At 45.0% G+C, this 288,358-nt stretch overlaps 4 protein-coding genes and 2 pseudogenes across 8 annotated transcripts; 3 read left to right on the forward strand and 3 right to left on the reverse strand.

Moving 5' to 3' along the window:
• The first annotated feature begins 5,787 nt into the window (after window positions 1–5,787).
• On the forward strand, window positions 5,788–90,695 carry WDR17 (WD repeat domain 17). Of its 3 annotated transcripts, none has more exons than XM_070408119.1 (31): window positions 5,804–5,845; window positions 20,482–20,602; window positions 28,912–29,040; window positions 30,729–30,912; window positions 35,277–35,507; window positions 40,266–40,517; window positions 43,096–43,218; window positions 46,232–46,416; window positions 49,570–49,738; window positions 50,365–50,456; window positions 52,660–52,742; window positions 54,911–54,997; window positions 56,840–57,004; window positions 59,295–59,497; window positions 60,819–60,968; window positions 61,340–61,470; window positions 61,773–61,898; window positions 62,982–63,137; window positions 68,537–68,601; window positions 71,105–71,237; window positions 72,034–72,125; window positions 73,142–73,241; window positions 74,410–74,549; window positions 79,034–79,145; window positions 82,246–82,387; window positions 82,678–82,780; window positions 83,905–84,006; window positions 84,802–84,900; window positions 85,201–85,384; window positions 86,280–86,446; window positions 89,317–90,695. In XM_070408119.1, the coding sequence occupies exons 2-30, from the start codon at window positions 20,537–20,539 to the stop codon at window positions 86,397–86,399; spliced, it is 3,924 nt and encodes a 1,307-aa protein (XP_070264220.1). In that variant the 5' UTR covers window positions 5,804–5,845; window positions 20,482–20,536; the 3' UTR covers window positions 86,400–86,446; window positions 89,317–90,695. The 3 variants fall into 3 exon arrangements, with proteins under 3 accessions (XP_070264222.1, XP_070264220.1, XP_070264221.1); XM_070408120.1 differs by lacking the exon at window positions 89,317–90,695 and adding an exon at window positions 89,233–89,284; XM_070408121.1 differs by lacking the exon at window positions 20,482–20,602 and having other exon boundaries at window positions 5,788–5,845.
• Window positions 90,696–91,126: 431 nt separating this feature from the next.
• On the reverse strand, window positions 91,127–95,269 carry SPATA4 (spermatogenesis associated 4). The gene is made up of 6 exons (XM_070407358.1): window positions 95,052–95,269; window positions 94,582–94,711; window positions 94,143–94,261; window positions 93,808–94,028; window positions 92,239–92,355; window positions 91,127–91,192 (listed from the first exon to the last, which is right to left on the reverse strand). Exons 1-6 carry the CDS (start codon window positions 95,267–95,269, stop codon window positions 91,167–91,169), a joined length of 831 nt encoding a protein of 276 aa, XP_070263459.1. The 3' UTR covers window positions 91,127–91,166.
• Window positions 95,270–101,259: 5,990 nt separating this feature from the next.
• ASB5 (ankyrin repeat and SOCS box containing 5) lies at window positions 101,260–157,714 on the reverse strand. 3 transcript variants are annotated; one of them, XM_070408122.1, is made up of 8 exons: window positions 157,572–157,714; window positions 150,922–151,628; window positions 112,510–112,589; window positions 109,927–110,034; window positions 108,842–108,992; window positions 108,555–108,689; window positions 104,655–104,846; window positions 101,260–103,284 (listed from the first exon to the last, which is right to left on the reverse strand). In XM_070408122.1, exons 2-8 carry the CDS (start codon window positions 151,115–151,117, stop codon window positions 103,157–103,159), a joined length of 990 nt encoding a protein of 329 aa, XP_070264223.1. In that variant the 5' UTR covers window positions 151,118–151,628; window positions 157,572–157,714; the 3' UTR covers window positions 101,260–103,156. The 3 variants fall into 3 exon arrangements, with proteins under 3 accessions (XP_070264223.1, XP_070264224.1, XP_070264226.1); XM_070408123.1 differs by having other exon boundaries at window positions 157,567–157,714; XM_070408125.1 differs by lacking the exons at window positions 150,922–151,628; window positions 157,572–157,714 and adding an exon at window positions 117,590–117,747.
• Window positions 157,715–170,557: 12,843 nt separating this feature from the next.
• On the forward strand, window positions 170,558–179,080 carry SPCS3 (signal peptidase complex subunit 3). The gene is made up of 5 exons (XM_070408126.1): window positions 170,558–170,797; window positions 172,517–172,590; window positions 174,976–175,052; window positions 177,875–177,990; window positions 178,926–179,080. Exons 1-5 carry the CDS (start codon window positions 170,655–170,657, stop codon window positions 179,056–179,058), a joined length of 543 nt encoding a protein of 180 aa, XP_070264227.1. The 5' UTR covers window positions 170,558–170,654; the 3' UTR covers window positions 179,059–179,080.
• Window positions 179,081–204,052: 24,972 nt separating this feature from the next.
• Window positions 204,053–204,517, forward strand: LOC139004821 (protein BEX3-like; annotated as a pseudogene).
• A 19,155-nt stretch (window positions 204,518–223,672) lies between these two features.
• LOC139004822 (H/ACA ribonucleoprotein complex subunit 3 pseudogene) lies at window positions 223,673–223,910 on the reverse strand (annotated as a pseudogene).
• Window positions 223,911–288,358: the final 64,448 nt, after the last annotated feature.

The following is a 288,358-nucleotide window of genomic DNA, read 5'->3' on the forward strand; positions in this document are numbered from 1 at the left end:
ATGAAAATTGAAGCTTTTGTTTTTTTGCAGCCCACATAAACGCAAATCTTGTTTATCTGGCCTGTGTTAGCCTTTGAGTTTGACGTGCTTGCTTTACAGGAACAGCCCTGACTCCTGAAATAAGCCAGCACTCCCAACAGAACCTTCTGCGAGATTGAGAATGTTCTCCCTGGCTCTGCTTCATGTGGTAGCCACTGACCCACATGGGCCTACGGGCATGCAGTACTGTGACCGAGGAGCTGGAATGTAACTCTATTCAACTTCAGTGAATTAAAAGGTAAATTGCCACATTTTGCTAGTAGCTACTGTATTAGACAATGTAGGTCTACACAGTTAACAAAACCATGAATCATGCCCCGATTTGTAGCATCTGCTGATTTCTAGGGTGTAAGTATACCCACTGTGGACAATTTCAAGCCACCAATATGATACCACTTAAAGACAAGTTAGGAAGAAATACACGCTAGTATGTAGTATTTCCACCATACAGACACAGATGTAAGTAGACATCAGAAACATAAATAACCCAAACAGCACAGACAAAGTTAAAATCCTAAGAAATAATTAGTAAGTGTTGAGTTTTGAGCATTTATTACTCCGTTTTTAATTAAATTTATTTCATTATAAGCTCATATCATTTCATAATAGCTGTGTTTTCAGGCTGCAAAAATCCTGAAAAATATGTCATCTCTTTCAAGCCAGCACAAGCTGGCCTCGGTAGTCTACTGAGCGATCACACCATGTTATTACTACGTGGAAAATAAATTGAACTGAAAAGGGACCTTAAGGGACTAGGTGAGCGAAAGAGAACATGAAAGGGTGCATCAGTCTGAAGCTCAATCGCGGGGTCAGAGAGAACTGTCACAGACACACAGAAGGGAGGTGGGGCTTGTCACCACAGGGCCGGCGGGTCCTTGATGCAGTTTGAGGAGGAGAGCCCTCGAATTCATATGTCAATTCCATGTGAACACGCCAAAAACACTTTCCCCAAAATACCAGTAAGTCCACCTCAGGGGGTGGGTGAGCATGGCTTTGGGAATTTGAATAGGGAAGTGGTCAGCCTCCCTCGATGTTTGGATAAGCACGTTTGAGGGTTCCATACGATGCGTTGGGACTGACCGCACAGCCTGCTGCGTTTCAGGGCTGACAGAGGTCCGAGCAGAGGAGAGGTGGCTCCAGCGTCAGCCCTCCCTGCGCCCTGGGAGTCTGGGCAGGAGCCAGGCCCACCTCCTGGAAGCTACTGGAAGGAAAGAATTCATAGACTGAAACCCAGCGCTGAGTGTCTCATCGGAGTTCAGACAGAGGGACAAGGAGGTTGGAACCTGGAGAGGAAAGCGATGAAGACACGGGAGGCGGATTTCCCGCTCTAACCCAGGGCCCCTTGGCCCTTTGGAAGACAAAAACAGAACAAACATTCAAACAATGATTGAGAATTTTTCAAAACTGGGGCTTCGAAGAGGTGCTTGCAATGGGTGTAGCTAACAAAGATGAACATGCTGAGTGTTTGAGGAGCTATAAATCTATAAGGAAAAGCGAAACAAATGAAGGAAAATAAGCAACGGAAATGAACTGTCCATTTACAAATAGAAAAGGTTCCATTTCAACAAAAGCAGGAAATACATCTTTAAATGATAAGGAGATGCCATGTCACTCATCGGTTGGAAAAAGTGTAAAAATATGATGTTGGTGAGGATAAGGGGCAGGGAGACACTTCTATGCTGATGGCTAGAGAGCAAACAGAGAGGAACTGGGTAATCTCTGTTATACCTGAACACGCATGTACACGATCATGACCCAGCAACCCCACCTTGCGGTCTGAGAAACCCACAGACAAGTGCATTTCACACGAGGCAAAAGTTGGCACAACTTAAGCACTCACCACAGGTAAATGAACAAATTGTGCTCATACGTTTGTTTCTACAGCGAGACTCATATCAGTCAAAGCAAATATGCCTGCGCACACCAATATGTACGAAATGTTTAAAATAATGACAGAGAATGAGCAAATTTAGAATATAGGTTTATCTATTAGGTCAGTTACATCTGAGTGAAATGAGAGGTTATGACAAGAGGGGGGAAAAAAGGACTATTCTACTTTATCTACAACGTGTTATTTTTTTTCAAAGACAAATATGGCAGAAGGTAAAAATGTATTAAACATAAATGTTTATTGTGCTATTCTTTGTATTTTCCTGTTTAAATATTTTATAACTTAAAATGTTTTAGAAAATTCAATCAATATCATTCTAGTGATAAAATCTCAAATTTTATGCAATTATTGGTTAATTAATTTTAAGCCCCTTTGGTACATCATGAAGTCCAAAGAGTAATGTTAGCTAAGTAATACATTTCATAACAACTGAAATGTTGACATTAATTTTTCAATGTATGTGATATATATATATATCTTAATAGACAATATTGTGGAAGTAGATTATTTTTTTAAAAACTATTTCAAGTTTTAAAAGTACTTTCACATACAGAAAGTTTTACAATATTTAGTTCTCTATGTATTTACTGTGCATCAGTTCAATCAGGTTTTGGGGGAGTTCTTTTTGACATGCTTGTTTTGTTCTCTTTCCACTTTTACGTTAAAAATAGTGAGAGAGGGCCCTAGTTACTCTGGCTCAGAGGATAGAGCGTCCACCTAACCAGTGGTTGGCAAACTGCGGCTCGTGAGCCACATGCGGCTCTTTGGCCCCTTGAGTGTGGCTCTTCCTAAGCCTTAGCAGTACCCTAATTAAGTTAATAACAATGTACATACCTATATAGCTTAAGTTTAAAAAATTTGGCTCTCAAAAGAAATTTCAATCGTTATACTGCTGATATTTGGCTCTGTTGACTAATGAGTTTGCCGACCATTGGCCTAAACCAGGGGCCCTCAAACTACGGCCCGTGGGTCGCATGCAAATACAAATATTGTATTTGTTCCCGTTTTGCTTTTTTACTTCAAAATAAGATATGTGCAGTGTGCATAGGAATTTGTTCATAGTTTTTTTTTAAACTATCGTCCGGCCCTCCAACGGTCTGAGGGACAGTGAACTGGCCCCCTGTTTAAAAAGTTTGAGGACCCCTGGCCTAAACAATGGAAAAATATCCTCAGGTGAGGAGTTACAAGAACAAAAAAACAGTGTGAGAGGGCTTTTCATTTAGGTGAATCTAAAACCCTTTTGGCTAAATTTTTCTAAAATGTAAGAAGTTCTTCTTTTTTTTAGAATCTTCCCTGAAAAGGCTCTCACCACATGAATAGCACTGAACACCTTTTCCAAGCCACTGCTCTTAAAGAACACGCCTGGCCTGGAAGACGACTCGGCTAGTCATTCCATCCCCCTAACCGCTCTGCTTCTCAAGCTCATCATGAAGAACTCGCTGTGCTCTGTGTGAAGAACGAATGATTGCCCTGAAACTCTTAGCCTGAGTGACTGGCCATTTCTTCTCATTGTAAGATGAAAGTACACACTCAATGTTCCTTGAATAAAAGAATGAAAATTAGAGACCTTTTCCTCAGAAATTAGGTTATAGTGTTTCTCTCTGGGTTCTAAACCTAACTACGTCTGCTATTGTTTAACTCACCCTTTCAAAACCAATGAACGCAATCATAGTAAAGGAAGAAGGGCACTGAATTGGGCGTCTGGGATGATTATATCAACTCTGCATGACTTGACAGATTTATAAGGCTCCAGGCCTCCATACCTTCATCTTTAAACTGTGAAGGTATAAACAGATAATTTCTAATGTTCTGCTTGATTTATGATTCTTAACTGAAGAGCTGGAGCAACTATGAACCAATTAGAGATAAAAGACTTTTCTATCCAACCGATGGACCACGCTAGTCTTTGACCACTGTTTTCTCTTCATGTATATTACCAACTATTTAGCACTGTACCTAACAAGTATCAGTCATAAAAGGAAGTGATAGTCTATTTCCCCAGAAATGTTTCTTGGGATCTTCCCTCTTCATCATTCCTCCTTTCATTGTCTGAGTTCAGGCCATCAGTATCTTTTCCACAATCTACTTCATTTTTCTCCTGATCAATTGTGCCCTGGTTTTAGAGGTCAGAGCGTAACCTGAATAGGGAGTCCAATGCCCTTCTCCATCTGTTTTTCTCTTTTTAAATTTTTCTCTCCCCCTCACATCTTCAGGTCCCCACCCTCACTTCCTCCAGAGAAAGCAAACCAGTTAAAATCAGGTAGATCTACCATGCACTTCCCCACTTTGTGCTTTTGGCCATGCTGTTCCTGCTGCCTAGTAAATCCTGTTTCCTTTCCCAGCAGGTGAAATCTGTTTCTTTGAGTTCAAATAGCACTTTCGATGCAGGGAACGGTTGTAAGAGCTGACTGTAGCTTTTAGCAAGTTTATCGTCTATGTAGAAAGGCAACTTTTAAGTAAATTTTAATTTGCAGAATAAACTAAGTGCCGTGGGAGGGAACAGTCTGCAGGGAATACTTTTTTAAAAAATATATTTTATTGATTTTTACAGAGAGGAAGGGAGAGGGATAGAGAGTTAGAAACATCAATCAGCTGCCTCCTGCACACTTCCTACTGGGGAAGTGCCCGAAACCAAGGTACATGCCCTTGACCAGAATCGAACCTGGGACCCCTGGGTCTGCAGGCTGACGCTCTATCCGCTGAGCCAAACCGGTTAGTGCTGCAGGGAATACTTTAGAAGAAAACTCTATGGCTTAGGAGGGTAGGAATTTTGTCCAGGGAATTTCCCTAGTCCGGATAGACCATTCGTTAACTAGTCAAGAGTCTGATACATAATTAAAGCTGAATAAATGAAATTAAATACACTTTATGTCAAGTATAAGAAGACTTAGTTTCTCCCGTGTGTTTGATAAAGGCCATAGGTAGTGAAGGTATTTCAAAGACATGAAGACGAAAATATAAATGACAGTACCAATATTTCCATTCAACAAACCCCACAAGGAAAAGGCCAGTGTTGCACACTTTGAAGGCCGTATATTAACTCCATGGAGCTCCAATAATAGAGACAAAACAGTTGCACCCCAAGGCATCTCCCTGGGTGCCACTTGAGTCCAATGAGACCATCATGAAGTGCAGGTCACCCGCTCACGTTACCAAGAAAGTGCGGACTCCGCACGTGGGCAGGGCTAGGGGGCGGCTCACTGTGTTCCCGCAAGGCCAGCCTCACTGTAAACCCTGCGGAAGCCTCGCAGAGCCTGGACCCACGTCTTCCCGGTGGACTACCCGTTGCTAGGTAACCACCTCTGGCGCGTTTGGTATTCCAGGGTCACGAGCCACTTCCGCCTCTCCACCTGGCGCTCCAATCAGCGGCCAGGATAGCCGTCACGTGGACCTCGGGGCGGGACCAGGGGCGCCGGAGGGCCGCGGTTGGCTGGTGGACCCCGCCCTCCTGCCCTGGAAACCTTAGTGCGCCGGAGGAGAGGGCGGGGCTCGGGAGATGAGGGCGGGGCTCGGGGGGGAGAGGGCGGGGCGCGTGGGGAGAGGGCGGGGCCGGGCCCGGGAGGAGAGGGCGGGGAGCGTGGGGAGAGGGTGGGCCGCGGGGGGAGAGGGCGGGGCCTGGGGAGAGGGCGGGGCCGGGCGAGGGAGGAGAGGGCGGGGCGCGTGGGGAGAAGGCGGGGCCTGGGGAGAGGGCGGGGCCGGGCGCGGGAGGAGAGGGCGGGGCCGGAGGAGAGGGTGGGGCCGGCGCGGGAGATGAGGGCGGGGCTCGGGAGGAGAGGGTGGGGCGCGTGGGGAGAGGGCGGGGCCGGAGGAGAGGGCGGGGCCGGGCGAGGCGGGGCCGGGCCGCGCTTTGGGTTCGCCGGCTGCGCCCACTTTAGCCTGGGCTGCTGTGCGCGGCGGCGGCGCCTCCTCCTGCAGGTAAGGAGCCGGCGGCTGCGGGCGGGGGACGGCGATCCCGACCCTGTGGCGTCGTGCAAGCGATGGGTCCTGCGGTTCCTCCAGGAGCGCAGACCGGGCTCCGCGCACCCCTGGGCTGTGCCCCCGACGGGGTCCCGCGGTCCATCCCCAGCTTCGGACGCACCTGGTTAGGACCTGCGCACCAGCCCCCGCACTCACAGGTCTCAGTGCTGGGAGACGGGGTGTTCCTGTGCTCTCTGGGCGTGTGTGGATTCGGGCGGGGGGGCTCCCCTCGGTGCCTGCCGGCAGTGCTGTGCTGATGACCTCCCCTCCGAGGAGGGTCTTCATCTTCAGGTTGTACCGGGAAAGCTGTCAGGAACGGAGGAAACATTCGGGAAAAAGACAGTGTGAAATGTGAGGGGCCTCGGTAGACGTTCTATTTCACGAAAATGCCACACTTCCTGCCCCCTAAACAATCCAGACTTTTGCAGGCAGATAGTAACAGGAGCAAAATGTAAGCTGACTGTTTTTCTATATCAATTAAAAGCAATTGATTGGAATGACATTTAGTGATTACTTCGGTCTTGTATCAAACACCAGGCACACTTGTGTTTGTCACTCCCGTAGGTATATTTACTTATGGGCGTCTTCAGCAAGGATTTGAAGAGAAACACTGCATTCCTGAATCTTTCGTTGTCTGAGACTTTCAGACATACTATTCACAGGATCTCGTTTCTCTGCCAATCTCCGTAACCGAGGTTACGGGTCCTGGTTGAAAATGTTAAGTCACCTCAGTTAAGAAGAAGGTTTCCTTGAGGTTCTGTTTCTCTACAGAGGACATTCCTAGGGGATTTCTGCAGCTCTCCGCAGGCATCCCTGGGTAACTATGCTTGTTTGTAAATCTCCAGGGAAGAGTCCGCCAACAGGGAGAGAGTGATGTCCCTGTGACTGTCCCAGACCGCAGCCTGGCCTTGGAGGTTGGCTGGAGGGGCGGGCGCTGATGCTGGGGCTGGTGCCGACAGCCCCTGGGAGAAGCTCCCACTCCCCTTGAGATTCTGCCGCTTGGCCTCAGGGCGAGACAGGGGCATAGTCCTATCTTCCCTGCCTGAGTCCAGTGGTCTGACCATCCTGCCTGCTCTGCGATCTAAAGTTAAATGTAGTCATTGGGAGACTGTGAATTCAACAGCATTTGGGGGAACATGCTCTGGTGGCTTGCGTGGAGACTGATGTTAGGACGCTACTTGACTGTCCTTGCATTACTAGTTCCTGGGAGATTTTCTGAATTGGAATAGACCAATACCTATTTCAAAGGGCACACACGGCAGGGAAAAAAATAATAATATAATTAAGTGTGCTCTACAGACTTACTCTATATAAAACAGGTAGTTGAATGGTATTATTTATATAGATCTCGTGTTCCCCTGTGTTGACATCAATAGAAGTACTTAAACAACTGTATCTGTGGGAAAAAAAATACGTATTTATGTAAAAGTTTTAAAATTCTTCATTCTTCTTGTTTTCAATAATTAAATTCTGGTGTACTAAAATCTTTTGTGACCCATTAGTCACATAATAACGCCATCTATTAGAAAGCCACAAACTTAATTTAGCTTAGAAAAGAATATTTTTGAGTTCCTCTGCTCCAAATGGAGGGGCTACCCGGGGAGAAGGTTTTGGTTGTTGTCTTCTGTAGACTCCATCTTGTAGCCCTTGGCCTGCGCATAGGTAAGTCAGAAGCAGTTCTTAAATTACTTAGAGTTGGAATGGTTTTATTCTTGTTTGTTTCACCTCCATAGATACCAGACATCAAACATGAATGACTAGGTTGTCACTACCAATAAAGTGCCTCCAAAGCACATAGTTGCATTTGCTTAAACTCTGTAAAGAAGGCTAACATGAAATTCAAACAGTTTTGAAGGATTTTTCTTCCTATATTCCAGCATTTACTTGAAATCCGATGTATGTGAGGAAGATAACAGTTGGTCAGATTACTGAATAACCAGTTTACCCAGCCATTCATGATAATGATGTATATACAGGCATTACTTCTACTTCCTGTAATTGCCAAACTACCTCATTCTATATTTTGTGTATCTATTCCATTGGGCAGACTGAAGTATTAAAGTGGAGTTATGTAGCTTCCAGTGTGTCTTTGAGACAGAGATTTGAGACTATTTTGATCCACAGAAATCGTATTAGGAGATTGGGAGGGATTTCTTATTCACCCGGCTCCTTCTTTTCTTTTGTATCAGAAACATGTATTAAACCAAGAGTTGGTTGGGTCTTTTCAACCTCCGAGGCCAGCCTGTGGTCCGTGATAACCACATGGGCATTGTTCTCTCCCTGTTGAGACTATTCACCTTGCTGTGAGCAAGAAATTAGACAGTGATGCCTGCAGAGAACAAGAAATCCCACACAGAATTACTCTGTAGAGGAACAAAGCCTAAAGGAAAACAGTTCTCTTTCTTGAGGTTATTTAAACTGTTCAAGGACTTGTAACTTTGGTTTTAAAACATGGGGGAAAATACTATAGAATGACTAGCTCTGACCTGCACCTTTCTATATTGAAGGTAAAAATCCCAACATGAATAATTGGAAAGATTTCAACAATTTTCATGGTAAAACATAGGCCATCCCGTTAGGAGAGTGTTGAGGTTGTTTTCGCTTGATTTCAAAGACTAGACAAATATAACTGGAGAGAAATTCGAACATTTGAAATAGGCTAGACTTTCTAAAAAAAGACAACCTAAAACGATAGGCCCAGGCCCAGTTGTCATAGGGATGTCACATTAGCATGTACTTGAGTGATACTTTTTTTAAACCATAAGGATAAAAATCTTAACTTGTTATTACTTTACATGCACTTACAAAGTATAATTTAGTAGCCTAATTATCTCCTAAAACTCTGGAATTCTATTATATTCTAATTTAAGAAATCCATGTATAATGGAAACAGATAGTAATATAAATCTTATACAACAAGATTATACAAGAGATAATTTATCAGTGTTTTTGCCAGTATTGGGATAATTGATCATTGTAATGTTTAAGAAAATTATCAAAAGATGTAAGAAATACTTTTCCATGCTTCAATGAAGAAGGTGCATCTATGAATACTTGATTCATAGATGTGAATGCTCAGTCATGGAGAACTCACCATAGAGGCCATTAAATAATTTTTCTTATGCTTAGGTTTGTTGTTTTCTGCCAGACTGTCAGCATTTTAAGTTGTGAGCTTGTACCAGCATCCATGTAGGCTCACTTGCAATTACGTATAATAAATTCCATTTCATACTAAACACACAAAAAACTTCCTTTCCAATTGGAAAGTAGAAAATAAGTCTCATTACAAGGAGCACTCATGTTTGATAAGCTGTAGGAAAGCCTTCATTCCCAATGAAAAACAGCTGCACATGGAGGGTTGAAAATTGAAGTCTTGGTTAATAAGAAATAGGTAATATTTAATTTAGTTTGGTCCTTTAAGACAAAACATTATGAATGAGTCGTAATGAAAAGTTATGCAACATTTTATTTATTTATTTAATCCGGGACATTTTTCCATTGATTTTTAGAGAGAGTGGAAAGGAGGGAGGGAGTGAGGGAGGGAGAGAGAGAGAGAGAGAGAGAGAGAAACATCCATGTGAGAGAGACACATTGATTGGTTGCCTCTTGCACGCACCCTGACCAGGGTAGGGATTGAACCTGTAACCCAGGTAGGTGCCCTTGACCAGGAATGAACCTGAGACCCTCTGGTCTGCAGGCCAATGCTCTAACCACTGGGCAAAAACAGCCAGGGCCCACATTTTATTTTTAAGGTAAACATGGTAACAGGTTTGAAGGAGTCGCTTCAGAATTTAAGCTGGAGGGATCCTTGGAGACAGAATAATCTAACGCCATTATTTTGTGGATGAGGTCACTACACACATAAAGATTGTGTTGCTTAAAATTAGTGAGTGTGAAAGCTGGTCTAGACCTTCAGCCTTTGACACTCAGCATTGTGCTGCTCCCTAAAGATGTTAAAAATGTATCAACAACATCATTTTCCTTTTTCACTGTATTTCTTCAAGTGACTAATTCAAAAGTTCGAGTAATGAAGGTTTAGATCACTTTTGTAATGTTAGAATGATTGAGGTGCATAATGAACAATGTGCATGTGTTTGGTTTTTATCATGTAAGATTTTACTTAAACTATTAGTTAAAAAAGTGTTTTCCTACACGTTTTGTTATTTGTTGATTTGCTCATTAGTACAATTTAAGTTTTGCTGCAAAGTCTTTTGTGATTCTTTGGGATCCAGTTACCTTACAAATTTTTTTATCCTAATGCATCCCAGTGGCACAATAAGTGCACATAGCCCAAACATCCAGAATGGACTGTTAAGAATATAAGCAATAGGAAGCTTTCAGAAGTTACGTCTGAAGCATAGGTTATGTTTACCATTAGGTGACATTTTTGAAGTTGGATGCATTTATTTGCTGGACTTTCTGCCACTTTGGTATCAGATGCCATCTTAGTGGTATTATTCAGTGTGCCCCCTACACCATCAGCATGGGTATCTCCAGGGAGCATGTTAGAAATGCACATTTTCAGGCAACACCCCTACGGAATCAGCATCTCTGGGGGCGGGCCAGGGGTCTGGGTTTCACTGGGCCTCAGCTGGTTCTTCTGAAGGTGGGGTTTGAGGGGTACTGACAGAGCCTCATGCTGCCATTGGATCTGATCAGCTCTCGAGCTGGTGATGTCCATGTCTGATGCCCCTCTGGAAACTTGGGAGTACCATGAGCTACTAAACAAATGAATTCATTCCTGGAAACATAGTAGATCTATTTCACAAGTATCTATATTTCAATAATAGCTATCATTATTAATTATATCAGTTCATCTTTAGGGGGAATTTTATGTTGGCTAAGGTCATACCTTTCGACAGGTGGTCTATCAAAGTAGAGTAGCAACCGATCCGATCTATGCATTGGCCCTGCCTTCGCTGATACAGCCTTTTACTTACCAAAGTTGAGGATTTATTCCAGGCCATCCAACATTGTATGATGCATATATTAAAGAAATGTTTGGATGTAGTAACTTTATGTGGGCTGCTTTTTTTCATTTTAAAGCTTTCAAGCTTTATATTCCTTTGCTGTGTTTTTTTTTTTTTCAACTGACTTGCCAATGTAATTTTTAACATCCTTTGCCCAGAATATGAAAATGCCAGTTTTAGTGACTGCCAAATGGAAATCCGGATTGTCACAGATAGGTAAGCGTAAAGGTCCAGCCTACTTAAAAATCTCACAGATAAATCCAACTTACGAAACAGAGAATTAGAAGGGGCGGGGATGCTCAGCTTGACAGGTTCATGGCGTAACTCAGGTCTTCCATCATGAGGAGCGGTCCTATGGACAGAGACAAGGCTACATCTTTTTGCCGTGCTCTATTACAGAAATAATCCTACATCTCTTTATGGGAAATATTTACATATTTGCATTATAATATTTACTTTTAACTTCTTAGTTGATGAGTGAACATACGTGATTTTGCCCCTTACTGTTTTTTTGGCTGACTTTCAGAATGTTCACACTGAAGGTATGTGAGTGACCCTGTTGCTCAAGAAAAGTGGGTTAGTTCTTCTATCAAATTAAAAAGCATTTCCACATTACAACGAAAGAGATCCTGTAATCCTTCAAGCACCTAGAGCAGTGGTTCTCAACCTTCCTAATGCTGTGACCCTTTAATACAGTTCCTCATGTTGTGGTGACCCCCAACCATAAAATTATTTTTGTTGCTACTTCATAACTGTAATTTTGCTACTGTTATGAATTGTAATGTAAATATCTGATATGCAGGATGTATTTTCATTGTTACAAATTGAACGTAATTAAAGCATAGTGATTAATCACAAAAACAATATGTAATTATATATGTGTTTACATATATAATTATATATGTAATTATATTTGTGTTATAGATGGTCTTAGGTGACCCCTGTGAAAGGGTCATTCGACCCCCAAAGGGGTCGCGACCCACAGGTTGAGAACCACTGACCTAGAGAAATCCAGTTCTATAATTCAATTCCATATAATTTTCAGTCTGCTGGTTAAAATGTAGGGAGGTGTAACAGTGAATGTGTAGCTGACTGATGGAATGCATTAGCTTTGCCACACCTTTAAGTCAGTTTCGTGGTCCTACATATAATGCCTGCATTTTGCGGATCAAATTGGAATTCACTCTGGTATAAGCGGTTATTTTATGGCCCAAACTCGAACTACTGCAATGACCTTCTCCGATTCTATTTGCTCCCTAATCCAGGGTTTTAACGTAGCTTAATGCTGTGCTTACTGTGACCTATTTTATAATCTAAGCTCTAAAAACATTGTGACTTGACATATGTTGGGAATGCTTCAATAAAGCGCCCTGCCGAATGCATGAGAGGAACGCGTAAGGATGACAGAAACGGAAGAGATGAATCTCCGTTAGTAGAGATAACAGAGGCGGGTTTTCTGCTAATTTCCTCTCCTGTTGCTGGATTAAGAAAGTGGCGCTCAGCTTCACTGTGCACACTAATCCCCTGGGAATGATGCTGAAAAGCAGGTTGCCAGACCCTGAGATGCTGACCCACTGGCTTTGGGGTATCATCCGGGAATCTGATCCCTGGCCGGTTTCTGAGTGAATTCTGATACAAGAGACCTGAGAACCCCACTTGGAGAGGCACTGATTTAAAATCTCAGTCACCCTTGATTACTGTAGTTTTACGTATCTCAGTGAGAAAGTGGTCATTTAGAATCGTGGACACCAGACAGGGGAAGACCTCAAGTTAGTAAACTAGGAACTAATGCAAATAAACTCTTCTCGTTTTCTGCAGCTTCTGAAGTTTTTTAACAAGCACGTACTGATTATATAATTCCAAAAACATGTTGGCATAGCCTTGAGCATATAGTGCAGTTGAGAACCTTCTGGCCCTTTAAATACAGTTCCTCATGTTGTGACCCAACCGTAAAATTATTTTTGTTGCTACTTCATAACTGTCATGTTGCTACTGTTATGAATCGTAAGGTAAATATCTGATACGCAGGATGGTCTTAGGCGACCCCTGTGAAAGGGTCGTTTGACCGCCAAAGGGGTCGCGACCCACAGGTTGAGAACCGCTGTTTTAGAGACAGTGGCAGAAAGAGGGAAAGACAGAAACATCGATGTGAGAGAGACACGTCGATTGGTTGCTTCTTGCGTGCACCCTGACCAGGGCCCGGGCTGGGGAGGAGCCTGCAACCAAGGTACCAGTGGAACCTGTAGTTGAACCCGGGACCCTTTGATCCTCAGGCCGACGCTCTATTCACTGAGCCAAACTGGCTAGGGCAATGCATATCCTTAATGTAGCCCCTCTCGGCCCCTTCAGCTCGTTCTGGTAGACTTCAGTTTCTGCTCTTCTCCTGTTATCAGATTATTTATTTTTTGTGTCCATCTGCTTGTCCTTGACACTGTTTCTAAAAACGATTGTGGATGGATAAAATATTAGTGCTATATCTCAAAGAAAGATGTAAGTTAATGTGTTCCGGAATATGATGGCTGGGGGTGGTAACTGGGCAGGGAACTCTAAGGGGAAAATAAAAAGATAAATGAGAGTGTCCCAGTGAACTTAGAAAATAAAATTCAATTATACAATATCTATATGTGGACAAGATTATTGGGGGTGTTTCTCCTTTACTTTGTTGTTAGTATTAGAAAACACTGCTATGGATTCCTAGTGTCTGATTTCTTTTTATTTAGATTATATGACTGACAGCAGAAATGTGCAACTTAGTGTTTTATAGCAGCAAAATTTTCCCATTAGCATATTTAGCATAAAAAGAAACATTTTAAGCTTCCTGGAAATCCCCTTATGGCTCCTTCCCATGACTCCTTCCTTCTCCCCAAAGAAAACTTGCTCAGAACTTCTAACAGCACAGATTAATCTTGCTCCTTTTTAAAGTTCGATAAACGGAATCATGTGCTATGTATCATTTTATGTTTGACTTTCAATCATCATGGCATTGTAGGCTTCATCCATTTTGTGTGGGTAGCTCATTGTAATTAGTGCACAGCACCCCGAATCTATGGTGATACTACGATTTCTATCTCCCAGATCGGGGAACCTGCCCTTGGGGGCGATCGGCGTGTCTCCCCCTCCCCACCGCTCTTTGTGGCAGCCACACTGCGCTCTGGATCCGTGATGGTGTTGGGCAGGAGAGACTGCGCCTCCTCAAACCCTGGCAGATCTGTGTTTCTGTGCAGATGTTGTCCTGCCCACCCTCCACCCACCTGATCAGCTTTGGCTTCTTCCCTCTGCCCCGGGGAGTGGGTCTTTGCCTAGTTCCCGGGGCAGGAAGGAGCGCTTTCTGTCCCTCCCAGGGGCAGGGGAGGTGCTCTTCTGGTCCTCCGTGGTCCCTGGGCGTGTGGCTGTGTGTTTCCTCTCCCCTCATGGGGATATCGATATCATAAAAGGCCTGTGGTGGTCAGGCAGTAATGCAGAACAACCAAGACCAGACTCACCAGGGGGCACACTCGGGTGGGCGGGGCTGCAGGCAGGTGGGCGAGGCCTGTATGGGCGGGTGCAGCCTCGAGATTTCGCACTAGGCTTCTAATCTATAATAATAAAAGCGTAATATGCTAATTAGACCGGACAGCCGAATGACCTTCCGGACATCCTTCCAGATGACCTTCCGCACAAAGCCAGGGCTGCGAGGGCCAACCCCCTTGCATGAATTTCGTGCATCGGGCCTCTAGTTGCTTCATATGAGAGGAGGGTTCAGGGAAGTCTGCAGTGTTGCTGCCACTACCGGCACCGTCTCTGATGCCCTCTTCCTCCTGAGTACCCCGCTGAGGCCTGTGGAGAAGATCCCCACCGTGAGTGTGGGCTCAGCTTGCCTGGGGCCTCCAGCGCACATTGGCCTTTGGGAATGAGGTGCAATTTTGTCTGATTTTTTTCTCACCCTCCTTCCTGGCAGACCCCTGTTCTCCCTGCCGTCAGCGGTGAAACCACAGCACGTCCGTCTCTCCACAGAGGGGCTCCCCACTCTGTGGAATTCCCTCCATTGCTCTGCAGCCTGGCAGTGTGACACTATCTTCCTCCAGAGAGAATTCACTTTTGCTTTGAAAAGCATTAGTGTGGGGAAGACCACTCGCTCCAGATGTGGGTGAATTTTGAAGCTGATCCTTTGTGAGGGATGGTCTGTTTCTATTTCCTCTTTAGTCTTCAAGTTAACTGCCACGATATTCTGAATTTAATTTAAAAAGGTCCGCCGCTTGCGTCTATAGACGCTTATGGCGTGCGAATGGTTAAGCCATAGCCCCAGATTATTCTTGCTGAAAGGACACCATTATTAGCTCATTTCCCGGTCCAGCCCTATGACATCACCAGAGCTCTCCAGAGCTTCTCAGTATTATATTTAGGCAAATGCTGTTGGGGAAAATGTGGCACCCACCCCCCCCTCCACCCCCAACCACCATCATCAACGAAAAAGTGCTTGGCTAGCTCTTTGGACTTCTCTTGTGACTCCTCTTCTTAGCCTGAGAGTTTTCATATTTTTATCCCCCTTTCCTAGTTGCTCTCAGTGGGAGAACTAGAATATATATGCTTGTGTGCCATTGCTGGAAGCCAGGGTCTTATTTATAAATAACAATATGTATATATTTTTTAATTTGTCTTTATTGTTGAAAATATTACAGATGTCCACCTTTTCCCCCATTGACTTCCCTCTGCCCTCTCCCATTCCTTTCCCAGGCCTTCGCCCCACTGTTGTCTGTCCATGGTTTATGCAAATGTGCATATAAGGTCTCTTCCCTCCCCACCCCCACCTTCTCTCTGAGAATCCTCATTCTGTTGCATGCCTCCATGTCTCTGCATCTATTTTGTTCACACGATCTCACTTATATGTGGAATCTAATGAACAAAATAAACTGACAAACTAAAGAACAATCTTTCAAAAGTGAGGAATCATGCTGACTATTCCAAGCACACTTTTTAAACTGTGTACCTGCTTCTAGCTCTTCCTCCTGATGTTTTAATGCAGGGCTTTGATGTAGGTGGGGTAGAGGGATCACCCCAATTGCAGTGACATGGTGCTTCTGACAGCTGCCTTCCACTCATTTCGGTGCCTTCAAGGAGAGTTTATTCCTGGTGAGTAGGCAGGCAGGTGATCCCAGGTCTGCAGCACCCTGTGCACCGCCTGCAGGAGGCACGTGTACGCCTCCCGAGTCCCTCTCCCAGCCCCGTCCTCTCCTCTGACCGTCCCAGCAGGGCTCTAGGCAGGTCAGATGCGGGGATGGGGAAGGGGGTGATTTGAGCAATGCATTATGTTATACTTCGTGCCCCCCTGTTTGATTGAACCAGCGGTGGCCTGTGCTCACCTTGCACGTTAATTCCAGTTCCTTGGGAAGTTCCTGTAAGTACCGTTGCTGTGTCACATGATAACGGAGACAGGGCCGGCTGAGAGCATAACTGCAGCTGGTGCCATAGGTTAGAAGATGTCCCTGGTGGGGACAGACTTCGGATAGGAAAGGACAGGCTGCAGATGCCGACATTTCAGAGGGTTAAGCCGATGGATGCCCTGGTCTGAGACAGCAGGTGACACTGGATGGAAAAACCTAGCTGTGGAACCAAAGCGGAGACAACGGAGACCAAGACTGAGAGCACAGGCCGCCGTGTCATTTCACTGTATCGGGGATGTTAAACAGGCGTGAGCGATAGAAACAGCCCCAGGTTCAGGCAGAAGAGCGCAGAAGCGGACACTTCGGGATCTGGCACAAATAGGTCCCCATAAATTTACACCCAGAGAACTTTTAGTACGTTCAGCTCTCGGCCAGGGACTGCCCGCCAGGGTTTTGATTTCAGTCCTTGTAATTATGGCCCGAGGTGAGGACTGGACCCTACATCGGCTTCTCAGAACGAGAGCAGAGCCTTCGTCTTGTGCTTCGTCCTACCTGTCCTGACACGGAATTAGAAAGCGCTTCTGAAAAGGGTGTTTCTCAGGTGGAAACCCCGCCCCCGTCTGACTGGGCCTCGTGAGATGTGCCACTGCGTTTGCCTCCGGTGAAATGATTGACTATCAGAGACTGAAAAAAAACATGCGCTAACTCAGATTCTTTATCTACATAACTATCTCTTGCCCTATTTAGCTATTTAAAGAACGTCCTGTCCTCTGTAACTCTCCTCCCGCACACAGATTGTCAGGACACGCTAAACCTTGTAAACCCCGCTTCCTTCCTACAGTCATCAGCCCTGCTTTCCCCATGCAGGTGAGGGGAGCCTGCTGACTGGGCGAGCCGAGCTCCGTGGAGTGTGGTGTCTTCGTGGCTTGGCAGTGCTGGGTCTGATATCCCTGGGGCCATTGTATGCATCAGGGAGCTATTGCCACAAAAGTACTGGTACAGACCCCTCCCACACTCAGCACAGTAGAACAGCGAGCATTAATATGCTCACAGGTGTAATCCTAGGGTTTTCCTAACAGGTTTGGCTAAGCTGGGTGGTCCTGCGCCTTCCTGGAGGCCTGGGATTGGTCTGGGTAGTTCTGTCCTCCTTGGCCCAGCGAGATAGCCATGGACTGTCCTTCTCAGGTTGACGGCAGGGGCACGGGGGTGGGAATGGACCTGGGACACTGATGTCTGCCCACCCATCACGAGGCCAAACAAGTTGCTTGGCAAGTCCAAAGGCAGCAGGCAGGGACAGTCTGCCCCGAGGAGGTCATGGCAAACAGAGATGCGGAGAGTGTGTGCGAAGGTCAGGACCGACAGCCAGGCCGTATTTGGGTAGTAATACTTGCAGTAAGGTTTCTGACATTGCAAACATTCTCCTTTATTACCTTTGTTTATGTCTTTATCATGATGACACTGGAGTTTGATTATTGTCATTTCCTTCCATCACTGATCTTACCAGGTGAAGTGGTGGACTAAGCCACCATCGCCCCACCCTTCCTGCCTCAGTTCCCACGTCTCTTCCGAGGGCAGCTCAGGGTCTCCCTCTGCACCCCAGACGGTTCTGACAGGGAGGGAGGTTCGGGAATTGGAAACTGTCTGCCATTCTTACACTAAACGAACCAGGTTCTGTTCACTTTCAAGGTCATCAAAATACCCGGAGTTCAATGAAGAAATGTGTACTTCTAGGCAAGATAATGTTTCGCCTGAGATTACATGACATGAAGTATTTTGCTTTTCTTAATTATAGCAAATATGGAAGCTAGTGCTCATGGAATAACACCAGGAAATAATCATGAGACGATGTGTGCCCTGTCAACAAGGTGTTTGTGTTAACTGCGTTGGATTTGCAGTGTTGTAATAAATGACACTTGGTGTCTGGGATAATGATAAAATAATGGTACCAGTTCTAGTGAGCATTTGCACCTTTTAAAGACAATTTCTTAAGTGAGTGGTTAGTCATTTCCTCACAAGGCATGGAAGAGTGCTCCCACTTCGCTTGGTGGGTCCCTCACAGGTCACTGGGGTCTGTGTCGTTGGCTCCTCCCTGAGTGTCAGCTCTGGGCACCTTCCATTCCTGTGACCTGCCCCTGGTCGCCGGGCTCTTCTGTCAACTCTCTGCACAGACACATTGTGTCTCTGTACAGATATGGTTGTGGTGTGACCCTTTGCCTTGCAGAGCTCACAATTTATATCCACACAAATGTTCACTATCCAGTGCAGATACCAACTTAAAGGCACACAGGTGAGGGACTTGGTGCATTTGCGGAAGGCTTCAGAGAAGAGGGCTATTTAAGGTGGGTCTTGTAAGACCCTCAATCTGAAAGAGCTTGTTATTCACCGGAAAATGGGGAGGGGAAGGACAGTTCAGGCAAAAGCATTTGAAAACGTCTGGGCATAATGTCACGACAGTATAGGACGTGTTGAGGGACTGCAGTGGAAGGAGGGATTGGTTAGTAACCTCATGTATTAGTTTATGCAAGACACGGGGGTTTGCCCCAAACAGTGGCATTGGGATGGAGAGAAGGGCCTTTTGAAGAGACCTGGTAAAAGACTTGGAGATCGAATGTCCTGGGAGGGGAGTGGGAGGGGACGAAAGGTGGCCTGGTGTCTGTGTCTTGGGTTACTGAGTATAGTGATGGTCTCTGAAATGGGGACCGCAGGGGTCCCCAAGGCTGTTTGGGAGTGGTGGAAAGGGGAAACCTCGCTCAAGACAGATGAGCTGGGTTTTACACATGTTCACAGGAGATTACCAGGTAAAAGGCAGAGGGGTCTAGGTTCGGTAGGTAGTTTGGAATGGAGTTTGGGCGTTTGGCATGGGTGATGTTGGTGGAGTGTATTAGAAGAGAGACTGAACCACTGAAATAGTAGCAAGGTAGTTAGAGTTGTTAGGCAGCTGCTAGATAGAAGGTCAAGGCGGGGTAAGAACGCTTAATGCAGGACATAGAATTGTAGCTCAAAATCAGATAAGCAATAGACAAGAGAGACAACAGTGGGAGTGTGGGGAGCAAACCCAGAGGGTGGGACAATGCAGGAGATTCCAGTCCTGAGCAGCGAGGCAGGGACAAGGGATCCGTGGGAACTCAAAGGGCAGGACAGAAAACACGGTCCACATTCAGGGACCAGGGTGGGAACCTTAAGCGGGAGGTTGTACCAATCCTGGAGCTTTCTCTGTAAGGCTTCAAGCAGGTAGTATTGACAATATTTCTAGAAAACAAGAAGACTTCTGCAGAAGAGGGTCATGGTCCATTGATAAATTTGTAGCCATGTGCTGTTCTCACTTACCTACAGTGACATTGACATGTCATACAAGTCTCTCTCTCAATGTCAGAACAGCAGCTAGTTTGCTTTTGGGGTATGAAAAATGGAACTCACATTCTTCAAATTGTTTTCTTTTTTCTTTCCACCACCACCTCTCTCCCTTCGCCCTTCCTCTCTCCTTCCCTTCCTTTTTTTCTTCTCCGAGGTGTGAGGGTTTGATGAGCTCAGCCAGGACAGGATCACGCAAAACCTGTTACACAGTGGGTGATGCACCTCAGCTTTAGGGAGGCCATTTTCAAGTTCAGATATCCTCCCAGGATTCTAAGAAATCTCTTCTTTAGCATGGCTGGTAAATAACTTCTTCTGGAAGTGAGTAAGACTAAAATGAAGCCCAATGGGTGTGATTTTGATCCTCTGTTGAACACCTTAGCACTCCATCCAGTCCTGTGCTGTCTATAAATCATTTCAGGTGCTAAGGTTAGCAGTCAGCTGAGCTGGAAGCAAATAGATATATAGGATTGACCTTGTCCTCGTACAGTTGTTAACCTAGAAACTTTCTCCGAGCTGTCTGTCCAACTCCTAAGGTTGACAATGAAACTGATTTTCTGCTTCCTGTTATTTTGTGTGTTTTTGTGCTAATTTGGTAACTTCTAGAAACTCACCTGTTTCTTGCGAAAGTTGAAACTAAGATTTTTAGAATGAAAACTGTAAACCAAATAAACTCTTTGATACAGCATTTTCTCAGGTACTGTGCAATAACATTATTGTTTTATTTTTTTTCTTAGTTGAATATAGGCGTCCATGTTCTGGTTTAGCATTATTTCTAGAGACACTGTTCTTTGTACATCGTTAACACTGCTTCAGCTGAAATGTGTGTGCACACCTCGCTTCCTGTCCTGAACAGCCTTCTCCGGGCAGAGTTGGCGAGCTGCGTGGTTGAAACTCATTGTTGTTACTTTAGGTGCTGCCTTGCGATGCTGAGTCTCCATTTGCCTTGATTAAGGTAGAAACAGCCTATGGCTTGGATGACTTACATTTCAAGTTGGTTTGAGCAAGATGATTGGTATGAAGGACTGCAAAGAGTAAGCGATATTTATGTTGTAGTTATAATTTTATGTTTTTTGTATGTTTTATTTCTCATGCAATTGTATTGTATTACTGCGTCATTTTCATTGTGGACAATTTTGCATTGCAAAAGTTTGAGTCAAGTAAGATACTTATTTGATAGATTTAAAAGCAGAGGTAAGAAGATGATATATGCGAATAGTCCTAATTACCTATACATTGAAGAAAAGGCATTTTTCTATCCTGGTTTAAGATGAATTCATAGTGTTTTCAGATTGTCTTTAGGCTTAAATATAAAGTGGGGCAAAAATAGGTTTACAGTTGTCCATATGGAAAATAAAACAATAGTAAATAATAATACAAGAATTCTGTGTTTTGCATACTTATAACTGTAAACAGACTTTTGACCGACCCTGTATAAACTAGAATTCTTTCTAATGAGATTAATATATAAAAATAGCAATAATTTCAGTGAAATAATTTTTCATAAAGAAATGCATTCAATGAATAGATGCGTATAATAATACTATCTATATATCTCTATATATAAAAGCCTAAGTGACCATTCAACTGTTCAACCGGTAGCTATGACATGCACTGACCACCAGGGGGCAGATGCTCAACGCACAGGCATGGAAACATGGAACAGACTGATGAATCTCAGAGGGAAGGGGGGAGTGAGAAGTGGGGAGGGAAGGAAGAGATTAACCAAAGATCTTATATGCATACTAGAGGCCTAGTGCATGGATTCATGCATCTGTGGGGTCCCTTGGCATATCTGGTGGGGATCGGGCCCAAACCGGCAAGCCAACGCCTCCTGCCGCTCCTGCCTGCGGTTCCTGCTCATCCCAGCCCGGCTGCACCTGCTGCCGCCGCTGCTCGCTAGGCTCACTGCTGCTCTGCTGTGGTTTCCGGGCTGCAGTGGCCAGCTGTGAGCCCTGTGTCTGGTGCCCGTTGGTCAGCTGAGCGGCACTCCAGCTATGAGAGCACGCTGACCACGAGTGGGCAGCTCCTGCGTTGAGTGTCTGCCCCCTAGTGGTCAGTGCACATCATAGCGAGCGACTAGTTGACCAGTTGTTCAGTTGCTTAGGCTTTTATATATAGACTAGAGGCCCAGGGTCCCTTGGCCTGGCCTGTGGGGGTTTGGCCGAAACTGGCCAGGTTCACGGATTTGTGCACTGGTGGGGTCTCTCGGCCTGGCCGGCAGGGATCAGGCCAAAACTGGCAGTCTGACATCCCCCAAGAGGTCCTGGATTGCAAGAGGGTGCAGGCCAGGCTGAGGGGATTTGTGCACCGGGCTTCTAGTAATATTATAAAAGGAAATGTAAATAATTTTCTGAGGTAGTGGGCTATGTTACATTTGATAGATTATTAGGCAATTATGTTCCAAAAGGATTTGCATTATTACTATGGCAACTTTGGCATAGTATTTTGAAAATAACTATTTGGATGTATCATTGCAATAGTACAAAACTGCTCTTTAAAAATGCACCTTATCAAAATGGATTTGTTTAGAATAACATATGATTTCTCTTAGACTTTTTACCCTTTTAATGGATGAATTATAAATTATTCAAATGAAGGCAATTAGTGGATTTTTTTTCATTAATGAGTGGAACATCTCCCTGTAGTTTCCCAGCTTCCCCGTTGCTGCTGGAGGGTGTGTGGCTGTAGTTTCCCCATTGCTGCTGGAGGGTGTGTGGCTGTAGTTTCCCCGTTGCTGCTGGAGGGTGTGTGGCTGTAGTTTCCCAGCTTCCCCGTTGCTGCTGGAGGGTGTGTGGCTGTAGTTTCCCCGTTGCTGTTGGAGGGTGTGTGGCTGTAGTTTCCCCGTTGCTGTTGGAGGGTGTGTGGCTGTAGTTTCCCCGTTGCTGTTGGAGGGTGTGTGGCTGTAGTTTCCCCGTTGCTGCTGGAGGGTGTGTGGCTGTAGTTTCCCAGCTTCCCCGTTGCTGCTGGAGGGTGTGTGGCTGTAGTTTCCCCGTTGCTGCTGGAGGGTGTGTGGCTGTAGTTTCCCAGTTTCCCCATTGCTGCTGGAGGGTGTGTGGCTGTAGTTTCCCCATTGCTGCTGGAGGGTGTGTGGCTGTAGTTTCCCCGTTGCTGTTGGAGGGTGTGTGGCTGTAGTTTCCCAGCTTCCCCGTTGCTGCTGGAGGGTGTGTGGCTGTAGTTTCCCTGTTGCTGCTGGAGGGTGTGTGGCTGTAGTTTCCCCGTTGCTGCTGGAGGGTGTGTGGCTGTAGTTTCCCCGTTGCTGCTGGAGGGTGTGTGGCTGTAGTTTCCCCGTTGCTGTTGGAGGGTGTGTGGCTGTAGTTTCCCAGTTTCCCCGTTGCTGCTGGAGGGTGTGTGGCTGTAGTTTCCCCGTTGCTGTTGGAGGGTGTGTGGCTGTAGTTTCCCAGTTTCCCCGTTGCTGCTGGAGGGTGTGTGGCTGTAGTTTCCCCGTTGCTGCTGGAGGGTGTGTGGCTGTAGTTTCCCCGTTGCTGTTGGAGGGTGTGTGGCTGTAGTTTCCCTGTTGCTGTTGGAGGGTGTGTGGCTGTAGTTTCCCCATTGCTGCTGGAGGGTGTGTGGCTGTAGTTTCCCCGTTGCTGCTGGAGGGTGTGTGGCTGTAGTTTCCCCGTTGCTGTTGGAGGGTGTGTGGCTGTAGTTTCCCCATTGCTGCTGGAGGGTGTGTGGCTGTAGTTTCCCCGTTGCTGTTGGAGGGTGTGTGGCTGTAGTTTCCCAGCTTCCCCGTTGCTGCTGGAGGGTGTGTGGCTGTAGTTTCCCCGTTGCTGTTGGAGGGTGTGTGGCTGTAGTTTCCCAGCTTCCCCGTTGCTGCTGGAGGGTGTGTGGCTGTAGTTTCCCCGTTGCTGTTGGAGGGTGTGTGGCTGTAGTTTCCCCGTTGCTGTTGGTGGGTGTGTGGCTGTAGTTTCCCCGTTGCTGCTGGAGGGTGTGTGGCTGTAGTTTCCCCGTTGCTGTTGGTGGGTGTGTGGCTGTAGTTTCCCCGTTGCTGCTGGAGGGTGTGTGGCTGTAGTTTCCCCGTTGCTGTTGGTGGGTGTGTGGCTGTAGTTTCCCCGTTGCTGTTGGAGGGTGTGTGGCTGTAGTTTCCCCGTTGCTGTTGGAGGGTGTGTGGCTGTAGTTTCCCTGTTGCTGTTGGAGGGTGTGTGGCTGTAGTTTCCCCGTTGCTGTTGGAGGGTGTGTGGCTGTAGTTTCCCAGCTTCCCCGTTGCTGCTGGAGGACAGGTGCTACTGAGATGTGCACCACTGAATGTTCCTTCCTCCTCACTTCTTCAGTTTCCCATTCTTATCATCTTCATCAGAGATATTTTCTCACTATTTCAGTTCATTTTATAATATATTTTTTATTTTTGATAGTATTACAGATACCTTCCATTTCCTTCCTTTTACCCCCTCATCACAGACCCTACCTCACACCCCTAGGTCTTCACTGCCCTATTGCCCGTGTTGATGGCCTATGCATATAAGGATACAAGTTCTTTGGTTTATTTCTCCTTGTTTGGCTTAATTATCTCTCTCATTGTAAATCCTCAGCAGTTTAAAGCGTCTTGCCTACTTTTTAGAATTTTTTTCTTCAGCTGTGAACCAAATTGGTAAACGGTCCTGGAGCCAGTTAATACCTGACTCTGGAGAAAATCCCTCATACTGTGAATCCTGAGCATTCTGCAGGAGTGAGCTCGAGAATTCTAGTCCTACCCGTAAATGATAAAATGTTTCAGCTTATGAGTTTAAAATAACAGCACTCCAATCCCCCTGGACACACGCGCACGCACACACATACACACACACTCTGCAATGTCAGCATTCTTTATTATGTATTATGTCCATGTGTTTTAAATGTAGTAAGTGCATTTCTGATGTTGGAACAAAAGGCTTAGTTTCCAGTGCCGTCCATATTTCCTCATTGGGAAGGGACACGGATGGTCATCTACTTTGGGGAAAAGGGTGTCTGAGGCCAAGAAAAAAATGCTTTTTACTAAAATCATGCTTTCCCTTACAGTGCCTCTGGGGCAGCTCATGGAGAGTGTGAGGATTCCAGTCCCTCCTCCCACCCTCTGCTCCAGTCTGCCCTTTGCTGACACCCCTGGCCTTTATAGATGAGTTCCTGGTTCTGAGACATTCCATAATAGTAGCTGTTGTAGGCATAGTGTGACCCTAAAATTACCATATTGTCTTCATGAGCGTGAGCTTCTTCTGGCTCAGGTTTCGATCAGCTCTTACACAGGTTTAGATGAGGAAGAAAGATTCTACCCTGAATAATGAAAATGGGCACATGAGTATTGACTTTTATGTTCTCCAAAAATCCAGCCTGTTACTTTTCAGGTGATGTGTATGTGCATTTATACCCTATACTAGAGGCCCGATGCACGAAGATTCGTGCGAGAATGGGCCTTCCTTCTCCTGTCTGCTGGCACCGCCTTCGCTCGGGCCAGAGTGCCTTTCCTCTTCGCTCTGGCAAAGAGCCGCCTTTCTGCCTTCGCTCCAGCTTGGAGCTGCCTTTCCACCTTCCCACACTGCCCAGAGGCCTGGAGCGGCAGCTGGGGCGGTGCGGAACACCTGCGTCGTCACCATGGCAACGACGTAAGCATCCCACCCCACACTCGGCCGCGTATGCAAAATAACCCGCCATCTTTATTGGGTTAATTTGCATACTCCTGATTGGCTGTTGGGTGTCGCGAAGGTATGGTCAATTTGCATCTTTCTCTTTTATTAGTGTAGATAATCAGCATTCAGCATAGCAGACTTTGTCAGTATGTTATGTTTTAAATATTCACAAGATGGATTTTTGAGTTAAAAATTGTAATGGAGATATGTAATGTTTGAAAACTCGCATACAGGTGTGAGTTTGATCTTTAGAGCACCAAATTGGCCTTTTACACATTGATGGAATTCTTGTTTATGGCATATGTACATACTTCTACAGTCTCACAGACACATATATAAACTTGATTTTAACTTAGGTGTAAAATTTAATTTTTGTCAGGGTTACAACTATATAGCTGTATTTTAAATTTTATTGTGATCATTTCATTTCATAATACTCTTGCATTTTCAAAAGTAAGCTCTCATCCTATATAATATAAGCTCAGCAACCAAAATGGCAGTACGACCAGAGACCAGAATGACCACGGCCCCTCACCCCAGCTGGCAGCCCCCCAGTGAGTGGTTAGGGGCGATCAGGCAAGCAGGCGAGCAGTTAGGGGCAATCAGGGAGTCAGGCAGAGTGGTTAGGGGCGATCAGACAGGCAGAGGTGGTTAGGGGTGATCAGGCAGGCAGAGGAGGTTAGTGGCAATCAGGCAGGCGAGTGGTTAGGGGCGATCAGGGAGGCAGAGGGGTTAGGGGCGATCAGGCAGGCAGGTGAGCAGTTAGGGGCCAGTGGTCCCAGATTGTGAGAGGGGTCCCGGATTTTGAGAGGGTGCAGGCTGGGCTGAATTTCATGCACCAGGCCTCTAGTAGTATATAAATGTAATGACAATATACTCATCACTTTCGTCGTATTTCGTACACTTACTGTGCAAAGCATCTTCACTGCAGTTACAGTGTATGTGTGTGTGAGAGTGTGTGTGAGAGTATGTGACTGTGTGAAAGTGTGTGTGTGAGTGTTGTGTGTGTCAGTATGTGAGTGTGTGTGTGAATATGTGTCTGAGTGTGTGTGAGTGTTGTGTGTGTGTGTGTATGTGAGTGTGTGTGAAGGTGTGTGTGAGTGGATGTGTGAGTGTGTGTGTGTGAAGGTGTGAGTGTGTATGTGTGTGAGTGTGTGAGTATATGTGTGTGAATGTGTGTGAGTGTGTGTGTGAATGTATGTGAGTGCGTGTGAAGGTGTGTATGAATGGATGTGTGAGTGTGTGTGTGAGTGGATGTGTGAGTGTGTGAGTGTGTGTGTGTGTGAATGTATGTGAGTGTGTGTGCTGGTGTGTATGTATGGATGTGTGAGTGAGTGTGTGAGTGGATGTATGAGTGTGTGTGTGTGTGTGTGTGTGTGTGTGTGTGTGTGTTTGAAACTAAAATTGTACTCAGGGTGGAAAAATAAACACCTTCCCTCTGCAGGGCTGTGGTTGCCAGGCTACTGACACCGGCACGTGCACGCGGTGCAGGAAGCTCAGGCATTCTCCCTCCCAGAGCCTGTCTCCGTCTGCGTCAGCCGTGAGCTGCACTGCCTGGTGCCTCATCTGTAAAGCGCACGCATTGTTCCTGGGCCAGAAGGATGATATGTTCTGAAGCAACAAACCTTTAGAATAGACGTGGGATTCCTTAAGTTCAAATGAAAAATGAAGCATATTATAGAAGAAAGACAAACAAGGATACAATATTTATCTGAAGCACACAGTTACCTGCCACCTAATTCTAAGTCCACTCACTTGCCCAGATATGTGACATCCTACAGGATTCGCATTTACAATGCAGATGCATGTTACGAAATGGACCACAGCTGAGCAGGTCTGCTTCCAGGAATGCGGATCCATTCGCCCTGGACCAACCCATGCTGACCACAAAGATGACAGAAGCTTTATCTCCTCAGAAACTCTAGGCATCACTTCATAAAGGCTATATAGTATTATGTGCCAAATATACTAGTATCTTATAATAAAACTGTTGAAAAATAATCTGGAAGTTTCAAACATTACCAGATTAAATACATAGCTCAGATTTATAAATATCATAGTATTCATATTTAATAATAAATCATTTTTAAATATTTCACTCAAAATGTTAGATTTTTAAAATAAAATGCCATTTTGTTTTGTCCTGTGTAGTATTTTCATGGCTGGTGTGGACGAGTTATTCAACTCTGAGTTTAGGAAGGACATAAGTTGGTGGACCCCAGGATTTAAAGGGCATACAAATTATATGACAAAATTGAAATGTTTATATTATCTAAACATGAAAATTAAAAAGTAGCAAATCAGGATAAACTAATAGTTAAAGTAAAAATATATTGGCATTGCCCTAACCGGTTTGGCTCAGTGGATAGAGCGTCAGTCTGCAGACTCAAGGGTCCCAGGTTCAATTCCCGTCAAGGACATGTACCTGGGTTGCAGGCACATACCCAGTGGATGGTATGCAGGAGGCAGCTGATCAATGTTTCTCTCTCATCGATGTTTCTTTTTTTTTTTTTTTTTATCATCGATGTTTCTAACTCTCTATCCCTCTCCCTTCCTCTCTGTAAAAAATCAATAAAATATATTTTAAAAAATATATATTGGCATGGATTTCAGAGTAATTTACTTGTTTTTAACACAAAAATGGAGCTAAGGGACTTCTAGTTTCTAGTCAGGCAAGTAAGGAGCTTAGACGTCCTCAGTTGGATCTGAAACAATAAAACCTGAAGGAACAGAAAATGGACAACTCTTCTCAGATCCATGAGAGAAGTGAGGTCACAGGACACACTGCTGCCCCCGCACCTGGAGCCACAGACAGACAGACACAGGATCCCAGTGTTGCCACATACACAGTTTATAGTCAGCGGTCTCAGCTTCCGTCGGCCCCTCTTCGCAATGAACAACATTACAATTCAGCTTGTAGATCTCCCTGTGTAACTCAAGTCGTTTTTGTAAGAATATAGAACCCATGTAAAAATGTTGAAGTTCTATGACAAATGCCCGATTCCTCCGGATATTGCCTCATTGTTTTACATTTGAATTTGATGCCTTGAATGAATTGCCCCTTTTTACATTTGGCAATTTGTACATTTTACATAAAAATGTATTTTTATTTTACATAAAAATCTGTATATTTCTGCCAAGCCAGCATGGCTCAGTGGTTGAACGCTGATCTATGAACCAGGAGGTCACAGTTTAATTCCAGGTCAGGGCACATGTCCAGGCTGTGGGCTCCATCCCCAGTAGGGGGCGTGCAGGAGGCGGCCGATCCATGATTCTCTCTCATCATTGATGTTTCTCTCTCTCTCCCTCTCCCTTCCTCTCTGAAATCAATAAAAATGTACACAAAATATCTATATATTTCTGTCTGGGAAGCCCCATGCGTCTGGCACCAGGCAGGGCCTCCCCCAGGGGCCTCGGAGCCCTGCAGGCAGGCTGTGCGCCCTCTGCTCCACCCAAGACCCCATCACTCCCCTGCACTTCCCAGCCCTTGGCCCAGTGCCCCCTGTCACTCAGCACTTTACAGTCTCCTGCTTCCCTAATTTACATGGCCTGCCTTGATGTCCATAGACATTTGCGGATTTAAACTCCTGTTCTCTGAAACATTACATTGAGATTGACGGCAATCATAGAACATTTGTTCAGGGACAGAGATAAGGATTGAGGAAGACAGTTATAGACAATGAGGAGTAAGTTTGTTTCGGGATGACAGTAACCGACCTTCCTCCCCATTTGTTTCCAAGGCCAGCATGTCCCGGGTGAGGCAGGTGGGGCTGCTGGCCGCCGGGTGTCAGCCCTGGAACAAGGACGTGTGCGCTGCCAGCGGGGACAGGTTTGCCTACTGCGCCACCCTGGCCATCTACGTCTACCAGGTAAACAATCCCGCCTCTCCCCAACTTTTCCTTTCATCAGGTGCGATGACCATTTAAGCAATGACTGTCTCCCCCATCGTTCAGTTCTCACGTTATCGTGCACTCTGGCATTCAGCAGATACTCACTAAACGTTTTCTAAATGATTTTTTTAAATCTTGAAACACCAACTCATTTCAGTTAAACGTGAAAAAAAATGTTGCTTTATTCTGAAGTAAAATTCCTTTTAATTGCTAATAGTGTTGTCGTCTATTGAAAATGTTGGATAGTAGTGTTAATCTAGACAGGAATGAGTTTCCCACAGTAGCGAGTAAGGTTTTGTAGAGTAGAGTTCATTTCTGGAGTGTGTGGCAATATCAGCATGCCACTGGAGGCCCAGGCCGATCGGCTCAGCTGGTTGGAGCTTCGTCTGAAACACCAGGGTTCAGGGTTCAGTCCCCAGTCAGGGCACATACATGAATCAACCAGTGAATGCATGAATAAGGGGAACGAGTCAGTAAAAAATGCAGCTCCCATAGAACTCACAGTTCTCCACTTCCATCCCCCATACGGAAGACGGCAGCAAGCTCAATGTATACAGATGTCAGATCAGCATATTGTATACCTGAAGCGAATATAATGTTAAATGTGTATTACATATCAATTTTAAAGGTTAAAGAAAGTCATGGGACAGTTTCTGGGAAGGGGCATGAAGTTATTTTGATACCTTGGTCAGAAAACAGGTCTCTGAAGAGGTGTTTTGAACTGGGACTTGGACAGGGGAAGGAACACCTGTGGACAAATGAGGGGAAGGCATCATTGGCCCAGGGGACTGCAGGCACAGGCCCTCCAGCAGGAATGTTTTGGCCATAGTGGAGAAATGAGGTCAGAGTGGACTAGGAAGAAAATGAAGCCAGATGATACTGGCCAATAGCAGAGGCTCCTGAGGGAGGGTGTTCAGGGTCATGTTAGCAGTCAGGATTTACTGTGACTGCATGGTTAAACAGAGATTGGGATAATAAGTCACTAACATAACAATGACTAGTAAAACCCTGAATAACAATGTGAAAAGTTCATTGCATGTTAAAGGACGAAACAATAAAATGACATAATATAATCCCAAATATGTTAACAATGATAAAGAGGTCAATTGGCTCACTAATGAATGGCACATTTACGAAAGGAAATGGGAAAATGAGGCAATTCCTTTTTCCCACTTACATATAAGAACACAGTATAATGCCCCATCCAGAAAGCAAGGATATACAATAGGGTCATTGCTTGGCAGACCTTGGGCATCTTACTAATGTAATAATGAGAGTTGGTTTATTTAACCTAAATGTTTTTATTCAAATGTAAGTGAAACATTGCAGTAAAAATATTTTGAGATGAAGAGTGTTTTCCTCATAAATAGATTTAGCTATAAAAATATGATAAAAAATTAAATTATGTGTATTTAAAATGTACATCATTTATTTTTACTTGTTTTTAAAATCGATACGTTTCATTTCAATTCTCTCATATTTTTTCAAAATAGTTTCTGTCAACTGATCAGATATACCTGACAGTAGACCAAGGCTTGAAATGTGTTCATATTTTGTTATTAGAGGTATGCTAATGTTCATCGAGGTAGCTTGTGGGAATGTGATTAATGGGAAGTGTACAATCTAAAAAGAAGCACTGAAATGTTTTATTTATGTATTTTTTTTAGTTGGATCACCGTTATAATGAATTTAAACTCCACGCAATTATGTCTGAACATAAGAAAACTATCACAGCTATCTCTTGGTGTCCACATAACCCTGATCTCTTTGCAAGTGGCAGTTCCGATGACTTAGTGATCATTTGGAATGTGGCAGAACAAAAAGTCATTGCTAAACTCAACAATACAAAAGGTATCTTTGGAACGGGGATGTGTTTGATGGAATGAAACATTTGTATTTCGATGAACAGAATATTTTATTTCCTTTAGCTCAGGTTTTCAAGTAGCCCAGCTCTCTCCTGATAACCTGCACAAGAAATACAGTGCACGTCCTGGCTCATGATGTGTGTGTGCGTGTGTGCCAAACGGAAACAGGATTCCATGAAAAAGTACACTCAGTACACCGAACAATCAGAAACAGTAAATACCAAATCATTTTGTTAGTATTTAAATAAAACACAAACATTTTCAAAACTCAGGGTGTGGCAAAAGTAGTTTACAGTTGTTCGTACCTAAAATAATACAATACTCTATGGCGGAATGACCAGTCGCTATGATGTGCGCTGACCATCAGGGGGAAGACACTCAACACAGGAGCTGCCCTCTGGTGGTCAGTGCGCTCCTACAGGGGGACCGCCACTCAGCCAGAAGCCGGGCTGATGGCTGGCAGGCAGGCGCAGCAGCAGTGGTGGGAGCCTCTCCGGCCTCCATGGCAGCGCTAAGGAACAGCGAGCCAAGCAGGAAGGTGCGAGGGGTCCTGGACTGCAAGAGGATGCAGGCCGGGCTTAGGGAACACCACCCCCCCCCCCACCCCCCAGTGCACAAATTTCGTGCACCAGGCCTCTAGTTAATGAATAATAATAAACTCTGTTTCATATACTCACAATGTTAACCTACTTTTGCCCCACCCTGTAAATATAAAAATAACAGTTAGATAAGATTTTCTTAAGGGGACAATTGGCCTTGCCTATTCATTGCTCTATTCCAATCTGAAACCCAGGAGGACAATATGCACGCATCTTTAGTGCCCTATTGAATGGGTTTCTTTCCTCCAGATCAAGGTGGAAAGCCCTGGTTCACACCAGTGGGTCTTAGTGAAGCGAATACTATCACTACACTGCTCCTCCTCCTAGAATCAGACCCTGCAATCACGGTGAAGTTAGTCATCCTGTTTCTGCATTCAATATCACAATATGCAACCTCTTTCTGAGCACCGAGTGTAGCTCAGTTAGTGATTATGAACTTGGAAGCTACTGCTGGGTACATTTTCCACATTTAGCTTCTTCTCTAAAAAATTCTGATGATAACTGTGAGGGAGAACATGGAGAAGTGACAATGTCGCTGACTTTATTTTGCTTAAAGATTCTTTATCATATTCTTCTCAGTGTGTAGTGACAACGTTGAGAATCCATAGGCCATGATATTTCAGTCTTGCTTCCAAAACAATAATAATGCGTGTTGGAGGGAGTCTTTGGATATGTTCAACGTATTTTGTTTATTGCTTTTTCCTTGTCTTTCAAATTTAGATCATTAGGAATGTTGAAAATACTGGTAAAATATACCAATTTTGTTATATAAATCTCACCTTAAAAATACTTGTCAAACAAGGTTCATTTTTCAACTAGAAAAATGTAAGTCTTATTTCCAGTTTCATACATCCTACTTACTATTTTTACTTGCCGCAACCAGTGAACTTCAGTATTAGTAATTTGCTGTAATCTGTGAGCAGATATTTTTAAATATCCAGTGAGCTTCCATTAATGCAAGTAAAACTTTTCCTTAAGGCTTTCCATACATCAGTAAGAGAAGCCAGATTACTTTTGGTACAAGCTTTGTGATGTATAAAAGCCATGGAGCCAAAAAATAAAATAAAATAAAATAAAAATAAAATAAAAAAATAAAAGCCATGGAGGCTGCCGGTGACTCAGTGGGCGGAGTCTCCCATGCACCAAAAGGAAGTGGGGCACACGCTTCAGTTGGGGGTTCAATCCCTGTCGGGGCGCCCATGGAGCAACCAGCTGATGGTCCTCTCTCTCTGTCCTTTCCTCTCTGAAAATCAATAAAAACATACGCTCGGGTGAGGATTTTAAAAAATTATAAAAGCCATCGATAGCCTCCATCAAGATTTTTCATGTTTTTCTAGTCCTATGTGTTTCTCCAACAACCACAAACCCTATAAATTTTCCAGTATTGTTTATATTAACAAACCGTGCATTTCCTTAATACTTTAAACCTAGCTTTGTGCGAAATTTATTTTAAGTAGCACAATAAATACTCCTTAAAATTCTGTCTGTGTTTTATGTGACATAAACTAAAAATATCACACAGTGTCATTGTTCTCATGAAGCTGTCACACAAAGTCTACATGAGACCATGCCATCTAAATGTTAAGCTAAAGTACAGCTGAGACCGTGCGTTGTTGTAGTACATCAACATCAGTAAGAGAAGCCAGATACACCCAGTCTATCCCCTGCTCTGTCATCAGACAACGGCTGCATCACCCCCATTCCTGGAGGGAAAGGTTTTTCATTCACCAGCTGTGTGGACCACGGCTTCCTTTGCCACTGAATCCACACACAAAAAACTTTGCATTCATGTTGGCAGAATGGTTAAATAATTTTGGTAACAATTTAAATCAAGTGTGCATACCTTTTCCTCCGAAGTTTTCAAAGACTTATCAATAAGTTCCTCATGCTGTTTCCAAATACCTCCTTAATGTGAAGATGGAAAACTTTGATATTTTATTTTCAAAGAGTTATTGTGAATATTTTTGGTCACTTTCATTTTAAATAGTCCCCTTGAAATGACTTAGACTTTATTTTTCTTCCTTTCCAGAATCCAGGGTAAGCAAAGTAGAAGTTTGCATTGTCAGTTTTTCAGTCAATATTAGAACTTCCCCATCTAGCAGTTGAACTTGAACCTGCAACTGTAGTTTTTACTTCATCATTACTTTTCCCCAATAATCAAAAAATTAATTTAAAGGAAATGTATTTGTTTAATTTTAAAATGTTAAAATTGTCACCCACTTGAAAAATGTCACAATATGCTGTCAGAAAAGAAAGCCTTTAATGGTGGATAATTATGTGTCCTACTTATCTCAGAATCTCGTTGGGAGAATCAAGTGAGTGAGTATTGGTAGGGCTCTTAGAAGCACTTGCATACAGCAGGCCACTGTGGTAGGGGTCTCTGTTGTAAGGCTATGACATTGGTTCTTGCCCCCTTTCTTCCTTGCTGCCCTTCTGGAAATAGCCGTTCAGAGAGCCAGAATTCTCATGGTTTCTCAAGTGTTCTGTGGTGGTTTGGTCACACAGTGTGTCTCATCCCTTATTGGGGAAATTCTACGTCTGTTAATGTACCTTAAAACCACATCGTCTTTTTAATTGACCTCATTTATATATTCATGTATTCATTCATTTAATACAACTAGTGGAGTTCCCCTTGTATGTCAGGCCCTGCACTAGGCATAAGATTCTAGTGTCTGCCTCCTGGCTCATTATAGGCACGAATTGATTTTCCGGTCAGTAAACAACTTTGGACTCTGTGTCTTTGTTTACATCATTTTCTCTTCCTGGGAAATAGCGCTCATCTCATATATTTAAACTCTATGGCTCCTCCAGGGTATAATCTAAACCCCATTTCCTTTGGGAACAGTAGCCCAGTGGCTCACAAACCCTGTTAAAATCGATTCCCAGGCCCTCATTCCCCATCATCCGCTGCCCATCTTCAGTTGGGCGATTCTGATGCCATTGATCAGTGTACCTGCTGAAAGAGTCCCATCCCTGTCTTGAGTCATGAATTCACCGTAACCCTTATTTCATTTAGGATCTGTTTGATTGTGATGACAGTGGGGGGATTTACAATGAACTGTCCTATTTTGTCTTACAGTTTAAGGGGGCTTTTCCATTCATTGTTGTATTTTCTTTTCTCGATGTTCATGTGAAGTAAGTGGTCAGATGGTTGTGGTTGTGGCCAGTGTGCGGATGAGGAGACAGAGGTTCTGACGGGAAGTGACTTGTTTAGTTCACCTGAGGGAAGGCTAAGGTTTGATTCTAAACTCCTGATAAGACGGAGATTGTAGCATTAACTTCATTGTTATTAAATCCTTGACAGCAACATCTAACTTTTCATACATTTCATCCTTATCTTCCCAATTTTTACTTAAGATCCTTTAAAGCAGGAATTGTAACCCATACTAACTTGTATAGGGACTGCCTAGATCAGGTCTCACACACAAGAACTCGGTCAAAATTAATTGCTCTAATAAGCAAACAGTGTCCTAAAAGAAAGAACTCTATACCCTTCTTTAAATAGGAAGCGTGTAATCGTGTTAGTAGTTTAAGCCTAACTAGGTACTGTTCCTTTCACTGACGAACTACCCTGTGTACGTTCCCAGGGGTCTCGGGGATTAGTTTAAAATCCAGTTCCCAAGTCAGAAGGTCATGTGTTTGTAAGTAATGAACACACTCTTCTCCGTGTTGTAGAACTCACAAAGCGGACGCTGCTGGATGGCAGCTCTCGCCGGAACTCTCTGCTGTGACCACATCTCCTCTGTTCCAGGGACGCCCGCCTCCCTTAGCTGGTGCTGGCACGCGGGCGAGGCCGTGGCCTTTGCTCCCCGCAGGGGCCCGCTGCTCATCTGGACCATCTCGGGGCCGGACAGCGGCGTGACCGTGCACCGAGACGCTCACAGCTTCATGTCCGACATCTGCACCTTCAGGTGGCACCCCCAGAAGAAGGGCAAAGTCGTGTTTGGTCACATGGATGGGAGTCTATCGATTTTCCAATCAGGTGAGGATGTTCTTAGAGCTCCCCCATTTTCTTTTCCTTCGCTTGTGTGACATCTTATTTACACGGCAGAAAGCCAAAGGTAACAGAATTTTGATTTTTAAGTAATAGCTGTGCAAATATTACCCAGCATCTTACCGATTCCAAATAATCTTTGGAAGCTAGTTTACAGCTCAGGCCTTGTCGTACCTTCAACCCAGCCATGCAGATTTGACTGATGTGCCCCGGATCAGGCATGTGTCCCATAGTTTTACTTTTTAAGTCAATTCTCTGATTCTGCACACTTCCTAAGAAAGCGGTCTGAGGGGGTAAGGACATGGAGCTGGAATCCTTGATGACTTACCACTCAAAATTACTCGCCCACCTGCGTGTAAAATGCCATTCAGACGCCCCAGGTCCTCAGCCGGGTCTTTGGTCCTGGGGCGGAAGGAAAAACAACTCTGTAGACCCCATTAGTTCATCACTCCGGCTGAAGGAAAGGGTCTGAAAATTTTGTTTATTTTTAAAATTTAAACAATAAAATGTCTATTGAAAACTTCCCTGAATGGCTCCCCGCTCATCACAGAGTCCTGCTGGCATCTGAGCAGCGTGCTGTCAGCACCCGGCGTCTCTGTGGCTGGGGGCTCCTGTTTTCAAACCAAGTCACATGCTCAACAACGTCACAGATCCTCCACCTCCTCTGAAGGGACACAGTTCCACCACTGAGAACCCAATATGGCCTTCTTGCTCTCAGTGACGCCCCAAGGCTTTTAAGAAGTCACGCACGCACCATTAGGGAAGGTGTCATCTGGCCATGCCTTCCCCTTTTGTGTAGACAAGAGCAAATGGGTCTAGAAGAAAATGCTGCTTTTTGATTCAGACAAGACCCTCTGCTGTGAGTTTGAAACCTTGGAGCTGTGGCGTTATACTGTAGCACGCAGCTGCTTACTTTTCCCCCGAGGAGCGGCCACCCTCACCTTGTTACTGACTTCCCGCCCCATAGGGGTCTAGTCTCCACCTGACAAGATAGAATTTCCGTCCTCCAGGCTCCTGCAGGTGACTGCTGTCCAGTTTATCTATCTTGGAAGAAGAAGAAGAAAAGGGAAATATTCATGGAGGACTGCCCACAATGAGGCAGTTCACCCATTATTTTAGATCCGTGATTTCAAAATTGGGGTTATGAGTATGTTTGTATATCTGAGTGTGTGTTGGGTGGAGGGGAGAAGGGATCCAGGAGACTCAGTCAGACGAAAAGCACCACTCTGTTCTGTATTATCTGTATTTTCATGTAAAAATCCTTATATGCATAGAGGGTTCCAGGGCCAAAAATGTTGGGAAACCACTGCTTTACCTATTTCCAGTTATATTCTTAGACAAAGCCAGCTCACCAGAGAATGTTCTTATCTTCATCACAGAGCTGTTTTAATTGACTTGACTCTGCTGTTACCCCTAGGAGGGCATTAATCAAGTTTGCATTGTTTCACCTTAGACATGTTGTTGGTGACCTTGTCCTCGTGCGACACCGTGTCCCCGTTTGGAATTGCTCAGGGGAGCGGCATTTATTTCTGGTGTCAGTTCTAGGAAACGCTGTGCTTCTCGTCAGTACATTTTTTTTGTTTGTCATCTTGTTTTATTTTTATCCTATTGTGCCACCTTTCATGATTGCTTTCCTCTTGGCTTTAGCCACCACATCTCACAATCAAAATTTCAGCAGCTCTTTGGATTATGCATCATCCTCATTATTTTATTTTTCAACCATAATTTTCCCTTGCCCCAGGTTTTGTCTCTCATACAGAAATTGTCAACCTCATCTTCCCAATTTATCACATGCGTCTGTCCTCACCTGACAACACAAGGGGCCTGATATTTGTATAAAAAAATAGAACACAAGTAATAGCAAAATAAATAATGCAAACTAGAATATTATCAGCGGTTATTCTAATGACTGGCTTTACATTTATAGATTCATTTTTCTATCTTTTATAATAAAAATGTTGATACCTGATAGAACAGAAAATAGTGACTATAACTCATCATTTTGACTGTAAGATGGGGCTTTGTAGCAACAAGATTTAGATATTCTAACACTTTCATTGTAAATTTTATCATTTTTTTGTTGCTATTATTTTTTTATATCCTGGAATATTTTTAATGAGTCATAGATGTTAAGTGGCACATGCAAATACCTAAAAATTAGTAAAGTACAACCTAGGTCAGGGGTGGGCAACCCCTGGCACGTGTGCCAAACATGGCACACCAGTAACTTTTGCTGGCATGCGAAACCCTCTCTCATAATCTTCCATTTAATATTTTTTTCTTAATATCAACTTTTTAATTTTTCAGATAAATTCAGTGTAGGTGCATCTTAGATAAATAAATATTTTTACATAACAAGTTATCTTAAAGACCATAGACATGGATTGACGAGAGAGGGGAAGAGCAATTTCTATGCCTCTGCCTTAACTCTCCCTGCCTTCCTAGATCCGACCAGTGTTTTGGTTTCATCCACATACGCTTGTGAATCTTTGTTCTCAGTGATGAATTTTGTTAAGTCTCATAATAGGAGTAGCCCGACAGATGAAAGTAGTAGCTCGGGCATATCTCTGAAGGTCACGAAATATAAACCTGATGTAAAATCTCTGTCATCAGTGATGCAGCAGCAAATGTCCCACTGATAATATCAAATGCAGCCATAAAGTTTTCTGTCGGACTATCAGTGTACATGTATACATTAAAAAGTAAATGTATTTTTCATCATCATATATACTGTGTTTTTGTCGCTCGAATGAATTTCATTATTTCTTCAAGGTTCTTCACATACGTACACCTTAAGAAATATCAAGTAGGCGTAACATGTTCTCAAAAAATTAGGGTTGGCACGCAGAAGAATTTTGAGCCAGAGATTTTGCTGGTTTTGGCACGCACTCACAGAAAGGTTGCCCACCCCTGACCTAGGTTAATAAATCATTTTTCTGCCTCTTTTGGCCTTGTAATGACCCACCTTATTAATATTCATTATTGTTACATAAAATAGAAATTTAAGATGATGTTTGTTTGGGGAAAGAAGAAGCAAACAAATTTTCCTTGATGGTCATTGTGAAAATTTAACAAATCCAAAAAAAAAACAAAAAAAACTGTCGTGCACTTTCTGTGACTATATATGCACAAATTCTGACTAAAACAATACCTGTTTAAGATCCACATTGTGTTTATATAATATCATATTCTGATGAAGTTAATGTCAAGGCAGAAGCTGTGAGGTGTTTTTTAAAAAAATATATATTTTTATTGATTTTTTACAGAGAGGAAGGGTGAGGGATAGAAAGTTAGAAACATCGATGAGAGAGAAACATTGACCAGCTGCCTCCTGCACACCTCTTACTGGGGATGTGCCTGCAACCAAGGTACATGCCCTTGATCGGAATCGAACCTGGGACCTTTCAATCCACAGGCCGACACTCTATCCACTGAGCCAAACTGGTCAGGGCCAGCTGTAAGGTTTTCAGTTCATTTCATAATACCTGGCAGACCCACGGGAATCGCTTTTCTCTGCTTTGATAACCTGAAAGGTGGGAGAACCGTACGCGCTGATGACAGAGCTATGGTATCTTCCAGTTGTGTTATTTTTTAAATTAAAAAAATATTATCTTAACGTGTAGAGCACACAGGGACAACTGGGCTGTCGCCTCTCAGTGTAGTCATTTCACTGCTGTGCTTGGAGAGTGAGAGCGTCTGTGGAGTGGAGTCCCCTGGGGTGCGTTGCAGAAGCGTAGTCCCCCCGTTGCCAGTTGTGTATGTAATTTGGAAGGAAGAGAGGATTATTTGATGGGCCTTGGCTTCATTTATTTGTTTTTCTGTGGGGTTTTGTTGTTGTTGTGTTGTTAATCCTCACCCAAGGATATATTTCCATTGACTTTTAGAGAGTAGAAGGAAGGGCAGAGTCAGAGAGAGAAACATCGATGTGAGAGAGACACATCGATTGGTTGCCTCCCACACAAGCCACGACCTGGGCTAGGGATGGAGCCTGCAACCACGGCACGTGCCCTTTGACCAGAATCGAACCTGGGACCCTTCAGTCTGAGGGCCAGCACTCTGTCCACTGAGCCAGACCGGCGAGGGCGCGCTTTGGCTTCATTTACTTCCCCTTGTTTTGTCCCCTGTGTTTCTGGCTGCCTTGGTTGTACTGGAGTCAGGAGTGAACGATGGTTATGACAGATGGTCTGATGCATGACAAAGAGTAAATAGTGATGTGCTGCTCATGATATCGCCACTGTTCTAAGCACTTTCAGCAACTAATTCATTTAATCTTAAAAGAACAAACAAGAAAACTCTACAAGGTAGGAATCGTTATGTTCACTATACAGACAAACAGTAAGCACAGGGAGAGGAAGTGTCTTGTCCAAGAACTCGAAGCCCGTTCGTGGTGGAACTAGGTCAGGCTGGACCCGAAGTCTGTGCTTTTAATCACAACAAGATGTTCTTCCTCCTGGTAAGCCCTTTCCTCTCTGTGTGCTTTGTCACTCAGTGACATGGTAGTTGATGACAGTATCGTGTGTATGCATGTCTTTCTCTCACCGTTTTTCAGGAACAAATAGGGCAGACTTCCCAGGTACTAGAGGTCGCCAACGCAGAGCAGTCCAGTCTGACCTCCGTCTCTGGGACAAGCTCTGTTCCCCACCGTCACACGTCCTCGGTGACTTCGCGGAGAAAGCCAGCACCCTCCCGATTATTGACCTTTTTCTGAGAATGTCGTTTGAAATCATTTTCTTCGCATTTTAACAGGTAACAAAAGTCAGAGACATGTTCTGAGGCCCGACTCCCTGGAAGGGACCGACGAAGAGGACCCAGTCACGGCCCTGGAGTGGGACCCGCTGTCCACGGATTACCTCCTGGTGGCCAATCTGCATCACGGGATCCGGCTGGTGGACTCGGAGTCGCTCTACTGCATCACCAGCTTCAGCTTGCCCAGCGCAGCCGCCTGCGTGCAGTGCGTGGCCTGGGTCCCCAGCGCCCCGGGCATGTTCATCACTGGAGGTGAGGGCCCCCACCCCCCACGTTTAAAATGAGCGTGTGTTCTTTAGTTCGGTCAGGAAATGATACTCCTTCGTTGGTTTCTTCTGTGTAAGACCTATTAATGCTGCAAATGTTATCATTTATTATAATAAATGCCTAGTTTACTTTTATTTGTACTGTATGTCATTAACATAACAACAAATACAAATGAAATTAAGACCTTGTTATCCAGGTTTCTGGTAATAAATTGGGATATGTATGTGCACACGTGTGCATGTTCATGTTTGTGTGTGTAAAAATACAAACAGTTCAGTTTCAGGAATGGCAGGACGAGAGTTAAAGGACGGACTCAAACAGCAGGTTATCTGGACAGGAGGCCTACGAGCCTTCCTGGGGATTGTGATCGGAGTGAGCCCTATGCAGAGGCAGCCCCAGAATCTATCACATGGCTTCCTAATCAGGAGAGCGAGCAAAGTCAAGGAGTGATGGGGATGGGAAGAGGGGGAATTTAAAATACTCATTAGAAATTAACTAATATTACTATTTACTCTTTACTTAAGTTCAGAAAGTATGGTCCCTGAAGTGATAGTGCTATCAGCTGCTGTGTAAATCCTGTTATTGGCTTAGTGTAAAATAAAAGAGAGTCTTTATCCTCTCGACATTTTTAAAGAAATTATTTGCACATTATTTACAATAGCCAAGATCTGGAAACAGCCCAAGTGCCCATTGGTAGCTGAGTGGATGAGAATGGAACACTACTCAGCCATAAAGAGGAAGGACATCTTACCCTTTGCGACAGTGTGGATGTACCTGGAGAGGACTATGCTGGGTGAAATAAGCCAGTCAGAGGAAGACAAGCACCATATGATTTCACTTTTATGTGGAATCTAATGAACAAAACAAACACAATAGGAACAGACTCAGAGATAAAGAGAACAGACTGACAGCTGCCAGAGGGGAGCTGGGTGAAATAGGTGAGGGGACTGAGCAGGTCACATGGGTGGTTGCAGAATAGCCACAGAGATGCAGAGATGCGATCGCAACGTGGAGAACACAGTCGGTGATGTGGAGGTAGCGGGCATGGAGCCAGGTGGGCGGGTGGGCAGCGGGGACCACTCAGTAGAGTACCTGTCCTTCCAGCCACTGTGCTGTGTGTCTGAAACTGGGCGAAACGGTACTGGCTATAGACTGTGGTTTAAAAAAAGACATTCTTTACTACTTTAAGCACTTCGGTTACACATGGAAGTAGACAGTTCCTTATATATCTTAATTGCCTTTAATTTCATAGGGTACGTTAATGATAAACATGGGAATTTTTTATATAGCTAATATTATTATTATTATTGAGATAAAGCTCACATACCATAAAAGTCACCATTTTAAAGTATACAGTTTAGTGGTTTCTATGCTCAGAAAATTGTACAACCTTTACAGTTATCTAATTCCAGAACATTCCATCATCCCCTCAGTTAATTCCCTCTGTACCACTAGCAGTCACTCTCCGCTACCCCCTGTCCACCACCCCTCGTGTACACGTGTGCGAACATAAACTGCTAATCTGCTTCCTGTCTCTGGGGATTCTGACGTTTCATAGAAATGAAATAACTCAACATGTGGCTTCTTTGACATAGCATAGGCAGGGGTCCTCAAACTACGGCCCGCGGGCCACGTGCGGCCCACCGAAAACATTTATCCGGCCCGCCGGGTGTTTTTGCTGCCGCTGCCTGTCCTGCTTAGCAGCCGACTCATCCCAGGCCCGCAGTGCGCATGTGTGGAATGTCTGAGGGACAGTGAACTGCCCCCCTGTTTAAAAAGTTTGAGGACCTCTGGAGAGGGTTGAAGCTTCATCCGTGTTGTTGGGTGTGTGAGTAACTCATTCCTTTTTAAAGGTGAATGATATCCCAGGGCATGGGTATGCCAGCTTTTGTGTATCAGCTGACAGACACTTAGCTTTTTTCTACGTTTTTGGCTGTTATGGATAGCGCTGCTATGAGCATTGGGGTGCAGGCTTTTGTATGGGCGCGTTCCTAATTCTGTGGGTACGTTCATTGGATGCAATTGCTGGGTCACATGTTGGGTCCATGTTGAATCGTTTGAGGACCTGCCAGATTGTTTTCCAAAGTAGCTGATGAAGGTAGAATTCTGGGGGCTTTCTAGCCGGGTTTCGGGTCTATTGGGCAGCCTTGTCTGGCTGCAGTTTAGCAAGGGAGCCGCTTATGAATGTGTCGGACGAGGGAGGATTGTTTAATGGTGGGTGGGAAGTTGTCAGTGGCTGCCTTTCCTGGACCACATGGCTCAGTAGGGTGCTTTTTGCGATCAGATTGTCACAATGACCTCTGTGGGTAGAGGTGCCATAGAAGACAGTTTCTCACCCCAGAGAAGGGTCCAGAACAGAAAAAAATAGTAAACATGTCAAAAATGTAAAGGTTGAATAGCACGTTAGCTATCTCTTTCACTGTGTTATTGTACAGTCTTATTATTGAAGAAGGCCATTGGTAGTGCTAAAAATCTTGCAAGTTGAAGATTTTGTTATTACTCTTACATCTGGGCATTTCATATTTCAAGTAAACGTGTTAACATGATGCTTTTTCCTGACTAGATTCTCAAGTAGGCGTTTTACGCATTTGGAATGTTTCAAGAACAACGCCGATTGACAATTTCAAACTCAAGAAAACGGGGTTTCACTGCTTACATGTACTTAATTCTCCACCAAGAAAAAAATGTGAGTAAAAGTATCATCAGATTTTAATACCTTAAAATAGTGTATGTGCTGCTTCCAAATGAAATGACTGATGTAGTGATATAGGCGTATCAGATATGTGCCTCTGAAAAGCACATGTAAAAATCAGCCTTTGGCAAAGTCTGTGCTAAAGGAACCACGTAAGCCACACAAGCTAAGCTTTTCTGTCAGGCCTTACTGCTTCTAAATCCTGGAAACGGGAGTGCTGGAGGTGCTGAGACTGGAGAAGTAACATTCTGGAGGCTGATACAGGGTATATCCTGCAATTTTTTTGGGGGGGGGGGTGGGGGGGGGGCGGTACTTGTTTCTTTGTTTAATTCAGGGGTGGGGAACCTTTTTTCCGCCAAGGGCCATGTGGATATTTATAACATCATTCGCAGGCCATACAAAGTTATCAACTTAAAAGTTAGCCTGCCGTATTTGGTCAAACGTTTAGTTAACTCCCCCCTCATGTCTTGGCAGGGCCAGACCACATGACTTCTCTGGCCTTATGTGACCAGCGGGCCCCGTGTTCCCACCCCTGGTTTAGTTGCTATGACGTGCATAGCATAGGATGACTGACACATCACCGATTCTCTTCTTTCACATTGGTTTTCATATTACAAAAGCGGTCCATGTTCGTTAGAGGAAAGTCATAAAATATGAAGAAGCACATACCAGTCTTGTCGTTTGTGAGTAATTCCTTTTAGGGAATCTATTGCTAGATGTCTAGTCTTTTACCCCACTTTTAAAAATGTAACAAAGTGTGGAATAAGAAAAATTATGTGAATAATGAAGATTTTAAAATACAGACATACCAAATTCTTAAAAAAAGGATGATTTACAGATAGGTAAGTACATAGAGCAGCGGTTCTCAACCTGTGGGTCGCGACCCCTTTGGGGGTCGAATGACCCTTTCACGGGGGTCGCCTAAGATCATCAGAAAACACATATATAATTACATATTGGTTTTGTGATTAATTACTATGCTTTAATTATGTTCAATTTGTAACAATGAAAATACATCCTGCATATCAGATATTTACATGACGATTCATAACAGTAGCAACATTACAGTGATGAAGTAGCAACGGAAATAATTTTATGGTTGGGGGTCACCACAACATGAGGAACTGTATTAAAGGATCGCGGCATTGGGAACGTTGAGAACCACTGGCATAGAGGGTATCAAAACCCCCCATAATGTCAGTAAATTAAAATATTAGAACAATGAGTCATGGATCATATGAATTTTAACCAAATGGTGAATAAGGTTTCATGGAATCAGATGCCTCTTTTGTTATGAGAAGTTCATTCTAGCATGGACTTCCTGTCATTCCCAGATTCCGAGAAATAGCGTTATCCAAATGAATGCAGTAAGAAAGACGATTATATTTGAATAAAAAAGGGAGCATACTAAAAAAAGAGAATATCTGAATTTATTTATCTATATTCCAGTATGTAATTAGTATAGATTGGTCTGATAATTTACAGTGGCACCATTATTTTGGGTTATGTTTACAAAAGAATATTCATGTTCTAAAAAAAAAACTTCTTGAAAAGAAGACACGGTATGAGATAAAGACTAGGCAGAAAATAATTAAACATGGGGACACTTAAGCAATTGAAAGTTGGAGAAATGGAAGCATATGAACAATAAAAGTAAACATGAGGAGGAAGAGAGAGAAACTGAGATGAAAATGTACAGCCAGCATGGCTCAGTGGTTGAGCATTGACCTAGGAAGCAAGAGGTCACAATTCAATTCCAGGTCAGGGAACTTGCCTGAGTTGCAGGCTCAATCCCCAGTAGAGGGTGTGCAGGAGGCAGCCGATGTATGATATTTCTCTTTCACTGATGTTTCTGTCTCTCTGTCCCTCTCCCTTCCTCTCTAAAAGTTAATAAAAGCATATTAAAAAATAAGTTGTAAAAAAATGTATGTCAGGCAATTATGGTTCTTAATTTGGGTACTAAATTAAAGTGAATTATAAAATCACAAAGATAATTATTTTTATTAGAATAGCAATTACTAGAGAGTTATGAGCTTTAAAAGAAAAAATTCACGTGTGTGTGTGTGTATGTGTGTAAGGGGGAGTAAGCTGATATATCAAGGCTTTGAAAGAAAGTTCTAATTAAAAAATAAGCATTCTCTGCTTTAATATATGGGGAGATAATACACCAGATATTCACAGCATTAGTGATTCCTCACACACTAATTTTATTTTTTTTCTTTATTGATTAAGGTGTTACATATGTGTCCTTATTGCCCCATTGCCCCCTGCCCCCACTCATGCCATCACCCCCCTGTTGTCTGTGTCCGTTTGTTGAGCTTATATGCATGCATACAAGTCCTTTGGTTGATCTCTTCCCCTTACCCCCACCCTCCCTTACCTTCCCTCTGAGGTTTGAGCATCTGATCGATGCTTCTCTGTCTCTGGATCTGTTTTGATTCATCCGTTTACGTTGTTCATTATATTCCACCAATGAGTGAGATCAGGTGATATTTATCTTTCTCCGACTGGCTTATTTCACTTAGCATAATGCTCACCAGCTCCATCCATGCTGTTGTAAATGGTAGGCGTTCCTTCCTATTTACAGCTGCATAGTATTCCATTGTCACACACTAATTTTCATCCAGGTTGCTCCCCCTGCAGTTTTACACACCTCTTTTCAGAATAATATCCAGTTTTCTATATTACAGGGCGGGGCAATATCTGTGCTAAAGGAACCAGGAGGGTTACAGTTGTGAGTTCACGGAGCACAGAGTTTATTCGTATACTATGACTGATTAATTACTGTAGTAGTTGTAACCGTCTTTGCCCCCTTCCCCGCCCCCTGCTTTTGGCAAAACTGCAAGTACTCCTAGGGCAGAAATGTGGTTGTTGCCTACAGCTCACGGACCCCAGTTCTGCTGAGAGGACACACGGGAGCCTCTTTATAAACTCAGCCTCATGGCGTCATCTGCACACGGGAAGCTGCTACCATAAACGTTTACCTGCTGATCTTCTTCTTTTTCAGTTTCAATCCAGCCTCCAACCCCAAATCACCACACGTCCTCCACGAGCGAGGCGGTGCCGCCACCGGCGCTGCCCCTGGGCCAGGCGTTCTCCCTGCCCCCCGGGCACGCCCTCTGCTGCTTCCTGGACGGGGGCGTGGGCCTGTATGACCTGGGAGCCAAGAAGTGGGATTTTCTGAGGGACATGGTATGTCTGCGGTCGTCCCTTCTTTCACACACGGCACTTATTTTGTGAAGCTCATGATGTTTACTTTCACTCACATATTAATATTGTTAACATTTATTTTTGTAAAAAATCAGCCTGGCTGGTATGGCTCAGTGGTTGAGCAGTGTTGACCCATGTACCAAGAGGTCACAGGTTCGATTCCCTGTCAGGGCACATACCCAGGTTGCTGGCTCCATCCCCAGTAGGGGGCATGCAAGAGACAGCTGATCAGTGATTCTCTCTCATCCATAATGTTTCTGTCTCTATCCCTCTCCCTTCCTCTCTGTCTAGAAATGTGTATTTTTTGAAAACGAATCATATCATTAGGACTTTACCCGGGGTGGCTGAAACATTTCAGAATGATGTCTAGAATGGTGACAAAACTATTAAGATTCTTTAAGCTTTAAACATGAAACTCCAGTGAACATTATGGTCTCACTTATCCTGATTGCCCTGCATGGCTGGTAGTGTTCCAATACTGTGTGGACCATGCCAGCCCTTCGTACAGTGCTGGAAACTGCATTGCTGTGCCATGTTCTGGAAGTAAAGAGAGAAATAGCACAAGCCTTTCTTAGGAGGAAGGACAAGTCTGTCTCTGCCAGCTACTCCAAGCTTTGCTGTTCTCATCTGTAAATGAGCAAGGCGGTTGGGTTAAGTATTTTTAAGATTTATTTTCCATTATTGAATCATTATAATTCTATGATTCTATCATCTGTTTTTTTAGAAAAAAATGATTTTATTGATTTTACAGAGAGAGGAAGGGAGGAGAGAGAGAAGGATCAACGATTGGCTGCCTCCTGAGCACAGCCCAGGCATGTGCCCTGACTGGGAATTGAACTGGCGACCTTTCGCTGCATGGGACTATGGGCCCTTCTGTTCTCAGGACCACTAAGCCTCTGTATACAATAGAGTACAACCTCACTGAGGACTCGCGTTTTTATTGGGTTTTAATCTATGCTTTAGCTCCACTACTAGAACCAGGGCCTGGCACATAGCAAGACTTCATTAAGTTTTGCTGAATGAATGAATACATGCATAATGAGTGAGTGAATGAATATAATCATGTATATTGTGTTGTAATTACTATTTGTCAAGAATCATCCTCCCTAATTTTTCCTTGTTTATAAAATGCCCATTTTTTCCCCTACAGGTTTGAATTATACTAATCTAGACATTTAAGACTTTTAAATGTTAATTGCTTTTCTCTGGAAAAACTTAGAAAGGACTCTACAGCTATTTTGCCCTTCTTAAAAAAAAAAAAAAGAGGAAAGTAATCAATAATACTGTTATTTGAAGGCTAATTTGATTTTATCCTCAAATAAAAATATGGAACATTAGCAAAAATATTTTTTAACAATATGTAGCTTAGTTATATGAAAACATTCCTTTTGTAGATATTCTTCAGTTTATTGAATTTTCTTTCCATATACATGCTTCCCCAGTGTGGGAAATTTTTTCCCCATTTCAAATTACCGCCTACTTTTAAAAGAATTATGAAAGGGAAGGGAGGAAAATATAACAAGTGTTTTAAAATTCATATTAGTAAGGAAGTTACACAATCTAAGTTCAAACGACTTTCTATTGAGTGTATATCCTCATGTTAAAATATGTTTTATTTAAAAAAACTATGTTAAATTTATAATTCAGTCAAAACTAAAACATTCCTTGATTATAAATTATTTCAGTGGCTCTTCTCACTTTAAGTGTCTGCCAGTCAGAAGAGACTTGAGTTTTTTCCTCATAAAGTCCCATTGCTAACGCAGACCCCGATCTGGGATGGCTGGGCAGTTACCAGCACAAGCATCCGACGTGATGTTGCAAGTGCCCAGCATCTCCAAGCTTCCAAGGTACATGGCATCAGAAAACCCCTGTTCAGATCAGATACTTGCTAACAGGCGTCCTTCCACGCGAATGTCGACTTGATTAAAATGAAGAAAAATGCTTCCCTTTCTTCCTTTCACCCCTGCATTCCTCCTGATAAGACAAGAAACCTTCACCACGTAGCTCTTGCTATATGATTTCTCAAATGAGTTCTGAAAGCATAGCCGTGAATTAACATTGAAGAATGCACCTGCAGGCAGTCCCAGCCCCTGCCCCTGCCCAGCCCCTGGGGCTGCACCAGCAGCTGCACCCACCTCCCCTCCCTCTCGCTGGCTCTGGAGATTGTCCCCTCCCCTCCTCTCCCTTGCGGCCCTGGTGCGGTTTCCTGAGGGCCGTGCTCCCTGGTATCACGGGAGGCACCTGAGTGTGAAGGCTCCCTCTGGAGCCTTTAGGGCAGGCCTGGGGGAGAGCTCGCCCGCCCTGTCCCTGTGTTAATTCTCCCCAGCCCCGAATGCTGCAGTGTCTGCTGCTTGGAGTAGGAGGGGAGGGTCAGTTCCCATCCCCAGTGCTGGGAGACACACATGGCAACTGGCTGCTTACCTGAGATTCTTCCCAGGTTCGCCCACAGGCACCCAGTAATTAGCCTCCACTTAGCAGGTACATGTTTGCACACATCTGTCCATCCCACCGCACAGCCTATGGGGTGTCTGGGACCCATATCACCATGTCATGGGAACAGGATTGTGAGTTCCAAAGAGTAAACTTGCTAGAAAACATTGGAACAGTTTAAAAACTTGATGAAAAGCCAAGACCAAGCCAGATGCGTCTTCTTTCAGTTAAAACCGTGAAGTCCTTTTGGACTATGTCATTGGTACGAAGAAAGTGATATTTGCATTAAAGGCTGCTTTCCGTTTTCTCTTGTCTTTTATTATGTTCCCAGAATTACATAGTAACTGTTAAGAATTCACTGCTTTATGAATTTCTAGCATCGTCCTCTGTGTACGATAAGTATTAAGAAAAGCTATGCATTGGGCCGCAGTTGAAATCGGACTTTTGGAAATCTTTGACTTAGTTGCTGCTGTAGGGAACGGAGGCTGAATGAATCTAGGTCTGTGAGGCGTGCACGGTCACAGCACAGGGACCCCCACAGCAACAGCACGCGGGTCCTGTGTCTTTGCTCACCGTTGCATATTTGCACTCGTATTTGGAAACCCTGGTACCGGGTTGAACTTGACTGCACACTCATTTGCTTATTAATCACCTGGGTTGTCCCAGTGGCTGAATTTTCTCAGTGACTTGTGTGCCCCATCCTAGGGACACGTGGAAACCATCTTCGACTGCAAATTCAAGCCCAATGACCCCAACCTCTTAGCGACAGCGTCCTTCGATGGCACCGTCAAGGTCTGGGACGTGGACACGCTGACCGCAGTGTACACGTCCCCGGGGAACGAGGGGGTGATTTATTCCCTCTCCTGGGCGCCAGGTAAGAAGCATGCCATTAAAATCGGGAGGACAGCTCAATGGCCTCCTGACTTTTATTTTCATGTGAATTCCCTCCTTCCCCTCGATGTCGTCTCCTTCCAAAGGCTGGTGGAGGCGCAGTAGGAAGAACGGATTTGTTGGGTGAGTTTGGGGGAGGTTTTCAGAATAGACTTCCTGCTGGACACTTGGGTTTCTGGGCCCTTTGGTATCACGTGACCATAGAGAAAAGCCGAGGTAAATCAGGTTCATTGTGATCCATCTAATTTTAGCTGCATTTGTATAGACATGCATTTAACGATATAACGCATTTTACGCGACCATGTTCCTTAAAAGTTTTATACGAATCAAATATATGAAAGTGTTGAAAATGTGCTTTCTAAAATTACAAAATTTGCTTTCTAAATCACAGTACAGATTTTTCCCTGATGCAGCTGTTTTGTAAATGTGAATGGTTATGCATCAGCACAGTTCACTTGTGACCGTGTGATTAATTCTGTGGGTTTTCACATAAATACATTTTTTTTAAAGAACTACTTAGCAAATCTCAAGTCTTTTTCCAAAATTACATCTTCGGGAAGCACATTTCTGGCAAGCATTTCAGGTAATGTCTATCAAATTGTTCCCGAGGTGATTTGGATTGCATTGCCGGAGCAACTTCCCAAAATGGCGCCTTCATTTGGGATATTAAAAAGGGCAAAGTGATCCAGCGCTTTAACGAGGTAAGATGTTATTTCCTGGTGGCCGAGCAACCTGATGTCTTATGCTGCTTCAGACTTTCCCAATGCTGTTGTCTCTTAACTTAATAGATAATCCCCAGGTGGCATTGTGTTCTCTGAATTAGAAGGGCACCCAGGGGGATGTTTACATGTCAAAATGAATTCTGAAAAATAACTCCACCTCAAGTGGCATTAGGTCTTCTGAGGAATCTGAGTCATCCTCCCCAGATTATCTGGGCATATATTCAGGAGTCGGAAGAGACGAAACCCAGAACAATTCCCATGTCACCGTCCCAGGCCTCTCGCTGGTTAGCTGTTGACATAGGGAGAAGCCTTTGTTGCCTGAACTCGACTCTTCACCTCTGAGACAGGGAAGTCGGTTATATAGTGTCTTAGCTTCCCTTTCAGTCCTCAAATCCTTTTATTCCATGACAAGCCCTAAAACCAATCCTCTTCCTATTTGTAGTGTCACAGATGGTGCTTGTACTTCTGCTTGGAGTCAGTTGTCACCCAGAGTTGACCGAGTCCCACTAATATTTAGAAAATATACATGATCTCATGACAGCGTGTTAGATACGAATCAAGGGAAATACCACAGAACCTAGGATTGTCTCTTGCTATTTTGAAATTTCGTTCATTTCGAGTGATTACTGTTAATGCCTATTAAGTATATAATGTCTATAAAATCGTGTCTATATTTGAGGCTTTAAAACCATGTATACTAAAGACTTATTATCCCTTTGAGGATCAAGTAGCCTTCATCTCAGGAGGTTGGCAAGTGTTTGGGAACTTCCAACGCCAGGGGGCAGTGTTGCCCTCAGCAGAGGAAACTCCCTACCCCCCCCCCTCCCCCCCGAACCCCCCAACCCAGGACTGAGCTCACCTCCTGCCCTTTCTCCATGTAACAACCACACTCTCCTCTAGCACTGCCCACCCTATCCTCTGCCCCCCACTCCCGCCCCTCCAGCTAAAACAACATGCATCCCATAACAAAGGAGAAGAAAGGCACCAGAGGAGGAAACCTAAATACAAGACATTCATCCCAGGTGTCAGATCTGCTGGACTGTTCTTAGGGCATCTTGTGACCTATAGTAGCTGTCCATTAGCACTGGAGCCGCCCAGCCCCACCCCAGCAGCCCAGCATCATAGCACCGTGTTCTTATCCCCTGTTGCCACCATATCCTTCTAGTTCAGGCCAGTATCAAAGGCTCCAATGTAGGAGGATAAATGTGGGGGAAATGAGCAATGCCCGCGGGACTTAGCAGTTACCTGCGCCTCACACAGGAAAAGCAGGGTATTCGAGAGCCGGGGGGGTACCCTGCATGGGGGAGCGGAGATGGCGGGGGGGGGGGGGAGAGGGGGGGGCGTGCTCCAGGGGACGGGGATGGACATGATCCCATTTTGTATCCATTTTTGTAAGCCTCCCCCTTGACCTCCAAAGAGGTAAGAACAGCAGCTAGACACCACCTTAGTCAAACGGCCATAAAACAGGGGAAAAGGCATTTTCTCTCCCCTTAAAGCAGCACAGCTTAGTGGGATATAAGGTTGAAATGTCTCCAGTCAGCTTTGGAAATGGGGTGACGGCACCTTATTCACCCGTGACCCCGTTGAAGGATGACGTGCCGCGTGTACCATCCTTCTGGAGTTTTACACGTTCCCATCACAGCAGCTGGGACTGCGTCCCTTTCCCCGCCCGCAGTCTGAGAATGCAGACACACAGATGAATGAAGCTATTTGTTCTAGGAATGACCTTAAATCTGCTCTTCTTTGCTTTTACAAAAGTAAAACTTTGAAATTGAGAACAGTCGTGGCAACAGTGTCTGCCGTATGTCTCACACTGCAGTCCCGGTGGCCCTGGGTAGGAAGCAGGCGGTCACCCTGCACCCGCAGCCTGGTGTGTGCAGGAGGCGGGGAGCAGAGCTTCATCCGCAAGGAGCTCAGCAAGCACTTCTGGCTCCTGACCGGGGTCCACAGAAGAGAGGCGGAAGCCACCCGGTTCGTGTCCTGAAACAATGATCCTGAGGTTAAGTGTGAGAGCTGGACACATGCTTAGGGTATATATTCCCTCCCTGCTGTGGGCTGTAAGGCCTCTGTTAGCCTCACCCCAGCAGCTCCTCATAGCGAAATAATACCTAGACGGAGTAAGTGACTAAGAGAAAAAGAGGTGAACTATTTCTTATTGATAGGTGTTTTGCATTTTTTGAAGCACGGAAAGAATGGGATATTCTGCGTTGCCTGGAGTCATAAAGATTCCAAACGAATAGCGACCTGCAGCGGAGATGGTCTCTGGTGAGTGCTGTGTGCGGCTGTCACCTCCACAGAGACGCCTGGGGCCTGCCAGTGTGTCCGGCAGCTCCTCCCTGAACATCGGATGCGGTTCCATTTGTGCACACCTGTCACCAATATTATGTAGACGCCCACACAGGCATCTGCTGTATCGCTATGATGCATCAGTAATAAATAACGATGAGGTGATGTTCAAAAATAAATAAAAAGAGCCCGGCCGGTGTGGCTCCATGGTTGAGCATCGACCTATGAACCAGGAGGTCACAGTTCGATTCCCAGTCAGGGCCCATGCCCGGGTTGCGGGCTGTATGCCCACTGTGGGTGTGCAGGAGGCAGCCGGTCCATGATTCTCTCTCATCATTGATATTTCTCTCTCTCTCCTTTCCTCTCTGAAGTCAATTTTTTAAAAATTAACAATAAATAAATAATAAAAAGGAGCCAGTCATTGCTGTAAAGTGACAGCACTACCCGAGTAATAATTACAAGAGTGAATGTCCTCCAAGAGGCTTGAAGGACTTTTCACAAAGAGTCTAAACGTTTCTCCTCCGATTTTGGAGGGAGTGGCTGGTCAGGGTTACAGCAACTCGGGAGCCATCACGTGCTCTAGAAACGTCTTCACAGTTGGGGAGGTGCCATTATTTAGAAAAGGATAGGGATAAGGGAATTCATGTGGGAAATGCCTTCTTATAGAAGCTCAGTTCTCTGACCCCGTGTCTCAGAAACACGTGCTTTCTCAATTCTGTTAAGTCCTAGGGCAGGGGTGGGCAACCCGTGGCACGCGTGTCAAACACGGCACGCCAGTAACTTTTGCTGGCACGCAAAACCCTCTCTTAGAACCTTCCATTTACAATTTTTTTCTTAATATCGACTTTTTTATTTCATCATCATATACTGTGTTTTTGTCGCTCGAATGAATTTTATTCTTCAAGGTTCTTCACATACGTACACCTTAAGAGATATCAAGTAGGTGTAACATGTTATCAAAAAATTAGGGTTGGCACGCAGAAGAATTTTGAGTCGGAGATTTTGCTGGTTTTGGCACGCGCTCACAAAAAGGTTGCCCACCCCTGTCCTAGGGGAAGGCAGGTCTCCAAAATATACCATGCAAGGGAGAAATTGCCTTGGGGCTGCAATAACGTTTTAATCTGGTGATGTCCCCTCAGCTGCAGGGGTTGCTGTCTCTGACGGTGATACAGACACTCATGGTTGCTGGAGTAGAGTCATTTGTCCCGTCTTAGGTTTTGCTGTATAGGCACCACTGTTCTTATTCTCACTTTTTAATTTCAGTGGGAAAGACAGTACTTATGGAAACTAAAGTTCTTTACCGGGATATTAAAATTTTCGGAAATGACAATATTAGTGATATTTCCCTTGAAATAACTATTTGCAAATTGATACAGACCAAAATATGAAGAATGTGCCTACGTGTTTTTTGGTTGGGTGACACACGTCCGTTCAGGGCTGTATTTATTTGACGACTGAGCACAGTCAGTGAGTAAACACTTACACGCACGGTCACCACACTACCCAGTACCCTCAGAAGTTCTGGGGGACCTAACGGTGTCTTAGAGGGTCTGTTCCAAAAACTTTTTAAAACCTGTAATACATTAGTTTATACAGAACTTACTTTTTTCTTTCTAAAGGCATCAGTAGCCCTTGCATTGTGGTGTCATGTATATGGTATTGCAGTTAAAGTATACAGGATCCTTTTAGGGAAAAGGGGTCCTTCAAATTTCTACTTATATCACTTAGAACACGCAGAGAAATATGACAACATGTACATCTTGGACTTGGTATGATAGTACATGTGACCAGCATTAGAAATGAGTTATTTTAAATATAAATTTTGAAGCCGAATCCCTAAGACATATGTCAGTTACATCATTATGGTTTAAAATATATGTGTAATTTGTGCTTTTCCTCAATAACAAAATTCTATAAGAAGTCGTTTCTAAATAAAAATGTATCCCCTTTACGGGGTATAAGTAGGTTACCATAATCAATAATATGTGATGCAGGTAACGTTTACCCAGCCCCTTCGAATGTGCCCAGTGCGGTGCAGCCAAGGTCCCTGTCCTAACGCACTTGGGCTTGACTTACGCAATTCTTCGTCCCCTTGAACGAGTGTTTACAGTGTGTGTTTCCTGTTGACACGCTGCACTCGGTTTCAGTGTCATCCGGACCCTCGATGGGAGAGTGCTGCACAGGTACAAGCATCCCGCTGCCGTGTTCGGCTGTGATTGGAGCCAAAACAACAAGTGAGTATTTTCCCCCAAAATCAGTGAGAATTACACTTCTGAGATTTCAAATAACCACAGAGTTTAATGTCACCCCAGAGGGAGTACTCCTCACGCCTTAGGTAACGTTCCCCTTGCCTAGCCTTGGCATTGCTTATTGGGCCCGGGTGTCTATTTATCTCATGATTTGTCTTTATATGATTTAGAAACATCAATTCCCTGCTTTTGAAACAACTTCCTGATGCTTCAGGATAAAGCGTGTGGCTGACCAATGAAACATATAATTCTGTCCCATCTATAGGGTGGCCCCCCAAAATGTATACACACACTTTGAAAAATTTAAAGGCAGTGTTTATTAAAATGCATGTCATTTTCAAAATTGAGCAATCAACTCTCAAAGTGATACCTTCTTGCAGCTCTGTGTTCTTAGCCAAACACTGTGTTCAATACACAAATTCCCTGGTGTCTGACCAACATAACTGTCCCACACTCTCATTTCTCAGTTTCGTAGGTTTAATGGGCATTTGACAGTTGAAATTAAAACTAGTGATTAGTGCAATATGCTTTGTTGGCTAAGAAAGCTTTTCTTTTCAAAAAGTCCTTCATACTTAACTATTATGCTTACTACCAAGCCTGCCTAATAAATTTTATTTTTAAAGATCTTTTAAAAATATTCCAATTGCTATATGTTCTATTTAGCATGTTAGGAGATAAGTGAGAAACACCTTGAATTTATAAAAGTTTATTCATAAGGTATTGCTGAATATTAATTTTGATGCCTGTATGTACACTCTTTGAATGTTTATTGTTTCATTTCTAAGATTTTATACTTACGTGTCTGTGTGTGTGTATATATATTCATTTATACATATAAATATTTGTATTATGCAAATGATATTGAATCCAGCCCATGTATCAGTGGGCTTGGGCAGATGTAACCTGCACGTTTACAGATCAGCATGCCCGTTTGAAAACTGCTGTATTTCTTCACATAGGACTATATAAGGACAGTTGTTATAACCCCTGTGACAACGGTCAGCTCCCTGCAGTTGGAGGCCTGTGCCCTGTGATGTGGGCTCTTGGCCTCTAGGGTGTGGGGACTGCTTATGGTGGGCAGTGGCCCTTAGTGGGGGCTGTTCTGATGGGCCCAGGGTCCCACCGTCTGCCCAGGACTCAGACTCCCTTTGGAAACAGTATCCCAAGCATGACCACTGGGCATAAGCAGTTGCTTAGCTCACTCTCACGCTCTTGAGAATGTGGAACGAGATCATTTAAAGATCAAATCCACATATTCTAGTAGGTCCTTAGTTGCCTCCAGCATCAGAGCGTCTCAAGCTCAAAAGAGAATTGGCAGACGGGGCTGTGACTCATCCTAGATGGACAGCCCTGGTTTGGGGGCGATCCCAGCGGGCCTCCCCAGGGGACTACTGTTTGACCCAGGCCACCGCAGAATGGACCAGAGGGTCGGGAGGGTGTCATTAACAATCTGCTTACCCGCAAGCAAGCACATCTCCATCACTCACCATTGGGGACCCGTCCTAAGAACCAGTAGTTCTGAGAAATAGTCAAGAAGTTCTCAATCTGGACATTTTGAAAAAGAACACATCGAAATATAAATACCGTTATCTCAGATCTAAGATGAATAAAATAAAAATGTAACTGGTTAAAGGGAAACAGTAAGAGAGAGGGCAGTTTCTGCAAATTATGTTTTTACTTATGTAAGATTTTAGTCTCACTTCACTAAGGAAGCAAACATTTCTACTGTTAGAAGTTAGAACTGTGTACGTTTTAAAATTACCAGCAACAAGTAACATCACATCTTTCATACTTTTCTATTTCCATGGGCCACCGATGACCTTTCAGAGACATGATAGCCACTGGCTGTGAAGACAGAGGCGTCCGCGTCTACTACGCGGCCACCAGCTCGGACCAGCCGCTGAAGGTGTTCAGTGGGCACACGGCCAAGGTGTTCCATGTGCGCTGGTCGCCCCTGAGGGAGGGCATCCTCTGCAGCGGCTCTGATGACGGGTACGTGGCTTTGGATCCGAATGTCCTAGTCCATCTGTATGATCCAGCTGGTGGGGAAATATGTTAAATGTGCACTTAACATGTGGGCAGTTAACAAGCACCTAACTGCATTCAACCACAGGTAAATTAAATGTTGCTGTGCTTATATTACCATCAGTCATGATTTCTGTTTTCTTACTTATTTTACTTCACTGTGGATGATTGTTTCTATCTTACCAGTAACAACGTTAATAGGAACAGAAATTTTAAAAGGATCTGTTGGGAAAGGGTAAACGATCGGAAACAAATAAGTCTGTAAAACACAGAGAAGAGTTCATTTCAGCATTGTTCACATATCGTGGAAAACAAGGGACTGCTTTCATTGAGAAGGGATAAAAGAAGAGGGATGTGTATCTTGGCATGAAGAAAAGAGCTGTAACGGGAGCGATTTAACATTTTGGGGCATTGTGGACGTTTCTGAAATCTTGTCTGTATTTTATGTTCAAACAAGACTGTTTTGCATAATACAGTTTGGTCACTGTTGAATAGGAGATACATTTAAGTAAGGATGCTCTTCATGCAAGTAAAAGTCACAGTATACAGTAACCTCAGGTCTAATATTGAAAATTAAATATTTTATTCTTGAAATTTTGGAATCAATCCAAATTTAATAATAACAATAATTGTGGGGTTTCTATGAGTTATCACCAGTCTCTTAATAAGGACTCTAGTCTCAATTATATAACACATGAGAAAAAGTATAATCTTCAAATGTCTAAGCAATATTTGTCAGAAAGACAGCAGTAAGCATGTCACTGACTTATGGTTTTGAAAGTTGAAAGACTGTACTGAATTCTGGTTATCGGTCCTCCTAGTAGTCATGTAGGTGATGGTTGTACCTAACACGCTACCTAGCACCTTTACATAAAAGTCAGAGTTGTTGGGAAATCATTAATTGCCAGTGTCCTTATTCCAGAATCCACAGGTACCATGCTTCAACCTGGAAGCCCCTCTCCTTATGTACAGGGGGCCACAAACATGCTTTTCTTATGTTCAAAAAAAAATACACACATTAGGACTTCAATGCCTGATGTTTGCCTAATCTCACTGATGTCCTAAAAGCAAGGACACCTGTTCTAGTGCCCCCTATGGTAACTATAAAGTATTTTGAAACCAATCACTTTAATATAGTCTTACAGCTCTAGCCAGTTTAACTCAGTGGATAGAGCATTGGCCTGCGGACTGAAGGGTCCCGGGTTTGATTCCAGTCAAGGGCACATGCCCAGGTGTGGGCTCAGTCCTCAGTAGTGGGTATTCAGGAGGCAGCTGAGCAATGGTTCTCTCTTATCCTTGATGTTTTCTGTCTCTCCTTCTCTGAAATCAATAAATATATGTTTTAAAAAATTAATATAGTCTTATCTATGAAGGTGTGATATCAAACAAAATAATTTAAATATATGTAAGAAATCAGCACCCAAAAGTAGATTTTGATACACCTGGATACACTGTGCTATCCTAGGATAAGGGGGAAAGAAGAAGTCTTTTTATTGAAAGCAGAATAGATATGCCGTAAAGAAGTACATATATATATATATGTGTCTCCTTTGTAGTGTAATGTAATATTTGAAGTATCAATAGTTTGATATCAGCAGATTGATATAAATCTGTGACTAAAAAATTAGTATGAATTGTCTAAGCAAAGTGGACATTTGGGGGAATCTTAAGTTGATTTTTAAATTTTATTTTAGTAACAATTGTACTTTATTTAATCAGTAGATTCAAGTCATATCCTGAATCCAGTTATATTTAAATTTTGTAATGATCTGAGAGTGATTCCACACTGAATAAGCAACTTATTATGATGACTGATAGAATCATAAATTTGAATTGATTTTTCAGGTAATATCCATTGCCATATATACAGTATTTTCATGATTTACAAAAAATTTAAGTGTTCTTAAATTGTTGTATCCATGTTATTACTCATATTTTTCTTTGGTTTTATCGGTTCTGGGTATTTCATTTTAAGAAATAAATTCTTTAAACATATAAACTGTGAAATAGTACATTTAGTATCATTAACAAATGACCAGTAAAAGTCAGGAGAAAAAATACTCTGTATTGCAGTACGCTAACTCTAGCATATTATTCATTTCCAACTTTTATGAAGAGGAGATTCTTAGCATATCTTGAAACATAAAATGCTTTCTTAATATACTGAGAAGTAATCATTGTGCTCCAATAAGAATGTGTTAATATTTTAGGTAGCTGATACCTCGAATGGTATCATACCCATAATGTTCTGTTCCAGTTCCGTTCGCATCTGGGATTACACTCAAGATGCCTGCATCCGTGTTCTCAGCGGGCACTCCGGCCCCGTGCGGGGGCTGCTGTGGAACCCGGAGATCCCGTACCTCCTCGTCTCCGGCAGCTGGGACTACACGGTGAGGGTGTGGGACACTCGCGAGGGGACGTGCCTGGACACCGTGTGCGATCATGGCGCAGATGTGTACGGTAAAGTGCTCCTCATGCTTTTACACCGTGCCCTCCTCATGGTGACTCTCATTTCCAAGCAGTATGGTGTTCTTAAGAACTTTTACACTGTTTCATTTTAAAACAACATTCTCATTAGAAACCAGACAATAAAAGCATCATCAGAAATTTGCAGAATATAACTTTTGTTTACATTGTGGTGTCTTTACCTGCAGGTGTACTTGTGTTCACACACACACACACACACACACACACACACAGAGAGACATGCACATATTTGCATGTATGGCTTGGATTTTTCTTCCTCTCCTACCATCAGTCCAGGGATAAGTTATAAAACAGGAAATCAGTAATGAAGTAGATATAGTTTATTCAGCCATTCCTCTACCACCAGGATATGTAGAGTGGTGTTTTGTTTTTTAATATTATTGAGTTGGGTATGGAAAATCAGATACCTTATCTTTTGCACATCTTTACTCTCATTTGCAGCACCAACACCTTAATGGGCCTAAGTAGGTCAATTACGATGGCAAAAATGATTCCTGGAAGAAGTAACCCTAATCCAGCCATGTGTGTCCATGTGCTTCAGCCCAGTGGCCTTTTAATTGAGGCAGCGCAGGACTGAGCGTGAGAGAGAATTGCACTTACGGACATTGTAAATCGAAAGGGCCCCCGTCCTTGTAGCTAGAACTTCCGTGGAGTCACAGATGGCTGTGTGCTGCATTGGTATTAATAAACTGAGATATAATTTCAACATTTTCATCCAGGGCCGCTTGCTTTCCCATAACTATTCCATTTATAAAGGGTGTCCCAAAATTCACGCAAGATTTGAATTTTGCATGAATGTTAACAACAAAAAATAAAAGCCTAATTTTACTTGGTTTATTGAATCAGATTCTAATATCTGTTGCCCTTTGATTTCAATCCCTTCAATTTGATAAGCATTACCAAGTACCAATGATGGCCCAGGAGCAGGGACAATGAAGACCAATGAAGACCACGGCTTTGCATATGTACCAGCAAAGCCGTGGAGGCCATTTACCCAATGTTCTATTCCATACATAACCCTATACTGTATACTTTATGAATCAATAAGAAATTTATAATTTTTAATTATAAACCTGTGTTTTCTATCAAAATTCCTTCTTGCATGAATTTTGGGACACCCTTTAGCCATTATTTATGGAATGTGCTAAGTAAGTTATTCCATTCTTATAGTATTTTCAGTCAAGATAGAAACATTTCTTCAAAACTCCAATCCTGTATGCGTTCGCTGAGGTCCACGTAGATAAAAAATATTTCCAATGTTGACTCCAGTTAACACCGTTTCTTCTTCCTTCAGGTTTAACGTGCCACCCGAGCCGCCCCTTCACCATGGCCTCCTGCTCGCGGGACTCCACCGTGAGGCTGTGGTCATTGGCACCTTTAATCACCCCTTTACAGATTAGCATCCTGGCGGACAGACCATGGAAGGAAATTATCGGGAACACTGGTACTGACACTATGCATGGGTCAACCTTTTATTTATATTTATTAATTTGTTTGTTTATTTATTTATTTATTTATATATTTACTTTTAAATGTGTTTTTATTGATTTCAGAGAAGGGAGGGGGAGAGAGAGAGAGAGAGAGAGAGAGAGAGAAACATCAATGATGAGAATCATTGATAGGCTGCCTCCTGCATGCCCTCTACTGGGGATGGAGCCTACAACCCGGGCATGTGCCCAGTCTGGGAATGGAACTGCGACCTCCTGGTTCATAGGTCGACACTCAACCACTGAGTCACACCAGTCGGGCCAGATTTTTATTTTTAACTCAAATTTCCCGACAGCCTTTCCTCACTGAGTGATGTCTGTTCTCCAGATGACGCCATCCTGCGAGGCGCGCCCCCTGTGCTGTGCGGCAAAGTGTCGAGGGACATTAAACAGGAAATAGAGAAGCTGGGCGGACACCCGCGTGGGAAGAAGCTCAGGTGGTTTTCGGAGTGTTTGTCCGTGAGTATGACAGGGATGAGGTGTGAGCATTTCCTTTTGCCCCCAAATGGATCGTCACAGCCGTGGTCACGAAGTCATCACATGTTTGCACGTGTCGTGGGTTCCCTGCGTCCCTCTGAACATGCCTGCACAGTGTAAGGAAGCCGGTGAAGCCGGAAGCAGGCGATGGGAGGCGGCGTGGCCGTTCCCTTGTTAATGCTCAGTTTCGATGTGCCTGCCTTGCGTGTGTGAAGATGCAGCGTGCTGCGGGGTTTCCCTCTCCTGAGCACATCTCTGGCTGTTGACTCTGCATCCACTGTTAGCCTCCAGGTGGCAGTGACAACCTGTGGAACTTGGTGGCCGTGATCAAAGGGCAGGATGACAGCTTGCTTCCCCAGAACTACTGCAAAGGCATCATGCACCTGAAGCACCTGCTGAAGTTCCGCACGGTGAGTGCAGTGGCACACAGGCGGGCTCTGCAGAAAGGAGTTGTGCGTCCTCGCTGTCCTGTATAATAAAACCCTAGGGTGCAAATCGACCCAGCGGCGGAATGACTGGTCGCTATGACGCACACTCACCACCAGGGGGCAGACGCTCAATGCAGGAGCTGCCCCCTGATGGTCAGTGTGCTCCCACAGGGGGAGCACCGCTCAGCCAGAAGCCTGGCTCGTGGCTGGCGAGCACTAAGGAACCCTCGAGGGATAGCCAGCAGTCAGACATCCCCCGAGGGATCCCGGACTGTGAGAGGGCACAGGCCTGGCTGAGGGACTCCTCTCCCCCGGTGCACAAATGTTGTGCACCGGGCCTCTAGTTAAAACATAAAGATTATTTTAAAATTTTATATAATTAGAGTTAGTTGACTGAAATATGTGAATGTTGAGGAGATAAATCTTCAGTAAAACCAAGCATGAGAGTCTGACCCTGAGAGCAGGAATTTCCTGAGAACCGAGGAGGCAGCCGTAGTTCTCATAAGTCAAACTTCATGAAATCCCAAAGGTCACCTGGACCTGCTTGCAATGCTTCCCATTTACCCTGCAACCAGGTGACGGGGATGCGGGGGCCACGCTGGGTCTGGTCTCAGGGGCCTGAAAGGCTGTCTTCTGAGCTATGTCTTATTAAACTGGCCGTAGTGAATGGTAATGCAGAAGCATTAGTTATCTCACACCTGGGTGATCTGCAGTGCCCACCACACACCAGGCCAAGTAATGTAATGTCTGTCAGCGGCCATCTTATGCCTCTTCATCACGGCTGTCTCTCCCTCACTGCCTCCGGCCCTGGGGCCTCTGTGTCACCATAACCCCAGGAGCTTTAGGGACAGTGGGAGTTCGCCTCTGCCACCCACCCCAGGCCCCCAGGCTCCATCCCCACCCGCACTGTGAGCCAGGCTGCCTCCTTTAGAGGGGAGTGTGGTTCTCAGTGCCTGCTTCCCAGTGCGGATGCTGTTGAGCTGTGTGTCCACAGAGCGCTCTGGGGGCAGGTGCATCCCCAGCGCTTGTGTCACACAGTTCAGAAGGGTCTTTTCTTCGCCACAGTCTGAAGCCCAGGAGCTGACCACAGTCAAGATGTCCAAGTTCGGAGGGGGCATCGGCGCGCCGACCACGGAGGAGAGGCTGAAGGAGGCCGCGGACATACACCTGAGGCTCGGGCAGATCCAGCGCTACTGCGAGCTCATGGTGGAGCTCGGCGAGGTGAGGGGCCGTCGGAGCGACATGCGCGAGTTTAGCAGCGCAGTCGGTCTTGGTTAGTTAGGGGCTGGGAAGCTGACCTTTCTTCGGGTCTCGCTGGTCCTCGGTCCCTCAAGTGTGTGCCATCACAGGGGGTCCTGGGCTCAGGGACCTGCTAGACACGCATTTCCCACCCCAGGCCCCAGTCAGAAACCCTGGGTGGGAGCCAGGCACCTGAGCTTTTGTTTTGTTTAATATATTTTTACTGAGGGAGAGAGAGAGAGAAACATCAATGATGAGAGAGGTCATTAATCAGCTGCCTCCTGCACGCCCCACACCGGGGATCAAGCCCACCACCCAGGCATGTGCCCTCTGGGATGAGAATCTCGACCTCCTGGTTCATAGATGGACACTCAACCACTGAGCCACGCCCGCCAGGCTGATCGGAGCTTTTATAGGCCCTCCTGGTGCCTCTCGAGCAGGAGGAAGTCTGAGAACCACTGCCCGAGGCTGGACTCTGATTGGCTAACGTGCCCTGTGGGTTCCCTCGCGAGTACTGGTTGTCATAACTAAGTCCCGCACTGGCCAGAAGTGCCCACTGAGGGTCATCTGACGGCACAGCCTGATTTTAAAGAGGACTGAGCTCAACAGTTCCCATGAGAGGTTCTGATGAAGCTGCCCTGGTAAAATCCTGCACAAGGGCCTACACTGGAAGGTGGGCGGGGACTGGCAGAGCAAAAGGGGGCGGGCTCTGTTCCGACCCCTGACCCGGGAGCTGATTACATGAGTGTAGCCAGGGTGGAAACTTACTGAGCTTTTCATTTTCCTACGTGTGTATTTACTCCAACAAAATTCCCCCACCCCACCAAAAAACAAAAACAAAAAACTAAGATGACGTGGACTCATTTCATACTTGATCATTTTTCTAAATGTCTAAGTTAGTTAATTTCATAATTACCATGATGATGACATACAAGTAAGGATGCTTATCAATAATATGAAGCTAAGCAATAGTTTTAATAAAATATGTCAAGATGAAGTTTAATGCACCTTTTAATTGCTTCATACTGTAGAGACAATTGCTTCCTGACCTTAAATAATAAAATGTGTCATTTAAAAGCATTGTTGAAAGGCGCTGCAAATTAAAAAGTGTTGAATCTAGGAGCAGTGTAAAGGTTTTACTTATGAAGAAGTAAAGATATGACGTAAAAGTTACTTTTTTTAACAGGGCACTACTAGAAAGAATAGTACCTATCAAAAGCCAAAGAGAAATACATTTTGATAGAACAGTATAATTCTTGATCTTTATGAATTTTTTATTTTGGCATATCTAATTTTAAACTATTTAATTCAAATTTAATTAAAGATCCTTTACTCAGATGCAGTTTATCAATGGACTAATGATCTCCAGAAACTGTGCTTAAGATCCTTTAGAAATATGGGTGTCCTTACAATTGTCCATCATCACCTCCTTACAGATCGCTTATTCCTGCAAGGCTAGTACTATGAGGTTAGAGCAGCGGTTCTCAGCCTGTGGGTCGCGACCCCTTTGGGGGTCAAACGACCCTTTCACAGGGGTCGCCTAAGACCATTGGAAAACACATATATAATTACATATTGTTTTTGTGATTAATCACTATGCTTTAATTATGTCCAATTTGTAACAATGAAATTGGGGGTCACCACAACATAAGGAACTATATTAAAGGGTCACGGCATTAGGAAGGTTGAGAACCACTGGGATAGAGAAACATTTAATCTTTTCACTTACATGACCTGTTTTTATTGAAAGAGCTTGATGACATTAATTTAATCTACATTTCAACTTCTTTTTTCCATTTCTTCCTACTATAGTATAGTTAAATTTCCCTTTAAAACATATTTAGATTCCCTTTCTTAGGTAACATGATTATAAGTTATATAATATTTAAAATTACCTGATTAAATTTTAACATTAATTGTAGGCTAATTACCAATTTTATAGCCTTAATTGCAGCAGAGCTCTGTTTTGAAAAGCCTTCATTAAAACGAAGTTTTGCACCCTGTCTGGTGGCTCCGTTGGTTGGAGTACCATCCCGTACACGGGAAAGGTCATGAGTTAGATTCCCAGTCAAGGCACATACCTAGGTTGTTGTGCACGTGCCTCAGAGGCAACTGATCGATGTTTCTCTCTCACATTGATGTTTCTCTTCCTCTCCCTCCCTCTCTCTCTAAAAATCAATTTAAAAAACATATCCTTGGGTGAGGATTAAAAAATGTCTTAAATAAAATGAAGTTTTGATTTATGTAGTGATCTTTCAGAATATTTCCCCCTCACTCCCCTTCCAGACTTGAATGTAAACTCCATATTTTTTTTCTTTTTATTGATTTCAGAGAGGAAGGGAGAGGGAGAGAGAGAGAGGTAAAAACATCAATGATGAGAAAGCCTCATTGAAAGGCTGCCTCCTGCACACCCCTATTGGAGATCAAGCCTGCAACCCGGGCATGTGCCCTTGATCGGAATTGAACCTGGGACCCTTCAGTCCGCAGGCCGACACTCTATCCGCTGAGCCAAACCATCCAGGGCTGAACTCCATATTTTTAAATCACAGTCACAGTCAGCCTTGGTTGAGCAATGAGCTTCTTTATTAATAGCCTAATATTTCAAATATGAAGACTGGTGTTACCAGTTGTAAAGGAAGAATTTACAATAAATATAATTTATAAAAATGAGTAAGGAAAGAATAGAAATAAATATATTTGTTAAACATAACGGTGAAATTAAATTTCAGTACAAATTATTTTGAACGTAGAACATAGAATACCACAGAAAAATTACTCTGGTGTTGTGTTGGATGATGAGTTAATATATTTTTCAAACTAAAAACTTTAGTTACTATCCCTCCCCCACCATCACCTTCTTTCTCTCTTCCTCCCCCTCTTCCTAGCTCTTGTCTCTCTGTATAATACTAGTTTGGGATTTTCCCTGCTAAACAATACAATTTACATATCATTTCATTTTAAAACTAGAGGCCTGATGCACAAAATTCGTGCAAGGGGCTTGGCCCTCCCAACTGCAGCAGCTTGCCTTGTCCCTCACAGCCCTGGCTTCATCTGGAAGGTCATCCGGAAGGACATCTGGAAGGTCATTTGGCTGTTTGGTCTAATTAGCATATTAAGCTTTTATTATTATAGACATTAATTATTAACATTAATTGTAGGCTAATTACCAATTTTATAGCCTTAATTGCAGCAGAGCTCTGTTAAGCTTTTATTATTATTAAAAATTTGTGCACTCGGGGGGGAGGGGGGGCCCTCAGCCCGGCCTGTGCCCTCTTGCAGTCTGGGACCCCTCGGGAGATAACGACCTGCTGGCCTAGGCCTGCTCCCGGGTGGCAGAGGGCAGGCCCAATCCCTAGGTGCAGCCCCTGGTCGGGCTCAGAGCAGGGCCAATTGGGGAGTTGGGGCGCCGCCCCCTGTCATGCACAGAGCAGGGCGGATCGGGAGGTTGTGATGCCACCCTCAGTCACGCTCAGGGTAGGGCCGATTGGGGGGTTGGGGCACCGCCCCCTGTCACACACAGAGCAGGGCCAATCAGGGGGTTGGGGCGCTGCCCCCTGTCACTCACAGAGCAGGGCCCATCATGGGGGTTGGGGCTCTGTACCCTGTCACACACAGAGCAGGACCGATCAGGGGTTTGGGGAGCTCCCCCCTGTCACGCACAGAGCAGGGCTGATCAGGGGGTTGAGGAGCTCCCCCTTGTCACTCACAGAGTAGGGCTGATAGGAGAGTGGGGCACCGCACCCTGTCACACTCAGGGCAGGGCCGATGGGGAGGTTATGGCTCTACCCCGTCACACACAGAGCAGGGCCCGTGGGGGGGGGGTGGTGGTTGGGGCGCCACCACTGTCACACTCAGGGCAGGGCCGATCAGGGGGTTGGGGAGCTCCCCCCTATCAGACACAGAGCAGGCTGATCAGGGGGTTGGGGCACCTTCCCCTGTCACGAACAGAGCAGGGCGGATAGGGAGGTTGTGGCCCCGCCCCCTGTCACACACAGAGCCGCAGGGCGATCAGGGGGATTGGTCGCTGCCCCCCTCATGCTGATCCCGGTGCCGGGAGGCCTCGCTGCTCCGCTGATCCCGGTGCTGGGAGGCATATTACCCTTTTACTATATAGGATAGAGGCCTGGTGCACGGGTGGGGGCCGGCTGGTTTGCCCTGAAGGGTGTCCTGGATCAGAGTGGGGGTCCCGCTTAGGTGCCTGGCCAGCCTGGGTGAGGGGCTGATGGCTGTTTGCAGCTGGTCACACCCCCTTCAGGGTGGGGGTCTCCACTGGGGTGCCTGGCCAGTCTGGGTGAGGGCTGAGGGCTGTTTTCATGCTGGCGGGTGACTGAAGCTCCCAACCGCTTCTTTTTTTCTTTTCTTTTTTATTCTGGGCCAGCTTTAGCTCTGAGGCTTGGCTACAGCTCTGAGGCCTCAGCTGCTGAAAGCAGGTATCTGGTTTGTTTGGGTTCTATAATCGAAACACTGTTTCAACTCCAGCTCTGAGATCCCAGGTGGCTGAAAGCAGGTTTCTGGGGTTTTGTTTAGCTTCTGTATTTGTAACAATGTTTCAAACTGCAAGCTCAGAGGCCGGCAGCAGCAGGCGGGGAACGTTGGCTTCCTCCGTCACTGAAGCAAGCAAGCCTCATGTTTGCTTCAAGCTGCCTGGCTTCCGGCCGCCATCTTGGCTGGCAGTTAATTTGCATATCGCCCTGATTAGCCAATGGGAAGGGTAGTGGAGGTATGGCTAATCACCATGTTTCTCTTTTATTAGATAGGACTAGAGGCCTGATGCATGAAAATCATGCAAGAGTAGACCTTCCTTTCCCTGGCTGCCGGCACCAGCTTCCCTCTGGCACCCGGGACCCGGGCTTCCCTCGCAGCCTGCTTCATTGGGAACGTGGTCCGGAAGGACGTCTGGAGGGATGTCTGGTCTAATTAGCACATTAGGCTTTTATTATTTAGGATATAGTAATATTTATACTCTGTGGGATGAATGAGATAGAATAGAAAAGTAATCCTGGAAATGCTCACACTCTAAATACACTCTAAAGCCGAAACCGGTTTGGCTCAGTGGATAGAGTGTCGGCCTGTGGACCGAAGGGTCCCAGGTTCGATTCCGGTCAAGGGCATGTACCTGGGTTGCGGGCACATCCCCAGTAGGAGATGTGCAGGAGGCAGCTGATCGATGTTTCTCTCTCATCGATGTTTCTAACTCTCTATCTCTCTCCCTTCCTCTCTGTAAAAAATCAATAAAATATATAAAAAAATAAATAAACAAATAAAAATAAATACACCCTAAAATCTTGTTTCATAAATCTGAGTTCATTAAAGAACAAGTCTGCTGGGCGTGAGACTGTGCGTCAGAACGCTGTGTTTCTGCTCTCCTCCCTCTGCTGCAGTGGGACAAAGCCTTGTCCGTGGCACCAGGCGTCTCGGTGAAGTACTGGAGGAAGTTAACGCAGAGGTAAGGCCGTCTATATCCCAGGGCCCTTCCAAATATGTTAGCGTAGGAACAACAGGTGAAGAGGATGCCAGCTTTTGAGATTTATACTTTACGTTCTTTTAAATAATAACTGAATTTCATGTCTTCTGACACAATAAACTAATTGGTTACAAGTCATTTTGCTGCTCTTATGTTTGACCTGACATCTGATAAAGTAATTGGAAGGCCAATTTCCCATGTCAGTGGATGAAATGACAGGTCCATAAACATGCTCCCTGGTGACTGTGTTGCTATTGAAAGGTAAGTGGTGAGATTTTCTGACGGTTCCCAGATGTTTGTGGAATACTTCCTCTGTAATCTCAGAAACTCTCTCAGCAGACACTCATCCCTGCCTTTTCCTCTCCAGGGATCTTAGGGAGGAGCAGGTGGTCAAGGAGAGAGTCAACACCAAGCAAGCTTGACTAGGTGTCCTTGCTTACGAATGTCATAAACAAGATTTCTTTCTAAGATGTATTCGCTTTCTAGGGCTGCCATAACAACGCACCACAAGCGAGTTGGTTTGGAACAACAGAAATGTATTCTGTCCCAGTTCCGGAGCCAGAGGTCTGATATCAGGTCATTGGCAGGGGTGGTTCCTGCGGAGGGCTCTGAGAAAGAGTCAGATCCACGCCTCCTCCCAGCACCTGGTGGTGGCCAGCAGTCCTTGGCTTGCAGACACATCACTCCAACCTCTGCCTGTCTTCACATGGCATTGTTCTTGTGTGTCCCTGTGCCAAAATGCCCCTCTTTTTATAAGGACATGACTCATATCATACTTAGGGTCTGTCTTCACCCCTGACCCACTATAACCCTATCGTAATTAATTACATTGACACCCTATTTCCAAATAAGGTAACGTTCACAGATACCATGGGTCAGAATGTCAACATATCTTTTTGGGGGACACATTTTAACTTACAACATAAGACTATTCTTCATTCATTCATTCATTCATTCGTTCAACAAATATTTATTTAGTGCTTATTATGTGTTAATCACTGAGCTAGGCCTATAGAATACTGTTTAATGAGTATTTACTTTATATCTAGCATTAAAAATAAAAACTTTTCATTTTTATTTCATGGTACATGATTTGTAATAAAATTGAATTGCACCTCACATTTACCAATAAAAATCAATCAGTGAAGCCTGGAGCACCACGGGAGTAACGCATTGGCCATGGAGGCAGGGTCCCCAGCACCTGCTTTCCCAGCTGTGAGCTTAGCAGCAGGCAGCCCCGCCCTCCGCTGGAAGCTCCCTCCCCTAAGCTCCAAGATCCAAGGAATTCTCGGGTCCTCCCTACGGTCCTGAGTGCTACTCCTCCCACTCAAGCCTTAGGAGGTCAAGTTAGCTGAGGACGTTTATTCCTCAAAACAGTTTTGTCTTAACCTCAGCAAAAGCTCTTTTTCATTGATCTTTGAAAACTGACACCCGATTTTCCCTGCGCCATGGTTCACATGGTGGCCGGGAAATGATCCCTCTCCCCAAAGCTCCCAAGTCTACATTCTATAGACCCGGCCATTGAGCTTGATTGGCGGTCTCTTCCTAGTTCCGAATGCCAAGGGGGAGAATACTGTCTCTAATCAGCTGTAACAAGGGAGTCAGGGTCACGTGGTATCAAGAGAGCTGTTGGGAGGAACCCCAGTGACCCTGTACATTGGGGATGGTGGAAGGTGGGCTGGAAAAACAACATAAAATGCATCTACTGCCCCTGCTCAAAGATTGGCCATTGAAATGCAATGTAGTGCAAATGCCAACGCAAATTAGATAAACCAGATTCGTGCTCAACAAAGCAGGTTAAACACTAAGAGTGGAAGGAACTAGCTGGCCTTTGGGAAAGTACCTGGGACGACGGTAGGGAAAGAGAAGCAGAGACAGACAGACGTGGATACAATAGAGACAGAGAGACCCACAGGTACCCTTCGTAATCTTCGGCGTCAGGATCCCCCACCCCCTTCACCTGTCTGGAACATTCCTGGGTCACTTACAATACCCCACCTTTCATTATCAATATTTATGTTCTTGCATCAGTCTTTTTAATGATTTTTAAGCAAGTGGCATTTAGAAGCTCTCTATTCATCATTGTGTTCACAGTACCATTTAAAATTCTCTTTAACAAAGCAGACACCCACACATTTGTTAATCCAGTCGAGAGCAGATCTGCCATGGTGCTGTATCTAGTCTATCTAGTTGACCTTCAGAAAAATATATCGCTCGTGCAAATAGATAAGCTGCACTAATTTTAAGACCTGCCTGGTCAGTACATTTAAAATATGTAGTGGTCTAAGGGAAGAAATATCTATTATTTCTGAAAGTTTTTGTCTTCTATGATTTGATCATAACATCTGTCTTTTTAAAAAAGTGATATGCAAAAAAGCTTTTATGAAATCTGCCTCCAAGTTTAGATATTTCAGAAAAGCTCAGTCCACCCGAGAGCCTTGGAATGACTGTGTTGTAAAAAGAGAAATTATTCTCATTTCATTAGGCGAGCCGACCAGCTAATCCAGGAAGATAAGGACGACGCCATCCCATACTGCATTGCCACTGGGGATGTGAGAAAACTGGTCCACTTTTTTATGGCCCGGGGTCAGCTTACAGAAGCTCTGCTTGTGGCCCAGGTACAGGTGCAGAGTCACGCTGCGCACGTTGGAGAGCGGGTGTGGAAGGGGGAGGGTCCTGTTGACTGATGGCCGTCTTCACAGAGTCAGGGAAGGCCAGGGTTTGTGCCGTGGTCACACTGACCTCGTTTTAGGTCCTCACATACTCTGAACTCGGAGCCTTTGTTCGCTGCTGAACGTTACATGAGCTCGACCAGCTTTTCCTGGTAACCGAGCACTGAAGCTTCATGTTCATACAATGGAGTTCACCTGTTTTTTGTTTTTGTTTTTTTTTTTCAAATTCTAAGGTGGCTCCAAATTATGGTATAAATTTCAAACATGACTTAGATATCCTTTGTTCAAAATACTAGTCTGAAATGTGTCACTTACCAACAGTGAGCTAAAGATTAGTTCAAGTAACGGTGTGTGCCCTAGCTGGTCGTGAGAGCATCGGCCCTGGGACTGAGGGTCATGGGTTCCATTCTGGTCAAGGGCACAGGACGCGGTTGCAGGCTGGACCCCTGGCCCCAGCCGGGGTGGGTGAGGGAAGCAACCAATCTATGTGCCTCTCTCACATTAATGTTTCTCTCTCTCTCTCTCCCCCGTCTCCCTCCCCCCCTCTAAAAATCAATGGGCAAAAAATATCCTTGGATGAGAATTAACACACACAAAAAAAAGGAATAGTGCGGTGAAGGCCTGGGGAGGAGTAGGGAGTGAGAGGAGGGGGTCAGTGGGGGAAAGAAGGGAACATGGTAATACTTTTAACAATAAAGATTAATTTTTAAAGAGAGTGATGAAAGTTTTCGTTCCATCCCAGGCTGCGTGTGAGGGAAACATGCAAACCTGCCACATCTCTACCCCCGACGGAGCCTCCGATCCTGAGGACGCCCGTGGGGAGGACTTCACTGGGTGAGCGCAACGCTGTGTTTGGGGTTGATATTTTTCTATGGCTGGTTTCCCTCTCGCGTATTTCAGGGCCCCGTAGCCCGTCTTCCTTTGCACACAGGACGTGGCTGGCTCAGGTCCCCCTGCATTTCCCACCAGGATCCAGGTCTGTGGCAGCGACCCCAGGTGCACAGGGACAAGCCAGCCATGTGGGCGCGGCCTAGACGCCCTTTAGCTTCCAGGAAGGCAAACGGGTTTCAGTGTGGAGACTGCAAGGCCAGCACCTGAGTCCTAAGGCTGAGGCAGCCCGTGGGGAAGGGCTGTGTGGGGCCACGATGCTCCCTGTGCAGTCAGTGCGGACCGGCCCGGTGACATTGCTCATCACCCGTGGCCCCAGGGTTAGTGTCTGGAGTAGCATTTCAGCCTCTTGCAAAGAAGAAATCCCAGGAGTTACATTTGCAAAGGAAAGGGGACTAGAGTTCTCCAGCGTCTTTCCCTTTTCCAAATCTAGTCGCCCACCTTCCCGGCCTCTCGGCTCCTGTTTCGCCCTAGAACATAGGACACTGGAACGATTAGGACACTGACCGGGTAAAAAGCGTCATAAAATGTTGGGCAGTGATGTGTTGGGACCAGCGTTTCCTCCTGGTCTTGGCCGCCCTCTGCCAGCCCACTCCTGCCTCTTGCAGACCTAGCAGGCACACTTCCCATGGCCCGTCACCACCCAAACCTTGGAAAGGTAGGGCTCCGCCTGCAGCTCTCCACAGGTTAACTGCCCCCTGCCGCCGAGTCTCAGCTCATTCCACGAGGGGTGGCAAGCTTTGAAAATCAGGCCTTTTCCTGACATTAGGGGGACTCACCAGCTCATCTGCTAAGAAAGATTGCTGTCCTGACTTCCCCCAAGTCCGGCTTCTACCTAAGTCCCGGGGGTCCAGTTAGGTCCCTTCGATCCGCTCACCAGCCTGTGATAGGGCATCAGCTCCCTTCCTGGGGCGCCTGCTGATCTAGAATGTCCCCCTCTTCTCCCCTCCTCTTCTCCCGAGGCTCCTGCACGCGGCGAGCGCGCAGCTGGCGGAGTGGCACTTCCAGGGCGGCCGGGCAGTGCGGGCCGCCTGCTGCCACCTGGCCGTGGACGATGTGCAGGTACAGTGGGGGGAGGGGGCATGTGAGGGGAAGGGCGGGTGTCTGAGGGACAGCAGGCTGACTCCTGAGTCATACCCGGGTCTGCATGCTTTCCCAGCCGAGGGGCACACTGCGCAGGCCCTGGGACCTGTCCTTCCGTTTTAAATTGCTATCACAAGGGCCTCTTGTGACGAGCTGGCTCCAAGTATCTCGTGGGTGAAGCAGGAGGAGGTAAAGGGAAGTCGCTGCACTTGCACTCCACTCCTGACGTTCGAAAGATCTTATTTTACTTCAGTATGTTCTTCGCCAGTTATACTCTTAGGGTGTTTCCCACGGGACCCACTAATGCAATCAGGGAAATCCTAAGTAAGGATGCGGACTGGGGGCTCCTGGCTCCTAGAACACTGCCTTCCCGGGAGCCAGACTGGGGGCTCCTGGCTCCTAGAACACTGCCTTCCCGGGAGCCAGACTGGGGGCTCCTGGCTCCTAGAACACTGCCTTCCCGGGAGCCAGACTGGGGGCTCCTGGCTCCTAGAACACTGCCTTCCCGGGAGCCAGACTGGGGGCTCCTGGCTCCTAGAACACTGCCTTCCCGGGATAATTGATACTCATCGGACACTACTTAGGAAGCTTTTAAGAACGGACACTTTTGCCCTGCCAGGTGGCTCAGTGGTTGAGCATTGACCTGTGAACCAGGAGGTCACGGTTCGATCCCCAGTCAGGGCTCACGCCTGGGTTGAGGGCTTGATCCCCAGTGTGGGGTGTGCAGGAGGCAGCTGATCAGTGATTCTCTCTCATCATTGATGTTTCTCTCTCTCTCTCCCTCTCCCTTCCTTTCTGAAATCAATAAAAATACGTTTAAAAAATAATTTACCGTTTTTTCTGATAGAAACTGAAGGACATATGAGGGCATTGCAGAGAGACTGTTGTTAATTACAAAAATATGAGCAAGCGCTCCAAATCCTTAAAGTCTAACCTTAGAGAGTACTTCCTGTGTGTCCCTTTATCAGCTTTTCCGCTTGAAATTGCAGTCACCCCTCCGTCCTGTGTAGAAATAGTGCAGCAGGATTTTATCAGAATGCCTGAGTGTTGGCTAATGCACCCCGGTCTGCTTCCTGAGCTTGGCGGGAGCGGTGCCCGTGCCCCGCGAGCGTCTCTGACCCTGAGGACATTGTTTCTCCCTGGCAAGCTGGCCATGGCATCCCTGCTCCGCGGGAACGAGCTGGAGTTGGCGGTCTGCGTGGGCACGGTCTTGGGCGAGTCGGCAGCCCCAGCCACCCACTACGCCCTGGAATTGTTGGCCAGAAAATGCATGATGATCCCAATGTGGTAAGAGCTCCTAAATGCAAAGAATTGTATGGTGATGGAATGCATCTTTTCAGTCTTGCAAGACTCATTTGATCATGTGTTGGGAGTATACAGGGTGTCCTGTTTTTTTCTTATTATCAGAAGCTAACATATAGTTGATACCTAAACTAGACAAGGACAGTATAAAACGAAAAACTGCCAGAGAATCTCACTCATGAACATGGAAGCAAAAGTCTGGAACCAAATACTTAGCTAGCCAAAGTCAGGCCTATATAAAAAGGATCAAGGGTAACTTGCCTTTATACCAGAGAAATAAAGTTGGATAACTTTAGAAATACAATTAATATAATTTACCACTTTAATGGAATAAAATAGAAAAATCATATTATTGTCAGAAAGATACAGCAAGTCATTTGATAGCAGTCAGTATTGGTATATAATAGTATTATTAAAATCTCTTAAACTAGGAATAAAAAGAAATGTACTTAATCTGGTAATGAATACTTATAAAAACCTACCACAGACATTCTTTGTATTGGCCAAATATCAGAAAGCACCTTTTTCGAGAGCAGGGTCTCCTTTTTTAATAAAAGGTAAGATTGTGAGAGGAAAGGGGGGTGTGAGAATGACGTAACGGTTGTGTAATGAAATCTACCGTGGCCCATCCTGAAGTAGCCCAGCTGTAATTCCATAGAACTCCCAGCCCATAAAGCATCAGGAGACAGTAATGTGTGCATCTTAAGCTTATCAGGACCACACCTTCCCACATGTCAAATTCTGCATCCCTGCTCCTCCTTGTCAGATCCTGTGTCTTGGTCTAAGGTTTGGGAAATAAGGTCACGTTTCCAATGGAGAGTAATAACTAAGGTGGTTTACCGGGGACTTGGCACAGGCCATTGCCCCGAACTCGGCAACGCTTTCAGGGACAGACCCTGGGAAGTGGCGGGGGCGACCTGGGCCTCCCGGTCCGGTGGGTTCCCACTCACCTCTGCAGAGCCCTGTCCTCAGGGCCGACCGCCCTTCATTAGGGAGGGACTTTAGGAAAGATTCGGGGGATGCTGTCACTCAGAAGGTCTGTGTTGAGTAAAGATGGTTTTAGACTTTAATCTTCTCTCTCACCAAGTTACTTAGCACCTCGAGACTTTTTGGATAAGCTTGTTTACTAGGACTATGGCCTCTCCCCGCTGTACACCCCTTGCACACACGCCACTCTTAAGATGAGCTCTCATATTCACCTCAGGCCTCAGTGCGCAGTCAGAGCCAGGATTCAAGGCCACATGAACAGTCTCCAAAGCGTGCACTCTTACCTAGGGTCTCAGTCAGTTACAGCTGCTGTAACAAACACACCGGCAGCTCGTAGACAACAGAAATGCATGTCTCATGGTTCTGGAAGCTGAGACCTTCAAGATCCAGGCACTTGCGGATTAGGTGTCCATGGAGCCGGCCTCCTGGTTAACAGTTGGCATCTTCCACTGTGTCCCATGGGGAGGGGGGCTCTCTGTGGCCTTGTCTACGAGGGCACCAGCCCTGTTCATGCCAGCTCTGCCCTCCTGACCTGAGCACCTTCCAAGGCCTGACCTCCAAGTACCATCTCCTGGAGGGTTTGGTTTCCACGCGTGAGTTTGGGGGCACACACATGCAGACTGCAGCAGCCATCACACAATTCCGCCCCCTGTGGGGGCTGACTCAGGCAACACTGTCCACTCTCCTTTCCGCCCGCACGTGGGAGCTCTAGAGTGAGCCGGGCATCTCAGAGCTGTTCTTTGTGACCCATATGGCGCGGGGGTAGGAGAGCCTCTTCCCCGACCAGCACGCTGTGGTGTTCCCCCCCCACCATCTGAGTATGCAATGCTGCCCCTTTGAGAGACCCAGGTCTCCCTCGGTCGAGAACTGCAGTGGTCAGTCACCTCGTCGCCATGGCTTCCCTCAGACCCATCCCAAAGCATGAGGCCTGTTCTGAGAGGTGACTGCCTCCATGTACAGTCAGCACACAATCTAAGGAAATGTGGTTTGTGTGTGTGTGTGTGTTTATGTGAAAGAAAAAAAAAAAGGCAAACAGGAATAGATACTGAATTTAAAAGAGTTTTTAAAATCTTTCAGCTGACTATATATCTTAGGTGCTTTTAATATAAAGCAAACGTCTGTTTCCCTGTAACTCCCCCAGGAGTTCTTCCTTTATATACCCATCGATACGTAGATATGTGTGCCGAAAACCAGGGCACAGTTCAAATTCCGAAATAGATGATGCTGATCGGTTATTCGCGGGGGAAGGGAGATCTGTAAGTCCAATGGCTAGTAGAGCTCCACAAATTTTAAAGAAAAATTAAGGTAGCAGCATAGTTTCAGTAGAATGTGTGTAACTTCATGAACCAAGAATCCTTCACATGTCTGTGTTTGCTGGTTAAAGTTCGCTGCTGGTTGGTTCTCATTGCCTGTCTATGGTATTCATATCCAGAATTGTTTTCCTTTTAGCTTTCCATCTGATGAATACAGGTATCATCTACTTTTATAAAAACTGCTTAATTAAATATTTATATTCTATATTATTGGGACACCAACTCTGTAGTAAGAAATTATCATTAACTGTTTTCACTTTGTCTTCAGAATCCCAATTTATTTCCACAATTTATAGCATAGAAAACCTAAACACAGAGGAATGACGAAAGTTCCTGTAACCTAGGCACAAAGCACTTGTGATTTTATACTTAGAGGTGTGTAATAAGTGAACTGTGGCTCTCTACAATATAAAATAATAGCGAATTCAGCTAAGCAAATGGAAGAGCCTGTTCTGATAGTGAAATTTAAGAGGTTAGATCATTTGTTTGGTCCATATCATTACTTGTAATATGGTTTGCTAAATTTTCAGTAAGTAGTGATTTCACCTAACAAGTGAATAAAATTAGATAGCATTGCTGTAAATTTTAATGTATCAGAATATAATTCAATACAGGTTTTTGTCTGTAGTTGATAGAAGTTTGAGTAGAATTTTAGGGTGGCAATTTTATACATTATAAAAGCAAGTAATTTCTATATTCTCGTGGACATTATTGAAAACTGCTATTAACTGTTAGTGTCAGAAAACATAAAGTCATTCATAATTTTAGCAAGAACAGATGAGTTACTCTAATTTGGAAATTGTTAACACATTCAAAGATTTACCTTTGCAATGATAATAGAAAATGAGACACAACAAATTATCTCTATTGTTCTATGCTCACTATATTCTTGATTAAATATCTCTTAATGTTTTTAAAAATAGCTCATTCACATTAATGGCCGATCTAGATTTCCCTGAAGGCTTCGCCCAGAGGTGAAGGAGGGTCTGTCTCAGTCCACAGCACATCCTTCATAATTCACACTTGAAGTATCACCTCTTCTGAAGTCATGCTGAATGTTTATCAGTTTCTTGAAAGCTGAATAATAACATCTCAAACTATGAAAATTAGTGTTTTCTCAGTTACGATGCATGCAACCAAAAACTCTCCATCTAGTGATTTTAGAAAAGAATTTTATAAAAAATACTTTTTCATTTTTTAAAATATATTTTTATTGATTTCAGAGAGAGGGAGGGAGAAGGAGAGGGAGATAGAAATATCAATGATGAAAGAGAATCATTGATCGGCTGCCTCCTGCACACCCCCTACTGTGGATCAAGCCACAACCTGTGCATGTGCCCTGACCAGGAATCAAACCATGACCTCCTGGTTCATAGGTCAGTGCTCAACCACTGAGCCACACCAGCTGGGCAAAAAAAGTATTTTTAATGTAAAGCTGCTGTACATGCAACTTCTTACACACCTTAGTTTTAAGAGATTTATTCCATTGATCGCATCTCTAAAAATATAAATGAGAAAATTGCATTTGTGTGTGACATCCACCTAATGTTTAACAGATAGGCAGGATGCACAGCTTCCAAACATAACTTACGTGCTCTAATGAGTGACACCCTGTCCGTGGCTGGCGAGCATTCACTTCACAGTCTGTAATTCATTCCAAAGCACAGATCTAATTCAACTCAGTGTGATTAGGCAATTGTATGGTGACAGAATCAATTGTGAACATGTGAAGACTCCATTTAGAGCTTTAAAAACTATTTAGAGCCTGGCCGGTGCTGCTCAGTGGTTGAGCGTTGACCCTTGAACCAGGAGGTCAGGGTTTGATTCCCAGGTCAGGGCACATGCCTGGGTGGCAGGCTCGATCCACAGCAGGGGGCGTGCAGGAGGCAGCCGATCCATGACTCTCCCGCTTTCCCTTCCTCTCTGTGAAATCAATAAGAACATATTTTTAAAAAGAACTATTTAGGAATCTCATCACACATTTTTCCTCCACGCCCTTTGGTTCCTGGAATCTGTGCCGAGGAGCGGCATGGTTAAGCGGGAGGTTGGTGCTGTTGTGAAGCTAGGACAGCGTGGGAAGTATCCTGAGCCTCCTTCCTCGGACTTAGTTCTCGTGTTGTGTGTGGAGTTTTGTTTTCATGGGCGTTTCCCCTTTTGTTATGTGACCAGGAATTTGGCAGCCGATCTGCTCCTGATGATTCCAGATAATGAACTTCAGCTGGTGAAGCTCTGTGCCTTCTACCCAGGCTGCGAGGAGGAGATGAGCGATCTCCGTGAGAAGGTAGTTGGGGACGCAGCACCGTGACTTAACTCATTTCAGGTTCAGGGCTTGAGACACAAACAGAGAAGCAAAGATATGGTCTCCCTGCGGCCCTTGTGTATATACAACAAAGACGATCCTAAGAAGTAACTGTTACTGAGCTTCTGCCCTGTGCTTGGAACTCTTCTAAATGTTCACATGTATTTGTATTTTACTCTGTCCTCACGAAACCCTGAAAAGCAGGGGATGTTGTTCCTATTGCATAAAGAAAGCGAACACAGAGGAGGGAAGGAAGCTGTTGCCTAAGTGAGTGAATGGCGGGCAAGACCACCAGCCTCAATGCCTGCCCCCAGCCCCAGCCCTCCCACTGCTCCGCACTGCCCCCTACTGCTCCCCACTGCTCCCCACTGATCCCCTTTGCACTCAAGGAGCATGGATGCCAACTTTTAAAAGTAGACAGTTTAAGGCCTTTAAAAGAATTGATAACGTATAATGAAATCTGCACGCATTTTTCTTAAGCGCTTTAAAAGAATGCTCCTTTGCAGAATATAGGAATTTATGTACCGAGATTATATATAAAACAACCCAAGTGTTCCACAATAGGGAGGTTATATGTTTATATAGCTTGTAGGACATTTCTGTATGTTAGTGCTACTAATGCATTAAAAAGATCTTGAAGTTCTGTTTTTATTGACATCAGTCAGCTGTAAAAGTGAAAGCAGATTATGACACTACACACATGCCATGTGATTTTCATTCTGAAAATGATTGCACAGCCTATTTAAGGAGATAGTTCTTTTGAGAAAAAGATAAAAGTAAAAAATTTTCTCATCTTCAACTCTAAAAATAACGAAGATTTTTTACTTATATGAACCTTGATGTTCCCCCCAGTGTGAGTGGCCCTACTCATTCGATAATGGGTACTTTCTGAGTATTGTGTTAATATAGATAAACCAAGTGTGTGTTTGTGTGTGTGTGTGTCTGTGTGAGAGTGTGTGAATGTGTGTGTTTGTGAGAGTATGAGTGTGTTTGTGAGTGTGAGAGTGTATATGTGTATTTGTATGTGTGTGTATGTGTGTGAGTGTGAGTGTGATATCAGAGAAAATGCTTGTGAAAAGATAAATGTTGAGAGTTACCAATGGGTTGTGAGCTGAGTGACTTTGACTTCCTTATACGCTTTGTCTTCCCTGACTCGCTTTATAAATGAGCTGTGCTTTGCTCATAAACATAACAAATGAAAACTATTTTCTGTGGAAATCGATGCACATGGAAGGAAGACAGATGCTGTTTTCGGTTGTGTGTCTTACTGCACACGGGCATGTCCCTGGCCCAGGAGGCTTAGGGAGATTAGCACCTGACTGAGATCACAGCTGTTAAAGATGGGGCCAGAGGGGCGGGAAGGTCTCCACCAAGTCTTTCACCGCACGCACGTTCTAGAGAACATAATTACTGTCTCGTCAGACTCCATTAATAACACTTCAGAAAGGCTAGTTAGAATGTGTGAAGAAGCGACTAGCTGGACAACTTCACAAGTAGTACAGACAATTATATATTCAAATATTATGTTACACAACTTGCAGAACTTTAAGATTCAACAAGAATGACAGGGATGATCACCTTACTCCTCTTGTCCTATCCTATTTGAGTGAGAAATTTAAATGGGGACCACTGTTTTTACCAGTTAACTGCCACGCGTCCAAAACGGAAACCATCCCCTTTTCTTCCATATGCGCTGGAATATTTACAAATTTAAGTTACCATGATCTTCTTTACAAACCCAGAGACGTCACCAGCAAGTCTGATTTTAAAATTGGGCGACCAGAGTTGATATGCGAGGTTTGCGGCTATAGACGCGGGTGGCGTGTGGGGCAGGTCCGCCTCCTGCATCTGTAGACGCTGATGGCGTCCAAGGGGTTCATCCCCTCTGCTCTTCGAGCGTTTCTCAAAGTGAAGAAGCCTTTTTTTAATCTAGCCAGGCACAGTACCATGCACATAGGAGTTGCTCAATAAATAACTGTTGCTTAGTGAGTAGAGATAGGAAACAATAGGAGATGTCATACACATGAGAGCTCCTGTATTGTAGTTTGTGGTGATTTTTCTGAGAGGTTGAGTGATCTGTAATGTTAAATATACCTAATTTTTAAACAACAGAAACTATTGAGTAAATGCATTAGTAAGTAAGTGAATTGAATAAACTTACTTTTTGGTCACTTAAGGGGATATAAGAGAAAAGTGAGGGGAAGAGGGTGGCAGGTCCCCCAGGAGAAGAGACAGGTGACCTCACGGGGGTGAGGCACACTTTCCGGAGTCGTAACGCAAACCATTTCTTGCTGTGGCAGCTCATTGCAGTGGTGGCCAGAGTGGTGGGAGCCAGAGCATCAAACTGTCTATCAGTGTCACTCAGAAACTAACCAACACAATTCAGCAATTTAACTGAACCAACCATGGACATTATTGGAATTTGATCCAGGAGATAACATAATTCCTGCCTTGTTATGGAAGCAGAACTCACCTGCAGGAGGAATAGACTCGGTTTTAACCGGATTTTTAAAAATGGAGACCATGGGAGTACTGCTTCTCATGCCGCAGTGATGACATTCCATGGGCTCCAACCCCACACAGTGTAGGATTTCCGGACGGCAAAGCTAAAACTTGCAGAGTTTGTACAATTATTGAAATGAAGCTGCTTTGTCTCAGAGGCCACATGAAATTAATGTATTGTGTACAGGACATGGAAGAGTGTGCCATGTAGTTCTTTATAATGGTCAGCATATTTGTTCTAAAATAACTAATCTCAGCATTTTTTCCTAAGTCACGGCTGCAGGCACTAGTTCCAATATCACAACCAAGGCAATTCACTTCCCCCTCTTTTATTAGGTATTGGGTGATAAAAACCACTGACTCTTAGGTAACATCCTATTTATTATTATTAATGATTATCACTATTATTATTACAACTTCAAGATAGCTTCATAAATGTATCTCAGTACAAGTTATTTTATGCACATCTATTTTGAGCAACTTCCATAAGGAATAAATATGAAGCTTATTTAGTACTTATACTGTTACTTTTATCTCTGCACATTTTGGTGATGTTGTCCTCAACCCGATCATTTTCTAGTGCAAGCTGCCCACCGTAGAAGAATGTATGCAGTTGGCGGAGACAGCGCATGCAGGTGGCAATGTGTTTGAAGCTGTAAAGTATTACTTGTTAAGTCAAGAACCTGAAAAAGCCCTTCCTGTTGGTGTTGACTTCGTCAAAGGTGAGTGTTTAGTTGGTAGAGACATTTGAAATCTGCTCATTTATCTCATATTTTCATTTATACTGCTAAAAAGCTTTCACATCAAGCACTAGCCACCCTACCTTGAGAAAGGAAAGACACTGCTGACCATATGGGGTGGGGCCTGAGAGAGGTGGGTGGGTGAATGAATACCTGTGGTCTGATCCCAGGGACAGATAGGATTCACCAGAAGGGAGCTGACCACATGGGTTCAACAGTGGGGAAAATGACCGCTGCTACTTAGAGACTCTTCATTTCGTTCTGTTTGCCAGAACACATCAGTAGTTCCGATTGGACTTTGGACACCATTTACCCCGTTCTTGACCTGCTGAGTTACATTCAGACGGAAAAGTTACTCCTGCCCACGTGTACCGAGTGAGTACCTTTCCCCAGAACCCATCACCCCAGCCACGTGGTGTTTCACGGGGGCTCTGCAAGTTTTGGTGTTTAGATCAGGAACTAAGATTGTCTTGGGCAGGTAGGAGGACATGTCGAAAAAATTATGTTTTTATCTGTTGTCATCCTAAGAAAAAGTGCAGAGGTCAGTTTGAACCAGGAATCATAAATCTTAGTGGGCTCCTTGACTAATAGCGTTTGTATGTTTATATAGGTATGTACACACATATACACACATACACACCAGGTTCAAATGGGGCTGATTTAAAGCTTTTTGGTGGTTTTGGACCTCACAGTCCTGAGAAACTGGTGGTCTTACCTGTTAACCCCCCATGTGTGCAAAGCATGCTGGGTTGGGGACGAAGTGAAAGCGCTAGGACGTCAAAGGTAGATGCCGCCCCCAGAAACAAGTGTCATTCAAGGCAGGGGTGGGGAACCGTCTCTGCTGAGGGCCAGTTGGATATTCATAACATCATTCTTGGGCCACACAAAATTATCAGCTTAAAAACTAGCCTGCTCTATGTGGTCAAACATTTCATTAGCTCACCCCTCATGCCTTGGCAGGGCCAGACCGAACGATTTCACGGGCCTTACACGGCCCTCGGGCCAGAGGTCCCCCGCCCCTGGTTCAAGGTCACTGTTCCATGTGGCTGAGGTCCCGAGACTGTGGGTAATCTGTGATGGAGGCCTTGGGCCCCTTTTGCTTGATGCCCGTGTGGGAAGGTGAAGCCGTGTCTGCACACGTGGCAGATCCTAGGCAGGAAGGTGGTGGGTGAGAGTCCGTGTGACAGGGATTCCTACTCTGACCCAGCAGCTCCCGAGGGAGCGAGCGCATGAAGAAGCTGCGGAGCAACCGAGAAAAACAAGAAGGCGAGAGTGAGATAACGTAGAAGATCGGTGTTTTGAGCCCGAATTTGTCATAGCACAACGCCTGTCTGAGTTGCCTGATGAAGGCAGCATCCTTGAGTTCAGAGAATGTTCTAAACAGAGTTTGCTGTCAATGTCACCCATTAAAACAGAGAGACACAAGTACAGTAACTACAGATGAGAATGATGCTCTAGACTTCAATGGGATTCTTAAACCGAACCATCTTCCCCCGCAGAGCGCGGAACGAGCTGCTCATACTGAGTGGCTATGCGGGCGCGCTGCTGGCCGCCAGGAGACAGTACGCGAGCATCGTCCCCGCGCTCTATGAGTACACGAGGTAAGGGCACCCCTGCTGCCGGGAGAGGAGGGGGTTCTTCACTGAGCGGTGTCCCCAGTACTGCCCCACACGTCCTTATCCGCTCAGCCTGCGCTGTGTCATCCTCAAGGACGGGTGGGTCCTGTGTCGCCGGGCCCTGCCTCTTGGCCCAGCTCTGTCGTAGAGAACGCAGCCGCATCCCGTCCTCCCTGCCAGCTGACTGCTCTCCCGCTTGCTTTCTTACTCCCAACATTCATGTTAGTGCAGACACACACTGCCCTGCAGTAGCCGTGCGTGGCCATCCGTCAGCAGAGCTTGGCTTCTCGAACCGTCCTCCATACATTATGCAGCTCATGTATCCGTCCCTCCCTCCTCAGACTGTCACCCAGCCCACAGCTGTGGACCATCTATGACTCGCCAGCACTTACAGCAAGGGTCCTCAAACTACGGCCCGCGGGCCACATGCAAATACAAATATTGTATTTGTTCCTGTTTCGTTTTTTTACTTCAAAATAAGATATGTGCAGTGTGCATAGGAATTTGTTCGTAGTTTTTTTTAAACTATAGTCCGGCCCTCCAACGGTCTGAAGGACAGTGAACTGGCCCCCTGTTTAAAATGTTTGAGGACCCCTGACTTACAGGCTAACTACACAGTGAGCAGGCACACACACACACACATACACGCACACACACACACTCAGGTATACACAAGAATTTTTGAACAATAGCTGTGAAATCTACAATTGCAGCTGTTTATTTGCTTTTCTGGTGTCTTAGGCTTAGATGCCAGCTGTTCATTTCTTTCTCACGTTGCAGCCAGCTGTTGAAACGTCGGGAGGTGTCCGTGCCTTTGACCATCGAGCGCCTCTCTGAGGAGCTGGAGGCGTGGAGAGCCTGCACGCAGCCCGTCCACCCGTGAGTGACTCTGACAAAGAACAGGAATGCTTAGTGTCGTCCACAGGCGTTCAGAGTGCGGATTGTCGTCATTCGCGCGAGCACAAGAAGGACTCTTGGTTTGCTTAGCAGATATTCAGTAATAATTTACAATGCTGCCCTTTTTCTAAGTCCTTCATGTTTACTGTAAATTGCGTCTAAAGTTGATTTGGCATCCTCTATGAAGGGGGGCTGAAAAGCCATCGGGACTGTTTCTAGTCTAAGCCTTAATGATTCCGTGATTTTACAAAAATGCAAATGCAATGTGTGTTGACAACACAGATCATCAGAGGACTCTCCCTACACACCCGCTTCCGAGTCACAGAGAAGGGTGTACGCAGCCCTGCTCCGGAGACTGCAGGCCGAGCCGCTCAGAGGGATGGTGGGGCCGGACTATGTGACGGGGTCCCACCTTCCCAGCCATTCGGACGCTCGCATCTCTTGTCTCACGGGGTTAAAAATCCAGGTACTGTCTAACGGGGCTGCGAATTTCATGCATCGGGCCTCCAGTCTACAAATAATTTGTTGACAAGCTGTATTAATTGAAATCATGCTCAGAAACCTGGTAACTTTAGAACATAAATAAGCAAGGTTTTGTGTTTTGAAAATCGTGCTTTTCCTTCTAAGAGCTGAGCAGTACAGATTAAAAGGGGTTTTTTTGTTTGTTGTTATTTTTTTGCATTTAGTTCTTCAGAACTGCCCTTGACATATGGACTAACTGATATAACTAAATTATAGATCTGCTGGCAAATCACACGTTTGGCACGATTTTAATTACACACACACACACACACACACACAGCAGGTTCAGAGGTTCTGGCTTGAATAACTTCCTAGCTGTATAATTAAACAGTAAAGTACATTTAAGGCTATGATGAGGCATATATGCCTTTATAAAATGTTAACTTTGTAGTATTTAACAGATTAACATTACCTGTTATCTCTGTTAACACTGCTGTATTTAAAGATCTCAAATTATGAAACTAAGTCCTATTTTGAAAGACATCAGGATATATATATATATATATATATATATATAACATTAAGATGTTTTAAAATGTTTTTATAGTTGTAGCAGTTCAAAAAACTAATTTTTCTCATATTTTTTTAAGATTTGTATTGAATTTATTGGGGTGACCTTGGTTAATACAATGATATAGGTTCCAGGTATACAATGTTTAATACATCACTGTATATTGTATTGTGGGTTCGCCACCCAAAGTGAAGTCTATATCTTTTTAATTTCCTGTGGGCACCGTGCAAACATCACCCATGGATTTTCTACTGGAGGGATTGTCTCTGTTTAAAAACATGTTGTGAATTTTTACTCCTCTTCTTCCCTCAACTCTTGCCGTGTGCAGGGCCCCGTGTACCTCCTTGAAGATGGGAAATCCGCCATCTCCCTGAACGATGCTCTGATGTGGGCCAAGGTGAACCCCTTCTCACCTTTAGGGACTGGCATTCGCCTCAACCCGTTCTGATGGAAGGCTGTTCTCCGGCTTCATTGTGTCTTGAAGACCTTTTATTGGTTAGTATTAACCTCTGTTGCCCATGAGCTGAAGGTTGGGAGGAGGAGAGGGGGAAGTAGGGAATAACAGTCGATTTTATTCATTAAGTTCAAAAAATAAAATATTTATATACTTTTGAGAAAAAATAGGTGTCTCCTTTATAAAATTGAATAGCCATATTTGGGGGAAAGGAAATATTTGAGCTATAAAGGACTGAGTGAATCATCGAAAAGAGCACATAAGACTTTCACAAAGTGCAGAAGGAACCCAGGTATTTATTGTTGAGACAAGAAAGGGTACGACCCCTAGGACAGCGCTTGGTGTACAGTACAGTCCTACTGAACATTCGAAGGACCTGGGTTCCGGGCATCGATGCGGAAGGTATGTGGGCTGAGCGTCCGCTCACAGACACATACCTTGTCTTCTATTTCATGTATCATAAACCACTGATTTTAGCTCATCTTTAATAAAAGTTTACAGTTATAAGTTTAATATATATCAACAAATAGATACACAATCAAAATACTTCATTAATCCTCATCCAAGGATATTTTTTAAATTGATTTTTTTAAAGAGAGGGGAAGGGAGAGAGAAAGAAAAACATCGATGTAGGAGAAGCATACATCCGTTGCCACCCTTATACCCCCACCCCCACCCCCCAACTGGGGATCAAACCCACAACCTAGGTCTGTCCCCTGACCCGGAATCGGACCTGCAATCTTTTGGTGTTCAGAACGGACGATGCTCCAACTAGCTGAGCCACGTGGAGAGAACATTACCAACGTTTCTATCTGAAATTCAAATGTCCAATTATAAAGGAATCGGTTCTATCAGCATGAAAACAACTGGGGGGTGAAAACCAAAATGCAGTGGCATATGTATGAGAATTTGCATTTTATGGTAATTGAGTTTTAAAAGAGACCGGGTATGTATAGATATTAATTTTCATTAATGCACGTAATAGTGACATAATCTCTAATCGATTTATATTGACTGTAACTGAATTTATTTGATGAAATTTAGTTTGAAGTAAATTTCCTGTAAGTAGGATATTAAAAGTTTGGATATATTATGTAAATTCAGGTTTTTAAAATATTAATTAAAAGAGTAAAGCTACAAAGAAGAAAAGCCTGAGGCATGGCCATAAGTATCTCAGTTGTTCTTAAATTCTGACTTTGAAATTTATGAAATTAATGCATTTCAGCAAGAACAGTACTTTTATACTCGAGTCGTGCAGAATTTATAATATAGATGTTTTTGTCTAATAATCGTGGTTATTATCTTTAAACTTGTTGCATTTAAGATATTTTAACATTTTTCTTAAACAGCTTTTTAAAACAGAAAACAATATATAATATATACCTATCTATCACATTGATCACTTCTAACTCCTCATTAAATTTCATTTTATTAAAAAAATTAATATTATAAACGAGAATGTATGCAACTCAGAGAGGCAGTGGGTAATATAAAGTGTATTGAGTATTTTTTAACCCTTGGTGATAAATGTAACTCAGAATTGTTTATTAATTGGCATATGTGTACTAGAATTGCCTTACTTCAAAATGAGTCTAAGTCAGTGGTTCTCAACCTTCTGGCCCTTTAAATACAGTTCCTCATATTGTGACCCAACCATAAAATTATTTTCGTTGCTACTTCATAACTGTAATGTTGCTACTGTTATGAATCATAATGTAAATATCTGATATGCAGGATGGTCTTAGGTGACCCCTGTGAAAGGGTCGTTCAACCGCCAAAGGGGTCTCGACCCACAGGTTGAGAACCGATGGTCTAAGTCCTACCATATTCCTCTTTATTTTGTTTTAAATAAAGAAGCTTATCTTTTGTGCTTTAATTCCTTCAAAAGCCATCATTGAGTTTAAGTTATACATATATGAATAATCACATTTTGTATTTTAATGAATGCAGGAAAATCATATTTTTATGTATAAAGTATGAAAAAAATCATGTAGCACATGAAGACAGTGGAGAGTAACCCAGGTTCTGTCTGAAATCTAAACTGGGCTTATTCAAGTGCAATTCTGTTATGCTTTGACAACTACAATGTTCTATACCTTAATGTTAATTTTAACTATGAATTCTTTGCAGAATTAATAATGTCATTTGACTATGTCAATCTGTATATATTGTACCTTAATATGAAAAAAAGTAATTTTTAAAATTATAAAAGCATTTTCCATGGTTAGATTTCATATGCATGAAAATCCAATAAATAATATGAGCTTATTTTACTATTTGAAGATGTCCATAGTGTGGACAAATAATTTTGCAGGTTTAAACCTGCCTTTATGAAGGAAGTCTCATAAGACAGTGAATTTTAAAAGGACTGGGAAAAATTTTTCTCTCTAACATTACCAGGTGTTTCACAAAATTGCAATATCAAAATGATTACATGTTGTGAAAACCTCTGATTTTTATGTCAGTCAATTAATGAAACATACATATATTTCCACAAGACCATTCAGATGTGCTCAGGAACATGGTCGAATTAGCAATGACTGTATTTTGTTGTCCCTATGGTAGGAAAAATGACATTTTTTGGTCTTCAAAGGTATTCTGAATGTAGTATACGCGTCACACATTATTTGTAAAATCCTGTATTTCCTATTTAGTGCACTCGTAACACGGAAGTTATGTTTATAGTGCACTCCTAGTGAGTGCTTATTGTACCGTATCTTTGAAACATTTATACGTAAATAAATTGAAAAACACTTTCATGCTGCATTGAAGCAGCGTGTGACTGTGCATGTAGTTGTCTAGATTTGTGTGTATGTATGTATTCCAGGTCCCCCCAGGGAAAGCCAGATGTGACATGGTTAGCTGGTAGGATGAGCACCAGTCTTGTCCCTAACGCTCCACTACTTCCCAGGGCACTGCAGGTGTGAAGGGTTGAGCTGTCCATCAGAGATTACCCTCCCGGGAGGAAGCCTACAAAAGTCACTCCATGGACCTTCAGAGGGAAGACCCTCCACTCGCAGGGAACAATGACTATGGAAACCGCCACGTGAGCAGGAGAGAGCAGCTGGGTCTTCCATGGCCCTGAGGAGCATGCTGCCACTTGATGGACAGGACCTGTTCCTGAGGCGGCCTAGTTCCCGGGAAAGTCCTTCCTTCCTTCCTTCCTCCCTCCCTTCCTTCCTTCCTTCCTTCTGTCCATCCAAGAGCCTCTGAGCCAATGGCCTTCCTAAGACGTGCCCCAGCGTTGGCGTCTGGGCACACTCATCCTGGAGGTTCTTACAGTTCCCCGCTCTGCTCTGACTGTACCCGCTGCCCTCATTCACTCACTCACTCACTCACTCTCGGGGATGAAGCCTGAAGCCTGGGGACCATTTCCTATCTCTCCCAGCCCTCCTTCCTCCCGCAGGGTCCTAGGGACCAGCCACTGGCCACGGGGGATGGGCTTTTCCAGGAGGTTGAACGCAGTGTCAAGAGGAGAGAGCAGTGTGTTTGACTGTTTATCCCGACCCAGGCCTTTTCTCAGGATCTTCAGCTGACTTCTTCCTAACACCCTTCCTTGGGGATCGGCAATGGATGGGTTAGCGATGATCCCCACCAGCTTGGACTTAGATGTGTCCTGTTAGAACCCAAGGCAGCAAGTAGGGAACCGAGAGCTGGTTAGGACGTGCATTTGGACTGAATCCTTTACCACAGATAAAACCAGATTCTAAACACCCTCCTAAGAAGTCATCTCTTTCATTGGGGCTGGCTTTAACTTCTTTTACTAAATATGCTCTCCCCCAAAATGTAAAATCAAACAAGGAAGTCTCCGGAGGTAGAAATTCTAATAAAACTGTGTAAGCCTTCCACACTGCAGGAAAAGTGACCGAGGCTAGCTGGAAACTGACCCACACATGGTGGGACTTACCACTGTCATCTGGGGAGCCAAAGGGACTGTGAATGGGGTGGCGTCTCACAGGAGTGGTTCCAGTTGAAGGAAATGTCCCCAATACGAACATAAAATTTCCAAAAGATGGAAGAGAACCCGCCTTTCAGGATGTCAGCTGCTATGGTTTCCCTTCAGTAAGGGTGTGGGGGATGGCAGCAGCCCGTGGGCATATTTAGATGGAAGAAATGGGTCCCTAAACCCCAGGCCAGTTTCTAAGTGAAGCATTTCCCTTCTCCACAGCTCGGTCTCAAGGAAGGACGCCAGTTTGTAAGAAACGTTAACGGCTATTTATGGACCTGGGCAAGATGGTCTATGGGCCAGTGTACAAGGATCATCGTTCAGAATAAATGTTTTTATTTATAGATGTGATGTGTAAATAAACACTGTCAGGCTGCCTAGTAACTCTTTTCATTTCTAATGAGGAAAATATTACAGGGTACAGTCACCATTCCTACCGGCTCTCTGGGGAAGACCTGTTGCTGGTCGAGGTAAGTTGTGTTTAACTGCACCTTTACGGTGACCTGGGCTCATTCTGCGCTAATTAATTTGGCTTTGTGTTTTCCACGGGATGTGGCACAGGTGATGTTAATAAACGGTTGTTGAATGGAATTGAGAAGAAAAAACAGCCCAAGTATGGATACGACACCACTTTAGTTTACTTTTCACTGAAATACAAGCTAAGGCGGCGATTCTGTCCCTTTAACGTGGCACAGGTGGCGGCAGCCCTTCTTCAAGTCCATGAGGGGTTTCCAAGGTCACCTGTCCAGGTTCAGACAGGCTCTGTCTCAGGGCCGAGAGAAGGTGTTCCAGGCTGCGTCCCCTGGATTGGTTCCCTAATTGCCAGCGTTGCCTATATTTGCTGGAATATTTTCAAAACAAAGTTAAAATCAATGTGCGGTTATTAACTATGTACGCAACCACCCACGATTCTGATATATCAAACGTGCGCACAGCGAAGGTCCGCAGGCGGAGACGGGCTCATCGTGATAGTAGCTGTAAATAAGAACTCGGCATGCCACCCACCTCCGGGAGCCGCCAGCAGGGCCTAAAAATACCCGCGGCTTATTTTGATCCCGAATATGACTCAGCTGTTTTTAAATGTTGCTTCAGAAACAGCTGAGGCCACTGCACACGACTCCAGAAGCCTTGCTGTGGCACGCACAGTGCACACCCGCTTCTGGAACTCTGAGCATGCAGCCGGCCACCCGGGCCCTGCAGCTCACTCACTTCTCAAGGGACAGTCCCGTTGCAACTAAGGAATCTATATTCTTTGGCCCATCATGTTGCTTATGCTAGATTTAGGTAAACCGATAGAGGAAGTTAAGTGTTAGAAAAAAAACAAAAAACAGCTTGCCCGGTGTGGCCCAGTGGTTGAGCATCAACCTAGAAACCAGCACCCAGGTGGCTCCCACAGTAGAAGGAGGACCCCAGCTTGGGAAGCTCCCCTGATGGGGCCCCATCTCTCTATCAAGAGCACAACAACGCGCTGGCCAGTTCGGCAAAGTGGATAGAACGTCAGCCCATGGACTGAAGGGTCCCAGGTTCCATTCCGGTCAAGGGCATGTACTTCAGTTGCAGGCTCAGTCCCCAGCTCTGGTTGGGGCATGCGCAGGAGGCAATCAATTGATGTGTCTCTCTCACATCGGTGTTTCTCTCTCTCTCTGTCTCTCCCTCTCCCTTCCACTCTCTTTAAAAATCAATGAAAAAATATCCTTGGGTGAGGATTAACAAGAAAACAAGAGCAAACAACGAGTCAACCAACTGTGGCATCATTTTAGACCGAAGGCTGAGACCAGCATTTTAACTCTTTTTAAAAATGTCGATGAACACAGCAAAACAAACAAACAAAAAAATCCCTTTTCACAGATAAAAAGTTAAAAATGAAACCACAGCAAAAGCGCGTACGTAGAACAGGAACGTCCGGTGGCCTTGGATTCGCTGCTTTGGGCTTGTGGCGAGAGGCCTGGGCAGAGATGTGGTCCAGAGTGAGTTCTCCCACGGTCGGTTTGACTTCAAACCTGCCTGTAAAATAGACACAAACGTCGTTTCTTAGGAATTCACTGTGGCCATTGGCAAAATAAAGCCCCACGATTTAGAAATTCAGCAAATTGTGTAGATATCCGTTTCCCCATAATCCTAGGAGTGCGGTGACTACAGAGCTTAACACCCCTCTCCCCGCAGTGCTTACCTTCTTCATGCACAAAATAGTTGCTTTAAAAAGTTACTTTAAGCCCGGCTGGTGTGGCTCAGTGGTTCAGAGTGGACCTATGAACCAGGAGGTCTCAGTTCGATTGATTCCCGGTCAGGGCACATGCCTGGGTTGTGGGATCCATCCCCAGAGTGGGGCGTGCAGGAGGCAGCCAATCAATGATTCCCCCTCATCATTGATGTTTCTCTCTCTCCCTCTCCCTTCCTTTTTGAAATCAATAAAAATATATTTTTTAAAAATCAAGGAAATCATAAGGCAGGAGGACAATGGCTGCTCTCGGCGGGAAGGGTAGAGAATGCTATCACAGAGGACGCACAGGGGAATGTGAAGGCACCGGTGATGTTCTGTTTCTTACAAGGGGGTACACAAATGTATATGCATTATACGCTGCATGTATGATACATTTCACAGCAAAACGTTAGTGTCTGAAAACTTCCCAAAAATCTGAACGTAAAATTTACAGTTCTGTCTCTGCTCAAATTCATAAGTAGAATAAAGAAGAGACACAAAAAATGACAGAAGATGGAAGAACGGACCGATAAAGGACAAAACATCTGTCTCACAATTAATTAGGGAGGGAGGTCAGGTTGCGGCTCTCCGCTCCTTCCAGAGACTAGAGTAAGATGGCTCTTCGGAAAACTGGGTTCAAAAAAGGGAGAGAGAAACCCTGATGGCCTACACCCGCCTCGCTCGGGAATGGCGTGGATGTCTAGGTAATGACCAGTCTCCCAGTGTCTGCAGTCAGGGAGGTCGGGTTCCCAGGCATGAGTGGTGTCCCGAATAAGTATCAGAAAAGCCACAGCAACAAGAAGACGCTGTGGCTGACCCAGTCGGCCTGGCCATCTCCACACCAACAGCTACCACAGAAAGGACAGCACTGACCACACCTAGAGAGCAGCTAGGGGTCAAGTACTTACACCCTGACGGACGCTTAAACACTCCTATCCTCCTGGGTATCTTGAGTTGATATGTGAACTTCTGAATTCCCACAATATTTTACGTGAACAGATTCACTTAAAAGATTTTCTAAGAAGAAACGTGCTTAGACACTGGTAACCTATGCTTTCTTCAAAACGAATGAATTATAACACTAACCACCCCGACGAAAAGAATTCATCCCACTGCTTGCACAACGGGAGTATTTCCCCGTTAAACCGGTGACCGGAGACAGCAGGCATGAGAGTCTTTCCTTCATCCGTGCCCAAGAGGAGCGCCATTGGGCGAGGAGGAGTTCGTTCGGTTGAGGATTCCCAAGGAAAACTTACTTGGATGCATCTTTCTGCTTAACTTCCTTTGCAACATTTGCAGAAGGAAGAGGAAATCGATTTTCAGTTCATTGCTGAGCAGGCTGCGATTGCTCATGAGTTCGGACAACCTAATGTTATCTTTAATGAACTTGGAGGCGGTGGACCTGGGGAGCAGCGGCAGTTGCATCTGGTAACTATAGTCTGTGAAGTTCACAAGGTCGTCCTGGATACTTGGGGTTCTGGAAATAAAAAACAAACAACATGCTGTTCACCAGCGGCATTTTAGGAATGAGAAGTGTGTTACCCAAAGTTTCAGGTGACGCGGCGTTTGCTAGGAAGCCCGGCTCACTCACTCCTGGTGTGTTAGCAAGCTGTACACCTCCTGGACCAGGATCTCCGGCACGCCGGCTTTGCAGTGGATCGTCCCGTAGATTAGTTCTCTGGGTAATTTAATTTTCTTTTTGGCCAGGAACTTTAATAGTGGAAAGAAAACATTTGCATCGTGAGTAGTTTTATTCAAAGGTTCGATCGCTATGAATTCCCGTCAATCCCCCTTTTATCTCCACCAATTTTCTGTCTCACCTGTTCATCATTAAATGATGTCATTCGGCAAGAAAACCATTACACCCCACTCCCACGTGAAGTGAGCGTGTTAATAACCCTCTTTTCAATCCCAGGAAGCAAGCTGCCAACGCGGCAGTATCCCCTCGGAGCCCGCCACACGCGTCTAGAAACCCAGCCCTTTATAACCACCCACGGAGCAGTGAACGCCGTTAATGGTTGTGGATTTACCTTTTCCAACTGCGCCCAGTTATCCAACTTAACTCTTAAAGAAGTGCCGTTTTTAAAGGACGAGAGGCTAAGGTCCCAGGGGTAATAGATAGCGAATATTTCTGCTACCAGGAAGCCATTGGAAAAATCCCTGATCCGTGGCCGGAAGGAAATGAGAGAACATGGGGTTACTTATACCGTCTGTGCTCCAGTGAACACCAACCTAATATTCTGTCCTGACAGCAAGTAACTGGTCTAGTGAACCCGAAGAGCCTGGACTATTTCAATACTCTTGTAGTCACCAAAGCCTTCTACCTATATTAGCGTAGGCCTAACATTTAATGATCGATTGCTTGAATGAATGAATGAATGAATGAAATGCTCCACCATGTTGTTTCAGGCCGGCTCCCTAAGGGCGCAGGTGTGTGTGTGGGCGTGGTGGGCGGCCTGGAGGAAGCGGGCGGGGTCCACCTGGCCCGCTTGTCCCCCACCTGTTGATGTTCCTGGGGAAGAAGGTGAGGTCCAAGCTCTGGAGCCAGCGCAGGATCGACCGAGACAGGCGGGACCTTCTGGGCGGGTGCGGGTAGACCAGATACTTCTTAGGCCGCCCCAGGGCTGCCTCTGAGGCCTGTGACGAACGTGGAGGTAAGTTGGCTTGGGCTGCCCATGGCACTTGCAAAATCTCTTTCTTCTGGCGGCTGGCTGCCATGTAGCTTTCTGGGTTTCCATAGCAGCACCCGCGGGGGCGGGGCCTCGAGGGCGGGGCCTCGAGGGCGGGGCCTCGAGGGGCGGGGCCTCGAGGGGCGGGGCCGGGGGATGCGATCCCTGCGCGAATTGGACGTGGACTTGGTCCGGGAGCTTCAGCCTGGGGGCTGGGGGAGGGGTGGAGGGTTTCAGGCTGTGTTCCTTGTCTTCACTAATTTAGAGCTCCCTTGAAGTTTACCTTTTATTTTCTTTTTTACATATATTTTTATTGGTTTCCGAGAGAGGAAGGGAGAGGGAAAGAGGGTTAGAAACAACAATGATGAGAGGGAATCCTTGATGGGCTGCCTCCTGCACGCCCCGCAGGGGGGAGGGAAGGCGGGGGGCGGGGAGCCTGCAACCACTGCGCCAGGCCGCGGGGCAGTCTCAGATCCCATCCCGGGGTTTGTGAGCCCAGCTGGAGGCCTGTTTCCAGCCAAGCGTTTTAAGGAGCAGGTGAGGGGGCTCCACAGGATGAGGACGGTGTTGCTTGGAAACTGGAAACGATATGATGTTTCCCCCTGGACACCCATGGGGAAAAAAGGCCTTCAAAATTAAGTGCCCAGTGTCTATATGTTTAATAAGATGCTTAATGTCTAAATAAATGTTTACTGTCTAAACGTAGCCTGCCTGTTTCCTTGATTATTACATTAAGTGTTCGTAAAAATTACGTAGTATTTGGAGACAGTTTGTAAGTTGGATTTTCCCACTTCCTGATGATGCTCCAGTGTGTGCAATTCTTTCATTCAGTCTCCACTGAGTCCCTACTGTGCGCTGACACGGGTACTTGGGATTTATCAGTGAACAATGGGGGGAGGGGGGAGGAGATGATTGCAGAGCAGCATAGACAATTATAAATTAAATATTTACACAACAGTTTTAAAAAATCTATTATACCAAAGGGGAAAAAAAATCAATGTAGCATGAAGCTACATGTTATTGTGCAAGATAAAATTGTGAAAGGGGCCACATACTAATCTTGAGAGGATCAGGGGAGGCCTGCACGGCCCACCTTACAATGCAGAGACCAAAGTGACCACACACACACACACACACACACACACACACACACATACACACACACACACACACACACGCAGTCTCCACATGGAAATTCCTAACTAAAAGTGAGTCATGGTGGACAGTCACGTCCCAGGCCTGTAGCTGCCTGACAAAGGTTAATCATTTTGAAGTTGCCCATGGTCTTTGTGCATCTAAGATAACATACCTTTGAAATGGCAGAGTAACCTTCCTTCAGACCCCTCGGCGCTCACCTGCCCGACCCGGAGCACCAGCCCAGACGGCAGCCACACTGCAGGCCGCTGGGATCCCAGCCTTTAATTTTCAATCTGGGCAAGAGCGGAAGTACTCATTCTTGGCTTCCTCCAAGATTCCACTATTTCAAACGATGGAACAGAAGCTATTACACAAGGAAGGGATTTAGAGAACCTGGGATAAAGTAGGCACGTTTCTTTTAACATCTAAGCCTGCTGCTTATTATGAATTCTGATACTTTCTTTCAAGACTCATCCTACATATCGGAATGTGGGATTTTTTATAAATTGTAAATACTCACTAATTGAAGTTTTGATAGAAATATTTTATGTCTAGCCCAGCCGGTGTGGCTCAGTGGTTGAGTGTCACATCGACCTGTGAACCAGGAGGTCACAGTTTGATTCCTGGTCAGGGCACATGCCCAGCTTGCAGTGTGGGGCATGCAGGAGGCAGCTGATTGATAATTCTCTCTCATCACTGATAATTCTCTCTCCCTCCATGTTCCTCTCTGAAATCAATATACATATATATGAAATATTTTATGGCTATTTGTGATCTATAAATCAATAGGACATAAAGCAAATTTCTCAAAAACTTGAGGCTTCTATGTGATTGTTTATGAAAAGGTGATGTTGCTCTACACCAGCGGTTCTCAACCTGTGAGTCGCGACCCCTTTGGGGGTCGAACGACCCTTTCACAGGGGTCGCCTAAGATCATCAGAAAACACATATATAATTACATATTGTTTTTGTGATTAATCACTATGCTTTAATTATGTTCAATTTGTAACAATGAAAATACATCCTGCATATCAGATATTTACATGACGATTCGTAACAGTAGCAAAATTACACTTATGAAGTAGCAATGAAAATAATTTTATGGTTGGGGGTCACCACAACATGAGGAACTGTATTAAAGGGTCGTGGCATTAGGAAGGTTGAGAACCACTGCTCTACACCGTAACCTCCATTTAAAATTCGTTAAGATCTGGTTTCATCCCCGGGCTGCAGCGCCCAACTACCTACCTTTGCCTTCCGCTGTTTTAAGCTGAACTTGGAGGCTCACCCTAGAACTACAGGTTATTTCATAATTGCCACTGGACTGTGGGTGTTCCAAGGTGGTTCTACGGAAAGATTATGGTCCAGTTCGTACGGTGCTGGTGATGAAATACTCCCCTTATAAGGCTGCCTGCTAATGACCTTCCTAAGTTGGAAGGCATAGCCCTGAGAATGCAATAAACTAAGCAAGGATTGGGAATGCCCTTTCTACTTAAACAAGAACTATAAACTTAAGTCAGAACACGTCTACTACCTAAATGACTCTCTAAATATTTTACAGGTCAGCGTCAGAATCAACTTCTTAAAAGTGAGTGCAGGATTTTATCCTCTGCTTGGACATTTTAAGATCGCAGATGCTGAAATTAGTTTCTGCTAATTTTGAGGCGGAGTCTCAGCCTTCATCTCCCCTCTGGGGGCCTCACGCGATGGTGTTCAGGCCGGACTCACAGCAGAGCACTCTCCTCAGGGGAGCACTCCGATGCCTTTGACCGTTTCTCGTCTCCATCTGTACAGATGAGCCTGGATCCTGCTCACCGCTGTGACTGTAATTACAGCTCATGGTCAGCTCAGTGTCCATTGGTAATGACATAATGGGCCATAATCATCCCCTCGCAAGTGGACACCCCAGTAGGAACAGTATCTTTCTCCCTCCACAAATACACAAAGACTTAAAATTAAACCTTTCTTTCTACATACACTGTGCGTTTGTATGGGGATGAATGGAACTGCTACAAAGGAACCGGCAAACGTATGAGGCCCTTGGATCTTCGCCTCTGATTGCTGAAGGTTAAACAGATGGAAATTAATATATTGGACAACTTATTACTGCGAGAGCACAGTGGCTCAAAGATCCCGGTGGCTTCACCCAGGGAAGGATTGTTTGTGGCTGACATTTCACAGGCGCTGTGGGTCAGCGGGGCGGGTTTCCACGCGTGGCGATGCGAGCTGGGTCAGATTGCCTCGCTGGAAACACGTGGCCTCTGAAGGCGCTGGGGCAAAGGGAGACAGAGAGGAAGTCGCCGAGCCTGCAGGTGGCCCGGTCACTTCTGCTCATGTCGCCGTGCACACTCCTCTGCCTGCGTGGGAGTCCCGGGAGGCAGGGGAGTGTGTGGCCCCTTAGCCACGCTCACCGCTCACCGCTCACCGCTGTGATGGGAAACCTCCTCTTGAAAGGTCCGATCCCGCAGGTGGGCCGAGTGGACATCAGAGAAGGACGAGTTCCAGGGGCTTGGCCCTGAAAACTCAGTCCTCCTCCATCTGGAGGATTCTGGGTAGGAAATGGTCTCGGAGATGCTCTTTGTCAGTCACCACATTTCTGTCCCTCATTCTTTTCTTCTGGTGACCTCAGAGTTTGACCTTCTGCATCTGGAAGAAGGAAGTTTCCCAGGTGGGGAGACAGCTCTCCTCCCCCAGGTCAGCATCACCAGGAGGGACATCCATGCCCCTCCCCGGCCCCCCGCAAAACTGGGAAGTCCCCCAACGGAGCAGCGGGAAGCGAGCAGGAGAGATAGGAGGGTCAAAAGTAGTTATCATTACCTATTGCTTTGTAACAGAACCATCCCCAAACTCAGCAGCTTGATTTACTGACTATAATTTATGTTCTCACACTGAGGTGGGCAGCGTCGGCTCCTCCCGCCTGGTGTCAGCCTGGTGCTCAGGCTGTGGGGGCTACTGGTGGCCTTGCTCACACACCTGCCAGTTGGAGGTAGATCCAGGCTCCTCCACAGATGGCCCAGGCTCCTTCACAGGTGGCCCAGGCTCCTCCCCCACAGGTGGCCCAGGCTCCTCCACATGTCGCCAGGCTCCCCCACAGGTGGGCCAGGCTCCCCCACAGGTGGCCAGGCTCCTCCCCCACAGGTGGCCAGGCTCCTCCCCCACAGGTGGCCAGGCTCCCCCACAGGTGGGCCAGGCTTCTCCCCCACAGGTGGGCCAGCCTCCTCCCCCACAGATGGCTAGGCTCCCCCACAGGTGGCCCAGGCTCCCCCACAGGTGGGCCAGGCTCCTCCTCCACAGGTGGCCCAGGCTCCCCCACAGGTGGACCAGCCTCCTCCCCCACAGATGGCTAGGCTCCCCCACAGGTGGCCCAGGCTCCCCCACAGGTGGGCCAGGCTCCTCCCCCACAGGTGGGCCAAGTTCCTCCTCCACAGGTGGGCCAGCCTCCTCCCCCACAGGTGGGCCAGCCTCCTCCCCCACAGGTGGCCAGCTCCCCCACAGGTGGGCCAGGCTCCTCCCCCACAGGTGGGCCAGGCTCCTCCCCCACAGGTGGGCCAGCCTCCTCCCCCACAGGTGGGCCAGGCTCCTCCCCCACAGGTGGGCCAGCCTCCTCCTCCACAGGTGGGCCAGGCTCCTCCCCCACAGGTGGGCCAGGCTCCTCCCCCACAGGTGGGCCAGCATCCTCCTCCACAGGTGGGCCAGGCTCCTCCCCCACAGCTGGGCCAGGCTCCTCCCCCACAGGTGGGCCAGCCTCCTCCCCCACAGCTGGGCCAGGCTCCTCCCCCACAGGTGGGCAGGCTCCTCCCCCACAGGTGGGCCAGGCTCCTCCCCCACAGGTGGGCCAGGCTCCTCCACAGGTGGGCCAGGCTCCCCCACAGGTGGTCCAGGCTGCCGAGAGGATGGAAGCAGAAGGCACAAAGTCCCCAGAGGCCTACACTCAAGAGTCACCCAGCATCTCCCCCACCATGTTTTTTATGGGTGAACGATATTTACTGGGAGTTACAGTGTCACAGCAGAGCGGGAGCAGGTGCATAATTTGCAGGGCACCGTGCAACATAGAAATGCGGGCAGACCACCCAAAAGCAAGCTTTTCAGATGACACAGCAGACCATCAACCAAGCACGGGGTGCCTGCGAAGGGTCTGGGTGAGAGTCCAGCCCGTTGTTACTGAAATAAGCAGCCAGGGGTGGGTTGGTCACATAATTGTCCCTCCTCAGACACAACTTGATGAGGAAGGTGGTGAGATTCTCTGCAATACTTTCCACTGCTTGTCCGAAGGAGAGTGCAGCTCAAAGTATGAAATCACGGCCTTCCATTCCCCGACCGAGACCGTGTGGCTGAGGACTAAATTGAGTCCTTCCCAGGAGGAGTCATTTCCTGCTGAGGCAACAGGCCTGTGCAGAGTGGATGTGCGTCTGCATGATCATCGATGCCACGCGCAGCGCTGCCTTCCTCCTGAGAGAGCTGCCGCGGAAACGGCCAAGTGAGGACGACACTTCCTTCCACCATATGTGCTGGTGGTACTACTGCCCCTGGAACTAACTGGTGCTCGGGCGCGCAGGGTGTGTGTGGGTGCGGGAGAGGGGAGGAATAGAGGGCAGTTAAAAGGACATGTGCCCCTCACATTTCCAGGGAGAGGATGACCCTGACCAGGCTCTGAAAGCCAAGTCCACCAGCTTCGACGCCAGGGCTGCCGGGGCGTGGGGTGCACAGTGCACAGTTCTTCCTGGTTGCTGGGCGTCCCAACACCCCAAACTCCCCCAAGTGTGTCCCCAGGCGCCTGCATGTCAGGGGACTGTGCTGTGCGCTGAGTCATGGAGGGGCCGTTCCCCAGCGCCGTGCATCACTCTCAGTGCCCCGAACCGCATTCTCCAGGGCCTCCCGTGACAAAATCAAAGACGCGTTAGAACCGAAAAAACAGGTTTTATTCCGGGGACACTAATCACACTTGAACACATGGACAAACGTGATCTATTTAAATGAGGACAGCTCTCGGACAAGACAACCGCACTCAAGCTAAGTTACAGGGTGCCAGCATTCGTGACGGGCAGGGCAACGCTCATGTTAACATGTGGTGCTGACCCAGGAAGGGGAGCACGGTCCTCCCACGCTCGAGGGAACCTCTGACGCAGGAAAAGGACAGTCGGAATCTTTTTTACTAAAAGGCAGTTTTAGTACCAAATGATATTTAACAAGGTTACTCTACAATAAAAACACTTATGAGGACATTACAAATGTTTTCAGAGATTTCAGTAAAACAGATGCATTTAAAGGTCTCTAGCCACACAGGGAACATATTTTAACAAACTTGCTGCAGCCTTATTTCTATTTTTGAAACTCCAAACAAATGATTTTTAACGCCATCGCCGTGACTTTGGAATTTTATGCCATAATGGTTTATTTCCCAGGGGTCTCTGGAAGTCAGCAAGAGAACTAAGCAGACAGGAAATGGCATGCAAGCACAGTTAAAGCAGAAGAAGATGAACACGGTATTCACCCTGCAGAGGACACTGTTTCAGGAATATCCTCTTTGATCCAACGCTCCCTGGCAATCCAGTGTGTGCTGAACCCTTGCCTTGGGTAAGGAGAATTAGAAACACCCTACTAACCAGGGGTCTATCCCAGGGGTACATTTTTTAAGCTCTCTTAAGTTTGCTAAGTGGCGCCCCCCAGTTTAAGGAGCTTTTGATCTTCCACTTTCTAAGGCCTTGGGCTGCCCTGCTCCCTGAGGTGTGGCCAGGGCAGGACCTCTTTGTCAAGCAGACAGGAAGTCCGTTTCCCTCGGTCCAGGTAGCACCAGAACCAGGTGCTGGCAATTCCTGAACCGGGAGGAGGCTGGAGGGATGTGTCTGAAAGCGCTGGAGAGAGACCTTCAGAGGCTGCCCTTGAGGAGGGGGAGGCCTTAAAATAGCCCAGCAGGTGTGCGATGTCCTCACCCTCAGGGTGTGGGGGCGCAGTGATAGCTTCCAGGCCCACGGAAGGGGAGGCGGCTAGGGAGCTCTCTGCCAGGAGAGGGGATGTCATCTCTCTCTGTGAACTGATCATGGTAATGGCAGTGCATGTGCCACACAGCGGTTTCCCCAGTGAATCTTCTTTATTTCAAAACAGGTATTAGCTGCTCTTTGTTTGAAAATATATTTTTATTGATTTTTAGTGAGAGAGGAAGGGAGAGGGAGAGAGAGATAGAAACATCAATGATGAGAGAGGAAGTCATTGATGGGCTGCCTCCTGCACGCCCCCACTCGGGATCAAGCCTGAAACCCGGTCATGTGCCCTGACTGGGAATCGAACCAGCAACTTCTTGGTTCCTGGGTCGATGCTCAACCACGGAGTGACACCAGCCGGGCTCCCTGCTGTTTTCTAAACCATACTCATGGTTTGTCTGAATATAAAAAAATACAGAGAATCATTGCAGACCAAAATAGAAAGGTGAATGCATTACTTCAAGACTATAGACCTTTTAAAATACACCATATAAAGAATAAATTTGCTTAGAGTTCACAGATTTCCTTTTCACTCTAAAAAACATAAAATGGAGAACTCTTTTCTTTTCCTAAACCAACAAAAGGGTCTCTGGGAACAATAATATATAGATATTCAAAATATACTATGTCCAAAAACAATAGCAATGCCTATCTAAAACAACACTACCCACTCGTACACTTAAAGGTAGAATCCATACTTCCTGCTTCCCTGGGTGTTGCCCTACCCGCTTCTACCCCATCGTTAGCACATTTTAATATGAAATATGCACTGTGCGGATGACGTGGAGCTTTTGTCTGAGCACGGAGACGGGTTTTACTGTCTATCGGTACTGGAGGAAGTTCTGCAGCAGCGTGGGCAGCTGGAGCTGTGGGATGAGGTGCAAGCGTGGCCGTCCGATGCGGCGTCTGATGCAGAGGCGGCACAGCTGGCAGAGGGAGCTGGGCGTGGCTGCAAGAGACAAGCAGGGGTGTGTCCATGAAATCAAAACACGGATTTTCATAGGTTGCAAGATGCATGAAATCAAACCAGAAAAATCTGCAGAGCTTTGTAGCAAACTGGCAGTATGACCCCTGTACTAGGGAAATCATACGAGCATTTACACTGCCTTCATAAGACTGTATTAGAATCGAGGTATATCCCACCTACGTCCTTTAAGACATTGAAGTCTTTGGGCTAGAAACAGCTCAGCCGGCGTGGCTCGGTGACTGAGCATCAACCTATGAACCAGGAGGTCATTGTTTGATTCCAGGTCAGGGCACATACCAGGGTTGGGGGCTCGATCCCCAGTAGAGATTGTGCAGGAGGCAGCCGATCAATGATTCTTTTTCATCATTGATGTTTCTATCTCTCTCTCCCTCTCCCTTCCTCTCTGCAATCAATAAAAATACATTTTTAAAAAATAAAACCTCAGAAACAAATTCTGCTTTTTGAAGGATACAGATCAAAGGAGGGCATGCACTATAGGAGGAAATTTTTTTAAAAATTTTGTTTTATTGCTTAAAGTATTACAAAGAGTATTACATATGTCTCCTTTCACCCCCGCCTTGACATTCCCCCGGCCTCCCCTACCCCCCAGTGTCTTATGTCCATTGGTTATGCTTATATGCATGCATACAAGTCCTTCCGTTGATCTCTTACCTCCCCTCACAACCCTCCCCGGCCCGCTGTAGTTTGACAGTCTGTTCGATGCTGCTCTGCCTCTGTATCTATTTTTGTTCATCAGTTTATAATGGTCTTTATTATCCATGAATGAGTGAGATCATGTGGTATTTTTTCTTTCATTGACTGGCTTATTTCACTCAGCACAATGCTCTCCAGTTCCATCCATGCCGTTGCAAAATGGAGGAAATTCTTAATTGTTCTTCTCAAATTTGATTTACTGTTTAAGCCAAAGCCGAGTGAATTACTGTGTCAGAGAGATTCCGTTTTGGAACTAAAGTCTTAAGTGTGGAAATATGTCCTGATCATGTTTCTACCCACACTGCAGAAGGCGCCCGCCCCTATAACATGAGGCGAGCCTCTACGTGTTTATTCACAGATAGGATGCAGAACTGCATATTAGGTGCGGTCAAAACCGAATCTATGTAACTTAACCAAAGGAATATAAAGTTTAGGTCAGATAGAAAAAAAAGAAAATTAAGATCATTGTGATTGTCTTTTTCACAGATAGGACCTAAGTTAAAAAGTATTCACTTTCACAAAATGCTCCAAATCGCACGCCATGATTGCTTTGCCTGCCCTCGGAGGCCTCTAGTTTCATCTGTTCCCTGCTCCCGGCAGACGCGTTCCGTGGTTGGGATGCTCGCAGGCTCCCCTACCTTCGTGCTGGAGCAGCATTCTCTCCACCAGGCTGCTGGACGAGGCCACGTCCACCGGCCGCAGCAGCTCCGTGTTCTTGGCGCTGATGTCCGCCCCGAATTCCAGCAGCAGGTGGACAATCTCCGTGTTGGACTGCTGGGCAGCAGCGTGGAGCGGCGTGTCCCAGTATTTGCCTTTCTGCACGTCAGCACCTACGGGGAAATACGGAACCGTGATGGGTACAGACAGCGATTGTTCTAAGAGTCCCCTCAGCGCAGGGAGGAAGGTGTGGCAGAAAGGACCTCAGCTCCATTGGCACTGAGTGCCTCACGTATACGTATCATGTACATGTACACACACACACACACGTATATGAACATACACACACATACACATACATACACATACTGTAGACGAAAGGGGCCACATGCTCACCTGACCAGCTCAGGGAAGGCCTGCATGGCGGTCTTGCAAACTCAAAGCCCTAAAGTAACCACTAAGGATGATCTGAATTTACACTTTAACTAAAAGCAGTGATGGTGGGTAGTCATGTCCTAGGCTGGTATCTTCCCCGACAATCTTTACCTTAACTAAGCCTGTCTTTTTGCGTCTAAGACAGTGGTTCTCAACCTGTGGGTCTCGACCCCTTTGGCGGTCGAACGACCCTTTCACAGGGGTCGCCTAAGACCATCCTGCATATCAGATATTTACATTATGATTCATAACAGTAGCAACATTACAGTTATGAAGTAGCAACGAAAATAATTTTATGGTTGGGTCACAACATGAGGAACTGTATTTAAAGGGCCAGAAGGTTGAGAACCACTGATCTAAGATAACATGCCTATGAAATGTCTGGGTAGCATGTAACTTCCCTTTTTCCAGACCCCTTAGGGCACAACCTAATGTGCCTGGACACCAAGACAGAGACCACAAATTCCTTCATTGTTACTGTTATCCTGTTAATTGTTGACTGTTAACTATCCTGCACCCACCTAAGTATGTGTCCATCATTTTACTTTTTATCCAATCCCAGAGGTATCCCCACTTTGCTTTCTCCGACCTCCCTAATCCATCACCAATGGATTTCCTGTAACCCACCTACGCCCCCTCCTTTGATTGCAACATATAAAAATAGATGAAAAACCGCCATTCTTCGGAGCATTATCCCAATCTGTTGAGATTCTGCTTCCTGGCAATTGTCGACAGTTGGCTCAAATAAACTCACAAACTTCTTTACAGGTTTGAATGTTTTTATGTTAACATTACACATCAACAAACAAACATACATATACATATACACGTATATGTACATATACATACACATACACATAATCATAAAACTTGGTACATCTGGATGAAAAATGCACATATTTTTTATACTGTCTACTCTTTTATATGGTTAAAATATCACCTAACAAAAAGAACTTTTAATTTTCAACAGTTCCAACATTCATCATATTAGCTACCATATGTATTATAAACAGTGCACAGTTAGTTTGACACATCTATTTGCATCGTGATTGATAGCTCTCAGGAGTATCCAAGAGCTTATTGCTTTTCTTCTTTTCATTTATTTTAAGGCAACAGAGTTCTTGTTTCTTGGAAAACTCGTGATTCCAGAGACACGCGCTCTTTAGGTAAAATGTAAATAGATGTTCCTGTCACTTCTCACTCGTGTAGTTGAAGGCGATAGCGACACACAGGCACTGAGCCTATTCAATGAAAAGGCACATCTATTTCTGCATGCAGTTTTTTTTTCAAATGCTTACATTTAAAAATAACTTCCGTGTTAAATCACCTACTGCATAGCCTTTTATCTTAGTGGCAGCCACTGAATGCATGACTGATGGAGAAATGCTATTTAATGTGGAAATGAAGAAGAATCCCATTTTCCAGCACATACATGGTTACAACACTGAGAAATGTATCGATGAAAACGCATTAGTCCTTTCAACTCGACTTCCTGGTCCTGCCTGTCAAACTCCTGTTTGTAAGAAGCAGTGCACTCTAAGTAGGGGGTGGCCCTCCTGCTACGCTCAAGTTGCAATCAATGTAATTGTTTTCAACATTTTAACCTAATGGAAATGCTTAGTGGGAAAACTGCATTGCATAACAACATCTCCATCGAGGGAGCGTACACTCTGCTGGGTGTGTCCATTAGGACAGAAGAGAGCCTGAGAATGGCAGTCCGTCCCAATTACTACCCACACTTTTCAGTGTTCTTCTCCTCATAAAATATTCAATGGAAAGAAAATATTCCTAGCAAAGTAAAGAAAGGTAATGGAGAACACACTCTCCTAGTTATGCAAATATATGGGAGACACAGCCAGAAAATATCAATCTGCCAACAATTATTAGCAGAACTTGCATTTAAGAGTCTTATTAGTAAAGGGAGCAGAATAGATGGAGACTGCTTGACTGAAATGTGTAATTTAGCGAAGATACTGTGAGAAACAGTAAGGGGTCACCAAAGATCTGTCAGGATGTATGAGAGGCCAAACGATTGCCATCCTATATAATAAAAGGCTTATATGCAAATTGACCAAACTGCAGAATGACTGGTCGCTATGATGTGCACTGATCACGGGGGGGGGGGGGGGGGGGGGGGCGGGGGGGCACACACTCAATGCAGGAGCTGCCCCCGATGATCAGTGCACTCCCACAGGGGGAGCGCTGCTCAGCCAGAAGCCCTGAGCCGGGCTCACAGCTGGCGAGCTCAGCGGCAGTGGCAGAGCCTCTCCCGCCTCCATGGCAGCGCTAAGGATGTCCGACTGCTGGCTTTGGCCCACTCCCCCCTCCCAGACTTCGAGCGAGAGCAGGCCGGGCTGAGGGATCCCCCACCCCCCGCCCCAAGTGCACGAATCATGTGCACCAGGCCTCTAGGGAACAAAAAAAGACATAGAAACTTATTTACTCATTCTGAGTATATTTAAGCACCTGCCATGAGAAGCACTGTACTAGAGGGAACAGAGGATGGAAAAAGAGAGAAACCATAACTTAACCAAGATCCCACCCCTGGTTCCAAGGTCAGGAGAAGTTTCTGAGGGGCTGGAGCTGAACCTTGAGGACCTGGTTTGCTTCAAGTAAGTGGGCAGCACGTCTCTTCAGGTAAGTAGACAGAGGTAAGTGAGACGATGAGGTCTAGGACCGTGCAGGAGTTAGGGTTGGTGAGGGGTAAGGCGATGAAGCAGTTAACTATCCCTAGAATTTTTTTTGATCATTTCCTTCCCAGATATATTCATATTTAGCAACATTACATTCAAACTTGAAGATCTGAATGTTATGACCTTTGAGCTTTGTAAGTAGAGGGTTTGGAGCTTTGAGGTGAAGTGGAGTTATCAGGAATGAGGTCTTGCATGGAACAGAGTGAGGAATCTCGGAGGGAAGGCGGGTGGGTTGGTGGGAGGTGATCAACCAAAGACCTTGTATGCATATGTGCATAAACCATGGACACAGACAGTAGGGTGGTGAGGGCCTGGGGTGGGAGGGCGGGGTGAGGTTGGAGGGGGTCAATGAGGAAAAAAAGGGGACATATGTAATACTTTCAAAAATAAAGATTTAAAAAAGAATGAGGTTCTTGTTTATAGGCTATAGACTGATGTGTGAGAAGCTTAGAATAAGAACATTTTTTAAATGAGATATCATTTTTAAAGTAGTTCATGTAGAGAAACAAGTGGAGCCCTGGCCGAGTAGCTCATCAGTTGCTTAGAGCTTCACCCCAATATGTCAAGGTTGAGGGTTCCATTCCTGATAAGGGCACATATAAGATTCAACCAATGAATGCATAAATTGGTGGAACAACAAATCTCTCTTCTCTCTCAAATCAATCAATACTTTTTTTTTAAAGAAAAAGAAATAAGAGCTGTATAATTACTTGTGGGTATGGATGGAATGGAAGATGTTTTAAAGGTCATTACCAGCGTAAAGAAGCTTCCGGATGCAGTGGAATTGCTGTGACATACAAGCTACATACAGCGGAGTTCCCAAGTGAGGAATGTCTTGGTCAACATCTATGCCCCAGGATATCAGGATCTGTAGACATTCATGGTGACCTGCAGACACAAAGTAGAGACCTGTTTTCCTTGAGGCCCATCCTCCCACGCACCTGTGCCCACGGCTCCAGCCTGTTATTCACGGAAAGGTCATTGCAACCGCGCAGGTGGCTGCAGGGACCGCTGCCCTTGTCACTTCCCCAGGAGCTGACCTTTGCTGGCGGCCTCGTGTGTGGGGGAAGGCAGGCAGGACTCCAGCTGTGGCTTGGCTCCATACTCCAGCAGAAGTTCTGCACAGCACGGGCTGCCCTGGGAGCAGGCGTTGAATAACGGCGTCACGCCATCTATTGTGATTGCATTGACCTAAACCGAACCAAAATCTCAGAGTGAGATTCGGAGGATCACACGTGATTGACTCTCAGGCATGTTTAAAGGTGTGATGATCTGCCCACAAAAATAATTGGGAACGTGTGTGGTAAATATGACAAAGGATATTTAGCTCAGACACATGGATAAGGAAAGTTTTACAACTTCAAGAGATACATAAAAAGAGGATATGGTAGATAATTCATAGGAATGAACCTACAATAAAAATGATGAAAAAATACATACTCAAGGATCAAATGCACAAAAATGAATTTAATGGTTAGGTACTTTTCAACAGGTAAAAAAATCAAGCCTAACAGTGATTGATGAAAATGAAGACAAAGCCACTTTGCCGGGAGCAGTTTAAATTGAAAATAAAATTTCTGAGGATTTATCTAAAGAAAATCATCCAACTCAGCAGGCGTGGCTCAGTGGTTGAGAGTCAACCTATGAACCAGGTGGTCAGGGTTTGATTCCCAGTCAGGGCACATGCCCAGGTTTGCAGGCTCAATCCCCAGTTTGGGGTATGCAGGAGACAGCCAATCAATGATTCTCTGTCATCACTGACGTTTCTATCCCTTTCTCCCTCTCCCCTTGTCTCTGAAATGAATAAAAAATATATATTTTTTTAAAAAAGAAAATCATCCAAAAGATGGGCAAACATTATGGGCACAAAGAAGTCCATCTATTCCTACTGAGAACCACGAAAGCAGGCAACAGTCTACAGAGTACTCCATAGGATGCGGCTGCTCCCCGCTTTTGCAATGATTGGGTTTCCTTCTTCGAGTGCAAATGAGAGAAGGCTGGGCAGCTGGAGAGCTCTATTTGTATTCTGTTTTCTTTGAAAACCACCAACAAGGAAAGGGAGGCAGAGTGAGAACTTTTCTTGATTTGAGTACCCGGTAGATGTGAACACTGAACAGGGACTTACATTGGCTCCAGCTTCCAGAAGAGTCCGGGCACAGGCCACGTGATCGCCGAGGCAGGCTTCGTGCAATGGGGTGACATGGTCTATGGTGACCGCGTTTACGTTATAACCCTAAATGTGACGTGAATAATTTTGGAAGGTGAGAAAAAGTTCTGTAAAGTCATCTCTACAAGTTGTCACTAAAGAGGGATACAAAAAGTCAAGGAATGTCAGGCAAGTCAGGTGTGTGTGGCCAGAAAGGCCAGTTTGAATGCCATGGAGTCGCTCAGTGGTCAAGACACCTGCGCCCTGTAATTGTGACACCACCCCACCCAGACCCAGTGCTGCTTTAAGTCTTGTGCTCAATAGATTCTGAAAGTATTATTGACATTTGGCTACGTAACGTTTTTCTTTCTCGTTAGGACTTGCTTGGGTTGCTATTGGTTTTTTGTTTTGTTTTGTAGAACTGGAGACTGGGTAGAGGCTGGATCCCTTGCTTTGTGAAGTTTTGTCAGGAAGTAGGTCTGAGCAGGTTCTATGCTGGTGGTGAGTGGCCTTGACTACGGAGTCAGGCTTGGCTTGGACGCCTTGACACATAGGCAGTGATGGCTTTCATTCAGATGAGTCCATTAGCCTCTAAATTAATGGAGATTAAATAAGCTGGTGCAGGGAGAGCAATTACTGTTACAGTGCCCAGCACAGAGGAAAGGTTTGATTTGATTATTCAATCACAACGGAACACGCCTAAAACTGCCATTCTAATTAAACTAAAGATATCAGACCAACGTAATTAGGTTTGACCAGGATCTGCGATCCTTTGCCTTCTTGCTGTGGGTGGTGATTCGTTGTCACACTAAGCACCATCCTGAGGAGACTTTTCTGGGCCAGATCCCCGTAACGGACTGCAGATCCCCGTAACAGACTGCAGATCCCCACGGTCTGAAATGCCAGAGGGACGTGAGGAATCTTAAATCGGAGGCAAGAAAATAATCACCCTCAGTCTTCGTCACTGGCAAGTGGCAATTTTTAAGATCCCTTAGATCAGTGGTTCTCAACCTTCCTAATGCCACGACCCTTTAATACAGTTCCTCATGTTGTGGTGACCCCCAATTTCATTGTTAAAAATTGGACATAATTAAAGCATAGTGATTAATCACAAAACAATATGTAATTATATATGTGTTTCCCGATGGTCTTAGGCGACCCCTGTGAAAGGGTCGTTCGACCCCCAAAGGGGTGGCGACCCACAGGTTGAGAACCGCTGCCTTAGATGATCCTTTCCAAGATTTCGAGGTGGCTGGCCAGCCGTCAGACTTGGAGAAGGGATTGCCCACTGCCACACACCAGGGACCAGACGAGGGAAGCCTCGGGAAGGGGAGATTCCCTATCACGCAGGACTGTGGCGCAGCCTCGGGCTCTGCCTGGCTGGGCTGTCGGCTGGTATGACATACGTGTTATGAAATATCCTCAGACTGCCTGCCTCTCTGGGAACTGCGTGACCCTTCAGGGGGTCCCCGTTAGACATGAATGACCTTTTTGCAGGCTGTTTTCATGACGTGATGAGCAAACAAAAGAGTCACATGGTTATCAGAGAAGTGGCTGGGCCCAAGGGGGCTTCTCGCCCTAACTCTTCCCTTCACAGACGAGAGACAGTGGGGGCCAGAGATGCTGGGGTTCACCTTCAGTGCCAGCCTGGCATCCAGGTCCCCAGCCCCAGGTGCCCTCACCCTGGGCAACAGACTCTGCTCTCCTCCCTCATGGCCCTGGGAGAAAGCGCCTCTCCTTGATCCTGGGAGACACGGGACAGTGGCTGCCTGGCCTGGGTGTCCATTTGAGTCGTGCTGGCAAATAGTTTTTCTCTTTTCTTCTGCATGCCGCTGGCAACTTTTAAAAACCCACAGGCTGAGCCAGAGCGCCTCCTGTTTCAGCAAAGCCCCTGTGGTTTCCATCTTCCCTCTGGTGAGGGATGGGCAGGCAGGTGGAAATGACCGGTCCCTTGCTCTCACAGACAGTTCCCACAATGCATCACAAGCTACCATGAAGGGTCTCGGCCTGTGGTCGGCAAACTGTGGCTCCTGAGCCACATGTGGCTCTTTGGCCCCTTGAGTGTGGCTCTTTCACAAAATACCACAAAATATCACGTGCGGGCGCACAGGTACAGTGCGATTGAAACTTCGTGGCCTAGGCGCAGAAGTCAGTCAGGGGCTGCTGTTTGCCGACCACTGGTCTAGGCGGCTGGTCTGATGAGCCTCTTTTGGATATTTTAGGCTGAACTGAATAAGCTGCACACATTGTAGAGTGAAGGATACTTAACGCGCTTAATAAATAACACGAGATTCCAATGACTTCCTACATACGTGTGTCTATCAATAAACAAATACACTGCGCAGGAAGTCGGAAATGCTAAGACCTAAGAACAGACGCCAACATATTTATAAAGAGGTTTCCGATAGACGAGAAACCACAGACTTGACCGCTTGGTGAGTTCAACTAAAAAGGCTAATGAAATTTACGAAGCGGTGTTAGTGTTTTCGAGCTGATGACTTTGGGGAGTCATGTTTTCCGCTCATGGCCCGGGGCCGGTGGTAAGCATATGGGACAGTTCACCTGTGACAGGAGTGTCTGCAGAGCCAGGAGGCGGCCTTGACTCGCCGCTTCGTGTAGAGGTGAGCGGTCTGCCCAGGAACCTGCGGAAGAGAAGGAACACAGGGTCTGAGTCCAGGTGAGCCCTCTTAGGACCCACCCTGGAGAAACAGGGACCCCAGATCCAGGGCTCCCGCGGGGACTGGGACACATATCCCTCCATCAGGAAGTTGGATTCTCTACAGGATCCTGACTGGCTGACCTCAAATCCCTCACCTTTGGAATTCTCTCCTTCAAAGACTAGGAGGATTCAGGTCACGAGATTTGCCACCAAAACCAACAAATGAAAAACCACCTCTGTCTCATGGTTGTCCAGGCAGAACCCCCCAAATGCTGTTTTTGGCACTTTTAGCCGAGAATCAGCTGGACAAACCACCCCTCCATGCCCTCCCCTGTGGGGAGCCGGCATGGCCATGGCATACTCAGCCCCAGGGCGCCTTATGTGCCATGCCAGCTCAGCCTGGTTCAGTGACCCTGAGTGGGGGCAGTGAAAGGCTTAGAAAAGACAGACAAGAGAATGAAAGCTGGGTCTCGGTGGGACACTGCCCCTCTGATGGACAGTGCCAGTGCCCACAAGCCGTGTCTTTATTTTACAGCAGATGCCACGAGGCAAAGTAAAGGCGTGATCAAGTTGTTTACATCATTCTCGTGGGTTTCAATCCTACTCAACTACATGCACCTAAACTCTATCACTCAGGCACGTGGGGCCATGTGTTCAGACCACAGCTTCAAGCTCACAACTATAGCTGTTGGCTAATTGTGCTGGGAAGGCTCTGCCATCCAAGCTGGACTTGCACATGGCCATGAGAGGACTGTGCCCTCTTATTAGTCCGAGGCTTGAACCTGTCCAAAACATTGTAGCCTCGCCCCATACTCCCCCCACCCCCCGCTGTTTCCCTGCCCTGAGGTGTGAGGGGCTGCAACAAATCAAAATAATGTTATTTACGCAACAAATGATTTTAAAATCAATTCTAGTGCAATTTAAACAGTCACTTAGCTGCTAGTCAGACGCACATTTCAGGCAAAGCACGTCTAAAGCCTGTGCAAGCAGATGGGTCAGGAAAACTATTGGAAACTTGGTAGGGCCTTGTCCGTTAGACGCCTCCGCATCGTCCCTGCAGGTCGTGCCTTCGGAAAAGTCCACAGACGCCGGTGCTTCTGTGTTATGGTTCTGCAGTAGACCTTCCCACACCCTAAGTGAGGTCCAAACAGCCCCACTGACTAAGACGTGGGCACATACCACAAGGTGACGGAGTGACCCAGTGAACCTGCGCTAGACACACAAGTCAACTGCCAGTCACCAGCCTTTTCATAACCGGTGATACTTGGGGTTTTATTACAAACACTGCTAATGGGGAGGGGAAGAGCCTTTCTTCTATGCACTGGCATTGATTTATGACCAATGGTAATTACAGCTAATGTTGAATAGTGTTCCCCACGCGAATGTGCTCGTCTAAGCACTGCTTACGACCTCTCATTTAGTTCTCACCGCTCTGTCAGGTGGATGCAATGATTGTTTCTATCTGGAAGGTGCGGAGCTGGGAGCTAGAAGAAAGGAAATCACTTAGAGGGAGTCACATGGTCTTCCTCCGGAGCTGATCTAGTTAGACACTGCCCTTGCTGTCTTGGTTTGCCTTTCCGTCTAGCATTATTTCCTGCTCATCCAAGATTACTAAGCCAGACATCCGATTCCTTGAGTTTTCAACGGAAAGCAAGTTACTGTTATTAGCTTTTGTGTATTATTTCTTTCCACACGCAACGCTCCTGTTATACATTAGAAGCAGGGTTGAAATAAATATTGCACACCCATAACTATCCATTGATAGGACAAACATTGGTGGTGAGATAATAACTTATAAGAAATTGGAGCATTGTATTCTCACTACCTGCATTGCAAAAGTCTCCATTGGAAATACTATCATTTTCGGGAACATGTTTCGAGTTCTAGCTTTTAAATTGAAATCTGAATCTTTGCAAATCATACACATCCTTAAACAACTTGATTGAGGAGTGAAACGCTGAAGGACTTTGGAACATTTATCCATTCTCACTGATAATATTTAAGAAAATGATAGCCCGGCCAGTGTGGCTCAATGATTGAGCGTCAACCCATGAACCAAGAGGTCACGGTTCAATTCCCCATCAGGACACACGCCCATGTTGCAAGCTGGATCCCCAGTAAGGGTCATGCAGGAGGCAGCCAATCAATGATTCTCTCATTGATGTTTCTCTCTGTCTCTCTCCCTCTCCCTTCCTCTCTGAAATCAATAAAAACATATATTTTAAAAAAGAAAATTATAATATTCACTTTCCAGAGAGATTGCATATGTGTGAAACCACAATGTTCAGTTTATTCAGCAGAGCAGCAGTCAATTAATAAGAAGTTGAGTATTCAACATTTAAATGATAAGCTATAATATTTATAAGAATCATGTGTGCCCTTCTGCTTAGGGGCTTAATTGAGTTCATTACTCTTAACTCATCTCTAAAAACTGTGCTAAATTAAATGAGGCCCATTGGCTAGACTAAGCCTTCTTCCCTCATCATTAGCTACCACGGCAATTAACCAGATGCCAGGGTGGGAAAGCCAAGAAATGGCCTTTTGGGATTCATTCTGGACTCACGTTGTTCAGGTAGATTATGAGACCTTCAAGGGGCAGCAAAGTTAACAATATGTGCAGCTATGAGGAACCTGATATTCCTCTTGTGCACACTATTGTGTTTGTCCATCAAAATGATTTGGTCGCCCTCTGACCCATCTGAACATTGCTTGCTGGTGTTTACCAGAGAAAACAGAAAAAGAAAAAGAAGGAAATGGGTCATTTAGAAAATAGGCTACATAAGGACCAAATAGAGAATAAAGTATTTGAGTTTCCCACCTTTATCCCAACCCCCAGGCCTTCCTCCCAGGACTGTCACATACCTTGCTGTCCCACTCTATTATTTTTTTTTTAAGTCCATTATGGTGGAGAGAAAAAATGCTGATGCCAGATCTTACTTATGTGTATTTGCTATCATTTCTATTAATATGACCTCCGTTTGGCATGAAAAGGGAGTTAAATGCCACAGTAATCTGCTGGAAAGTGTAGGCAGGTGGTCAGGGACAAAACCACCAAAAACACAGCATGTCGGACGGGGGACCCGTTGGCCCACCAGGCAGGGACCACGCTTGGAAGAAATAACTGCCAGGTTAGTATTTTCCAGCTGAGCTCAGCTCTGCTCACTGCCTGGGACCCCTGCTGCCTGTTATTATTGCTTCCAGCAGGGGGCAAGCAAGAGCAGGAGGAGGACAGATGGAAATGGAGACCCTGAGGAAGTGAGAAACCAGGTAGGGTGTAGAGCCCAGAAGCTCCCAGAGGAAAAGGTGGCCTCCACGCAGCCATCTCATGTGAGGGCCAGTGTCCTCATCAAATGGGAAAGCACTGCCTGTGGGGCAGGATGCGGGGGTCAGGGGTGAGCCTCTAGTCTAGGGCCTGCTCTACAAATGCACAGTAAATAACACAGCATCCTGTTCCACAAGACCGACAAACAGGGGAGATTTCCATGTGAACTTCAGGGAGCGATCCTTCTTCTCCAAAACTAAGGAAACGCATGCCATAAATAACTGCATCTACTTTTTAAAATATATTTCTATTGATTTCAGAGAGGAAGGGAGAGAGAGAGAGAGATAGAAACATCAATGATGGGAGAGAATCACTGATTGGCTGTCTCCTGCATGGCCCCCATCTACTGGATCCCCTCTACTGGCGATCAAGAATGCAACCCAGGCATGTGCCCTTGACTGAATCGAACCTGGGCCCCTTCAGTCCACAGGCCAACGCTCAATCCACTGAGCCAAACCAGCTGGGGCAATAACAGCATCTATTGACTGAAATGATTTTCAGTGTTATCAACTTAATTAAATACACTATATGAAGCAACAGCATGACTTATGAAGGTATTCAAGCTAGCAATCAACAATGGCCGCGACATTTTCTTTCCTGTAAGCCAGCAGTTCTCAACCTGTGGGTCGCGACCCCTTTGGGGGTCGAACGACCCTTTCACAGGGATCGTCTGAGACCATCAGAAAACACATAATTACATATTGTTTTTGTGATTAATCACTATGCTTTAATTATGTTCAATTTGTAACAATGAAAATACATCCTGCATATCAGATATTTACATTACGATTCATAACAGTAGCAAAATTACAGTTATGAAGTAGGAACGAAAATAATTTTATGGTTGGGGGTCACCACAACATGAGGAACTGTATTAAAGGGTCGTGGCGTTAGGAAGGTTGAGAACCACTGCTGTAAGCTGTAAGAAATAAAGATGTACCAATCTATTAAAGGAGTAGTTTACAGTACACACATGCTGTTCAATGAAAAACAAAACACAACATTTTTTATTGTTTAAATTCTGCTAACTTAACTCCCCAGCAACCCTACCTCATTTGTTTCCTTGTAAGCCCTTAGAAGAATTTCTGCAATTAATCTGGACAGGTGAGAATCAAAGGGACTATATCATGTTCCAGTTTCTGTTTTAAACTCGGTCTTCCCCCCTCCCCATTTCTCCTCCCCAGAGCCTGAAATTTAGCACTTTGCTAGTCAAATGAGCTCAATACTATCTCACCTTTCAATATGAATATGCTTCCTACTAGAAAGGTTTGCAAGCTTTCTTAAGACCCAACAAAATATCTTCACACACAACCCTTCAATCACTTTACAGCCTTGTTGGACTTCAATTCAGTATCTGAGATTTTTTTTTTTAATGTCCAATTTAACTCTTTGGGATAATTCAGTGTGAAATTATTCAGTGTGAAAATCATTTTTACACAATAGCTGTAAGTTTCAGCACTCTAATCAAATGCCTGCTGGCACAGCCTCCCTGTCGCTACACAGGAGGTGACTCAGAATATATTTAGAAACAACACGAGTTCCCAGACATCTGGTATTTAATTTGCAGGGAGCGAGCCTGCCCTGATGGGTAAACATCGCACCACCGGAGCAGCAACATTCCCGTCCTGAGACACATACAGTCTGTGAGGGGCTGCACCCACCTAAGTCGCCGTCTCCCCAGGGCACCTCAAGCCAGCCACTCTCGAGGTAAATCCGACTCATAGCTCCTTTCTTATCAGCATAAAAAAGTAAGTGCCTTGTCAGGTGCTGGTTCTATTCGGCCATTTTAAGGAACTCTAAGCTCCTTGTAACATGACCTTCCTCCTCCGAAAAGCAAAACAGCTTTGGGAAGTGTGACTTACTTTCAAAATGGCCTCCCAATTACCACTCCTCTGAGAAACTGCTGGTCCTAACCTTACTGATTCTCCTGAGAGGGTGCACCCTGCAAGAAATAAAGGTCTTGCATTTAGATCTCTGCCCCTGGCTGTGATGAAACCAGTTCACTGTTTAGGGACTCTGACTTCTCCCCACCTGAGCCCCACCCTAGAGGTGGGGTGTAGACATGCTGAAGAGGTTAGGAGCAGTGATACCTGCATAAAGGAAGCAGGGTGCCAACTCTGAATACATTTTATAGCTCCTTATGCTACAGAATATTACATCAACCATCTTCTTTATAACGGATGTGGGGCCCCAATTGCACAGATTCTTGTTAAGACTCTGTGTAATTTCATGTTATCTTTCTTTTAAAAAAATATTTTTATTGACTTCAGAGAGGAAGGAAGAGGGAGAGAGAGAAATATCAATGATGAGAGAGAATCATTGATTGGCTGCCTCCTGCACACCCCACACTGGGGATCAAGCCAGCAACCTGGGCATGTGCCCTGACCAGGAATCCAACCCTGACCTCCTGGTTCATAGGTTGACGCCCAACCACTGAGCCAGGCTGGCAGGGCTCATGTTAGCATTCTTACAGGAGATCCCTGTATATGGATCAGCTGCAGGCTCAACCACTTTCGGCTCATCCGTATTCACAGGTTTACAGAATAATTAAAACCACCAGGCATTTGCAGACCTCTGTTGTTTACTCTTCTGTTGACCAGATTAAGCAGAAGAATGGAGCCACAGAAACCCTGGAGGACATGGCTGATAAGGAGGGAAGAAATGTGTTGCCAAAACCCGTCCCTCAAAGATTGAGACTGACCCTGTTTCTCCATTCTCATCACCTCTCTGAAAATTCCCGGAATAAAGCTAGTCAGTATCTGAAACCACCAGATTTTTCTGTGTACTAGTATATACTGAATTACATGAGCATGCAAGTTACCCTAACCAATTTCTTGTTCATGCTCTAAAGCCCTCTAATATATATACATATACATATACATATACATATACATATACATATACATATATATATGGAGAGAGAGAGAGAGAGAGAGAGAGGTAATATGCAAATTAGGCCAGGACGCTGTAACGGGTCATGAGCAGACAGGAGGAGATTGCGCACCCAGGTGAGGCCTGGAGTAGAGATGGAGACAGACACAGGGGGGCCTGCCTGAGCCGGCGGGGCGGCTCCGGCAGCCCCAGAGCAGACACAGGCAGGGGGGCAGGAGGGCCTGGGGCAGAAGTCAGGCGCGGTCCCAGCCACCCACAGTGCCCGACCAGCCTGACTCCCATGGCGGCCCTCGAAGTGCCTCCTCGCACAGCGGGAGGTGGGGCGCCTCCTCTTGCGATTTCAATCGCGCGCTGGGCCTCTAGTATTTCATAAAAAGATAGTGTATGGGCCTAATAGAAGAAAAAAACAACACAGGTAAGTGAAAGAACTACATGGCTTATTTCAAGAAACAAGACAACATTTTCAACAAATAGTGGTTTCCCAAAATTAAGAGGGCAAGTCTTTCAGACACTTTTCAGACAATAGTGCTGAATAGAGTCTTGGGCAGATGACTCATTACTGATCTTTGGTGCCGTGGACACGGCTCGCTGGCCATCATCAAATAGACCTGAGTTCCAGGTCCCCACAGAGATGAGTTATGTGGCCTTTGGTAGTTACTTAATCTTTTGAGCCTGTTTTCTCCGCAGTAAAAAGACGGAAGGTCTACGTACAGCAGAGGGTTGCAGGGAGTCTGAAGTAGTTTGCAGCCTACCAAAACACATAATGTGTGACAATGCAATCCACCTTCCATTTTAAACAGTGAGTTCCATAAATCTGCACACGTTTTTGTCTACATCTTCTCAACAGAAGATAGACGAGCTTGACTTATTTAAGATAATGAAGCCTTAGCTCATCATTCCTCTTGACTGTGTATCTGTTGGAGATAGAGGTAGGAAATGGGCAAAAGTCAGGGACAAGGATCACATCCACATGGATAACTCTCTAGTCCAGTGGTCGCCAACCTTTCGGACTTCACGGACCACCAGTGGTCCGTGGACCACCACTGGTTGGTGACTGCTGCTCTAATCCACAGCTCTTCCCTGGCCTCTCTCACCGATTTTAGTGCCGCATTTTAAAACTGACATTCACCTGGATATTTTGCTGGCATCTCAATCCATTTCTGAAAGCAAATGCATCACCTTTCTCTCTACACCAGCTACTCCTTTTGGCTTCTCTGGCTTTACACAGTATGACCACGCCCTCTGTCACCTGGCACGAAGAATATAGTCTTAAATTCAAGCACAGTCATGTTCAGGGAAACATAAAAATATTGACGATGTCATGTGCTTCCTTGCAAGGAGGCAGCGATTATTGGCCTACGAACTCCTGTTAGTCCTTTATTTTTCATGAGTCCACATCCTCCTGAGCCCAGTCCTTGCATCTTGCTACACCCACCCTCACGCGCATTCTTCCTAGTCCCATTGATATAAGTATCCACTTGTTGGTCACCCCAAGTTATAACTCCAGACCAGCTCTCTCCTCTGAATTCCAGACTTGTGTTTCCAGCTCTAAACTTGTGTTTCCACATAGAAACAGGAAAGCCAACTTCACATGTCCGATGCTGAACCCTTGTTGTGACTCTCCTAAATCTCCCTCCTTTCAGCACAGGGCACCCCCACCCCTCCAGGGGCTTTGAGGCCCAAACCTTGTGTAACCACTAATTTTCCCGTTTCTCATACCCCAGTGAATCCTTCTGCCTCTGCCATTCACACATGACCCTGACTTTGGTTATCATCTCACTAGAGGCCTGGTGCATGAAAATTCGTGCACTCCGGGGTGTCCCTCAACCCAGCTTGCACCCTCTCGCAGTCCAGGACCCCTCGGAGGATGTCCGACTGATTGCTTAGGCCTGCTCCTCGGGGGATTGGGCCTAAGCTGGCAGTAAGACATCCCTCTGGCAGCCTAGGAGCCCTTAGGGGATGTCCGACTAATGGCTTAGGCCCAATCCTCCTGGGGAGCGGGCCTAAGCCATTAGTCAGACATCCTTAGCACTGCCATGGAGGTGGGAGAGGCTCCCACCACCACTGCTGCACTGGCCAGCCATGAGCCAGCTTCTGGTTGAGTGGCGCTTGCCCTGTGGAGCACTGACCACTGGGCAGCAGCTCCTGCATTAAGCATCTGCCCCCTGGTGGTCAGTGTGCATCATAGCTACCGGTCATTCCGCCGTTAAGGTTAATTTGCATATTACCCTTTTATTATATAGGATGATGTCCACTGCTGCTACCCTCGCTCAAGCCACCATTACCGCCCCCCGCCACCCCCGCCCCACCGAGACCTATTGCAAAGGCCTCCTGGCTGGTCTGTTTATCTGCACTCATGCCCTTCCATCAGTGTGTCCTGAGCACAGGAATCAGAAAGAATCCAGTGGCCTGTCTACTCACCCAGAGTAAAGTCCACAGTCCCTGTCATGCCCAGCAGGGGTCTCCTCTGGATCCAGGTTCTACCTCTCCCTCCCTCCATCTCCCAGGCTCAGCTGCACTTGCCTCCCTGCTTTTCCTCAAACACACCATATACCCTTCTGTTCACTCTGACACACACACACACACACACACACACACACACGCTTCCTCCCTGACTTCCGGTCTCCACTGAAATACCACCTTCTGTGAAGTCCTCCCTGGCCCTACCTGTCATCTTCAGCAAGATGCAGCGACTGTCCAGATTGCTTTTCACCGATTTGTTTCCAGTGGTAGATATCATAGGGTCATTGTTTCATGTCACAAAATACAAGTCTACAACATTTTAAATGCTACTATATAATATACTAGAGGCCCAGTGTATGAATTCATGCACAGTGGGGTCCCTCGGCCTTGTCTGCACCCTCTCGCAATCTGGGACCCCTAGGGGGATGTCAGAGAGGTGGTTTCGGCCCAATCCCACAGGCCAGGCCGAGGGACCCCACCAGTGCCTGATCGGGGCCGGGGAGGGACGTGGGAGGTTGGCCAGCCAGGGAGGGACCGTGGGAGGGCTCCAGAGCATGTCCGTCCCGTCTCACTCAGTCTCGATTGTCTGGACCCCAGCAGTAAGCTAAACTACCGGTTGGCACGTCTGCCCCTTGGTGGTCAGTACACATCATAGCAACTGGTCGACCTGTCGACCAGTCAACTGTCTGTCTCCTGGTGGTCAGTGCACGTCATAGTGAGTGTTTGAGCAGCCTTAGCATATCATTAGCATATTACACTTTGATTGGTTGAACCGATAACCAGACGACTGGATACTTAGCATATTAGGCTTTTATTATATAGGATATTTCATTCTATATTACTGATTGAGTTTATCCCCTATTAAATGATGTGTAGGCACCTTTCAGTTTTAGGGAATCAACATTATTTTTTATATATAGAATGTGTCTAATTATCAGCTTAATGTAAATTCTAAGAATTTTGATATATGCCATCCAATTACCTCCAGCAAGACCGGGCCTGTTTACATTCTCACTAAAAGTGCTGGGAAAATTTGAAACGGAAGCTAAAGAAAGTTTGCTAAGTTTTCCTTTTTTTAAATTTTAAATCAAAGCATGGGACATTTTTACAATAATTTCACTATATTTAAACCACATCAAAGAAGATCGTGTAAACCTATGTTTTCTTTACACAAAATTAGATTTTTCACAGAACGTTATAGTTTATTTCCAACTTCCTCTGGAATCTATCTTCCTTGAAGATATGTGAGTCTTCTCTAGGTGAACTAATGTGCTGTTATTTTAATTTTTTTATCACCTCATCCAACTCTGTTACGTTGCTCAGACCTGTGGTCATGTGCATATTTAGGTGATTGATCTTCATTTCAGGAGGGACAGGAAGCTCTTTATTCTACACAAACTGATTGTCCAACTTCCTTCTTGGCTTAAGGACCTTGAGACTATTCATTACTGTTTCCCAGAACCCAGCACAGTGCCCAGGACACAGTAAGACCTCAATATACACCTGCTGATTTGTTAAATTGTCTTCTTGGTAGTTAACCACCTTTTATCTAAGCTAATTTGTTCTTTCTCGTAATCTTTACTGATAATTGCATGACTAAAAAGTAACTTAAAGGCCCTGGCTGGTGTGGCTCCGTAGGTTGAACATCTCCTGGTGCACCAAAAGGTCACTGGTTCGCTTCCCAGGCAAGGCACATGTGCAGGTTGTGGGTCTGGTCCCCAGTCAGGGTGCATATGGGAGGCAATTGATTGATGTTTCTCTCTCAGATGGGTTTCTCTTTCTCCCTCCCTTCCTCTCTCTCTAAAATCAATGAAAACATATATTTTTAAAAAGGAATTAAAAGGACATGTGATTTGGGGTGAGGAAAAAGAATCAAGTTGCTTCCTTGGTCTTTTAAAGAAATGATAGTATTTATTCTAGTTAAAAACATGCTCGTATATTTTTAAATCCTATATAATAAAACCCTAACATGCCAATCGACTGAACGATGGAACAACCAGCAGAACGACCGGTCGCTGTGACGCACACTGACCACCAGGGGACAGACGCTCAATGCAGGCGCTGCCTCCTTGTGGTCAATGCGCTCCCACGGGGAGCACTGCTCAGCCAGAGCCAGGCTCACGGCCGGCGAGTGCAGCGGCGGTGGTGGGAGCCTCTCCCGCCTCCGCTGCAGGTGGCTGGTAAGGAGTGAGGGGTCCCAGACTGCGAGAGCCCTGGACTGCGAGAGGGATGTCTGACTGCTGGCTATCCCCCGAGGGGTCCCAGACCGCAAGAGGGCGCAGGCCTGGTTGAGAGACACCCCCCACCCCCATGCACAAATTTCATGCACCGGGCCTCTAGTTTTATAATAATTTATAAATAGTTTTCAGACTCCAACCATTACACAGTAAATATAGCTCTTACAGTTTTGGAGGAAGTAGGGTGTCATTTTTACCTCTGAATCTTCATTTCCAACCTTTAAGTCTACCATCGACCATGCTGATGTTCTACTAGAATGAATACTTAGGTTGGCCTTTCCAACGTCAATTTCCTCACCTATCTCCTCTTTGTTACTGTGCCCATTCTCCTGGATACTGTTCATGTGTTTCTATTGTGAAAACTAGTAAGTTTATGTCAGAGCACTTTAAAAAGTTCTATTCGTGTTCTTGCCCACATCTCCCTAGTACAGTGGTCGGCAAACTGCGGCTCGCAAGCCACATGCGGCTCTTTGGCCCCTTGAGTGTGGCTCTTCCACAAAATACCAACTTCTGCGGTATTCACGAAGTTTCAATCGCACTGTACGTGTGTGCCTGCACGTGGTATTTTGTGGAAGTGCCACACTCTAGGGGCCAAAGAGCCGCATGTGGCTTGCGAGCTGCAGTTTGCCAAGCCGAGGTTTGCCGACCACTGCCTTAGTATGTTCTGGTCCAATTTATTATTTATTTATTTATTTATTTAAAAATAAATATTTTTATTGATTTCAGAGAGGAATGGAGAGAGAGGAACATCAATGATGAGAGAGAATCATGGATCGGCTGCCTCCTGCACGCTCCCCACTGGGGATGGAGCCTGCAACCTCGGCATGTGCCCTGACCTCCTGATTCATTGGTCGATGCTCAACCACTGAGCCAGGCCAGCCGGTCTCCGATCCAATTTAAATGATTCAAAATTTCCATATTGAATTGCTTGTAAGTGGTCCTTTCCTGCTTAACAGCACCTTTCCTTGTCTCCACGCCGCCTAGAAACACCTGCCGAAACAGAAAGGCGAGCAGCCCAGGGGCTGTAAGTCTGACACACAAACTGCAGGCGCAGGTGCGTTTCCCACACTAGCTGGGGCCGGGTGCGTCCGCAGCACTGAGCCTTGCGTCTCAGCATCTGCCCCTGGAAGGCAACCCCAGGGGAAGTTAGTTTTGCAAACATAGCTCCACAGAGTTCATTTCAGGAGCCAACAGACCGCCGTGGCTGCCACTAACCTTGACTGGTCAGGAGGCCCCAGCTAGCGTGTCGTTTGGAGGCACCTTCTTCTCCCCTCTCCAGCCTTCTTTTCGGGGGGCTCTGCTGAAGGCGGCCCCTTCCCCCAGCAGCATCCCCGGGCATCGCGTGCTGGCCGCGTGTCCGCCACAACCAGGCGGCATAGGAGCAGGTGCCCCAGCCGTGAGCAATGCCCGCGGCGGATGCTGGCTCCTGTTTCCCTCCCTGGGACTGTCACAGGCCCTGCGTGTCACTGGAGAAGGGCCTGACATTGAACTCTGTGCAGAACGGCTGGGAGGTGCGGGGTGGGGGCAGGGCCAGACCTGCAGGACCATTTTCTATTTTTAAAGCTGCGGCTGGAAGTACTTAACTATTTCTGTGATACAGCAAGTAAAAACGTGTCCATGTGCCTTTCCTGGTCGGAAACCGAATCGAAGCGAGAGCTGTCTTTCAAACATGAATTATGTACACATCGGTGCGGCGAAAAGTGGCCGGTGGATGCAGCTCCAGACAGCACTTCGCAGCCAGAAAGCTCAGAGGCCCTCAGCACACGGCTCCTTTCTCCTTCCTCCTCGGAATAAAGTTTCTGTGATCCGGGTCAGCTGGCCGCTGGCTCCTGCTTCACCTGGTGAGGATCTAAGTTTAGAATTGGCTGCCCTACAAGATCACAGTCGCTTTTTTTTAAATTTTTTTTTTTTTTATAGGCACAGCTCATGCTTGTGTTTTTTCTGGAGGTCACTTCTAGACCAAAAGACGTCAGCAGGCAGTTTAAGTGCAGCTGAGATTTTCCACCCTAAAAGGCAGAGGGAAGAGCAGCTGGGGAGAGGGGAGGAAAACCAAACATGTGGCTGGCGTGCTTGGCTGGCACGGGAACTTGACCCTGTCCATGGCCGAGTGGAGCATGACGGGGCTGCGAGGATTAACTGAGCTGGTGATCCCGGCACAGGGCACTCACAGCTGAGACCTGCCCTGGTGAAAATGGCCACGGATCCTGTGACCCACCTTTATTTTTTTAATCACTGTTTTTTAGACTGTACCTTCTGTGGGCATATACGGGGAAAAATATTACTGGGGTATTGTCTTCAGAGAACAAGCAGGAGCAAAAAACATTTTGTGAGTAAAATTATTTCCCATGCACTTCCTGCCATAGCGGATTGCCAATATTTACCTCCAAGTTATCCCTAATGAATACCAAGAATATCCTTTCCTTATCTTGAACTAAGTTCCAAATGATTTTGAATTACGTTCTAATCTTCCAAACTCTGTGACCCAGGAGGGTCCAGTATCTTAATCACAGCTCAGTTTCCTTTCCTATAAAATGAGGAGCCCAGAAATTGTGGTCCATCCGGATGATAATATGCTCATGGCTAGACCTCCTTAAGCAACAGGAATTTTTCAGCTCCATTATAATCTTACTAGAGGCCCAGTGCACGAAATTCATGCACTCAGGGGGGCGGTGGTCCCCCAGCCTGGCCTGTGCCCTCTCACAATGTGGGAGCCCCACGATCAGTGGCCCCAAAGAGGTAGGCCCCGCCCACCCATCCAGGGCTCCTCGATGGATTGCTCCAAAAAGGTAGGCCGGAGCCAGGGGTCCCGCCTCCACGGCACTCACAGCCATCTTGTGATGGTGTGAGGGCATCACACATGATGGTGTGAGGACCACTTGGGCTTTTATTAGTAAAACTAGAGGCCTGGTGCATGGAAATTCATGCACTGGAGTGGGGGGGTCCCTCAGCCCGGCCTACCCCCTCTCACAGTCCAGGAGCCCTCAGGGGTGGGAGGCGACCCGGTGATCAGAGGAAGGCAACGCCCCCATCACACCTCTGCTGCTGCCACTGCTGGCAGCGCAAGCCTTGGCCAGCCCTGGTTACCTGAGCCTCGGACTGGCCTGGGCAGCTGGGCAGCCATCATCTGAGGCTTGCCTGCTCCTCAGGCTGGCCCTGGGTGGCTGCGCAGCCACCATCCGAGGCTTGCCTGAGCCTCAGTCAGTGGGGTGTTCAGGAGGATCCGAGGCCCCTGGCGAGGCTGAGGGGACTCCAGAGGCAGGTGCTCCATTGTGGGCGCTGCCATCTTTGTGAGGGTGTGATGGTCAATTTGCATATTCCCTCTTTATTAGATAGGATGGGACAAGCATTGTATAAGCAGTCCATCACTGACAAAACTTTATGTGGTGCATGTCTGTAATCATTCCTTCTCTCAATAAAGAAATCACAGTTTAAAGTAAATAAATAACTAACAATAAATACATAAATAAAATGAGGAGCACGGGAGAAGATCCCTCTTTCGGCCTGTACCATTCTTTGGTCTTCAGATCCTAGGGCTCACACACAAAGGGCGAGGTGGCATACGAGCTTTAGGCATGTAATGTTACCACAAAGGAGGCCAAACTTCCCAATGGAACCAGCTCAGCCCAGGCTGTCTGCATGGGGCACAGGACCCCAGCGGAAGGTGGGGAAGGCTGAAGGGTGGTCAGCACAGGGCCTGCTCAGTCCAGCACGTGCCCATGTGCCCGCTGTCATGCCCACTACTCCTTGTCCCCCCATGGAGCCCATAAGCGAGTCTGAAGATCTCCACTAGCCACACAGTCACAATAAGCACTAATATTTTTATTTAAAATTCTTTGAGTTGTTATACAGTGTTATGTAACTTTCCAATGTACAATATAGTGATTCAACATTTCTATACCTTACACTGACAAACCTATCACAATATTATCGACTCTATTCCCCTCAGAGGGGAGGAGGTGGGGCAATGGGTGATAAAGGTGAAGTCAACACTAATTTTTGTGGGTAAAAAAAATTTCAATTTTAAACTTTTGGCTTTTTGGTTTTTCACTTTTATTTTGCTATAGTAAACTATAGGAGGATTGATTATAAAAATGGGGACAATTTTGTTCTTAAAACAATTTTGGATGCCTGTGTATAATGCCTGCCTCCTCCACAGGGCTGTGCACTGGGATTGCAGGGACTGAGGACATGCATCTGTGATTTCACACAAAAAATGTTAGTTTAAGGAGTGTGGTCCCTGGGAGCGCCCCTCCTTTGAATGGGGAATTCCCAAGAATACCTCCAGAGGGCTTCCTGTAGTCCGTGGGGTATACAAGTGCAGTGCAGTCTGGGAGAAGTCCCCGGATTTAGTTTACTGAGCCGTGTGCTGTGCTGGCCAGTGGAGCACACATAACAATTCACCTAAATAATCAGGTGGACTAGTGAGCTAATTCTCTCAGAACGTTTACATGCATCCAAAGCATAAGTCAGTTTTAAAAGTGACTCCATGGCACGGAAGGAAAATGCCATCACAGATAATTTACTAGAAAAAAACAAGGAACAAGAGATTGAGTCAACTGAGCATGCTCCCTCCTGTGTGATTTCCTAAAAGAATCCACAGGGGAGCGAATGCAGTGGATGGAATCATTTCGTGCTGTGATGGGGTAAGGGAGGATGCCCCAGGGGACCTCAGAGTGCGCAGAGAGCCTGGCTGCTTCCTCAGTGTAAGCACAAGAGTGGACTGGACAAACCACAGCAGATCGACGGGCCTTCTGAGCAGGAAGAAGTTTAAAAGCCAACCAGGATTAGAGGAAACACCAGGGGAACGAATGAACATTATGTTCCATAGGTGATAAAGGCCTGGGAACGATATGTCAGATAAGCAGCAGGACATATTCCACAGACGGGAGGCGGCATGCTATTTCTACCCTCGGAGGCTAAGGTAACAGTGCAAAGCCTGAGGAAGGCAATGGGAAATGGAACAGGGTGATTCCGTTCCCCGGAGCCGTCCTATTCCCATTTTAACCAACCCGGAAGTGTCTGAGGACTCAGGGACTTGTGCTTGTCTGGCTACCACTCCGTAGAGAGAAAGGAATGGTGAGACTGTCAGAGAAAAGCAGTGGAAATCCTCAGAGAGATGAAGGGGTCGTCTGCGGGAAAGAAATCCTGATGCCTTTAGATACTTCACAAGGGAAAGCTGGAACCAACACGGGATTGTGATGCAAATCTACAAAATCATGCAATTGCGCTGAGTGAATAGACTTTTCCAAGAAATTCTGAAAAACCAGAATGTTGGGCCAATCGCCATCCACAGTTTTAACAGGTATATTTGGGACACAGATATAAAATGAAAACTTTTTTTTTAGTTTACACAACCAATCATACACGTCAGGAGTTTACTGCTTCCAAAAGGAAAATTGCCCCATTTTTGTACCTTTGATTCTATGTTATTTATTTATTTTTTTAAAAAATATATATTTTATTGAATTTTTACAGAGAAGAAGGGAGAAGGATGGAGAGTTAGAAACATCGATGAGAGAGATCGATCAGCTGCCTTCTGCACGCCCCCCAGTAGGGATGTGCCCACAACCAAGGTACATGCCCTTGACCAGAATCGAACCTAAAACCCTTGAGTCCGCAGGCCAACGCTCTATCCACTGAGCCAAACCGGTTCGGCTGATTCTATGTTATTTAAACAAGTGGGTGGCGTTTAGCTAAACTCATGAGTGAGTAATCCACAGACACAGATTCTTGAAGGTCTATTTCTGAATTTGGGGACTTAGATCATGAAGTTCCTCCACTATCAGCAAAATATTAAGATGAACAGACCCCTGCTTGGATCTGAGGTGGCAATCTCCCCCACTTATAAACTCTGGAATATTCCAAAGATAGAACTACCCACCAACCAGCTTAACAGTTATCAACTCACAGGGAGTCTGGCTTCATCGGCAACCCACCCCCTTCCCTCCCATCCCCGCTCCTAGGATTATTTTGAAGCAAATCTCATTATATAGTTTCATCCATAAACAGTTCAGTATGCATTCTAAAAGACGAGGACTCTGTCATCATAACTACAATATGATCATCGCACAAAAGCCATAACTCCAATAGACAAGCTAATACAGGGTGGACATTTTTCTTTCCCAAAGGGCAGCTCCGTCCATACACTGCTTTCAGGAATTATACCTAAATGGCTATCACCCTCAAATCCTTTATCTTGGAGCAAAAGTCTGTGTCTATCCATTTTCTAAAATGTCTTTTAAAAAAATATAAGCTACCCAGCCCTGAAAAAAGGAATGTCCAGTGTTTCTCCATGACCAAGAGCTCACAAAGTACAAGAAAACCTTTGCCTGGAATCATCACAGAGGTGTTTTGTTACCTGTGGGCGCTAAACTCCCGCCGTCGCTGAGTCGCATCTGGAACTGGCCATTATTCAGCGCTTCGGTCAGCGCTGCTGCGAGTTTCCTTAGGAAGCCACGCGTCTGTGTAACTCTCAAGAATCACTTCTGAGCCCCATTTTGGTACCATTTTATCTTTGATTCTATGTTATTGAAACATGAGTGCCCAGATCTGTTGGCCTAATGATGGGGACTGAGGCAGATGAGGTCTGGGGGCAAGCCTGACCTCTGACCTCGGTGTCCAGGGGAAATGGAGCAATTGTTCTCTCACAGTTACCCCGTTTCAAGGGTCATCCACGGCTTATACAGCGGTTGCTGGGAAACCGACAGTGACATTGTGTGGTCCCTGGGAACTCCCCTCTGAGTGGGAGCTGCGTGGTTAGGAGAGGCCACGGGTCTGAAACATCGCTACAGAAAACAAACTTGGGATCATGAGAAAACCGCACATCTAATATCAGGGCCTAAACACCGTAGTGAAGGACACTTTATTAGCTTGTACTTTTACTGTAGATACAGAACCAAAAGGTGAGGGGCTCCTATTGAGGGAAATGTACCTGACCCCAATGTCCAGGAAACTTCGCAATGAAGAGTAATTCTCCTTAGCTGGAGCTCACAGGTGATTTCTACCTCACTCATATGTGTGTTAACATCGAGGGCTAACATCTTCTCAACATGTTTAAAATATCTTCTATGACAGCGGTTCTCAACCTGTGGGTTGCCTAAAGACCATCCTGCATATCAGATATTTACATTACGATTCATAACAGTAGCAACATTACAGTTATGAAGTAGCAACGAAAATAATTTTATGGTTGGGTCACAACATGAGGAACTGTATTTAAAAGGCCAGAAGGTTGAGAACCACTGTTCTATGATGTTATAAAAGAAACAATGTCCTTGAATTTGGAATATTTTAAACTATACGAAATGACTGAAATGGTTTTTTTAAGAGACACAAATACTAATCTCTATATGTAGAAAGAAAATAATAAAATACGATTTTAACTCAAAGTACCCAAATGCTTAAGTCACGAGACACTAGCATAAATTCTAACTCCTAAGGTATACTCATCTCTCATTGTGTAATGAAAGAATAAGGTGGTGGGATATCATTCATTCATTCATTCAGCCCTCATCAGGGGCCAAGTGACATGTTCTGGGGGCACAAAAATGAAAAGAGAATTGCTGCCCACTTGAACCTGAGACTCCAGGGAGGCATTTTAGAATTGCATGGACTTCAATCGCTGTCTAAGTAACCCTTGTACATCTGGGAATCAAAGGTTCTTCCGGTCATGACGAACTCAGAAATTCCCATCGTGGGGTTATAGTGATGGCCCCATAACTGCTATAAAGGTCCACTAAATATCTGATGTACATGCACTTTCACTGCGCACATGGGAAGCAGTGAGCCATGGTCCTCAGGAAAGAGGACACAACCTTGCTGGAGACAGTGCATTTCCATGACTAAGACTTCTGTGAAGCCCAAAACGTTCTGCGGAAAAGTAGGCAAAACTGTCCTGGCTGCTGCCATTCTTCTTACCATGGTATCTTTGAAATCGCTAAGCTAGCGTGTAAGGTGTGAAATTAACGAAAGGCACCAACATGAAAGGTGCCATTGTGAAAGAGAAACAAACAAGGAAGACCTACCCAAAGACATCGATTCTGTTTTTGAAAACAGGACTAGACATCTCTCCAGACTCCTGATAAACGTATATATAGAAGAACTTATATAGTGCATTTAAAAAATCCTAGTTTTATTTTCAGACACAATAGAAATAACATATTTTAAACTCTCACGGATGTGACTTTTAAAAATCAATTTTGTCCAAAAAAACAAAAACAAAAATAAATAGATAAATAAATAAATAAAAATCAATTTTACTTGACTTAGCAATTTATCTGCCTTTGACTTAACAAATTCCAGGAAAGCCACTCCGTGCAAAATAAGGGTGCAATTAGGAGTCTCAACTCGGCCACAAACCGCCAGAGCTGGGTCTGTATTCTACTTCAGCCAATTGTTAAACTTGTTATTTTGGGAAAGTCACTTAATTTCTTGGTGCCTCGATTTCCTTATCTGGAAAATGGGATAACAACCCTACCTCATAGGGTGTCTGTGAGAATGAAATGAATTACTAACAAATAAGAACAACGCCTGGTGCACAGTGCTCAATTAACGTTAGTGTTTACGGCATTATTCTTACTCGTGTATAATGTAAATAGAAATGTGCTATTCATGCTAACTTTAGCAAATCTTGTCTCTCTGTATAGTAGTTAAATTCAAAAGCAAACTAAAAACTTATACATTTCAAGTACTTCAGTTACCCGTAAACATCACACCTTTGCATGGTCCATCAGCGGCTCAGTGACGATGGTATAACAGCTCCCGGTAGCCTGTAACTTCACTGCTTTGTAACCAAAACACAACAGATGAGCCAACAAAAACAGCCCATGAAGATGAAGCAACAAAAAACAGACTAGAAGAGTTACAGACTCAGATGATACGTCAACACTAGCTCATGTGAGTCTACTGGTTGCAAAGAAAGAAATGCTAGTTGATATATAATATGTAATGGACCAGCCATTTTCAGGTAAAAGTCAGAGTTTAGAAAATACTTAAAACATTAGAAATGAAAAATAAAATAAAATAAAGGGAAGAAGCCACAAATTTCAAATTAATTGAAAGCACAAAGTCTCTGGAATATTCTTTATTCTTACCAACATCCCTGGTTCTGGAAGATTGTGTCAGTGGGGATGAAGGAAGAAGATTTGGACAGTTCCCAAGTGAGTTTTGCTGAGTTGAATCAAATTCAACCCAAGCTGAACGTTTGCTGTTCATTGCTAGGTAAATGCCAGTTTAACAGACACAGAACTGACGGCAAGTCATTAGATGCGCAATAATGCCCATGTCTTGCACTGCAAATGCTGATAAATTTAATGGTCATTGCCTCTGGGCTTTCCAATGTTGGTGTGAAAGTGGGCCTAATCCAAGCCGTGACTTCATCATGCCCATTTTCCCTCCCAAATTTCTCTTCTGTCCATGTTCATTAACGTCCAATACCAGCAACAACGTTGTCAGAGGTCTGGACCAAGCTCCTGTGTAACAGTTACTAACTGTTCTCCCGACATCCGATCTGGCCATCATCCAATCCCTTTTCTCTTTATTGATTAAGTGATATGTCTGGGAGTTGCTTCACAATAATCCCCATAGTAACTTTCACAAGTTCGATCGTGTGCTTCTGCCAAAGCCAGGTCGTGTCTCCCAACAGGACATTATCTTTCTGCTCAGTGTATGGGCCAGGGTGTTATTTAAGATAGGAGACTTTATGAGAACGGATTTCTTAGAAAGCTAATTCCTCTTGCTAGATTTGGCTTGCTGATATTTTATTTAAGATGTTTGTATCTATATTCATGAGTGAGATTTGATTAATTTTTAAATTCCATTTCCCCTCTTCTTCTCTGAAAGTTATACATCATATTTAGTTTTTAAACACTGTCTGTGCCTAAACTTTTATGCAGATTTGACATTAAGGAGAGCTAAAATAGGATTGGAGCTATAATCTTGTCTTTGTAAGTAGAATCTCTCCAGTATAAGTTGGGACTGACACGGGCCTTGTGCGCCAAGCACAAACTCATTGCTGTGTGGGATGTTGCATGTAAACCACATTTGCATCCACACCTACTTTTGTCCACAGCACAACATACAAAAGCTGCCACTTACTTTCTGCCAATGACTGCTCTAAGGTTCCATATAGGATTGAGGTCTGGAACCTTCTTTGGAGATAAGACCTCACCCCAGTGCAGAGTGTCTTCCTCTAACCGTGGCCATCTCCTTGATAAATCTCATTTTTATCCTACAACCAGGTGAACATCACCCACCTGTGACCCGTCACCTCAGCTAAGGTGGCCCAAGCCTCGCCCCAGCCACCGCCCTCCCGACACTTTGTCCTGCAACCCTGGGCTCTCAGGAGTGTCCAGGTGGCCTGGCCAGTCCCCCGCCCCCCACCACCACCACCACCAGGAAGCAGTGAGACACATTCTGTGAACCACGTACACTTATTCAAACACACACAAAGTCTCCCCAGATTGATCTCGGTATAAAATTAGTAAAGGTTAAGCCTTCTGCAGACCCTACGAAGACAAATGATGGACCAGGATATAATAGGGAGGGAGGAAGAACGACGCTGTTAAATCAGATTTTTCTGAGATAAGCTTTAAAAACGTTGGGGAAAAGCTCATCTTAAAAAAGAACGCCTCTGCAAACCATCTGTCGGAAATGTGCAGGCCACGTGGCCAAGAGCCGCGAACGGGCGGGATGCTGATAGGTCACAAAGCCTGAATCAGTGTCGCAGAACCACTGTGAGCAGAGAACGCGGGCTGGGCAGCCCAAGGGCAGCTGCTCAGGCAGTGCGTGAGGGCACCAGGGATCGTCTCCCAGACAGGAAAGCTCACCCTGACATACATCACTGACGCCACAAGGGATGCTGAGAAAGAAGCATCTGCAGAAGCAACTCTTCTTCGGTGACTGCAATGCCCAGGTAAAGGTGCCAGAGTCGTTATAACAGAACAGAACAAAATTCAGGTAAAGCGACAGAAATAATAAGGAACTTCCTTGAAAATGCTAAAGGTTATCTACAAAAACGAACAAAACCTTCAGAAAACATTATACTTAAAGGCAAAATGTTCAAAGCTTTCCCTCTGAAAGAAAAAAAAAATAGTCATTCAGCAGCAGCACTCTATTTAAAATTGTCCCCAAAATTTTAATCCATAAAATAAAGAAGAAATGAAAAATAGTATAGCAATTATAAAGGAATAAACACAACTGTCATACTCACAAGTAGTAGGGTTTACTACCTAAAAACACCCCACAGAACCTACAGATTCTTATTAGAATTAATGAGTTTAACAAGGTTGCTTGGTATACGACTAATATGCGAAAATTAATTGTATTTCTCTATGACTATAACATACAGGTGGAAACTGAAAAACATTTAACAAGGTACTATGTACAGTAGCATAAGACAATTCAGTACTTAGAAATAAATTTTAAAAAAACATGTAAGCTCCCCCTGGGGATAATCATAGACATTAAAGAAAACATGTACAAATGGGAAATAGAACATAAATGGGAAGGCCAAAGTATCACAAAGATGGAAAGTCTTCCTCAAATAAGTGATTACATAATAGGCTCAATGAATTCCAACAAAAACCCAACAGGCGCTTTATGGACCAAAGAAGTTGCTTCTAAAATTGATACGTGAAATTTTAAATTACCAAGATAGAAATGACGAAAACTATTGAGAAAGCAGAACAAATTGGGAGGGCTTGCTCTCCCAGGCACCAACACATATTCTAAAGCTGCAGAAACCAGGGAAGGCGAGGGCTGTGGAACTGTAAGGACACCATAAACAGACCCCACACCAAGCCCCTGCTGGTGCAGAGGGCGCTGCCGTGGCTACGGAATGTAGGGGTGACTTTCCGACAAGTGGTGAGAGAAGACTGGCTGTCCACTAGTAAAAACGGACTCACACCGCTCAAAACATCAGTTCTGAGTGGGTAATTTGAAAGGAAAGCTTTAAGAAGAGAATACAGAAAAATACTTTTATTATCTTGAAGTACAGCAGGATTTTTAAGGTAAATTGCACAGTATTAACCAAAATGGAAAAGTTTTCTAAATGTGACTATTTTTAAATTAAGAGCTTCTGTTCACCAAAAGAAAAAGCCATACAAAGTGAAATAGCCACAAAAGATCATTGTCGTTGGTTCTCTAAGTTTCATTCATTGTCTATCTAATTGTTAGCATATATAAGTAACTTCTAAAGACCAATGGAAGATCACTCAAAAGAACAGATGGCAAAATATCTGGCAGACACATCACGGAAGGGGAAATACAAATGCCCAATAAACATGGGAAAATGATATTATTAGTCAGGGAAGTGAAATTTAAACTATGAGATACACTTGCGTGCCCACCCGATTGGCTACACTGAAGAACACGGACAATATCGAATATTAGCAACAACGGGCAGTGCCAGGAATTCCCATACACTTCTGTCTCTCCATAGACACGACTGTGATAGAAAACCGTGTGGCGCTATCTCAAAAGCAAAGACACGTGTGCTGTGCGGCCTGGCCCCACCACACCGCCAGCCTTGCAAGATCATCTCTCCTCACTCTTTATAGCAACGTCATTCGAAACTGCCCCAGGTTGGGAGCGGAGTTCACAGCACTGCAAATGAAGGAATTCCAGATGCATACAGACAAATCTGTCCATCATGGTGCCCAGGGAACAGAGAAAGTCATGAAAGAATGTGTAGAAACTGATTCAATTCCCACAAAATGTTAAAATAGGCCAAGCCAAACCTTACCCACTGGGGATGTAGTCATAGGAGTGAAAACCATAAAGAAAGGCAAGACATGATGGCTATACCAGCGAGGCGCCCTGTCGTTGGGCATGGGGCATGGGCGCTAGGTCTGGGTAGGGTTACCTGGGAAGCTTCTGGGTTCCAAGAATGTTGGCTACTTCTCGACTAGGATGGTGGTTAAGCAGGTTTCTGTTTCACAACTTCTTCCTAAAGCCTGTGAGTTCTCTCCATTTCTCCCCAATGTAGTTTAGTTCGTGGTGAAGAAAATGCTAATTAACACAGAGAGGCCAGCCCTAAAGACTAAAATCGAGGAGGGTGTTAACAGCAAGCAAAGCTCATGGCTCCTCTTACCTGCTACCCTTTATCCTAAGCAGTGGTGTTTGGGAGCCCCCCATCCCCTGCCACGACCTCCCAAATCTGCCGAAGATCTGCTCCCTGCCCTCAGCTCTCCTTCTGTGCACCTCCTGAGTCACAGTGGAGAGGGGGAGATGTCGGGGGACAGGCCCCAGCGGCCAGGAGAGCGGAACGGCAGGCGATGTGCCCAGGGACCGCTGTGACCCTTGAAGGGAATGAGAAGCATCTGTCCGGGGACCACGGGGCTGTTCCGGAATAGCTGCCCTGATGTGTCCTGGTGACTCAGGCCAGCTGTTCTGAGCAGCTGGGCTGAGTAACTGCCATGCTCTGCACTCGGGGAGGCGAGGTGGGTGTGACACATTCACAAAAGGATCTTGGGTTCTCTGTGTAACAGCTTCTCTGGCACAGAAGTGATTCACCAATAGTCAAAGTAACATGAGAAATCCTCGTGTCCCAGAGCTAAAACGGGGACTTAGCGACCATTTACTTTAGGGACTTACAAATGGCTTCAGCCCGGCCAGTGTGGCTCAGTGGTTGAGCGTCAACCTATAAACCAGGTCACATTTGATTCCTAGTCAGGGCACATGCCGGGTTGCAGGCTTGGTCCCCAGTGGGGGGCGGGAGGGGAGTGCAGGAGGCAGCCGATCAATTATTTTCTCTCATCATCCATGTCTTTCTCTCTCCCTCTCCCTTCCTCTCTGAATCAATAAAAATATATTTAAAAAACCCAGAAACAAATGGCTTCAAAGACCCTGGAGCTGAGAGCTGCCTTGCCATGTGTCAGCCGGGCGTGGCCTCGGTCTTCACAGAGAACGGCCTCCAGCCATCAGCTGTGCATAGTAGGCCTCCAGGTCATAAGAAAAGGACAGAGAGACACAAAGCCCGCTGGCCCGGCCTCACGCCTTCGTTTTGCAGATACGGACCCTGATGTGGAGAGAGGGCAGGGGATGTCCTCACAGTCACCAGAGCCTGACCAGCAAAGCAGGCCCGGCCCCAGGTGGTCTGCTTCCTGCCCGCGCTCTTTCCATGCACGACACTGGCACTTAGCGCCCGGGCACTCAGCGCTAGGCCCGTGGCCTGAGGAAGGAAGGCAAGACCAGGGCTAGGGACCGGCCGCGCCTCCATCGCAAGGCGGTCCGTAAGGATCAGATGAGTTCATGGCTGTATGTGTTTACAACAGCGAATGGGTTGTTTTGGGCTGGTGCTCACTATTCTCATAAAAAGCACACTTTTCTTGTCCTTTTGTTATTTTTTACTTACTTTCTTTGCACAATTGTTCCATTTCTACCACCTGCCAGCTTGCAATGTTAAGAGGGCCACAGATCCATACAGGGAGTGACATGAGCCCCTGTGCCCTCGCCTCTGAGCATGATGGCTGCCAGAGAAAACACAACATGCACCTCGGACAGGGACCCAGTGTAGCAACTTACACATGGTCCTCCTCCTCCCGCGGCTCTGGCCACAGAGGCTTCTTCGCCACAAACGTGAGCTCGTGGGAGGTTCTAGCACTACTACCACTGAGCTCATGGAAGGTTTGTTCTGTTTTGTTTTGTTTATTGATTTCAGAGAGGCAGGGGAAGCAAGAGATAGAAACATCCATGATGAGAGAGAATCACTGATTGGCTGTCTTCTGCATGCCTCCTACTGGAGATCAAGCCCACAACCCGGGCATGTGCCCTGACCAGGAATTGAACCGTGATCTCCTATTTCATGGGTAGACACTAAACCATTGAGCCACACTGGTTGGGCCATAACTTCTATTGAAGACTAGGCTAGATGGAGCTACCTTCTGAAAATTCGGGGTCACTGTAGGCCACCATGTTGCTCAGAAATGCCACTCCCCAGTTTGTGAGGGCTCCTCATGGCATTTCCCCCCCTTTTTAAAAAAAATTTGTTTTTATTGATTTCAGAGAGGAGGGGAGAGGAAGAGAGAGAGAGAAACATCAATGATAAGAAACAATCATTGATTGGCTGCCTCCTGCCACCCCACACTGGAGATCGAGCCTGCAGCCTGGGCATGTGCCCTGACCGGGAATGGAACCGTGACCTCCAGGCTCATAGGTCCATGCTCAACTGCTGAGCCACCGGCCGGCCTGGTTTCCCCTTGGAGACAGTTCTTTGTCCCTCAGCCTGTTCCTGCCTGGCTTTCCGGGGTGACACTCCTCTCTGACTTGAGGTGGAGACTGACGCCTCGTCATGAGCAGTGGAGGAGGAGGGCTCCTCCCACACTTACAGGAACCAGCCCTAATGTCCCTACTGCCTGAATCATCACTTTGCTCCCGGCGTAATATATGCAGTTCAATGGCCTGTGCAGTTTAACAGTCTCGGACTGGAGAAGACAAAGACATTACCTGTGACTTATCGCTTTCTGAAAAGATGCTTGGCCACCTTCAGAGCGTCCTTGAGTGGCGGGGGGAGTGGCAGTGCTCCTGCCAGCTCCTGGGGAGACCCTGCGGGCCCAGCCAGGGTCCCAGAGGGTGTAAACCAGCGATAGTATCCCAGGTTGTCCGACGATGCTATGAAATAACTCTGCATCCTTATTTCCGGATATAAACCTGCTTATTCAAAAAGATTATGCTTCTCTCTCCACGTGAGGCAAGGAGCTTTCTGTGAGATATGTCCAGGGAAAAGCTGTGTTTTGCTTGCTTCCTGGAGCGACCAGCTGGCAGAAAGGAGCAGAGAAAATCAAGGGAAAAACGCCAAATCCCTAAACTTAGCTCTTCACTGTTAGTGTTGTCATCACAGGTTTTTAGTTTGTTTGTTTTTTTCCTGTCTTCCCTTTTCAGCTGCCACTGATGGAGAGGAGAGGAGAGGGGAGGGGAGGGGGAGGGGAGTGGAGGGGAGGGGAGGGGAGGGGAAGGGAGGGGAGGGGAGGGGAGGGGAGGGGAGGGGAGGGGAGGGGAGGGCAAGAAAGTGGTTTGGCAGGAGGTAACGTGGGGCATCGCCTGCTGCAGGTGAAGCCTCTATGCCCCACCTAAGCGAGACGGGAAGTTCACTATCAGCCCGCACAGGCCCCCATGACGCCCTCCCAGAAAACCCAGGTGTCCCACGGGAGAGCCGCCACCAGGTATCTGACCAGATCTGCCCAGAAATACGTTTCTGTCCGAAGAAGTTCTGGCAAGAAGAGTTTCTTAGAAAGAGTAGGACCGCGGGGGAGCCTCCTGCAAGGCCCTTTAGAGCAGCTCCCAGGGAGGCGGCCCGGCCGCTGCTCCATCCACACGGGGCCCAGAATCCCTGCTTGTCCTGTGTGTGAAGCCTGGCAGAGAAAATATTTGCCTGGCAAGAACAGCTTGTGCCTTAAAGGCCCAGAACCCACTGCTTATTTTTGCTTGAGTGTTTGGAAGGTGTTGTCTTTTAAACCCTTTTTAAATAGTTAGAATTCTGCGTGGAAAGGGCCAGTAGAGAGCGTGTGGCCGGCACGGGAACCTGCTGAGCACGAGGCCCCGTTGTGCCATCGCCTGGCTCCCCGGGTGTGACAGATGCAGGGGTGGGGAGCGCCCGGCCCACAGCTCCTATGAGGCCTGCGAAGCATTGGGTCTGGCCCTGCCAAGGCAACTGCAGGGGGGACTCGAACTCCAAGGAATCTAGGTGTTCTCATAGCAGCAACCATCTATATTCAGTGAGTTAGTGAAGCGAGTGGTGAAGTTCACTATCAGCCCGCACAGGGCCCTCATGACGCCCTTCTAGAACCATAATAGAAGTAGTGTTCTTAAGTCTAGAACCATAATAGTAGTAGTGTTCTCACAGCAGCATCCATCTATATTCAGTGAGTTAGTGAAGCGAGTGGTGACATCAACATCCAATGGCCCTTGGCAGGCAAAGGTCTCCACCCCGGTAGAGGGACAGGCCTGGGCTTGAGGAGAGAGACTCGGGAGCCGCGGCTGGTGGTTAAAGCTCTCCTTCTTCCGGTGACTGACTGAGCAAGCTGACAACCTCCTCGCCTTTCTGAGCTTCAGTTTATCCTTAAATCGACATAAACATAAAAGCAACCACTCAAGTCCCGCAAACATCTCCCTGAGGAGCTGACGTGAGCTGGGGCAGAACGCCTGCCTGCTGGGCAGCTGAGTCCCACTGTCAGCCTGTGCTTTGGCAACTGTTCAGGAACACGATTAGTTATACGTTCACTGTCCTTTCTTAGTGATGCTTCCCTGTTACTACATGGTGGCATTCTTGCCCTGGTTTTGAACATGTTTAAAGGACAATATAACATGTATGTAAAGCTTGGGCCCCATGGTGTAATGGTTAGCACTCTGGACTCTGAATCCAACATGTATGGAGTGTTAGTTACCTGCCAGACACAGGGGCAAATGGTTGAGGTCATAAATTATATCTCATAGAAACTTCACAATGACCCTCTGAAATAACATCCATCCACCATCCCCATTTTACAGATGAAGTCACTGAGGGCTACAGACCTTAAACAGCGTTCCTAAGACCACAGACACGGCTAGAAAGTCTAGAACCATAATAGAAAGACGTCGGGTGGCTAAACCACTAGGCTGTCTGCAAGGTGATTTTAAAAGCCCATTTCCTGCTGATTTGAGGTCTTTACTTATTGCTGAGGTTCTTCAATATCCAAGGCATTGTTTTTCCTCTTTGCCATTAGTGGCGATTTCAAGGACCAAGTGATTTGCTTAGTAAATTATTTCCTTCTCCGAGTAACAGCTGTTTTCCCCTGTAGTCGGGTTATAATTCAGGATCCAAGTATTTGGCAAGAATCACGTTTGCCTCGTGAGCCTCAGATTAATTACAAACATCATTTTTTCCCTTCTAATTAAATTCTTTATCTTCCCCAAAGCTTCTTTTTTCAATAATCAAAATATTCATTCTAAAGCTATAGAACCAGGTTTGTGGCCGTTTGTATGTACTTTTAAAAATCTAGCTCTAAATAATTTTAAACATCTCAGTCATTTATGCACATTTATGCAAATCAAATGAACTTGCATAAATAACAATTCTTCAAAACAAATATTAGCATTGCTTCCAGGAGACCCTAAGTATTGAGCTTATTCAAACAGATTTCGCTTTCGCATTCTTGTCATATCACCCCAATGAGATATGCAAGTATTGCTTTAACTTTCATTGCACAGGACGTAGTCTCTCTACCCCAAACCACTCTTGTTCTGTGGATTTGAGTAATGAATGACAAGGAGCCACAAAACCTAGCTCCTACCCTGGATTCCACTAGATGGGCTATTTCATCATGACGACAGGGAGAAAAGCTCACTCGCATTTTCATGAGCCCCCTGGTTTTCCAGGTCTTGGGGGTCACCATGGAGCGGTCCTTCTTTCTCAGACTCAGTGGGTCTGCGATTCTGGGCACGTGAACTCTAAGGAACTGGCCTCTTTCCTTTTCCTAATTCTCCGTTCTGGGCTGTGGCTCAGGCGGGAAGTAAGACACAAAGCTCCCGATCTCTGAAATTTGTTGGGTGGGTCATTTCATTCTAAAAATCACTTGCTACTCTACCGGATGGGCGGCAGGACTCATCGTCTCCCCCGTGAATGAGGCAGGGTCGGGAAACGGAACTCGCGGAACATCTCCCGGCTCATCAAGTGCGCTTGCTGCTGTGAGGAGTCAGTCTCTGCATCCCGACTGCTCGCCATCGCCCCGCTCTTCCGGGGCGAGGCCTTTCCGGAGGCAGCAGGGCTTCCATGAGCCTGTGGCAGCTGACTACCTGGCTCAGCCCGCTAGCAGGGAACCGGGCAGGTCCTGATGGCCAAGGGCAGGTTCTCCACCCGCCGGCCTCCACTGCATTGTCTGGGTCTCCGTCCTCATCTAAATCAAGCTGCACACTTGGCGACGCAGAGGAGCCAGTGCTTCTATTTAAGACCATGGGTGGCGTCTGGGTTTCACCTTTCAGCTTGTTTGCAGTCTGCCCGCGGTGAGACCACAGGCCTCTGGAAAGAGGGCCTGCGTCCCCGGCGTTTCTGTCCTGCTCAGGAGGCAGTGGAGACATGGACATAGCTGCCCCGGGGGAGAAAGAAGCGTCCGGGCCTCTCACTTCTACCCCTAACCCTCCGGAAAGAGTGTTGAAAGGATATTCAGCTGGGACTCATTTCACAGGGGGGTCAGGTTCTGGAGAGATGCATGTAACTTACATTTTCTTTGACATAAACTGGGACAGTTTTGTTTAAATCCTCATTTTATCCTTTTCTTTAGAGAAAAATTCCTCCTACAGCCCAACTTCGGAAGGTCCATCAAAGCCGAGGTGTTCTGTTAGGGAGGGGAAGGGGCACCTGGGAAACTTGTCCCCTCACAGCACCCCAGCCTCTTGGTCCCTGACGCTCTTCTAGAAAACTCCTAAATCTACTCAGAGGGCGGAGTTTTAAAACCCTGTCTCACAGTAACCAGTGGAGAATTATGAGGCTGAGAAAAAAAGATCACTCTAATATGTTCACCCTCAACCTCAACTTCGCAGCGTGCACCTCTTTAATCACAGGCCCCCTGGAAGTGCCGACGATGTGTGGGCCTCCCTCAGCCTCCTGTGCCGGGGCCTGGCATTCTTTGGGCATTTTCAGTCTAAAAGCCAATGGTCTGCTTTGTAGCGTTGCTGAGAGAAGGCTGGAAAGAATGGAGGATTTGTTCCTTGTGCAGCTGGTAAAGAAGAAAGGCCAAAAGTCCACATAGCCTTAGCAAATCCCCTCCCCCTCCCTCCCTCCCTCCCTCCCTCCCTTCCTTCCTTCCTTCCTTCCTTCCTTCCTTCCTTCCTTCCTTCCTTCCTTCCTTCCCTCCCTCCCTCCTTCCTTCCTGTAGGTCGCAGCTATAGGGTTAAGCCTTGGACTGACCTGTTGGCAAAGCCACAAATAAGTCCCAGCTTAGAGGGCACAGTCCTCTTCAGCATAATTAGGCTTGACCTTATGACGCTCTCTAGATCTTATCTGGGTAGCTAATAGGCTAAGGGAGGTGCAGCGAGTGCTGCCAAAACAAGCGAAACTCACAAGAACACTGTAACTATGGTGACCACTACCTTGTTTACCTCTGACTATAAAATAGAGGCTCAGCTTGCCTCTGGATCTCTCTCTGTGGCCTCAGCCAGGCACAGGAGATCCCCCAAGACCCAGCTTATTCTCTTTGTCATTTCTTCATCCATTCGCTGCCCTCACTCAGGCTTTCGAGGCTGAGCTGGCTTGGCACACTTCCTTCCAAAACTTTCTGAGGTAGTTTCAGAGGAAGAGGCATTCCAAATGCTCCGCCCGCTTTCAAGGACAGGGATTGTCTGTCACCGGAGCTAAGCTTTCCTCCCTCCTCCAGGCGAGGAAATGAGTGTAATGTATTAAGACTGTTGCAGGAGCCCACGGAACTGCCACGGAGCCCCTCTGAGCAGGTGCACTGTGGGGTCAATGTCACATAGGCATTCTATCTTCTCCAAGATGTGGTTCATGAAGTTACACCAAGGATTCTGTAAGATGCTTCTGGTGGTAAGCATTTCCATCATTAGCTAATGACTTTTTTGTAGGTGAAATCCAGGAAAGGCATTAGAAAGCTCTTACTAGAGCTATTACGTTTGGATGTGCATGCTGAGAAGATGTGTGCTTATTTTCACACTGACACCAACCACCCAACTATGCGTCCTTATCTAAGGGTTATCTTCATTCTTCATCGCAGATGAACCAGGCTTGTTTAGTTCCGCGTCCTAAACGTCCTGTTTTTCTTTATATTCAGCTTGGTTTCATCTTTACTTCGCAACCAGATATGATCTGTCTTAGAAGTTTAACTGTAAGTTCTACCTTCTGCATGAAGTTCCTGGTACTCTCAATGGACTTCGTTAGGGAACATTCATTGCAGAACTAAACTGCTTCCCCTAGCACCCTACAAATTTCTACTTGCTTGCTGTTTGGGTGTTTGACATGTACAAGGTTTGGCTCCACTCACCTAAGTCTTCTTTTTCTCAAAAAGCAAGTCTTATGTCGTAAAAAGTAAATATATATATGCACAGCCACATATGTACAGATTCATACGCATCCAACTACGAACATGTGTCACATAATATTGTGCCAGGAATAGAGTAGGTATCCAAGTATTTATTGAATTGAATTAAATATAAAACTCTCAGTTAGGTCAAATAATAAGAAAAAATTGCTTACTTTAATAATTTACCATTTCTAAGAGAGATAGTAAATTGGAAAGCAGAAAATAGAGACCTAGTTTTCATTCTTTAACTGTCCTTATTATATAAAAATTTCAGAGTTGAGTATAACAATGGCATCTATCAATATATACAAAATTCATTCTGAAAAATATCACCGAAATGCTTTTAATTTTCCAAAACCTTGGTGGATAAGCAATGAGCATACCTGTTCTTTTCCAAAAATAAATTCTTTTAACAACAAATCTCTGAGGCTTTAGGTAAAGATTTAGGCAGGAGATGTGAGTTAGAAATAATAGTATCAGTAGGTTGAGAGGTGGAAAATACATGGGAGTGAAAGTGGGGAACTGGGAAGCATTATGACTAAGGACCCGTGCATGCTATGGGAGAGCCCATGCTTGCTGTTGGTACAGCCTTTAGTTAAGAGCCATATCCCAGGCAGAAGCATTCTTATCTGTACTCTCTCCTCTGTGCTCCCACAGCCCCTTCCTTAACCATGCAAAATAGCACTTATGATGCTTTTAAATGACTTAGTTATCTGTCTGTCTCTCCCACTAGACTATACACTCCTGTAAGAAAGGGACAGTGGTATGTTTGTATATTTTATCCTTAATGCCCAGCACAGTGCCTTTGACATAAAAGATACACAAGAAAACTCTGTAATAAATGAGCAAATAATTGAACGACCAAAGGAAGAAAGAGAAGCACAAAAGGCATGAGAAGGTTATTCCCAGGAAAACGGATCCCTCCTAAGCTATCATCAACTATGCCAAGTTCCTTAATTCCACAAATTCATGCGATTCTCCAAATATGGAGGAAGAAGAAAGATATTAACACATTAAAGTGACAGCCTTTGTTCCCAGATTCCATTTTCCACTCATGCGATAAAAATAGTTTCCTCCCAAAAAGTGGCCTGGCATACCCGGACATTAGTAGAGCTTGGGTAAAATGAAAATCTCTTTAAAAACATTTCGTTAGCATTTTCGATTATAATGTTATGCTTTTATCATAGAAGAGCAGTTCTATTGATCCAGGTTATTTTAGGCAGTGCTCCGCCTAAGTGCAGAACATGTGCCCCACGCTCTCACATCTTCAATGCCTTTCTATAATGAACACCAGGAAATAAGCCATCCTACAGATTTGTCCCTTGAAATTGCTCACCGCTGAGGTTCTGAGGAACGTTCCTAACATAACTAACCTCATATCTAATCAACACAGCAGCACCGAAAACCACCTGACTGTGTTCCTCAGAAGCAGGCATGATAAATGCCACTGGGTGCCGTTGCCGGCATCTGCGCAGAGTTAAATTCCTGACGTAGCTTTCAGACCTGGGATGGACGTTACTGATGGAGAAAAAAAATGACATGACATTATATAAAATTCTAGTTGCTTTCCCACCCAGTTCACACTATTCTCCAAATGACATGTACTTTGACTTGTGGTGAAAGGCTTACTCGGTAGCCCAATTCCAAGTATCAACAATAGACAGCTCAAGAAAAACAGCAACAAACTGCATGCTTAATGGCAACCCTAGATCCAAATTTATCAAATTACAAACACGAATATTGCATGAGATGACGCTCCATCTCTCCTGTGTTCTACGGAAAGTCTCAGCGATGAAAAGAGGGCCGAAGAGGTTGGGAGTCACGAGACTGTCTTTCAAGCAGCCTCGCAGAGACAGTGCCTTGATGAGTTTTCCATAGTCTAGGATGTGCCCATGACTTCACAGGCTTGGAAACCTGATCTGGCAGCAAAGCTGGAGCAAATTCACATCTGAGGGGTGCGCTTACAACTCACAGAGCACAAACTCTATGGACCGACATCAAGACTCAAGTACCTGAATTTACAACAAGGACCATTAGTGTCGGATGGACTAATGCAGTGCTGGGTCAAACCAGCACATTCTCTTTCTGTGGACAAGTTTGGAGGGAGAGGCAAGTAATAATCAGAGGTGGCTTGGCGATGAAAAGGTGGGACAAAGGGGAATACAGTAAATAAATCAAATGCAAGAACAGATTTCAGATTCTAGTTGATTTACCCTGATGTTTCACACCAGAGAGGAGGCGGCTAAGCAGCTAAGGGCCCACCTCTCCGGGGTGGCTGGAAACCACAGATCTGCCTGTGTATCAACGAATCCTTGTGACTGACATATTTTTCTTTAGATATGTTAAATCGAATTCTGGGAGACAGTCAGTTCCCTAAGGTAACATTTGCTTTCTCTGCCAATGTTATTAAAGGAATCATCAGGTTCATCTATTCTTCTTTTCTTTTTTAAATTTATATTTCTTGTCATTCTTTCTTTTCTATCTGTGCCAGCACCAACAAACAAGCCTCGGTCTCACCTCTTTATGGCAGGGAGCTCCTCAGCTACCTATCCAAGCCTGTCCCACTGCCCAACTCCAAAGACCATGAATATACAAGTCTATCTTAAACTAGGATTTTATGCATGTGTTTTCCCATTCACCCTCCGAGCCCCCCTTCTCCCCCCCCCCCCCACACACACACTCTGCCAGGAACTCTCAATGACTCCTCTTGCTTTCAAAGTTCAAATTGCTTAGCCTGCCGTTCAGATTCTTTCATATCTGTGCCCAATTTATTAACATCCTTTTCTGCTTCATAAACCTTCTACTGCAGTCAAATCTATTGTCTCTTAATAGTCTAAGCTTAAACCCATGCTTCTACTCCTTCCTCGGGTCAACTCAAGATCTGCCTCACCACGCATACCTCTGAAAGTCCACATTTTAGACTCATCTTCCCATTCATCAGATTCCTTTGGTATAAGTCTATCTGGAAAGTCACTATTATATGCTGATACACTATCTCCTTACTTAGAATAAAAAGCTTACAGGTGGGAATGATACCTTTTGTCTTTGTTATATTCTGTTTCTTTAGTTCCTTGCTATCAGGGGTGCTCAAAAAACTAGTGCTTAGAACGGGCCCTGTCCACTTGTGGGTAAAGCTACTGAACTTCCTTCAGAGCCTAAGATAGAACTGGGAAATATTGCCCTTAACTGAAAAGAGGAGCCAGCTAACTCCCGCGGTGTCCCTGGAATATTACAGCTCATGGCTTCTTCTGGGACCGTGGAGTGACTTCAGAAAACCCATGTACTCCCCACAGCCTCATTTGCTCTCTGTACCATTTAACAGCACAGTTGAAAACACCTTTCAACTATGTTAGTCTCACAGTCAGTCTCCAAGTCCAGGGCTAGCTTTAAAAATGGACTAGACCTCTGGTACATAGAGATTGTCACCAGGACCTTAAACAGCAGGAACGATACAGGCGGTAGTTACATAACAAAGTGTGATAAGGGGGTCCCTTCTACTTGATGGTGGCGTTGATAAAAGTCATCGGTACAGAAAACGAAAAGGTGGATTTTTGTTTTATTGGAATAAAGATCAAGAAGGAAATAACCTTAAGCTACTTTAGCTACCATTTATCTGTGCTGCATTCTTGCTGTGTACTCATCCTGTGGTCTCAAGCCTGCTGGGAAAGTGCTTTAAGACTGCCCGGCATCTGTGGGTACAATGGGCTGACTTGCGGGCGTTTCTAAGACACGGTTCTTTCATTCCTAACAAGCACACTGCTCACGGGAGGACATCCAGACGGCTGTCAGCAGGGTCTTCTCTGATTATGAAGGACACGAAAACACACACACGAGCTCCTATTTCATGGAATTTGGCACCCCCACATCATAAATGTTGGGGAGCCATCTGGCTAAGTCTTGAAAGGAGGAAAGAGAAACCTAACTCAAAGTGGAGTAAAGGTGATAATCTCTCCGAGGAAGGAGGAAATTGCCAGATTAAACGAAGATAATTGAGCCTGATTAGTTCATTATAAAAATGTAATCAATATAAAAATAGTTATTTATAGTAAAGAAAAGAACAAGCTACATTAAAATGAAGAAAATAATAATTTCCTGGGCAAGAAAGAATGAATTCTTAGATGTAGGAGATCAATAAAGTGTTTGCAAGGTATCTGATAATCCAATACAAAAACAAATTTTTTTAAAGGAGACTAATTATGCTTACACTGAATAAAATTATCATAATATATTCCATTACTTAACATATAGATTAATGCAAGATATTGGAAGGCAGAATTTTGCTAAAGAGATCCACCACTCAAAACAACACAAAACAGAAATTGTAAACAACTTTATATTCCTAGGAAAAGGGTTTTCTATTAGTGAGTGTTAACTTCCTTCTTCCCTTTTTTGGGAAATAATCCTAGAGTTCTCAGATATCTTCACACAGACTCGTAAAAAGCAGGGAGCCATTTCGTATATGCCTGCCACACCAGCTTCATCACACCGAGCCCAGGCTGAAGAGAAGCCGATTGTTGCATTTTATTTGCACCAAAATACGTGCAAAAAATGAGCTTCCATAGCTGCCTCTAAAACCCTCGTCAGTTCACACACATACAAAATTATAGCGTTTTGGCCCATATTTTCGGTTTTTACATAGGGCAATTCTCCTAATCTGTAGACAAGATTTGACCATGAAGCATGGTAATGAGCTGTAGGCTGCCCGAGAGGGTAAACGCTGGGACCTACAATCATATAATCTATTTAGTCTGGTGTCTGGAAATGTGGTTTTGTTTTAAAATCTAGTCTTCGATGTTTGATGTTTTTAAACAAGATATTCGGTCTACCGGTGAAACGCTGCCACGTTCCCATAGCTACACCTGTTCCGAAGCGGGCTGGGGGGGCACAGGGTCAAACGCTGCCTCTTTCCTCCGGGGCCCACCTTCCTCGTGGGAGGTGCCTACAGGCAGTTAGATTCCCCCACTTTCCATGAGTTCATCAAGTCCTCGCTTTGCATAAGAAAACTCTTTATGGGGAAAAATATACTCATGATCTACCTCATACACCAAAAAAAGATTTCCGGCCTTTACTCAGCTTTCCATGTACACACAGGGTAACCTGCATTTAAAATGAATTATTTTCACAAATTGAAAAATGGAAGAAATCAGATTTTTAAGAGGTCAAGTTTTCCACTCTAAGTGCTTTGAAAAAAATTACATTCTATAGTTATGTGGTAGGATATTTAGATTCTGAACATTTAAGTTACGTTAGAGATATCTGGGGATCTAAAATGTGTGTGCTTGCCTGCCAATTTTCACACCTGAAATTAACCAAAAGACCATCAGAACTAAAAATGTCACCTTGAAACCCACCACAAGGACTGTGATTGTACAGAGTATCAGACCGATAGAACAGAAATGGTTTTACAACCTTTAAAGTCTATGATTCAAATCATTGTTTCTCATTTGGCATCATACCTCAATTTCCTCTGGGAAGCATGGGCGGGTGCTCTTGGCTGCACACATACACCCTTGTTAATTCATCTTCCTATCCTCTTACCATCCATTTCTTACAAATGGAGCAAAGCAACAAGCCACCAGGAAAGCACACGCCGTAAATCTTATTTGATATGCTGCGCTTTATTCTTTAATCAAGTGGTTAATCTTGGTAAAATAACAGCGGTGACAAACACATCAGATCTCCAAATCTTCTCTTTTAAAGCAATGCTTTCCCATAGGCCTAAAGACTTGAATTAAAAATGATAAAACTTTGGCTATATGTTAACGGACCATACAAGTGGGATCCGTGATCGAAGCCTGTAAAACTATGGCAAAGGAAGTGTTTAAAGTTTTATGATATTTATTCACAGAACAGTGTATAGGTAGTTGGTTTCTGGGATGCCACTCCAACCAACCAGCCACACGTGCCAGAACAAGGTATAGTTAAAAGTGTGCTCCCATTCATCTAGTTTGCAAAGATGCCTGCCTTTTACTAACTCAGACATTTCCACAGCAAAGTACTTTTTTTTTCTTTTGTATGAAACCATGGAGTTAGCAAACATTTTCCACAACGAGAAGTTTATAAGATCCAGAGACAGAGAAGCATCGATCAGACTGTCAAACCTTAGAGGGTGGGGGGAAGGGGGAGAGATCAACCAAAGGACTTGTGTGCATGCACATGAGCCCAACCAATGGACACGGACACCAGGGGGGTGAGGGCATGAGCAGGGGGAGTGCGGGGGCAATGGGGGGATAAGGACACATATGTAATCACTTAATCAACAAAGAAATTTTTAAAAAAGAAGTTTCTAAGAGACCCCCTCTGAAGCAACCCGTCAGAGAAATCACACCTGCTGGGTGGATGGTGGGAGGACCGAGTGTGAAACTCAGATGAAACCAGAGAGCGGGCGCCACGTACCTTGTCCCGGGGCCGCGCCGTAGAACTCGGCCGCGATGCGCGCCGCCTCCTTGCGGTTGCCTTTGACGATGTAGAAGTGGCTGAGGATGGCCAGGCTGATCTTCACAAAGAGCTTGAAGCAGAACAGGGAGAGGATGGTGAAGTAGACGTTGGACAGCTGCTGAGCGAATGGCCGGCCGTCTTCCAGCGCCGACATGGCTGCACAGGAATGTGGGCGGCCGTCCTGCGCGTCCTGAGCCCCGGGCCTGACAGCTGGGCTGCGGCCGGAATCCCAGCGAGGCGGCCTCCGGGCTATTTATACCGGCCACGGGCTATTTATACCGCCCGCGCCGCCCCCTTGGCCGGACTTCCAGCGAGGCCTGCGAGGCGTGCCCGGCCCGCGCCCCTGGCTTTCCACCCTGGGAAGAAACAGACGCCACGCAGGCCTCTGCTCTGAGCGTCAAAATCCGGGTAGTGAAATCGACATACACATTGCTGCCTCTTGTCTTATTATTGTTATTATTTTGGTATGGAATTAGCATGAACACGTTGAAGGCTCTGTGTGCGGGGTCCCTGCACATGATATCCGGAATAGCAGGTAGAACTAAGCCCATCACGTCAAGCCTTGAGCGGGTCCTATTTGTAGGTCCTGAGCTCAGTCCTCAAGCAGTCCACCACTGGATGATCTCATCCAGGGCTCATCCAATGAGCCAATGATGTAGGTTGGGCTGTTGTCAGAAAAAAAAATAAAATTTCATACATGGAAAGCCATAGAAAATAACTTTAATTTTCATTCAGTGAACACTTTTTAAGCACCTACTATGTGTCAAACATTTTGCTGAATGCTGGGGAGACATAGAAAAATATAATATCCTTGCGACAAGGATCTCATGGTCTAGAGAAGGAGACAGACATCAGACACGTCCAGGTGGGGACAGGGTGTGGTGGGCGCACCTAGAGGAGCAGCCTCGCCCTGGTGCAGAGGAGTCAGAGAGGCCCCCCCGGAGGAGGTGACAGTGGCCATTCACTGGACCCAGTGCCACTGACTTCAAAGCACTGAAATGCTCCCCTTGCCTCGGTGCTGAGGTCCTGCCAGGGAAGCAGCTGCATGGCCATCACCCCCAGGCTTCCCTGGGGTGTGGTAATGGGGACCACACACAGGGAGCCATGGGCTGGGACAGCTGGCCCGTCACAGGCTCTGAGTCACTGTGCTGACTTCCACTGAGGCGCCCCAGGATTACCAACAAATCCCGCCTCGGTCACGTCTAGGGTTTCACTCCTTCCTCTTTACCAGAAGTGCTATTAAAACTGTCCCCACATCAGCTCATCGGGGGCCGGGATTCTCTGGGGCTGAGGGACACTTTTATTTCAATACGCTGCTGGCATTTGGCATCACCTTTAAATCCCCATAGCTTTACTATTAGGAAAAAAAAACTATGATATTTAGGGTATGAGGTCAAGATGCCTGTATTTTCTGTTTTATATGCTCCTTCAACAACTTTTACCATCTCTAATTCTATCCCATCTAATAAAAGAGTAATATGTAAATTAACCGTCACTCCGCAACAAAGATGACAGCACCCATAGTGGCTGGGGCGGGACGCTGGCGGCATCGCCTCGGCAACACAAGCCCAGCATCTGCACCCTGGTCGCATGAGGAAGGGGAGGAGAGGGGCCTCCGGCCAGAGGCCGCGGTGAGAGATGCTGGGCTCGCAATGACGTGAGCCCAGCATCCGTGCCCTGGCTGTGCGGAGGGAGGGGAGGGGCCTTGGGCCATTGGCTGGGGCAAGGGACACTGGCATCATTGCAGGCCACGCTGTGGGACCCCGCCCCCGTGCACGAATTTCATGCACCAGGCCTCTAGTTAATTAATAAAAATGAAAACCAAATAAAATGACAGTAAGCAAATTTATCCTATCTAATTAAGAGGGAATATTCTAATTGACCCTTACACCGTTGCAAAGATGGCGGGGCCCCACAGCCAATAAGGAGGGAATATGCTAATTGACTGCCACGCCCTCAAAGATGGCGATGCCCACAGCCAATAAGGAGGGTATATGTTAATTGACTGCCACACCCTCAAAGATGGCGGCGCTCACAGCCACAAGATGGCGGCGCCCAGTTCCCTCAGCCCCACTGTAGTGGCAGGCGCGCAGCAAGGCTGGGCCCATGGGCCTGGCCACTCTGTGTGCCTGCCTTTGGAGACCCCCCAGTCCCCTCAGCTCCCCAGCCACCCAGGGCCAGCATGAGGCGTAGGCAAGCCTCCGATGGCGGCTTCCCAGCCCCCCAGGGCTGCCCGAGGCTCAGGTAACCAGGGCCAGTCGAGGCTTGCACTGCCAGCAGTGGCAGCAGCAGAGGTGTGATGGGGCATCACCTTCCCTTGATGCCCAGGTCGCCTCCCACTCCTGAGGGCTCCCAGACTGTGAGAGGGGGGTAGGCCAGGCTGAGGGACTCCCCCTCCAGTGCATGAATTTTCATGCACTGGGCCTCTAGTCAAATATAAACAAGATGCTGTATTTTTCACATTCTAGACCTTCCCAAATAACTTTATTAGTATGTCAGAGTCACCCTAAACATATGGTGCCCCTATCTTTTCGACATTAACATTTTCTTAAAAATAAAATCTTGGTTAGTAATTTAAGTGATTTATTGAGATAAAACTTTCATAATTTACATTATTGAGAGGACACGGTGGAGGGATTTGGTTGATTAGCCAGACTATCCCAACTGTTCTAATCTGCCTATTAGTCAATCAATCAATCAAACCAAAATTGAGCTCAAAAATTGTGTTACTGGAATGGGTGACGTGAGGGAGGTTACAAGCACAGGGAGGAATCATTGCTGAGTCTCCTGTATGCTGCTCATTTCACATAAATCTTACTTGCTAGCTCTGTCTAGAGGGGTGAGTATCATTGTCTAATTTTAAAGATGAAGAATTTGGCTTTAGACAGCTTTAGTGACCTACAGAGTTCCTATGAGCAATTGCACTATTGGAACACAGTTCTGGCTCTAAAATACACGCTTAAGTCACTGCTCATCCTTTCTACTTGTAAGCACTTGCAATCTGAAGGAGCACATGCATCGAGAATAAGAGAGCCACCCAGATCCCCCCTTTCTCTCTCTCTCTCTCTCTCTCTCTCTCACACACACACACACACACACGCACAGGGACCAGTCTGAGACTGTGTTTAATCGTGTACCTAAATGAGTGCCTAAAGTCGTAGGGCAGGCTATACATGAGGATTCTGTGAGATGGAATCCTGTTTGTGCTCCAGAAATAGACAAAAAGGAAAGGGGATGTGCCGTGACTGGGCTAATACTTTTGGATTCTTCAAAGCTAAGAGTTGGTGAGTGACTCCCATAGAAACAACAGACAGGAAGGAGACAGAGGGGACAAAATACAGAGTGGTTGAGAGTTAGTACATTAAAAGCAACAAGTGTTCAAACCAAGATCAAATGATTGAGTAAGAAGAAAAAGAATGAGGATAAAAAATAGAATATTAGATCTGGTCGAAGTAGTTCATGGGTAATTTCTGACTAAGTATTCTAATAAGATAATGGAGTGGATGAGGCAAGATAGTAAGAAGCTAGGAAAATTCCTTGACAAGTGGAATAAGGAAAACAGAAAAACGTAATTAACAAGGCCACACAGTTGGAACAATTTACAGCCAGCTAATGAATCACAAGGTTTGGTCTTCCCTAACCAGGACCCTAAGGGTAGAACGTCTGCAAATTGCAGACCATCCAGGGCAGAAAGGCCTCGGCACCAGTCCCTCCTCCCCGACTTTCTTGATGACATCCTTTAAAAATGAAACTAACGGGAAAATAACCCCTGGCCCCTCTATATGCACATTTTGATGAATCGGCATCCTGAAGAACACATCTAGGAAGCGAATGACTATTCTGGTACGACTCTGCCCTGAGACCTCCTCTACGCTCCCCACCAGTCAAAGGAAGACAAAAAGTCTCAAGGCAAAGGACCCACGTGTGCTCTCCCTAGAGCACGCCCACGCCTCGTATCTCTGCTCTCTTTCTCCGAAACTTGAAAGGTCCCCCCTAGACTTGCAACCAGGGGAGCAGCTGGCAGCAGCAGCGCATCCTGGTCTCACCCCCTGAACCTGTCTCCAAGGCCTCCTTTTTCTCTTTCTCTCTCCTGTTGCTTCTTCTACCTTAAGCCCTTCCTTTGGTTCACTGTCCCCAGCTTTAATAATCACACTCTCAAAAACGTGTGCTGTGAAATCTTTCCTGCACGACGCCAAGAACCCACACACTACTGGCCAGCCCCAGACAGACCGGCTCCGGGCCCAGACCCCATCTGGTAACACGGCAACCATAAGAGCAGTGAAGGGTGATCCTAAAAGTGACTCCCAAATGAAAAAGGTTCCTTGGCTTCCTCCTCCTGCCACCTTTCTAAGTATCAGCTCGGTTCCTCTCCACCACGTGGGTGTCAGAGGGGGTTCTGAGGCCCCCCCTGGGACTCACAACCATTCTCTGCCCACAGCTCTTGCCCACCTCCCTTTAGCATCCCAGGTGACTATCCTACGTAAATTGGCATTTTTGTGTGTGTGCTTCAGAGACATAATTTCATTCAGATGTGGAACAGGATAATGACTCTCAAAGGTGGCCATATTAGTCTTTAAATTCTCACAGAAGAGAGCATCTCATTTCCAGAGATTACAGGGCGCACCTGTTTTGCCTTAGCTACAGTATAGATACAAGTCATTAGATTGAAAACGTCAATGGGACATGATAAACATTGCCTGTTTCTAGTGTTTTCCAGTTGATAAATCTTAGCGTATTTTTTAAAATAATTTTACTGCCTTTTAGAGAGAGAGGAAGGGAGAGAGAGAAGAGAGAGAGAGAGAGAGAGAGACATCAAAGAGAGAGAGGAACATTGATAAGCTGCCTCCTACCCACTGGAGATCAAGCCCATAACCTGGGCATGTACCCTGACTGGGAATTGAACAAGCAACCTTTTGGTGCATGGGACCAGGGCTAGCATAAGTATTTTTATGTAGAGGAAATATAGTCACTCCATTGAAATGACCACTTCCTTTTTATTTTTTTTTTTACAATATGATCCCTTATTTTCTGGTAGAAATCTAAAGGCTCTAATTGACATTTTTATTCCTATTATTTAAAAAAACCAACAAAACAAAAAAAACAGCCCTCAGAACTACAGGCCTACACTGGGAACAGCGAGGTTGCTAATGTTCCGTGCATGGCAGCCATCCGCCCAGCCCCCGACAGGGGTGTGAGGGGGACTTAGATGCAGGCCGTGCACTCTAAGGGCTGCTGGCTGGTGCTGCTGAAGGTCAGTGACAGCTGATGAAATGAAAAGGGAAACATTATGCAGGTTGTTTTTGAAGGGTAAGAGCTCACTGCTGTGCTATTATAACCCTCCTCCTTTCTTATTTTGCAAAATCTCATGAGGAAAACAGAGAGGCAGATGAGGCTCTCGGCTGGTTAGAACACCCTGGAGCCTCCCATGCTTGGGCTGCGTAGGGATTTGAAATAAAAACAGAAACGTTTGCACTGTAACTTGAAACCCTTGCAGGGAATTAACAGCCGAATTTGCCTTATTCCATTCAGCAGAGGCTATAGATGCTGCTTAATTAGCTTAACCTCACTGACTCAGAAGCTGTGCTCAGGGACACACAGCAGAGGCTTGGCAAAGGCCAAGTGGGGTGCCTGGTCGTGGCTCCCGTATGGGCGTGAGCGCTGTGATGTCCCGCTCCCAGACAACGTGTTCCCAGCCGAGCACAGGTGCAATGCCCCGGTCCTGACAGGTGTCCTTCCTTATGGATGAAGAATACACGCCCATGGCGACTGTCATCATCGCAACAGTTATTCTCTGCAATGGCAGCCGGGGTGAGAGCGATTCCGTTCTGCTTGACCGGGCCACCTGGGGGTACATTCTTGCTTATGGCATCTAGCCACGCTTCCAATATAACGGAGCGAGAGAGTAATTGCCGCCAGCATTATGATAATCAGTAAGAAAACAAATAGCACCGAGGTGTCATTTACTCAGATGACATCCAGGCTTGTTGGGGGGAAAGTGACGGGCTTTCTCCCACACTCAGCACAGGTTCCATCCTATGACCTGAGGCACGTTACAGACCACAGACTAAGGCCCGCCCTCACTCGACCTGCCTTCGGTTCAGCTGGTCTCAGTCACCCACGTGCAGCCCCGGGAAAGGTGGCTGAAAGCCGGAGTTCGACATATTTGAAAGTTTCAAAACCAGAGTCCATTTGAAAATGAGCACCTTGCTAGTATTTCCCAGGTGCCAACACTGTTCTACATGCTGTATCAACGACAGGGACATCCTTTTCTTTCTTTTTTTATCCAGCGCTTTTTTTAGAGGATCATCTCTCATCCATCCTCAGTCTGTGTACCTGACCTCCTGGCTCCAGAAAAGGACAACGAGGCAATGCCAGCTGCTTCTGGACTTCTGCGGAGGCCTGGGAAAGATGCTCTTACTCAGCAGGGAAGTTAGGACAGACGCACCAGCCTACAGGTGCCGGACCAGCCTCGCCAGCGAGGACACAGCTCGCCTGGGAACTGAGCCGATGCGAAGTAACATGAAGTAATAAATTCCTCTGGTGGCCCATCAAGGTGTGAGGATGACAGTGATAACAACAGCAAGATGTACGACAGCACCTCACCTTACCTTGTCGTCATTGCCAGCATCACGCCTTACATGCATCATCACTGCTGGCCGTCCAGGTGGCTGAGCCGTCGTCCCTGGGAGGCTGCAGACACCCAGCCATCGTATTCACATTCCAGCAGCCGGAGGAAGGAGGGTCACGGAGCCAGGCCCCTCCCTGTAAGGATCGAGATCAGAAATGACACCGGTCACTTCCATGGACGTGCCATTGCTAAAGCCCAGCCACAGGGCCACACCAGGTGTGGGACAGCTGAGCAATGTCATCTTCACTCCAGGTGGCTGCCTGCTCTGCTAGAAACCCAGCGCGACGTGCTGGCGGACAGCTGGCAGGCTCTCTGCCGCCATGGCTCGGTTAGACGGAGGGAGGTGGGGCCTAGTCTCAGGGCTGGGTCTCTTTCCCTGCCACCAGAGTGCAGGTTATCCCAGATACAACCAGCTCGACGTGAGGGAGAAATAAGTTTCTGTTTCTTATGGGTGCACCGTGTAACCATAAAAGGACCCGGGCTTAAAAGGGAACGGAAACCATGGGCAGTGGGGCAGAGAGGAGACCCAGGCCCTGCACCGCCACTAGGAAGCCCGCCCCCGGCAGACCTACAGTGTGACAAGGGGGTTTCCAGCCACCGTGGTCACCTGCTCTCTTTCTTGTCACTGCAGCAGCTTCACGGCATTCCCTCCATGTGCCGAGCCGGCACGGCCATGGCATACTCAGCCCCATGCTGGGCGCCATATGTGCCGAGCCAGCTCAGCCAGGTTCGGTGAGCCTGAGAGGGGCGGTGAAGGATGGAGAAAAGACAGACAAGAGAAGAAAGCTGGGCCTGGGTGGGATGCTGTCCTCTCTGATGGAGAGCTAGCGACAGAGCCACAGACTACAAGCCGTCTTTATTTTATAGCCAGATTCCACGAGGCAAAGTAAGGGTGTGGTCAAGATGTTTACAACATTCCCGTGGGTTTCAATTCTACTCAATTACATGCACCTGAACTCTATGGAGCCCACATTACTCAGCCATATGGGACCACAGGTTCAGACCATAGGTTCAGCTTACAACCACAGCCTTTGGCTCTTTGGCTATAATTGTGCTGGGAGGGCTCTGCCCTCCAGGCTGGGACTTGCACGTGGCTTTGTCACGAGAGGACCGTGCCCTCTCATTAGTCCGAGGCTTGAACCTGTCCAAACGCTGAAGCCGCTCCCACACCTCCAGGCCTCCCTGACCCCGCAGTTGGCTATACGCGCTCTTCACAACCTCCTCTCCCTTCTCGGCACTGGCTACAGCTCAGGGTCATGTTTTCTGGTCTGAAGCCTGTCTCCTGCCCTGGGCTGAGCCATGGGCTCTGGGATGAGTGCTGTCCCCTGCCGTCTACCTGGTAGATGACATTCAACGGCTCATGCAGGGCTTGGCACACAGGAAGCTCCTTGATAAACGGTGGCTGTCAGGAAAGTGATGCTAAGAAGCCCCTCTTCTCCTGGAGAAAGCTGAAGGGCCTCGAGGCCCCGGGGAGGGGAGGGAAGGGAGCTGGGGTCACCTCCTTTCTGTGGCCTTAGGGTTTGTCATGTACTGCATCACTTCAGCTACATCCAGCAGCTGGTGTAGAGCTTTGGCGTGGCCTCCAGTTTGAATACTGGGTCACTTACTGCTTTAGCTTAGTCTGAAAAGGAGGGGTTGGGGCAGAGCTGCCACCACAGATCAGGCACAGCTACAGCTTCCCTGGCGGTGTGGGCCCCCCTCACCCGCCGCCCCAGCGTCACAGGAGGGCTGGCAGGAGAGGACCACAGGAGGCCCCAGTCCCTGCTGTCACATTATTTGTAGGAGCAATGTCCTCCCAAACCCGGAGACCTGGACCTCTCACCGCAGAGGGCAGCCTGTTCACCCCAGCTCCCCTCACAGGCCTCCCGAGGGCAAGCTTCTCATGCCGGTTTCCCATTCGTCCCCTCACCGCCCAGCCTTCCTGGCACTCTCTGACTTCAGGTGAAGGACATAATGGGAATCATTAACAGGTGTCTATCTACAGCTCATCTTTAAGACTCTCTCTCAACTTCCACGCTGCAATGTCCTCAAGTCTCTTGCTATCTCCTGGTCTCGCTGTGTTTTCCTATTACCTGAGCCATTCGTTTTTTATGAACTTTACCTCAGTGCTCGGTTCTACCTACATGTGATTATTACATAAAAGCTTGGGGGTGGGGGGAGGTCTAGCCGTGACATTGACAGCAGGTGCAGGTCTTTCAATACCTGTTTAGTAGCAGCGTTTGCCTTAGCAATGGCGCTACGGATGGCTTTCCCACGGTGCATGCCTGCTCTGCTCCAGGCGCCACCACGGTGGTTTGTATGAAGCCGGCAGCAGATGCATTTAATCAGTGGGTCAGCTATGCTGCAGGCTGCTCTGTGATCTGGGGCAGCGATTTGCAGGAACTTTTCAAACACGCAGTACCTGACTATGCAGTCAGAGCACTGACCTCCTTTCCCTTAGATACGAAAATGACAATGGCCAACACATCGAGCCGCCCAGTGTGAATGAACCAAAATTATGCCAATTTTTCTTGTCAGATTGGTGGAAATTCTATTTCATGGTGTGTAGCAGAATTTTAGGAATTAGTGTGTGTGCCATGAGGTGAAAAAGGTTGAAAATCGCTGTTCTAAAGAATGAGTCGTTGGAATGGCTCAGAAACAGAAAATTCTTTAAATTTGAAATTTTTAAAATTATCATTTGCATTTAGATAGCATTCCTTTATGAATATAACTTGAATATTATACACACAAGTAGACTGAAGAGAAATTTAAAATTTTGATAAAGTCCACAGAATTGGAGAGTTAAAGACAGCTCAGTTTTTATTTGTATGAGAGGATGTTTCAGTTTTGTAATTATCCTTCTATTAAAGAAAGGGTCCATTCACATCACAAAATCATGGCTATTTTGTTTTAAATAGAAAAGAAATAGGCATTTAATGGCAGTCCTCCCACTCTCCACACCTCTGTGGCTATGACACCTGACATCCCCTCCCCCCGCCACTTGCAGATCCAATTCTGCAGCTGGTCCCTCAGCCCTGACTGCTGTAAGGAAGATTGCTAACAGCATCCACACCCCTGAGCTCTGGCGACCAGCAGTTAATCAAAGATCCCTCACTGGGATCTGGGAGTATCCTTAGTGACTTCTGAGTAGCCATGTGTGCCCCCAAATTGCAATATTCCCACCCCATTCTCCTCCGCACCTTAGACAGGATTGCAAGTCCGCCGAGGTCTCCACCTCTATGTGCAGCCTCATTATCCAGCACAGGGCCCGGCAGCCTTGCCTGAGTACCACGGCGCCTGGTGCCTGCAGGGACACCTCGTCCTGCTCAGTGCCCAGTAGTGCCGCTCCTGTAGTTCCCCAACATGGTTCCTCCTTAGAACCAGGAAACCACCCAGTGAGTACGTGTAACACGTCAAGGTTATGTGGCTAGAAAGCCGACCATAGAGAAAAAATTTGCCAAGAATTATTTCTGTTATAATGACTGCAAACATCAAACACATTCTACATCTCCATCACCTACATATTTTATTCCAGTAATTCTCTCCCCACACATTTAAATAACTTTTAACAGATGCTACACACATAAGAAGTAATTCCTTTCTTAAAAACACAGACCCTGGGCTAGGTAGGAGAATGTCAAGTTCACTCTGTGAACCAAAGGCAATGCGGATCCGCCCCTCTGTATCCACGGCCACGCCCATGCTCAGTGGAGACAGAAAGAAGAGATGCGGCTGCAGGCTGGCTAAGGGCTTGCTCTTCCTCGGTCTTCATTTTCATTCCAGAGAAGGAACACGTGATCTGCTCTCTGCTTTCTTCGTGGGATCTTTCTGGCAAGAACCACTCGATGTCAGGAATCACCAGGGATCTTTCCCTGCAAAGTCACAAAAATGACCAGCTGCTAAAAACGGCAACTTACAGTCAGACGTGCCTCCTGTGAACGAGCACGGAAAGGCAGAGAGGCGCCTGCGGCCGTGAGTAAGTCAGGCCTCATGGGCTGCCTGTTGCCTGACTCACAGCTGCCCGGGGAACACGCCGGGGATGTGGCAGCCTGGACGGTGAACCGGCGCGCAGAGCCGGGCCGGCTTCTCGGCATCTGTCACGGAGCTCGTGCCAAGTCACGAGGCCCTCAGGTCTCCACCTGCTCCTACAGTGTCATGTACACAGTGATGACCGGCGCCCGCAGGATGACGCACGATGAGAACACGGAGGCAGGATCTGTGCTTCAAGGGTTTCAGTCGGATATTCCAGTCACCTGAGTGGGGCTTCCAACTTCCTTCCATGCGAAGCGTGATCGTGCGAAAACCTTGGGACACATTCCGGCATCCAGAAGCTAAAACCTGTGATTCTCCTGAAGCATGTTTCCCTTCAGAATAGACCTTTCAGAGTCAGGCTCTAAAGAATTCGGATGGTTCCTTCTTTTGGTGCATGTGGTTTTTAACTTCTTAGGTGTTCCCAGGAGTTTAAAAAGTTTCTCAGAAAAAAATAGTAATGCTAGGTATTAGAGTCTTCCAACCGCCTCTTCACATAGTGATTTCCTTCTCAGTTTTACAGATTAAACAAGGAGCATGGACGTGGTAACAGGTCCACACAGAGAATGTGCGTGAAATCATGGCCTTCCCTGGCTGCTCCCCTTACACGGGGGTCGGAAGAGCTGCCGATGCGCTGAGGGCTCGATGTTCCTGAATAAGCAGCGAAGGCCCCTGCCACCCACAGGGGATGTGTGTAGAAGCGGAGCCTGTGAAAATCAGTCCTGGGCAGACAACTCCAGGTCAAGGACCAGCCCCATGTGTCCACATGAGAAGGGGACAGGCAGGCCTGAGGCGCATGGGGAACAGAGAGGGGAAGGCAAGTCACCTGAAGGCCAGGCAGAATAAAGGAGGGCGCAGTGGGCAAAGCTCCTGAGCAGCCAGCACCCAGCAGAAGCCTGAGTTCATCCAGAGACTTGGGACAAAACACCCTCCGCCTCCCCTCGCAGAACCACGGGGCTGAGCCTCCCTGGGTTTGGGGAGAACTCCTTGCGTCAGGGGTCCCCAGAACCAGGGTTTGCTGGCTCATTAGGGCTCACCGGATTCATTGTAGTTACACGGTCCGTTTATGACAGGAACGGGAGACAGAACAGCCAGCAAAGGGAACTGCGAGGGGGAAGAAGCCAGCCAGCTCCGAGAGCCTCTCCCGGTGGAGTCACATGGGACCAGCTGCATCCCCCAGCACGGGGTCCTCTCCTGGTGGAGTCACATGGGACCAGCTGCATCCCCCAGCACGGGGTCCTCTCCCGGGACCTGCTCCATACCCCCAGCACGGGGTCCTCTCCTGGGACCTGCTCCATACCCCCAGCACGGGGTCTTCTCCTGGGACCTGCTCCATAACCCCAGCACGGGGTCCTCTCCTGGTGGAGTCACATGGGACCTGCTGCATCCCCCAGCACGGGGTCCTCTCCCGGGACCTGCTGCATCCCCCAGCACGGGGTCCTCTCCTGATGGAGTCACAGGGGACCTGCTGCATCCCCCCAGCACAGGGTCCTCTCCTGGTGGAGTCACAGGGGACCTGCTGCATCCCCCCAGCACGAGGTCCTCTCCCGGTGGAGTCACAGGGGACCTGCTGCATCCCCCCAGCACGGGGTTGAGACAGCAGGTCAAGTGCCCTGGACCAGGGAAGCAGGAGACTCACCGCCCAGGGTTTTCACACTTAAATTACTTCTCAATCAAAGAAGAAATACAAGATTTAAAAACAACATCTCAGGAATGTTAGGACATAAAGCAGTTATCAGAACAACAAAAATGAAAAGACATCAAATATCTAATTCCTAAAACTAGTAAACCAAGGAAAAGTGGAATAAAAATATTGATAACACTAAAAAATTAATAAGCATACAAAGAACAGTAGTATTAAGAAATGTAAAGGATAGTTCTTTGAAAAAAATCAACAAAAATACTAATCAATAAAGAAAAAAAGGAGAAAACACAAATATGTGTAATTAGAATTAATAATTAATAACCATCAAAATAGAAGAATAGTACCTCATGAAATTTCTACCCAATTTTTAAAGATCAGATAATCCAAATGCTACTTAAAATATTCCAGTCTATAGGAAAAAAGGAAAACGTACAAATTCATTTTCTAATCTGAGTATATTACAACCAAGAAAGAAAAAATCAATTCCACTTACTAATATTTATGACAAAAACATAAAAGAACAATTAGCAAGGAAAGCCCAAGAGCATATTAAAAATTAATCCATCAAGGCCAAGTGGCGTTTATTCCAGGAAGGCACAGTGGTTCAATATTAGAAAATTCACTCATCTAATCCAACACATTAACAGTGTCTTACTCCCTTCCGGCTGCTATAACAAACTACGATAGACGGGGCGACTTATAAACAACAGAAACTTCTTTCTCAGACTTCTGGAGGCGCCAAAGTCCAAGATCGAGGTGCTGGTCGTCTGGGGAGAGCTGGCTTCCCGGTTCACAGACAGGCAGTTCCTCACTGTCTCCGCCCATGAGGTTAAGGGTCAAGGGAGCTCTCCCAGGTCACTTTCCACGGGCTCTCATCCCCGCAGGAGGGCTCCACCCTGCTGGCCTGATCTCACCAAAGGACTCAGCTCGTGGTGCTACCACGTGGGGAGTTAGGATTCCAGCATATGAATTTGTGGGAGTGTCACAAACATCCAGTCCATAGCATGGAGCAGGAGAGAAAAATTACACATCACTTCCAAAGACACAGAAAATGCCTGTGAAAAGAACTTAACACGCATCTGGCCTGTGTGGCTCAGTGGTTAAGTGTTGACCCATGCACCAAGAGGTTGCCTGTTTGATTCCAGGTCAGGGTGCATGCCTGGGTTTCGGGCTCGATCCCCGGGGGGAAGGAGGGGGGTGTGCAGGAGGTAGCAGATCGATGTCTTACCTCTCAATAAATAGGCATTGATGGATATTTCCTTAATATCAATACAACATATATATGAGCGTGCGCGCACACACACACACACACACACACACACACACACATCTCAAAACCAGCATCTTATTCGATGGAGAAATAGAAGGAACTTTCCTATTAAATTCAGGAATAAGAAAAGGATGCCACTTATCTACATTATTATGGAGCATTATGTTAGAAATGTTGGCCACTGCAATGAACAAAATAAAACTATCAGAAATATAAGCACTGGAAAGAAAAAGATAAATGTCCTCCAATGTACATTATATGGTTAGTACTTAAAAAATCCAAATGAAAACGGAGAAATACAATAGAATAAGAGAATTCCCTTGTCCCTATTCTGCTCTTACCATCAACTTATATGTGTTTACCTCCTCCCAGTCACTCAGGTTAAAAGCCAATAGCATGGTGATTACCAGAGGGGAAGGAGTATGAGAAGGTGGAAGAAGGTAAAAGGGTATACATGGTGACGGAAGGAGACTTGCCTTGGGGTGCTGACTACATAATACAGTATACAGATGATGGAGTCTAGGACTGCACACCTGAAACCTATGTAATATTATTAACCAATGTCACCAAAAAATTATTTTTCGATAAAAAAGTAAAAAAACATACACACAATAAAAAACATACACACAATAAAAAAACATACATACAATAAAAAAAACCCTATCATATTGTGGAAAAGTAGTATACAAAATTGTATAATTCCAAATGTTAAAAAAAAATCAGTGTGATGGAGTAAAAAGAGACTTCTCCACCTGCCCCCTCCCCACCACCCCACACCCAGTCCTACTTGCCTTCCAAGCAATTCAAGCAATGTGCTTTTCGGTCAAGTTAAAAAAAAAAATCATGTCACAACAATACTGATTTTATTGGTGCTTTCACAATCCACTCTCCTCATTTTGCAGACCCTACCCTTATCTAAGCAGTCCTTAATCATAGTTTGTCTCTGAAATATCAGATCAGTCTTCCTTTTTTACTTACCCACTAGATATAATTTATAAAAATGGCCAGTTTGTTTACTATGTAATTTCCTGTGACATAAAGTCCAGGCTCCTTGGCTGACATTTCTACAGCAGTCCCTTAACTTTACCTTTCCAGTCTCATTTCTGCCTAATCCTTTATACTTAAACTAGAGGCCCAGGGCACAAATTTGTGCACAGGTGGGATCTGGGGGCTGATCAGGGCCGGGACAGGGAGGGGGAGGGGCCGTGGACAGTTGGCCAACCAGCCCCGCTCTCGATCGGGGTGTGGGGGGCAGATTGGAGGCCGGACTGAGAGGGGCCGCAGGAGGTGTGTGTGTGGGGGGGGTGATTGGGGCCCTGATCAGGCAGTTGGCAGTATGCATCACAGCGACCAGTCATTCTGGTCGTTCCAGTCACTTGGCATATGCCAGGGTCCAGCCCTAGTGGTCCAGGGGTTCCCAAAGGTGTGGATGGCGTCGGCGAAGAATGAAGGACATGGAGACAGTGTTCAGATGATCAGCATAGTCAGGTTCTATTTTATTGTCCTGTTACAACTGTATTTATACTATTTGATTCTATAAGCATGCCTCTATAGTTACATCATGGTATGTTTTGGGTCCTCCTTTGACCTTTTACAGTTTCTTGTTTTATGTTTACAGTTTCTTATCTGACCTTTGCTAAAAATCTTATTTCTATTTAGCTCTGCTGATTTTAATCTTATCTATGGTCTATGTTTCTACATTCTATTCTAAAGGTTAGTCTCTGTGTTCCATGATAAGGGCTAGTTTGTTATTTCTATTCTAAGGTTACTATTCTATTGCTCCACTGTTAAGCTATAAGGAAAAAACTGAAGGTTTTCCTATTCTACGGCCTAAGTAAAGGTTATGTTGCTTAAGCGTGATTGTTCTTAGCTATGGTGATGAACTACCTGCCTGGCAGTTTAAGTCTTTCTGCTTGCATAGCTCGCCTAAGATTTTTAGATAAGGAGCCTGCCTGCATTGTTTGCAGCAGTATTTCTTTAACTGTTTGATAGTTGTCCTTTTAGCCTTCCTGGTGGTCTTCCTTGGGACTGCCCTGCATAGGCGGTTTTTAGAGGTCTAGGCTTTGGTACTTTCTCTGGTGGGTAGACCCCTGGGGATGTGGGCCTAGCAAGTCCTAAATTTATTGCTAACAGTCTTAGTCTGAGTTCCTCATAAGTAGTACATGGTATTTCTGTAACACTAGGGGGTTTTACTGATTTATTCCCTTCCCTAGTCCCGATAATCCCTAACTCTAGGGAAACATTCCCAGCTGGGGAAACAACCTTTCTCGAGGAGGTGGCCCTGGTAAGAACACATAGTGCTAAGAAGGGGAGCAAACATATTAAAAACAGTATGCCATATATGCCAGGCCCCTTGAAACATATGCTGTGCAGATGTTGCTTCCCTGCAGCGACTGTGTCAAGCAACAAGGATGAAATGGCTATCTACACTAATAAAAGAGAAACATGGTAATTAGCCATACCTCCGCTACCCTTCTCATTGGCTAATCAGGGCGATATGCAAATTAACTGCCAGCCAAGATGGCAGCCGGCAGCCAGGCAGCTTGAAGCGAACATGAGGCTTGCTTGCTTCAGTGACGGAGGAAGCCAACGTTCCCCGCCTGCCTCTGCCGACCTCTGAGCTTGCAGTTTGAAACATTGTTACAAATATAGAAGCTAAACAAAAACCCAGAAACCTGCTTTCAGCCAGCCAGGATCTCAGAGCTGGAGTTGAAACAGTGTATTGATTATAGAACCCAAACAAACCAGATACCTGCTTTCAGCAGCCGAGGCCTAAGAGTTGGAGCCAAGCCACAGAGCTAAAGCTGGCCCAGAATAAAAAAAAGAAAAAAAACAAAACAAAAAAAGGAGCGGTTGGGAGCTTCAGTCACCCGCCAGCCTGAAAACAGCCCTCAGCCCCTCACCCAGACTGGCCAGGCACCCCAGTGGGGACCCCCACTCTGAAGGGTGTGTGACCAGCTGCAAACAGCCATCATCCCCTCATCCAGGCTGGCCAGGCACCCCAGTGGGGACCCCCACCCTGATCCAGGACACCCTTCAGGGCAAACCAGCCGGCCCCCACCTGTGCACCACGCCTCTATCCTATATAGTAAAAGGGTAATATGCCTCCCAGCACTGGGATCAGCAGAGCCGTGAGGCCTCCCGGCACTGGGATCAGGTGACAGGGGGCAGCGCTCAAACCCCCTGATCGCCCTGCGGCTCTGTGTGTGACAGGGTGCGGTGCCCCAACCCCCTGATCGGCCCTGCTCTGTGTGTGGCAGGATGTGCCCCCCCCCCCCCCATGGGCCTTGCTCTGTGACGGGTTAGAGCCATAACCTCCCCATCGGCCCTGCCCTGAGTGTGACAGGGTGCGGCGCCCCAACCCCCTGATCCGCCCTGCTCTGTGTGTGACAGTGGCAGTGCCCCAACCCCCTGATCGGCCCTGCTCTGTGGGTGATAGAGGGCGGCACCCCAACCGCCCCCCACAGGCCCTGCTCTGTGTGTGACGGGGTAGAGCCATAACCTCCCCATCAGCCCTGCCCTGAGTGTGACAGAGTGCAGCGCCCCAACCCCCTGATCCGCCCTGCTCTGTGTGTGACAGGGGGCGGTGCCCCAACTCCCCTATTGGCCCTACTCTGTGAGTGACAGGGGGGAAGCTCCTCAACCCCCTGATCGGCCCTGCTCTGTGCATGACAGGGGGGAGCTCCCCAACCCCCTGATCGACCCTGCTCTGTGTATGACAGGGTACGGAGCCCCAACCCCCCGATGGGCCCTGCTCTGTGAGTGAGAGGGGGCAGCGCCCCAACCCCCTGATTGGCCCTGCTCTGTGCGTGACAGGGGGTGGCGCTGCAACCTCCCCATCGACCCTGCCTTGAGTGTGACGGGGGCGGTGCCCCAACCCCCCAATCGGCCCTACCCTGAGGGTGACTAGGGGTGGCATCGCAACCTCCCGATCCGCCCTGCTCTGTGCATGACAGGGGGCGGCGCCCCAACTCCCCAATCAGCCCTGCTCTGAGCCTGACCAGGGGCTGCACCTAGGGATTGGGCCTGCCCTCTGCCACCCGGGAGCAGGCCTAAGCCAGCAGGTCGTTATCTCCCGAGGGGTCCCAGACTGCGAGAGGGCACAGGCTGGGCTGAGGGACCTCCCCCCCCCCCCCCCCCCCCGCCAGTGCACAAATTTTTGTGCACCGGGCCTCTAGTATATCTATCTATCTATCTATCTATGGATATAGATAGATAGATAGAGATAGAGATATATAGATATAGATACAGATATAGTTTAGCTGGACCATACTACTGGGATCTCTTCCATACCCATACTGCCTCTTTTGGAATACTCTCCCTGGACATCCACATCTGTAACAATAAGCATCCTTTAACTCACCCCGTAAGAGTACCTAGCCCACGTTGCTCAGGCTCTGTGATATTTCACAGACACTGCTTGGTCCCACATCGCCACCGATGTAAATTCTTCCTCTGAAGTCCACAGCACTCTGTAACCTCCTTGGTATTTATGCTTTCATTTTGTGTATTTTATCAACTCTACTAGATTATAAGCTCCATGAGGGTAGAAAGTGATTGTTATACATCTCTCTACCATTAGCAACACAGCAGGCATTCAATAAACAGTTGTTTTATTGAATAAGCTGTGGCTGGCGGAAGACAAATTTTTTTTTAAACTCAACTAAGGTCCTCGCCATTTTGCATTACTGGCTCTATTCCAATCTGACAGGGGGGTTCCCTTATTAGTGCTGTACTCTCAAAGCTAGAGCCGGCACACCGTAGGCGCTCAGTAATAATCCCCACTGCAAGGCTGTACGGAATTGAATAATGAATAATGCAAAGAAGCAGGGGCTCATTGATGGACGACAGAGGCCAGCACCAGGATCAGACCATCATTTCCCAGTGTGTACCTATCATGTTCTAGGCCAGCTGTTCTTAAAGAACCTCTTTTGGTTTATTAAAATTTAAAATAATCTGTGCAGATTTCCGTCGCCTCTCAATTCTTTATAATGACCAAAACCCATAGCTGTGAAAGAAGGAAGGAGTCTGCAGACCCTCTATTTAAGGCCAAAGGTTGGCACAGTCTGAGCCTGAACCCCCCGCCCCAGGGCCATTGAGCTCAGATGCCTTGGCCGGCAGGTGTGGCTCAGCAGCTGGGTTTCCACCAGGGAGCCAAGAGGCGCAGGTTCAACTCCAGGTCACAGCACAAGCCCGGGCTGCCGGCTCCATCCCCAGCCGGGCGTCTGCAGGTGGCAGCCAAATGATGATGTTCCTCTCTCGTGGACGTGTCTATCTATCCTTTTCCCTTTCTCTAAAAATCAATAAAAACATTTTTTTTAAAAAGTACTGATGCCTTGCTGATCTTAGATTCTCACACAATGTGCTGTACCGCAGTTTCAGGCCACTTGTCGCCTTTGATTTTCAGAACCCAGCGAAGCCGGTTACAGGAAATCCCAGGTGAAATGCAGACACTAGAATCTGCGGCGCCAACCGTTAACGCCTAAAACCGCTTTAGCTGCCACAGGAAGTGGCCGAGGTCGAAAGAGGAAGGTTCACCAGGGCGGCTGGGGGGTGAGGGGGGGGCGGGGGAGAGAGGGGCTGCGGCATTCTCCGCCCCCAGCCCCCACCCCGCTAAGGGGCATCAGCTCTTGGACCCAAGTGACAAAGGCAGGACCCCGCGTGGGGCCAAGTGCTGCTTCCAGTCGCCACGCGCCAGGGCACAGCCCGAACCACCTTGCGGGACTGCAGGTCCCAGCAGCGCCGCGCAGGCATCAGCCACCCAGCCCGCCCCGCCCCGACCCGACCACCTGGCGGCGGGTGGCGGGAGCAGCACCAGCCGGGGGGCCCGCGGGCCCGCCAGGGCGGAGGGGGCGGGTCGGCCTGGCGAAACCCCGCCCTCCCCTGCGCGCCGCTGATTGGTGGCGGCGGTAGACCGGAAGTAGGGCCGGGCCAGCGCGCGGCCCAGTCCCAGCCAGTGGGCGTGTCCCTGGGGGGCGGGGCGCGCGCGTTCCCGTCGGAGGACCGGAAGGGGCGGGGCCGCGGCGGCGCGCGGCCGGAACGCGCGCGGCGCAGGCGGCGCGGATCGCTGGCAGCCGGTCCGCCACCGGAACGGGGTCCCGGCTGTGCGTGCGGAACGGGGCTCGGGGCGCACGGCCGCGATGAACACGGTGCTGTCGCGGGCGAACTCGCTGTTCGCCTTCTCGCTGAGCGTGATGGCGGCGCTCACCTTCGGCTGCTTCATCACCACCGCCTTCAAGGACCGGAGCGTGCCGGTGCGGCTGCACGTCTCGCGGATCATGCTGTGAGTGCGGCCGGGCCGCGCGGGGCGGGCGGCGGGCGGATCCCCGGGCTGGCGCCCCCTGCCCCCGGCACCGGGCCGGGCACCTCGCGGCCCTCCCCCCGACGCCCACCCTCCGCGGGTCCCGGGCTTGCGCTTCAGTTTTAATTCTGAGCGTTGCCCGGTCAGTGCCTCGCTTCCTTCCTGTGCCTCACTTCCCGCCCGCCGGCCAATGAGGGAGCCACACACCAGCCCCTGCGCGGCCGGTTCCGGGCTGGGAACCCCGCGCCCCGCCCGCCCTCCCGGCCCGGTTCCTGGCTGGGACCCCCGCGCCCCGCCCGCCCGGCTGGGTCCCCTGGTCCCCGGTCCCGCCTGGGTCCCCCGCGCCCCGGGCCCCGCCTGGGTCCCCCGCGCAGCCGTGCGGGCCGTGGCCGCCCGTGCGCCCGGTGGGGCGTTCCCTCCGCGGTGTCCGCCTCGGCGCCGTCGGTGCTGCCAGCTCCCGGGCGGCCCTGAAGGGGGCGAGGACGGCGAGCGGCGCGGGGGGAACGGGGTTGGTTTGGGGAGAACCCGCCGCTGAACCAGCCGGGAAGCGCCGCACGTGGCCTCTCGGAGGCCCCGCCTTGACCCCCCAGCACTGTGATGAGCAGGTTTATCTATTTTCCTCTGCCTCTCCCGTCTGCCTGCTGTTCCATCTTCTAACAAGTTTGCCTTCGTTTCCTTTTACTTGTCAGAATCTCCAACGGGCGGGTCACCTAATAACTACCGCCCGCCCCGCATTTTTATTTTTGTTTTTGTTTTGTATTTCTTTGCTAAGGCGGTGTTTGCTAGAGACTGTGTTGTAGGTTCCAGACTCAGATCCCGGGTGGACGTGAGCCTGGCCGCTGTGGCGCTGGGAGAGCGTGGTGCGCAGTCAGCGCCACACAGCTGTCAGCCTGAGGTTCCGGGCCTTCACTCCCTTTTGTCTGAAGGGGGAGCACCGCCCAACTCCCACACTTTGAGATACAGTGGGGCCTTGACTTACGAGTGTCCCGACTAACGAGTTTTTCCGTCTCTCGGCCGGTTTTTTGCTTTGAGTTGACAGTAATTTGAGTTAACGAGCTCCGTCATGGAACGAATTAAACTCGTAACTCAAGGCCCCACTGTAATTGTGAAAATAGGCCATGGACGTGACACAGACCCTCAGCCAGCACACCTCCCCTGAGCCGGCACCTTTCTCCCACCTCCTGCCAAATGGCTTGGCCTCCTGGATCCACGCTTTTCTCTGAGCAGTTTTTTTTTAAAAAATATTTTATTGATTTTTTACAGAAAGGAAGGGAGAGGGCCAGAGAGCCTGAAACATCAATGAGAGAGAGAGAAACATCGATCAGCCGCCTCCCGCGCACCCCCCACCAGGGATGTGCCCGCAACCAAGGTACATGCCCTTGACCTCGAACCTGGGACCTTTCAGTCCGCAGGCCGACGCGCTGTCCACTGAGCCAAACTGGTCAGGGCGTCTCTGAGCAGCTTTCATCTCCCCCGGGTTGCGTTAGGGGTTCTGTGGAGGCGCGTGGAAGCAGGTGAGGAAGGGCTTTCGCATTGAATGAGGAAGTGCAGCCTGACTCCCACGCACAGGTGTCTCTGCCGGTCACTGTTTCCTGTGGAACTGCTGATCCCCCTGTGCACACGGCTGTATCCTCAGGAATGATGTGAGTTTGGAATGTTGATGGGTTCACGGGATGGTGAAGCTTTTCTCTCTACTCCTAGGAAAAATGTGGAAGACTTCACTGGACCTAGAGAAAGAAGCGACCTGGGCTTCATTAACTTCGACATAACGGCAGATATCCTTTGAGACAGGGTTTCGTTGCCTTTTCTATGGTGCTGTGATGATACACATGTTGTTCAGTGATTTGGGGGACAGGGTGACTATCAACCAAACCTTGGAAATACTTATAAAAACAACTAATGGCAGATGCTAATATGACTCACCAACATTCATTTTGACCCTGATCTTCCACCCATAACAGATGCAAGCCTCTTCTCCTCAGTAAAATCGTGTTAATTCCTCCTCGTTCACACCTGGAGAAATTTTATTTGTAGGTTCAGGGGTTACTGTGTGAAGATACATACTCTAAATTCTTCGCAGGAACATTAAGTAAATGGAGAGCTTTAAGAGACTGAGTCTGTATTTTGGAAGGAGAATGAGATCATTTGGATTAAAGAAGGGAGAATGTTGCCAGTGTTTCCTGTGCAATCCCAAAGTACATCTTCCTATTTTATGATAGAAACATAGGTTAAACGTCTGTTATGGGTTGGTGAGTCATATTAGCATTTTGCCATTATAGTTTTTTTATAAGTATTTTCAGAACAAAAGTCAGAAGTCATAACCGTTGAAAGAGTTACTTTAAAATGGGGTGATTTAAATATTTTCTCTTCGTCTTGAGTTCCCCCTTTTGACAACTCTTGGCCAGCTTATCTTCTGTTAGTGTCTTGCATGAATGTTTGGGCCTTGTTCTCTGCCATGGCCCATCTCGCTGCCTTTTTAAAACCCCAGGGTTAAAGCTGGGTGTGGAGTGTGATCGGTCAGAGCTGTAGAGCGGCTGTCTGGACAGTTGAAGCAGCTGCAGATCCTGGGCCTCGGAGGGTCACCTGATGTGTCTCTGCTCCCATGGTGTGTGTTTTTTCTTTTAAATGTTTTTTTTGTTTTGTTTTTTACACAGTTTAGAAAGAGGGGGAGGGAGAGGGAGAGAGAGAAATACCGATGTGAGAGAGCAACGGGATGAGACCCACAACCTGGGTATGTGCTCTGACTGGGAATTGAACTGGTGACCGTTTGGTGGATGGGATGATGCTCAACCAACTGAGCTACTCCAGCCAGGGCCCATGGCATTAGTTTTAACTTGGTTTTTAGAAATAAATTATTGGGTTTGGAAGTAGACTAGGAATTAGTTATATATACATAGGCCCTTTGAGGAACTAGAGTACACCGTGAGAAAAGTCCAGTGTATGCTAAACTGCCTGCTTTCAAGTGTTCTCATCATTTAAAAGCATCTCTGTTAAGAGGCAGTTTGGATCGAGTGTGAAAGTAGTAACTGTCTGGACCAGGGATTTTCAACCTTCTCATCTCATGGCACACAAACTAATTAAAATTCTGCAGCGCACCAAAAAGTATATTTTTTGCTGATCTGACAAAAAATAGGCATAATTTTCATTGCTTTACCAAAAAATAAATAATAGTAATCCCCTACCCCTTTTTGCTCCAAAATTACTTAAAAAAATTAGGTGCCAATACTTACATATAAGGATTTCTAGTACCAAGAATTAGCCAATCAGACGCATCCTTATTATGCAACATGACCAATAAGATGCAATTATTCTATTACCTATGTGTTTATGGTTCAGGACAGGGTATTCATCCCAGACAGTCGAAGGGAAAAGAGGTCAGTGCCCTGACTAAATTGCCAGGTGTGGCATGATCTCACTTCCATGAGGAATAGCAGCAGAGGCATGGGTACATGGAACAGACTGAGAGGTGTCAGAGGGGAGGGGAGCTGAACGAAAGAAGGTGAAGAGATTAAGTCAAAACAAAACAAAACAAAACACAAATACACACATATGTATCGAATCGACAAAGACTACAGTGTGGAGATAGCCAGAGGGAAAGGGTCGCTATCCTAGACTTCCCTGTTCTAACATCGTGACTCTAAACTAGTGAATACATGGATGTGCTGCTCTCAGTATGTAAACATATAATATGTGACATAACCATTTAATCAAATCCAAACATGAACACAGCCCATTGCTCAGTCTTGTAATTAACCCTGGTGATTTTTTTTCCACTCTAGTAAACTGATGAAACCAAATTGGTGACCACTGCATATTCTACCAAAGCATTTCATGGATTGAGATGTTTGATCCCTACTGACGTGTCCAAAAAGCCACATTTACAATTTATTACACTTGATTTAGTTGAGTGTAGTTGATGTTTGCATGTCATTACATTTAAATTGTGATGATTGGTTATACTTTAGAACTGTAGTAGAATCGTGTGCTTGAAAAATGAAATCTTTTCTCTTTTATATATTTTCATTGAATTAGTGGCTCAGTATGTTTCTGGGCCACTTTTTCTCTATTTTGGTGTTAGTATTGCTGTGAATACTTAAGCATAACTAAGATCTGTTTTAAAGCTGTATGCTGCTTTATGATTTATTCCTTAATTTGTTTACATCTAGAGAATATATTTGATTGGAATGTTAAGCAGTTGTTTCTTTATTTATCAGCAGAGTATTCAACAAAAAATAACGTAAGTATATAAGTATTTTAGTAGATATGTAACATCTTATTCTTTAGGGAAAATATAAATTTTGTATATTCAAAGTACCTGACCTGAGTAGTTTGGTAGAAATCACCAGCCCATGGCAGCCTGTAGCTCTGAGGCGCTGTGGGCTCTGGGGTGCATCGAGGGACTCCCTGGGGGTCTGAGGAGAGCGAGCTGCTCGTTCTCCTGTGGATCCGAGCAGAGTTGCAGTTTCAGTCGGTTCACCTTCTTATTGATATCAGGTTGGTGTGGCAACTTCTCAGCTTCCCTACATGCCATTCGGTAAACCACAAATCTGTATGTTTCCCAATTTAAACTGAAAAGGGAAAGAAGTTAAACTTTACTCGGACTCTACGTGGACTGACAGTAATACTCAGTCCCCAGATCGGGGGTTGGCTCCATGCTGCCTAAAACGTGTGTGCCCTCGTACTCTGGGGGTGGCGAGGAATTCATTCATTCATCGGCATTCGGCATTGTGCAAAGTGAAGTGGGTGGTATTGTCCAGTTTTAAAGAAATGAATCCTCACGTGATGGAGAAATGGCTTGAAAAGATCCCTGCAAAGCTATCAGAGGTGAAGAGAACGCTAGTGGTCCACGCACATGTCACAGGAGCTCGGCACAGCTGGCATGCCCGGTCCTCGTGAACTGCTCAGCCACTTTCATTAAAGGATGAAAAACAAAGAGCCTGGATCTAGTGAAAGCTGGCTGAGGAAACAGCCCAGTCCAGAAGCCTGTTGGAAATGCACACTTCCTACCGATGTCGCTGCTACTGAAGGGTAACAGCAAAGTGTACTAGGAGCGGAATTTGTAAAGAAAGGTGCATATTTAGGAGTTTCTATTCAAAATAATTTGTGATCCAAAACCTCTGGAGGCCACTTGCAGTGATACATTCAGGAAGGACGCTGCTGAACTTTGAGCATATTAGGAAATGGAGAGGTGGCATTGTGTGGGATTTTTTTTAAGATATGTTTTTATTGATTTTAGAGTGAGGAATGTGGGGAGAGAGAGAAACATTGATGTAAGTTAGAAACATTGATTGGCTGCCTCCGGCATGCCCTCCCTACTGGGAAGGGAATGGTGGGTGACCTTTTGGTGCACAGGATGATTCCCAGCCCACTGAGCCACACTGGCCAGGGCCAGCTGTAGGATTCTTTGAACTGAAATATTCTCTCTGGACAGCTATAATTAGAAAGATACACACCAAGACACTTGAATCAATGAGATTTGTGATCTGTGCTTGTAACTCTGGTTACCCAGACATGTAATAAAAAACTGTAAAGATTACTATATTTGAAGCATTTCTGAGGTTATTTTATAACCCATCTAGATGTTTATATGTATAAATACATGGTTTGAGCTGTTTTGATAGTTTATGAAGCCATACCTATGCAATTAATAAATACCTGTCTTGAGAATTTTTCTTTGTTTTGGAGTTGTATGGGATCCAATTTGAGTACTTAAGGTAGTCTTTCTAATCATATATTAGAGTTTATCAGATTTTTTTCATTAGAAGTTATTAAACTATTACATTAAAATATATTAAAACAGTTTGTGATAGAAATTTTTTAGTTCAGTCTGATTTGAAGCTTTTGTTGTAGCTAGAGTAAGGGTTGAGATATTAATACAGAGTGTTGCTAAAACAGATCTTAGGTTCTAAAGTATAAAGTAAATGATTCTGATAAGTGAATTAAAGCACAAATGTGAAATCTGTAGAATTAAAATGAACTCCTGTGTTGCTCTTACCTAAGTACCCTTATGTTTGCTATCAGCATAGACTGGAGGTAATTTGTAGTTAGAAAGGAGTCTGCTTCTGTATTTCATTTGGGGTGTATTCATTTTCAAGATGTCAAATTAACCAGCTTTTTCTGTTGATTAGTTTTTTAGTTCAATGTCATTTTTAGCACTTCAGTCAATTGATTGTACAGCACCTTATTTTGAGCATATCTTTTATACCAGATGTTTTGTTAGGCCTGGGAGCATTGGGTTGACTAAGGTGCTCCCTGTCCTTGAGAGTCAACCAAGTGTTAAAACAGGAGAGGTGTTGAGGATGAGAGCAGCCACTGGAAACACATGCTATTCAAGGCTCAGCAAATCATCCAGATCAATGACTTCTCTTGGTGACAGTCTCGTTTCCCCAGCACGACCAGTGAGTGAGTCCAGTGTGGAATGTGGCAGGTTATTGCTTCATGAATGAATGAATACGCAGGGAAAGGCTTCTCTCTGGCCTGTGCTTGGCTCTGTGTCCCTCCATCGTGATGTTCCTGTTGAGTCTCAGAAAGAGACTTGAGGGTGACGATTTGAACCCTCTCTCAGGAATAACTAGTCCACATCCTGGTCATCACGTGCTCAGCCATTGGCCTCACAAGCTGGTGAGTGGTGGTTTAGTGAGAACACAGTTCTTGGGCTTTGGTAGTGATCACAAATGTGTTTTCACTCCATTTCATGCCCAACAATTTGTTTATGATGTGTCAGAATAGTGGCTTGAAAGGTTGTCCGACTTCTAGAATTTTGCCGTAATAAGGCAATGATGTGCCAGTGTTTTACTTTAAAGAAAAAATACTCAAGTCTTTATTTCTTTAGTGACACTTGGCAATTGAAAGCCCTTGGCAACACATAGATGGGCAGGAGGTGGCCTGGCAGCAGTAACAGCCTGTGCTGGGTCCATGCTGGGCTGGAGGGTTGATTTTAGCAACCCCTCAGAGTTGGGTTCATTGATCATAAACCAATTGCTTACCACTGCTTTTAATTTGAATTGACAAAGATGCTGTTTCTGCTGAGTTAATGTAGTTGTTTTCATTTTCTTGTAGGCTCTGAACCAGGTTGTCCTTTGGGACAAGATTGTTCTGAGAGGAGATAATCCGAAGCTGCTGTTGAGAGATATGAAAACAAAATATTTTTTCTTTGACGATGGAAATGGTCTCAAGTGAGCAATTCTTGTCATTTTTTTAACATTTAATGAAATGTGAAGGGGAGAGAAAGATGTATTTGCATTTTTAAAGAAAAATATTAGAGGGTGAAAGAGGAAGATTGGGAGAGAAGGGAAGTATTTATATGGATCTGACCTGGACGATGGCATGGAAACACTGTACAAAACTGATCTACTGGTAAAATCTGGGCTCAGTGTGTGGACTGTCAGCCCAGGTCCGAGGCTTCTGCTCTGAGGCTTCTGCTCCAGGTGCACAGGCCCTGGCGCCCAGGTCCGAGGCTTCTGCTTAGGGCCCGGCACCCAGGTCCGAGGCTTCTGGTCCGGGTGCACAGGCCCCGGTGCCCCGCCCATGTCTGAGGCTTCTGCTCTCGTGCCCAGGGCCCCTGCCTGTGAGCGTGGGACTGCCCAGCACAGGCTCTGAGGACAGAAGAGGAAGTTGCCAGGGGAACTTGATGAGAAAGTAACACGTGGCCCAGCTGGTACTGAGGTTTCTGGTGTTGGTTCTCTTTGCTTCTCTGAACCTCAGCTTCCTTCTTACACACAGTGAGGAGCTGGATAGTGATCTGCGTCGTGTCCGACTCCTCCACCGCGGCGGGTGTGCTCACCTTTGCCGTCTAGATAGCCGTGGAGTTGGGGCTCGCGCATTGTCCTCTGATGCCCCCCAGTCTGGGTTCCTGTTCTCTGTTGTGCTCATTTCAGCCTTGGGCTGCTGGCTTAGGAACCCAGTGAGCTCGGGGCATTGTGGGTGCCTCTGGACAGCTGGTGCCCCAGTGCTCCTGGGGTCAAAGGCTTGAAGACTTCTGTGTGTGGGTTAGGGTTCCACTTAGGAGGGGCTGGTTATAAGCAAACCTTCGGACACCTCAGTGCTTTAATGACAGGTTCTCATTGGGCTAGAAGTGTCTCTGCTGACTCTGATTGCTGTGTCTTTGTAGGGGCAACAGGAATGTCACTCTGACCCTGTCCTGGAACGTCGTACCAAACGCTGGAATCCTACCTCTCGTGACAGGCTCAGGACACGTGTCTGTTCCATTTCCAGATACATATGAAATCATGAAGAATTATTAAATTATTCTGAATCTGAACAGCATATTTTTATACTTACTGGATCCTCTCTCATTTATGTCCTCCTCTGCATCTTCATCCGTTTTTGTTAACTTAATTTTTTTTTTTTTTTTTTTTTGTATAAGAACTAACATCAAAAGGTTTATTTGAAGGGAAAGGTTAAAGTGCTACTTAAACTTAACTTTACAATCAAAACAAAGAGCGGGGTTAGAAAAGCGCACTTTAGGATTTGTAAGTTTATCTTTGACGTGTTCCCGGTATCGCCATTCTTCTTAATGGACGATAGGTGAGCAGGGAGGGTCTGTGACATTTTCAGGGGCCTGTGGAACTCTGTTCTAGGCCTCTCGTCAGTGTACATTCACCCAGGCAGTGGTGCAGAGGTAGACATTCCTTTTATCTCTCTCAGGGGATGTCTGAGACTGGAAACATTCACACAGGCATTTGTGAGAAGCCTGGTTTACATACAAAATAGCCAAAGTGATGAGATTTTGTTCCCTGTGTCTTAGGAAGGGCCATGATGCGTTTTTCTTACAGCTGACTCGCACCTTTCTCCACTTAAAGATAAATACCTCCATCTATGCTGTAAATCATCCTAACTCATTCTGAAGAGTCTCTTGTCAACCCAATGTGTTGTGTCTTTCAGTGCTTTCTCTGGAACGTTCCATGTGTCCTGTGTGTGGTTTTAGCATTGCTGTTGAAGGTGGACATGTTTGCATGGTCCCTCTGGGTGAAGTTTCTCTAGTGAGCATGCCTAGTGGCACTGAGGGCTGATTATTTAAAACGTTCTGCGGTCCCCATTTTAATAGCCATTGGGGTGACACTTGGTGTGCTTCCCCATGTGCAGGCACTCGCATGTGTCACTGTGACTTATCCTCCATGAGCTGATGAGGTCAGCACTGCAGTGTCTGCTCTGCAGACGGAGAAACGAGCCCAGAGGTTGACTGAATGGAGCTGTTCCATAGCTCACAGGGACGGCAGTTAGGCCTGGAACTCAGATCTGGTTCTCTCAGCTTCTCTTTCCTCTTAAGACTAAGCAAAGGTCACATGTGTAACTTCATTACATGTTTCGTCGCCCTGGACACCCTGTGTACCACTCCTAGAAGGGCTTTCCATCCCATGTGGAAGTAATTTTACTTATGTTAAAAGTGTAAGAATCCAAATGTATAAAAATGACCTAGAGATTAAACTCATGATAATACATGATTGACTGGTCCTATTTAGCATGATTTCCCTGGATAGGCAGATTCCCGTCCTCACAGGGGGCAGCCACCCGCCAGTTACCCTTCCAGCCGGCCCCGCGCTGTCGCCGTCGCCACGCTCCCAGCAGTGGCCACAGGGCTGGCGTTTCCCAAGCAGGGTGCCGGTCCTGGCTAACATCCGTCGTCGCGTCTCATGGAAGCCCACGCCATTCACTGACACGCGTCTTAGCGGCTCGGTGAGAGTTGAGTTCCTGGCGAGGTCAGAGGTGTCGTGAGCACTAGACGGGGTTCTGCTCCCAGCTCTTCCATTGGCCTTCACAGGGTCTCCGTTCCTTCTCTGCTAAGTGACAGTTAGACGAGTTCCCTTCGCTAGTGGTTCTTCCGCAGCTCACACACGTCTATGAAATCCCTCGTCTGCTCAGCAGAGAAGGTTAAACACAAATCAGCCAGTCATGTGGAGCCAGGCAGACGATAGACAAATGTGTCAGTCACGTGGGTCTGACTTGGTTAGGTTTACACCCAGAAAACGTGCTGCGTGTGGTTGGGGCACGTAAACATGGAAACTAGGCATCCGCTAAGGTGGCCTGGAGTCCAGCCACCATGATGAATACTTGGTTTTTTGTTTGTGCTTGACTAAGGGGAACTGCTCAGGACAAGGGGAAATGCTCCAAGTTGTCATAAGAAACCTCGATCCCAGGAACTCCTTTTTGGGTGTGTACAGCTTTGCTAGTTTTCCATGATTCTACATTAAAAAAACGAGACTTTTGTTCACTTTAGTGAAGTCTTACCAAGTCTCCACAAAGACCCAAGTCTTCAAACTTACAGAAACCCCGGTCTGATTAGAAATGTGTGAGCCCAGAAGTGATGCTGGCAAAAAGAGGAATTGCGAAACGCTTACGCAGTTCTGGGTGGAAGCAGGTTAATTGTAACATTGAGTATTTGCATACCCCCTTTCCTTCAGCTGAGCTGCCTAAACAAGTGCTAGAGCGGTGCTTTTTATCCCCCGATTGCTTACATCTGCTTTCTACATGCTTAAGGAAAAGAACAAAACTTCAGAAATTCCTTAGGGTGTAACACAAAAGTGGGTCATTTTGAAGTTTGTTTCTTGGAATGATTTTACAGTTGCCTGGTGGGTCTGGCTAGGAGATGGGCTCTAAGAGTGTAATGAACTGTTTTTCACTGTTCTACAACTTAGCGGTCTGATGCTTTGGGTCTTTGGGGTGTGGGTTAATGGAGGTATTATTTTATAATACTTTGAATGGGCATGAAGGGTTTATGGGGGGACCATAGGCTGTGAACTTGGGTGGCACACAACCATCTATCCATCCGAAAAGCGTCCCCTGCCTGTAGCAGAGCCTGTGGCAGCCCGTTGAGAGGAGGTCTAGCGTGTTCTGGTGCCATTTGGGAAATTGTTTACTTCACAGGTACAGGTTGATTAAAACATTCTGAAAACAAGATCTGTTTGAGGATTTTCTTAATTGCAATAAATAGCATTTTTCTAATGAAAATGAATGTTATGACTGTGCACTTTAAGAGGTTTTCAGATGTGTGCTTTTTATGTGAAGCCGCTGACTAAAAGGGATGCAATCAAGTCCAGTGAACTGAAGTTCTTTCTTTTGTTTGTTGGTGGTGTGTGTGTGGTGGGCGGGGGCGGGTGGGGGGGGTGAGTGGGTGTGGGTGGCTGGGTGGGTGGCGGGAGGTTAGTTACATCTAAGCTCTCTGCAGAGCCTGCGCCTGTGCTAGACCACGCTCTCGGAGGGCTTACCTTTGCATCTTGCCCAGCGCCTGGCAGAGTGCCCTGCACACCTAATAGGCGCCCAGTGAATATGGGTGGAGAATGGCGCCCTTGTCTTTCCGATGGGACCAAACCATGGGACAGTCACTGGTGCTTTGTGAATGCTGCTTTTCATCCCGGGGCTCCGGCCATTCGCTTGGCCCCTCTCTCCCTCCCAGCCCTGCTTGGGACCAGTCCCGGCAGGTGCTGCTCTGGCTCCCACCGCCCTTGGCAGGAGAGCCTGGGGGAGTGGGTGGCTGGGAAAGAAGGTTGACCTGTAAGGAGCTTTCCTTTAAGGTAACAGGAAAGCCCCGCACAGACCCACCCACTCGAAAGCTCTCGGGATGGCTACCAGCTCCTGAAGAAGCGCTCAGTGCACGGCCTGGCTCCTGGAGGAAGGCCAGGAGCTGCGCTCCGCCAGCCTCGGGCACAGCGGTGTCCGGGCAGCTGACTGCGGGCGCACCTGGCTCCTTGGCCAGCACAGGACGTGCGGAAATTACTTTCCCTCCATCTCGGGGGAGGAGTTTCTCAGAAGAGGGAGAAGAACATCCACCAGTGAGCCCAGACAAAACAATGGAAATAGTCCCTCAAACAGAAAACCAGTCGAGTTGGAGGATGGGTGTTTCCTTCTTACCTTAGTGTGTTTTATCTGGAAGGGTATAAAAGGCCAGCTAGATCCAGTTTTTGTTTTTCCTCCAAACCTGGGCAGCCCTATGTCAGACCTGCCCTTGGACGTTGCCTCTTGTACTCCCTTTGTAGCAGGATAGGAAGAAGCTGGGAGAGACCCCGGGCAAGTGGAATGGAGAAACCGAGGCAAGAAAATGAAACAAGGCCAAACCATTTGGACAGCTTGCAGCCAGCTTGTCCATCTTAAGACCTTTCTTCCCAACCAAGGACACCTGAGAGCAAATGATTAATGCCTCTCCTCCCTGACCAGAGAATACATAGCTTAAATCACTGGGGAAACAGAGACCCAGTGAATGCCACTTGTGCCAGCTCCACCCAAGGACAGAGCTCTTGGGGGATGTTAGGGCAGGAGGTGGGGAGAGAAGGGACAATTTATCTCATCCACTAAACAAGGCAGCTGTCTTAGGACGTGCCAAACAAGATGACTAGATGTATCTGCAGACATCCCAAGGTAAGTCCGCAATGTAGAAGGGGACTTTGAAACCCAGTCTGCTACCCAAGCTATCTGACAAGAGAGCTTTGAAACCTATAGTGAGAAAGGTATGAAACCCCTTAACCCCCCACCGGGTGCGCACTCAGACTAGCTGAGTTGCCTGCTTGTGTTTGATGCCAAATGTATTCTTAGTCGCTTGCTTTGCTTCAACACTGCTGTCACTTGTCTAAAATCTTCCTGGTGAGGTTGAGAAGAGCCAAGGAGGGGACAGCCCTCCCTGTGACTCCTGGGGCTGCCCAGTAACACTGTCCCTTTCTTTCCAGGTGACACCTTAAAGCTGGAATTCTGGGGTCAGTGGGCCTCCTGATTAGTGAGTTACCTGCAGAAAGAAAGGGTATCACTTCTATCGGCCGTGTGCCTTTGTCTGTCAGAGTCAACTTCAAGCTTGGAGTGGCTTCTCAGCTGGGCCCTCCCCCTGGAGGATAACAAAGGGGCATTTCCTTCTTGGAATAAGTGTAACTCATCACATCCCTGGGCCTATCTGTGAGTACAATGGGAAGTAGGCGCCTGGGAGTTGAAAAGTAAGGCACTGGCCCTAACAGGTTTGGCTCAGTGGATAGAGCGTCAGCCTGCGGACTCAAGGGTCCCAGGTTCGATTCCGGTCAAGGGCATGCACCTTGGTTGTGGGCACACCCCCAGTAGGGAGTGTGCAGGAGGCAGCTGATTGATGTTTCTCTCTCATCCATGTTTCCAACTATCCCTCTCCCTTCCTCTCTGTAGAAAAATCAATAAAATATATTTTAAAAGAAGAAAAGAAAAGTAAGGCACTGATTGGCAGTAGATACCCCTGCTGGTCGGGCCTGGAAGGGCTGAACCCTGCCTGGTACAGGAGTGAGCACAGAGGGCATGGAGGAGGGTTCTCAGATGCCCTCCAGGATCCCACACAAAAGGCACCGGAACGCAGAGGGCACTGGACCCTGCTGGAGGCCTTGCCAAGTTGTGTGGGCATCTCACAGGCGCACAGGGAAGTCTGGGCAGCTGCTGCTTTAAGATGACTGAACTGGCCGAAACCGGTTTGGCTCAGTGGATGGAGCGTCGGCCTGCGGACTGAAGGGTCGCAGGTTCGATTCCGGTCAAGGGCATGTGCCTGGGTTGCGGGCACATCCCCAGTGGGTGATGTGCAGGAGGCAGCTGATCGATGTTTCTCTCTCATCGATGTTTCTAACTATCTCTCTCCCTTCCTCTCTGTGAGGAGTCAATAAAATATATTTAAAAAAAAAAAAAAAAGATGACTGAACTGTTCTCGCTCTGCATGTGGAGACAAGCAGGGGCCCTAACTGAGAGTCCGGTTCACTTGGGATGGAAAGTTTGCAAATGCCCTTTATTAGGAGACTGATCGCTGGCTGACTTGCTCTTGGCTCACCCTGTGGGAGCCAATGAAACACGCTAAGAGTTAAAATAACAGGAGCTGCCTTAGTAGGTCACATCGGCATTTCAGTAGCTCAGGAAAATGCAAGTCGATTCTTGTTCCTGCCAAGAGCCAGTGTGGGGTCAGGCCGCTGTCCCCATGTTCGTTAGGGCTGCCACCCCGGCTCACTGTCCTTCACGTCCAGCTGGCTGACCAGGGTCGGGAAGCAGAGAAGTCGCACTTGCCGAACCAGCTTGGCCCAGAGGTGTCACATACGATGGTTGCGATCCCGGGGGGTAAGGAGGTGCCGGGCCCTGCGGAGGTGCGGGGACCCCTGGGTAGGAGACCTTCAGCTGGGCAGTTACTGCCGGGAGCCACGGTGACTGGCGAGGAGCCGACTCCCGCAAGGATGGTCACCTGTCACTTCGTGCCGATGCTCACAGCTGCCTGGCCAGCCCCTGTGTATCCAGTAGGGCAGCCCGCTGACTCTCATGAACATTTTTTGTATTTTGTCTGTAGTGTGTAGGCAGGCAATACTTTCTCTAGGTGAGCCCGTTAGGTTTTAAGAGTGGGGTGGAAAGCACTTCTTGGGCATCCATTACCTAGTCTAGTGGTCCCTCCAGAACTTCGAGTGATGCTTCAGTTTTAGCGAAGGGAGCGCCTGGGGAAGGTGATCCAGTGAGATGAGAGCGCTGAGCAGGAGCGGGACGGGAGAGAAATCGTGGCACAGGAAGCAGAGCCAGACCCAGAGGTGGGCGGTTCCCAGGCATCCTAGGAACAGGGCTGTGTGTGATGTGGATGCAGGGAGAGGGAGGAAGTGGAGCGTTAAGGCCGGACCCAGGGGATCTGACCTGAAGTCACAGGTCTAGGGACCCCAAGGTCAGCGTGTCCTCCATGACAAGGACATATATGTCGTCCATCCATCCTCAGTCACCTTTATGCATCTGATGGTTGCCCAGTATATTACCTGGTGACCTAAAGGGTCAGGTATCACAGGCTAGAAATCACATAATAAAGGACTTGTCAATAGAAGACTCAGGCCCAACCAGCTTCACAAAGATTCATAGAGAAAGGCGAACCCATCCGAGCATTGGTGTCTCAGTGACTCACTTAGTGAGACGGCTCAGGAGAATAGCTTCCTATATAAGTGAAATATTCTATAGAAAATCACTAGAGAGGGAAGTAATTTCGTCAATACGTTTTTTCTAGTTTCTTGATTTTAAAAACTTATTATTTTGCAATAAAATGTTGTAGTGACAGCCCATTTCATGAAGAGCCGTCCGCAGGGCACTGGGCCTTTGCAGGCACTGCCACTTGACTCCTGGCATTTAAATTTTCCTTCGTGACGTGGATACTCTTCACCCTGGCCAGATGTTCTTGTGAAAAGACCTGGGAAAAAATGATCCAATCATTGTCTGAGTCTGAAATGCTTATGTTTTGTTGATTACTGGTGTTTTGGTGCCCTCTGGTGGTATGACTAGGGAAGACAATCGGATTTCATGCTATGTAGCAGTGATTTCAACCCTGTGTGGCAAGAATTTTTAAAACAAGCAATACCTGACTATTAGGGACACTGCCCTCTCCTCCCTTATATTGTCCAATAAAAAAATGACAACAGCCATAACAACAATAGCCATCTGGTGTGAATTAATCAAAATTATACCTATTTTGACAGATTGGCAAAAAATACAAATTATTTTTTGGTGCACTGTAGGATTTTAGTAATGAGTTTCTATGTGCCATGAGATGGAAAAGGTTGAAAATTGCTGCTATCTATAGTATTGCATCCAGTAATTGTATGAATCGCAACACTGCCAAGCATAGAGAAAATGACCCACAAGACCGCCTGGTTCATTCAGTTGTGTTTCATAAAAGCGGCTCACAGCTTCTGAAGTTGCAATATCTGATTTCATGCACTGAGACGAGTCTCCAAAATCGGTGTCATGGGAAAATTATAAGTCTTTTAAGAATGGGATTATTCTTATTCCATCCTTGTGCACATTGTCCATAAATCCCTTCTCACTGGTACAAGTAAATGTTAGAAAGTCACTGAAAATCAGATTGAAAACAAGCCCACTAACAGTATGAAAAAATGGCATTTTCTGGGCCATTTGAACTACACATTGATGAAGTAGATGGTATGTATAGAGCAGCGGTCGCCGGTCGCCAATCGCCAACCGGTGGGCCGCGGACCACTGGGGGTCCATGAGGTCCGAAAGGTTGGCGACCACTGGTCTAGAGTATACAGTTCTCCATCATTTAAATTTACCCTTTCTATGCCCGAGGTTTTAGGGACATCTCTTTTACATAGAATAGAACGGGATTAAAAAAATCCAATGATCTCTATCTTAATGTGTGGTTATCATGAGTATCAGTTTGTCTGGACTTGTTCTCTCCTCTTTGTATTTTATATACAATCTTTTACTTCTATGCTTGCTTTTCTCTTGTTTTATTTTGAATTGATGGAGCCTTTTAATTTATTTTTATTATTTTAAGGTATTGATTTTTTTTATATTATGTAAGCCTTGAAATATTACCATGCTTCCATAACAGAATTTTAAGTTAATGATTCTGAAATTAATTCTTAAGCATGCGGAGTGTTGAGAAGGTGAGCTCCGCGGGAACCGGGCCTTCTGTCTTCACCTGGCTCGGCTCCCAGCCCCTGGACATTCCAGGGGGTGCGTGGCCCTTAGGACACGTTAACCACAGTCACCTGCCTGTGGCCTCCGGGCTGTGGGGGTCCAGTGCTTCAGTTTTTTAAAAATTTAGTAGCAAATGCGGCCTCACCCTCATCGTCATGGTCACCACAGACATCTTTGTGAAGGTTCACTTGTATGTTCACCACTTTCTTGACTCAGCATTGCTTCTTGCTTCCCCATCTTTCGCGGTCCTTCTGCCAGGTGGTCCTTGGATGAAGGACCGGTGGTGGTGGTGGGCGCAGCTTTTGTCAGAAAATTAAGCGAAATAAGCCAGTCAGAGAAAGACAAGTATCACATGATCTCACTCAGATGTGGAACCTAATGAACAAAATAAACTGATGAGCAAATAGATCCAGAGACATAGAAGCATGGGCCAGAGGGAAAGTGGGGGTGGGTGGGTGGGAAGATGGGAAGAGATCAACCAAAAACGTGTATGCATATAAGCATAACCCATGGACTTGACAATAGGGTAGTGGAGGCCTGGGGGTGGTGGCAGGATATAAGAGAAGGAGGAGGAAGGGGGACATTTATAATACTTTCACCAATAAAGATTTAAAAAAAATACACAGTCCTGCAGAAAGTGTTGCTGGGTGGTTGATTTCAGCACGTGCTGCTGGCATCACCTCATCCTCTCACGCAGGGCTGTGGCCCACACCCAGGCCCATCGAGCGGGCTCTAAGCCATGGTTAGCAGTTTGATCAAGTGTCTCTGACTGCCCTCAGCTCCCAAATTGCTTGACGTAACCCAATCTTTCCTTCCCTACGGCCCCTCCGCAGTCTGCACCGCCATCTTCCTGGGTTACACCATCAGCCCCAGCAGGCTTTCCTGCACCTGCAATCCAGTCTCCCTCCCAACTCAGAGACGCCTTTCCAAAACTCGAATCCGACCATGTCACCTCCCGAGCCTGGAGCAGGTCCAGGTCTCCAGTGCCCTCTGGGTGAAGCCGGGATTCCTTAGCGTCCCTTGGTTCATTTACTCTTCCCAACCACAAGTGCTGACTGAGCACCAGTGGCTGGTCCTCCTGAGGTCTGATAAGGCATTAGCTTTTCAAAGGACTTGGACTTATTTCCATTTGGGTAGGAGTGGGTCCTGAGAGGACACCTCTTGTTTTTGTGAGCCCAGCGTTCACATCCCTACTCAGGCCACAGCACCTCAAATTTCTATGGGAGCTCCCCCGGCTCTTCACATGCAGTCCTGGGCTCTGGTCCCTGCCCCTGAGGCTCAGTTGTCTAGCTTTTCCTTGAAATTGTGGAGCTACCCTGAATCCCTCCAATACATTCCTCTTTTTTCTGGAGTCAGTTTATGACTCTTAAAACCAAAGAAACCCTAATGGATGGGACCACCTCTCACCTTTCAGCCTGAAAGGGCTATGGGCTGGCTGCCATCTGTCAGCCCCTCCAGGGCTACTTGCTCCCCTTCTGTTGCCTGCTTGGTGCCCTTGGAGGCTGACTTATCAGCAGAGTCCTTGCCTCAGGTTATGGTTGGACTCAGCCAATGGAAAGCAACAGCACAGCAATGGGGGTTAGAGGACAGTGAGGTTGGGTTTATTTCCTCCAAGACCCTTCCTCCCCCATGGGCCAGAGAAGCAGGGGCTATGTTCCTCTTTTAACAGCCATCCTTTCTACACTGTTCGCTCCCAGCGTCTGCCAGCTCTCCCTCCTCTTGCTCTTTGAGGCACCCCATGGTTCTGGGTTCTGCACTAACCCTTGTTGGTTTCCCTTGACCCTGGCCACATATTTACAAACGGACCTTTCCTTCATCTCTCCACCATTACACAGTGTGGGTGTGTGTCATTTGTCAGGATTCTGACTGAGACAGGGGAGGTGTCTCCCATGATCTGTGCCTGCTTAGGATCAAGATGAGATGGGAAGCAGGTTCTTGGAGATGGAAGTTGGATAGAAGATCCAGGGGAAGAGAGAAAAATCTCCCAAGCTATCCCCGAATAGGAGTGCTAAGATGAGACCCAGCTAGAAAGAGCTCTGGACTGTAGGTCCACCACTTCCTTGCTATGTGAGCTTGAGAAAAACCATTTCCTGTCTCTGAGCCTCATCTTCTCATCTGTAAAATGGGAATAATAGAACCTACCATATCAGGTTGTGCTGGGGAGTCAATGACATAATGCCATGTCATTCATTCACTCATTCGTTCACTCAAGAAATGTGTACTGAGCCCCTACTATGTGCCTATCAATGTGCTAGGTGCTGAGACACAGCCATAAAGAGAACAGATATTGCTCCTACCATCCAGGAATTTACAGTCTATGTGAGGAAAGGGTATCAAAGGAGTTACTGAAAAGTCCCCTCCGATGGCTAATGTTTGAGCTGAGTTTTGGAGGATGAGGAGGTGAGCCAGGTAGGAAAGGTGATCCAAGTGTAGATAACAGAAGATGTCAAGGATAGAGGTGGTCGTTGGAGGATCCATGGGTGATGGGGGAAATAGAAGACAAGGTGGGAGAGGTTGCCAGGACCAGGTGGGTCACAGCTTCATACACCGCTGTGAGGGGTATTTTATTCTGAGTGTGAGGTGTGACATGAATGGTCTGACCTAGAGTTTGAAAGACCACTATGGCTCCCCAGTGAAGAACAGACTAAAGAAGGGGCAAGAATGGAGTCAGCAAGACCAAAAGACTATAAATTAAGAATGATGGCTGATAAACTAGTTAAAGGGTGATTTATACATATGTATATGTTGACATATATACACACATACATACCATTTAACCCCTTACAGTAACATTTATCAGCATCTTGTATGATGATGAGAGATTGGTTGTTAAGAATAAGCTGATAGTTAGGTATTTATGTTTTTCCTAGAGGCCCAGTGCACGAATTTGTGCACCATTGGGGTCCCTTGGCCTGGCCTGCGGGATTGGGCTGAAACTGGCTCCCCAATATCTCTCAAGGGGTCCCAGATTGCGAGAGGGCGCAGGCCAGGCCGAGGGACCCCACCGGTGAACGATCAGGAAGTTAGTCAGCCGTGGAGGGATCCAGGAGGGCTCCAGGGCATGTTCGGCCTGTTTCCCTCAGTCCCGATTGGCGGGACCCCAGAAACAAGCTAACCTACCAGTCGAAGCATCTGTTCCCTGGTGGTCAGTGCACGTCATAGTGACTAGTCGACCGGTCCACTGTCTGCCCCCTGGTGGTCAGTGAATGTCATAGCGAGTGGCTGAGCGGCCTTAGCATATCATTAGCATATTACACGTTGATTGGTTGAACGGCTGACCAGATGACCGGACACTTAGCATATTAGGCTTTTATTATATAGGAAAATACTCAGTTAAGCTGCTCAGTATATTCCATAAGTGAGTTTAAGTTATTCTCCAGGAAATAAAATATTTATTGCAAACAAACACCTACTTAGGTGGGTTCCCACCAGTCCTTTGAACACTGGTTTGTCCCTGGAGGGAACAGCCAAAGAAAACTAGCATTTCTGGTTGATTTCCACTAGATGGCATTATTGAGTTCAAGATGCAACCAGCTGTAGATTTTAATGTAGGGGTCTACATTGACCAATTATAGAAACATTTATATTGAGTTACTTTCCCCTTCTACATTAATATTTAAAACAATATTCAGCCACTTTTGTTCTTTTTGGAAGTAAAATAATCAAAATCTGTAACCTGGAAATTTGAAAACACTTAAGTTTTTAAGGAGCTGGTTTGGTATTATCTGCTATTTTTATTGCAATTAATAGAAATTATCTTTTTATTATAAAACACAGTGTTTTGGTCATGTTTACATGCGTTGTAAGTTTTGATCACAGATCTTTTTTTTTCTGGGCAAAATAATTTCATTTTCCGGCCATTGAAAGAGTAGGAGCTTCCTGCCCCGGCCCCCAACTTCTTATCAGGCAAGAACATACCCTCTATGGCTGTGCTTTTGTGTAAAACTAACCTGCCTCTGAGTACATAGTTCCACTTCAGCTGCCACGCAGCATTGTAAACAAAAACAGAAACTCTAGAAAATAGATAGCACTTCAATTACGGAACTAGGGGTACAACATATACTCATTCTGTGTCCTTTGCAGAATTATAGCAAACCCTACAGCGCAGTCGGCTCTTGTTTCCTGTGAATTCACAGCCGGGAGTGATCCTGGGCGTGACCTCCTCGTCTCCATCCTGTAGAGCCAAGGAAACTGAGGCCCAGACCACCTTTTAGACTGCACCCGCAAGAGGAAGGAAAGGTGGGGTGTCCACTGCTGTGGAGCACAGCTGACCGGTCTGCGGGTCTTTACAAAGTGGCTGATTGAGAAGGGGGTCCCCAAACTGGCCAGGTGATGAGTAGAGGATGGGTCTTCATCAGCGCTGATGGGCAGCTCCTACGATCCTTAGTGGTACGGTTGGAAATGGCACGAAGAGGAACAGGCCCTGGGAGACACACAATTATCTTTTTATTATAAGACACCGTGTCCCTAGAGTCAGCTGGTTCAGTGAGAACTTGGACCTGGAGTCAGGTGGCAGTGAGTCGTGAGCTAGGGCCCCTCCATTTACACACCTGGCCGTGGACTGGCCACCGCCCCTCTGAGCTCTGAAATGGAGTGAGAAACGCCCGCTTCATGGACGCGTGGTCATGTCACGCAGCCTAAATGAAGTAACGAGGCAGGCCCTCGCCAGAGTTATCCTCTGACCTTGTGAAGGAATAGTTTCCAAATGGAAACGCAGGTGAAAGCCCAATTTAAGGCCTGGACGAGCCAACCGATGTCCTGGGTCTGTCCAGTTGGGGCGAAGTGGGGTGCTGACCCTTCCAGTGATGGGTTCTGATGAGTTTCTTGGTCCTGGATTTGCAAAGCTCATTGGTCTGGTTGCACAGACCTTGCCAGAGTCTAGCTGACCCAGACCACAGATTTCAGAGATCACCAGGGAGGGGGAGAGAGTCGCGGTGCTCGTGGCGGCTGTGTGGCTGCTCTGGGGCTGACGCTGCCTGGGGGGGAGGACTCTAAGGCAACAACACACAGTTCCACACCCCGTCCCCGTCCCAGCCACCCGCGGCCTTTCGTTCCTGAGGGTTCATGCCAACGCTCCTGTGGATCGCAGTGTGGATGGCACTTGAAGCCTTTTTGTCACTTCTCTTATCGCCCAGCAGGTGTCAGTCATTCTCTTCACTCGGAGTTTCTCCTCCGCCAGGACCCTCTGCGGGGGGGGGGGGGGGGGGGGGGGGAACCACCTTCAGTTGTCATGTCCCAGTGACATGCGTGTTGAACTGTAGCCACAATCATCCTCCCCAGCCGCCTCTCGGGGACTTGAGGCATCTTGTACTCAGGCAATGGCACATTCTTATTTTCTCATTTAAATTTTTAAAAAGTCTCCAGCTCAGTTTCCAACACGGGTAACTGGGAGATAAATGAGAAAGCAGGGAAGACACGCGGGACTTCCCGTCTGCATTTGAGGTGAAATGAGTTGTGCTTTAGCGAGAGGACACGCCGCTGCTGATGCCGATGGCTTGGGCTTTCCTCCCGCGTTCAGAATGGAAGTGTCCTGCGGCTCCTGGTGTGTATCTGTGCGACGGACGGTGTGCCCAGCAGTCATTCCTGCTGCGTGGCAGTCAGCCCACTGCCCGCTGCCTGCCCAGGGGTTGCCAGCAGAGGGCAGGTACTGTAGGAGCAGAACCAAAGCCGCTAGGTTGTTTTTTATTTTTATTATTATTGTTTTCTCATCGTCGCCCAAGGACATGCTTACAGATTTTAGAGAGACAGGAGGGGAGAAACATTGACTGGTTGTCCCCTGCACTCGCCCCAACCAGGGATCAAACCTGCAACCCAGGTATGTGCCTCGACCAGGAATCGAACCCACAACCTTTTGGTGGACGGGGTGATGCTCCAACCAACTGAGCCACCAGCCAGGACAAAAGCAGCTCGATTTATGTGAGGCAAGTGTTCTAGCATTTCTAAAAGTGCGGAAGGGCCTCTTTAACAGAAAATACACTACAGGCCAGAAAGTCCAGGCGCCCTTAGGTGCTGCTCATGCTGCCTGTGTTTTAGATCCACAGCCTCCTTTCAGCCGGGATGAGTAGCGTATCCCCGAGCGTGTCTTACAGGGAGCGAGACTGCGGGTCTTCCTTCCCAGCAGACCCCGTTCTGTCCCGGGAAGCCTGGTCCCCGCTGTAGGTGGGGTCTGCCCCTTGCACTCAGAGGGTTTGCTGAAACAGTGGGACTGAGGCTGGGCCTCGGTGCAGGTGAAGTGCAACACGGGGCTTGTGCTGCGACCTGGTGGCTCTTCCCAATGCAACACGGGCCCTCGGCGTCGACCCCAAAATGGGCCATTGCTCTTCATTTTCCTTTTGAGGCTCTTTGGCTTCTAATTTATGCAGCTTTTGGCTACAAACAAGCCAGGTTTGAGGTCTGTGTGTGACACAGGAGCTATTCCCCAGGAAGCAGAGGGGCCATAGAGAGCAGCCTGTGAAGTCACTTCCCCAGCATGATATTCGTGCTGCATTCGAGTGTCCCCCAGGTGGCAGGCGAGATGCTTGGTATTTCCATTTATGTCCTCGGATTTTAGTGTTTAAAAGGGTCTGCAGGTCACGTGATGTTTGTTATGATCATAGATGTGGTTAAACGGAATCGCAGAAATCACGTCATGTTTGGATGCGGGAGAGATGGCAGCTCATCCTTGCTGCCAGGCCCGTGCTCTCAGCTTCTCCTGTGCCGCCTCTCTCCTGGGAACCAGGAGGGACCATGAATGAGTGAGACCCAGCCCTGATTTATGTGTATAAATTCCCTGGCTCCCGAGGACGTGCATCCATTCAGCATCACTGATAAGGTTATGAGTTCTAAGGTTTCAGTTTAAAAACGGGCACCAGTGAGGACGGTGGGGCAGAGGCACGGGAGCTGCATTTGGAATCCAGGGTCTCCAGGTTTCATCCGAGCCATGCCCTGCTCTGCCCTTGGGGCGGTGCCCTTTGGGATAGTCTCTTTCGGGGCAGTCCCGGGAAGGAGTTGCTTGAGAAGATCAGGTTACTGACTTCTGCAGTTGCCCCTAGGGGCAGGATTCCCTGCTGTTCTTCAGGACTGCAGCCCAACTTTGTTTTAAAAGGGGTTCCCAACCCTCCCAGCCACCCAGGGCCAGCCTGAGGCACAGGCAAGCCTCAGATTGCGGCTGCTCAGCCGCCCAGAGCTCAGGTAACCAGGGCCGCCTAGGGCTTGTGCTGCCAGCAGTGGCAGCAGCAGAGGTGTGCTGGGGCATCGCCTTGCCCTGATCACCAGGTCGCCTCCTGCCCCTGAGGGCTCCCAGGCTGTGAGAGGGGGCAGGCCGGGCTGAGGGACCCCCTGCTCCAGTGCATGAATTTTCATGCACAGGGCCTCTAGTAAAAAAAAAAAGAAAGAAAATGTTATTGTTATAGCAGTTATGCAAGGATACACATTCAATAGAAGTGAAATTAAACAACAACACCATAACCCCTTTCCCTACAAGAGGGGAGAAGAAATAGAAATGTGCTGATCAGTCCATTTTGTGAATCATGGAATTCTGGGCTTGAATGTGAGCTGAGAATGGGTTTCCAAACATGTGCTGGTGGACAGTCAGAGCGAAGGCGGTGAGCTCCTCTCGGCGCACTTCCACGCCGTCCTCAGTGCCAGTGTTAAGCCTGGCTTTTCTCCCCATGGTTTGCTTCTTGAGGAAAGGGAAGCAGCACCGGAGGGACGGTGAGAAAAGTTAAGGAAAGTGACGGGAACAATAGTCATGAGTCACCGTGTGAGTGTGAGCCTGCGGCTGGCAGGTTCCCACGTGGAGCACGGTGCTTGCTGAGGGCTGGGGGGGGGGGGGGGGCAGAGGGGGCATCCCAACTGCTTGGAGAAGGAGCCCCGCAGCCCAGGAGCAAGTTCAAATGCTGCAAGCACGGCGCACCTGACGTCACCGTGGCCCGGCTTCCTTGCTGCTGGCTGTGGGAACCTGATTGCTGTGCAGATTGGATTCACGGGCGGCTTCCTCCCCACACAGTCCCACAGTCCCTTTCCTCTTGTTAAAGGGTAAAAGCGCCCTTTCTATTAATTATAAATCACCACGTCCGTCTGCAGAGCACGGCCGTGCTGATAGGGCCGGGGGTTGGGGAGAGAGGTGGCCCGGAGCCGCCCAGCCGCTGTGCTGATAAGAAGCCTGGGAACAATGGGCCCGTGGACCCTGGTGAGTGGCCCTTCCTGGCTGGTGTGGACACGCCACTGACCCATTTCCCAGGTCCCCAGCGGGGACCCCGGGACTGCGCCCGCGAAGGAGCAGGTCTAGGGAGTCCAGTGGAAACCTGGGGTCCTGCAGGTGAAGTCGGGCTTCCCCCCCGCCGGGCACCCGACCTTGGCAACGAGATCTCCTTTTCCTGTGGCTGCGCTTCTCTCTGCACACGCAGCTCATTAGGAACAAGCATCGCGAGGGAGGTTTATTTAGTAAGAACTTCAGTAGCCGTCAGGCTAAAGAGTACAGTTTGAAAACGTTATCTTTCTCGTGTTGTCGTTTCACAGTGACTTAGAAAGACTGCCCACCATGATGGGCTCAATCCTCCATATAGAAGGATCAGCCTGGCTGGTGTGGCTCAGTGGTTGAGCATCGACCTAGGAACCAGGAGGTCATGGTTCAATTCCTGGTCAGGGTACGTGCCCGGGTTGCAGGCTTGATCCCCACTAGGGGTGTGCAGGAGGCAGCTGATCCATGACTCTCTCTCATCATTGATGTTTTTCTCTCTCCCTCTCCCTTTCTCTCTGAAATCAATAAAAATGTATTTTAAAGAAAAGAAGGATCAGACCTACCCCGCTGTTTTCCTAGTGCTGTGTCACTACTTTCTCTCATTCTTACTCAGCTCCTAATTCTTCTAAGAAGCAGAGAGATATGACTCTTCCTCTTCAGCTGTGGGCAGGCATACGATTGCTCAAAGGCCTGCCTCTACCATGACCAGTATCTGGGGCAAAGGTACAGAGGTAAGCCCACATAATGTTTGCTCAATATCTAGAAATAATATATTAACCTAATGAACATTAATTCAAATATGTTCTATTTTCCTACCTGGACAAATTTACCTTTTACTATGACGTGGACATGCAGGCTTGAATCTAAGCTTCCTGGACCACTCCACGCTCTGCGATGGGAAGGATGGCAGGGGCTGGCGTTGGCCCCCAGCTCATGCCTTGGCCTTTTGTCTCCCCATCCTCAGCTCCGTCTCTCTCCACCAGAGGCCTCCCTTGCCAGGTGTGTGCATTTCAGCCCAGAAGCATTTCTAAGCGTCATCCATACCTTTTGTATCCATCAAACAGATGCCACTTGATCATCCACAGGGTCTAGGAGTGGAGGCATTAATGGCCCCTTGACCCTTCTGGGCTTGGGGCCACTGGGAAGGCATCTGGAACTCATGTGTCTGAAGCATTGTCCTGCAGAGTTGATGGGGCTCAGTTAGAGAAGAAGGTAATGACCCCTTGGTCTCCTGTACCCCTCAATCCCTATAAGGCCACAGCCAGGGGAACACAGGGTCCAGGACAAAGTACTGGTTACTAGAATCTTTGTTGAACAGATTGTATTTTATTGATCTACAATGACAAACCACATAGCAACTATAAAGCAAGGAAACTGCTTAAATTTCCTTTGAATTTGTGGATTTAAGGCAGTGGTTCTCAATCTTCCTAATGCCACGACCCTTGAATACAGTTCCTCATGTTGTGACCTAACCATAAAATCACTTTCGTTGCTGCTTCATAACTGTAATTTTGCTACTGTTATGAATCGTCATATAAATATCTGATATGCAGGATGTATTTAGGCGACCCCTGTGAAAGGGTCGTTCAACCCACAAAGGGTTCGCGACCCACAGGTTGAGAACCACTGATTTAAGGGAAATAGGTATGTATGTAGCTATATATATATGATGTCATATAGGAGCAAGCTATCCTGTCCCAAATGTCAATCCCATCTCCATGACATGTTCAGCTTTCTAATTGATGCTGTTTTTGAGACTCTGGTAGCCAAAGAAGAAAATCATTATAGGGATGACCTCTGCATCTTTAATAGCCACTGAGTCACTTGCTGAACCCAATGCTGAAACTTCTTAGTGAGCGGGCGTTGTGCTGGGGTGAGGAAAATCCAAGGACGGTACCAGCACAGAGGAGATGAAACATGGACCCTGTTCTCAGGGGGCTCAGTTTTTAAGCAGGTAATTATGATTGTAATAAGTGAGTGCTAGTAAAGAAATGTTTAAGATACAATGGCTACGTGGATAGCTTTGGGTTGAGAGAGCCCTTTGTTTAATTCCCATCTCTACCAGTTACTAGCTTGTTAAGTCACTTAATCATAAGCCTTAACTTATCGGTGACTGTGATGAGAAATCACACACCCACTCACACACCCAGCCCTTCCTATGTCACTAAGTACTTAGTGTGCATCACAGCAGCCTTAGGAGGTCGGGGCTACCCTCAGATTCACTTTACGGAGGAAGAAACTGAGGCACGGAGAGGTCACTAAGGCACCCGAGGGCACACAGCTAGTAAGTAACGGAGCCACGGTGACCATCCCAGCAGTTGGACTCCAGTCTCTAAGAGCAGGAGTAATCCCCCTCCTCTTCCTGCGAAGGAAAACGTTTTCTGACGCATGGTAAGGTTCAGTGCGCCATATTGTAACTATTGTTACTGACTGTACCGAGACAAAGGGGCGGCGGGAAAGGTCCTACATCAGGAGCAGATGGGTAAGTTGAACTTGAGGGAGGCTTGGGTAGCCCCAGCACTTTCAAACAGAGGAGACTAAATGGGAAGAGTTAGAAGAAGAAACAGGTCGAACTGGAGGCTATTGCGGCCACAGTGAGTGTGGGGGGTTAATGGGGCCAGGGCTGAACTGTGGAACTGTACACCCCAAACTGAGGAACTTGGTCTTTATTGTGTAGAAGATGGGGAGATGACATGATCAGGTGACTTCCTGACTACTATAGTTTGTCATGAATAATGACAGATCAATACTCATGTACTGGGGTCCATTTGAATCTAAAAGTTGAAGGTAGTGGGTGAGGCCAGCAGCCGACCTCTGTAGCAGGAGAGCAAAAGAGCAAGAAGACATTCACCACTGCAGGCTGCACCCCTTCCATGGCTGGCTGGGAGGAAGCTGCCACGTTTTTGCTGCCGAGTGTGACTTCCGGAATGCACTCTTCATCGGCGCCCCCGATTCCGATGGCGTCCCGAGGGCAACTTCCATGCTTGTGTCTGATTGGATTTTTGTCTTTTCCCCAAATTAAAATACATTAAAATAAATTCCATGCAATTCTTACAGTGGACTCGCTCTAAGTACACAAGAATTCGATTCTTGTGACAATGTCTTTCTCCAATGTTTTTAGGGGACTGTAAGTACAAGATAGTGTGCTATGTATTGTGGAAGTTAACTAATCATTTTATGTAATTACATGATTTTTATAATTCAAATGGGTCCTGCTTATCATACTGTCTCCTTAGCCCAGACTCTTTCTTGTCTTAATAATCCTGAAAAATAATTTCCCAGTGTTTCCGAGTATCTATTACTTCCCCATCTCCCATGTCGAATGTAAAGCTACATTGTTTATTTAACAATTAGGAGTGGATTCAGTGGATTAGTACCACGGGTACCACAGCGTGAGGCTGGTCCAACGAGTTCCCAGAGGGTCTATATCACAAAATGACCGTTTTTGGCAGAGTGAGGGCAGTGCTACTGTTTTTAAAGACCACGTTTTGATTTTTTAGAGTATCCTACTTCAGAAATCTTGGTATATCATAGAATAAATTTTAAAAATGCCTACATGTTAGAATTCTCACTGAAATGAATTTAATTACAGGTATACTTTATGTGCTTTAAACATACACGACTTCAACACATGTGTACACTACGCACTTACACGTGTGACTGTGGTAGTTCTGGGTTGGAAAAGTTGGTTTAACAATCTTGACTGAATTGTCCCGTTAGATAATTGGATTGGACGTCTTTGGAAAGCGCACTCTACTTGACTGAATTGATTTTATTGACCAATGCTGTAGTGTGGAGAATACTAGTGAACAGTTGCAGTATATTTTTGTACTTCGTGTTCAAGTGGAAACAAAGAAAGCTCTGTTACAACCATCCCAGCATCTATGCTCTGTTAACCTTTACAATCTCCTTCTGCCAGACAGACTGTCAGTATCTTTCTCCTTGTCAATGCCACAGCTGTGAGCCAGTCTCGTCATGGTACGGGGTCATTTCTTTTTTTTTTTTTTTTTAATATATTTTATTGTTTGTTTGTTTTTTTACAGAGAGGAAGGGATAGGCATAGAGAGTTAGAAACATCGATGAGAGAGAAACATCGATCAGCTGCCTCCTGCACACTCCCCACTGGGGATGTGCCCACAACCAAGGTATATGCCCTTGACTGGAATCGAACCTGGGACCCTTGAGTCCACAGGCTGACGCTCTATCCACTGAGCCAAACCGGTTAGGGCATAGGATAATTTCTTAGGAGTCCCTTACTTTCCAGCAACACCAATTTTGTAGGGTCTTGCTTTCAGGGACAGTTAAGTCTTATGGGTATGTCACTTAAATAAGACCTAAGGAAGCCATAACCACGTAGAGCTTGGAAATAGCCATCGGCTGTCAAATGAGAGGTAGTTGACCATGCTGATGACTTCTTTCTGATGCTTTGGTGGTAATGATGATGCTACTACTACTACTAATATTGAGAACTTAAGTTCCAAGTGCCATGGGGAAAATGAGGCGTAGAAAGATTAAATGTCATGTTCAAGGTCATGCAGCCAGTAAATGGCGGGATCAACATTTGAACCTAAGACCCTCTTACTGAAGAGCAATGGTTCCTGGCCATGAAGCTCCACTCCCAGATTTGAGATCTGTTAGATGACCCCTCGTGCCTCTGTCATTGGTTTTAGCAAATGGTTATAAAGCATCTCTAAACACACTTTCTACATGCCAGGTAGGCTCTTAACACATCACAACATATGAACTCAAATCCTACAATAAGTTATGATCTAGACACAATTTTATATATAAGGAAACCAAGACACAGGGAGGATGATTAACTTGGCTGGTGTCCAGTGAGTCCCATGGAAGATGCCCGCATGCTCGGTTGTTTCCAAGCCCCTGGGAAGGCCAATTGATTAGTCATGACTCCAGACATCGAGTTTCACAATCTCTCCACAAAGCGAAAATCAGCTATGTATTCACCTCGGATGCGGTAACATAAAACCCAAAGATCAGCCTCAGATTACATTAAGCATAGAGAAAAGGCAATCCATGATTTACAGGGAATGGTGTCTTCATTTGGATTATTTAATTGAAGAAGATGAAGTGATATTTTGATCAAAACCATGCTGAAAACTGTTATTGCTAAGGCTTTAAAAGTTAGGTTATATTTTGTTTTAAGCTGTTTATGAAAATGAGTCTTGAGGTTTTATAATCCTCAAATCGGCTTTAATTAATTTGTCAAATCCTTTTAGCAGAATTTGTTTTTGTGTGCCTACCAGAGACAGAGCTGTATTAGTTTTCTGTAATCTTTAAATTAGGTTCGCTCACATGACCTCATGGTCTGTATGAATAATCTAATTCACAGTATTCTGACCCAAAAGGGGAAACTTCAATCCTTTATTTTAATTTCCAGTATGCTCTGTCCCCTCTGGGATAGGTAATATTCATACACATTTTCTCCCACTGGCAAAAAGCCCAATGACGCCATTAATTTATATGAATAACATAAGATACAACTTGCAAAAGTGCCAAGATAAAGATTGGATACTTCAATAAGCATTGATAAAAGCTGACACTTTTGCTTTGAAATGGAGTCCACTCAGAGGAGTTTTAATTTTAATATCCCAATTAATTCACCAATCCAGGAAGAAAAGTTTCTTAACATACCTGAAAAAAATGTCTCTGATTTTGGTTCTGTGATTATTCTCATAAACTCTTTCTTCGTATAAAAGAATGAGGAATGTTAGACTATATTTACAGTCAAATATACTGTTATCCATAAAAGTTAGCTAGAAAGACAAGAAAAAGTCAACATACAATTTGTTTTAGCTTTCTCTTCTGACATCTCAGATTCACTTATGAAATTGTAGTTAGAACTAAGATTTTTAAAAGATGCTATCCTTATAGTAACATAATAATTTTCATAAACTGGATAAACTGGTGTTTGCCAAAAGAAGATATTTTATTTATGCAGATAATACAATAAAATTCTTTTTTGATCATATCAAAAGACTATGGCTCATTCAAGAATGATTGGTGTGTATACTTGAAATAATGCACTGTGGTTTCTAGGCTGATAAAGAAGGGAGGGAAGACTAGAACTGACCCTCTGCCAGAGCAGGAAAGCATTGAAGAGGTACACACCATGCGTGGGTGCTCAGGAACAACTTTAGTGGGAGCAAGGGGTGCAGGAGCTGAATTCATTGATTAGTCCTAACAGGTTTATTTTGGTAGAGTGTTTTTTTGTTTTTCATGAACAAGATCATATCACCTGCAAACGGAAACACTTTTACTTCTTTCTCTCCAATTTGGATGGCTTTTATTTCTTTTTCTTGCCTAATTGTTCTGGCTAGTATGGGGAAGCACGGGACTTGTTTGGAATGTCTGTGAGGAGGATTCTCCAAAAGGCAGGGGGCCTCCGGGGGGACCTTGCCAAAGGCGGCAGCCCCTGCCTTGACTTTTCCAAACAAGTCTGATCCCCTGGGCATTTACTTAGACACATCGTTGGTTAAAGGACAGAACAGACGCATGTGCTTTCTCAAGGATGCTTACCCTGCTGATAGTATCTAATAACTAACTTTAGTTCAAGCTGTTGTGACAATAAAAGCCTAAGCGGGCAGGTGAACGAAGCTACTTGGTGGCTATAGCCAGGTAGTCCCTTAGCCTCTCTTTCACAGAAACATGTGTCAGAGTCATCATTCATCCATTGTTCAGGGTCTGCCAGTTAGTCCCAGCAGCTAGGACTTCTAATACTATGTTGAATAGAAGTGATAAAAGTGATACCTTTGTCTGCTATTGACTTTAGAGGAAAAGTATGAGTATGTTAGCTGTGGAGTTGTCCTATATGGCCTTTATTATGTGGAGGTATATTCTTCTATACCTAATTTGTTAAAAGGTTTTTGCTCTTTTTTTTTTTATTATGAGAGAATGATGACTTTTTTCAAATAGATTTTCTACATCAATTGAGATGATCATATAATTTTTATACTTTAAATGTATATTTATTTATTTGCATATCTTGAACCATCCTTGCATCCCTGAAATAAATCCCACTTGATCATGGTGTATGATCTTTTTAATGTGCTGTTGAATTCAGTTTGCTAGTATTTTGTTGAAAACTTCTTTTGAATCTATGTTCACCATGGATATTGGCCTGTAGTTTTCTCTTCTTGTAGTGTCCTTGAATAGCTTTGCTATCAGGGTAAATTTGGTTTTGTAAAATGAGTTTGGCAGTATTTCCTTCTCTTCAAATTTTTTGGAAGATTATTTATTCTTTAAATGTTTTGTAGAATTCACCCATGAAGCCAACTGGTCCTGCGGGCTTTTCTTTGCTGGGATGATTTTGATTACTGATTCAATCTCTTTAGTCATTATTGGTTTGTTCAAATATTCTATTTCTTCATCATTCAGTCTTGGATGTTTCTAGAAATTTTCCATTTCTTCTAAGTTATCCAGTTTGTTGGCATATAATTGTTCATAGTAGTCTCTTAGGATTTTTTTTTTTTATATTTCTGTGGTTGATATCAGTTGTAATGTTTCCTCTTTAATTTATAATTTTGTTTATTTGGGTTTTCTTTCTTCTTTCCCCTGGTTAGTCTAGCATTTGTCAACTTTGTTTATCTTTACATAAAACCAATTTTTAGTTTCATTGTATTTTATTATTTTCTAGTCTTGATTTTATTTCGGCTCTAATTTTTATTATTTTCTTCTTCCTGCTAACTTTGGGTTTAGTTTCCTTTTCTTTTTCTAGTTTCTTGTGGTAGAATTGAACTAATATCTAAGTAAAGTTTATGTGTTACTTTCGTTTTTGTTTTTTCTAAAACATTTTCCTCTCACTTTTAAATTCCTTTATAACATTGATTTTGGGAAACTATCAGGATATTTTTTTTGGTAGACTATTCTACATTTGAAGTACATATAATTGGTTCTTCTAACCCTAGAATTTTCTGTTAGTTGGGAATTAGGTTTAAAATCTTATTTATATTCAGGTTAAACATTTTTAACATATAGTGAATCATAACAGACACATAATACCAGGATGTCCCCCAGTGTAAAGATTGGCCCTTTGTTAAGGTGTGATCACTGGATTTCTCCAATGTAAAGGTTATTTAGCCCTTAATAGTTAGTAAGCAACCTCCTGCTAACACTGAGCAAATATTCTGTTCCCCAACATCCTTCAACCTAATGGTTTTAACATGCAGTGTTTGGATAAATTATTTTTATTCTTTGAAGTCTGAATGTCTATCAAGTTGAGAGAACAGCTGAATAAAATAAAAATATAGGAGGTGCTTTTATTTCTTTCCATTATCCATTAACATTCAAACAACCATCTCAAGTAGGGTCTATCTTATCTTGTTTGTTTGTTTCTTAGCATGTAATAGTATAAACTCTCAGGTGAGCTGGCATCTCCTGAGTGAGCACTTTCAACAAAAATAGGAGGAGGAGGCCCTGCCGATGTGGCTCAGTGTTTGAGTGTTGACCTATGAACCAGAAGGTCGCAGTTCGATTCCCAGTCAGGGTTGTGGGACCCATCCCCAGTGTGGGGCGTGCAGGAGGCAGCTGATCAATGATTCTTTCTTATCATTGATGTTTCTATTTTTCTATCTCTTTCTCCCTTCATCTCTGAAATCAATAAAAAATATATTTTAAAAGAGCATAGGCAGGAGGAGCAGACAGCAAGCATAGGCCCCGAAAAAAAACTTGGAAAAAAATCTCATCATGACAGATATCCACCAGGAAAATGAAGAAATGGAGCAACCCATGCAGAATAGAGAGGAAGACTGTGCTTTGGGAGGAGTCTAAGGCCACCAGCCTGCAGGAAATGATTGAGGGGCCAGGTTCCCTGAATGATCCCTGACCTCTGATGGGCTGCCTCCCTTAGGCAGGTCAATGTTGGGATGGAGATGATATGGAAATATTCCCGGAGAGGAGAGAAATCAGGAGAAAATCCAGGAGCTGCAGTTGAGGAATTATTAGCGTGTCCTCGAGGGGGAACTCTAATCACCATGCCCATCATGATGAATTTTGCCTTATGCCTTGACTCCTGCCATTTTCCATGAGATTAAAACTGTGATTTCCACCGTGTTTTCCCCCTTTGTGTTTCCTGATTTGCCTTTACTGACCTGTTTGCTGTGAACCTTCTGTAATTTCCATGTGTCAAGCGGGTCCTGTGTTACCAGCTTCTAAGTGGAGATTGCTTTGGCAGACAGTCTTCTGTTCCTGTCAACAGTAATTTCACCCACTTGCATGGAAAAACATAATGTTAATAAAGCCATTAAAAAGCAAAAAAAAAAAAAGATATAATCCCTCAGCTGTCTTGAGGATTTCACCTTCTTGATTTGTCCATGCCAGAATCTTTCATTTGCCCTTGGCTATGTGCTTAATTTTCCTGCTGTCTTTCACATCTATTATGATCTTAATTTACTGAGAACAGCCTGTGGGACTCACTTATTTATTTTTTCATTTTCTTGTCACTTTTCTACTTCATTGGAATAATTAGTTATGCCTAGATAATTACATTTTTGGAGCTTTCAAACTCTCTTAATCCATCTTTCCCAAGAAAGATCCAGAACATAGAATCAGATTCTTTCCTTTGTGTTTGAAGTCTGCCTCAAAAAGTACACAAGCGAAGCTGTCTCCTTTCCTCTGAAATGAATTACCCATTTTTTTCTCAAGATAATTTTTCCATTGCAATGAATGTACTTCTTTCTGTTGGTTGGAATTAATTCTGGTGTGACAGTCTCCCTCTATGCTTCTTCTGACCTCAGATCAATGAAAATATCAGCAAGGTCAGACCTTGGCAGGTGTTCTACTTTGAACTAATGAGTCAATGTCAGCTCTCTGAATGGATGAAGTTTCCCAACACTGCTCTATAGTAATTCTGTGTCAGCTTTATCATGCCTTTCTCCTTTCTGTTTGCTTTACCAAAATATACTCTAGTATTTTCTTTCTCACATAAGTTTATCACTTTCTAATGAGTATATAATTAATGACATTTATTTTCTCACTTAATAAAACATGTCCTTATTTTTTTTTATTTTTTTATTAAATCTTTATTGTTCAGATTATTACATTTGTTCCTCTTTTTCCCCCCAATAACTCCCCTCCTTCCAGCTCCCACCCCACCCTCCACCCTCACTCCCCACCCACTGTGTTCATCCATAGGTGCATGATTTTTGTCCAGTCACTTCCCGCATCTCCTACACCCCTTTTCCCCCCAAGAATAGTCATTCTATTCCCTTTCTATGTCCCTAATTCTATTATAATCACCAGTTCATTCTGTACATCAGGTTATTTATTCACTTGATTCTTAGATTCATTTGTTGATAGATGCATGTTTGTTGTTCATAATTTGTATCTTTACCTTTTTCTTCTTCTTCCTCTTCTTAAAGGATACCTTTCAGCATTTCATATAATACTGGTTTGGCGGTGATGAACTCCTTTAGCTTTTCCTTATCTGTGAAGCTCTTTATCTGACCTTCAATTCTGAATGATAGCTTTGCTGGATAAAGTAATCTTGGTTGTAGGTTCTTGGTATTCAGCACTTTGAATATTTCTTGCCATTCCCTTCTGGCCTGCAAAGTTTCTGTTGAGAAATCAGCTGACAGTTGTATGGGTATTCCCTTGTAGGTAATTGAGCCTCTTTCTCTTGCTGCTTTTAAGATTTTCTCTTTGTCTTTTGCTCTTGGCATCTTAATGATGATGTGTCTTGGTGTGGTCCTTTTTGGATTCCTTTTGTTTGGGGTTCTCTGCGCTTCTTGGACCTGTAAGTCCATTTCTTTCTCCAGATGGGGGAAGTTTTCTGCCATTATTTCTTGAAATAGGTTTTCAATATCTTGCTGTCTCTCATCTTCTGGCACTCCAATAATTCTGATATTAGACCGCTTAAAGCTGTCCCAGAGGCTCCTTACACTATCTTCACACTTTCGGATTCTTTTTTCATTTTGCTTTTCCAATTGGGTGTTTTTTGTGGAATCTTTGGTTTGATTCTTGTGCTCCTCTGGTCTGCTATTTGGTATAATATTCTTTATTTCAGTCCGTGTATGCTTACTTTCTAATTTCTTTATCGTAGCATCGAGGGTCTCATTAGTTTTCGTGAGGCTCTGCACAAATTTATGGCAAGCCCTCAAAATTTCGATTCTTAGCTCCATATCCTCCATTTCTGTCATGTTTTTTTGTCTCCGCATCTTTTATGCTTTCTTGGTGCACCCCTTTGTGGTCTCGGTGCACAGTCTTGTTCTAGCCAAGCCTTAATTGTTGTAGTTAACACTAGAGGGATTTGACCTCCAGGCCGACTGGCTATAGGAATCAGCTGTATGGAAAACGTCTGCCTTCTGGGGAGGCGCTAATCCAGCCTTTGCCTGAGGCGATCGGCAAATGGCTGTGCGCAGGGCCTGGGCGGGGCGGGATCAACAGGGCGGGCGGAGGGAGCAGTTATGGCCGCGCTCAGTCCCGTTCCCAGAGGCTCTGCTTCTCAGAACCCCGGCAGCCGCTGCAAACCTCAGAGAGAAAGCTGCCCTCAGGTTCCAACTGATGCCGGATAATCCCGCTTCTCCCGTTTGAGTCTGGGTCCCTAGAGACTCGCCCGGATCCGGAGCCCAGAGTCTGAGACTCACTCCCGACAGAAAATGACAACCGCGCCCTCAGCCACCAGCCCGCTTTGCGCGCGCACCTCGGTACCTTTGTATTTTCCACACTGCGCCGCCTCTGAGCCTCGATTTGCTGTTCTCTTTCCTTCTAGTTGTAGAGTCTCTCTTCAGCCAGCCTTCCTGTGGTTCTGGGTGATATCCGTTCCGTCTTTTAGTTGTATTTTTGAAATGGTTGTTTGCGGCAGCGGTCTCCGGTGTTTACCTACGCCGCCATCTTGGTCTCCTCTCTCAACTCACCTGCAACATGTCCTTATTTTTTTAAAAAATTATGTACTCTTAAAATCAGGAGATACTTTTTGCATTCCTGTTCCTTAATGCATAGAGTACAGTTTTTGCTCATCAATCCATTTCCCATTTTTCACCCGCATTTCACCCTAGCTCTAATTGGAGTTTAGGAAATGAGGGCCTACAGAACTGAAGACATAGTCAAACCCTTTTTATTTTCTAAAGAGGATAAGAGAAGTAACCTATCAGGAAGTAGAGAGACTATTGACCCTCTTCTGACATTATGATGTGTCTTTAATGACCACAATGCATGCCAGGGGTCTTCCCTAGAAAGACCACTAAATGAATCAGAGTGGATCATCTTTGGACCATCTGAATTGTCATATGACAAGGATACTGTATATTTTTCTGATTTTGCTATAGATTTGCTCTGACTATCATAACTTCCAGTAGGTGCCCACAGGATTCCATGTGTCTGAATATTCCGCTGACATGGCAGCAGAGGTGATCCTCAGAGTGATGCTTGCTTCCCATAAAAAACTCTCTGCAGGTCCTCACACAATTAGTAGGACAGCTAAAGGATTCCAAAGATTTCTCTTGCTCTTGGTATTTTCTCCTCTCCGCTAGCCTCAGCACTGCTCTGAGTATAACTGAAGAGAAATAGACACTCATTACCTTTATCTCCAACAATCTCTTTCTCCATTTTTCCTCAGTCACTACTTTCATGTTAACTCTAGAATTCATTACCAGCAGCTCTGTCACCTTCCATAATCTTAGCTTCAAGTATCTCACTCTCTGAAAACTGCACTTTATCTTTCCCATATACATATTTTCCCTAACTTTCTAAGACACCAACAACTCATTGAGAACTCACAGAGAACTCGAATTCATTGACCCTGCCACCTCCATAGTGCTCTTCCAGAAAACTCTTAGTCTTCCTTTAAATCTTACTCTGAGTGGTCTACCCTTGGACCCAGGAAGCTGAGCAAGGCTGGAGAGAAGCACAGAGTCATGACAACTTAAAAAGTTAATGACCACTGATCTCAAATGGACTCTTAGTGCTGTCAGCAAATGTTATATTTCCCTAATTGCTTTGTTCTCCCTTTATGTTAGGCCATTAGTCCACAATTTTTCCCCAAACTTCCAAAGATTCTTCTCAATTATTCTCAACTGACGATCTTGCTGCATATTTCCCTGGGGAAACAGAGGCAGTTAGAAGTGATGTTCCACATGTTCTCACCACCATATCTACTAACACATCTCTATCTGCACAGTATTATCTTTCTTCTCACCATAATTGTACTGTGTGTTCTCTTGCCTAAACCCTTCTTATGCACTGTATCCCAACCCCTATTATCAGCTCCAGGTTCACTTTCTTGAAATCTCTTCCTCTTTCTCCTGCACTAACCACATTTCCTACTGATATATATAAAAGGCTAATATGCTAAGTGTCCATCTGGGTAATGATGTCATGTAGCAATGCCCGGCTTCCTCTCCCTAGTGACTAGCCTCCTTGGAGTTTCTTCAGCCCAGGAACACAACTTGCTTTATAGCCAGATGCAAACATGTTACACTGTAACCAAATGTCTGTGAAGGCTTTTCCCATGCCTCATCTCACTGATCCTCACAGAAGTCCTGGAGAAGGTAGATAGGAGCCTGGGTGAAATCCTATTGTCTTTTCATTAGCCGGAAAACGAAGATTTAGAAAACTTAGACACTTGACCCGACTGAAAAGAGGTATGAAATGGTAGACCTTGAAAATGACTTCAGGTTTTCTCACTGCATAGAATATAGTCAAAGACTGCTGCAGTTAAATATTTTACCCTTTGTTCTCCTTTGTTCTCCCTGCATGGTCTACTATAATAATCTGCTTCATATTGATATTTACTGCTGTGTTGCTGACAATTACCTGAAAGAGAAGTTGGGGTGCTTCACTGGGCTGGAAAAAGCTTAGCTACATCAGAAAGCAGGTCTAATTAGGCAAGTTTATTCTATATCTATAAAAGGCTAAGCTGACTCACGCAAGCTCTTACTGGCTCCAATCGCATGCGTGTTTTTCGATCTGTCATTGTCAATCGTGAATTTGGTTGACACTTCTACTATAGAGAAAGGGCAAATAGTGATATTAAAATATTTCTTCTAATTAATTTCCTTTCAATGTGCACTAATTCATGGACCAGGCCACAAGCACAACCATATTATTATGGCTCCCATCTTGAAAGAACTCTCCCTTGACACCACCATCCTTTCCACCTCTCACTCTAATTCTCTGCTCTCTTCACAGCAAATCTCCTCAAAAGTGTCAACTCTATGTGTGTTCTCCATTTACCTTATTCCTCTTCTCTCCTAAACCAACTCCAATTAGGTTCTTGCCTCTTTACTGCATCGAAACAGCTGGTATTACGGTTATTGGAGACCTTTGGATTGCCAACCCAATGGTTGATTTTTTTTAGTTCTTGTCTTACTCAACCTTGAAGCAGTAGTCAATGTAGCTCATGTTCTTCTTAAAATATTTCCTTCCCCTGGCTTCCAGAACACTGCCTTTTCTCCCCCCACCTCCTGCCTCCTTGACTGCTTCTTGTCAGTCACTGTTGCCTTTCTCTTCACCTCAATATTTGTGGACTCCATGGGAGTTAAAGTTTATCTTTACTCTAGCCACCCCTGCTTCCTAGGTGGACTCATTTTTCAGGGACCTCTGCTGAACTCAAAGCTCACATGTCTAACTGCCTAACTGACATCTCCATTTGGACATGTCACGGGCATCCCAAATTTAGCATGACTAATATCAAACTCTTGATTTGCATACTCCCCACCCCACCAATCTGATACACTCACACTGTCCCGTCTTTTTGAAAAGAATATTCATCCTCCACTTTCTCAGGCCAAACCATCAGTAAATTCTGACAGCTCTTCCTTTGACCGGAACCATCTCACGGCCACATATAACTTCCACTACTATAACCCTTTCTCAACTCACTATAGATTCTCACTTGGACTTGTGCAATTGTTTCTTGTTATCTCTGCCTCTGACCTTGCCCCTTTATAGTGTATACTTCACACCTGATCAGAAAGATCCTTGTTAAATATAAATCAGATCATGATACTGCTCTACAAAGGGGACTCCAAGATCTCCTTCTCAAGCAGAGTGAACCTGCCTGATCTCATTTCCTATCACTTGCCTCTGTACACCAGCCAGGTGGGCTCCTTAGCTTTGCCTTAAACCACTGTACATGTGATGCTCCAGGGCCTTTCTTTGTGCTGTTTTTTTCTGCCTGACCTCTCTGCCCAGTGCTCTGTCCACCTGTTCTTTCCTCCTTATCCTAATTGTTTTTCCCCATAGCCCTTATTAACATCTGGAAAATCCTATATTCATTTATTATTTGTTATCTGTCTCCCCCAACAAAATATAAGCTTCCCAAGGAAAGAAGTTGTGCTTTGTTTGTTGTTGAGTCCCCAAGGCCTAGAACAATGCTTGACGCACAATAGTCCTTCAAAATAATTCCTGAATTAATGTGCACAGTTCATACAAGTTAAGTTATTCACACTTCAGATCAGAAAATTAAGATATTATTGGCTTATTTTAATTCATCCTAAATCCTCATCCCAAATAATTATAGACACTTTTTAATAAATTTATTTTATTCTTCAGATCTGGTGGCTAAAACAAGGCCCACAGAATATGTCTAACTTTGGGAGGTCAAGGTTAGAGAAATACCTAAAATAAAGATTTTCTTCAGTCAACCCAGTACAAAAAATGCTTAGAGATTTGATATGTGTGGTTAGTGATGATACTATCTTTACATAAAGAATATAGCTCATTATGTTGGCAGGCAAATTGAAAATAGACATTGCATTTATGAGGGTATAAAAGTAAATGTAGTGCTTATTACCTTGAGATGTTAAATGTCAGCCCCCAGTGTCTCGGTTTTACAAGACACAGAGAAGAGACACAGATGTTCTATTGCCTACTCTAGTTAATTTTCCCTTTTTCCTTTCGACATCATTAGCTGCTTCTCAGGATTAGAGCCTGTATCTTAGGAAAGATAAGACAAGTGTACCCGTTTTGATTGAAAGCTTTTCCGTTAGCTTTCTAAGGTGATTAAAATGTTGAAAACATGAGTGCCACATCATTTAAAGAGTTGTTTTTAAGGGTAATTTTCTGAAAGTATTAGAAATGTGATGGGAACGGGATGTGATCCAATGATCTGGGTTCAAGATGAGAGTTTGTCATTGTCAGTGTGTGATCTTAGGAATATTTTTTTGAATAAATCTTTATTGTTCAGATTATTACAGTTGTTCCTCTTTTTCCCCCCATAGCTCCTCTTCACCCAGTTCCCACCCCACCCCATGCCCTTACCCCCACCCCCATTGTCCTCATCCATAGGTGTAAGACTTTTGTCCAGTCTCTTCCTGTACCCCCCACGCCCCCTTCTCCCCCGAGAATTGTCAGTCCACTCCCTTTCTGTGCCCCTGATTCTATTATATTCACCAGTTTATTCTGTTCTTCAGATTTTTTATTCACTTGATTTTTAGATTCACTTGTTGATAGATTGTATTTGTTGTCACTTTGTTTATAATTTTTATCTTTACCTTTTTCTTCTCCTTTTTGGAGAATACCTTTCAGCATTTCATATAATACTGGCTTGGTGGTGATGAACTCCTTTAGCTTTTTCTTGTCTGTGAAGCTCTTTATCTGACCTTCAATTCTGAATGATAGCTTTGTTGGGTAGAATAATCTTGGTTGTAGGTTCTTGCTATTCATCACTTTGTATATTTCTTGTCACTCCCTTCTGGCCTGCATAGTTTCTGTTGAGAAATCAGCTGACAGTCGTATGGGTACTCCCTTGTAGGTAACTAACTGTTTTTCTCTTGCTGCTTTTAAGATTCTCTCTTTGTCTTTTGCCCTTGGCATTTTAATTATGATGTGTCTTGGTGTGGTCCTCTTTAGATTCCTCTTGTTTAGGGTTCTCTGCACTTCCTGGACTTGTAAGTCTATTTCTTTCACCAGGTAGGGGAAGTTTTCTGTCATTATTTCTTCAAATATGTTTTCAATATCTTGCTCTCTCTCTTCTTCTGGCACCCCCATAGTTCCGATGTTGGTATGCTTGAAGTTGTCCCAGAGGCTCCTTACACAATCTTCATATTTTTGGATTCTTTTTTCTTTTTGCTTTTCCAGTTGGGTGTTTTTTGCTTCTTCGTATTTCAAATCTTTGACTTGTTTATTGGGATCCTCTCGTCTGCTGTGGATCTCTGTATATTAATTTTTATTTCAGTCAGTGTATGCTTAATTTCTAGTTGGTCCTTTTTCATAACCTTGAGGGTCTCACTAAATTTCTTGGAGGTTTCTAGAAGACTCTTGAGTAACCTTATAACCATGGTTTTGAACTCTATATCCAATATTTTGCTTTCATCCATTTCTTTCATTTGTGACTTGTTTCTTTGTCTCCACATTTTGGCTGCTTTCCTGTGTTTGTTTCTATGTACTGGGCAGCTGCTAAGTCTCCTTGAGTTGATAGAGTGGACTTGTGTGCTAGGTGTCCTATAGGGCCCGGTGGCTCAGCCTCCCCAGTCACCTGAGGTGGATGCTCTTGGTGCAACCCTTTGTGGGCTGTGTGCACAGTCTTGTTGTAGTTAATCCTTGATTGCTGTTGGTATCACTGGGAGGAATTGACCTGCAGGCCAATTGACTGTGGTGACCAGCTGTGTCTACACTGGAAAATCTGTTGCACAGGAGACACCTTTATGGGGCAGGACTTGCTTCAGTAGGGCTTTGGTGCTCACTGAGTCTGCCCCTTGAGTGTGTCTCTTATGGATGTGAAGAGTTGTAATCCGTTATCTCTGAGGAGTTACAAGGTCAGCCACTGTCTGGGGCCACCCAGCAGGAGCTACAGAGACATCTGCAGATTCCTCCTCTTTGTATGGGGTTTGGAGGTGCCCAGACAAGGCCCAGCTGTGAAGCAAGGCTGCTGCTGCTGCCAGATAGTGGGCCTTCTTTTGGAATCTCTGGGGTTCTCTGACCCAGCTGCAGTTTGTTTTAGACTAAAGGACAGGCCATTCATATGCAAAAGCCGATGTGCACAGCTTGGGTGGGGTTGTAAATTGGCTCGGGCAGGGTCTCTGGGAATCACCAGGGTGGATCAAACAGCAATGGCTTCCCTGAACCGGAGAAGTCCCTGGTTCTCCGCGTCCCGCATACCTGTGCAGGAACAATGATCGCTGTGAGTACCTCTAAGAGTAAGCTGCCCTCACATTCCTGTCCCAATGCCAGACAGTCCAGTTTCTCCCCGTATGTGTCTGGGTCCCCCAGATTCTTGCCCGTATCTGGAATTCAGACCAAGCGGGAGCTTGTATCTCCCTCCTGGTTAAAAGAGCAGCACATCCAGGTGCCACACTTTCCGCACCTCCGTACCTCTTACCAGTCTCAATGACCTTTCTTCACCTCTAGTTGTGGGACTTCCACTCAGCCAGCTTTTCCAAGGTTCTGGGGGGTCGTTGTTCTGCTGCTTAGTTGTAATTTTGATGTGGTTGTGAGAGGCAGCAGGTATAGGTGATTACCTATGCCCCATCTTGGTTTCTCAGGAATATTTCTTAAACTCTCAATTTTCTTATCTAAAAAGTGGGTAAAATTATACCATCTCACAGGAAATTTTGAGGATAAGACACAAATACACTTTACAATCTACAGAACACCATTATATATCTAATCAGTAAGAGTTATTAAATATCAAGTATAGGGTAGTGGTCTCACTAAAATCTTTAGTTGCTAAAACTGTAAGGGACTTCTCAACTTTCTTATTTACAGGTGAGGAAGCCGTGCCCAGGGAGAGAATCTCTCAGCAGCAGGAGAGGCGAGCTCACACTCACAGGGGTGATCTGGTTTGCTTAATATTCTTTGCCCTGCCCCAGGCCTGTAGCTTTTTTCTGTATAGTCTATTAGCTATGAATAGTTATTACATTTTTATTAATCCTCACCTGAGTTTATTTTTTCCGTTGATTTATCTTAGAGAGAGAGGAGAGGAGGGAGGAGGGAGGGTAGAGGGAGAGCGAGAGAGAAACATCAGTGTGAGAGAGACACATTGGTTGGTTGCCTCCTGCATGCTTCCCTCATTTCGAAGCTAGCTCTTTTGGTTTAGTAATTAAAAGAGTTTGGTAAACATTGGCTTGTGTACACAAAACAGTTTTACTTGGTTTTTATTTAACAAAATTAAGTCAAATATGCAGAAGGCTTATGTACTAGATGGCAGATAATTTACTTGATTGGACATTTGGATAGAAATCTATTTGGATAGAAATAACACCAGATCTTTTCTGGCACATGTAAATGTTTATAAGAATTTTCTAGCAGTTTAAAAGTCCTGTGATTATTGGCAACCTTAAAGAGGATGTAGTTAAAGGTATTTGAATATGAGGTCTGTAAACATGCAATAAAAGATTGGTTCTACAAGACCTTACATTTTTTTTCTTACAACTATTATTTTAACTTGCAAGTGATTTAAAGTGATAGTGAAATTTAAACTCAAGAAAAAAGATGTAAAAGTTAGCTGTTCAGCTGTTTTTTATTTTGAGAACCAGTTCTTCAAGATCTGAAGCCTCACTGGGTCTCTCCCTCCTGGGGAGGGTTACGTGGTCCAGTTATGCTATTAGAGTTTGCCTTGTGTTTCTCAGAAGGAATTTTCTCTGGGACTACATCAATTCCATTGGCTATTTTTCTATCAGCCTGGAAAACTAACAGACTTAGAATAATCCCTGTGGGTGAATAAAAGGCAAATTGACAACCAAATTTAACCACAACTTCTGCTGATAGCCATTTCCTGAGGGAATTTCAGTGTCTTTTAAAAACATTTTTATTGATTTCAGAAAGGAAGGGAGAGGAAGAGAGAGATGAAAACATCAATGATGAGGTAGAATCATCTATCTACTGCAGCCATGGGCAAACTACGGCCCGCGGGCCGAATCCGGCCCATTTGAAATGAATAAAACTAAAAAAAAAAAAGACCGCACCCTTTTATGTAATGATGTTTACTTTGAATTTATATTAGTTCACACAAACACTCCATCCATGCTTTTGTTCCGGCCCTTCGGTCCAGTTTAAGAACCCATTGTGGCCCTCGAGTCAAAAAGTTTGCCCACCCCTGATTGCCTCCTGCATGCCCCCTTATTGAGGATTAAACCCACAACCGGGGCATGTGCCCTGACCAGGAATTGAACAGTCACCTTCTGGTTCATAGGTCGATGCTCAACCACTGAGCCACACTGGCTGGGTCATATAAACTTTCAGGTCTTTATGAGAGATCCTGTGCTTTTTAGCTGCAGAGTAAGAGCTCAGGGAAGTCTGCTGTCAGCATGGGGTCTGTCAGTAACACCAGTGGCATGAACAGAACCAGGTGTCCAGTTACCACAGTTGATAAATACTTGTAGATGTAAGTATCTTAACAGTTTGTTGAAAATTCCTTGTCAGTAGATAAATAATACTCAAAAAAACTCTGGGTTTTAAGTTATCTTCTTGAAGCAATCCTTTGAGGCTTTGGGTATTGAATGACATATTTAAGTGCTGATAAAAATGGGCTGCTTCTCCTCCTGGAATATGTCAACGTTTTCAAGAATGGCACTTGAATAGATTGTCCGTAGTATAAAAATTGGCACAAGTTGGCTGAAGGTAGAACCAGAAGGGAGGGTTGTCTAAGTTATGAAAGTCTTTCAGAATTCAGATTTGGAAAAATTAATAATTAAAAACATAGTTTTTCTTTCTAAGGTTTTTCTCTTTTAAGTCAATGAAGTGGAATAGAATAACTGGGCAATTTCTTACAGGACACACAGAACATCCCAAAGGGCATTCAACTGAGGTTGGAGGAGCACATAGCAGAGCCTTAGATTGGGTCTTCTTTAGTCAAGATGGACACATTCAGTGTTTATGTTCCAAAGAAACAGCTAACATTAAAATAACAAAATAACAAAATAACAAATCATTACAAACAACTGTAAAAGTGAGGCAATACATCACAGTCAGACCAAACCAAACCCACACAAATATTGGAAGAAAGAAGCTTCGTATATCAGTCCTGGCCTCCCGACTCATGTTCAGATGACTCTTGTCATCAACACTAAAATGGGGATAATAGCCACAGCTTCATATGCTTCACACTGTTAAGCCTTGAACAAGATGACTGCCCTGCCCCCACATCCATTTCAGCCTGTGCGGTGTGACTGGGTTTCCACGGTGAAAGAGTGAAAGACTCTCTAGCTCAGGTCCAACCCGCACAATTTCTAGATGCCTCCCTCATGCCCCACCGTCCAGGAAATCTCTGGAGGGCATCCCCTGTGGGAAACCGTTTATTGTCTTCACTAACTGATAAGCATAGACAGAGACACCCCCCCCCCGCCCCCCCCCCCCCCCCCCCCCCCCCCCCCCCCCGCCCCAAGGCTGGGTGCCTTTGAAGCCTTAGCAAAGGTCGGAGCTAGGCGCCACCTCTGTTTGTCCAGACAGTGGTAGCTGAAGCAACTTCCCCATTTATTATTATGTAAATCCTTGCTGATGGGCTAGTCTGCCTGTTGCCAGGGGTCACCTGCCTAAGGGCTATGCTATGGGTGTATCCCAGATCAATAAAAACTTGGTGAGGCCTGAGCACCAGGGGAAGCCCTTCCTCCTGAGTTGGACTTACTCACCTGGTCTCCCAATATTTCCAAATTATCTCGTGTCTTTTCTCTTTCATTTGTGTGCGGCTCTGCTTCCAGGTCCTGAACCCTGATCCACGCGGGACATGGGAAGGAAACACTCAACAATCCCCCTTACCTCCCTGTATGTCCCCACTCTCCTGCTCCTTATGTGACTCACTGATGGCACCCATAGCCACTTGGGACTGGTATGGTGCCCAGGTGGGGACTGTGGAACCTTCATGAGCACAGCCTTGGAAAGCGCCTTCCACATGACAGCAAAGCATGACTGAGTGCTTTGTATCTCTCTTAACTCCCTTCCACCATCAGAGTGGCATGCTTTTGAGATGGTTCTTAATCATTGCGAACCCCCGATTTTAAATTCTACTATTTACCACTGCCAAGGCGCACCTAGGGAATAATTTTCATGTTAATTGAAAAATGTCATATGTATCCATGCCTAAGCTGCATGAAATAAGACAATACACTTAATTCTATAAAATGCATGCCATACAGAACTTGTTTGTAGAAGTTTGATGTCAAATGTATTGTTTAAAATGTAGTGGATTTGAAAAGAGCCTCATAAAGAAAGTTTTGGAAACTGTAGAGGAGAAAGCTCTTGCTTCACTGACAGAAGATCATGAGCAAAGTTGGGAAAGAATCTGCTACATAACAGAACACATGGGATGATGAGGGTGAGAAGAGAAATCAAAAGGCTGAGGGGGCAGGCTGGGTAAAACACACAGTAACGGAATATATTCATATGTGCATGCTTGCGTGCGTATGTGTGCGTGTAAAAGACCGATATCCTAAAGCCACAGAAGTGCTGAAGATGAACTACTGTGCTCAAGTAAAAACCATTCCTAGTCAGCTTTGTTGATGAATAATTTATTTACTATGAATTAACTGATTTTTAGAACTATGCAACCATCACCATACACAGTTACACTCCCATCATCACACCATGTGTCCTGGTGCCCGTTACACACACTCATTACAAACCTCACCTCTAAATCCTCACTCCCACACCCAGACCAGGCAAGTACTGGTCTGCTTTCTGTCTCTATAAATGTGCCTTTTCTAGGTTCTTCACAGAAATGGGATCATACACTGTATAGTCTTTTGTGTCTTGCTGCTTTTATTTAGTATAATGTTTTTTGAGGTTCCTTTTGATGACTGAATGGTGTTCCATTGTTGGATGTACCATGTTTTGTTTATCCACCCCCCCAGCTGATTGTACATTTGGAATGTTCCCAATTCCTTTAGATGTTATGAAGAATGCTCCAATCAACATTCACATGTTCCGTCGTTACGTGAACGTATGTTAGCATTTTTCCTGAATAGTAGGAGTGGAATTTCTGAGTCACGTGATGTAGGTGGAACATTTTGAGCAACTGCCAAACTCTTTTCCAAAGTGGCTGCACCTCTACACACTCCCATCAGCAACGTGTGAGGTTTCCAAATTCTCCATGTCCTGGCCAAGGCTTGGTATTGCCCAGCTATAGGGTGAGTGGTGGTGTCTCATTGTTGTTTAAACTTGCATTTCTCTAAAGATTAATGTTGCTGAGTATTTTTTCTTGTGCTAATTGGCCACTTGTATATGTTGTTTGGTGAAATGTTTATTCAAATCTTTTGTCCATTTTATATTGTTTTTGTCTTATTATTGATTTGCATTTTTATGTGTTTTGCATACCAAATCCTTTATTAGATATATAACTGCAAATGGTTTTCCTAGTCTGAGGCTTGCCTTTCTTAATTATGTCTTTTGACACTATTTTGAGTCTTTTAAAAAAAAATTGGTGAAGTCCAATATACCAAGTATTGTTTTGTTTTTTAATGGATTGTGCTTTTGTTATCCTAAGAATTCTTTGCTCAACCAAAGACCATGGAGACGATCTCCTGTGTTTTATTCTTTAAATGTTGTAGTTTTACCTCCATTTAGGTCTCAGATTCATTTAGAGGTAATTTTTATGTCTGATGTGAGGTAAGGGCCTAAGTTCTGTTTTTTTGTTGTTGTTATTTTGATGCCACAAAGTTCTGTTATTTTTAGCTGAAGTTCAGGAGTTTTGCAACAAAAATCTGTCTGATTGTTGTGCCTTTGGTCAATTTCCAGAGAAGTAAAATGTTTATTTTTGTCATTTTCATCTAGCTTTATAGTTGCATTTTTGAGGAAAGGATTTTCTTTTCTCTTTATTTGGCTATTGCTTTGTTCCTACTTTTAATATGTGAGAAAAGAAAAGTTAGTAGTCATTAAGATTGAAAAGGGAGGAGATATGTGATGGATGGGAGTTAGCCCATAGCATTCAGTAGCACCTTTTCACTTCAAGTCTTTCAAAAGCTGTGTTTGATGTGTGTGCACGTGCGTGTGTATTAGTACGTCTGTGTTATTAAAGTTGCTTGAAGCCACTTAATTTGTGTTAGTTAATTATGTAACAGTTGATAACGGAGATAATACATCACATTCATTTAACATTTTCTCTATAAATAGTTAGTGCCTGAACCTATCTTCTTAAAACAAACACTGGAGTCAATTTTAGTAAATTTCAAATTCCTTGGACATATCTGATAAGGAAAGTATAGGTTTTCTGATAGATCTTTTGTATAGATATATAGCTTTTGTATATTTTTGTACAGATCTTTTAAATTTGTGCATATTGAGTTGGACATTTAGGTCAAAGTTAGTGGAATCGGTATTGTTTTTATGGGGTTGCAGGTGACTTAAAGATCTTGGCTATAAATGTGTCAGATTCATGTGTCAAGTTAAAGTCCACCAGTGGCATTCTTTGCTCTTGTTGCCTGCATTTGAGATGAATGCATTTGAGATGAAGGCTACCTTTTGAAAGAAGGGGAAAATGCTTTTCATTATGGATTCTTTAATCAACAACAATCAACTATTTGCCTTTTATTATCACTTGCAAATAAAATGATTCTTAATTTTCCATTTCTAAAACACTCTAATATAACAGATTCCTAATGACTTAACTAAAAAAGTAAACACTTGCTACTGTTTGCTCAGGCATTGAGTACACAGGAGTGATTACCAGGTGGGTCTGGTTTTCTAGACACCAAATGCTAAATCTGTTAGTATTTCCTGCTACTCTTCTGAATTCTTAATACTGTTCTTGTAAATTGAGAAGGCCAAGATATAGAAACATTTGTGAGATTAATTCTTTTAAAAATATAGACTTATATAAGATAAATTGAACAGTAATACTTTTTCATAAAAATGTATTCACAGGAGTCAAACCTGGAATTTCTTTTTATACTGAATACAAGTTATTTTGGCTATAGTTTAAATAAAAGTATTTCCATATGGCTGTTAATAGAACATCAGCTTTTTATCTTGTTTGAGGAAAAATCCATGTTTTATTAAAAGAAAATTAAATTATTTGCCTTAGTGCTTTCTATAGAGCCGCTTAGATTCCAGGACCCAACATCTGCAGAAGAAGCTGGGAGAGAGTTTGACAATGGATTTTAATAACACAATTGAAGAGCGATGTAGCTTAATGGATATTTGTTTTGTTTTTAAAGTAGTGGGAATCTAAAAAGGCCGTCCAATGGAAAATGCGTGAAATAAACATTTCTGAGACTCATCCCCTCTTGGAAACGGCTACGCAGAAGGACTTGTTCAGTTATCACTACGTATCGTATCATCTCAGCAAGTTCCACGCCTGAGTCCGTTTTTGTCTTGACCGGTCACAGGATAGGAAAATTCCTTTCGGAGAGAATGCAAATATTAGACACTGAGGGAAGGGGGAACAGGAGTGATCAGGCTCGAACTTTCTTCATATTCTTCCCAAACAGACAATTTAGAAACTTAAGAAGATTGAGTCCAAGCCTGAGATGCGGTCTTGTTTTCTTTCTTGAATATTTGATGGCTACTTTTTGCTAGGCAGACAGTTCGACTAAAAAGGTTGGCTATTCCCTTTCTTTTAGTCCCAATGAGTGTGACTGTTTTGTGTGGTTTTTTTTTAATGTATTTTTATTGATTTCAGAGAGGAAGGGAGAGGGAGAGAAGGACAGAAACATCCATGAGGAGAGAGAACCACTGATGGGCTGCCTCCAGCACGCCCCACACTGGGGATCCAGCCCACAACCCAGGCATGTGCCCTGACCGGGAATCAAACCATGACCTTCTGGTTCATAGATCAATGCTCAACCACTGAGCCATGCAGGCTGGCTGTATTTTTTTTTTTCATTTTTTGGTTTTTAATAAACATTCATTCTGCTTTGGGCGATCCCTTTGAAGTCAACCTCATTGCTCTTTTCGAAGGTTTTCCTGAGAAGTGGCTTTGAGACCTGCTGCTCTGAGGTGAGGGAGCTGAGGAATCGATGGAAACCTGTGAAAGACGACAACAGAGAACTTCCTCTTCCTTTTGCCCAGAACCTGCCCCTTAAAAGTGGGTTCCACAGACCAGGGCATCTGCGTGATTTGGGAGGCGGCCTCAGCTCCGCCCCCACTCAGTTCTGCCTGGTGGCCAGGTCCCTGTGCGATTCCCAGACTCGGTCCGAGTCGGCACACACTGTCCTAGCAGAAAGCTCTGCCTCTCGGTCCTGGCCCTGCACCCTCAGGGGAAAAGAAAGGGAGGCCGGGAGTGCTAGCATTTGCTTTGTTTCCCCTAGCTGTGGCTTTGGAGGAAATAGTGTAATTTCCAGGTTTCTCCTTGCTGTTAGTTCTCATATTGTGTGACATATCTCTTGTGGGGTAGCATGTGGTCACTCACTTCTGTCTGTTGACATCGAGCCTATGTCATTATTTGGGAAGACAAAGTCTCCTTCCTCACCCGTGAGACATACATTCACTCTCCAGCACATCCTCATCCAGCCCAGCTCGCCAACTACATTAACCCAACGTGTTTCAGTGTGCGCCACCATCAGCCCGATGGATGTGAACACAGTTGTCACTGGTATATATTCTCAGGTAAAAATAACCAATCACCAATATATTAGTTGATCTACATATCATGTTTTTTTCAAAGGCAAAATCATAATGAGCTGTTATTCATTGTAGTTGGACTATAGCATGTCTTTAATGAATTAGCTTCTAAAACATCACTTGAGATTATAGTATACTGTAAACAGGTTTCCTGCTGTAGATTTATATATCTTTATACACAAATTTATCTTTAAAACTTAAAGAGGAATATTAAAAATAACTAAAACATTCTTCCATTTACAATTTATGAAGCTCTTCACTCACATGATTTCATTAAACTCTGAGGAGTCTATACAACCGAAACACCAATCAGAAAGAATATGTGCACCTTTATGTTCATAGCAGGGTTATTTACAACAGCTAAGATCTGGAAACAGCCCACGTGCCCATCAGTCGACAAGTGGATAAAAAGCTGCGGTACATGTACACCACCGTTACATCCTGTTTGATGGATGCTCAGTTATTCCATGTCAGAAACTTCTCACTGCAGGTGGATTTAGAATCCCTCAATGCACATAACCTGTGAAAACCAAGCAAAGTGTGTGGGGGGGTCGGGGAAGGGGGAGAGGTCAAGCCTATGGACTTCAAGGGGGCTGGTGTCCACCCCCACGCAGTCGGCTGGGCATCGAGGGACTGGGCACCTGACACAGGAACCCTTGTGTGGCTCCTGGGTGGTTCTCCTTATCCCTGCTCGCAGCAGTGACGATGTGTGAAGGTCTGTCTCACGTTGTTGCGCATTCCTTGATATTTAATAAGAACGCAGAGAGCAGTTTGCAAAAGGCAGGGCTCCCGCCTGCTGAGGGAAAAGGGAGAAACAAGCGAATCCTCTGCTAAGCCATGTCAAATGCTTCTGCTGGACCCTCAATAGCGTCATTCCAACTTCTTGGCACTCGGCGGGGTCAACACGGGTGTGCTTTGTGCTAGGGCATTCTGCTGGAAAATTGGATCCAGAGGCAAAGTGGAGTTTCCTCTTCTCAAAAGTTGTCTGGCCAAGATACACAAGCCGCAAACAAGAGCAATGTGCTGAGAACACTAGCGAAGTGTCTACCTGGGTCACAGCTTGTTTTCCCACGTTCTAAAACACCAACGCTCACTTCCTGTTCGGTTCCCACTTACATCCACTATGAGTTTTATGTCGCATTATTTTTCATGAAGTTTAAAATGCAGAACTAAGCTCATTCATTGTACTTAGAATATCTGGAAACCCGAGAAGCACTATTTAAAACTAGTATTTCTTATATGAATAAACTTTTTAAACTATTACATTTGGTTGGGAGGAAATGTGGGTGCATTTAAAACTTCTAACATCTGAAAAACATGATTAATTTCTAGTTTTAAGGAAGTGGTGACAACCTTTTTTTTTTTCCTCACACTTAGACTCTCCGAGAGTCCTGCCCGTCAGCGTCTGGGAGTCATGGCTTTGGCACTGTGGTGGCTGGGGGGGCCACGGAGGGAAAGAATGCTCAGGATGGATTACTAATGACACTTTCAGCAGCTTGGGCAGATGAATGGCTCATGTCACATGGGTATAATAGTAATCACTTCTATTTTTTATTTTTATTTTTTTTCTTTCAAATCATTTTAATAACGTGGCAGTCAAAACACGAAAAGCAGACTCAAACTTGTTTTCTTAAAGGGGGGGTGCTACCATGATTGCTTCCCACAAGCATGATCTAAGGTAAGGACGACACCGATTCCAAAGAGCGAGGGTAGTAAGAAGGCCTCAAGGCTCACAGACCGAAAAGCTCGTTTCGGAAAAGTCTCAGAGGGGTCGTAGGTGGCAGGAGAGACATGAAATTTAAGGGACCTTCACAGTACAGGGCGCGGCTGCTGGGTCATCAGCACCTTGAAACGTTTCTTGATGGTGACTCAGCGTCGAGAGGATTCGTCGTCTGGGGAGAACTGAGCAGGATAGGCCGAGCAGGTCTGTTGTCCAATAGGATCAAACTTCTTCAGGGTATAGACCCGGTCTCCCTGTTCATTGAGGTAATACTGGAGAAACATGATCTCGCTGAAGCAGGAGGTCCCAATTCCGTCTGCACTTCTCGGTCTACCGAGAGCCTCGAGTAATCACTTTTACATCATTCAGTAACAACTGCTTCCTAATCAAGACAAGGATATCTTCAAAGGAAAAACTGGTACAAAAAGAGGAGGAAAGATACAGGATTTATAGTAAATAGTTTTTTAACCAAAATCTAAATATTAGCAACAGACTATTTTGAATGGGATTTATTTGGGTAAACCCCCATATTTTAATTATTTTTTTTCTTCTGAATATTATCCAACACATTGCAATCCATGGGGTATGTAACCTGGGCTAGAAATATCCAGGGAATCAGCTTTTGTGGTCTTCCTGGTATTTCCTGTTTGAGTCAGAATGGAAATATCCCGAACAGACTCTGTTTCAGGGGATTTACCCTTTTGCTTCCACAACTAAGAGAACCAAGAGATGAAAGAAGCTGAAACAAGAGAAAAGCAGTCAAACCATGCCTTTGATTTTTCAGAACCTCCTGTTTCATTTGAGCTGAAAGATTTATGGATTATGGTCCCTCAATCAGCCATTATATGTAATACTGTATGCAGATACTCTGCCCACTAACTTAATGCACCACTGAACTGTAATTTCCTTGCTTAAGTCAAGGTTGGGAAGATTTAGAGGGATGCAAATCTGAAGCTTCGTTAGCAGAACAGAGGTGACACAGCGTCATATTTACATGAGCTATACACCTGGGAAGAGAAGATGAGGTTGGATGTGTGTGCTACGAAGAACAGAAGACCAGGGGTGGGACTAGGGATAGATAGTCACTTCTTGTCCACCTTGGCGAGGTGTTTCACCCCTCAGCGTGTTGAACTCCATTGGAGTACTTCAAACCTTTTCTTTTTCTCTTTCTTTCTCTCTTTCTTTCTTTCTTTCTCTTTTTCTTTCTTCCTCTCTTTCTTTCTTCTTCTTCTTCTTCTTCTTCTTCTTCTTCTTCTTCTTCTTCTTCTTCTTCTTCTTCTTCTTCTTCTCCTCCTCCTCCTCCTTCCCCTTCTCCTTCTCCTTCCCCTTCCCCTTCCCCTTCCCCTTCCCCTTCCCCTCCCCCTCCCCCCTCCCCCCTCCCCCTCCCCCTCCCCCCCTTCTCCTTCTCCTTCTCCTTCTCTTTCTTCTTAGCAGTGGTCCTTTACATTTGTAATCATAAGCAGAATGTCAACTTCAACAAATATTCATTTATTCTGTCACTCAAGAAATATGTATTGAGTACCAGCTATGTGCTGGGCACTGTTCAGAGGGCTGGTGCCTGATGCATGAAAGAGATCAACGTGGACAGAGCTGAGGAGCAGGGCCCTGTCTTCTCAGACTACCCCTGAGCCTGGCAGAGCCCAGACCATTCTCCCGGGAGTCCTCGCTTCACTAGAGCACCCTCTGAAACACACAGAGACCTCCTTATCTTCCCAATAGCCCATAGTTTTACAGACCCAGGGAACACAGGAATTCGCCAACATCCTTGCCAGCACATGGGCACCCAGACTGTCATGGCCGGACCTCCAGGTACAGGACCATCCTGTCACAACAGACACCTGCTTTCCACATAGCACCTACTCTAAGAAGAAAGGGGCAAATGAATCCTGGTTTTACTTTAATGGGATCTTTGCCTTCCTCTGTCTGGGTGGTGCTGAGGTTTATTTTTATTTCCCTGGAGAGGGTGTTGATGGCCCAAGATCCACCTGTATTTTGCACAACCATTGAAGGACCTCTCAACCATTTGTTGCAATTTTATTTAGTAAGTAAGGGTGCTGTGTCAAGGAGATCTTGTAGGGTCTATTTGACATCTGAGTAAGTTAAGCAGGAACTGAAATATGTTCTAATTTTTCATCTGTTTTCATCTGGGCATGAGGGAAAGAGTGGGGGGTCGGGGGAAGGAGCAGTTGCCATTCAAAATTTACAAGGAATAGGGACAGTGGCCAGTTAAAATATACACCTACTTCTCCTTGCTGCCAGTCAAAAATAATTTCCTCTGGTTCCATTTATTTTAATCCACCAAATAATGTACCAGGTGTTTTTCTTTTTCTCTTAAGAAGGAAAAGAAAGTCCGTGAATTTATATGAAGTTTAAATGATTCAAGTCCTGGTTAGAAAATTCAGTTTGTAATCTAATGGTTATCATCACCTTATACTTCAATAATATTTCATTTCCCACACCTGCCTTCTCGGGCCATTTCAATCATGAACAGCAGTGGGGATGGGGGGGAACAGGATGAACAGTATGTGCTCAGAGAAGGTCTGAGTGGGTAGGCGCCCTGTGGGGGAGGGAAACAGCTGATGCTTTGGGGGGAGAGGAGGACTGAGCCCTGTGGGCGTCTGGAGTTCTGCCTGATGTACCCATCCACACCTTTATTCTTTTTGTGGTTGTAAAAAGACTTGATCTTTTCAATACTACGTTCTCAAAGTCAACTTGATAGACACTCTCTTTCTTGTAGCCAGAATCATGGAAAATTCTTGTTTGTCATAATATATATATATATATATATATATATATATATATATATAATTGATTTCAGAGAGGAAGGGAGAGGGAGAGAGAGAGAGACAGAAACATCAGTGATGAGAGAGAATCATTGATTGGTGCCTCCTGCACTCCCCACATTGGAGACTGAGCCTGTAACCTGACCGAGAATCAAACCATCACCTCCTGGTTCATAGGTCGATGCTAAACCACTGAGCCACACCATCTGGGCTGTCAATACAGCTTTCCATGGAACCTCATCCTCCCCTGGGGGCCTCAGGCATTTCTATTCCCAGGTAGTCCCAGAGCTGCCCTGCACCAGCAGCAGGTGGGGACGCAGAGGATGCCCCACCGACAACACAAGGAATCCAAAGAAGAGAGCAGAGTTTGGCCTGTGTCGCTCGGTGGTTGAGCATCAACCTATGGACCAGGAGGTCACGGTTCGATTCCCGGTCAGGGCACATGCCTAGGTTGTGGGCTGGATGATCCCCAGTAGGTGGCGTGCAGGAGGCAGCTGATCCATGATTCTCATCATGGATGTTTCTCTCTCTCCCTCTCCCTTCCTCTCTGAAATCAATAAAAACATATTTAAAAAAGCAAAACAAAACAAAAAAAGCAGAAGAATAGAAAAGACAACTGTACTCACCCTCCCTGTGGGCGCACAGCTGCCTGTGTAGTGGCTGTGCTTAGGCAGGGCCGCCTCTGTGCTGCTGGGGGAGAGAGGCCGGAGCTGGGGAACACGAGTGCTCTCTTCTGGGTTCCCTTCCCCAGGGCGCCCCCTGAGAGGAGAATGCGCCCTCTCCACCCAGCTGTGCTGGGCCCGGAGCGCACAGAGAAGCACAAAGGGCAGCCTCACCTCGGAGTCTTTCATTTCGTGCTTTTCCCCAGACAGCTTCGGCCCCAATCAGCTCCTTCCTCCCCCTGAGATAATTCCTAATATTTCAAAATGGGCTTCAAGTTCCCCACCATTTCCACCATCAGTGCCGAGCGCCTCATTCCACAGATGGGCCCCTTGGCTGTGCCCACGCACATTTCGTAGCTGCATTTGGTTTCATTTGGAATATTTTTAGGAACTTTGGAAAAGGAAGGGTTTCTTTAGAAACCGGGGGATGAACACAAGCCTTACAATGGTGATGTGAATATGGGGGATTCAGGAAAATTAAGATAAAAACATCACCACTGGCCACACGGCAGAGTTATTCAGCCCCTCTCTTTGCCCCTCTCCCCGGGGGCAGAGCATTCTGCTCTGTCACGTTTAGAGTCTTTGGGATATTTTCTGTGGTGCTAGAAATTTGTTCTCTGAGGATAGAGTTTGATTTAGTGGACTTTCCAAAAACACGGAACTAGTCCAATGAATAAGGTGGGTGACCATGGTGGGTGGTACCAATTTCGTTTAAAAATAAAGGGAAGTGGAAAAGATTTCTCCCCATGATTTTTTTAAATTACAGCATCTGTGAGCTGATACTGTAACCTTAAAAAATGCCTCTATTAAGAGGCTGATTGTATATGGGTCTATTTTTTTTTCTCCTCATGCAGGTTCTATGGACTGTGGTTTTGTTTATGCTCCTGTTTGCATGGAATTATGGGCCCAAACAATGCAGCTGGGCTGGTCTCGCAGGCTTCCTGAAATTCCAGTTCACTTCAGACATATTTCCTCTATCAACTTGAGTTGTGCTTTTGCTTTGCAGAATACTACAAGCAAAATAGCTCCTGTAGTGACACTAACATGGAAAGTGCTTGTGGAAATGCTAAATTACCTGTAGGTGTGCAAACTAGATTCTAGTGCCGGCATTTTGGGGGTCTCTCCTAGAATGTGGGTTCCATGAAAGTTGCTTCGTCATGAAAAATCAACAGACTGCAGATGTGCAGGCAAAGCTTTCCTCCGGAGGGCAGAGGGCTGGCTCGGCCTCTTGGCCTGGGCCTTGGCTTTGTTTTCACTTTTTTCCCTCCAAGTTCACACTTAAGGCACATTTAATGCTTGTGTGACCACCACCCAGTTCCTGTTATTGTTTCTTTTTATAGGCTGCCCTCCTTGGAACGCTTATCTTTCCATCACCTCCTAGTCCTCGGAGCTGAGAAGAATTCCCAGCGGCAGGGGAGGACTGAATGGACCCTGCGCACGTCTGAAAGGGAACGGCACCGTCCTCTATAATCCGATAAAAAAAAGGGTGAATGTCCATGCGCTTCGCACTTGTGTGGTGGCTTTATTGTTTGAAGTGCTGTCCAGAAGGGAACTTTTTTAATTTCAAAGACTTTTTTCTTCTCTCCAAGTCTTTTTCTTTTTCTTTTATCTAAGTGTGGACCTTAATGTGTCCACAAATCTCTTTTACATTACTTTTGGCTAAAGCCAGAAACAAACTGTGTTGAAAATATTATGAGACCACCTCTCCTTCTGAGATTTCTAGGCCAATATAGTAGGCTCCGGAGGTTTGGATTATTCAGAAAAGCCTTAGAAAAAAGGCCCATTTCAGACAATCTGCTTAACCAAACCCTGAGGCTGCACTGCCAGAGGTGCCCTTACCCAGAATGAACTGTCTGTTACCATGTGACCTGAAGACGTAGCCAATGAGCAGCGACTTGTAGATGAAAGGAATCTAGGCCCCAAGGGTATGCTGTTGATAACATGGCCAAGAAAAGTCGTGTTTGTGTACATTTCTAAGGCCCAACCATATTTGACAAGATGCCCAACTCTGACATGATTAAAAATGAATTATATACGTGATTGAACCTGATTATTCCACAATGAAAAGGAAAAAAAAATATGTTTATCGAACTCTAGTCATTTTGGGATTAATTATTTACAAAAACTTATTTAACTAATGGAAACTTGGATTCTTAAGCTTGGAGGGCAATTTTTTAAATTTCTCGGTTTATGACCAATGGTAGCCATGAATTCCATGAACACTTTCTGAGGATCTGCTCTGTACCAGGAGCTGTGGCAGGTGCTGATGCCAGCAAGCCAAGACACAAGGTCCCTGGGGGGGAGCCCTCAGACAAGCCTGTCTAATCAGAGAGATGGTCGGGTAAACACACGTTGTCAAGGTAACTATTCTTCAAGTTTTAGCACAATTACGCAGAGGGCTCTGTGGCAGCAGAGATTGACACCTCTGATGCTGCAGGTGACACCTTAGGTAAACGACACTGTGGTGGCAAGATGGACTAGATCCTGAAGGTAAAGTAAGAATGTCCTCTGCAGGAAAGGCGTCAAAGATAGGGAGGCAATGACTCTTAGGAACTCTACCATAGGCCAGGTGACACATTACAAGACAGACGCTGCCATGTTCTGTCTCTCCCATGACCTCCCACCTACTTGTACTCCGGGCTGAACGAAAACACAACTCTCAGGGCCTAGGTTTTTCATGTGCAAATGGGGCTAATGGTGAGTTTTTCTAAAGATTCACTGCATTAATACACATAAGCCCTTTGAACACTGCTCAGAGGATAGTCGCTAATGTATGTTAATTATTATAGCTAGATTTTCATGGTTGTCCATTCTTACGGATAATGCCACATAGCAAAAGGCAGGGTGGTTGATCAATCATTTATTCCCAAATATTCATTCAGCACTTACTGTGTGATGAGCGTTAGGAATTCAAAAGTTAAAAGAACAACTACCTTCTCTCATGAAGCTGAAAGTGCTAGTGCTGAGATGAAAGAAAAAACAAGTCAACCATCCAACACACAGACAAATGATATCAATTCAGAGATCAGCAAGCGTTGAAAGTGAAGGACACAGCTTGGGGAGGGTGGGGGGTGCGGTTCAGGTATTTCCTTGTTGAAGCCCTCTTGGGAGAGATGATAACTTCAGTGTTAGCATGGAGGCAGCCCTGTCAAGACCTGAGGCAGCAACAAGCTTGGCAAAGTCCAGGTCCAGAAGTAGCTGGAAGAGTGCAGGATTTGGAGCACAGGGAATGAGAAGAAGGACAATAGGGGAGGCTCAGGAGATAGGCAGGACAGGTTCCCACAAGGCTCAGTAGGGAGGGTAAGAAACTCAAATTTCCTTCCCAGTGTTATGCAAAGTCTCTCCAGAATAAGGCACACCTTGTCAGTCTTCCAGAAGCTCCCCCTTTGCCCACTCTGCCACCAAGCACTCCCCGAAAACAGAGGCTTGGTGGGTTCTTCATATTCCTCCATTCCCCATGAAAGGACAAGGCCACCCTGAACTCCATGGAGCAGTGTTGTCTAATGCTGGGGGTCTTTCACAGCATCTGGAAGGGTTCAGGAATCTGGAGAAGGCGCCACGGGTAAATTAATAAAGAGACTAGAAATATAATATAAATGTGTAATCCATCGGGGAGCCAGAGGAAGCTTAGCTATAGGAACCAAGTTCTCTCTATCTCCAGACCCAGGGCTCTTTTTATTCCCACATTTCGCCCTATAGCAAAGTAGATATACATATCAAAGGTTAGTTTGGTGTACAGTAGGCATTGTCAGTTTGGGGGAACTGCCTTCTGCTGTTCAGGTGTTTGGCCAGCAGGAGGCAATAACATGTAGATTAAAATGCCCTCAGCTATCTGGTAGCAGGTAATAATATATGCATATCTTTAGGTGTGGGGAAATGCCCTTAGCTATTCCAGCAGCAGGCAATATGTATCCAGCCCTGCTGAATCCTCAAGTTCCATCAACCTTTTGATGAAACTTCTTGCATTTATGACCTGCTGGAATTAGCTTCTGGCAGTTGTCCTTACTCTTCTTTCTAAGTCTGGTCTGGCTTCTTAGGTTGATAATACCCTTTGAGTATGTTTCTTACCATTTATTTTTAAAACCACAGACTTTTTCAACAATAATACAGCTGAAACTTTTCCTATGTCCTGGCACTGAGTAAGACTCCATTGTTAAAATGGTGAAAAAGACACAGTTCTTCCTCAAGAAACTCATGGCCAACAAGGACACACAGAGATGTTAAGAGACATGGAGGTGTGGAGTGGTGTATGCAGCGGTTGGGGTAAGCGCAGAGAGGGGGCTGCTCCCGATCCTGGTCCAGGTCTTTGAAAGCAAGGGGTGAGTGTGGGTCCTCAGACCAAGAGAACGCCCGGGAGAAAGTGGGGAGGCAGAGGAGGTTCCAGGCAGGTGAGCAATCCTGGGAAAGAACCCAGGGGTCCACTCTTGTCCACATTTTGTCTAACCTCCTTGTCTGCACATTGACTCCCTCTTGAAAGTACCCGCCTTCTGTGTGTCAGCCCCTCTCCAGCTTACAAAGTCTTGGTCTCTGTATCTAAAAAGCCTTTCTCTCCCTTCAGTATCCTTTACAGGCCGTTTTCTATGATACGTGATGGGGAGAGAAATGGTGGCTTCTCCCAGAATATAGCTTCTTTGAATCTGACACGTCATAAATCAAGTCAGATGAGTCTTTCCTTTTCTGAAAAAATGAGATTGAGATATATTTATAATTTTTCTCCACTCTCTATATTGGATTATTAAAATGAATAATACCCTTAGAGAGATTTTTCCTATTCCCATTTTCCCCCATCAAATCTTTGAGGAAATAAAAAGTAAAATGAGGTCACCTAGGGGCTCAAATTTACTGAACACATAGCTGTGAAGTGATGGCCACGTTCACACCCTACAGAAGCTTGTGGTTGACAGCTTGGTGCTGAGTTTCCTGGTTCTCCAGAAGGCTCGAGGCAGATGAGGGACAGGCAATAAGTCAGGACAGTTCAAGGATCTATTGACTTGGCAACCAGCTAAAGTCAGCATGCTGCCTCCTATCTGACAGATTAAACCTAAGGTGCCAATGCACTTAATAATACCCCCAAGTGAGGTTTTCTGTGCTCATGATATTTCACCAGCAGATTTTCCCTATGCTACTTGGCACAAGGATTTTTAAAGAAAGAGAGAGAGAGAGAAAGATTAATGATGAGAATCATTAATCGGCTGCCTCCTGCATGCACTCACTGGAGATCGAGCCCACTACCTGGGCATGTGCCCTTGACTGGGAATCAAACCGTGACCTCCTGGTTCATAGGTTTATGCTCGACCACTTAGCTACACCGCCTGGGCTGGCACAAGGATTTTTAATGACATTTTGTCCCAGACCTTAAAGGAGAACTGGCTGTGAGTATCTCATTATAAAACGCTACCTTGCCTCTTGAATAATCCTCTTGAATCAGATGGCCCCGGTCTGCTTTTTAAGTGCAAATGTTAATTTGTTTTATTGGTCACGTCTGCCTGCATTGAGATATAAAGGCCACATGGTCTTTTTATCTACTTAGGCCATGTTGTACAAGAGGAGAAAACAAAATTCCTGCCAAAGGTACTAGTGATCAGCATTGAGCAGTAGCACAGGTCATATTTTACCATACTTGGCTTCGTTGGGATCTAAAGTTTCATTTTTACCTCATTCTGGGGAGCCGGTTTGGATGGAAGTCACATACAAAATGAACCGTCTCCAACATCTACATCAGAAAGTAACTCTCACTCAAGCTAGAGGTCATAGGTGGGGCGGCAGGCTTGCACTGCTTATTCTGGCTTCTCTTTCCTGGCCTGGAGATCATGTGGGATAGCTACCAGGGGCTGACCCTTTATTAGCATTGAATGTTGAAATAAAAGCTATTGCATGTTGATTAGCACGTCCTTTGATGAAGTATACAAGTGTCATGTAAAACACTGTACGCTGCTCATGATGGATGGGATGGACATTCCACCAGGGCCAGACACAATGCACTGGCTTCTAGTTGCTCATGGAAACATCTAACTGACTCCTTCATGCCACCTGACAATTATTGTTCTAAGGAACGGTCCCTTGAACTAGAACTTAGATGGGATCATATTTCTGGTGCTGAAATTTATTTGAACTGTATCATAGCTAAGATTTTACCCATTGAATCTATTTGGAAGCCTCTTGGGCTATTTAATGGGAAATTGTATTAGTATAACATGTGAAAAATCTAACTAATTCACCATCTTTTTAAAAAAAATTTTTTTATTGATTTCAGAGAGAGAGAGAGAGAGAGAGAGAGAGAGAGAAAGGGAGAGGAAGAAACATTGATGAGAGAGAACCATCGATTGGCTGCCCCAGAGTATATGAAGTAAATGGGACAGGTAGAGACAAAAATATACTGTGAAATTCAAAGTAATAAAGCCAAGTATTTAATTAAGAGTAAATGATGGGCAGAGAATAGGATTGCATGGAGAATATAAACTCTAGTATATGGCTTCAAATTATTAATGGATAATTACATTTAAATAATTAGTGTCAAAATTACCACTCAAATGCACTGTGTATGTATTGTTGTACTCTGAAATATGAATTTGGCATTTCTGAGAAGTTTTGTTGCTCTTAATTTTTTTAAAAATATGTTTTTTTTTAGTTGATTTTAGAGACAGAGAGGAGAGGAGAGGAAGAGAGAGAGAAACATCAATGTGAGAGAGAAGTATGGATCAACTGCCTCCTACACGCCCCCTACCAGGGATGGAGCCTGCAACCCGGGTGTGTGCCTTGACTGGGAATTGAACCAGTGACCTTTTGGTGCACAGGATGCTCAACCAACTGAGCCACACTGGCCAGAGCTGTTGCTCTTAATTTTTTATAGCGAAAGGGAATGAGGCACACAGATGACAGTTACAGTTAAGGACTCAAATGGTCATTCCTACACTGTCTTCTAAAGTGGCAGTTGATGCTGGACCATACATTCTAAATTCCTCCTTCTTTACTTCACCATTGTGATTGCTGAGGTTACAAACAAGCCCCATTCCCCATAAGTCTTCCATATCTGCAAAGCATTTTAAAGTCTCTATTTTTAATTCTTTTAACTTAGATTTTCATAAATATAGGTCACTATCAAGGTGCATTATTTGTATTTTATTAAGTGTACATTTTAGTCTTGACACAAATGATTTTTGGGCTTTGCTGAATACTGAATGTGATGCCATCAACCAATGCTAATGTTTCTCTTATAATTATCTCTAATAATATGGTCATATTCATTCTTCAGAAATTAATGACATTAGGGAATCAATATTGATATGGCTGCCAGATGCCAATATGTTCTATTTTGATAAATGACATGCAAGGTCTTAGAAAGGAGAAAATTCATAACTTTCATCTGGATAAATAGATCTAAAAATTAAAAATTACGAAGATGAAAGACTCTGCTTTTCTCTTTTAAGCGCCGTTTGCCCGTTCCTGGTTCCCTCATTGCATATACTTGAGAAAGCAGGCCCACGAAAAACCCTGTCTACTCCCTCTCCATCTTCAACAATGATTCTCTTTCCAAATGGGTGATTGTTCATTTTTTCTTTTATTTATTATCATGTAATAATTTTAAGGCCTGGGACTTATGACCTTCTTCTGGCCATTTTCCACGTTCAAAGGCTTGCGATTGAAACTTCCCAGAAAGCTAAATACAAAGGCTCCCCTATTAACCCTGATCAGAGAATCACCGGAGAGCTAACCACCATTGACTTTCAAACGCAAATAAAGAAGAAAGAAACAGACCTCGTATTCTTGTCTAAAAGGAAGTAGACAGCCTTTCCTACAGATACAAACCAGACAATTAAAAAGTACGTTCTATATTTCTCTGTACTGCCTACTCCTCGCTCTCTTTTGGAAATATACCTTATATTTTTATTTTACCATCTGAGGGTTTCTCTCTAAAGAGTTCGTTTTTCCTTTTTAATTGCTCACATGGGTTAGATTCCCAGCTGCTTCCCCCACGCTCCCAGGGTCTTTCTGCACCACAGCGTAATGAACTTGGGAAATCTATAAATAGCAGCTGCATAGGAAAAAGGAAAACATCAAATGGAACCCTTCTACATTTTACCTACATGACTCCCTCTCATTTACCCAATTCCACTGCTGCTGGAGGTTCACCGTCTTTTCTAACAAAGACTCTTTCAGCTCAGGGTGCTCCTGCCTGTGAGTGTGCAATGTCCCCACAGTCCATGGCTGACCAGAGCTCTGACTCATTTAGGGGCAGAAGTTTTAATTCCCGTGAACTATTTCTAGGGAAGCAGTGCCAACGTGTTGATTGTGATCTGGTGGTTCTGCCCCATTTAGCAGAAAAAGCGGGGACAGAACGGTAAGCACTGCTGAACCCGCCGGCAGTGCCAGGATGTCAGCTCGCAGTGCCGTTCATGCTGCGTGTTCATGGACAGCTTGTATTCTCGGTGGCTCAGGTGCCCAGTGATGTCTTAGATCCCAGTTCCAAGGATAACAGCCAAATCCTGGGCACTGCAAGTCCTAGAGAAGTTCTTACTCCCAGCCCTTTGCTAGAAACAAGGGAGGCTCCTCCCTAAAGAACATGTATGTTAGGGTCCAAAGCAGCTGCACATGTGGTTTACTTACCTGGTGAGATGCTGCGTGAAGAGTCAGAGCGGGTTGGGATTCAGTGGAGCTTGACAAAGTTTCTTTGCTCCATTTGCTAAAAGGCTCCGTCCTCTGTGTCTCAGGTGCTGGCAATGTCTGCGCCCTCAGCTCTGAGATCAGGCTGAGAGGCTCAGGCACCTCCATGAGCACTGGGAAGCCAGCAGGCAACCTTAACCTCTGAGAGCACATGGAAGTGGCTGAGCAGACAGACAGGGTCAGTCACAAAGGCTGCAGACCCACAGGGAGCAGACAGACAGGGGGCAGACACACAGACAGGGGGCAGACAGAGAGGGGGCAGACACACAGAGAGGGGGCAGACACACAGAGAGGGGGCAGACACACAGAGGGGGCAGACAGACAGACAGGGGGCAAACAGAGAGGGGGCAGACACACAGAGAGGGGGCAGACACACAGGTAGCAGACACACAGGTAGCAGACAGACAGAGGGAGACAGACAGGGGGCAGACAGACAGTGGGCAGACAGATGGGGGGCTGGCATACAGATTGAGGAGCACCTGGACCTAACACTTGGATGCCATGTAGGAATGTCAATATCAGCAGAAGTGGCAGTGAGGCAGGGGTCAGCACTCAAGGTCAGAGGGACAGCCCGCAGGGGACAGTGAGGGCGGCCAGCCCGGGACAGTCTCCTCTCCTTTGATATCAGGGGATGGATAAGCCACTGCGGGAACCACATCACGTTCAGGGAGCAGAGAATCTGAGGTCTGAGGATGGCAGCTTCCTCCACCTGACTTGATATGATGACCTTGAACGGGAAAAGTAAGGGATTTCCCCACCACACAGCTCTGGAGCCTCCTGAGCGAAGTGTAATTACAGAGAAGTAACTACACCTTTGTACACGTGGGCGGGTGACAATGCGAGACGCCGATGTTCCGCTTCACGGGGTGCTGCCCACGCAGAGGCAGACTTCCCATTCCACAGCCAGTGACAAAAGCATCCCCTCTATCAAGCTAAGTCTACACCTCTCTGAAGTCTATAATGAAAAATGGCTTTTGCTCTCTGATTTTGGGGGGGCATAGGATTTACAACACAAACCTTTTTTCTGTTTGTGTTTCCATTCCACTGTTACGTAGCTAGAGCTGAAGGAAAGCAAAATAAAGCAAGGTATCAAATAAATCCATTAGCTCTACATTCTTGAATATTTGCTTTCATGGTCTAGTTCTAGCTCTCCTTGGTGATAGTTACATGAAGGTCAGATTTGCTGAGGGGTGACATTTAGTCTTTGAAGCATCCCCCCAAAGTGTAAGTGAGGGCTTTGTCCACTAATGAGAGTTCTTTCATGCCCTGGGTCTGTGAAGCCCAGCGCTGTGAATGGGCCGTCAATCAACTCACAGCTGCACTAAGGCCTTCTGATGGCCGTATCCATGGCGACGTGCCAAAAATGGCGACACAAATTAATCCATTTGTGTGAAAGTCTCAGTGAGAGCCCACTTTCATCTTGCAGAGGCTCCCGTTAGGAAGTCTGATGGCGACATAAAATACTGAGCCAAAGCGACAGAGGGACGCCCCAGCCGCAGGGCCTTCCTCCTGTAAACAGTGGGGCTCCGCATCCTCTGTAGCTACCCGAGACGACAAAGAACAGTTGGGGATTTGATATCGCCCCATAATGTTCTTTTAATAAAAGTTACATTAATTTAAGGCTCACACGTGGGTCCTTCTTCATCTTCTCTCATCAGTACCATCTACTCAGCCTTGAGAAGAAGTCCTGTGATTTGCACAGTGGTACAGAATTAAAAAGTGATCTCTTATCTGGCTGTCTGATTGCTAATTGTATTTAGATAACAGTGCACGAGGGACACCTTCAACCTCAGATCTGATTGCTGGCCTGCTCCGTCGTATGAGTCGATGAAGCGAAGTCTTTGTATTACTTGTTTTGAAGAGCGGCCTGCTCTGCCTTGTAGGACCTTGTGTTAGTCCGGTATCGGGCAGGTCTGCTCTTCAATCACATCTTAAAAAAACATGTGCTGTTTGGTGTTAGGATGAATGTGTGAAAAGGCAAGTTACAAATTGTATTGTTAATGTTATTGAATGAACTCTTGAGGCAACTTTCCACACGCTGAGCATATATGGAAGATACTGCCTTTTAATTTGGAATTCAGTATTCACTAATGAAGATATTCACATGAAAGCAAACGAGTGACCTTTTATGTTTTTTGTTATTCCTAGCTTGGGGACCTGCGTTATATTTTTACATACAGAAATAAAAGGAATTTAGTGGTTTTAACAGAAATTAATAACATTCATATTTTTTAAAAGATTTTTAATTGATTTTTTTTTTAGAGAGAGGAAGGAAGGGGGAGAGAGAGAGAAACATTGATCAGCTGCCTCCTGCACGCCCCCCACTGGAGATTGAACCCACAACCTGGGCATGTGCCCTGACCAGGAATCAAACCAGTGACCTTTTGGTGCATGGGATGATGCTCAACCAACTGAGCCACTCTGGCCAGGGCCAATGATAAATTTTATTTAATATATAACCAGTTAAGTTTTTGAAAAAATTCATGGTTATTTATTAGAAATTATCATATGCATAGGACTTCTTAAAAGTGAGAATTTAAATCTTAAATGGTTTTTAAATTTAATGACAGTTTATCTATTTTATAAATAAAAGATTGCCAATTTTAGTATGTCATCTTTATAGATATTCTATCAATCATTTGTTAATTTTGTTGTAGCTTTTTTTCTCAATAGCCTTATGAGATTAGTAATATTTTCAGATGAGAAAAACAAAACATAACTCTCCTAAGATAGCACACGGCTAGGAAGTATCAGAGCCAGAATCTGAAATCAGGGAATCTGGTTCCAGAACTTTTCTGGTAGTCATTACCCTCTTTTGAACCCTCTAGGACAGCGGTTCTCAACCTGTGGGTCTTGACCCCTTTGGCGGTCGAACGACTCTTTCACAGGGGTCGCCTAAGACCATCCTGCATATCAGATATTTACATTGCGATTCATCACAGTAGCAACATTACAGTTATGAAGTAGCAACGAAAATAATTTTATGGTTGGGTCGCAACATGAGGAACTGTATTTAAAGGGCCAGAAGGTTGAGAACCACTGCTCTAGGAGCTTTATCCTCTTGGTTTACAGGCATTGTGGCTCATGCCTCCTGTGAATATATGTTTGTTAATCTGGTGACTCTGCCCACGTATATTCCATGGAAGACCCGAGAACTCTGCCAATGTACACAGCGTCCCAGCTATGTGATAGCTCAGGGAACCTTTAGAGCAGGGGTCCTCAAACTACGGCCCGTGGGCCACATGCAAATACAAATATTGTATTTGTTCCCGTTTTGTTTTTTTACTTCAAAATAAGATCTGTGCAGTGTGCATAGGAATTTGTTCATAGTTTTTTTTTAAACTATAGTCCGGCCCTCCAGCGGTCTGAGGGACAGGGAACCGGCCCCCGTTTGAAAAGTTTGAGGCCCCGGCTTTAGAGAGACAAGATGAACATAGTGCGCTCATGAACGGCGTCCGTGCTTAGCAGGAAGTTAAGAATGACTGGACTTGCAAAGACGAGTTTTTAAATTGTGAGTCAGCACAATCTGTGCAGCAGGCAAGACCACGCCTGGCAAGGGGGAGCCCAGGTACTGCTGCTTACTCCTCACCGTCACTGGCTGGCACTCCTCTTGATGCTGTAGGCGATGGAGTGAGTGTAGGTCACGCATCATGCTGTGGCCACACTGGGTGAAATGGGATGTTTTCTGTCTTTAATAACAGATGCTCCGGGTTTGGGGTTACTCTATGTTTTGACCGGTCCCGGAAGAGAGTTCTACCCTGGGCTGACTGCCCACGACCGCACGTAGAGGCTATGTTCCTGCTGCTGGCCACGCAGTGCAGTGATAACCTTTGTCTTCTGAGGTCATGCGGGGCATTCTTCACTCCTGTTCTAGTGACAACATTTCGAAGTCCACTTTCCAGAAAGAATGCCCATTAGTAAGGCATCTCCAGGTCCCAGTGATGAATTCCTGAAAACTTCCAAATGTGACCGAAACGTCTTCATGCCGCTGGGCAGTCAGTGAAGATTAATAAGGCTCGGATTTATGTATTTTCCTTACTTTTCTATGATTGTGATGAGTAACCAGGAGCCCTAGTAAATGTTACTCCCTCTTTCACATACAACTTTTCGCCAAGTAGGACCAAACTTCGGTTCTGAAATCCATATTGTCTTGGTGTTTAGGAGCTGTTCAGGGCACGTCCTTGTCTTGCATCCCCGGTGTCTGTGAATGTCATCCAATGTAAAAGGCACACCTATACCCAGAAACAATCACGTGACCGAACCCCTCCACTCGCTGTGTCATTGTTTCATGGTCACAATGAGAGGAAACCTCATTTCTTTGGAGAAGATTTCCAGTACTATCCCTGTTCCCATTGCTTAATGAGAAATGGTAACAGTTACCTTTTTTTTAAAAAATAAGGATGACTTGGTGTTAGAAAGAATTGTCTTTTTGTGTGTGTCAGTCAGTCCTCTGATATCCTGTTAAGGGCTCATGTATTGAAACCAGGGATGTGGCCGCCGGCAGGGCTTGGAGAGTTCTCCCTGCCCAGGGAGTGTTGACAAAGTTTATGTTCCACCTCATCTTCATGCCTTGTTGCAGAGTTACAATTAGGACTGATTACTCTCACTATCTGAGTTCACTGACATGGTTTACCTTTTTTTTTTTTTTTTAATTCAAAGCAACTTGATTACTTTTGCTTTTCTCAAGACTCAGAAGAAAAAGTACGTTCATATGCTGTATGTTTTATAAGTAGGATATTTTCTTGTAATGAACTGAATTAAAAGGTTTAAGAAAGTATGATAACAGAGAAGCAATTTCTTGGTTGGGTGACTTTTATGCCAAAATGATAATACCTAACAGTTTCCTCTCAATAATGTGGTTTTCTCTTCAGGATAGATCACAGATAGACATCACATATTGACACAGTCATGAATAAACAGAACTATTTTTGACTGATTTGACCATAGTAAAATATGTCAAATAGAATTTCTTCTATTTATTACAAACAAGGTTATGATAATACCTTATTATTGAAATTTAAACAGGAAGAGAGAAATTATATAGATAAGCAAAGGTATAGGAAACCCAGAAAATAATGTAATGAACAAAGTAATTCAATATTTTAAAGTAGTGATAGCTTATTATGTATCCAATGACCTAGAGAACTATATGGGGAACACAAGCAAATTCTCTGGCTAGTTATATAGAAATAACATGGCATTTGTTTGCATTATATAAGTAACATGATCTAAACATTTATTTTCAATAAGTTGTGCTAATGTCGTGAAAAAAGAGTACCTCTCATACTCATGCTTGATTCAAAAGAAAATGGGCCCAGATAAATCTACATATTATACTTTGTTTCCTCCTCTCTTTTTTCAATTGAATTTATGGTGGTGACACTGGTTAATAAAATTACATAGGTTTCAGGGGTATGATTCTATAACACATTATCTGTATATTGTATTGCGTGCTCACCACCCAAGTCCAGTCTCTCCTCACCCTCTCCTATTCACCCCCCCCCCTTTTTTCTCTGGTAATCACCTTACTTATCTGTGGAATCTAATGAACAAATAAACTTACAAACTAATAGAAACAGATCGTAGATACAGAGAACAGACTGACAGCTGCCAGAGGGGAAGGGGGCTGGGTGAAAAAGATGAAGGGATTAAGCAAAAAAAAAAAAAAAAATTCTCCCTTTTTTTAAAGTCCTTTCCCCTTTCCTTTTAGTTTCCTTGTTTCATGAATATTACAAAAAAGCAACAAAGATAAAAAGGTGTACCGAGACCCTTGGAAGAAAGAGAGGAGGAAGTGGAGCATGTTAAAAAGGATTTTCTATGTCACTAAATATCTCTCTTTACATTTCCTTACGAGCTTCTTTGTTCTCTCATTGCTCTCTTACAACCTGCAGACTCAAAAGGACAGCGGCCTCAGTGGAGGTCCCTCCGGAGCTGGGTTAGGGCTGCTGCACCAGCAGTGATGTGGGTGCCTGGAGGACAAAGCCTGCTGGGAGCAATGCATCTTTCCTTCCCTCTGCAAGTGCTCAGAAGCCTGTGCAACCCTCACTCGCCACAGAGTGATGTACGCAAAGTCCAGGACGGAGGCCATGGGGGTTCTGTGGCCGGGGCTGTCCTCTCGGCGTCTGTTAGACGTGGAGGAGTCCAGATGCCGACCAGGACCTGCGGGTCCCTGTGGAGGACAGACGGCTAGGCCTGCAGATCTCACAGGGCGTTAGTGGGATCAGGGTCAAGAATACACGTTTGAACATAAGCTTGGAAAACGAAGAGGCTCCATTAAAAGATAGGCGGTTGCTCTTGTTTAACAAAAGTTCTGGTTATCTCACTGTTCCTTTGAGTTTTCTAAACTGTTCTTTCTTGTTCAGCATTCATCCTGAAATTTTCCAAGATCAATGTCGCTATGAAGTTTTGTGGCTTGGTGCATAAATCACTGTGCTTGTCCAGTCCAGTGAGATATGAATTTAATTAAAAAGGGAGAAAAAAAAGGAAAACAGCTTACTGCCTAAGAGTAACAGTGAAGCATTACTCTCCGGCAGACCGCGCTACCCTCTTCTTACCACCTTCCTTCTGGTTATTCCAGGAGAGGTATCTGCTGCGAATTATTAGAATCAATACGAAGTAATGAAAATGATAACTATCGTGATCATTTCCTCAGCACTTTGTATGCCAGGCATCCTCTATGTGCCGCACCCGTTCGATCTCACCGGATTCTCGCCGCAGTCCCATGAAGTAGCCTGTTATTATCCACCCTTCCCGGGAGGCAATGGCTTTCCCTACACCTAAGCAGTGAAACGTCTTTGCAGTATTTTCTCTTTAAGAGCTTAGAATGTTCTTCACTGGGCATCAAAGCGGGAAAGCGGAAGCGCCCCTTTGATTTTTCACTCCGCTTTCCAGCCTGTGTTCTCTGGAATTACTCCTGGAATATTTATCATAAATTAAACCTTTGTCACATGAGAGGGATGGCCATTGTGCGCAATTATTCCATGTTTTTTTTTCCTAGACAAAATCTCATTTATGGCATCAAATGTAGATAAATCACACCGTAGTAGAGTCAGTAATCTCTGTCAGCACTCAGAGGACCAGAAGACGAAGCTGCTCATTGGGCTTCAGGTATTATTCATGTTGGGAAGCAAGGTCCTCGTATTTGGTTGGAGAGAGATGAGACCCCCCCCGGCACTGCTCCTCCTCATTTATTATAATAACATGATGCCTTCCTTCCTCCGGTAGTCCCAGCAGATGGCTGGGGCGGGCTCTCGGTGTGAGGGGCCAGGGAGGAATAGGCACGTTCATGGCCGTCTGCCTGTGACCCGAGCGGGGGTCACGCACTGTGCCTCGCAGGAGAGCATTTCTTCTGCGGGAGGTCAGGCTCCAGGTTCTAAGGTCTGGAATGACGGGAGCTGGAGGAGCACCTGTTCCACCGACTGGGCGGTCATAAGCCTTTCGGAAACCTCGTTGTGTTAGGCTGGCTGCTTGCCTGCCTGGCCGTCTACTCTGGGTTTAGAAGTCTGATCACACTTTTCAGTTAGCACCCAGGTATATATCTTTAAATCTATTAGAGGGCCCTCTTTACCTCAGCATCTTCATTTAAAAAATATTTTTATTGATTTCAGAGAGGAAGGGAGAAGGAGTGAGAAAAACACCCATGATGAGAGAGAATCATGGATCAGCTGCCTCCTGCACCCTCACACTGGGGATTAAGCCTGCAACCCAGGCATGTGCCCTGACCTAGAACCCAACCGTGACCTCCTGGTTCATAGGGTGACGCTCAACCACTGAGCCAGGCCCGCTGGGCTTTAACTCAGCACCTTCTCAGGACGGCAAGAATGAATAGGTTTGGATCTAGTCCTAGCTATGCCACAGGTTACTTTTCTGCTTTGCGCATGTCACTTGGCCGGTCTCTTCCTCTGTTTCCCATTTCCTGAGACCTCATCCTAATAAGCAGCAGCGACGTGCTCGCGCCTGCCCTTGGACTGAACCCACTGTGCTCCCTTCAGAGGCTGTTACAGAATCTGGAGTGCAGGGCTGTGGACAGACGCGGGGGCTGGCCATCTCTCTTGCGGGGACTCCAGTCCATGTTCCACAGCTGGTTGTGCAAACGTGAACCTCATTTCTCAAAGCCTCAAGCTCTTAACCTATAGAATGCAGTGGTTGGATGGGCTGGAGTCTATGACTCCTCCTATCTTTCTGAATTTCCAGCCCCAGCTTCCATTGGCACACATAGTACTCATTAGAGCTATTGCAGGGCCCTTGAATCTATTTTTTTTCAGATGCCAGGAAGCTGGACATTTATTTTTGGAGTAGAAGCAGGGTTGGAGAGCAGGTGACGTTCGAATAGCCATGGGGGGACCTCATATAGTGGCTGGGAAAGGAGAGGTACCTTTGAGTGCGATGGTGGCTTATGTTGTTTGGAGATGAACTTTACCCCCTGGCTCAGTTGACTTCCCTCTCTCCAACCTTGGGATGGAGATGATAGTACAGGATCGCAGTACAATGAAGGGGTGATATTTTCTCAGTCTTGAGGAGCAATCCCCCCATTGCCAGAGGTTCTGAAACAACAAAGGGTGAGTTCAGGCTGCAGACAAACCACTCTTTTGTCCTTGGTTTCTTGGATCTCAATGACCATGACCGAGTCTCTTACTTCTGACCTTCATGAAATTCCATAGTAATAAAATAAAGAAGTTGTCTTTTAAAAACACTACTTCTCACAGCATCAAGTGTAGTTGCTATCTTAATTCCATAATTTCAAATTCTAGTTTTAAAGTAGAGGAGCCAAAAGTACCCCCAATTTTGAGTCCTCTTTGGGATTTTGATGAGCCTATTTTCTAATGAGGCACTTCCTGTGGAGGGCTGACCAGCCACAGTGTGGGTGGGTGGGCCCAGTCAGAGAGGACATGGTGCTAATGAGACCCAGTTGGTGCCTCCACCTGGGGCAGGAGGCGGTGCTTCTGATGCACAGCCACAGGCTGCAGACCCAGCTCAGCCCTGGTCTCCCAGATGCTCAGCCCACAGCAGAACGAAGTGAGAAAGTGTGGCTTCATCGTGACTCCCCGTCATCACTCCTGGGAAAGCAGTCGGAATTCCCAGTATGAGTCAGGCCATGACCCACAATGTGTCTGACATTCCAAAGCCGGGGGTACCTTGAGTTCACCGCATTCAAGGTCACTGCTGGAGCCCAGAGTCTGTTAACACGTGGAAAGCATATGGTTCATATTTTAAAGACAGAAGACACTGTAGTTGGTCTGCATATTTGAATGCTTTTCCCTCCGAGATCTTTCCGTTCAATGGGATGTTTGCGATAGTAGAACAGCACGTGCTGGCGAGGTGCATAGGGAGAGTCAGTTCTCTGAATCAGCTGTAACGAAGCGTGAATTCCTTCAGGCCCTCCAGCCTGGATCCTTCCAAGTTTTATGTCTAAAAAAGGATGGATTACACATGGAGTCTATCATCATCTTGTCTCATTTAGTTCAGTAAAAAACTTATGGCGTTCAGTATGCTGGGGAGACACTGTGGGGAACGGAAAGGCAATGAGGGCACCACTCACAAGCTCCAGAGGTTCACATGGTGGTGGGGAGGTGGACGGGGGTGAATGAAAGTTAACCACAAGCAGACCCTGATAACAACGGAAATGGAGGCTCAGGGAGATGAGCTCACGGAGGAGGGGTGGGGGGGTGGGGGGGGAGGGGGAAAGACGGAATCAACTCCAAGGGAGACCATAGAAGGCTTCTGGAGAAGTTAGGCAACTTTTAAAGAATGGGTGAGAATAAATGTTTCCTGGTTTTCTTTGCCTTTTGTTTTCATTGCTCCCTTTTCCTTCACTCCCTTCCTCCTTCCCTCTCTTCTTCCTCCCTCCCTCCCTCTCTCTTCTCTCCCCTCCCCTCCCTCTCTTCTCCCTCCCCTTCCCTCCCCTTTCCTCCCCTCCCTTCTTCCTTCCTTCCTTCCTTCCTTCCTTCCTTCCTTCCTTCCTTCCTTCCTCTACTCATTTATTGAAGAATTATTTCAGAATTCCTACTATGTACCAGTTATGGTACAACCCTAATGGATTATGGGATCTTGTGGTGGAGATAGATTTTAAGCAAACTCTCACGTTACTTAATATGAACTGATATTAGAATTCAGAGGAAAATAATCAGCCACATGAGCTCTAAAAGGGGAAATAGACTTAGACTAGGAGTTTGGGGAGTGCTTGACCTGAAACTTGACCTGAAATGTAAAATATGGGTAGGTGTTGACTAGTGATGAAGGTGAGTGGGAGACACATTGCAGGTGTAGGGCACGGGACAAATATTGGTGAGTCCATGATGCAAACCAGTGAGAATACTAATTTTTAAGAGATAATTTGCTGTGTAGAGAAGTAGAATATAGTTGTTAAAACATACTCAGGAGCCACATTACTTATATTCACAGCCCAACTCCACTATCTCCCAGCTGTGTTACCTTAGGCCCATTGCTTATGATATCTTGGCCTTATTTTCCTCTCTGTAAATGGGGGCATTCATAGCACTTACCTTACTTTAAGGAATATATATATATATATATATATATATATATATATATATAAAACCCATTGTATATATTATAAATGAACTAAAGAAATACATTAATATGTAATGTGTGAATAATAATAAGGATTAAGTATATACACTAATTCATTCAATCCTTAAAATTACTTCAGGAGGTAAGTCTTATTACACATTATATTAATATATTAGAATATAATAGATATTACAATTATATACTAACTAGAGGTCTGGTGCACAAAATTCATGCACTCAGGGGAGGGGTGTTACCTTAGCCCAGCCTGTGCCCTCTTGCAGTCCAGGAGCGCTCCTGGGCCTAAGCTGTCAGTCGGACATCCTTAGCGCTGCTGCGGAGGCAGGAGAGGCTTTGGAATGCATAAACTGCCAATGCACTTGCCAGCTGTGACCCCGGCTTCTGGCGCAATGACCTCCAGGGGGCAGCTCTTGTGTGGAGCTGGTCATTCTACTGTTTGGTCAATTTGCATATTAGCCTTTTATTATATAGGATTTATATTAGAATCTAATATACACATAAGAATAATGTGTGATTTATTATCATCATCATCATCATCATCATCATTATCATTATTATTACTTCCTGGAGTCCACACTGAGAACCTGAACTCTCCAACTTAATAAATCTGCATTTGGCCATAGGTTCCTGTCCCTTCTATGACATCTTTTCAATTCTCAGAATGATTAGAATCTCTGGGTTTTCTTTCAGCTTTTCTCCTGAAAGAGACCATGTATGGGACAAAAGCTTATAGCTGCCATTTCAACTAAGCTGCTGAAATACGATCTTACTTGCAAGAACAATAGGGTTCTTTTGGAGAAATCACACATTTTCAGTGCCTTTGATGAGAGAGGGTCCTAGGACAGTTAAAGTAATGCAGCTCCCAGGTTTTCTTTAAGATCTTATCCTTTTTTCTTTCTTTCTTTTTTTTTTTTAGATTTGCCCTTCTCCAGATCAATAACATGTGACTTTTCTGTCCCCATCATTTTCACTGCTGATAGAGAAATATTTATTTCAGTGTCATGTTCTTGAGTCCAGGAACTTCCCTGCCATTTCCTGGCTTTCTTTGTTTGGGTCTAATCTTTTACAATTTTGAACAACAGAACATCTTTTTTAAAGCTTTACAGTTTCCTAACTCAGTTTTCTTCTTCTATTAAGACTTCCCCTGGATTTAAATCAATTCTTACCTATTGGGCCTCCATTCAAGCCCACCAGTTTATTAGTTAAATGGTCAATTTATTGGCAAAGCTTTCAATTTATGTGACTGCATCACACATGGCACTGAGCACAGGAACATGTAGAGAACGGAGTCACGCATGAACCTTTGAGGGTAGAGACGTGCTCCTCACTGCCTTGCCTCCTTCCAATGCCCAGCCCTGGGCTCAGCACAAGGTCGCTGCTGAGGAAATCCTGGTTGGCTTGAACTGAAATGCTTTTGCAGTAGAATTTTGCAGAACCTACTTGTGCTAATGTCACAGCTTGTCAGTAAAAATGTGAGCTTAGGTGACTGTGGGAAAACGATCTGCCATTTTGTTCAATCATTAAAAAAAAATAGTCTTGCTCATTCCCAACTGCTATGTTGTCCTACAAAAACACACCTGAATAAAATGATGAGATTTCCGGGTGGCTTATTGTATTTCTTGAATGAAATCTGGTTACTTGAGTTTTGACAATGGGTTAGAAAGATATTAAATTGTGAGCTATTGCAATTCTATAGCAAGAAAGTTGAGTGTTTGACAACGAGTGTACAAATATGCCATGTGGAAGGATCAATCTGACACGTCATTCTCCTGAGAGAACTGGCGCAAGAGTCTAAACATCCTGAAGATAAAGGCCCGAGATTGAGAGCTGTCAGCTCAGCCTTTTGGTCTTCAAATACCCCAGTCTAACTGTTTACTGAAAACGACTCTCAGGAAACCCCGATCATTCCTGTGAGTGATATTATTCATACTTAACTTAGCACCTTGATTTAGTGATATTATGGTGTGAGTTGAATTGTCCACATACATTTCCAGTTGGTAAAAAAGACTAAAGCTTCATATGTGAAAATAAACCAACAAAACAGAAACAGACTCACAGACACAGAGAACAGACTACTGGTTGCCAGAGGGGCGGGAGGTGAAAGGATTGAGAATTACAAATTGGTGGTTACAGAATAGTCACAGGGATGTAAAGGACAGCATAGGAAATACAGTCATTGTAATAACTATGTATGGTGCCAGGTGGTACTTGAATATCGGGGGAAACACTTCGTAAAGTATGTGATTGTCAACCACTCTGCTGTACACCTGAAATTAATACAGACAAATATTGAATGTCAACTGTAATGGAAAAATAAAACTGACAAATAAAAAATTCTAAAAAATCACCTGTAGTGTATAGAGCCTCAGGTTATAATATAGGCACTACATTATTTGAATTCATTAAAACCATATGACACAAAATGTGCTAGAAATTAAATGAAATTCTTTAAGTTTTTCTGTTTGACTTCCAACTTAGGCACAGGCGAATCCTCCGCCCACAAGTGTTTCTACTTCCTAAGTAGTTGTCTTTTCACTCTGACTCTGCTTCTTTTGGAAAGACTTCTTCTTAGTGGAATTAATTCAGGTTTGAGTAGAGGCGGTGGCGGGAAGCGGGGGGCGGGGGAGAGCAGGGGCATAGGAGGAGTGAGAGACAGTCCACCAGAGGGAGCATGCCCAGAATGAAGGGTTTGGCTTGTTCTCTATGCCTGGGGGGAGGGGAGAGGGACATTGAGGGGTGTCGGTGAGAAGAGACACAGGCAGCTCTGCCCTGGTGAGGTGGACAGGCTGTATCTGGTAGGCAATGGGGAGTCATAGAAGTATAAATAACTGTGCTCTCACTTTCCCATCATTTGCTAATGTGTACATGAGTCCACGTACACATGTTGGCTATATGTTGGATAGTTTTGATTTGAGTCTCATAAAACTGTAATATTTTCATTATTTTTCAGTCTGTATTTTTCCCTTTTCCAATTATTATTATTTTAAAAAAACCAACAAAGAAAAAAGAGAGTAAATCTTCTGTAAATTATAGGGAAGCATTTTCCCAAACATTACTTTTGGGGTGTGCCACACTGTACAAGCAACGACCTTCTGTCTAAATTACACGAAGAGCCCACATGCCTGGTTTCCCTAAAACCCAAAGCAGCACAGAAGATCCGTGTGGACGGCGGCCGGGCACCCTCTCTTGCTGCGGTGATTTGTTTGCCAGGCGCTGTGGCGGGTAAATGAGTGTAACTACCCTTGATGGTGCCTGCAAAACAAATGATAAGACGGGTTCTCACCAGATTTTATCTCAAAATGAGAGAATAGATTGTTGAGCCAAAGCCAGAGAGTCAATCAGGCTAATCTCAGGACCAGACCTGCAGTAATTAAACCTCTCCACTGCGGGGAGGGGGTGGGGAGAAGGGGAGCCCTCACATTTAGGTGATGAATTGATTTTAATCTTTTCCATCTTTGATTTGTATTGTGCCCTTGATGATGGCGATCTGGGAAGTAATAAATGGCTTCATTAAACAGGTAGCTAATTAAATAACTACCCGGATACCCGTAAACAGATGAACATAGAAACCGAAGATGTTTAACAGAATTTCAAGGCACAGTTGAGCGTCATTGTTTCCAGTGTCTTGCCAAACATTCAGTACCTCTTTTATGTAAACAGCTGAGATTATAATAAAGCCGTTTTAAGATTAGGGGGAAGTTAACGGAAGTGTTAAATGGTCAACTTATTGGCAAAGCTTTCAGAAGTGACTGACATTTACATAAATAGAATCTCCCCTGAAACCATCTTCTAGTTTCTTCCTTAACTTGAATGGAGGCTCACTTTTTGGAATTAACCCATAAATTTCCAATTGCATCCATTGGGCACTGTTGCTAACATATTACTATATTCTTTTTAAAAATTTATCTTTATTGTTGAAAGTATTACATATGTCTCCCTTTCCTCCCCTGCTAGCCCGCCCCGCCCCAGGCCTTCACCACCCTATCGTCTGTGTTCATGGGCTATGCACATATGCATACAAATTCCTTGGTTGATCTCTTCTACCCACCCCATCCACCCCCCGCTTCCCTCGGAGATTTTTCCGTCTGTTCCATGCTTCTATGTCTCTGAATCTATTTTGTTCATCAGTTTATTTTGTTCTTTAGATTCCACATATGAGTGAGATCAAGTGGTACTTGTCTTTCTCTGATTGGCTTATTTTGCTTAGCATAATTCTCTCCAGGTTCCTCCATTTTGTCTCAAAGGTTAAGAAATCCTTCTTTTTTTACGGCTGCATAATATTCCACAGTGTAAATGTTCCTCAGCTTTTTTTATCTACTCAACTACTGATGGGCACTTGGGCTGTTTCCAGATCTTAGCTATTGTCAATTACTTACGATATTCTAAATAAATACTGTGTTCGTCTCTAGCTGCAGTCTCAAGGCTAAATCCTTAGCTTGGTTTCTGCCTCAAATAGGAGGCACGGTTATTAATTCATTTGTATACTCATTCACTTGGTGATTAAATGAATCCACAGATGGATGGAAGTGGCAGGGGGACAGAAGTAGTTACGGATTAATAACTGTGTCCTCAAAGAACTTCCACTTGGGAAGCCATTCACAGTGAAAAAGCAACCTAAGTGCAGTGCTAGCAACGTGTTTAAACTCCGATCTGATGTCTAAGCTCACTTTAGTGGGATGTGGTTGTAAGTCTATGTCTCAGAAAACGTAGCACCTAAGGTGAACCCTGACAGGAGTTCCTACTCAGGCCTGACTGCTCATTTCCCCTGAATTCCACACCCAAACATCAGCAATCACATTGGTATTACCTTCCAACTATATCCAGAATACTCAGGCCATTTCCCAAACCAGCTGTTTTAACACTGTGGGTTCTTACAACAAATGCCTCTTTTTCTTATTTCCACATCACATTCTCCCCCACTCCCTTCGTCTACTCCACACTCAGCAGCCACAATGATAGTTTTAAAAATCAATGGTATACAGCCCAGCCAGTGTGGCTCAGTGGTTGAGTGTTGACCTATGAACCAGGAGTCCATGGTTCAATTCCCAATCAGGGCACATGCCCAATCCCCAGTGGGAGGTGTGCAGGAGGTGACTGATCATTGATTATCTCTCATCATTGATGTTTCTGTCTCTCCCTCCCTCTTCCTTCCTCTCTGAAATCAATAAAAAATATATTTTAATATATTTTTATAAAATGCTGCAGCTGAGAAACACTAGGAGAGAGCAAACAGGTCTGCTTAGGTGTTTGGAGGAGGTCAAAGGAGAAAAGCACAGAAAAAAACAGAACTTGAAGACAAGGGCTACTGATACAACAGTGGAGCCATGTCCTATTCACATACTGGAACAAGATGACTATCTTCAGGAACGCTGATGACAGGAATATCAACACAGCTCTGGGTGGCATCAAGTGTGAACTTGAAAGACAATGACCACAGATGGACAGGAGCTTATCTGCGTGAGCCTCAGACCAGTTTCCCCGGGGCGTTTGCTGATTACGCACATCCCGGCCCATTTGTTTCTAATTGCAGTAAACCGCGAAGGTGGGTGTCATCAAGTTTTAGAGGAAATAAATCCGCAAGATGCTCCATAAAAGCAACCTCTACTCTTTGGCACTCGGGTCTATGCAGCATTGATGAGGCGAGCAGGAAACCTAATGAAAATAATACAAGGAAATCTTTGCATCAACACCCATCCCTAACGTCTCAGCTGTCAGGTCATTGTTTTGGCTTCTCTAGGTGGGAGCCGTATCCACGGCCAACATAGGAAACTGTGATTTTAAACAAGGCTAAGTAGTCATTTGACCACATGGCCAAGCCACTTAAGAAATGCCAACCCTGCCTCAAATGAGATGTAGTGGTTTTGAAGTGTGTTTATATCATAGCTTCTCTCCTCTCTTGCACAAGCACGCACACACACAAACACACACATGTCGAGACACCAGAACGGGCTTTTCAGTGTTTGTGATGTGGCCATCTATTTTTTTCCCCAAAGGAACATGCACAAAACATTGATAAAGGTTTAAATATGATTGATTTGTTGGCAAGTAGGGCAATGGAATCAAACTGATGCTGTGTGATGACTCCCTTTTCCTCTTAACTTGGGTAAAAATGACCACTTTGTAATATTACAATCACCTCATTTTGTCTGTAAAGAGAGTTAAAGGTGGGAATGACGGTCTACTCTGCCCCGTGAAATACTAGGCGCAGAGGTGAACAGGCCCCTAAGATAACGGTGGACCTCAGGATGTGAGCCCCATCAGGCCCACTCCCTGAGGTAAGCAGAGGGTGTGGTAGGCTGTGGGGGCAGGGTGGGGACAGGATATCCTCCTCATCAAGCCCACGCTGCTGCCCTCAGCGCGAACAGGGCAGATTACACACATTGTCCTGCTTCAAACACTCAGCACCAGAAACCAAACCCGCCCTTCCATCAGGTTCAAAGTGAAGGGATCGCCCAAGGAAACTTGTCATGTCCTGTCTGGAGAATGCGCCCAGATAAAGAGGGTTCAAGAATCAGCCTGGCGGCCCTGCGAGTAGGTTAAAGAAGGGCTGCAAGGTGCTGAGGAAACAGAGACGATGCACATGCTGGAAGCAAGCAAGGCTTCTTACTTGTTTATGTGGGAATAGGTCCTGCCTTTCCAATGCTTCTGGTGGCATTTCCATCTTGAAAAGCAGGAGAAGGCAGAGATGACCTCAGGATGCGAGCGGGCATTTTACTAGTGTTTAGGTGCTTGGTAGGAATTCAGTAAGTAATTATTCTTAAAAAATAATCACTGAGTAAGCACCTATTTTATGCAACACATTGTCTAGAAGACATAAATATACAAACAAAATTAAGATTTGGTTTCTGAACTTCAGGAATTCGAAGTGGTGTTGGCGATAGTGGATTCACTAATTGTGGGTTGGGAAATGATGGCCCATGGCCAAATCCAGCCCACTGTTTATTTTTATAAATAAAGTTTTATTGGAAAACAGCTATGCCCCTTCACTTATATATTCTTGATGGCTGCTTTCACACTCTTAACAACAGGATTAAATAGTTGCAACAAAGACCTCATGGCAGTCAAAGTCTAAAATATTTACTCTCTGCTTCTTTACGTAAAAAGTATGCTGACCTCTGGTTTATGATGTCACATGCATGGAAATAAATGCTTTGTAGGCATATCACAGTTAACTCTCACCATTGTGCACTGAGGTAACTATCATAATATCCACATTTTGTAGTTCATGAGACTGTAGCTTAAAGATTAAATAGTTTAAGATCTCAATGTTACACAAGAAATAAGTGGCTGACCTTGGACTTGAAACCGGGCATCTGATCTTGTAGCCCACGCTCCTAACTGATGTACTTTGTAGACACAGCTGTACATATTCAACAGAACAGATATGCTGTTCTCAATATTCATATCAAAATGTCCAAGCAATTAATGTTCTTTATTTGTCTATAACCAAATTACATTTCTCACTTGTATTTCATTTTTCTTGTTGGCAGAATTTTATTTCATTTCAGGCAATTCAGAATTTGCCCTCTTCTTTCTTTGATGGTTTGACCTCGGCTCTGGTAGATGGATAGCTATATGCTATATGGTTCCATTTCATCACTTTATCACAGGACTGAGCTGTACATCCCTAATGTGATGGGGTGTCCTCCCTGACTCATTCCTGTGTAACTTGCTTTGTCTAGTGTTAGCAGGCATGGCACACAGAGATCAATGGAGCCTCCTCAAGTGCCTGGGCTTGCTTCCTCTGTGGCTCCATTGTTGGGGTAGGCTGGCTCGTCGGGAAATTGAAATGCATCACCTTGCTACAGGGCATAGACTCTGCAGGCTGAGGAGCTACAGAGAAAGTGAGGTGATGACAACTCATGACGTTAAAATTCCGGAAGCAAGGAAATGAAGTGGAGGGAACCACTTACAGGGCTTCCTACTGCTTTTCACAGTATGTTATCAGATATGGTTGAACATCTTTATTTATTAATTTATTTTTTTTTTTGTTAACCCTCACCAGAGGATATTTTTCTATTGATTTTTAGAGAGAGTGGAAGGGCGGGGAGAAACAGAAAGAGAGAAACATCAATGTGAGAGAGACACTTCGATTAGTTGCCTACCGCATGGGCCCGACCAGGGCCAGGGGTCAAGCCTGCAACCGAGGTACATGCCCCTAACAGAATCAAAGCTGGGACCCTTCAGTCTGAAAGCTGGCACTCTATCCGCTGAGCCAATACACCTAGGTCTGGTTGAATATTTTTAAATCTCAGTCCCTTTAACATTGATAAGGCCTGAAATTAATTCAAAATATTTATTCTTAGAGAGCAGCAAACACGGGACCATCTGCTGCAATTAGGTTCATTTTATTTTATTTGAATGCTATTTTCTGTGGTAGCAAGTAAAAATGAAATAAAATCTGTTCTGAAATCACCAAAACTTTCCCTAGACACATCCTCTCAGTCCAGCTTTTATTACATCAGAGGAACCACAGTTTGATTCCCCAACTGTTCCTGCAGTCCAGCTTTTTAACATCTGTGTTGTCGTGATTATTACTTAATGCTCACCAGACCCCCTGGCTGGGCGACCCATCCTTCATGGGGTCTACTTTCCCACAAGGAAAGTCATGCCGGGTCTTGGTTGCTTTGCTCACCTGGCTCACTTTTTGGACTTTCTCACGCGGGATAGACTCTCTGAAGCTTGGCCTGAATCTCTGCCTCAAGTTCTGAAATAGTCCCACTAGGTTTGTGTGGGTCATCTAGTGGATAGATGGCAAGTCCCATGGGCTAAGTGTGAATTGTGTGTTTTCTCTTTTAAACAAGTTGATTAGAACTGGCAGAAAATTAACAGAAAATCAAGTACATGCCGGGACGTCAGCATTATTTGTAACAGCAAAACACAGAAAGCAACCCAGACGTCCACCGGGATGAGAATGGCTGACCAGGGCGCAGCCACACTGTGGTGAGGATGTTGCTGTAAATGAGACAAGGAGCATCTTTATATTCTCTGCTGAGTATACCTCAGAGCATATCACTAAGTGAAAAAGAGGCTTGGAAGAGTGTTTACAATAAAATCAATGTATGTGTGTGTGTGTGTGTGTGTGTTTGTGTGTGTGTATGAACACTTGCTTATATTTTCAGAAAGAAACAATAGAAGGTGAATTCAAAAATGAATAAAAATATTCATTTATATGGTGAGGGAGGGTAGAGGGAGGTGAGGGCAGGGATGGAAGCTGAACTTCTATGAACATTTTTATTTTTTACTTTGAGTTTGTCTTACATAATAATAAATCCAAAAATATATAAACAAATGAACCTATCTCCCACCCCAAGAAAATCTAAAACCAACTGGAAAAAAAATGTCAGTTGGTTGGAAATAAATCTTAACAGTAATACGGCAATAAAGTGCTAAGCAATGCAGACAGTTAGATAGATGAGTCAATTTAATTTTATTGAGAAGGATTACCAAGAGGAAGAAGTTTCTCTATGTCATTAGATCCTAAATCAATAACTGAAGTTTCAGTGTTTGCCATGAACAAGATCTAATATTGCAAAATGTCTTCTTGTCCTCTGGGTATGGAAAGAAACTGAACAAAATATGAAAATTAGACCAAAATCTTTACATTATGATCAATGTGGTGAAGGGAGGGATCCTTGATCCTGTTTGCCTTCCTTTTCTGCCTTCTCGAGTTCCTCCTTTGTTAGGAGCATGCTGTCTTTGATGTTATCAGATGTCATGCTGACCCCAGCGGTGTCTCCTTTTCTGAGGGCCCTTCCATTCATCCAGGGTTCTTCCTGTCCACCCTGATGTACTGATGAGTACACTCCTTGGCTTCCCGATCTGCTTGGAGTTTGGATCATCATTCCTGATTGTCTGAAATTTTCTTCCAGACTTTACCTGCCTTATAGAAATAACTGTCAACACATATTTTCAAGTGGTTTGTTATTTCAAACACTACAAATTATTCAAGTGAATAGCAAAATAAAAATTAGTGAAACTATTTCTTAGAAATGGAACAAAGGATAATTGCGATCTCATGAATGATATGGATGGTATAGTTGGTGAACAGCTGAAGAATTGCTGGTCATTTAAAGAATGTGAACTACATAGAAGAAAGTTGTTCAGAAACAAGTGTGGTGTGTAACCTGGTCTCCCAGGAGGTTGCAACCTGGAGAGTCTCTTGCCTTGGTATAGTACTTTCTCTCCCTTCATCAAAGTGAAGAAAGTGCCAGAAAGTTTCTTGGAAGATTTATGAATGAAATTGACCAGAAATTGGACTGTTCCTTAGGAAAATACAACTGCTGCCATATTTTAAGCATTAGTACTTGACTTTTTTTCCAAAGATAAACAACAGTTTTTGACACCTCATCTTCTTTATAACAAAGAAACTTTGATTCTGGTTATACTTACAAAATGGCCACAGAAGGTGAAATACCATACTACTGCTCTTTTCTATAACCATGGAAACTTGTACCATTTTGTTTAAAAAAAGCAAAAGTAAAAGGATTGCCAAATTTTAATAAGTTTATTTGGTCTAATAGAGGGAATAGATCAATGTTTTTACATTTGGAACCAAAAGAATAGTATTTGTCATTTTAAAATACTTCAAGACACCTCTGAAAAAGGTTTGAAATTTGAAAATCCTGGCACCTTCCAAAACGTGTACACATTTTGTCATCAGCGGATAAGCTCGCATACACTTCAAGTCAAGCTGGATTCCTCAAACACCCAATATCCAACTCGTTGTTTTAATAGAGTGAGAGCAATGTAATCAAGGGATAATTATTAACACATTTCATGAAATATAATGAGCATCCCATTCCTCCTGTACTTTATTGGTGAGACTCTAATTTCTATGTGCAATAGTTCAAAAACTCTCTATGTCATGCAATTACTTCTGGCATCAATTATCTTCCTTTGAACGTGGGAATTTAGAATGCTTACGGTTTCCCACAAATCTCTTAATCCACTTCTAATCCCAGAGATTTAGCCAGGAGGACTAGAGAGCAATTTGGTAAATGTTCCGCCCTCTTATCAACTAACCTAAATGGATGGAGGTAGCAGCACTTGCATCCTAAGAGCTCTTCCTATAATGAGAGAGGACTCGCTAATCTCCTCCTTAAGTTGTTATTATCACAGAACAGAAAGACCTTATATGTAACATGTTAAAAAAGTAAACAAAAACCAACCAAAACCGATGAAAAAGATGGGATGTTGACAACCTTGGCAAATGTAAACAGAGCTTAGATAGAGACCCATGGCAGTTCCCTTACTAGGCATGGAGCTGCCCAAAGGCAATGGGTGACAGAGATGCAGGTCACCGTGGCCCTCACACATGGAAAGGCCGACAGCACTGGAGCTCACGGAAATGGAAGAATCACACTGGAACATTTGCTATGAAGAGTCGAGTGCAAAATCTGTTGGGCTATACTTCTGCTGGCATATAGTCCAGACACTAGGACCACACACAGGCTCCGAAGCAGCCCCTGGGTGGGTTCTTCTGACGGCCTGAGGACCTGGGGCAGCGACCTCTCTTGCCCCTCAGTTCCTTCGTTCCCTCATCTGTAAATAGGTTTACTGTGAGGACTGAGTGATATAATCATGAATGCAATTAACACAATGCCTGGGACATATAAACTAAAAATATTATCTAATACTTCTTTTTCAGGACAGGGACTACAAATGTGGCACATTACCGAAAATAATAAAGTATAAGTTTGTGACAAAGGGGGCCTTTGTTACCATTTTATAAATATATTTCATGAAGAATGCTGAGAGAATTGCACATAAAGAATTGCACATAAAGAATTGGTAGAGATGGGAAAATATGGTTTATTTCATAGTCTTACCAAAATATAAAAAAGGACTCAAATGAGATTTTAGGGAGCTGTCCGGTTAAGATGCTGAGATAATATTACCGATAGGTGGTTTCCGTGTTGTAGCAGGAACTACTGGTGGTCTGTCCACAATCCCAGCACCCCCATCCCAACTTGGGCTGAGCTTTCCTACCAGGGTCCCATGGAAATCTCCGCTCAGGGTCTTTTCTGGCTTGTCTAGTGGTGGCAAGATGATGTCCTTGGGGCAGCCTCTTGAATAGAAATGGGGAGTAAACATCCTGGCTTCCTCCTCTCCATGGTAGAAACCTTGGTGTGTGTCTCTACATGGTGTCCCATGCATCCTAAGCAGTCTTCTGCCCATGAACACACCTGTACTAACATCTTTCTCTTCTCCTTTTCACTTCTCCGAGCCTTATTCCTTCCTGAGATTACCTCCTGAGCCAACAACCTGCCCTTCAATTCTGATCTCAATCTCTGTTTCTAGCACAACCCAAATCCCAACTCCCCTTCTTATCAAGAGCACCAACAAAATTATACATAACGATGTTTTCTAAATGTCTAGTGGCTCGTTCTCTCTCCGCAGGAAGATGGACTTCAGGGCATTCAAACGTTACCCGAAGCCATGTCATCCTATTTCCAAACATATGACACTGCTTTGACACACATTTGATGGGATTTGACTCTCCTGTTAGATGAAACTCCAAGGAGAAAGGACATAAATGCATGGCTGGAATCCTGAACACTTGATTCTTCACCAGCTTCCCCCTGTTGTTCCTGGGCACAAAGGAAAGATGGAGGAGAGACACTACCCGAAATGTAACATGCTCATTGGGTTAAGTCTTCAGCCTCAAAACTTGCCTCTTGTGAGCTGAGCTGTGTGACTTCTGAGAGAAGGAAACCTTTCTTTCCCTCCACGCTCATCTTTCTCCTAAGGAGGAAAGTCAAGGTCTTGAGTGGTTCAGATGCAGGGTGCTCATTGAGGCCACTTTTGCTGGCGGCAGTGACTTCTCAGTGAATTAAACATGGCCTGTCCATTTCTGCTTTGGGCAGGTGGGCTCCGCGTCTCCTTGTTGTGGTGAGTTCTCAGACTCTGGTTGGAGTGTTGGGAGGAGAAGAGCGGGCATTATAGCCTCCTTGACTCAGGAATATTTCCTACCTAGTGCAGGAAAGATAAAATACGTCCCCGTGGTTAACCTAACCCACTGGGGTTCTCCTTTGGCAGGAAATCCTAGCTAATAAGAAATCACTATATTTCCTATTTTACCACAATTGTGTGTACAGGGCCTTTTGAGGAGGAAGTGGTTAGCCAAGGTGGGAATAGGGGGATTTGAATATTCTTGGAGTCCTGTCTTAATGCGACCACTATCTTAGGTTAGCCCCTCTTTTGCTAGAAATGTAAGAGCCAAAGTGATTTCATTGGTATGGACTAAACAGAGTAAGGGAATCTAGGCTAAAAATAGGGTTTATTTTCTCCTTTATTTTCATCTACATCCAAACCTTTGCCACAAATAGGCCATTCAGATCACCAGATGCAAAGGAAAATAAGCCCAAGAAAAATTACACATGGGAAAGAGATGATTTTATACCCCCTTCCCCAAATCCAGAGCATAACATGTGTCAGGATGGTCCATCCCCAGGCATTTGTGTGCGCTACCCGGGAAGATTTCTCAGAGTAGTCTTTATCATTCAGTCCACTTATATTTATTGAGCATTGACTGAACACTAGAAATATCATAGTGAAAAAATTATAAAAGAAAGTTCCTGTCTTATTCGAACTTAAGTGAGGTGCATGATGGTAAAGAGAGAGAGAAATCCCTGCTCAGGAGTCTTGTCTCACATACAAAGACTGCTTGGAAGAAGAATCCACAGTGATGATGGCACATTAACACAGTCACAGGGTAAAATGACATAAGGGAAGTCATCAGAGGCTTCTGCTTAAGTTCATCTTAGTCTGTAACACAGAGCCAAGGAGAGAGCCACTTTCTCCCATGTGACCTGAGCATTGAGGTGACATAGCCTCAGGCTGAATCCCACAATGGGTGCAGCAGAGAGAAGAGACCAGTAATCAGAGACCTGGTTGACTTTCTGTTCCATGAGCTTAAGCGGTTCTGGAGCCTGTCCTCCTCATGGAGTCTCTTCACGTGAGATCCTCTGCAGTTGCTCTGGCGCTGTGGGGGTTTCTGCTTTCTCCAGATACAAGCATTTCAATGGACTTAGAAATTGATGGTGGGAATGGTTGCAGCCAGAGGCCCTGGGGAAATGGAAGGTGTTTAAAATGGGTTATATCATCATCTGAGGTTGTAAGGAGGTGCGGAATGTGCTGTCCACGGCGTGCAGTGGGAACAGCTGAATCGAGCACCATTTGACTTACCCACTTAAAGGCACGGGAGAGAAGGGCTGAGCTACCACTACCAAGGAGTGGCTCTTCTGCCATGCCACTATTGGAATGGAAAAGATTAAGGATCAAATAAAAAAAATAATGGGCTCAATTTTTTAAATTCTTGACGCAAAGTCTAGGTGATATCTTAGCAGCTTCCTGGTTGTGGATTTCCACACCAATAGACTTTACAACCTTAGCAGAAGTCGCAGGAGACCATGAGGGCGATATTGATACTAATGGAACTCCTAGTATGGGAACAGGGTGGTCTAGGATGACTTAGAGGAGTCCAGGAACCCAGGTGTTGAACTCTGATCAACTTTTCATATCAAGTGAAATATCTCCTTTCCACTTTCCAAGAACTTGTTCCTGCTTCGTTTAAAGACTCAGAAACTCACAGGCTGGAGAAAGTTTCTTCTATTTCAAAGAGAAGCCAGTTAACCTCATCATCACATTTTAAAAATCTAATCGGTAATTAAATTAGATCCCATCATATGGACAGAGGGGGGTATTACACACTCAAGACTAGTAGGATGTGACTTACCCACCAAAAGGATTGAAACAATTTTCTAGTTCCTATCAGGAAAAATCTGGGGACTATGTGTGTGCTTGTTTGAGCAAAGCAGGGAACATAACTTTAGACTAGGCTGAATTTATCTACATGAGCCAGTATTCCGGCTTCAGTGTGACTTCAACAGCTGGAAATAGAGATCATTGTTTGGTTGGGTGACTACAATGAAGTCTTGGGTGGCTTTTACTAAATCAAACTGAGAGGGCAGAACATATTTAGAATAATATCAGTGAAGAAATCCAAGGGTTTGGGAGATAACTCTATTGGAGTAAATTTTACGCATGTGTCTGACTTCTCTCCACCTTCCTCTGACCTAGAGAGGGCTCTGCAGACACAACATTCCTCAGTGCCTCCACAGCTGTCTGCTGGGAGGGGTCCGAGGTGTGAGGGATCTTCCCTCATTGTCTATAGGCTAGAGCTGCTGGAGGAAGATGCTGTGATTGCAATGACATCCTGATTTCAATGGGTGTGGGAAATTCCTGGGTGACAGATGCCAGATGGTCTCATTTAATCCCTCAAAGCAAGATGGATGTGTTCCCTATATAGTCACCAGGCACTGTGTGAGGATTGGAGTGGCCTGGTCTGGGCTTGTCTGCAAGATCCATGGTGGTGGCCAGATGACTTGGGATCCTTAAGATGAAAACAGATGGTGGCCCATTGGGTGAGGACAGGTAGGTGAGCAAGGTCTGCCTTGGTCACAGTGATAGTTGCAACCTCTCATTTCATTCCCACAACCTGAGCTTTTGATTGAAGGGGAAGACAGGAATTAAGAAGAGCTGTGCAAGAGCAACCCAATAATAATACCCTTTGAAAGTCTCTATTAGAATTCCTCAAAGGAATCTATGGTTATTTTAAGAAAACCATAAAAGGAAAAGGTAAATACACAGATCTTTGTGCTCAAAGGTAAGCTTGAACCTGCCTTACACTGGTTCCTTGCAGACTAGCCTCCTGCAGCCTCCCTGGAAATCGCTCTAGCCCCATGTTTGTACCAATCAGTACTGAGGTAGTGGATTCAGGTTCTAGGTTCTAGACTCCAGACCTCTGGTCACACCAGGGGAGGAACTTGGAGGCCAAGGAGCTGCCTTGCTATACCACCATAACTATAAGGCTTGAACACCAGCTTTTGATCATGCCAGGAGAGGGGCTGGTACTTCTCTTATGATGGAGCTTAAAAGCCCCAAGCCCGAAAGCTGGGGTACCTCTCTCAGCATCAAATTCTGGGTCTTGTAAGATCCATCTGTGCTTCCAGAATTCAAAGGACCATGGAGGATCATGCGCTCGCTAAGGCTTTTATCCCTGTGGGCTTCTCCGGTGGATGCCATCTCAGAAGGTCTGGTGTGCACAGTGTTAGATCCTTCACCCTAATTTTTTTGAAATGGTATGATCCAGCAACTGCCCTTAACTAATTCCTGAGGCCAGTTGAACTAATGAGCTCAGATGATAATAGGATTTTGACCAGGGGATACAAGCCAACCCATGGTTATTTCCCCAATTACTGAATGCAAAATTAAAATACAATTGGTTCTCCTTATCCACAGATTCATATATGTAAATTTGCCTATTCACTAAAATTTATTTGTAACCCAAAATTGATGCTGGCAGAGCTTTTGCCATCATTCGTGGACATTCAGAGCAGTAAAAATGTACCCAAGAGTTACCCATTGCACGTATTCCCAACTGAGGTCCATCAAGGCAATGCGCTTTCTTCTGGTTTCAGCTCTCACACAGAGATGACCAGAGGATGGAGGTAGCAGGGGTGGTGCCAGAGCTCCAGCTCTGAGCCTGGTTGGATAGGGTTTGAAATTAGATCTGCAGCCTGTAGTAGGGCATCCTTAGGCAGGTCACTTAGCACCTTTGAAATGTATTTTCACTTTTGTAAAATAAAGACTATGGAATCTAACAGGATGAATTGTTTTTAGAATTTAAGATTGCAATCTGTTATCTATCTGTGTATCTATCTATCTATCTATCTATCCATCTATCTATCATCTATCTAATTTCCCTTACAGACAGTGGTTCAATATTCATTAATCCAGTATTGGCTAGCACATAACTACCATGACTAACAAGAACTGATGGTAGATATTTTCATCAACAGATAGAAACCACATTGGTGACCTGTTATAATGTCTACTGCAAAGTTAAATGATAAGACCGTGTGCTTAACAGGGTTGTTCTGAGGTGAGATGAATTAATCTACGTTAAGTTCTCAGAACAGTGTCTGACAGTAGTGAAAACCATATACATTTTTTGCTGTTATTATTAGGAATGGCTAAATGGAGTTTTTCCTACCTACAATAGGAATAAATCAAAGGCAATACTACACACCTGGTAAAATGACAAAACTCTACTTCATTATTAAAGGATTGAAAGATGTAGGAGTGGAGGACCTCATAACTTCCATAGTTCAATGTCCAGTTTGGCTACTAAAAAGGATCAACTGATCACAGATCATGAAAATAGATGATCAGATGTTTAATCAAGTAGGGATTTACTATTGCAATTTTGTACAAGACGTGGTTCTTCCTAAGCACCCATTGATTTGACAAATGCTTTTTCTCTATCTCCAAACACAGAAGTTTGTTTTCATGTGACAGAGAAAACCGTACATCTTCCCAGTCTGGGCACAGGGTTATGTCAACTTTCCAGTTCTGTGTCCCAAGTCATTCTGCAGGGACAAGTAATTACCTCATCAGTACTCTGGACGTCACTGGCCACCACCCTACTGACTTCATGCAGGTGGAAAACAGCAGGGCTCCTATCGCCTTGGTAAGACAACCTGGAAGAGAAATGGCCCAGAAGCGCAGGGACCTCCACCTTTGTGAGGTTTGTGAGTCCTTGGTCTAAGGCAGAAGTTCTCAACCTGTGGGTCGCGACTGCTTTGGTGGTCGAACGACCCTTTCAGAGGGGTCGCCTAAGACCATCCTGCATATCAGATATTTACATTACAATTCATAACAGTAGCAACATTACAGTTATGAAGTAGCACCGAAAATAATTTTATGGTTGGGGTCACAACATGAGGAACTGTATTTAAAGGGCTAGAAGGTTGAGAACCACTGGTCTAAGGTATCTCCTCTCCAAAATAATGTTCAAAAGAGATCTCTTTAGTTTGGAAAGAAAAATAAATTATATATCTGTGAGCTGCACTGACCCATATACAGCAGCTCTAAATAATTGCCAGTTTGACCCAAAGAACAAGAATGCTCTCCCACTGGTGCAGGCAGCGACGCAAGCAACTCCAGCCCTGACAGCTCAGGGCGTCTGATGGCCATCATCTAAGTTCTCAGTTTGGTCTGAAGCTTTTTCTGCTCTTCCAAGAGAGAACTGGCCTCTTGAAGACAACCAAGGAGGCACTATAGTATTCATGCCTAATTTCCAACTATTTGTTAAAAGCTTTTCATTCAGTAGGACGTTACCATGCCTTAATGACAACTGGCCCATTCCTCTGTCCTTCTGTGAATGTTTCCAGAACATTTCAGATGCTCCAGGCCTGGCATTTCCTTCCACAACAGCCTCCCAGCCACCACCAATGACTCTTTCCCAGTTGGGCTGCCTCCCTGTGCCAGGGACTATTCACGGCTCACAGACCCCTCGGATGGTGCCCTCCTGACCCAATGGATGGCTGGCGAGCCAGTCCTGGCCCGCACCTTCCCTGCAGGCTTGCTTGGGCTGCACTTGGAGTCAGCTGGGCTCTCTGGGAAGCAGATGCTGGGACGGGCTGGCTGCAGAAGACTTTTGTGGAAGGAACAGGGAGGAAGCAGGATTGTGAACGAGGAGTGTCAGGCCGCAGTGAAGATCTGACAGTATCTAGGCCAGGCCCAGGGGTCAGCTGCAGAGGGAGCTCCGCCTGTCGGAGTTGGGCAGACCTGGCCAGGCCTTGTGACCTCAGCCGAGCTCCGTCATCTTCTGGGATCATCCTGAAAAGAGTGTGACCTTGGCTTAAAAGTCATCAGCGAGTCACACTCCTGACTCCATCTGGCAAGGGCCGGGGGGGACTCAGTCCACTTCCACACCCGCGCACCAGGCTTCCAGGCACTTTAGTGGTGACGAGGCTGATCTGCGGGTTGGAGCCAGGGCATTTCCACCTGCAGGAGCGCTCCCGAGACTGTGGCGTGAGCAGAAGAGCTCGTTTTAGAATCAGTTTCTTCTTGAGGGACAGAGAACAATGTGAGTCCCTGTTACAGTGAAACTTCAGATATTTGTTTCATTTAATGACATTTCTACGTTATACAATTGAGACCAACTTGCAGGCCTAATCTTGAAGGTATTTGGACTACCATTGAAAATTATTATGCTGTTTTTCACATGTGCATTAAAAAATGCTATATGCACATTGTCTTATTAGATCCACAGCATGACCCTATCCAGGGGGCAGAGTGGCATCAAACATTCTCTCGATACGTTTTTATTGCTATCTCATAACTTCTAAGATATTTTCATGACACCAGAAAATGAATAAGATACCACATGACCATGGAAGTGATCCAAGAACCCATTCATGTAAAAACAGAAATACCTGCATTTTTAAATGACATTATTCTCTCTCTCTCTCTCTCTCTCTCTCTCTCTCTCTCTCTCTTATTTCAGAGAGGAAGAGAGGGAGATAGAGACAGAAACATCAATGATGAAAGAGAATCATGGGGATCGAACCCGCAACCCAGGCATGTGCCCTTGACCGGAATCAAACCTGGGAGCCTTCAGTTTGCAAGCCAACGCTCCATCCACTGAACCAAACCAGCCTAGGGCACATGATTCTCTTTGATTTCATTTTTTGTCATGTCTTTAAGTTCATATGAACTTGATGAGTTTAAAGGCAAGTTATATTATTTGTTTGCATTTAAATTTTAACAACCATATATAAAATATTAAACATAAGAACATTTGATAAAGCATCAAATTCACCAATTTATAGCACACATTTTAATTTGCTATTCTCTTCCAATCTTTAAGTATACTTTTTACATTACTGTAAATAGTTATAATATATCATTTTCTAATTTGCCTTTTCAAAACTTAACATCATTCTAAAGAATTTCCAAGATCTATAATTCTACAGTGATTGCTGTTATAATTTTAAATGACTGTCTAATATTACATCTAGTGTGTTGAAGTGTATTAAACATGTACTTGAAAAGGCATTTTCAAAATTAATTTAATGGGAGGTAGATATTTTGGGTGTATAAAGTAAAATAGTATTTAAAAATAATATTGTAATAAATAAGTATTATAAATAAATAATAAAATAAATGACAAAGATTTCAAATTTTCAGAAACCAGACCAAAAACATATGGTGAAATAATTTATAGTGTAGTTCTTCCTTGTGAAACTTTAGCTTTCTTACTGACCTTTCAGCCTGAATTCAAAATAGAAGACTTTATCATCCATGTAGCCTGTAGACCTATTTTTAGATACACAGCACCATGGCCTACACTTAATAAAAATGAAACTTAAAGGATGAAAGTGGGAACCTTCTTTGCAGAAATTCCTTTGGGGCTATATCTTGTCTTAATTCTGCTAAGAGAATTCCCACAGAAATCAATAGAAGATTAAAATAAATATCAATGGCAGGATGCAGTCCAAATTATGAATGAAACTTTAAACTTGACAGGTTAATTGTTTTTAAGAATGACTGGAATTTGGGGGCCATGTGTTTGTGAGGGAAAACCAACATTTTATTTTGGCTGTAGGTAAATTAGTGCACAGCCTTTTGTATAGCAGGACCTTGTCTATGGGACTCATGTCCACTCAGTTCTATGACATTGCTTGATGCCATTTTGAGGGTACTTCCCAGGCCAGGCATCCTGATTTTGCATAATTTTACTTAAAATAAGAGAAACAGCATATAAAGTGGAAGAAATGTGTTTCTGACACTTCTTGCTTAAACACATTATTCAAGAATTATTAAGAAACGACTTATAATAAAATCACAATGGAAGATTCAGAGGTGAGATTGGGAGATGAATGACTTGAAACCCATTGGCTACAGAAGGTTACAACCAGTACAAATGTGTACACAGTGTTCAGGTGGCCAGACTTATTATCTAGGACCCTTGACTAGAGTTTTGCCTTCACGATTAAAGGGCCACTAGGGTCCATGACAAATGCACACCGTGGACACCTTAGCCTCTCAGAGTCACTTTTCCCTTTTCTGAGAGAAAAGGATGACAATGCTTTTCTGTGAAATGAGGATGGGAGGCAGGAAAGAGCAACATTACCATTTAAGGGTTCAGTTTTCTGACAAGTGAAGTCAGGAGTTGTTGCATCCATGGGCCAAAAGGATTCAGTGATGACAGGGCTAGTTGCCCTGAGAGTCTTGTCTCCTTTCCTCACTGCTACAAGGTGGCTGCCACACCCCCAAATAGCCTGTCTTTGTTCAGTGTCGAGTAACACTCCCTCCACGTTCTGCGTGGAGTAGGGTTCGGTATCTGAAAGAGGAGCCGAACAACAAATGAGAGAAAAATGACACGAGATAATTTTGCAATATTGGGGGACCAGGAGGGCAAGTCCAACTCAAGGAGAGGGACTTCCACCCGTGCTCAGGCCTTACCAAGCTTTTATTGATCTGGGATGCACCCATAGCATAGCCCTTAGGCAGGCGACCCCTGGCAACAGGCAGACTAGCCCATCAGCAAGGATTTACATAATAATAATAAATGGGGAAGTTGCTTCAGCTACCACTGTCTGGACAAACAGAGGTAGCGCCTAGCTCTGACCTTTGCTAGGGCTTCAAAGGCACCCAGCCTTGGGGGGGCGGGGGGGGGGGGTTCTCTGTCTACGCTTATCAGATAGTGAAGGCAATAAACAGTTTCCCACAGTTCAGGGCTTGTTATGGGGTAGAGAATGACATAATTGTCACCAGTCTCTTAACTAACTAACTAACTAACTAAATAAATAAATAAATATTCTCTCACAACTATCAACTTATGTCTCCTGTGCAGAATTGTACTATACGACCAATTCTAGCTGCAAAGGAAGCTGGGAAATAGAGTGGATCATTTTTAGCAGAAGCACTATGACCTTGTAGAGCCCCTTATATAATTATTTTTTAACTACCTTAAAGCTACATATCAAAATTGCAATAATCTTTTGGATAAAGGTGGGCACAGAGTAGATGCCCACTCCCAGGAGTTCTATAACCATGCTTGCTTTATCTGCTCTATAGACCACTGTTATATGGCAGGGTGGTTGGTACCTAGTAAAAGACAAGACATATAAGTGGCTGAATCAGTAATATTTCTTTCAAAGATGGCATTCAATTCAATTAACATGTAAGAAGTGCCCATTGTGTTCCAATTATGTGATAGGGGCTATAAGAAATAGAATGACTCTGACAATGTCCCTACACTGAAGCGGACTGTAATCTGATGGGCAGGTGAACTTGGTTCCAACCCACTGCCACGCCAAGTCATACGTGTTAGGAGCATCATTAGAGGTTTAAATAAAGTATTCCAGAAATAGAAAGCAATGGCAATTATTTTCCACTGGAAATTCATTGGAGAACTAACTGAAAGGTTGAAGAAGAACACAGGGAGGGTAGAATATAAGAGGAAAGGATCGATTTTTTTGCAGTGGTCAAGATTAAAATGATGGTGACAATACTTCACAAAGTAATTCCTACTTATTTGGAAATGGAAGAACAGAGTAGTGAGTTTTAATTATTTAACAATTAAAAAAGAAATTACATAAAAGGACCAATTTTATGAAGTTAACAGATTCTGGTATGAAGATAAGAGAGAAAAGAAAGATGGGAATTAAAATGCGATGTCTTGTCCACAGGGAATAAAGAGCAGTGGCTTCGCCCTAACTGGTTTGGCTCAGTGGATAGGGCGTCAGCCTGCGGACTCAAGGATCCCAGGTTCGATTCTGGTCAAGGGCATGTACCTTGGGTGTGGGCACATCCCCAGTGGGGGATGTGCAGGAGGCAGCTGATCGATGTTTCTCTCTCATCAATATTTCTAACTCTCTATCTCTCTCCCTTCCTCTCTGTAAAAAATCAATAAAAAAATATATATATTTTAAAAAAGAGCAGTGGCTTGAAATGGAAGCAATTTCTTTTCCCCTATGGGGCCCAACGACTTGAATAGTAAAAACAGTGCCAGTGGGGAAATGATACTGCATCTGATTAACTTTAAAGGCTGAGAACACATTGAATTTGTTACTAAGGAGGCTGTTAAGAGAGGCCCAAATAAATCACTACGGTTCCAGATTTTTCTTAGGTTGAACATGGTCCCACCAAAAAAATGTCCCCCATACCATAATGAATGAAAACCTCTATCTACAGCATGTTAGTGTTGCTACATTAGTTTCTTATAGTACTAGTTTCCGCAAATATTTTAAGGTGATTGTGGCATGAAAATCTGTCTGAGATTAAAAGCCTGCTGTTAGCCCAAGGAATGTAATAACAAGTGAAATGTCAGGAAGAATTCAATGTACATGTTTGAGCTTGTAGAACCACTGTGTTCAAAGAAAATTAAACGCAAATTCTGTTCCAATATAGCCAGTACACGACTAAATCAAATGGTCTACCGAACCTCTTGTTCCGTGTCTATATCACAAACTCTGACTAAGTAAGTATATGTTTCCTTTCCCTGGTGCTGAGAGCTAATCTCTATTATGCATTTACTGTATTCAGTTACTGTACTAATTCTATATTTTCATAGAGGTAGAAATTACTTTTTATTTTCTTTTAGTAATAAGGAAACTGAGGAGCAGTCTGCCTGTGGTTCCACAGATATTAAGCAGAGAGGTAAGAAGGGGCCCTGGACTATTTCTTACCTTCAGCCAGCCTCTCACACACTATTCTTTTATTTTATTTTATTGTTTAAAGTATTACAAATAGTAGTACATATGTCTCCTTTTTTTTCCCCATTGGCCTTTTTCCTGCCTCTCCTACCCCCCGGCACATGCCCTCACTGCCCCCCCCTGCAGCGTCTTTCATCCATTGGTTATGCTTATATGCATGCATACAAGTTCATGCACTATTCTTGATGTCTGGATTCATCAAGTATGTCTAAAAAAAAGAACTTAAAAGATTGACATATCCTTGATATGAATATTCATGACTATATCTTAGACTAGTTCCTAAGTTAAATGTAAACTAAAGTGCCAGTATTCTCAGGATCTGTAAGAAACGCTTCCTTTATACATTAGACATAATTGTGTAGCCAGTTCCCACCAATGCATAAGTTTATCTCTGGCAAGGAGTTGTTCTCAGTGTTTGAAAGGTTCATGTTCATCTGGCAAGGGAATTATAAAATCTGTTCTGTGTTACAGTGAGTGAAAGAGTTTAAGAATTGTATTAAGACAATAGGAATCAAGTGTGTTTCCTTTCATATGTTCTTTTTAATGTTTAATACAGAAGTCTTTTTTTTTATTTTCCTTCTGTAAAAGGGGGATGTTCATTTCTTAAGCCTATAAATTTAACTGTTGTTATATTCCATGCCAGAATAGTTGGTGAAATTTTAAAAAAATTACAAACACAACTATGCTACTCCAGTAGAGTGGGGTCTGGGTTGAGTGATAATATTGTCGTTTTTAGAGCATTCTATTGGGATCACATTGGTAGCAATAGCACCTTCTTCCAGGCAATAACTGCAAGCATGGTTTCCACAAGCAGTTTCTCCACCTGGAGTGTGGTCCCGGGGAGCTGGGTGAGAGGCACTTGTCCTGGGTTGGTTTGTGCTGCTGGAGAATTTGGGGCCCAGAACAAAGGGAACGGAGATGGAGGGATGAAGGGGAGTAAGCCAGGAGCTAGGAAATGCCTGGAAATCAAGTCTATAAAATCAGACACGCAAACACAGGAGCCCAAGTCAAGTCTCTTACAAGGTATCCAGGGACCAGTTTGGACAGTTGATCCTGCGAGTCCTGGCGGGTACAGGACGGGAGGGAAGGCGTCCTTTACAACTTGGCAGCAGTAACTCTGTGCTGGGAAGGAGATCAACTTTAGGCACTTAAACATGATTAAAGTCTCATTTTCACAACTGAGTCTCTCAACAGTGGACAGTTCAGCTAATGGGATAATTTAACCAAGAAAAGAATTTATCCAAAGAAATCCCTTAAGGGCTGATATAAGGAACTTTTTCCTAAAGCAACAAAGCCAGAATTTATTAACTTGTACCATGAACATCCTACAAGCAAATCTAATACTAAATGTATTAAATGATTTTTCACTGCAACATCCACAGGGACTTTTATTCCTTGCCCTCACTTTGCCCCTAGATCCAAAATTCATATACATTAAGTGGTGAAAGCTGACAAAATGCTTGAATTACCTTAAGATGATACATTATGAATTTAAAGTAGGAGGAGAGGCGATGACCTGACTTTTGCCTGAAGTAACACATTCACCAATTACAAGCTTAACCAAAAAAATTGCTGGTGAGAATAAAAATATCTGAAGGAAATTACAATTTCAGGAAAATCCCCGGGGAAAAGATTGGTGTTGGATTCTGCACCTAATGAATTATATCCAGTCAAACAAGCCAGACTTGAGGATCTGACAGCCACGGCTCACCTCCTGGGTGCCCACCCATGTAGACACTGTGCAGCACTGGACCTGCATACATATCTCACTTAAGTCCTCGAATAAACCTGCCAGAGTAGCTGCTACTCCTTACTCCACAGAAGCAGATGAAGACCCAGAGAAAGAAACTGGTCTCAGGAGGGCATATAACTTGCCAGACCTGGGGTTAGATGTTATATGTGCCTGGCTCCATACTCAAAGGTATGGCTATTAGGTCTACCTTCCCGTTATTTGTGGTTACATGGATTCCAAGGGGAGATCCTACGAATGCTTAAATCATATATTGGATCGATTGTGAAAAAAAGCTTATAATTAAAAGGCAATTTTGTATCATCCCTTTTGGCCACTCTAGGCTAAAGGCTTTTAGTTACTTGAACTTTGACAGACTGTTGGTTTTCCTGATGGGGACATAATCTCCTTCTTCCTTGTCCAGGTGCAAATTGAGAAGTAAGAGGAAGAGTGAAGGGTTGTATTATCTCACAATTCCTGTGGTTCAGGAATCCGGACTCTTTCTGGTTGGCTCTGGCTCAGTCTCTCATGAGGGTGCAGGCCAGCTGTGGTCTAGGGCTGTGGTCATTGTTTCTGAACATTGAAGAATCCCGTCCAAGCTCACTCACATGGTGGTAGACAGCCTACAGCTTCTCACTGGCCAATGGCCAAACATCACATGAGCCTCTCTGAGACACGTGACTGGACAGAAAGCAAGCGTGTGACATCACACTGGCCTTTATGTCCTCGTTTCTGAGTCATACACCATGTCTTCTTCTATTTGTTAGAAACCAGTCACTAAGTCCAATAATACCTTCAACAGAGAGAATTACCCAAGGATTTCAATACTAGGAGGCAGGGAATTTTGGGTGCCATCTTGGGGACCAGCTCCCCCCGAAAAATGATGAAAAAAAATTCTTAATTTTTATTATCGTCAAGAGGCCACTGGTCAGTTGATACACATTAAGGAGGATCCATGGCTTGTTAACTCCAATTGAGCAGGGGAAAATCTCCAGCAAAAGGGTTTAGGGACCACGCGCCTCCCACTTTGGGGAGGGAAATCTGCCCGCACAAAGCTTCTCACCCTCCATTTCCTCTCAGAGCTCCGTGTTCTCCACACTGCAGTGCGGGAGGGTCAGTGAGCTGCATCTGGTCACATAGCTGCTGTGTGTCTTGTAGAAAGACGTTTCCAACCCCGTGTCATAGTGGTTAACACCTTGCTCTTGTGATGACACTGCTTAGGCCCAAGAAATGTGCTTCTTAGTGATGGTTTTCATCTTGTTCACATGTTTCAACCAGAAAAACATTTGCAATGTTTTCCTAAAATGGAGATACTGTGAGACCTGTGCCCCTGGGGCTCTGGTGAAGCCCACATGCTCTGCCAGGTGCTCCTGCAGACACTGTCTCTCTTATGCTAGTGGATTCTGCAATTTTCTCAGTCAGGTGCCCTCAGAACAGAGTGGAACCAGGGAAAGCCCCCCTACAGTGCCTGTGTCGTCTTGGAGCCTCTGCTGTGTCTCTTGGGAAGTGTCCGTGTGAGCCGAGGACAGTCTTTTCCTTGACCCTGAAGGAGGGTGAATGGGGGCAGCGAATTGTTGGTCTGTTGCTGCTTACAGAGCCTGGTGCCGACCATTCAGAGATAGAACCTCAGATGTACTGGAAACACACGTGAACCTCAGCCGCCTTGTTATTCAAAAGCAACTGCACCAGGGTCTACATCAGGGGTCCTCAAACTTTTTAAACAGGGGGCCAGTTCACTGTTCCTCAGGCCGTTGGAGGGCCGGACTATAGTTAAAAAAACAAACTATGAACAAATTCCTATGCACACTGCACAGATCTTATTTTGAAGTAAAAAAACAAAATGGGAACAAATACAATATTTGTATTTGCATGTGGCCCGCGGGCCGTAGTTTGAGGACCCCCTGGTCTACAGCCTCCACAGAGCACTCCCGCTCTGCAGGGTCACGTCCAGTCCCCACTGGGCACCCGGCGCTCAACTACCCGCTCACAGTGTGCGTGCCTCACACTCACAGGCTCAGCCCCACCCACCCGTCCCTATTCTGAGAGCACTGCTGTAAACCCATGGTTCCCTAACAAAAAAAAAAAGCCCTCAGCCTGCAATTCTCTATGCCAGGCATGCCGCAGATGTGACCTGAGACGCCTGTCCTTTCTGCTCAGTTAGCAGGTTTTCCCTTTATCGTCTGCACCCCTTTTAACCGCAGTCCAGGGACCGTGTCTAATGTTCTGGGCCCAGTCAGAGCAGCCAGCACCCTCATGGCAGCTGCTCAGAAAGCACCTCTGGCCGGGCCGGTGTGGCTCAGTGGCTGAGCGTCGACCTATGAACCAGGAGGTCAGGGTTTGATTCCTAGTCAGGGCACATGCCCGCAAGCTGCAGTGTGGGGCGTGCAGGCAGGAGGCAGCCCATCAATGATTCTCTCTCATCATTGATGTTTCTTTCTCTCCTTCTCCCTTCCTCTCTGAAATCAATAAAAGCATATTTTTTTCAAAAAAGAGAGAAAGCACATCTGTAAATAAAGTGGAACTCCAAGAAACAGTCCAAGGAAGGTGTCTGCCGTTGTGAATTCTAATCCTTCACCAAATTACTTGGTGCGTTTGGTAAGAATTTGCCGTTGTCGTTGTCCTGCGTCGGTGGCGCTGAGCCGGGAACACAGGGCCCGTCCGGCAGCCGCCTCGTGCGCTCGGCCCTGCAGAGCAGAGGGAGAGCAGGAGGCAGTGTGCTCACAGTAGAATAATGAAGGTATTCAAATGAAACCCCAGATATAACTGCTAACTTTGATAAGGAAACAAATCGACGTAAAATCTTTAATTAAAATAGCAAGAACGGTAACAGCGAGGATGCAGACGAGTGGTGTTTGCTAAGATGACTCTCTCTTCCTCACACCTGAGAGTCATCATTCTACCTGAACTTGGGAGCAGGTGCGGAGGAAGGAATTCTGCTTCACTTAGGGCTGCATCACCGACGGAGGCCTGTTCCGTGTTCATGCGGCCCTGCTTCAGAGTCTCATTTACTTCTTGGCTTTATTGAAGCGCTGGGCCAAAGGGAGCCCTGTGGAGGCAATGCACGAAAGCCGCCCTTTCTGCCTCTGCTAACACTAACTCTAGGCTGCTTCTAGTGGACACACCTCGGTGCCCATACGCCCCGCGCTCCTCGCAGAGAAAATGAAGACAGGCACCTCCGTGTCATGTGTCGAAACCGTGGCAAGTCCCTGAATGTCTGCAGATACAGCCTTTTCACTTTCAGAATAAATGAAACTCCATTCACTGGGTGGAAGCACAGTTTGTCTGTTTAAGCCTCTGCTTTTATGTTTATTATACCCCATGACCCCTCCCGCGATGCTGGGGTCCTCATTGCCAGGCCGACTTCCAAATGGAAAGGCTGGTGAATACAAGGAAGTCTCTGTGCTCTCCATTTCCAGTGAAATGTTGATTATTTTCTAAATATGAAATCCATATGCATGACAGAAAAATAGGAAAATAAAAAGAAATAGGAAAATTCATTTTATTACCCAAGCATATCTACTCTTTGAATTTGAACATTTTTGATGTTTTTCTAAAATAGGTGTTCTACAACCTATTATACAGGTATAATCTGCTAGACAGAATCCTGTGGAGTTGTGTCCTCATATTGTCATTTAACATTCTAACATGTTTTCCCACGTTCACATAATTATTTGTATAGAAAATTTAATGTTTGTATGAATAGAGCATCATTAATCATTTCATTATTAGTATTTTAGTGTGTTTTAAGATTTCAGCCATTTTAAATAAGGATGCCCTAAACAGTTCTCTATCATAGAACTTTTCTATTAGTGGGATAGACAGAAAATATATTGTTTTTGCTCCTGATGGATCTTCCCAGTTCATAGAAACAGAAGCCCATCTCCCGTGGGGAATCCATGCCAGTACCTCTTTGAAATCAGTGTCAGTCATGCAGTGAGGACACATGGACGAGGACTTCAGAGGATGACTTCATGGCCTCAGAGGATGACCTCATGTTCCTGGAAAGTGTGATTGGTTCAGGGATAGGCATGTGATGCAGGCCAGGACAATCAGAGACCTTTCTAGGACATGCTGGTTGGCTTATTATTCTAGTTGCAAAACTGGTAGGAAACTTTGCTCATTGTTACGAAGGAAAACCCCTGATTGAGAACAAAATAGAGCTGGTAGCTGCAAAACATATTATGTTTAAACTCTTCTAAGATTAAACCACCATGGGATGTGCTAAGCTTCCATGGTACATTAGATAATATTTTTGATCATTAAAAGGCATATATTCATTCAGCATATGTTAACATTCATTCAGATTGAAACATTTCCACCTAAAAACTATTCAATGATTCCTACTATCTGAAGACTAAAATACCAACCCCTGCCAAATTTACAAAGTAGGACAGTTTGCCGGTGTAGCTCAGTGGTTGAGAATCAACCTATGAACCAGAAGGTCACAGTTCAATTCCCATAATTCAAAATCTTGCCTCTAGCCTACTTTAAATTGTTTTTCTCTTTAGCTTACCTTAAGCTCCAAACAAATTGAACTACTCCTTGTTTCTTGTAGACACCCTTAGTTTAACAATCTTGTTGCTTTTGTTAATTCATCTGTCTTTAATGTGGACGTGACCATTCATTACTCATTTATCCATAAACAAATATGGTTAGTCAAGGCCTATCTCAAAGGTCAGCTTCTTAAAAATTATTTTACTTTCTCCCACTCCGAAGTAGCCTCTCTTCCTTCCATATACTCTTAGTATTTTATTTGACGTCTCAGTGTCCCCATTACTTTCTACATTTTATCACGGTATTTTGAGTAAATTTTTATCTACCTCTCAATTCCATAATAGAAGAATCTTTACCTGATTTCTCTTTAGAACGCCTGTATCACCATTTTTATGGTGGGAACTCAATAACCTTAGAAGAAATAAATCTTTAATAAGAGCACAATGCAAAGGAAAAGAACTTTTAAAAATGGTTGAACTATCATATTCTCATTTAGGAACTCTATATCTATTAGTGATTGAAAATTTGTTTCAGGAACCCTATAGGAAACTTAAAAGTTTTCTGTGCTTGCTGTTGTTGTTTAAATAATAATAATAATAATAAAAGTTATTTAGCATGCACACACCAAAAGTGGGTTATATAACTTCAGTACCTAAATGTGAATGAGTAAAACTAATGTGATGGAGTAACTGGTATACTACTACTTCTACTATAAACAACTCTAAAATTGGAAAAATATGTTGACAGAGGGAAAGCCCATGATTTCCCAACTCTCATCCGAGATAAATTTCCTGGCTGTGTTCCCAAACCTCAAGACTGAGGAGAGGAGGATGGTCCTCGATGCAATGAGGAGGCAGGGATCAGAGTTCAGGGCATTCATGGAGTGAGGCATGAGAGGGTGATGAGCAGAGAGGCAACTCCCAAAGGTTACGTGGAGTAACACTGCCAGCCCAGGATGAGTGAGGGATGTGTTGTGTGTGCACAGAAAGATCACCTGACCCTGCCAAATTTAAAAAGAAGGCAGTTTGCTGGTGTAGCTCAGTGGTTGAGAATCAACCTATGAACCAGAAGGTCACAGTTCAATTCCCAGTCAGGGCACATGCCCGGGTTATGGGCTTGATCCCCAGTGTGGGGCTTGGAGGAGGCAGCGGATCAATGATTCTCTCTCATCATTGATGTTTCTATATCTTTCTTCCTTGCCTTTCCTCTCTGAAATCAAAAAAAATTTAAAAAAAAAAGCCCGAATCAGTTTGGCTCAGTGGATAGAGTGTCGGCCACAGACTGAAGGTGCTGGGTTCAATTCCAGTCAAGGGCACGTATGTTGGTTGCAGGCTCAATCCACTGTAGGGGGCATGCAGGAGGCAACTAATCAGTGTTTCTCTCTCATAGATGTTTCTAACTCTCTATCCCTCTCCCTTCCTCTCTGTAAAAAAGCAATAAAATATTTTAAAATAATAATAAAATAAAAATAATTAAAAAGTACAACAGAGGCACTAGGAAATGAGCAGTGCCGGAAAAGAGCAGTGCTTTGACAGGATCTCAATATTTTCCTCTGTTATCCCTTTGGCATTCAGTTGAGACCACAGGAACAACTTCCTAGCACCAGCCAGATACCACAAAAATCCATTTTTGTTTGCAGGACCAACCTCTCAAATGATATTGTAGACCTGCCTTAACAAAGCCCAGAATCAAGCCTCAGAAAGATCTTCCAATTAAACAGTTTGGAGATCGATTCCTGCCAAATTACAGAGATTGGGGGAATACCTTGGATTCTAAGCAAATTGACACTAACAAAGCAGAAGCTCATGTCCTCACATGTTCATTGTGATCAGATTTATAACACATGTAGAAGTAAAAGATAAAGGATGTGGATAAAAGAGCAGGGGCAAGCAAATAGGATGATCCTGTTGTAAAGTAACTACATTCGGAAAGCAGGAGGCAGGGACAGGAAGCAGGATGTGAGAAGTTTGTGTTGAGTGCTAAGAGGGACAATGAAGGAGGAACTGTGCAGTTCAAAGTGTGAAGTGCAAGGAGTGTAATATTGACTCTAAAAAGATTGCTAAGATGGATTAAGTACGGGCAATAATTAAAATGATGCATACTATTAGAACAACAACAAAATAAGAATGAAAAAATATGTAGCTAAAGAGCCAGTAGAGGAAATAAAGCAGACATGAAAACAAAATAAAATGGTGGTATCTATACTAATAAAAAGGTAATATGGTAATTAGACCAGGTCAACAGGTCATCTTCTGATCATCCGGTCTTCCTTCTGGACAAAGCCACAGTGGCAGGGGCCGAGGCAGAGGCGGTTAGGGGTGATCAGGCTGGCAGGGGAGAGGAGTTAGGGGCAATCAGGCCAGCAGGGGAGGGAGGTTAGGGCTGATCAGGCTGGCAGGCAGTCAGAGTGGTTAGGTGTGATCAGGCAGGCAGGTGAACGGATAGGAGCCAGCGATCCTGGATAGCGAGAGGGATGTCCGACTGCCAGTTTAGGCCCAATTCCAACCAGCAGTCAGACATCCTGTGAGGGGTCCCAGACTGGAGAGGGTGCAGGCCGGGCTAAGGGACCCCTGCCCCATGCACAAATTTTATGCACGGGGCCTCTAGTATCCATATAATGGAATACCTCTCAACAATATAAAGGAAGAAAGATACCTTTATGGTTGTTCTAGAAAAGATTGTGCTGAGCAAAAGGGTCAGAATAAAAAGTGCATGTACTCTATGATTTCATTTACATGATACTCCAGAACAGGAAAACAAATCTATACAGACAATCAGAATGGGTGTTGACTGGGGTGGGAGATTGGGTGGGTAGGTTAGAAAGGGCAGGAGGGAACTCTTGGCGATGGTGAAAAAGGTCCACATCTGGAATGAGGTAGATATTGTTATTTGTTAAAAGTCATCAATCTGTACAGTTATAATGTGTAAATGTTATTGTACATAATTTCTGCCTTAGAATGTATTTTAAAAAGTAATAAGACACAGAATTATAGGAGTTTGTACATTGGTGTTGCATTTATAAGATATGATTTATTTGAAATGTTTAAAATCAGAGAAAAGTGAGGAACTTTGTGTTTGTTAAAAGAGCCATAGATCAAATAACAGGGGGAGAAAACTTGAGGAAAGCCTTATTTGGTTCATTTTGGTGGAGTCCTACCATGTTGGCTAACTGTTAGTTTTTGCTCAATTAATTTTTGTTGAATTTAATTCATGTTAGTCTTCAGAAAATCAATTACCTTGCAATGTCAAAGGAGTATCTTTCATATTTGAATGTGTTCTTTTTCATCTCTAAATTAAAAGCTTAGATTTCTAAATGAAAGATCTTTATTTTTAATAAATAATGAGTGGTTATTCTTGTCAATTACTATGCAATATCTTGCATGGGTTGGTGTTTCTAATACCGCAAGCATATTGGCTTTTGATCTATCTTTTCCTTTAATTCAAGTTCTATTAAGAAATTAGTTCAAAACTGAATCACATGAAATATGGATAAGAATAATTGTCTTTCAGAGAGATAGATTAATCATTATGATTGATCTTTGGAAGGCTGTATTTTATCATATGTGAATGTCTATTCCCCCTCGCCCCCCGCTTTATTGAGATTTAACGGACATATAACATTATGCAAGTTTAAGGTAGGCAATGTGATGATTTAGTACACACATATATTGCTAAATGATCACCACAAAAAGGTTAAACATCCATCACCTTATATAATTACTATTGTGCATGTGTGTGTGTTATAAACACTAAAGATCTGCTCTCTTAGCATCTTTCAAATAAATAATACAGTGACTATCTTTTTTAAAAAGTGGACACATTACTTTTGGCTCAAAGTCAATTTCTCTCTAAAAATGAGATCAAGATAAAGAACAGAAATCTAGGTTCACATGGGAAACTTTTTGGTTTGGATGAGACAGAAACAGGCCACTATAATACAGAGCAAGTAGAAACTGTCAGCCTTGCAAACTGCCGCACTCTTTGGGATGAGGTGCTGTGGATAGGTTTTGAATCTGAGCCATGTGCCGTCATGTAAATGGGAAGGCCAATTTCCTTAAAGGATATGGATTCTCTTTAACTCTGGAGCATCACAAGATCACTGATAATTTTCAGTGTTACCTTGTCCTAAATGCTTCAAAGTTTAGCTCTTCTGTCTTCTCTTCAGAATGCACTCTTGAAACTCATTATGTCCCTTCATATCATTTATTATCCTGGATAAAAAATGGGATCCCATTCAGTTTTGATTATAAAGCTCTTTGGGGCTATTTTGCTTCAATATAACTTGATTGATTTGCTGCTTTTCATATTTCCTGACAGATATTTATATTTGTATTTTAGAAATAAATGAATAATGGGACTAATTTGCGGGTGATGTTTAGTGATGGGGCTATCTGTTTCACAGCAAAACTTATTTAACGAGCTTGGAAGAAATACTTCTAAGTATTTTATTAATTATTGCAACATTATCCTATATAAATAACTCTCCATAAAGGACAAATTACTTACCAGGTATTCCTTGGTGAAATCTATACTATATTGCAAACAGATTAGGAATTGACATATAACCATGGATCTAAAATAACAGCAATGAAGCAATAAACTCTGATTCGATTAAGGTCCTTCCCTCATCTAATGAGAACTCGGGGGCTCAATAACAAAACATCACTAATTTTCCCCCTCTGAATTACCTTCACTTCCTGGCCTTTTCCCTCCCCTTTTCCCAGAGGGGCTGAATATTATCCACTTAGGCATATTCTTTTTGGTTATGTTTCCCTTTTCCTCCATATTCGAACTACAACAAAATAAAAAAATTAGCCTACAACAAGCAGCTCTGGTCTGAACATCAGTCTGAAGCCAGAGTGTGTGGGAACTCCACATGGAGTCTTGTGGAGCTTTCCGAACAAGGGCTATGGTTTCAAGGTCATTTGAAGTGACTAAAATAATAAACTCACTGGAACCCAAGTGGGTTGACAGGATATATCCCATGAAGTGGGATGGGACATTCACCAAGACCCAGGCCTCTGCAGACAAACATGCTGAATAGTTTTGTCCAGTCCTAACCTGGACCCTTAGCTTGATAGCAGGTAGCATGGACACTCGACATCAGAGAGTAACAGGCCCCTGGGATTGCATCAGTAAATAACCATGCACACAGGAAGAACCTTAAGGAGTGGGCTTTCTGAAAAGGTAGCTGGAAGATCATGGGGGTACTGAGCTTTAGAGGGTGGTGAGGCCAGATAAAGGCCCATGATCAGCATGTGAGGAGTATAAATGGTATATACATGAAATTCACAATTCCATAGTCTTATTGAAAAGCAACTTAGAGTAGTAAAGCCAATGATTAAACGTTTTATAGCTATAGCTATGGAATATATATAACAGATATGTTTATAAATATGCATAAAACTTACTGTTCTAACTAATCTGTATTTGTATTTCAGCTGTTGATTTGATACACTTCATGTTTAAAAAGATAATCTTTCTTTTTCTTTCATGAGTAGACCATTTTTCCTATCTGCTCACAATCAAGAAGCATTAAAAAGAGGTTTAAAATCTTTTGTTCCAAGTCTTTTATAGGATACACATCTTAAATGCTCACATTGTCTTCACGCGGCCCCTTTAATGACATCAGAAGGATAACAATACAAATGTCAAAATGCCAAACTTACTCATCCTGAGATTATTACCTGTATTTTTTCTTGCTTTGAGTGGATCAGTCGATACATCTAAGCTCTACCGCGGTTGTTCGGGCCAGTGTCTGTCCATTGTGATGGTCCTGACCCACAGGCCTCTGCCACAGTGGGAAACTCGGCTTCTACCCACACGCCCTGCGAACACCAACCCACCTGTCTCCACAGGAGCCACTCCAATCAGGAAGTTCAGTGTTGGCTTCCATTGGAGCTGCTATCAGCTCTTTCAGATGTGTCAACAGACAAAAACATTGAATAGTTAGGAGAGTGGCTTAATTGCTGCGGCACCAAGAGGAGGCCGGGTTCTCTCTTTAAACGCTGTCTGGGTGCCTCGGAGAATGCCTGGCAGAGGGGTTGATTGTTATTTACTCAGGCATGTTCTTTTTGGTTATGTTGTTATATATATATACATTTTAAATTTTTATTGATTCAGAGGTGAAGGGAGAGGGGGAGAGAGATAGAAACATCAATGATGTGAGAGAATCATGGATCACAATCCGTGCATGTGCCCTGACCAGGAATGGAACTGTGGCCTCCTGGTTCATAAGTCAATGCTCAACCATTGAGCCATGCCAGCCGAGCTGTTGTTATATTTTTAATGATGACAAATAGGACATTATTGGCTTACTTAGAAAACATGGTGGGTTTGCAGGTTTACTGTTGAAATTAAGCTTCTAAAGGATACAAATGGGGAAATCAAATGTATGACTGTCATTCTTTCTCCTGGAATTCCCGCTGTCCTTCTCTCCTTTCCCTTCCTCGCTTTCTCCTCAGTCTGTGGCTCGTTCACTCCACTTTCCCATCCTCCTCCTGGGCTCCTGTGACCCAGGCGACAGCTGGCCAATGAAGCTGAGACTCTCTGGAGTGTTGGTGGCCCTGTTTCCTAATTGGATTATTTTCCAGATTCAGGATGGATGACTCCAAGCTCATCTTCATATTCCAGTTACTAAATTAAACAGTCCTTTCAGCTTTTATGCTGTTTTATGTTACATAACTAAATGGTCATGGGTGTGTGATGCATAATGGTATGGATTGCTTCATTTGCACATTACAAATTGAACTTAGAGATAAAATTGTCATATATCCTCTATTGAAAATGAATTAATATTGTTTTTTTATATTCCAGTCGACACATTGGGCGAACCAGAAAACGACAAGAAACTATTGCTTATGCTCTCCTCATCTCAGTTACGGATGAGAGGAGGCGATTTTGTTTCAGGGCAATTCTTCAGCAGTACCATAAATCCCTCCCCCAAACTTCAATGTATCAAACTGCAAGTTCCAAAGCCACCCATGGACGGGGAAGGTTTGCTGTCGTTGCTTCGTTTTGGTGCCCTTGTGATTATTCTGTCTAGAAATATTAGATCAGGTGCCCTTGAACTAACATGAGACTGGAACACACTAGATGGTGCTGTTATCCCAACAGCAACCACACACTGGAAACTGTGCTAGAATAAAGTTAGAAGAAAGCTCGAGCAAAGGAAATGATGCCCAGGGTGCATGTTGGATTTTGTCTCACACCAGAGGACACACAAACATCAGATGATGTAATTCACGTTCACAACATTTGTGTGTTACTCAGAAATGCCGGCTGAAGTTTTGCACAAGCACAGCCTTGTTTAATAAATACATGTGGTTGTGTGGATATGAACACACACATGTGTGTGTGTTTGGGAAGGGGCAGGTATTCTGGTTTTATCTGATTTTATCTTCTGTGACTTCCTTAAAGGCACATTATATTCCAATCAGAATTCCCTGGACATGGCTAACATCTTGCCACCTTCTTGTCTCCCATGTGTCTTTCTATCTATATCTTGTCTATCTTATAAGACCAATTTCAAATGTTATGCCTTTCACGAAGGTTCCTGATTGCCTTGATCATTCTTTCTTTGAATTCCCATAAAAGCTCCTTGTATTTCTCTTGTTCATATCATACTCTACCTTGCATTATTTGCTTACTTTTCTTGTTATCCTGTAAACTTCTTGAGAATCTGGACACTTCTTATGCAATGTTTCTCCTTCTTCTTCCTATGTCAACCTTTACTTTAAGTACGACATCTTGAATGCAATTGGTACTCACAAATGTACATGCAATGGAGAAACAAAAGAATAATAAATGAACTGCCATTAGAAAAGCGATTGTTCTAGATACTTTGTTTGCTCTCCACCCATCACCACACTGCTCTTGACCCTGAGAAATTGACCTCTATGGTTACATCAACCGTTCCATCCTTCTAGCTTCCATTGGTGTGGGAAGAGAAAAGAACATAGAGGTAATTGGTCTCCCATCTCCCTCTGAGCTAATCCATGGGTTGGTCACAGCCTCACTTCTCCCCAAACTGCCACAGCTTTTGACATGTATTTGGTAACTGCTCCCCGATTTGCCCTTTCAAGCTAAGGGTGGCAGCCTCACTGACTCTAGTCCACCTTACCTCTCTCCCTTTACTAAATGCTCTGTCATTGCCATTTTGAGCCATCCTTGGCCCATATACAAACTATGACCCAGATAAGGCCCTTAGAAAAGGGGTTGGCTCTTACTTGAATTGTTCTTTCTGACCATATGACCAGGACATCAGATCTTGAAGGACTATTTATGTCACTGAGACTTGATTTTATCTTCATCCTCAGGTTAGAAGAAAGCTCACTCTGACAAACACATTGCTCACTCTCATTTGCCAGAGGTGTTCAAAATAAACATCTTAATTATTGGAAAACATTAATAATTGCCTGGAAAGGAAATGATCTACAGTAATATTAATGATAGTTTCCTTTTGTATAGCCAGTGTCATTTATATTATTTTCTTCTTTGAAAACATCTACCAAGTATTTTTCTGCTAACACACAGAATCACAGACTGAAAGAGCTAAAACAATGGTTTTCCAACTGAAATTTTAGCTTCAGTATAAAAAAACAAAATTCAACTGACTTGTTTGTTTGTTTGTTTGTCTGTTTTTGTTAATCTTCACCAGAGGATATTTTTCCATTGATTTTTTTAGGAAGAGTGGAAGAGAAAGGGAAAGACAGAAAGAAACATCAATGTGAGAGAAGCACATCGATTGGTTGCCTCCTGCATGAGCCCTGACTAAGGCCTAGGCTGGGGAGGAGCCTGCAACCAAGGTACAGCCCCTTGACGGGAATCAAACCCAGGACCCTTTGGTCCACAGCCGACACCCCCACTCTGAGCCAAACTGGCCTGGGCACAATCGACTTTTAAGTGTGAACATCTGATCAAGATGGGCATCCAGGTATCAGAAATTAGCTTAGAACAACAATATTCAACATGTCTTGTAATAAGATTCAGATGAAAATCTTTTCTGCTCACCACAATAGTGACTTATACTGGCTGAGAAATCTATTCATTGATTCTCTCCCAAGAAAGGCAATAGCCCTGTGAATTTTTCTCAGCTATAAAATAGCAGTAATTTATGTGACTCATATAGCACAGACACAGCATTGTGCTCGGGGCTGGCCAAATGTGCTCCATAAACAGGGTTTTTGTTTTTTTTCTTTCTTTCCCTCAGAGTCACACTGTCCCTTATTAGACAGGGATCAAAGCCCAGGCCTCCTGAGCTCAAGTTCAGGGCTAGTTCTAGCTCGCCGATGCTGTCCCAAATTGGCCTTTACATAGATTAATATCTTTTCTCAGTTCTGATTTTTCTTTTTTGTGGATATGTAGAACACAGCATATCAGGAAAATGTGGGCTATCATATGGATTTTACTCAGTATGAGAATTTTCACAATTATTTTGTGGCCTGTAAGCATGTCCAGTCATTGTTTGACATTGGTACATTTCCCTCCTGATAGTGATGAACTATGAAGTAAGAAAGCCGTAGCCATGTGGTGAGAGCATTTGATCTCTATTCATAATTCACTGTCTATGTGGAGATTGTGAATGAGATAACCCCTTTGGTTGAGTTTGTGTTTCTGGCTTATGCCTCACAGACCTGCTGAGTGACTTCCTAACACTGCCCTCCCCCAAATCCTAGGAAGATGGTATGAGGTCTAGCTGCCTGTATCTCCTCCAATTCTGTGGGCACATCGGTGTTCAAAATTCTATTTCCTCTTAACCTGACCCATTTGGTGGCTAAGTCACAGGGCTGACCTGGGGAGAGAAAGCAATTCTCAGGGAGATGAGTTTTTTAATTTGTTTCTGGAATTTGAGTCAAATTGCATTACTTAAAGGAATTTGTAGTTCTTGGTCAAATATTCAACTTTCTTGAGTTGAAACCAGCTTGATATCTTCACTTTTTGGAAATCCAGGAAAGGGCTACTAGCCAAACAGATTCAATGGATAAAGGTGAGAACACCGTACAAAACTTCTAGAGAAAGACAACACCTGAATCTCAGTTTCTAAATAATAAAATAGAGCCCTTCATTTTTTAAAAATAATTTTCAATGTTTCTTTGGAATTTTGCCTCCCTATATAAGTCAGGCATCAAATATATACGTACACATACATGTATATGTTTGTGACTATAAGAACATGCTTCACATGTGTGAATCTGTATATCCAGGGATACAAAAATAGTAGATAATAGAAAGATACCTGCTCACTCACACATATTAATTTTAAGATCATTCTTCTTACCTTTTTGAGACCTGATTTCTAGTTTTTCATGGAGGATCAAATAATTTGTCTTGCAGATGAGGCTACCTTGGTGGACAGTTTCATATGTGATGAGTGAAGAGCAATGAGTATTTTTTTTTTAATCCTCACTTGAGGATATTTTCCCATTGATTTTTAGAGAGAGTGGAAGAGAGTGGGAAAGACAGAGAGGAAATATCGATGTGAGGGAAACACATCCATTGGTTGCCTCCTACACATGCCCCAACCAGGGCCCGGTCCAGGGAGGAGCCTGCAAACTGAGGTATGTGTCCTTGACCAGAATCGAACCTGGGACCCTTCACTCCACAGGCCGATGCTCCATCCACTAAGCCAAAAAGGCTAGGGCGAGCAACGAGTATTTTCAGTGTAGAAGTTCACAAGAGAATATCCCATCTGCTGTGTAAACCTCCTCTCCAGAAGTGCTGTCACTTAAAAGGTCATCACAGCACAATTTCCCTGCTCATAGCACACCATGCACAGGGAAGGCGTGTGTGGGCCTGGACACAGCAGGGCCAGCTGGGACATTGTGTAGGACTGCATGTCCTCAGACCCTGCTCAGGGCCCAATGGTCACCTCATGAGACAGAGAGAGAAAGAGAAGGATGGTATTTTATTCCTCTTCCACCTTTGTCAAGCCAAAGTCACTGGAGGAAACCCACACTCAAAAAGAGAAAACGGATCCTATAGTTTGGGGTGCTGGGAACAGGGGCAATAAGGGGAATAAAAGATGAATGTACTGCCACATCCAGTACATATATGATAAAGATGGTTGTTACGTATACGAAGGATCTTTATACATACTAAGAAAGATTCTGAATGAGGTGGGGTGTTTTTTTCAGTCATTGTGATTTGGCAGACATTTGCCTATGGATATGCAAAGTGTCATCTAAAATTAATAACTGCTAACATTTTTGAGAATTTGCCATGTGCTAAATGTTTTATATTTTCACTGAAGACTCACACTATGACATAGATATTTTTATTTCCTCCATTTTACTGGAAAAGCCTGAGGAAGGTAGGACAGGAACAGGTCAAACATGCTATGAAAGGTAGGTGGGCCTGGCATGTCAATGGCTCTCCAGTAACTGTGCGTAACCCTGACATGAAAAATAAGGAGACTGTCAGTACCACACACGCTTCCTGTTATGACTGAAGACACCCACGAGATAGAAGAGTCGTTCTTGAACAAAGCAGAGATGTTTATCAAAGTGATCTTTCCATACCTATTGGCAACAAGGATAAAATAGGATGACACCACTTGAGCATATTAAATAATGATGATTAACTTTGATTGTTGTTCATTAACATGTTTTGTCCTTTCTGAAATCCGAAATGATCTCAACTCCTGTCTACAGAGGACAACATGAGCTTGAAGCTAATATTCGCTCACTGATGCCACTTCCCTGGTTTTGCACACTTGGGGGCTAAGATCCTAGTTAGAATAATCACTGTCATGTGAGTGATCTTAGCAGCTGGCCATTGAAGAACCAAACGTAGATTCTAGAAATATGTTAACTACAAGTGTGTATTCAAGTCTCTTTGTTGTACAACTGAGCCTCTACCCAGAAATAATACTTAAAATACTTAAAAAATAATGCAGCATAAGAAACAACCACTGTTGTGTTGAAACCTAACTGAACTGGATCATCAGGGCCAGTAATTGTTCAATATTCAGGAAATTTACGGTTATTAACTCTTCAGTAGTTTGAAAAAGCCCATTGGTCAGTATTTACACCGCAGAAATTGGCAAATGGCACAAATCAAGGCTTTGGGTTCTGGAGACCTGGTTTACCACAACACTGCAACCAGCCTCTTAGAAGGGATGTTAATATGGTGAGAACAGATACCGAGTGTAAAGAACAATTTCTCCTGCATCAGTGAATTCCAGTTGAACATCAGCTCTCTGTGTTCACTAATTTATAAATTGGGCAGACAGTTTCCCTCCAGCCAGATGCAAGTATAGAAATAAATAAAATAAATTCAAGACATTAGTAATTTTGCATTGAGTTTGGAAATTATCTTGGTGTA

Source organism: Myotis yumanensis, unplaced genomic scaffold, assembly GCF_028538775.1.
Source record: "Myotis yumanensis isolate MYYU_CA2020_CCGP unplaced genomic scaffold, mMyoYum1.0.hap1 SCAF_3, whole genome shotgun sequence".
Taxonomy (NCBI): Eukaryota; Metazoa; Chordata; class Mammalia; order Chiroptera; family Vespertilionidae; genus Myotis; species Myotis yumanensis.

Excerpts from the sequence above, each read along its gene's own strand:
- SPCS3 (XM_070408126.1), top strand. The coding sequence starts at position 170,655 with ATGAACACGGTGCTGTCGCGGGCGAACTCGCTGTTCGCCTTCTCGCTG. Across the intron at positions 172,591-174,975 it reads TAACTTCGACATAACGGCAG|ATCTAGAGAATATATTTGAT; the intron begins ATATCCTTTGAG and ends TAATTTGTTTAC. Across the intron at positions 175,053-177,874 it reads AGTATTCAACAAAAAATAAC|GCTCTGAACCAGGTTGTCCT; the intron begins GTAAGTATATAA and ends ATTTTCTTGTAG.
- SPATA4 (XM_070407358.1), bottom strand. The coding sequence starts at position 95,269 with ATGGCAGCCAGCCGCCAGAAGAAAGAGATTTTGCAAGTGCCATGGGCA. Across the intron at positions 94,712-95,051 it reads TTCCCCAGGAACATCAACAG|GGATTTTTCCAATGGCTTCC; the intron begins GTGGGGGACAAG and ends GCCACGGATCAG. Across the intron at positions 94,262-94,581 it reads ACTGGGCGCAGTTGGAAAAG|TTCCTGGCCAAAAAGAAAAT; the intron begins GTAAATCCACAA and ends CCACTATTAAAG.
- WDR17 (XM_070408119.1), top strand. The coding sequence starts at position 20,537 with ATGGCTTGGATGACTTACATTTCAAGTTGGTTTGAGCAAGATGATTGG. Across the intron at positions 30,913-35,276 it reads TAAACTCAACAATACAAAAG|GGACGCCCGCCTCCCTTAGC; the intron begins GTATCTTTGGAA and ends CCTCTGTTCCAG. Across the intron at positions 43,219-46,231 it reads TTCTCCACCAAGAAAAAAAT|TTTCAATCCAGCCTCCAACC; the intron begins GTGAGTAAAAGT and ends CTTCTTTTTCAG.
- ASB5 (XM_070408122.1), bottom strand. The coding sequence starts at position 151,117 with ATGTCGGCGCTGGAAGACGGCCGGCCATTCGCTCAGCAGCTGTCCAAC. Across the intron at positions 112,590-150,921 it reads CGGCGCGGCCCCGGGACAAG|GTTCCTGGGCAGACCGCTCA; the intron begins GTACGTGGCGCC and ends TCTCTTCCGCAG. Across the intron at positions 110,035-112,509 it reads TGCAGACACTCCTGTCACAG|GGTTATAACGTAAACGCGGT; the intron begins GTGAACTGTCCC and ends CGTCACATTTAG.